This window comes from Ahaetulla prasina, chromosome 2 (genome assembly GCF_028640845.1).
Source record: "Ahaetulla prasina isolate Xishuangbanna chromosome 2, ASM2864084v1, whole genome shotgun sequence".
NCBI lineage: Eukaryota > Metazoa > Chordata > Lepidosauria > Squamata > Colubridae > Ahaetulla > Ahaetulla prasina.
This window is the reverse complement of record NC_080540.1, coordinates 160515109-160803466: the sequence shown is the minus strand read 5'-3', so window position 1 is coordinate 160803466 and position 288358 is coordinate 160515109. Positions and strand designations below refer to the sequence as shown.

Below are 288358 nucleotides of genomic sequence, written 5' to 3'. Positions count from 1 at the left end.
ATATTAAAGAAAGTCTAAGGAATTTTTTACAGGAGCTTATGGAGGCTCATCTTTCAGAAATAGATCAAAAATTTAATGAAATGGAGAAAGAAATACTGGATTTTAAAGATTTGGTGGAAGAGCAGAGTAAGGAGATGAAAAAATTAAAGGAATCAATTACTCCATTATTGTTATCTAGTACACAGACAGAAGAAAGACTGAATGAATTTAACCAAATTAATTTAGATTTGCAAAGGAAAATAGATGAAGTTCAAATTAATTTGAATTTAGAAAATAAAATAGATGATATTCAGGTTAAGGCTGATAAGGCAGAGGAAGAAAGGGTTATATTACAATATAAATTAATGGAATATGCTATAAGGGTAAGGGGTTTAAGAGAATTTAAAGAGGAAAATTTGAAAGAGATTTTTATTCAGGCCTTTGCCCAGATAGAGGAATGGAACCAGAAGATTTTGAAGTTAATATTGAAAAATGTATCGTGTTAATTCCTGGTGGGCAAGGCAGAAGTGTTTACCGAGAGATGTGGTTATTTATTTTACAAATAAGAGGATTAGGTATGGAATTTTGCAAGCATTTTATAAAAATAAATTTCAAATATTAGGACAAGATATAATAATGATGAAGGAAATTCCTCCTAAAATGTTAAGAAAGAGAAAAGAATTTGCCTTTCTGGTGGATGAGCTTAAGAAACATCAGATATATTTTAGATGGGAGGTTCCAGCAGGTTTAACACTGAATTATAAAGGAAGAAAGTATTTTCTCAATACAATTTGTAAAGCACGAGATTTTTATACTAATGTATTAAAGATTGGGAATTCTTTGTTAACAGATGTTAAGTTGAATGGTGAATAGATGGTTGAAAATGTGTAAGATAGAAGGAGGAGGAGAATGTTTAATTTTATTAAATATGATTATGGTTAATTTTGTAAATGATTTATTGTGGATATAAATGTGTAATTTTAGGGGTACTATATGATATATTAAAGGTATAAAGGAATAGGAAGATGGAATATTGTTTAATTTTGGAGGATAGATAGTAAAATTTAGGAACTTGGATTAAATATTATATTTAAGAGATGGATGTAATGTTAATTAGAATGTAATTGTTATAATAGATATATTGTGGATGATATAGGTGTAATTTTAACAATGTTATTTGACATAAGTAAGGTAAAGTGAAGATTTTAATTATTACAATTGACACTTTGGATATTTGTAATATTATTTGTTGTATATATAAATGTTAAAGATGTGAAAAGATGGACTATTGCTTACCCCTGAAGGTTGGACAGAAAAATTAAAGAAACTAAGTTGGAAATATGAACTATTTTTGAGGGATTGCTAAGGAAGAAAGACATTTTAGAAGAAACCTTGGTGAATATTGGAAGATGGAACGTTGTTTTGATATTGATTGATGAAGGTTGGATATTAAAACTACGTACTTTATTCAAGAATAAACACTAACTCAATTGGAAACTTTGAGAATTCTAGGAGTGGAATGGTCTGATATATAATGGAGTGGAAGAAAAGTATCTTCTTTGTCTTTGGAAGGAGTGGAGGTTTTAAGGAATGACTATGGATTATGATTTGTGCTAGATTTTAATTTTGTTGTTAGTTTTATACCCTGTACTCGGTTCTCGGAAGTCCTGGGGGTGGGGGAGGAAGGAAGGAGGGGAGGGTAGAAAATGGATTGATAGTTAATGTACAAAGATGATTGAAGATGTATAATTAATGTAAGATCGGACCTGCCTGGTTACTACTTTAGAATGAAGGGAAAGAAGGAGTAGAAGAGAGAAGGAGGAAAGAGAAGAGGAGGAGGAGGAAAGGAAGGAAGGAAGAGGGGAAGAGGGAGAAGAAAGGAGTAGGGAGGAAAGAGGAGAGGATGTAGATAAGAGAGGGGGAGGATGGTTATGGAAAGTAGAAGAAGGTAAAGAAGGAGAGTAAAAGGAAAAGGAAGGGGGTGGTGACCGGGCAAACCCGATTAATTGTATATGAGGGTACATTAAATATGTTATTGGATATGTTATTGGATAAGAATGTCAAAATAAAACTTTTTAAGACAAAAAAAGAAAATCCAGCTTTTCCCATTGACTTTGCTTGTCAGAAGCCCCCTGAGGTCATAAACAGTGATCAAGTAACCCCAGAACGCCACGTGTCATAAATATATGCTGGCTGCTAAATGCCCTGAATTTTGATCACATGTCCGCAGCAATCCTGTGACAGTCATAAGTTTGAGGACTGGTTGGAAGTCACTATTTTCAGAGCCATCGTAAGTCAAATAGTCATGAAACAAATGACCATATATTGAGGACTATCTATATAGGGCTTGTGAAAAGGGGAAATTATAGCATCTTTCTGTGTGTGTCAAATGGGGACTTGTAACGAAGGTATGTTGAATTTATTGACAGAACAGTCCTGCCTTTAGCACAGGTACACAATTAGCAGCTGTGGGCTTGTACTGCGCCACGGCAAGGAACTAAATGAAACCTTGTTAATAAAATACATTTCAATCCAGAGGTCTGCATATCGTAATCAGGTTTTACCACACCACATGAGTGTGGCAGGGAAAGAGAGACTATATTGAAGATAGGATTTTCAGAAGTTGTAGAAAGCCTATTTCTAACATAAGCTGCGTGGGCAGAGAGAGCCCTGAGGAACACAAAACCAACCGAGAGGGACGCTGACTAAATTCAGAATGGAATTCTTGCGGTGGTTTTTCTAGGTATAAGATCATCCTGCCCAGTAAATATGAAGTCCGGTTTGGGAATGGGCCAAGCGACAGGAAAGCACACCGTCTGCCAGAAAAAAGACACCACAACTTTTGTGGACAGGGACAGATGAGAATACCAGAAGCCTGCACTTTGCAAAGGAAGGTGTCTTATTCTACAGACCTCTAAGTAACGCTTTGCTTTCCTCAGAAATAGAACAGGTTTGGTTTTCTAGGAAATGGCATTGCTGGAAAATTCCATGACCTCACAGTGACTGAGACATTTAAATACACACACACACACACACACATACAGGGAGAGGGAATGATAAAGAGCAAGCTAGCAGGGACCCAACCCTTCCCCAGTATCACCTTTCATGTGTTGTCTTTTCTCTCTGTGGAAACCTGATTATCCCAGGATCTACATTTTCTTCTCTATCACAACTAAAAAAGCTGTTTGCACAACCCTTTTACATGCAAACGGTGAAAGGCAGCAGGGATACTGAGGGTGGGGAAGGGGGTTGCCCTCAGGTGCCGATTTCATCCCAGAGGGGTAGGAAAAGGGGGCAGCTCACCAACTTCCAACTTCACCATGCATTTTTTTTTCCAGAAAAGAAAGGACTGACTGGGCCCTCCCCACCCCCACATTCGATAGCCATACAGGTAGTCCTCGAATTACAACCACAATTGAGCCCCGAAATTCTGCTGCTAAGGGAGACATTTCTTAAGTGAGTTTTGCACAAGTTTTATGACTTCCCTTGCAGCAAATGAATCACTGCGGGTGTTAAATTAGCAACACGGTTGTTAAGTGAATCTGGCTTCCCCATTGACTTGGCTTGTCAGAAGGCTGCAAAAGGGGATCACAGGATCCCGGGACACTGCAACCGTCACAAATGTGAGTCAGTTGCCAAGCTTCCAAATTTTGATCCTGTGAACAAGGGGGATGCTGCGACAGTCGTAAATGTGAAAAATGGTCGTAAGTCACGTCTTTTCAGTGCCATTGTAACTTTGAACGGTCATTAAATGAACTGTTGTTGAGGACTATCTGTATTATGAACAGATAGCCTCCCTCTCCCTGGCAACCTGCTCTCAAAATTCCCAAAGTATCCCATTTGCCTAAAATGTTTCCTGTTCTTGGGGGGATACAACTGTCCCTGTTCCAAGAGCCATTTCATGTTTCCTCTGCTTGCTTCAATGGGCAAGTCCTGCTTTCCTGTTTGTTTTTGTTTTTGCTATTCCTGCCATTCTTCGAGCAAGATTTTGGTTCTTCTTTTTATTAGCATTATTGTGGTTATTTATAAGAGCCGAGGTGGGGCAGTGGTTAGAGTGCAGCACTGCAGGCTACTTCAGCTGACTGCTAGCTGCAGTTCGGCAGTTCAAATCTCACCAGGCTCAAGGTTCACTCAGCCATCCATCCTTCCGAGGTGGGTAAAATGAGGACCCAGATTGTGGGCAGCTGTAGGTTGACTCTGTAAACCTCTCAAAGGGGGCTGTAAAAGCACTGTGATGCGGTATATAAGTCTAAGTGCTCTTGCTATGGCTATTTCTTCTGTTCTATTTAGTTCATGTTCATTCTGTATCCCTTTAGGGATCTATTAAAACTATTTCTGAAATCCTGAAATGTGTGCCTCTTGGTTATCACAGTTAACCAATTTACTAAATTTATTCCCAGCAAGAATAACACTACAGCAGGGGTCTCCAACCTTGGGAACTTTAAGACTTGTGGACTTCAACTCCCAGAGTTCCTCAGCCAGCAAAGCTGGGAGTTGAAGTCCACAAGTCTTTAAAGTTCCCAAGGTTGGAGACACCTGCACTACAGTATATAATGGCTAACGGATTCTACAGCAACTTGTCTAAAATTTAAAAACAATAGAAAAGCAACAGACATCAATTAAAAAAAAAAGAATCCATTCTAGCAAATTTGTTAGTTTTATTTTTCAAGCTTAAGGCATTTTCACGTGAATTTTTCATTCCGAAACTGGCTGTGCTTTCACACATTAATCTAAATGTATATGCAGCAGGTGAACACATTGATTTTTTTTGGTTATTTTTGTCTTTGCTATGGTGTAGATAAGACAAACAAATTTAGGGCATGGGGAGTGGAGGAGGGGTGCTCTTCAGTGGTGGGTTGCTACCGGTTCTCCCCGGTTCGGGAGAGCCGGTAGCGGAAATCTTCATGTGTGAGCAAACCAGTTCGCTCCGCCCGTCAATTGGGCTGTCCCGCCCTCCCCTGCGCTATACCTACCTTTATTCCTTTGTATTTAGCCCAATCTAGAGTGGATTGCCATGCCTCAGCTGTATTTGTATTAAATGCGCTTGCATGAAGCGAACTGGTGGTAAAACCGGTTAGAACCCACCACTGGTGCTCTTGTATTTGGAATGAACTTTCCCAGAGTTTTTGGGTGGTCTGGTTTGCCATGGGCAGGTACCCTTTGCCCTGCCGCTGACCTTCAAATCTGTGGTGGGTTTCTACCGGTTCGAACCAGTAGCGGCGGGAAGCTCCGCCCACCTGCCCAGACATCATCAGAAGCCTCAACAAGTGACATTGAGCTGACCATGCCCCCCCTCCCCAAGGTCAAACATAACTCTGATGCGACCCTCAATGAAATCGAGTTTGACACCCCTGGTGTAGATTAACAACCATTTATTTAAAGATTAATGGAGCAGCAGTCTGTGTGGGAGGACCTTTAGAATTGGTTGTTGTTGTTTTTTTGGGGTGGGGGGAGTTGATAATCAGTGTTCTGCCAAATGTGGTCACAAATCAGGGTTAACAGGAATAATCCAATTTTTTATGTTCTCCTAATGCAGTTTTTTTTTTTAACGTTGGCAACTTTTAAGATGGGTGGCCTTCAACATGGCTGGCTGGGGAATTCTGGGAGTTGAAGTCCAACCACCTTCAAATTACCAAGGTTGAGAAACACTGTCCTGAGGGTTGCTGCTGTTGTGTTCCTGAACAAAGGGTCCTCCCGCTGCAGTGGAGCAGTTACCCGCTCTGTTGGTGGGCTGCTATTACTTATTTTAGTTGAAGGAGGGGTCTCCTCTCCATTCCTAGATGCTGCCAAAATCGCTCTTCCCTCTTCATTTTCAGATATATATTGTTTTTGTAGGAAATCTCAACAGCTAGGCCTAGCAGGTGACATGGTGCTGAAGGGATCAGCCCTCAATGTCCAAATTCAGTCCGAGTGCAGAAATATTATTTTAATTCTCCATAAAATATTGACATTCACCCACAGTGGCCATTAGGGAATGTTTCCTCACACAAAAATGAACATAGAGAACAAATTGTATATGCACAACTAACAATAAAATCTAATGTGATGGTGACTATCTAATCATAAGCCCCATTCTAGAGTAACTGCTCCAATCGTTCTTGGAAGGGAAAATCAAAACCACTCTCTTGTTGGATATAATTTTCTCTATTCCCATCTGTCCTGCAGCTGCCAGTGTCAACTGCCTTTTAACTTTTGTACAGGGACATAGTTTAAAATTAAAATTCTGTACTCAGTGACATGGAGGTCAAATTAAAAACATAGAAAGAGAACCTGTTTCAAAATGTAATCATGAAAACAGGACCTTCCTTTACAACTTCATGGACTTAATCCCATCGATCAGAAGGTGACTTTCTTCTGAATAAACATGCTTGGATTAAACTAAAAAAATATATGTGTCAATTAATGTATTAGATCAAATGCTTGCTTCCTATAGTACTGCAGAAGTAATTCATCTATCTTTGGGAAACTCCACTTTTGGGCGTTGCATTTTGGGGCTTCGGGCGCGCGCTTGCGCTTTGGGCACTTGGTCTGGAAAAGGTTAGCCATCACTGGGATAGATGCAGTGATGGGATTCAGCCAGTTCGCACCACTTCGGGAGAACCGGTTGTTAAATTTCTGAGCAGTTTGGTGAACTGGTTGTTGGAAGAAATCATTAGGGCAGAGAACCGGTTGTTAAATTACTTGAATCCCACCACTGGATAGATGGATGAATGGATGGAACAATGATCAGCAATGGAGAGTGGAGCGATCTTAACATAACATAACATCAGAGTTGGAGGGGACCTTGGAGGCCTTCTAGTCCAACCCCCTGCCCAGGCAGGAAACCCTACACCATCTCAGTCAGATGGTTATCCAACATTTTCTTAAAAATTTCCAGTGTTGGAGCATTCACAACTTCTGAAGGCAAGTCGTTCCACTTAATTAATTGCTCTAACTGTCAGGAAATTTCTCCTTAGTTCTAAGTTGCTTCTTTCTTTGATCAGTTTCCACCCATCTTGAGGGACCATGCCTGGATGAAGTTTTAGTGCCTCATCCTGGGAAGTAGGGGGGAAATCAGAATTAATGGTGCATTCATACTCCTATCAAAATTGTGCATTGGACTAGATCAGTGGTGAAATCCCAATTTTTTTAGTACTGGTTCTGTGGGTGTGGCTTGGTGGGTGTGGTGTGGTGTGGCTTGGTGGGCGTGGCAGGGGAAAGATACTGCAAAATCTCCATTCCCACCCCACTCTGGGGCCAGCCAGAGGTGGCATTTGCCAGTTCTCCAAACTACTCAAAATTTCTGCTACCGGTTCTCCAGAACCTGACAGAACCTGGTAGATTTCACCCCTGGACCAGATGCCTGCTGAAACCACCACACAACTGCCAAATTTATGTCAGTCCCTGCAAGTTTACCTCAAAAAGCAAATTTACTTTCAAAAAGCCAGTTTGGTATTTAGCTAAGGTGCTGGCCTAGGAACTAGGACAGTATGAGCTACTGCCTTAAGGATGAAACTCAGCTGGGTGACTTTGGGCAGACTTTCATGCCTAAGGTAGAACTAGAATTCCTAATCTCTAGGCCAGCAGAATGATGCACATGGCCATAAATGTGATCATGTGATTGTGGAGTGGTGGTAGCGGCTGTTGGAACTTCAGAACCTGGCCTGTTCTGAAGTATCTTTAGGGAAGTCTGTTGTAACGCCAAGCAGTTTCCAAGCAGTGACTGGTCATAAATTGAGGACCACTTGTGTATTATTCCCATGGAAAGATGGCAGTGAGCAAAAGAGAGTTTAGTAGGCTACAAGAGCCTCACCAGTTCCAGTGTGTTACTTCATAGAGACTGAGCCACTCCTGATGCCATCCTGCCCAGCCCTTTAGCCATAGATCCATCCAAGAGGATATCAAATGGGGCATTCTGAGCAGGGGTGAAATCCAACAGGTTCTGACAGGTTCTGAAGAACCCATAGCGGAAATTTTGAGTAGTTCGGAGAACCAGCAAATACCACCTCTGGTTGGTCCCAGAGTGGGTGGGAATGGAGATTTTGCAATATCCTTCCCCTGGAGAGGGGAGGGAATGGAGATTTTGCAATATCCTTCCCCTGGAGAGGGGAGGGAATGGAGATTTTGCAGTATCCTTCCCCGCTACGCCCACCAAGACACGCCCACCAAGACACACTACGTCCACCAAGACACGCCCACAGAACCAGTAGAAAAAAGTTGGATTTCACCATTGATTCTGTGACTACCTCCCAGGATTGATTAGCAGGGTAGGGTTTTTTTTGGGAAATGTAGGTAGGGAGGGAAATGTCCCCCTGCTTTTTTTTTTCTTTTAAAAAAACACCCTATTATTTATTATATTTAAAAAAAGGAGAGTAGAGGCCTACAAAAGCATGCAAATTTAATTTTATACATTCCCCCCCATGCATAGGTTAAAATCAGTTAATGGAAAACAACGGAAAGTTCAGCATCTAAAATAATACATGCAGTTCGAATGGCCTAAAATACTATTCAAATATGGACAAAGATGTGAACTCTTCAACCAATTATATAAGTGTTTGATTAGGAGTGTCATTCTAACTGTGGAACATTTTTTTTCTAACCATAAAAGTGCACAAAACCTATTTTCATTGTCTTCCTGTTACTTTTCAAACCATTTCGTATACAGTTCAAAATAACAGATAACGTTTATTATGGTGACTGACCAGTGAATTAAAGAATCAACATCATAAAAAGAGTAAAAAAACAAAGCATGGGAAGTCATGTCATCAGAAGGATATTATGGTGTTGATGGAGCAGCCCACACTAGGTAAGCTCCATTCAGTGCCTGTTTTATTTGGCTTCTGTTTTCTGGACTTTTATTCTATTTTCTTTAAATTATTTTATTTTATTCCCATGTGTTACTTATCCATACAACCCTTTGATTCACCCAGCTAGTTTTGTATCCAGGGCGGGACTAGAACTCACAATCTCCTGATTTCTAACCTGGTGTTTTAACCACCGCACCAAACCGTCTCTCCATAATAAATGATGTTTACAGGTAGTTCTCAACTTACAAACTTTCATTTAATGACTGCTCAAAGTTGCAATGTTGCTGAAAAAAGTGACTTATGACCGTTTTTCACTTATTGTAGCATCCCCATAATCATGTGATCAAAATTGGGATGCTTAGCAACTGGCTCGTACTGATGACAGTTGCAGTGTCCTGGGGTCATGTGATCACCATTTGCGACCTTCTGTCAAGCAAAGTCTGTGGGAAGCCCAATTCACTTTACAACCATGTTACTAACTCAACAACTGCAGTGATTCACTGAACAATTGCGGAAGGTCATAAAGCTCACTTAACTGTCTCGCTTAGCAAGATAATTTTTGGTCTCAGTTTCTGGTCATAAATTGAGGACTACCTGTAGTTATATTTCTGTTCCCTTCAGGATATTGGAAATCATGGACATTCCATCACTGGAAGTTTTTAAGAAGAGACTGGACAGTCACTTGTCTGGGATTGTATAGGTGGACTAGAAGACCTCCAAGGTCCCTTCCTATTGTATTGTATTGTATGGTATTGTATTGTATTGTATTGTACTCTACTCTACTCTACTCTACTTTATTCTACTCTAACCAAGGCCACCTGCATACCACTCCCTCAGGGGTGAAATTAACAAATTTCCCCTACCGGTTCTGTGGGCGTGGTTTGTTGGGGAGGTCATGTGACTGAGTGGGCGTGGTCAACTTGACATCACTCACATCGAGGGGCTCCTCACTGGCCCCTCCCCTTCCAGCCACTCCTTGTCATGAATGGCACGAAAACAGGGAGGGGAATATTGCTGCCTACCATCCTTCCCTCAGTCTGTGCTGAGATTGAGGAATGGATGACAGGCAGGAAAATCCCCTTTCCCATTTTCCTGACTTTCACAAAAACGCCTCCAACCCAGCTGCTCCCCCCCCCATCCCTCTCCCTCCTGGGGACTACCTTAAAAGGGACAGACTGCAGCAGCTCCATTGTGAATGGAGGGAGAAAAGTTAGCATTCTCTCTGCTGCATTTAACATTGAATTCTGTGGAATATCAAGCGGCCAGAAGAGGTGAGCGGTGACCGGCCAGGTGTGGGTGGGGCCAAGGAGGAGTAATTACTACCGGTTCGGTGAATTAATGCTCACAATCCCTAGCGGTTTGTTCGAATCGGTCTGAACCGGTAGGATTTCACCAGTGGTGAAATGTAAAATTTGTTACTAGCGGTTGTGTGGCTGTGGCTTGGTGGTGGGGGTAATGTGACTGGGTGAGCATGGCCAACTTTTTTTTTTTTTTACTTTTAAAACCATTTTTTCTACAACCTTTTTGGCCGAAGAGATTCTTAAAAAATGCTTTTAAAAAGCTCTGGCAATCCCAACTGAATTGCCTGATCATCAGAGGCTTTTGTTTTCTTTTAAAAGCATTTTAAAAAGCCTCTGATGATCAGGCAATTTAGCTGGGATCATCAGAGCCTTTTTTTTTTACTTTTAAAAGTCGAAGAAAAAATGCTTTTAAAAGTAAAAAAAAACAACTCTGATGATTGCGCGGCTCAGCTGGGCATGGGGGGCGGCAGGGATTTTGCTTCTCCGAACCACCCACCACCATCGCTATCAGATCGGGTGATCCGGTCCGAACTGGTAGCATTTCACCCCTGGATTTCACCCCTGCAGTCTCTCCTCCCATCCTTCATTCGTGGGGTGCAAGTGTGTGACTGATTCAAAGCTACTTTTTGTGGCTGAAAGTAAACTTAAATCAGAATCTCCTGCTCCTGGTCCAACCTCTTCACCACTAAATCACACTGACCTATGGATTCTTAAGATGCCATCTGTTACCTCTCAGCTCTGGTATTGTTTTTACTGGCTGTGTCTGCTCACCATTTGTTTTCCTATCTACCTTCTTATAGAATTACTGTGATCTTGCTCTCCTCAGCCTCCCTAACTACATCATACACTTTAAGAAAAATTGTCCTTCACAGAGAATGTGGAGATTATGGGCTGGAGACCAAAACTACAATTTCCATGATATTTGGATGGAGGCGCCTGCAAAGGCTAACGTTTACGTTTGATATGATCAGCCTCTCAATATTTCTCTACCATCATCGCCTCAAGCTTTCATGTTATGTTTTTCCAGATTCCACCTCAAACAAACCCTGCAGGCACCACCTTCCTTGACGCAGATGCCGATTCTAAATAAATCCCAGAGTCATTAAGTATAAATGGGGAAGGAACAGGCTGTTAGCGGGAGATAAGAGAAACATCTTATTTGACATTTTGTGAAGGCAATAGCTAATGAGGCTGAAACTTTCCATCAATGATTTGCCATTGCGCTGGGGACAAGAGAAGGGAGGCCTTTCTTGTGCTACATGTGAGAAGATTATTGCAAGCGTTTTCTTGCAATAAACTGTACATTTTATAGTTGTGGCAAAGTCGGTGGAAGAGGCGGAGCTGGCGTTGCTGCCGTTTCTGCCAGGATGTCCCATTTCATTTAGGCTTTTCCTTCAGATTGGATGAAATTCTGAAATATCTTTCAAAGGATTCCAGGAAAAGTGTAATGCTTTGGGACATGGTATATTATAAAGACTTTCCCCTTCCCTTTAAAGGCTAGTGTGAATGATGAAGAAGTTAGTCTTTGCACTTTTTCCACTGTGGCTAACAAAGTCAACAAATATATATCAAGAAAATCCCAAATTAATCTAGCTGGCGTCAGTACTGGATACAGCAGGCGTCAATAGTGGTTAACCCTCTTTCTCCAGAATTACCTTGGTAGTAATTCTGCAGAGAAGCAGGGAGTAGCCGATGACTCCAAAGCAACCTGACTTTGTAAGAGATTCCAAATTTTGTAGAGAAACAGTTAATCAGGACCAGGTAAGAGCTGGGCTCTCCTCGATGGAGTTTTCATTTCATATTCAGGAATGGAACCAAGCCTGAAAGCAAGGAGATTGTAAGAACGTAAGAAGGGAATTGCTATATCCCACCAAATATTTTTTTGGGTCTGACATTTTGATCAGCTAGGAGCAACAGAAAAACCCTCAAAATAGATACAAAAGAGAGTATTTCCTTCCCTACTATGTTACTGGGAACAGCACAGCATCTCTATATTTCAAGGTATTCTATGGTAGCCTTCCAATAATGATTATGTCATTCAGGGCAGTGGTGAGTTTCAAAAACTTTTACTACTGGTTCTGTGGGTGTGGCTTGGTGGACATGGAATGGCTTGGTGGGCGTGGCATTGCTTGGTGGGCGTGGCTTGGTGGGCGTGATGGGAAGGATAGTGTAAAATCTCCATTCCCACCCCATTCTAAGAGAAGGATACTGTAAAACCTCTATTCCCTTGCCAATCCAGGGGAAGGTTACTGCAAAATCCCCATTTTCTCCCAATCAGCTGGGACTTGGGAGGCAGAGAATAGATGGGGGAAGGGCCAGTCAGAATTTTTATTAACAGTTCTCCGAACTACTCAAAATTTCGGCTACCGGTTCTCCAGAACTGGTCAGAACCTGCTGAAACCTACCTCTGATTCAGGGCGAATGTTCCCTTCACTCAAGGTACTCTCTCAAGCTCTTGCAAGTTTTCAGATTCTGAGCAAAGCTTGGTCGAAATAAACTTCTCAATGTGTGCAGAAAAGCTTTCCCCTTTTCTGGGCCTCTGGTGGCTCAAACTGCTAAGACAGTCTGTTATTAACACAGCTGCTTGCAATTACTGCAGGTTCAAGTCCCACCAGGCCCAAGGTTGACTCAGCCTTCCATCCTTTATAAGGTAGGTAAAATGAGGACCCAGACTGTTGGGGGCAATAAGTTGACTTTGTATATAATATACAAATGGATGAATACTATTGCTAACATAGTGTAAGCCGCCCTGAGTCTTCGGAGAAGGGCGGGATATAAATGCAAATTAAAAAAAAGGGCTTTATTAGGCTCTTAATAATAATAATAATAATAATAATAATAATAATAATAATAATAATAATAATAATAATAATAATAATAATAATAATATTTTAATTTGTATACCGCCCTTCTCCCGAAGGACTCAGGGTGGTGAACAGCCAAAATAAAATACAAAAAGAACAACGAATACAATATTAAGAACAACTCTTAAAAAACTGATTCAATTGGCCAAATTTAAAATATTATAACCCCCTATAAAAGTTACAAAAATTTAAAACCCGTTAAATCAAATTAAAATTTTTAAAAAAGTCAAGCCAGTCCAGCAAGATGGAATAAATAGGTTTTAAGTTCGCGGCAAAAGGTCCTAAGGTCAGGTAGTTGTCGGAGTCCAGGGGGAAGTTCGTTCTACAAGGTAGGAGCCCCCACAGAGAAGGCCCTTCCCCTGGGGGCCGCCAGTCGACATTGTTTGACAGCACCCTAAGGAGTCCCTCTCTGTGCGAACGCACCGGTCGCTAAGAGATAGAAGACGGCAGTAGACGGTCCCGTAAGTATCCCGGTCCTAAGCCATGGAGCACTTTAAAGGTAGTGACCAATACCTTGAAGCGCACCCGGAAGACAACAGGTAGCCAGTGCAGTCTGCGCAAGATAGGTGTTATATGGGAGCTCTGAACTGCTCCCTCAATAACCCGCGCAGCCGCATTCTGGACTAACTGGAGTCTCCGAGTGCTCTTCAAGGGGAGCCCCATGTAGAGAGCATTGCAATAGTCCAAGCGAGAGGTAACGAGAGCGTGAGTGACATAAGGCATCCCGGTCCAGGAAGGGGCGCAACTGGCGGATCAGGCGAACCTGATAAAAAGCTCTCCTGGAGACGTTCGTCAAATGATCTTCAAAGGACAACCGCCCATCCAGGAGCACGCCCAAGTTGCGCACCCTCTCCATCGGGGCCAATGACTCGCCCCCAACAGACAGCCGCATCTGCAGCTGACTTTACCGGGGTGCCGACATCCACAGCCACTCCGTCTTGGAGGGATTAAGCTTGAGCCTGTTCCTCCCCATCCAGACCCGTACGGCTTCCAAACACCGGGACAGTACTTCGATAGCTTCATTGGGGTGACCTGGGGTGGAAAAGTACAGCTGCGTGTCATCAGCGTACAGTTGGTATCTCACCCCAAAACCACTGATGATCTTGCCCAGGGCTTCATATAGATGTTGAACAGGAGGGGCGAGAGAATCGATTCCTGCGGCACCCCACACATGAGGCACCTCGGAGTCGATCTCTGCCCCCCTGTCAACACCGTCTGCGTCCGGTCAGAGAGGTAGGAGGAGAACCACCAATAAACGGTGCCTCCCACTCCCAAACCCTCCAACCGGCGCAGCAGGATACCATGGTCGATGGTATCAAAAGCCACTGAGAGGTCTAATAGGACCAGGGCAGAGGAGTAACCCTTATCCCTGGCCCTCCAGACATCATCCACCAACGCGACTAAAGCCGTCTCCGTACTGTATCCGGGCCGAAAGCCGGACTGGAATGGGTCTAGATAGACAGCTTCATCCAGGTACTGGGGTAGCTGACATGCCACCGCACTCTCTACAACCTTCGCCGTGAAGCGAAGATTGGAGACTGGATGGTAATTTCTTAAAACAGCTGGATCCAGGGAAGGCTTCTTGAGGAGAGGTCTCACCACCGCCTCTTTCAAGGCAGCGGAAAGACCCCCTCCCGCAGAGAAGCATTTGTAATCCCTCGGAGCCAGCCTCATGTCACCTCCTGCGTGGCCAGACCAACCAGGAGGGGCACGGGTCCAGTAACATGTGGTGGCATTCAACCTCCCCAGCAACCTGTCCATGTCCTCAGGAGTCACAGGGTCAAAAGTATCCCAAACAACCTCAACAAGATGGGTCTCGGAACTCTCGCCTGGATCTACCCAATTTTGATCCAATCCGTCCCGAAGCCGAACGATTTTATCGTATAGATAACTGTTAAACTCCTCGGCACACCCTTGTAATGGGTCCTAACCCGCCCCTCCTGTTGAAGGAGAGAGCGGGTCACCCGAAACAGGGCGGCCGGGCAGTTATCTGCCGACGCAATGAGGGAGAAAACATAGGAACGCTTCGCATCCCTCGATGCCACTAGGTAGGTCCTGCTATAGGACCTAACTAGTGTCCGGTCAGCTTCAGATTAAAAGAAGAGAAAGAATGTTAGATTTAAAAAAAATAGCTTCCAGACATACATTGGCAAGATGTACCGATGTGTTAACCATGTTTGTGCCAATAACCCCATTTTTTTATTAAGACCTGCCTTTGTCTGCATCTGTGGGCTGAGCTGGCCCTGGCAATATTTAAATTTAGGGTAAACTAATTAATTTCTGCTCTGCCTAAAATGGAGAAAGGCATATGGAAACAGAAACTCCTTTTCCTGACTTATCTCTACAGTACTCCCAGGGGTGCTTGGATGGCCCTTATACTTTATTAAACAAAAACAGATTTGCATATGCAAATTTATGTAGGTGGCATTTGGAGATAACCGGTATATATTATATCAAATTGTCTGCTATAGAAGAGTTTAGATCAGGGCTGTCAAACTCGCGGCCCAGGGGTCGGCTGCATCACGAGCTGGCCACACCCAGTTTAGCGAAGGGTAAAAAAAGTTGCAATACGTCACATGACGATGTGAGTTTGACACCCCTGGTTTAGATAATTTGGAGCTTTCAGGGATGGAGATAAGGAACAGGAAGGGAAAAAAAACTAACCCAGATTTCCAAATTATACACAGATAGTCCTCAATTTATGACCACAATTGGGACCAGACCTTTCATCACTACGTGAGGCAGTCATTAAGTGAGTCACACCTGAATTACCTTTTTGCTGCAGTTGTTAAGTGAATCACCATGATGGTTAAGTGAATCTTACTGTTATCGAGTAAATCCAACATCCCCCATTGACTGCTTGTGGGAAGTCTGCTGGGGAGGTCACAAGGAAGATCGTGGCTAGCAGAAAATCCGAGATGCCTTTTAAAGTCTTAGCACATTTACACAATTGCACCCAGCCAGCACAAAGTTTATATAAAACTCATGATGGTTTTTAGCAGAGATATCCAACCACATCCCAGTTCTAACTGGTAAAGGTTTTATAGATTTTTTTTAAAAAAATGTAGCAAGATAAGAACATCATAAGAGCCTTATAGTTTATAAGCAGTCACACCCAAACAAAGTGTCACTACTCACCCTTATATTGGTTACTGTTTTATCGTAATTGTTATGTGGGCTCTTCAGAGAAAGAAACTGCTTAAACAGCAGTATTATATCCACACCACACCTGCCCCTATGTTCTCTGATCTGACGCTTCAGGATTTCTAGATTAAATTCACACGAAGACTGTTAAAGCCACCAAGAAAACATGATTGCTTTATATGCAACCATTAAAATGGTGGCTTAAAGCTTGTTCAGCTGGGCTGAGGATTGGGTCAGGATCAAAGTATCACACCTGTTGAGTTTACTTAGAGGGCAGAGGAAAGAGAAGCCTTGCATACCATTCTGAAGACTATGTGCTACCTATTAAGGACAAATGAGGATTCTTTAATTTTGTACATAGCGGCTGACTGACTACGCAGCTGAGTGCAGCTTATAGCAACAGGATAACGGTCTTCATCCACCCGAAGAGAGCAAGCTAAGTTACAAAAGACAGGAAGACCATGAGTCACATGACCTTGCCCCATCCAGCCCAAGATGGCTGCTTCAGTATAGAGCTTTGCTGATTAGGGAATTCTGGGAATTCTTGAAATCCACACATCTTAAAAGTCAAATTGCCATAGTTGAGAAACCTTGGTAGAAAGAGTAAAAAGGATCACATTGACGGAGATATGTAAGACCTGGAAACTAGGCAGAAAGAGTTAGTATTTTGTTTAAAGACCAGAACAACCAGATAACATTTGCAAGTGGTTCAGGCCAGTGGTGGGTTTCAAATTTTTTTACTACCGGTTCTGTGGGTGTAGCTTGGTGGGCATGGCATAGCTTGGTGGGCGTGGCTTGGTGGGCATGGCAGGGGAAGGATACTGCAAAATCTCCATTCCCTCCCCACTCCAGGGCAAGTTTACTGCAAAATCCCCATTTCCTCCGGATCAGCTGGGACTTGGGAAGCAGAGAATAGATGGGGGCAGGGCCAGTCAGAATTTTTACTACTGGTTCTCTGAACTACTCAAAATTTCTGCTACCGGTTCTCCAGAACTGGTCAGAACCTGCTGAAACCCACCCCTGGTTCAGGCAGATGCCTCCCTGATTAGCGGCAATAGAAGGAGGAGGAGATACATCATAATCCGATATGTTGTTAAACTAATCTCAATAAAAGTATCTTTAGCTTTCCGGAGGAGTTAACTTCCTGATCTGGTTTATCTAATGAGACTGACAACCTGCTTCGCTGTACAGCAAGACTGTCCCTGCAGTTATTCCTTTCTGCACTGGTTTCCATCTAGCTGATTATCCTTTGCTTTCTAGTCCTCTACAGATCCCACCAGAGGCAAGTGCAGGAGACTCTTTTAGGCTCATGTTGCTTTAATCAGTTTTCACTTATCTACTTTCACTGTGTGAGTAACCCGATCTGTAATGGGCTGTGTGAATAACTTTGGGAGACAGGGCAACAGTCTGATAAGAGAAACCGGAAACCAAAGCCCAGGTGCAGGAAACATCTCAGAATGGATCCTTGCTAGATCCCTAGAACACAAAGGCAGGGAGGGAGAAAGGGACATTCAAATTGGCTGAGATTCTACTATTGTAACTTTATAATACAAGTAGCATTAGCATGCATAATTTGGGCTTCTTGGTCTGCATTACCTTGAAGGGATGGCATCATCTTGATCTCTCTAAGTTAACTGTTCTTATCTGGTTCATTCTTCATAGTCATACGGATAACAATAGCCATACAGTAGACTTCCAGTAGCGCCGTAGGCATTGGAGACGGTCCTTTTGGACCGTCAGCCCTGCAATCTTGTTAAAGTCGTCTAGATAGCACACACCAGCTGTCTGACGGCTTGGAAACTTTTCCTTTGGGAGAAGAGGGAAAGGTGAGCTGCCAGGTGGAGGTAGAGTCCCCCGAGAGCCCCAGAAAAAATTCTAGGGGCTCGAAGCATGAGAGCTTCCTATTTAAGCCTGGCAAAAGCTCCGGATCCATGATGCCTCTGCATTAATCTATTAATGCAGAACAAAACGCCACGACCATCTCTGCTATCAAGATGAAGATTAAATCTTAATTTACTTTAAGCAGACGGAGCAATGGCAGGCAGACAGGCTGATGTAAGTACCAGACCCCAACTCGATTTCTGAACGGTATTTGAGAAGAAAGGAAATGGCATCTCTGCTTAATAGGGCGTGAAAGCAAAAGTTAAGGAAGTCCTCGTTAGTATCGTTAGCGCCCTTAACTTTGCTTAAACTTGCTGGATTTTATATTTATGTGAAGAAATGTTAAAGAGAAAAGTTGAAGGACTACAGAATTGATTTACCCAGTCCAAATAAGGTGTTTATGAACAGATTTGACTTTGTTGCAAAATATAAAGTTTAAGTAAGATGGCTTCTATGCAATTAAAGCCTGCTGTTTCTAAGGAAACTGGTGCCTCGTTCGCTCAAATATATAAATTACAAGAAGAGTTGAAGGAATCACTCCATCTCTACCAAACCCCCAATTCCCTCCCCTTACCCCCACCCCCCATCCCGACTTCCCAGAACAAAATGCAGGGTATCAAAACTAACAATCATAATCCAAAATAATTCCTAAATTATAATCTCTAGTCACACCACACTTAGTCACACTCTCAATTCCCTCTCCTTCAAAAATATATCTAATACAAAATATTTCCTAAATTTACTCATATGCTATTCAATATTTTTTTATCTGATACTTATTTTAAATATAATCAATCCACATTTTCCATTCTAGAATATATTTTTCTAGTGTATAGTCTTTCAAGTAAGCGGAGATTTTGTCATCTCTGCCAGATTTGATACTTTGAGTGTCCATTCTTCGATTGTAGGTAATTCTTCTTTCTTCCAATACTGAGCAATCAAAAGTCTTGCGACTGTTATTAAGTTCAAAATCAATTTAGTCTCTATAGCTGTGTAGTCCATAATTATTCCTAGTAGAAAGAACTGCGGAGTAAACTTAATCTTTTTCAAAATATTCTGCATGATCCACCATACTTTAATCCAAAATGCTTTAACTTTTTTACAAGTCCACCATATATGGTAATAAGTAGCATCTTCACAATCGCATCTCCAACATTTAGCAAGATCTAATATGTGTTTCTTGTAAACAGGTAATGTCATTTTTAAATTGTTTCAAATAATGAAATACTTTCCTTCTCTTCTACGGTGAGTTCAGGCCATTAACATTCCAAGATAGGAAACTTTTGGAACACCAGCCGCAGATCACATTTTACTTTAGGCCTTGCTCCTCCCACTGTTTCCGTTGTAGTAGTTGCCAGTTGTTGTTGTGCCTTCATCTCTTGTTCCTTGCGTTTAGCAGCAGCTCTTGTCAACCTTTGTTCTTTTGAATCTAAACCCGTCGTAGGTATTTCCAACACTTGTAATAAATCTTCTTCCATCACAATCTGTTCTTGTACCTGCTTCACTTCTCTTTCCTTCACTTCAGCCTCCCTTCCTCTAGCTTCCAATGGGGAAGACTTCCAACTTAATACCTCAACATAAAATTCTCTTGCTTTTCCAACCGTATTGAAACGATATACTTTCCTGCATAATATACTATTATACCAGTTGGAATATCCCATCTATATTCAATCTGATGTTTTTAAGTTCATTCACCAGGAAGGCAAATTCCTTCCTAGCCCTTAACATTTTTGGTGGAATTTCCTTTAATATCAAAATATCTTGACCAGCAATCTGAATCTTCTCCCCCTTATATGAAGCTTGCAAAATCTGATTTCTCACTGTTCTGTTTGTAAAATAAATAACAGCATCCCTTGGCAACTTTTTGCCTTGCTATCCAAGAATTCACACGATATATTTTATCAATTTGATAAGCCACATCTGCTGGACGAGCTGCTAATATCTCAGCAAATACTTCAGAAAAATTTCCTTAAATTCTCTTCCTTATTTTCTTTCAAACCTCGAATTCTAAGAGCAAATTCCATATTTCTATATTGTATCAAAACTATTTCATCCTCTGTTTTTCCATTTTACTTTGAAATTCATCCATTTTATTTTCTAATTTTAAATTATGTTGCTTAATTTCTTCAACCTCCTCCTCCAATAAAATCACATTCGTTGCCAAACTTTGTACTGCCATTACAAATCCTTCTTTAACTTCTTTATTTCCCACTTGAATTTCTGATATCTGCTCTTTCATTTCAGACATCTCATCAGTTATTACTTTAAATTTTTCTTCTATAAAGCCTTTTAAGTTCTCTTGTAACGCCTCTAAATTCAATGTTCTAGTCTCTGCTGTATGAGCTGGAGAGGCACCAGCTGATAAAGTTCCAGAGCTCTTTGTTACAGTAGACTTTAATTGTTTGGCTGCCATCTTCTATAAAATTATATATTTATTTATTTCCAACTTAATATTCACTTTAAATCTTCTTAACCTCTAAAAAACACAGTCTTTTAAAGCAGTATTTAAAAATCTCCCCTAGATTCTATCAGCAGGCAGCAAAGAGTTAAAGAGTAAAAGCAGCAAGTAACATGCAAATTACCAACTGCAGACGAACGTTGAAAGTATCGCTTTCGCTTTCCACTCGTTAACTTGTTAACAATTCGCCTCCATTTTTTTACTGTTTTCAAGCTTGTTACAAAGTATCGGGGAATCGGCTTGGCTACTTGCATAAAGTTCTCCCACTTTCGTTCTGTCCGGTATAATCCTTTATTGTCCAAAATAAATCTCGGCGTTTGGTCGTGGTGATTGGTTCCGCCAAAGCAGAAGAATCCTCGGATCTGGAGCACTTCGGGTTACTGGAGGGAACTTAACCCTTCAAACCCCTTTTTTCTCAGGGGCTTTAGGGAAATTCAACCTCTGCCCTCAGCTCACCACCTTCTCCTTCTCCCGAAGAGGGTTTTCGAACCGCTGGACAGCAGATTTAAGCTGTCCTAGCGATTCCACATAATCCAGAGGTTGGTGATCGTAAAGATCACTTAAGGAAGTCCTCGTTAGTATCGTTAGCGCCCTTAACTTTGCTTAAACTTGCTGGATTTTATATTTATGTGAAGAAATGTTAAAGAGAAAAGTTGAAGGACTACAGAATTGATTTACCCAGTCCAAATAAGGTGTTTATGAACAGATTTGACTTTGTTGCAAAATATAAAGTTTAAGTAAGATGGCTTCTATGCAATTAAAGCCTGCTGTTTCTAAGGAAACAGGTGCCTCATTAGTTCAAATATATAAATTACAAGACGAGTTGAAGGAATTTCTAAAGACTCAAATTTTTGCTATAGACCAAAAGTTTAAGGAAATTGAAGAGAAAATAATGAAAATTAAAAATACTCTTGCAGCTCAGGACGAAGATATAAAAGAAGATACGGTGGCAGCATTTAAAAGTTTTTTTGAATATACAAAACAGTTGGATGAAAGAGTTGAAGAAATTAATCAAGTTAATCTGGACTTAAAAAATAAAATAGAGGAGCTTCAGACCAAGGAAGAGACTGCAGATGAAGAACGGGTTTTGTTGCAATACAGAGTAATGGAATCTGCATTGAGAATGAGAGGTCTGAAAGAAAATAAGCGAGAGAATTTAAAAGATGTTTTTGCAGAGGCTTTTGCACAGATGATTGGACAGAAACCTGTAGATTTTAAAATGCAAATTGAAAAAATCTATTGTGTCAATTCATGGGTTGCAAGAGAAAGACAGTTACCAAGAGATGTAGTGATTTATTTTACAACTAGGAAGATTAGAACTGAGATTTTACAAGCTGCTAATATCTCAGCAAATACTTCAGAAAAATTTCCTTAAATTCTCTTCCTTATTTTCTTTCAAACCTCGAATTCTAAGAGCAAATTCCATATTTCTATATTGTATCAAAACTATTTCATCCTCTGTTTTTCCATTTTACTTTGAAATTCATCCATTTTATTTTCTAATTTTAAATTATGTTGCTTAATTTCTTCAACCTCCTCCTCCAATAAAATCACATTCGTTGCCAAACTTTGTACTGCCATTACAAATCCTTCTTTAACTTCTTTATTTCCCACTTGAATTTCTGATATCTGCTCTTTCATTTCAGACATCTCATCAGTTATTACTTTAAATTTTTCTTCTATAAAGCCTTTTAAGTTCTCTTGTAACGCCTCTAAATTCAATGTTCTAGTCTCTGCTGTATGAGCTGGAGAGGCACCAGCTGATAAAGTTCCAGAGCTCTTTGTTACAGTAGACTTTAATTGTTTGGCTGCCATCTTCTATAAAATTATATATTTATTTATTTCCAACTTAATATTCACTTTAAATCTTCTTAACCTCTAAAAAACACAGTCTTTTAAAGCAGTATTTAAAAATCTCCCCTAGATTCTATCAGCAGGCAGCAAAGAGTTAAAGAGTAAAGGCAGCAAGTAACATGCAAATTACCCAACGCTGAAAGTATCGCTTTCGCTTTCCACTCGTTAACTTGTTAACAATTCGCCTCCATTTTTTTACTGTTTTCAAGCTTGTTACAAAGTATCGGGGAATCGGCTTGGCTACTTGCATAAAGTTCTCCCACTTTCGTTCTGTCCGGTATAATCCTTTATTGTCCAAAATAAATCTCGGCGTTTGGTCGTGGTGATTGGTTCCGCCAAAGCAGAAGAATCCTCGGATCTGGAGCACTTCGGGTTACTGGAGGGAACTTAACCCTTCTAACCCCTTTTTTCTCAGGGGCTTTAGGGAAATTCAACCTCTGCCCTCAGCTCACCACCTTCTCCTTCTCCCGAAGAAGGGGTTTTCCGAACCGCTGGACAGCAGATTTAAGCTGTCCTAGCGATTCCACATAATCCAGAGGTTGGTGATCGTAAAGATCACCGCCATCACCTACGGTGCCAAACCGGAAGTCCACCCCAACTCGATTTCTGAACGGTATTTGAGAAGAAAGGAAATGGCATCTCTGCTTAATAGGGCGTGAAAGCGAAAGTTAAGGAAGTCCTCGTTAGTATCGTTAGCGCCCTTAACTTTGCTTAAACTTGCTGGATTTTATATTTATGTGAAGAAATGTTAAAGAGAAAAGTTGAAGGACTACAGAATTGATTTACCCAGTCCAAATAAGGTGTTTATGAACAGATTTGACTTTGTTGCAAAATATAAAGTTTAAGTAAGATGGCTTCTATGCAATTAAAGCCTGCTGTTTCTAAGGAAACGGGTGCCTCATTAGTTCAGATATATAAACTACAAGAAGAGTTGAAGGAATTTCTAAAGGCTCAAATTTTTGCTATAGATCAAAAGTTTAAGGAAATCGAAAAGAAAATAATGAAAATTAAAGACACTCTTGCAGCTCAGGATGAAGATATAAAAGAAGATACGGTGGCAGCATTTAAAAGTTTTCTTGAATATACAAAACAGTTGGATGAAAGAGTTGAAGAAGTTAATCAAGTTAATTTGGACTTAAAAAATAAAATACAGGAGCTTCAGATCAAGGCAGAGACTGCAGATGAAGAACGGGTTTTGTTGCAATATAGAGTAATGGAATCTGCATTGAGAGTGAGAGGTTTGAAAGAAAATAACCGAGAGAAATTAAAATATGTTTTTGCAGAGGCTTTTGCACAGATGATTGGACAGAAACCTGTAGATTTTAAAATGCAAATTGAAAAGATTTATCGTGTTAATTCATGGGTTGCAAGAGAAAGACGGTTACCAAGAGATGTAGTGATTTATTTTATAACTAGGAAGATTAGGACTGAGATTTTACAAGCTTCTTATAAAAATAAAACTCAAATATTAGGACAAGAAGTATTAGTGTTAAAAGAAATTCCTTTAAAAATTTTAAGAAATAGAAAAGAGTTTGCTTTTTTGGTGGATGAATTTAGAAATCGTCAGATACGGTTTAGATAGGATGTTCCAGCTGGACTAACAGTAAACTATGCAGGAGTGAAACATTGACTTAATACGGTGTTTAAAGCAAGAGATTTTTATACTAAAGTATTGAAGGCTGTAACTCCACCACTGCTAGAAGTTAAAATGGGAAGAGAAGCGGAAGTGGTTAAAAAGTGTGAGAAGGTAGCAAAGCAAACACAATCTAAAGTAGAGGCTGTGACTAAGGAGGAAGAAAGGTTGAAAGCAGCAGGGGAAGAGCAAAGAATGATTGTAATTACTAAACGTAAAGAACAAGGAGTAAAGAAGCAACAATTTCAAACGAAAAGAGTTTCTTTTTATGGGAAAGGGTAAATCACAAGTAAAATTTTTGGATATAAAAAGTAGAAAGGATATTTTATATTTGGCTTTAGTAAGTAGTTAATTAGATAAGTATAAAACTCAAGGGGAAAATTTTTTTATATATAAAATGTTTTATAGATGGCATTTGGAAATTAAATTGGGGTGCAATTGTCTTAATCTGTAAGTTAAATTGGGAGACATATTATATTGATGTTATTTTATTATATATGGTGGATTTAGCTATGTTGGATAAAAATTGATGTTGGGTCATATAAAGTGTTGGGAAAAAAAATTTTAAAAAAAGAAATGGAATTGATTAAGGCTTGTGTGATAAAATGGTTATAAAATATTTGGTAATTTATTGTGATGAAAAAAACTGATTTTAAATTTAATAGATTAATGTTAGTGTAACATTGGAAGATGGAATAATTGCTTATTATCAAAGACTGGACGTTAAATACTGAATTTGTTGGAAGAGGCGGAAACTTCAGTGTATTTGAATGAATACTCAGAAGAAAATATACTGGAATGAAGAAGATGGACTATATTTAGAACAATTACTGGATGAAGAAACATCAAATATCTTATGAATGAACATTTCCTTTCTTTTCTTTATTATGGAGAAGGAGAGTTGAGGTTATAGAGGAGGGATGGGAATTTATTGATGATTAGTGTATTCTAGCTTATAATTGTTAGATCTTATACCCTGTATTTTGCTCTGGGAAGTCTGGAGGAGGTGAAGGTGGGTGGGGGGAGGGGAGTGGGACGTAAGGAAAAAAATTCTTTGTAAAACTCTTTAATTAAAAAAAAAATAGCCATACAGTAGCATTTCCCAGGGCAGCCTCTGTCCAACTGGTATATAAATACAGGTAGTCCTCGATTTTTGAACACAAACGAGCCCAACATTTCTGTTGCTATGTGAAGCATTTGTTAAGTGAGTTTTGCCCCATTTTACGACCTTTCTTGCCACAGTTGTTAAGTGAATCATTGCAGGTGTTTAGCAATTATGGTTGTTAAGTGAATCTGGCTTCCTGAGTGGTTTTGCTTGTCTGAAGGTTGCAAAAGATGATCACGTGACCCTGGGACAGTGAAACTATCATAAAAATGAGTCAGTTGCCAAGCACCTGAATTTTGATCATGTGACCATGGGCAGGTGAAAAATGGTCATAAGTCCCTTTTTTCTAGTGCCATTGTAACTTTGAAAGGTCATTAAATGAACTCCTGTAAGTCAAGGACTTCCCATATATTATTATCATGCAACAGGTGGCATTGGACTAAATAGCTGGAGCTAGAGATTCCTGTTGCTTTTCTGGTGTTCCCCCAAAAAAACAGTCCTTAGTCTAACGCAGGGGTGTCAAACTTGATCACATAGCAAGACATATCATGACATATCGGGATGTTTTTTGCCTTTGTGAGTCGGGGCGGGTGGGGCCTGCAGGGCTGTATTCGGCCCATGGGCCACCAGTTTGACAGGCCTAGTCTAAAGCAACCAAATAAGAGGTGGGTTTCAGCAAGTTCTGACCAGTTCTGGAGAACCGGTAGTGGAAATTTTGAGTAGTTCAGAGAACCACTAGTAAAACTTCTGACTGGCCCTGCCCCCATCTATTCTCTTCCTCCCATGTCCCAGCTGACCGGGAGGAAATGGGGATTTTACAAGTAACCTTCCCCTGGAGTGGGGAGGGAATGGAGTTTTACAGTATCCTTCCTCTGCCACGCCTACCAAGCCACACCCACCAAGCCACACCCACCAAGCCACACCACACCCACCAAACCCCACCCACAGAACCGGTAGTAAAAAAATTTGAAACCCACCACTGAACCAAATGTGCTGGAACATCTGGAAACCACTCAATACCTCAGCTTGATGCTTTTCATCTCCTGAGTTTAGAACTGGGAATTCCAGGAACTGCAAGATTATATCATCTTGAGAGAACCAGGTTCAGAAAGGTTGGTTTATAGTAGTGGTGAAATTCAATTTTTTTTACTAACAGTTCTGTGGGCGTGGCTTGGTGAGCGTGGTGTGCCTTGCTGGACGTGGCTTGGTGGGCGTGGCAGGGGAAGGATATTGCAAAATCTCCATTCCCACCCCACTCTGGAGCCAGCCAGAGGTGGTATTTGCCAGTTCTCCGAACTACTCAAAATTTCGACTACCAGTTCTCCAGAACCTGCTGGATTTCACCCCTGGTCTATACTATTTTCAACCTAGCCATTATAAACTGGTATTCTGGCATATTGGTGCCAACTCTAGATGCTAATCTTAGGCCTTCTGCCATAAAAGACCTTTCCAATTGTAAAAGGGGGAAAAAAAAGGAGGTTCAAACAATAAAGGGAGTAGAGGAAAAAAGGTCAGGTGAATCTTAAACAGAGCTACTGAGTAACTGAAATGCTTGATGATAGTGATCAATGGTGATAGAGCAAACATTATTGTTCCCCCCCCCCCACTTTCACATCACAGGACTAATATTAAAAAGAACAGACATTGCAATTTCCTAGGGAAGAAGGGGAAGTACAGTGTGTAGGGAAGTGGTCTAATCTAAACCATAAAAAGAGTCCCTAGTGTATTAGAATGACCTATTCATTCCAGCATCTTGCTTCCCAAATTATAGCTTTCTATCCAACATTATGTAGAAAGTACTGTAGAATAAAATATCCTCAGTTTTGATCTTTTCACCAAGTGTTTAAGGAACAAGTGTTTCAGGACTTGAGTGGGCTATATAAGCAATGTAAATAAAGCCACCAGTGTCTCGATGATAGGTTTGCCATCCTAATAGTTTTAATAAACACAGTGATTCCACTTAGTATGGGCCTCTGTGGCTCAGACTGCTAAGACAGTCTGTTATTAACAGCAGCTGCCTGCAATTACTGCAGGTTCAAGCCCCACCAGGTCCAAGGTTGACTCAGTCTTCCATCCTTTATAAGGTAGGTAAAATGAGGACCCAGATTGTTGGGGGCAATAAGTTGACTTTGTATATAATATACAAATGGATGAAGACTATTGCTTAACACATTGTAAGCCGCCCTGAGTCTTCGGAGAAAGGCGGGATATAAATTCAAATAATTATTATTATTATTATTATTAATAATAATAATAATAATAATAATAATAATAATAATAATAATAATAATAAGGAGTCTGATAGTTTTGCCAGAACTATCATTCAGAGCAGGGGTCTCCAACCTTGGTTGCTTTAAGACTTGTGGACTTCAACTCCCTGAATTGAACTCTGGGTGTTGAAGTCCACAAGTCTTAAAGTGGCCAAGGTTGGAGACCTCTGATTCAGAGAACTGTGGAGCTTTTTTCCTAAACACATCTAAAAGTCTTTTCTTCATTTACATTTAACTGCAACGAGCTCTGGCAAAACTCTTTTTCTGCTGTGTTCTGAAGACATTACTCTCATCTGATCTCCAATTCACACCAGAGACAATTTTAAGTCATTCTCAGGTGTAATGGTATTAAAATAGAATTGTTCCAATATAGGTTTTCCTGTAGATATGTTCTGATGTGCTTTGCAGGCCATTCTGTCAGGAAACTTCTGAGAGTGGATCAGCCCAGTATCTCTTGACCATGTCAAATTGATACAGGACACCCTTTTCCCCCTTAGTGGCAGAATCCATTTCTTTCAAACCAGAATGTCTCTGCACCTGCCAGAATTCCAACTCAACCTGCAGCTCAGAAACCTGAATCAGCCCAACCGGAATCTAACCAGGGGTGGCAAAAGTGGGGTTTTATACAGAGGTGGGTTTCTGGAGAACCAGTAGCGGAAATATTGAATAGTTTGGAGAACCGGTAGTAAAAATTCTGACTGGCCCCACCCCCATCTATTCTCTGCCTCCCAAATCCCAGCTGATCGAGAGGAAATGGGGATTTTGCAGTAACCTTCCCCTGGAGTGGGGAGGGAATGGAGATTTTACAGTATCCTTCCCCTGCCACGCCCACCAAACCACGCCCACAGAACCGATAATAAAAAATTTTTGAAACCCACCACTGGTTTTATAGTGTGAAGTAGGAGAGTAGTCCTTTTATTTCTCTTTGCTGCTTCATGGCAAAGCTCTCCTTTTAGCCTACCAGCTGTCATTCATGCTATTTTTGAATGTACATTTAGTACTCTTCTGGAACAGTCCACTTCGATCCATCTCTCTACTGGTATCAGCTGATAGTCAGGCTCCCCTGAAATGCAGCCATGCAAAACACTTGCACACACACACACACGCACCAAAAGTAAACCAAAGAATGTCTGACAGTCTATTCATCTATCAAAATAACGCCCAAGTCCCATCTTAGCCCTATTCAAGTTAGAGAGTGATTGGCAGATGTTCTCCTGCCAGCTACTGATGTTTAGTGGAAGGGGAAAAACCAGAACTAGGTGCAATACCAATTTCTTAATATGTCCTGCACACCCTAAATAAGAGAAAACCATTTGGGGACACCTTCCTATGGTAGGATAAGGATTGATGGTGGGGATTTCAAATTTTATGCCAGAACACTGTATATGCTTTCAGATGTGCCAAGAATTGTAGGTGCCCAAAATCAGGTTCCACTTATCTGTGAGTGGGTTTATCCCTGAGTATATATACAGTAATAGTTTTTTCAAGTATTTCCTGTATATACTGTACTTGTGGATAAGCCTAAACCGATCCTTGAATTTTTAACCAAAATATCATTTAAAAAGCTGGTTGGTTTACCTATGGATGGCACATTGTTCATGGTATTTTGGTTAAAAATTCATGGGTTGGCTTATCTGCAAATATATACAGTAGTTTTTTTTGCCACACAAAGGACTGGTGGATAATACTTAAACTTAGCTGTGATAAAGAAGATTCAATTAATACTCACGATCCTGTGTTCCCTTATATTATTTTAATGTAATGTAAAATATACATTACACATAATATATTAAAAGATAGTGGTTGTTTGAACATGCTTGAACATATTTAAATGTTTCTTAAAACATTAAAGTATACTTTTCTGTTGAAGTTTTTTTTTCTGTTGAGTTTTGTTTTTTTAGTATACTTCCCTTTGGTGATATTTTTGTAAACAGTCTTAAGAAAATACTGCTAACAATATTTTTACTTTATAAAATGCTGAAGAATTTTGGGAGTTGAAGTTCATACAGTTGCCAGTGTTTTGAAAAAACACTGAGCAGCGCCCATGTAGAATGCTGTTTTTATATTTATTTATTATATAAATAAATTTAAAATTTTTATTATTTATTGAATATTTATTGAAATATTAGCTATTTATCCCTTCTTTACTACTTTGTAAGTAATTCAAGGTGGCAAACGTAACTAATACTCCTTCCACCTCCTCTTTTTCCCACAATAAGAACCCTGTGAGGGGAGTTGAGCTGAGAAGAGTGACTGGCCCAAAGCTTTCATGCCTAAAGCAGGATTAGAACTCAGCCTCCTGGTTTCTAGTCCAGCACCTTTCTGAAAAATGTACTATAGATATGGACAATTAATTACTCTTTGTAGGGAACCCCAAGAGAACCTCAGTCTTCTGAGTGAGAGACAGTGGTGGGTTGCCCCCAGTTCTGACCGGTTCTATAGAACCGGTAGTAAAACCGGCGGGTGGCTCCACCCACCGACCTGGATGTCATCATAGACGATTTGCGCAGAAGCTTGGCACGCGATCCCGTTGTGAACTGGTAGTAAAGGCAAGTAGAACCTACTCCTGGTGAGAGATATTATAAAAAGTAAATAAAATGCATAAAAACATAGGCCCTTGGCTATGCACAGAAATCTTTTTTCAGTAGTACATATTAGTTTTAAGAAGAGAACAAGGCCAGTTACAAACAACATACTTTCTTCATAATATAAAATTAATTTAGAAAGGAAGAACTGAAGTGCAACTAATGAAACTGCAATTCACAATTTGACAGGAGCAGGTAATTTTTCTTCTGTTGAAGGCTACATTCATGCAAGAGGGAATTGTTACAGTTCTAGGAGAGGATAATTTTCTTTAAAGAGTTCTTTAATAAATTACTAGCTGCCCAATTCCAATGGACCCTAGCTGGCCTACAAAACTAGAAAGGGCACACAAACAATACACAACAATAAAGGGAAAAGACAGATTCTTCCACTGAAGCACAAATTGCTTTATTATGGTACCAGAGGCAGTAAAGTCTAATCTAAAGAGAAGCAGGACTGTAACCCCATTATATAGATTTATGCTAATTATAATATATACCTTATCAGTCACTATTGATTAAGAGATTGGTTTAGCAGCGCCTGCTGGGATGAGGGAAGGATATTGCGGGATCAGAAAACAATACTTTAAATCAGGGGTCTCCAACCTTGGTCCCTTTAAGACTTGTGGACTTCAACTCCCAGAGTCCCTCAGCCAGCTTTGCTTTGCTGGCTGAGGGACTCTGGGAGTTGAAGTCCAAAAGTCTTAAAGGGACCAAGGTTGAAGACCCCTGATTTAAATGACTTGAACATTCTTCCTTTGCACAAAGGTAGTCCTCAACTTTGAAACAGTTCATTTAGTGACTGTTTCAAGTTACAACAATGCCGAAAAGAGTGACTTACGACAGTTTTTCATACTTACCATTCTTGCAGCATCCCCATCAGTAGTGGTATTCACTTACCTTCATTACGGGTTCGCAAATGTGAGTGCTCGTGGGCGCCACCTCTGCACATGCACAGAGCCTTCTGCGCATGCATAGATCATGGGCGGAGCCTCCTGCCGCCGCTAGCAGTTTGCCCAAACCGGGTAGAACCCGTAGAATTCCACCACTGATTCCCATGGTCATGTGATTAAAATTCAGACTCTTCACAACTGACTCCTATTTACGATGGTTGCAATTTCCAAGGTCCCGTGTTCCCCTTTTGCGACCTTCTGATAAACAAAGTCAATGGGGAAGCCAGATTCGCTTAACAACCATGTTACTAATTTAACAACTGCAGCGATGCACTTAACAACTGTGGCAAGAAAGGTCATAAAATGGGGTAAAACTCGCTTAGTCTTGCTTAGCAATGGAAATTTTGGGCTCAGTTGTGGTTGTACGTTGAGGGCTACCTATACTGCGGGCATGTTGGGTTTTGTTAGGCATTCTCCTCTAGCCACTTGGCTTCCCAGAGTCCCAATCAACATTCCTGGGTCTAAATATTTTATGGCTGAGCTGATAGTTTATTTCTCCTGAGGAAAAAGTATTTGAGGAAGGGATGATTTATTTGTCATACATAATACTATTTTCCACAACACTAGACAAAAGGGCAAGTCCAAAGCATATGATGCCAGGGACAAGAATGGGAACCCATTGCTTTTCCTGACTCCTCCCCTTCTATTTTCTTTCTTTTTGCACACCACCCCTCAGCAGTGGTGGGATTCAAATAATTTAACAACCGGTTCTCTGTGACCATGTGGGCGTGGCCAACTCAACATCACACACGTCGATGGGCACTTCGCCTGAGCTGTTACAATGTACTAAGGGTTAACCAGAGAGGCAGTTTCTGTAAGCAGGGCAATAAAGATGATGTCGTGTCCCACTCCTCCGCTGACGGCCGGGTCAGGGAAATCCGAATCAGGCATGCCTCTGCAGCTCTGCCAAAGTCCTAGCAAAGTCCTCAGGGCAGGCAGGAGACCAGAAAGTGACTTCAGCAAGATATGTTTAGACTTTGCCTGACTCAGAGAATGCCAGAAAGCAGATCCTTTATATAGGCCATGGGGTGTGGCTCCATGACTCAGCACTTATCCAGGCCTGCCCCTCCCTTCTTTCTGTTGCCTCCGCCTATCAAGTCTTCTGACGCGAGGGTCACTCCAGTCGGCAGCTGTTAGTAATTGACCTCCCTCAGGCTCACATGCTGTGGAGGAGGGGGAGGGGTCTAGTTGCTCCATTTGCCTGGGCATGGAGCCAGAGCTGGGGGCTGGAGGTATTTCTTCCTCTTCAGCCTGTCTGGGCATGGAGCCAGGGCTGGGGCTGGGAGGCATACTAGAACATTCCTCCATGTTCGGAAGCAGATAAGAAGACCCCGGCTGAGGTGAGATTGGACGAGACACAACAGATTAGGGCAGAAACATCTGAATGTTTCCTTCCTGACTTCCTTACAGGGTTAGCCCTGTAAAGTGGAAAAAAACCAAAATAAGATTTCTTCCAACAACCGGTTCTCTGAACTGCTTAGAAAGTTAACAACCGGTTCTCCCGAATAGGTGCGAACTGGCTGAATCCCACCACTGCCCTTCAGTCATGCTAAGCATTCACTGGAGGGATAGAAGTGTTTGAGGACTGAAAAATGTTTTTCCCTGTTTTCCTTGCTAATCCAGGCAATTGTTCTTGCTGCTGACACTTGTTCAGCCAGACCTGCTGCTGACCTGCCCTTCTATCCTCTTTGGGGTAGGTTGGTAAGAAGAAATGGAAGGAATCTTGGTCATTCTTCACCAACAGCACCTTCTGCTGCTCAAACCAACTTTTCCATTTAGAAAAGTGAAGGTTAACTCCTAGAATTCATAGAAGTCTCCCTGCCACTGTAGAACTCTAAAAGCTGAATCTCCAAATTTAAGGAAGGCTGGTCTAAGTAATCTTATCTACTACGAGTGTGCTGTGACTCGTCCTCCCTCCTCTCCTCAGCCGGGCCCTCCCGTTTCCAACCGGGCCTGTTATCAGACTCCAAGTCTGATAATGAAGATGAACAGCCTGTCATGCCTCCAGCCCCCGGCCCTGGCCCCATGCCCGGAGACAATTCCAGGAGAGAAAGGAGTAGCCCAATAAATATCACTCATACAGCGTGTGTTCCTTTGGCTCAGCCGTCAGAGCAGGAAGTCAGCCAGGTATTGGAATTGCTCGGGTCTACTCCTTCTGACCCCTTCCTTTCCCAGACAGCAGATCCAGCTGAAGACAATTCAAAGTGGGAGGATCCTCGCTTCCAGAGATCTGAGAGGCGACGCCAGTAGAAGGAAGGGAGGGGCAGGCCTGGATAAATGCTGAGTCATGGAGCCACACCCCACAGCCTATATAAAGGACCTGCTTTTGGCATTCCAACCTTGAGTCAAGCAAAGTCTTATCGAGTTTGCTGATACCGGACCCTATCGCTGAAGTCACAACTTGGACTCCTGCCTGCCCTGATAAACCTCGAAGGAACTTGGCAAACTGCAGAGGCTTCGTTGCCAAGTTTGTTATGGACTTCCTTGACTCGTTCGTCGGAGTGGGGGGTGGGACACAATAGAGTGGAAGAGAGCTGCCACCTGAATGTCTTATCTCTTTATCACACTCACTTTCACTAGGGGACAAAATGGCGCAGTGGTTTAATAATGCTGCAACTGTTGGCCAGAAATGGTCTGCAACTCCAGCGGTTTGGGCCCGGCTCTGAGAGACAGAGTGAGTTCCTGTTGCTCGATTTCTAACTCCTGTGCAGAAGCAGGATAATATTGTGACTGGCTAAATGGGTACCACTTCTGTGGGGAAAACCTACTTGTGTTCGTGTGTGCAGAGAGTGGAAGTTGGTCCTGAACCTGGCCGAACACGAGGCATCGCAACACAAGGCGAGGTGAGACCGGTGGAGAAGCCTGGAAGAGCCCACAACCCGAGCGCCACTAGCTAATTGGTATAAAGCTACTTTGCCCCCCGCAGTGCACCACATATAGGCTTACAAGCGCCAAACAAAATAAACTAGGCTGTCAGGACTGCATTATGTCTACTATGTGTAGATTTCCCTGACATTGTATGCCATATGCTAAATAAATAAATATACTCACTTTCACCACCATCATCAGTTTCTTTCTAAATAACAACTTGAAATTTGGCAACTTGCTTTCTCTGCTCTAGATCCAATGTTTTCCTCTGGCAGCTGTCTCTGTAATTTTCTATCTTTAGCTTTGGATTGCAAGCAGTGGTTGGGCTGTTTACCCAACAACGTATTCAGAAGGCTGAAAATAGGAAATACAAGTGAGCTGGCCAAGCCATGGAGCCTGCCATGGATCATAAACACAACACTGCCAACGACTTCTCCGAAGAGAATTTTTCCAAATTCTCCATTTTCAGACACAGAATAAATAGCAAGTTTTCATTCAAAACCTAATTCCTTCCAATTCTTCCAATTCCAATTATCTTCCAGTGTTAAAGAGAAAAGTTGAGCAGCCTCAGGAATGAATTATCCAGCTGAAACATGAATTAGCATTTGCTTCTGTCACTCTTAATCTATATTGTGTACAACATTGTTATGCACAGAGTGAAGGGACTATTCTATGAAACTGACCATACTCCCCTCAAAGGTCAGAATGATGACTCCTATATTGCAGGATTGCAATAAGCACAAGAGCAACATTTCACTTTATTACAATTCACACTTATACAAAGTATTATTAACAATCACTAAGAGAACAGAGGAGGCTGTCTTTAGGATATGATGGATTTCTTTCAGGTGAAAAATTCGGTCATGCAACTATGTCCTCAAAGGTTTTTTTTTAATATTGCTCTCATAATTTTTGAATTTTTTACCTTTCAGAAGAACAAGCCATTCTCGTAAAGACCTCACTGTGCCTGATAGCTTTGAGTTTTCCCATGTACTCTTATTTTCAACTCTCCAGCTGAGCTCATTACTCCATATCGATGTTTTTCAACCTTGGCAAATTTAAGACATGTGGACTTCAAGAATCCCCCAGCCAGCATGGGAGATTTTTGGTATTGTAGGAATTTAGCACCCACCCCCCTCCTAGAAGAATGAAATATTTTAGAAAATATTTAAAAAGGCAGAATATATTTCCCTGGATGAGAAATGGAGAAACATGTTTTAAAGACAAAGCAGCTTCCTGACTCCCCCCCACCTTTGTCAATGGGCCATTAAAGCCTCAGCTAAGCCCACTTATTTCCCCCCATCTTTGTCAATGGGTCAAAGGTAGAAACTCATTCTCCCCACCTTTGTCAATGGGCCATCATCATCTGCAACACAATAGATCCATCTAGCAACAGAAACTCACCACATGACACCTGGGAAGATTACATCAGCCAGCAAGGCTAGCTAAGACCCCCACCCCCTGGGAGTCTGACAACCAATCAGGATACTCTTCCTGTGCCCCAGAAAGTTCAAAGCTCAGAAAAAGCATAAAGCTAGGGAGTGCACAGGATCTCAGCCTTTTTCTGTTCAGGAACTCAAGCCATGTGATCCTGACCACCATTAAACCATCTTTCCAAGCAGCCTCCATGTTTCCAGTGTCTTTGTCCCCACTTGGAACTGAACCCAGATGGATATTTCTTCCAACAGTATTTCCATCAAAATCACTCTCTATTTTCTTTGCCTCTTTTAACCTTAACCATTTTTGCTCTTTTATTAAATGCATTGCAGCTAATGTTTTCTTTCTACACAATATATTTTCCTCATATTTGTAGCCATCATTTGCTAATGTCTGTTTTTTCCTCATTATCCTAAGCCTCTTCCATTTCATCGGTTTATGAAACACCTCTTTTCACACTTCTGACACATTTCTGTCACATTCTGTAATTTTTTTCATTATGGTCCAAGCAGCTTCCAGGTCTTTTTTCCCCTTGGAATTATGTTCTTTTCCTTAGGAGACACATATATCCACTTTCTCTTCTTGTGAATTATTATACTTTTATACTGGTTTCTTTCATTTCTTTCCTTTTCTTCCATGATCAAATCATTCTTGAAAAAAAAGTAAAACTAAGTATCTTCAGTTAACTGAAGCACTTGGACTGTCTTATGTCTTCCCCTTTATAAATGGTTTTACTTGACCAAACATGGGGATGGAAGTGTCTTTTTCTATTCAGTGCAGTAAATTTGTACAAAAAAGGTGCATGAACCTGATACAGAATTTGAGTCCAATTAAAATTTGCATTTAATGATGTTGGTTCAAGTCCACAAAAGCAGACAGCATAATAAAAGTATCTAAGTTACTACAGAGGTTATAATAGTAAAGGTATATTAATGCTATAATGATTATAGGATAGTAGCTTAAATGGCCCTTTCTGCCACTATAACTCTAGTTTTTATTGTCCATTTCATTAAACTATGTTTCTTTGCACATGCAAAGGAACAGGCTTAACAATCCCGCAGTCTTTCTTAAAGCTGGCTACTTCTGAGCCTAAGATCTATTGCTTGGGAAATGAGACCAACAATAACCTGCTTCATAGAATTGCTGCAGACACAAATACAAAAAGATCTTCAAAACCATTCAGAAACTAGGGCTGGTGCAGAAGGCAGTGGTGTAACTAATGATAGTAAATATTGCTTCCATGTAAAACCTCTGCTGGTAACTAGTTGGTTTCTTGCTGCAAACCAAGGTCCGGTTATTAAATTACTTGTGGCTTAATGTCAGATATTTATGGAACCGCCCTCCTTCAGCTATTTCTCCCCACCTGGTAAATCCTTGCAGGATTAGGACACTTTTAAATCCAATCCTGAAGTGGTTTGAGACTTGTGAGACTTCAGAGATAACCTTCCTCTGTGATCAATGCAACTACAATATTCTCCGGAAAAGTATTCCCACTTCATCTATGTGGCTCCAATCCTGTTGTGTTTTTAGAAAGCCACAAAGGCCTGTTTCAGCAGGCCTTAGGTCAGAGTGGTTTATGACCCTGTCTATTGATCTACATTTTATGGTGTGTAGCTTGCTTTGTTGTTTTCTTGTTGTGTTTTAGCAATCTCTTGCTTTATTGTTTCATTCATAATTATACAGCATATCTAGAATAGTTGCTGAGATTGATCAATCAAATAAACAAGCAATCGCTTTTCAGTTTAAAAATGGTAGCAAGGAATAGAAAGATCCTTTGATATATGTCAGTGTTTATTTTGATACTATTTGTTTACATTTTTTTACAGAGGAAGACCGAAAGAAATAGAACTTTCCTTTGATACAGAGATAGCTGATACAACTGTATTTTATATACATTTCTTTCAACATCTGGGTGCAACATGGGAACCCTCCAGATGTTACATTTCTCAACATTGGCCATTTTGGCAATTTTTGAACTTGGAATTCAGCAACATCTGATGGAACTAAAAACATGAGAAAGGAAGGCTTGATTTTACTCAAAGGCTTTCCCCTGGCTTATGGAGCCATCTAGGGAAATGTAAGGAAATGGCAACTGATATAAATCATTTCTGGTTGCCTTCCAGAAATTCTTAAAGAGATGGGCAGGCAAGTTGGTAATTATTTTTCACTCTTTCTAAGGCAAATGGTGATGTCTAGAAGTTGGAATTATGATGCTTGAAATTTCCACTCAACATGACAATGTGATTATTATAAAAATAGTTCCATACATCTGAAGGGCACCAAATTTGAGACCGCTATTACGTATACACAAAATAGAAGAAACCAGTGGCACAAAATATTTTGCATTTACAAAATAGATAAATGAGTATAGTTAGTTCATTGGGATTACTGAATGACTTTTAAGGATTTGCCTAAAATATTGAACAATATCTGAGAGACTGCAGTAAATAAATACAGCCAGGACAACAATTGGATAAGAAATATTTCAACCTATAGCAGGAATGGAATTGGAGAAAACATCTCACAAAAAACCTCCCTAGTTTTCCTGCAAGTAAAGGGAATGGAAGTGTTTCGGATTTGCAAGATTTTGTTATTGTAACTTTGCAATGAAGGTAGTATTAGCACTCATGATATTGGTTTCCTATCTGGATTACCTTCAAGGGCTGATAGATATAAAGGAGTCAATCAAGAATTCAATTGGAGGTGTCTTATGTTAAAACTCTTATTTAAGCAAACCACTGCAGTTGCTAAATGAATCATGTGGTCATTAAGCGAATCCAGCTTCCTCCATTGACCATGGAAATCTGGTTGGGAAATTCACAAATAGGGATCACACAACTCTGGTATGCTGCAACAGTTGTAAATGCAAGTTGCAAAGCACCCAAATTCTGATCACGTGAAGAAGCTGCAACAGTCGTTAAGTGTGAGATCAGTTTAAGTCCTTTATTCATATAACTCTAGTCAATGCAATTAAATGTATGATTCATTCTTCATGCAAACCCAAATTATTCTCTACTGCAAACAAAGATTAAGTTAATGCTGGATCTTATACAAGCAGCAAATAGAATGCTTGGGACAGCTGGGGGAGGGCATGGAACAGGTGCAACATATTAGTGCCATTACATACTTGTTAAAAGCTGTGATCACACATGCTGAAACAGTGGTCCCCATTCTTTTTAGACCTCTAGGCATATTTCAAATTCTGAGATATTATGGTTAAATTTTGTGGCTTGCCTATTCTCAAAACAATTCCCACCAGGGCCACATTCAATTTCTATGAGAATAGTAGAACAATAAGACCATGTATTTACAAAACAAAAGCAGTCAAAATGCAAATCATATTAGTGTCACCCCACATTGATTCCAGTTTACCAGAATACAACATGACAGCCGTCAATTTTCTCCTATATACTTTCTAAAATGTATTTATGGCAAGGGGACACCACCAGAGTTTATTAATTTCCTTTCTCCTAAAAAGTCATAGAGATTCAGAATGGAGTCCTTCAGCATGGTATTTATTTATAGCCTATCTTTATTTATTTTTTTATAAATAACTCAACTTGGCAAATATTCCTTCCTCTTTCTGTTTTCACCACCACAACAACTCAGCAAGGTGGGCTGGGTTGAGACAGAGTGTATGACTGGCTAAAGTCACCCAGCCGGTTTTCATGCCCAAGGAAACCAAGTCTCTTGCTGGTTTCTAATCAGGCGCCTTAACCACTAGACCAAACTGGCAACTTCCCACTTGTAAAAATAAAACCATTTCTATTTTCTATTTAAGATGTGGGATGGAATGGAAGCCTGGCTATAAAAAGCAAACAATGCCCTGAGATCCGTTCTCGGCATTGTCCCAAAGGTGCTTTTTTCAACAGGCAACTGGACTTTTTATTGTTTCCTAGTATGATTTGATTATTAGTATCCTATAGAATAGAATAGAATAGAATAGAATAGAATAGAATAGAATAGAATAGAATAGAATTTTATTGGCCAAGTGTGATTGGACATACAAGGAATTTGTCTTGGTCCATATGCTCTCAGTGTACATAAAAGAAAAGATACGTTCATCAAGGAACAACACTTACAACACTTAATGATAGTCATAGGATACAAATTTAACACTTAATGATACAACACTTAATGATAGTCATAGGCTACAAATAGGCAATCAGGAAACAATATCAGTATAAATTGTAAGGATACAAGCAACAAAGTTACAGTCATAAGTGGAAGGAGATGGGTGATGGGAACGATGAGAAGATTAACAGTAGTGCAGTAGTGCAGACTTAGGAAATAGTATTTAGAGTATTATATATATATTTGTTTTCTGAGGTTTTCACGGGTGTTTGTATGTAGGTCTTTGGTTGTTCGGGTTTTCTCCCGTGTAAAATTGGAAGTGTCTTGGCGACGTTTCGACGAAGTCTCATTCGTCATCTTCAGGCTTCAGCTTCGTGCTTCTGGGAGCAATGTGTGATTGCAGCTGTTTCTTCCTTTTAACTGCTAGTGGGGGTTTGAACTGATTGGGTGGGAGCTTGGCTGTGCTCTGATTGGATGGGGTTTTTTCTGTGCTCTGATTGGATGGGGGTGTGTCCTGTGTTGGTGGGGGCTTGGTTGTGCTCAGTCTGCTCTGTGCTGGAGGGGGATTTGAGCTGGTGAGCTGCACTGCTGCTGTTTGGCTTCGTGGTCGTGCTACATCTTCATAGTGGGTCTGCTGCATGAATGGATTGGAGGGGTTTGAAATGGCTAATGTTGCAGCTGCGGTCTGGCTTCTGGTCCTTGGTCGTGCTTCATGATCAGTGTGGGTTTGGGTCTGCTTTCTGGGTGGATGTGGTGGTGACATCCTGTGTGGACCTCGTGAGTGTGGGTCTGGTGTCATTCCTCGTGTTAGGGACTCGTTTGTCAATAAGAGCGGGTTTCAAATGGCTGGTAGGCGGAGGTGTCATCTCGTTTGTTCATGCTGTGTGGGCGTTTTCTATCTCAATGGCTTCTCTGATTATTCTGTTGTTAAAGTGTTCAGTTTTGGCGATAGTTCTGGTCTTTTAAAGTCAATATCATGTCCTGTGACTTTAAAGTGTTGGACCAGGGAAGAAGTTGGTTCCTCTTTTGAATGAGTGCTTGTGTTCTTCAATGCGTGCACTTATTCTTCTGTTGGTTTGTCCAATGTATGTGGTGGGGCAGGCGGTGCATGGGATTTCATATACCCTTGATTTTCTAACTCAATTTTGTCTTTGGGGTTTCTTAGGATGGTGGATATTTTTGTTTGTGCAGAATGCTGTCTTGACGTTGTGTTTGTGGAGGATCTTGCTGATTCTGTCTGTGGTGCCTTTTATATATGGGAGGAGGGCTGTGCCGCTTTTCTTGTTCTCTGTCTTGGATTTTAGTGGGGGTTCTTTTGGATTAGTTTGGTAATCTTATTTCTCTGGAATCCATTGGATGTTAGTACGTTAGTGAGAGTGTCTAGTTCGGGTTTTAGGTGTTGTTCATCAGCTAAGCATTTTGTTCTGGAGATGAGTGTCTTGGCTATGGAGTTGATCTGTGCTGGGTGGTGGTGTGAGAGTGCGTGCAGATAGCGGTTTGTGTGTGTTTTCTTCTGGTAGATGGTGTGTCCTAGGGAGCCATTGGGTTTTCTGTAGACTAAGACATCCAGGAAGGAAGTTGGTTATTAACTTCTGTTTCCATGGTGAACTGTATTTTGGGGTGTAGGCTATTGAGGTGTGTGAGGAAGTTGTCAAGTTTTTCTTTCCCGTGTGGCCAGATTATGAAGGTGTCGTCTACATATCTGAGCCAGAGTTTGGGTTTGTGATCAGATTTTTCTAGTGCTTGGGTTTCAAAGTGTTCCATGTAGAGGTTGGCAATGACAGGTGAGAGGGGTGATCCCATGGGTGCTCCTTCTATTTGTTTGTATTTTTGTCCATTATAGATGAAGTATGTGTTGGATAGGCAGTGGTTGGTCAGATCTAGGATGTGCTTGGGGGGGTTATATTTGTTTTGGATAGCTGTCAAGGCTTCTTTGATTGGCACTTGGGTGAAGAGGGATATGACATCAAAGCTCACGAGTAGGTCGCTGGGCTGTAAGTTTTGTTTCTTTATGATCTCTATGAACTGGAATGAGTTTTTACGTGTGAGGTGATGGATTCTGCATAGGGCTGTAGTTGTTTGGCAAGAAATTTGGCTAGGTTTTGTAGAGGTGAGCCTATGGAGCTGACTATGGGTCTGAGTGGGGGTTCCTTCTTTGTGTATCTTGGGAGGCCATAGAGCTTAGGGCATCTGGATGATTTCTCTGGGAATGATTCTTTGTTGGATTTCTTCGCTGATGGGGAGGCTTTTATTTTGGATCTAGTGGTTTTTCTAGGTAGGTGGTGGGGTCTGTTTTAGGGGCTTGTATGCAGGGTCTTGGAGTAGGTTGGTTAATTTGGTTTGGTAGTCAGATGTGTTCATAACCACCGTGGCGTTGCCCTTGTCTGCTGGTAGGATTATTATGCTGGTATCTTTTTCAGGTTAAGTAGTGCTGTCTGTTCCTCTTGGGTAAGTTGCTTTTGGGTGGCTTGCTGCTGCAGAGGATGTTGGAGATCTCGAGTCTGATTTTGTTAGCGCCATCGGGGTTGATTTTGGTCAGGCTGGTTTCAACTCCGCATATAATGGTTTCGTGGGATGTATTTGGGAGTGACTGCAAAGTTGAACTTTGGAAAGGACATCGGTTTCAGCTTTGGTGAGGATCCTATCTGAGATGTTATGCACTGTTTGTTTCATGTGTTGCTGTGAGGGTGGAGGGGTTTGTTTCTGGCGTTCTTGTAGTCTTCGGAGTTTGTTGGTGTGCGTGTCTGTCTTGAGGGTGGTCTGTGTTTCGCCTCCAGACGGCAAGTTGTTTGGATTTGTCCCAAAGTGCAGGGTGCATCTTGTTGCTGAGTTTGAGGTGAAGTGTGAGGAGATCTTTGTTGATTTGATCTAGGAGGAATCTTTTTGTGTGAAGTTCATTTCTGATTAAGGCCAATTCTGTTCTTTTTAGGATGCGTTTGGTGGCTGCAGAGTTGGAGTGGAATTTCAATTGGAAGCATTTGGGGATTAAATTTTGATCGCGGTAGTTTCGTAGGAATGCGAGGTCACATAAAATGGAAGCTCTTTGGACTTCTAGTTTTTCATAGGTCCTGGTCAGATGGTGGATTTCCTCCCCGTAGAGGTGCAATATTTGTTTTCTGAGGTTTTCACGGGTGTTTGTATGTAGGTCTTTGGTTGTTCGGGTTTTCTCCCGTGTAAAATTGGAAGTGTCTTGGCGACGTTTCGACGAAGTCTCATTCGTCATCTTCAGGCTTCAGCTTCGTGCTTCTGGGAGCAATCAGATTTAAATTGATATATTGACCATCAATTGTGTTGTAAATGTTGTACCTTGATGAACGTATCTTTTCTTTTATGTACACTGAGAGCATATGCACCAAGACAAATTCCTTGTGTGTCCAATCACACTTGGCCAATAAAAATTCTATTCTATTCTATTCTATTCTGTTGAGGGAATTATTTGTTTAGTAGAGTGATGGCATTCGGGGAAATAGCAGGGGTCTCCAACCTCGGTCCCTTTAAGACTTGTGGACTTCAACTCCCAGAGTCCCTCAGCCAGCAAAGCTGGCTGACAAACTCTGGGAGTTGAAGTCCACAAGTCTTAAAGGGACCGAGGTTGGAGGTCCCTGCCCTATAGTGTCGTTTTGAGGGTAAGAGTTTGAAACAGTTTATGTCCAGGATGTGAGGGGTCTGTAAATACTTTCACAGCTCTCTTTTTGATTCATGCAGTGTACAGGTCCTCAACGGAACCTGTATGACTATCACTAAGTGTTGTATCTTATGATTCTTGATGAATATATTTTATTTTTTCTTTATGTACACTGAGAGCATATGCACCAAAGACAAATTCCTTGTGCATCCAATCACACTTGGCCAATAAAGAATTCCATTCCATTCCATTCCATTCCCATTCCATTCTATATTCTATTCTATTCTTGTTTTTCTTTGAAGACGTTTTGCTTCTTTATCTCTGACTGGATGGGGGGAAATGGAAGGATTTATACTCCTTGCAGATGGACCGCCATCCTAGGTGACAGGGCTTTTCTGCAAGGAGTGTAAATCCTTCCATTCCCCACCATGCAGTCAAGAGCTGAAGAAGCTTCTCGCATGAAAAGTGAAACGTCTTCCAACAAAAAGTTCAAGTTGTCTCTTGAAAAAGCACCTTGGGGACAACCATGACCTGGATGGCAGATAATCTCCATAGACATTCTGGGCATTGCAGCAACTAAACTCTAATTCAGGGGTCTCCAACCTTGGCAACTTAGAATAGAATAGAATTTTTTATTGGCCAAGTGTGATTGGACACACAAGGAATTTGTCTTGGTGCATATGCTCTCAGTGTACATAAAAGAAAAGATACGTTCATCAAGGTACAACATTTACAACACAATTGATGGTCAATATATCAATATAAATCATACGGATTGCCAGCAACAAGTTATAGTCATACAGTCATAAGTGGAAAGAGATTGGTGATGGGAACTATGAGACGATTAATAGTAGTGCAGATTCAGTAAATAGTCTGACAGTGTTGATGGAATTATTTGTTTAGCAGAGTGATGGCCTTCGGGAAAAAACTGTTCTTGTGTCTAGTTGTTCTGGTGTGCAGTGCTCTATAGCGTCGTTTTGAGGATAGGAGTTGAAACAGTTTATGTCCAGGATGCGAGGGATCTGCAAATATTTTCACGGCCCTCTTCTTGATTCATGCAGTATACAGGTCCTCAATGGAAGGCAGGTTGGTAGCAATTATTTTTTCTGCAGTTCTAATTATCCTCTGAAGTCTGTGTTTTTCTTGTTGGGTTGCAGAACCGAACCAGACAGTTATAGAGGTGCAAATGACAGACTCAATAATTCCTCTGTAGAACTGAATCAGCAGCTCCTTGGGCAGTTTGAGCTTACTGAGTTGGCGCAGAAAGAACATTCTTTGTTGTCCTTTTTTAATGATGTTTTTGATGTTAGCTGTCCATTTTAGATCTTGCGATATGATAGAACCTAGAAATTTGAAGGTTTCTACTGTTGATACTGTGTTGTTAAGTATTGTGAGAGGTGGAAGTATGGAAGGGTTTCTCCTAAAGTCTACCACCATTTCTACGGTTTTGAGTGTGTTCAGTTCCAGATTGTTTTGGTTGCACCACAAGGCTAGTCGTTCGACCTCTCGTCTATATGCGGATTCGTCATTGTCTCGAATGAGACCAATCACTGTTGTGTCATCTGCAAACTTCAGTAGCTTAACAGATGGATCATTGGAGATGCAGTCATTGGTATACAGAGAGAAGAGAAGTGGGGAGAGCACACAGCCTTGGGGGGCCCCTGTGCTAATTGTACAGGTATTTGATGTGATCTTGCTTAGCTTCACCTGCTGCTTCCTGTTTGTTAGGAAGCTTTGATCCACTTACAAGTCTGTTCCGGTACCTGTAGCTGGTTTAGCTTAATTAGAAGAATATCTGGAATGATGGTATTGAATGCTGAACTAAAGTCTACAAAAAGGACTCTTGCATAGGTCTTTGGAGACTCAAGATGTTGTAGGATGTAGTGCAGAGCCATATTAACAGCATCATCTGTTGATCTATTTGCTCGGTATGCAAATTGCAAGGGGTCTAACAGTGGATCCGTGATGGTTTTCAGGTAGGAAAGCACTAGCCTTTCAAAGGTTTTCATGACTACAGATGTTAAAGCAACTGGTCTGTAGTCATTCAGTTCCTTGATGGTGGGCTTCTTCGGCACTGGGATGATGGTAGAGCGTTTGAAGCAAGAAGGAACATAACACATCTCTAGTGATTTATTGAAAATATGGGTGAAGATGGGGGCCAATTGGTCAGCACAGACTTTTAAGCAAGAAGGAGTTATCTTGTCTGGGCCTGGAGCTTTTCCTGGCTTTTGTCTGTGAAATAGGTCCTGCACTTCCTTTTCTGTGATCACTAGGGGTTGTGAACCCAATGAAATGGGGTCAGTTGTAGGAGGCTTGGCTGTTGTTGGTCTGTCTGAGATGGGGGTTGTGGAGATAGGTGGCTGTAGTTTCCTTTCAAACCTGCAGTAAAACTCATTCAGGTCATCTGCCAGTTGTTGATTACCTTCAGCCTGGGAAGGAGGTTTGCCATAGCCGGTGATATTTTTAAGAGTTTTCCACATGTTTGCTGGTTCATTAGCTGAAAGCTGATTCTTTAGCTTTTCAGAGTAGCTTCTTTTTGATGCTCTGATCTCCCTTGTTAGTGCATTTCTAGCCTGATTGTACAGCATTTTACCACCTTTTCTGTAGGCTTCCTCTTTGGAATGTCGTAGCTGCTTAAGTTTAGGTGTAAACCAAGGTTTGTTGTTACTGTGTATTCGCAAGTTCCTTGTAGGTGTAGGAATTTAGCACCCACCCCCCTCCTAGAAGAATGAAATATTTTAGAAAATATTTAAAAGGCAGAATATATTTCCCTGGATGAGAAATGGAGAAACATGTTTTAAAGACAAAGCAGCTCCCTGCAACTTCCTGCCACCCCCCACCTTTGTCAATGGGCCATCATCTGTATCATAATAGAACCCATCTAGCAACTGAAACTCACCACATGGCACCTGGGAAGCTTACATCAGCCAGCAAGGCTAGCTAAGACCCCCACCCCCTGGGAATCTGACAACCAATCAGGATACTCTTCCTGTGCCCCAGAAAGTTCAAAGCTCAGAAAAAGCATAAAGCCAGGGAGCGCACAGGATCTCAGCCCTTTTCTGTTCAGGAACTCAAGCCATGTGATCCTGACCACCATTAAACCATCTTTCCAAGCAGCCTCCATGTTTCCAGTGTCTTTGTCCCCACTTGGAACTGAACCCAGATGGATATTTCTTCCAACAATTGGCACCCGCAGATGGGTCTCCAAGCTAACCTAACCAATGGACCTGGCCCAGGTAAGCCTCCCTTGCTAGCAGCAGACTCATTGAGTCTGTGGGTAAGTTTTCCTGGACCTTGGCCATTTGGAATTAGGTTTTAAAGGGGTTTTGAGTGTTGAGCTCAAAGGCTGCTTGGAAAGAAGGTGAGTACCTCTAAATTTTAATTTTAAAGCATGGAAAAGCATGGGAAATATGTGTATGCCTGCATGTGTGTGAATGAGAGAGCCCTTCTCCCAATCACAGCTGGATCTTGCTTCCTCTGTGCATTTCCTAACCGCAGAAAGACCAAAAGTCTGGAGAGCATGGGGGTTTTGCCAGAGCACAGGACCTTCTGTTAGGGAAGGAGGAAGTGTGTGTGTGGGATTCCACCTAAGGAAACAGTCTGATTCCACCTCTTTGAGCAACCTCTAGCCGCACCTCTACCTACTGCTAGCTCCACCAAGCCGTGACCGGTAGGCTAGAGAAAGCAAGGGGGGAAGCCAAATGTGGAACTTTGTGTTTTCAAGGAATGGAAGCTGAGTGAAAGGAAAAGAAGTGTGAAGGGGAAAAAAAAGAAATATATAGGAACTATCGGTGTATCTAAAAAGGAAAGCAAAGCCTAAAGTGGTGCATGTAGAGTGAGAGGAGGTGCTCGTACCTGCTGTAGGGGCAGCAAGGTCCTCCGGGATCACTATTTTTTTTATTGGTGATCTTCAAATAAGAGTTCCCTTAAGGAAGGGGCCCATACTTCGACAGAAGGGAGTCGGAGTCCTTCGCAGATACCTTTTTTTCCCGAAACTGCGGGAGTACCCGGCTATGACAAAGTGAGCCTCACATTCCGAGGATCATGGGAAGCGTAAGCTCGAGGGTAGAGGGAAATCCCCTGAGAGACATGCTTGGGGCCTGGGACGCCAGGCAGGTGCCAGTGTTGACTGGCATGCGAGAAAAGAAATTGAAGAAATTGTGTAAAAAAATGGGCTTTGCTAAGAGATAACACCAGGAAGACAAATTTGGCTAAATAAAGGTACTTAAAAGAAAAGGGAAATATGTAAATAGGAATGTTTTTTTTTTGGTTTGTTTGTTTGTTTGTCTCTTTCTTTGTCTTCTATGGAACCACGTGGTATGTCTGTTAAGATTTGTGCCTTCCCTAATTTAACTGAGATTTATGGCGGGAATGATCGGTGTGTGTATAAATCTCAGTTTTGTTTTCCTCTTTGTCCTCCTTGTTTTTTTTAATGTGTGTATGTCTGTCTTTGTGGGCCCTTGAGGTAATTGTAACTGTAAAATGTATCTGATCTATAGAGACAAGAATTTTAAATTGTTAGGGAAAAACAAAAACAAAAGGTTGAAACAATGAAAATGGGGAAAAGAGAGAGAGAGAAAAAAGAAAGAAAGAACCTTTACCCTGTTTTTGTGTGGCCGACAGAAACTGGGTACAGAGAACTTTTCATTTCTGCTTTTGTTTCCTTCCCTCTCTTTATCTTAAAGTAACAACTCAAGTTTATAAGGAAACATTTTAAGTTCACTTACAAGATAAGTTTATGAGGAAACGTTTAAAGTTCACTTACAAGGAAAAAAAAATCAGTCTTGCATTTACTGTGTGTTTAAATGATTTTACCTGTTCATCCTCTTCCTGAAGCATGTGAATCCAGTTTTTCTTTCTCATCAGTTGTTGAAACTGCATTTTGTTGAAACTGCATTATCTTTTAGTAACTGCAATATTGATGTGTTGTTTCTTTTCAAACTCTGCCTGCAAGATATCTACACCCCCCCTTTTAATCCTGTTACAATGCCTTTCCTGAGAAGATTACCCACAAAAGTGGGGAGGAGATCCTGTTCTAATGTCTTTCAGCCCTGAAAAGATGACTCTGCAACTGTGGAAGCAGAGCACATGGTTCCAGATGCTGCCCCCAGAGGAGACCTTCCATTTGTTGGAGCCAGGAATTGAGTTTGAATCCAGCCCCCACTGAAAGTCATTACAGCAACCAGAGTGGAGCAGACCTTCCAAGCCTAACCAGCCTTATCACCAAGCATGCTACCCAGCAGACATGAAAGAAAGGACCCTGAGATGTACAAGTAAAGACTAAAAGACTCTTTTCAATTCCCAGAAGACAGCTGGAAAGACTATGGGGGAGGGTGGAAATTCATTTTAAGGTTTTCTGTCTGGTCTCCTTTATATTGTAATCAGTCTAAAGTATTCATGTAAGGATTGTATTTGAAAGTGGCTGCCACAGTTAGTTCTGAACACCTGAGATTTCTGTCTAATGGTAGGGAAATTTGTCCAGCATGTTTGTATTGTTTGTATTGCCTGAATTGTAAAGGTAGCTGCATACACAGGCACACACACAGAGAGACACCATTCAGAATTAGACTGAAACTATTCCCTTCACTTACCTCCACACAAGGCTTCCCCTAGGTTGATTTTGCTCTGTGGCACTAAAAGCCCAAGGAGTCAGATCTCCCTGCTAATTCCATGGGGGAGGGGCATTCCCCTCAGGCAATTCCTCTCTTGAAGAGATAGCAGAAAAAGTGATATCCAAAACCCAAGCCCTGACTATGACTCACAAATGATGCTGCCCAGTTTCCCAGCAAAGCAAGATATGTTGCACTGGTGGTCTCATGAGTAGAAGTCCCAGGGCTCATTTAAAAAAAAAAAGAAAGGAAAAAGCCTGGATTGCACACTGATTAACCTCAATTTGGACTAAAAAATATATATATCTTGGATGCACTAAAGTAAGAGCTAGGGCAGGTTCAGTAACCAACCCTTGGAAATGGGCAGCCTGTAATTTAAAGGAAAACCATGGCTGTGAAAATTTTGGGATGTGTGCTTGCTTGAAACCTGACTGGAAGCTCACAGAAAGTGATATCTAACAGCTGAAATGAATTGGCATAGAAAATTGGATACTGTAAAATTCTTACCAGAACTTTTCCCCTGGCTGCTAGACCTTCATGGTTGAAAGCTTTTGGGAGCCACTGAAGGAATCTTTTTTCTGTTGTCTCTATCAATGGCTTCCTTTGCATCAGAAAAATTAAAAGCACCCTGATTTGATCAATTTTAATTTTTTGCCAAGAGCATGTTTCAAAACTCACGTTTTGAAGAAAAAAAAAAAGTAGGGATTGTAGGAATTTAGCACCCACCCCCCTCCTAGAAGAATGAAATATTTTAGAAAATATTTAAAAGGCAGAATATATTTCCCTGGATGAGAAATGGAGAAACATGTTTTAAAGACAAAGCAGCTCCCTGCAACTTCCTGCCACCCCCTGCCACCCCCCACCTTTGTCAATGGGCCATCATCTGCATCATAATAGAACCCATCTAGCAACTGAAACTCACATCAGCCAGCAAGGCTAGCTAAGACCCCCACCCCCTGGGAGTCTGACAACCAATCAGGATACTCTTCCTGTGCCCCAGAAAGTTCAAAGCTCAGAAAAAGCATAAAGCCAGGGAGCGCATAGGATCTCAGCCCTTTTCTGTTCAGGAACTCAAGCCATGTGATCCTGACCACCATTAAACCATCTTTCCAAGCAGCCTCCATGTTTCCAGTGTCTTTGTCCCCACTTGGAACTGAACTCAGATGGATATTTCTTCCAACATAGGTACACGTAGGTCTTCACAGAAGCTGACATATGACATATGAAAAGCTGGCTGAGGAATTCTGGGAGTTGAAGTCCACAAGTCTTAAAGTTGCCAAGGTTGGAGACCCCTGCTCCAATTATTACATTATTTATTTTATTTTTTTATTCATTTTTGTCACAACAGTATACACAAACAATTGTCATAGATAAAACAACATATTTTGAAGAAAATATATATATGTAAAAAAATATGCATTATATCAATTTGATATAATGAAGGGAACAATAGGACAGGAACGGTAGGCACTTTTGTGCTCTTATGCACGCCCCTTATAGCCCTCTTAGGAACGGGGTGAGGTCAATAGTAGACAGTTTTTTGGTTGAAGATTTTGGGATTTCAGCGTTGCCGAGCTTCGTGCAGAAGAGTAGGCAGACCGCGAATAAGCCGATCTCCCGCGGCTTGAGATGATGGTGAGCTGCTTTACACAAGGCGCTTAAAAGACCTTCGCTTTTGCCTCCGCGGTTCAACCTACTGCGCGGACAACAGCAGAGGGGAGGCCCGAGAGTCACGTCTGCAGGTAGCAGCGATCACGTGACGGAAAACTCCGACGCCCGGCGCACGCTTAAGAGCACAGTTCTGCTCCCCCCTCCTCACTCCCGCGCCTCGCATGCGCAGTCGGTAGCTGAGATTCTCTGGCCGCCTTCGCGTCGGTCCTGCTGCTTTGAGAAAGGTGCGGGGAGGGAGGCAGGGGAAGGGAGGGGGAGTTCCGCCCGGTGACGCAATAAGGTGCCGTAGCGATAACGTTCTAAAAGAGAGAAAAGCGGCTTCCGCAGTGAGAGTTTGGTGCGGCGGCGGCTGCAGGTTGGTTTGCGGGGCGGGAGAAGACTAAGGTTTAATGATGGTTTAATGAAAGACTGGGGAGGCACGGCCGTCGGTGTGTTTTCTTACCCGCAAGGAGGGGCTCCCAGAAGTTAAGTTGGGCAAATAGGAATGTGGGTGTAGCAGTAGCAGCAGCAGCAACTTAATATCCTTAAAAGCAGTTTGTATCCGGTTGCATAAACTGCAGAGCAACGCGTGCATTTTTTAAAATTTATTTATATGCCCCTGAGCCTGCCTTTCTTCCAAGCTGGTCAAGATTTTCTGGTACTTTTTCACAGCAACCTTGTAAGGTAGGACGGTGGCTTCTTTTTGGCTGCAGGAACGGGCTGGGGGTTCTCCAGTCAATATTACGGCTGAATATTGTAGGCTCATACTGCCGAGGTTGACTCAGCCTTCCATCCTTCCGAGGTCGGTATAATAAGGACCCAGATTGTTGGTGACAATAGGCTGACTGTAAACTGCTTAGACCAGGGGTCTCCAACCTTGGCAACTTTAAGCCTGGAGGACTTCAACTCCCAGAATTACACAGTCAGCTCTGCTGGCTGGGGAATTCTGGGAGTTGAAGTCCTCCAGGCTTAAAGTTGCCAAGGTTGGAGACCCCTGGCTTAGACAGGGCTGTAAAGCACTGTGAAGCGACATATAAGCCTAATTATATGCTATTACAGGTAGTTCTCGACTTGCAACAGTTTATTAAGTGACCGACATTATAATGGCACTGAAAAAAGTGCCTTGGGACCATTTTTCACACTTCTGACCGTTGCAACATCTCTCTATGAACATGTAATCAATATTCAGATGGTTGGCAACTGACTCATATTTATGGTGGTTGCAGTGTCCTTGGGTTACCTTTTGTAACCTTTTGACAAGCAAAGTCAATGGGAAAGACAGACTGGCTTAACCGTGTTGCTAATTTGACCGCTGCAGTGATTCCCTTAAGAACTCTGGCAAAAAAGATCTTTAAACAGGAAAAACTCACTTAACAATTGTCTGGCGTAGCAACAGAAATGTTGGGTTCGATTGTGGTCGTAAATGAAAGGCTTCCTGTATTAGTAATCATAGTAGTTGTTCCATTCTGAAGATGAAAATTGTAGTCTTAACGTATCGGGAGGAGCTGAGGTAATTGAATTCCCAAGCGCGTTTTACGGAATAGTCCCTAGCATTCAGGAAGAAATTAATTCTTATTGAAATTCTGCCCTGTCTCTGGTTGCTTCCGTCAGTGGAACATTTAATTGTTTGTGAAGTATTGATAGCTGTAGCCTCTTGCCAGTTGTGGTCCTAAATTTTCCTGCAGTGATGCAGTGGGAGGGCTTAACTGGGGGTGGGGGGAAATGTTTACAGTCGAAGTATTGTTTTTCAGGCAGAAGAATGGACTGGGTCTGCTCTTTGTCGTACTTTGGAGGCAAAGCGTGAGGGTGTTGGGTTGAAGGGCCCATGTGGTTTTTCTTCTCCATTCATTTTGTAATAGAAGCTGTGTTGTATCCACAGCAGCTGCGGTTTCTTCAGTTGCAGAATTCCACACGCAGATGGTTTGTTCACCCAACTCTTATCCTTTGCATTGTGATGGCATTATTTTGGTGTGACCTTTACCTCATATTGCTTGTACCGCTAATAGGATGCAGCACAGCGCTGTAATTTATATTTTGGGCTCAGCCTCAGTGCTACAGTTTGCTTTAAATAAAAAACAACTAATGAACACTGCTTTAGCACTGTTATAGAGCTGTAGTTAAAGGAGAGTTGCAATAGAGAACATTCCCTAAAAATGTTGGTATTGTTATTTTTCTATTAAAAGTGTTAAAAGCTGAGCTTAATCCAAAAGTAGGCATTGCAGCCACCTTCTTTAGTATTTATCAGAACGTTTCATCCAATTTTAACTTTGTTTAAAAAAGATTAACTTTCAAAACAATTCTTTTCCCAATTTAAATATTTTATCAGTTTATTGAAATATTAAAGTACAAACAAAAATGAAAATAATGGGAAAATAGGGAAGAAAAGGAGAAGAGAAAAAAAGGAAAGGAGAAAAGACAAAGAAAAGCATTAATTTCTGACTCCTTTTGAATGCAGTAGAATAAGGTAGTAACATAAATCCCTCAGCTTTTTACTTTTATATAATCATATATATACTAACCATTTCTGTAACAACAAAGCTATCTAATCAGCAAAACCTAATGAAAGTCTAATGAGTTCAGAAAGGGACTCACTTTAGTTGCTGTATCATTTCATGTAGATCAAAGTCCACTGATTTTATAACTTGTATAAATATATTAAATTATGTACATGTGAAAAAAAAAGGGAACTTCCATAATGTGATAACATCTTTATTCCTAATTACTTGAAACTGGTTGACAGTTCTCGTATTTTCTTTTTTTGGCTCCAGAAATAAATCTTTAGTTAGATATAGGCCTCTCCAGATACTTTAATTCTGATAATGCTCTCTTGAGCTTATAGGTAACCATAATCCAAAATATTTGGAAAGCATTGGGTGTTCTTCCCCACTCTAATGCTTATCTTGTTCCTAAATAGGATTATAGAATAGGCTAATCTTGGATAAATGGAATACCCCCCCTCTCTTCTAATATAATTATACAGTGATAATCACTTCTCTTGTTTAGCTAACATAATCCACTGTGAATCCCCATCCCCCCAAAAATTTAAAAATAAAATAAAATTAGGCACATCCTGTGTATAGGTTGCAGATCTTTTTGGATGTTTTCCTTCAGAATTTGGATTATTGGAAGGCATACATTTTTAAGACCGTGTTGTCCATGTGAAATTTGTGCTAATGGTGGAAGACTCTTACTCCTGTGTAAATTTTTCCCCTCTGTTTCACTTATAGTTTCATGTGGGGTTATCCTGGATACTGAGTTATAATGGGGTCTTTCCATTCGGTGGAGTCAAATAACTATTGCTCCAGGAGGCAGAAAGAGAATGATGAGGATTTATTGACCAATAAAGATCGAGAAGAAGATATTGCCAAGTTTCCATATGTGGAATTCACTGGACGAGATAGTATAACCTGCCCTTCTTGCCAAGGCACTGGCTGCATTCCCACAGGTAATTTTATGTGTCCTGCTTTTGTTGAATGGTGAGTCCTTTTGGACATTGAACATTTCATGGTCCTAGTATACCACTCTCTCCTCACTTCCCACCTTCGGCATTTCTGTTGTGACCCAGATTCAAGTAGGTAGTAGGAAACTCAGTCCGTGAAAAACCAAACAAACTTTATTCAAACAGCTGAGAATTCTTTCTTTCCCAGCGTAGTTCAAGTAAATTAAAACAAATTCCTCCCAACACAAATTCCTCAGTCCTATCACAAACCTTGGTCGAATTAGGCAAACTGCCAAAGGCCTTTCTTGGCAAACGTTCAGAAGTCACAAAAGTAAATGCAAGACGTAGACGAAGCAAAAGACGAAGCTACCAACATTGTTTTCCGGCAAAGCCCAAACGCCGTTGCTGGTCTGTTTTAAGCCTTATGGGAGGGGCCAATCATCTCTAGGATTACTCTAGCCTTATGGGAGGGGCCAATCATCTCAAGGACTACTCCCGAGTTGTCCTTTTTGCTTGAGCTGCTCTTGCCTTCTGGCAGCTCGTCTCATGCATGCATTAGGAACAGGCTCCTCCTGTTCCTCTGCCTCACTACTATCAGGCTCTGGAGTCTCTGGAGTCCGCCCTGGCCTCACCTCAGCCTCATCGCTGTCCGACTCCATTGCCAGCTCTGCAGGCTGCTGGCGGACCACAACAATTTCCTGCTGCTGTTTCATGTTTTACCTAGAGGTATATAATGATAACAGTTGAAGAACAACTTTCTTCTCAAATAAATGGGTGTTATTTAAGACTTCCTTTCCGTTCTGTGATTGGTCTTATTTCTTTAATCCAGCTTGGTTTTGCCTGTATTGCTTATTCTTCAAGAAATCCTTAGTGTGGTGTTTATCATTTATTTCCTTGATTGACACAAGGAATGATGATGTAGTGGGATTACGGCAGTGGTGAAATCCAATTTTTTTTACTACCAGTTCTGTGGCCGTGGCTTGGTGGGAGTGGCAGGGGAAGGATACTGCAAAATCTCCATTCCCACCCCACTCCAGGGGAAGGATACTGCAAAATCCATTTCCATCTCACTCCAGGGGAAGGATACTGCAAAATCTCCATTCCCACCCCACTCTGGGACCAGCCAGAGGTGGTATTTGCCGGTTCTCCAAACTATTCAAAATTTCCACTACTGGTTCTCCAGAACCTGTCAGAACCTGCTGGATTTCACACCTGGGTTAGGGTTGTTTGAAGAATTTTGTTTCAGGGCAGAACTTTCACCATTTTTTCTCTCCACTATATGGAGTGCTATAATCTTATCACTAGTATAGTTCATCAGGGTCCGGTTTTGAGAATTTGTTCCATCTCACTTTGTCTTACCTACATGACATGGGGCTATGTTATATGAGGGACTTCCTCTCCCTAATTACATCTACCCATCCTGCGGATCATGTTTAATTGATGGGTCCTAAGTGACAGGGCTTTTCTGTTGTTTCCCCCCTCCACTTTCCCGCAATGTAAGGCTGGCCTCATCCCTTTTAAGTTTCTGGAGAATCTCAAGACCTGGTTGAGGCCTAGGCATCCAGGGGACTGGCAGAATATTGAAATGACTCCTGGTTAATTAACATGTCCTCTTCACCTGACCTTTTTAAAATTATTGTCATACCTTTTACAGTTTTAAAGTTTCTAATACCAACAATATTAATTTTGTTTAGAAGCTTGTTGTACGCCACTCAAGAGTCATGTGACTGTGAGATGAGCAACTATCTAAATATGAATAAATGAATAAAATCTTCTTGATTCTCTTCCTCCCGTCTCTGCCCCCCATTTGTTGTCACAATCAAACAATTACACATACAATTAGTAATGCCCTTGGGATTAATCTGCCTGAAATCAAGTCCCTCCTCAGGTAAAAGGGCGTCTATCTCCCAACGACCGGTGCACTCTCACAGAGAGGCGCTCCTCAGGGTGCCGTCAGCCAAGCAATGCCAGGGGGAGGGCCTTCTCTGTGGGGTCTCCTACCCTATGGAACGAGCTTCCCCCTGGACTTCGACAAATACCTGACCTTAGGACCTTCCGCCGCGAACTTAAAACCTATCTATTTCGTCTTGCTGGACTCGCTTAAATTTTAAATTATCAAATTGATTTTATGGGTTTTAAATGTTTTGTAAATTTTAGGGGGTAATATTTTATCTATAAGTAGCCATATCGAATAGGTTTTTTAAGGGTTGTTTTTAGTTTTGTATTGTTTTCTTTTTGTATTTTATTCCTGGCTGTACACCGCCCTGAGTCCTTCGGGAGAAGGGCAGTCTATAAATAAAAATATTCTATTCTATTCTATTCTATTCTATTCTATTCTATTCTAAAAGCATTGACAGATCTGGTTTACATATTACACTTTTTAATTTTTTAAAAAGTGTAATTTTTTTTAATTTAAAAGTTTAAAAAATTTTAATTTTTTTTTTGTCAATCATATATAAGATAACAGGTAAAAGTATAAACATAATTTGGATACATGAAAAGAGTAAAAATGAATATTAGGACAGGGACGGTAGGCACCCGGGTGCACTTATGCACGCCCCTTACAGACCTCTTAGGAATGGGGTGAGGTCAACAGTAGACAGTCTTAGATTAAAGTTTTGGGGGTTTGGGGAAGAAACTACAGAGTCAGGTAGTGCATTCCAGGCATTGACCACTCTGTTGCTGAAGTCTTATTTTCTACAATCAAGTTTGGAGCAGTTTACCTTGAGTTTGTATCTATTATTTGCTCGTGTATTGTTGTGGTTGAAGCTGAAGTAGTCATTGACAGGTAGGACATTGTGGTAGATAATTTTATGTATACTTAGGCATGTGGTTTCCTTGTGGTATGAAATCCTGCTGTTTTGGACTTGTAAATTGTGGTGTACAGCTTAGCACAACGAGTGAAACCCGCCTAATGTCAGGGTTTCTAGTAACACCCCCGACGAAAGAAGATTCCGGAAGAATGCAAAAGATGGCTTCCAGGCCTGACACCTAGATTTACTCGTTAACCTTATGTTGCTGCTGACATTAGATGCAATATCTTTTGTCTGGTGCCCGAGACTTACAAGTTTACTAGTATATTGCATACAATAAAAAACAGTGGCTTAGAGACCTTTTTCATTTTTGCCACATAAAGGAAAATCTTGCTTAAGCTATTACCATCTGTTTATTTAGATTAAAAATCCCTTGGAAGGCAATAGCTCCAGAGAGGTTCCTGCGTTTTATTAAGCTTGTTGCATGTTGTCTTTTCTTGGTATGAAGACAAAAATGTGACTTTTAAAATGATGCGTTCTTCACTTCCACTCACACTGCATTTAAAGTAAGACTCTAAAAATGGTCCTTTGTCACTATGACACAGAGAGGCTAGTACTCATGGTTATTATTGCTTTTGTCTCCAGAGCAAGTGAATGAACTGGTTGCTTTGATTCCATATCATGATCAAAGATTAAAACCTCAAAGAACGTGAGTATATAGGAATAATGAATTCCTTTTCTTGTGGTAACATATATAATTTGAGCGGGCATGAAACAAATGAATATCCAGCTGAAAAGCGACTTGTATTTCCAACCCCAGCCATGTCAGTTGGGAATGCTTGGAAATCATTTTAATCTCTAAAATATCTGGGTGCTTCTGGATTATAACTTAATGTGATCAGACTACCAATATAATTTGCTATCTTCAGTCTGTCCCTATAATTACCAAGTGAATTCTGGCATCTTAATGGGAGGCAATATTTCATTTTTTTCAGTGCAGTTTAGAACATCTCTCCCCCCCCTCCCTCCCTCTCTGTCTGTTCATGATTATTTTCAGTAGGTATCATTTCAAATAACTTAAGTCTTAGATGTGGAAATGCCCTTGAACAACAAAGAATATTGATTGACATGTCTGTGGGGAGAGACATTTTCATGGTCTGAAGTGGGAAGTATTACTTTTGGGAATGAAATTTCATGAAGGGAATATTTTAAATAGAGTTTCTCAACCTTGGCAAATTTAAGATATCTGAACTTCAACTCCAAGAATTCCCCAGCCGACATGCTGACTGGGATGGGAAATCTGGAAATTGAAGTTGAGACGACTTCCTACAGTTGAGAAACACTGCTTTAATTGAAGCAGGAGTGAGAACTTGATGATTCTTTGCATGCTACTGGCTTAACAGTTTTCAGTACGCCTTATTATATGATACATAGACTGGGGCTGTTGAGAACTGGAATTGAGAATTTGGTTAGGATTTTCATTTCCCTCACTGAAATCATATTTGAAAATGATCCATATGAAGAGCTAAAGCAGTTTTAAGAGCAGTAGTTTGTAACAGAAAGATTAAAATAGAGAAGGCTTACCTTTAATTTTAAAAATTAAAGTCAGAAATCGATTGAAGTCATGGCATGGGAAATCTAGTTCTTGCTTAAGATTGTATAGGGCCCTGTTCCAAATTGTCTTGGGGAACAAAAAGTATTTGACATATTTCCCTATTTTCAGGCTAGGATGCAATATTTTGTTGGAACTTGATTTGCGTCTCCAGAAAAACGTAAGATGCATCTTAGAGGGGCTGAGTAGATTCCCCTGTATAATCAACTCATTCTCCAGATCTTATGATGTCTGATATGCAGACTCAAAATTTTGCAAATGGTAAACAATGATACAATGCTGAGATGCATTAATGAATTAAATATTAAAGTAGAAGGTCTTCCAGTTCTATCGCTAAGTAGAACACGGAATCTTCTGCAATATTTAGCAAGATCTGCCTGTAGGACCGGAGCACAGCAAATTGCCTGAACTATTGTCCTTATCTTCTGCAGGAAGCTCTACGTCTCTGTGTCAGTGTTGCTCTGTCTTCTAGCATCAGGGCTGGTGGTTTTCTTTCTTTTTCCACATTCGGTGCTTGTGGATGACAATGGCATTAAGGTGGTTACAGTCTGGTTTGATGAAAAGAACTCCCTAGTCATTCTTTCCATCACGGTAAGCTCCAGTACATTAACCTTAATAAAGTTAGATGTCTAGGGTAACTGGAAATCTGTTTTCAGCAGTTTTCTTTCCTCTCTCCTATCCATAGGCCACCCTTCGAATCCGGAATTCCAATTTCTATTCTGTAGCCGTGACCAACTTGTCCAGTCAGGTGCAATATATGAACACGGTCGTTGGGACCCAACAAATGAACAATGTTACTCATATCCAGCCACTGAGTGATCAGCTGGTATGGCAATTATTTTACATGAAACTTAAAATGTATGTAGAGAGGGACCAGGTGTGATAAGAACAGATAATCTTGTAGCTCAGCAGTTTCCAACTTGGCAACTTTAAGACACATGGACTTCAACTCCCAGAATTTCCCAGCCAGCCATGATGGCTGGGGAATCCTGGGAGTTGAAATTCACACATCGTAGAGTTGCCGAGATTGGGAACAACCTGTTTTAGCTAACTCAAGAGTGAAAGACAATTTGGCTCCTAAAAGAACCAGTATTCGTATGGATTTCTCTGTTGGCTCCTTGCAATATGAAATGTATTTTTAAATTATTTTACTAAAAAGTCAATAAATGGGAAACTTGGAAAGTCCAAAGTGCTCATGATCTATTGCCACCCAAAATTGTGCTCTAAGATGACTAGCTCTACAATTTTTATAAATAAATAAATGAATAAAGAATATCGCTTGACTTAAAATAGACCCCATATTTATTCTGAAAAAAAAATGCAATGCCTGACTTTATTTATTGTCATTCCCCCCATTAAAAAAGAAAAAGATAATCAGAATGTTGAGAGTGTATGGGGGACATGAGTGCCTCGTTGTTTGTTTGGAGGGTTTTTTGTGACTGGCACCATCCACTATGGCAACCTCTTTGTGAAAAAGCAAACACTTGCTTCAAAGTCCTTTACTGTTGCTGGCTTATAGTTAATTCACAACTTGTGTTTTTCCAGGTGAATTTCACCATGAAAGCTGAAATGGGTGGACCTTATGTATAGTAAGTAATTTGTGTTTTTGGCATTTGACGTTTAATGAAGAAATACAATATTTGCTGTGAGATAGTTGCCATTGCTAGGTTCCCTAATAAAGTTTCAGCTACCTTATCTTATATATGCAGTAGAACGATGGCAGTTCCTTCTAGGCTAGAAGGCTAATGGGTGGGTATAATTTATGTGTTAAGCCTTCACTTATGTTCTAGGTTTCCAAGTATCATCCCTTCTTATTCCATTTGGATAAATTTAAAAGCTTTTTCCTTGCATGCTTCTATGTAAAAATAAATAATTGGGAATACCTTCTAGAAACTTCCGAAGCCATGATCTTTCTTATTGCTTCAAACCACTGGAAGAATCCAACCTTTTAAAAAATATTTTAATTGTTTGAAAGGTTTGAAAGGTATCTGTAGAATATTTTCCTAGTTGTTCCAAAATAAAATTTATTCCTAAAAAGATGTTGCTGTGTCAATATGCTACTGTTAAATGGTATCTCTCCTAAACGTTGTACAGTCATATCCTGGATGTATTTTTTAAAAATTGTTTCAGTGCTAGTGAGCTTCATAATTGGAAGTGACAGCTGAATACCGCAGGACATTCTGACTGATTTAGCAAAAACCTTAGGTATAAAAAATAGTCCATAATGTAAATAAAGCTAAACACAGATTTGCCAATAAAATCTGCTCAAGGTTAAATTTAGCTATACCATGTTCTGGATATAGAATAATAGTTTTAAAGATTGCTTGCATCATTTAGTTTCTAAATTATTTTTTAAGATTTTGTGATTTTCTCTCTTAGTTTCTTCTGCACGCTACCGAAGATCCGAGTGCACAATATTGTGATTTTCATGAGGTGTGTAACTTTTACATTTTTAAAAAAAATCTGTGTATCTCTTGGGTTAGAAACACATTTGAAAACATTCCTTCTTTCTGTTTTATATTTCCAAATATAAATTCCTAACTAGTTTGGTGATTGTCCCCCAATACTAGAAAATCGTTGTCTTAATCCCAGAATCCCCTTTAATAATTCTGGTGATTTTTGATATATATTTTTGATAGTTGCCAAAAGCTGGCATTATGGCTTGCTCTTTAAAAAACAATAACTGGAAAAGACAGTCAAACTGTTATGTATACCTTGGATTAGTCTTAACACATAATAAAAGTCCCTCCAAAAATTTAACAATCCTCTCCTCCCACATTTAATGCCTTTATCTGATTGCTTTCATATCAAAACACCCAGTGAACAACCCAGGTTTGTTAGGAACAGAGAGAGGGTTTGTTGGTTCTTTTAAATGACAGCAGGTCCCAGGTTGGGAGGTGGTGGCTCAGTGGCTAAGACACTGAGCTTGTCGATCAGAAGGTTGGCAGTTCAGTGGTTTGAATCCCTAGTGCCGCATAACGGGGTGAGCTCCCATTACTTGTCCCAGGTTTTGCCAACCTAGCATTTCAAAAGCATGTAAAAAATGCAAGTAGAAAAATAGGGACCACTTTGGTGGGAAGTTCTATGCACCTTTGGTGTTTAGTCATGCTGGCCACAGAAGCATGGAGATATCTTTGAACAGCGCTGGCTCTTTGGTTTAGAAACAGAGATGAGCACTGCCCCTAGAGCCGGAAATGACTAGCATGCATGTGCGGGGGAACCTTTACCTTTTAGGTCCCAGATTACTCTCTGAACTTGACCACTGCCTTGTCTAGCTAATTTGCATTTTGATGAACTATTTTCTGGGCTTCTGAAGGAAAAGAGTAGAGTTACAGGAAATTTAAACAAGGTGAGGAATCTGTGCCCCCAAATCTTGTTGGTTTCTAATTCCTACTGTCTTTGGTCTCCATGGCAAATGGTAAAAGATGCTAACTATGGTAGAAATGGACTCTCCTTTATGTTCAATGGAGATAGTTTTATTGATATGTACAATGCGTTGTGACCTGCCGGCACAGAGCTGGCAGCAGAGTTGGACAGTTAGGAGGTTGGGGAGGAACATGGGCCAGTCCTGGGGGCTGGGGAAAGCTCAGACGAAGGCTCTGTTTCAGAGGCAGAGAGGGAGCTACACAGCAATGAGGCAGAGGAACAGCTGGAGCCTGTTTCCAGTGTGCGCATGCGCAGAGCTGCCAGAAGACAAGAACAACTAAGAAAGCAGGGTTGACTTGGGAGTAAAGCCACATCTTGGAGGTGATTGGCCCCTTCCATAGGAAACAAAAGAGGAGCGAACGGGAAGTGGGCTTTTACAGGAAACAATTCGTTCATTCGGTCATTTCAAGAGTGGAACGTTCTGTTTGTGACTCTAAGAGACTCTGTGCTAAGTTTTGCCTTACACTGCGTTTGGAAACTAGTTATCTGACAGCTTTCCAAGCGAGCTAAGGTTTGTGTTGATAAATATTCCTCTGAAACTGTTTGCCAAGCCTTGCTGATTGTGAATGAAAGGAATTCACAGTTGTGTAAATAAAAGAGGTTTTGCTGGGAGGAAGACTCTGCTTTATGCTTTTTAAGGAAGCTTAGGTCAGAACACAATGTTGCCCTAGAACTTTGCAGATGGTTTTTGAATGAAGCTTAGCTTGAGCATTGTCCAGGGTGGAACTGCTGTATTTGTATGTTGAATAATAGAAACATTATGGCCCATAATTAACATTTCAGTATAGGTATATGTTGTGCGGACTCCACTTACTTTTTGGTTTATAAAATTTTTTTTTCATCTTTTTCTCTTTTGTTTCTGCCTTTCAGAACTTCAGTGAAAATCTCCTACATTGGCCACATATCTCAAAGTTCCTTGGAGACCTACAATTATGTTGACTGTGGCGCCAACTTCACAGCTGCCGATTCTGGACCTTAGCCCCCAATTCTAGGAGATGAAGCTCAAGAGAAGGGCAGCTTAAGTCAGCTACATACACTGGTGATCCTAACCAACTGGCTTTCATTACTCTGTAATTTATGATGGAATTTTTGTATCTTTGTTATGAGGAGAAAGAAGAGGCTGTTTTAGCCCTTGGCAAAATGAAAGGGCTGGGTATGAAGCCTTCGTTCCACAATTTTGCATGGACAGTTGGGCTGAGCCTTGGTGCTGATTTGAAGAGGAATTGTTTAATCCCAGTCCCCACCTTCTCTTCAGATGCTAGTTTGTGCTTTTCTCTCATTGACTCTTTTTTCCCTCATTGACTGACTTTGTTTCTGAATAAGATTTGTCATGTTTACAGGTTTTTCCATTAATATTTAAGAAGGGATGAGTTTCTAAAAATGTTTGGCTGGCTTACTAACCATGAAACTTATTTCAAGACAATGACCTTCCGACGTGGTTACTGCCTATAAGGGAGCTATTGTCCAGTTATACAAAGGGAAACAATCTTGAATGGTTTCTGTGTACTCTTTAAAACTTCTGTCTTATTGTCAGAGAAACCAAGAATATGTATTGCATAAGTCCCACTGAAACATCTGAATGTAACGAGTTGCACTCTTTATATGTGAGATCCCTATAAATATGTATCTTTTCACTGATATAACTTTTAAAATGACTTTCAAAGTTCTGTGCACACCATTCTAAAGAGCACACGATTAAATTAAGAATTCTCACATTTGCTGAATCTACAGTATTTGGGGGGGGGGTTGCCTACAAGAATGAGCATCATGGAAGGGCTCTTCAGATTTTCACAGAAGCGGTGAGCACTTTTTAAACTGTGGATCTCCAAAGTGTCTGAATTGGGATGACAGTGGCTTAGCTGGCCTTTATTATTAGCACAGAAGAGTTTGATTGGGCAGATTTTGGTAGGGGTGGGAATACTTGATTTTCCACCGAAAGAGATTAATCTTAGTGTTGCTGTGTAGTACCGCTTCTTAAAAAGTTTAGTGTGGACTATACATTTAAAAAGTAACATTGGAATTGGGCAAAGATATGTCTATAGGAAGGTCTTAATTTTTTTCAAATACCAATTATAGCACTTAAAAAGTTTCAGCGTTCTAACTCATCTGCTACAGTCTCTTGAAGAAGAAAAAGAAACCTATTTAAACTTGAAGTAAATTCTAAATTTTATTTTTTACTCTTTCAATGATGGGGGAATTTATGTTCATTTAGGATCTGTACTTTTTCAGTTTGGCAGACTGGATTCCTAAAATGAAGAATAAACCCTTAAATCTCCCCCTTTGAGGAGTCTTCTGTTTTTTCTTTATCAAAATGGATTTTTTATTTTTATTTTAAGGGGCTAATGGAGACACAGAAGGCGCCATTTCAGGACTGACACTAAGCAGCAGCTGCAAATAAAACCCACTGAATGTGTGAAGCCTGTTAGGGTGAGGAAGCCAACAACTACTTGTAACTGTAATGGATTATTGCTCGGTGGCATTTTCCCCCCAAATAAGTCTTAATCTACTTGTTTTAACCACATTTCCTATCTACCAACTCAATTTACAGATCACCAATTATCATACTTTAAATGAAGATACAGTAAAACCTCAATTCAGTAGGCTCCTGAGGTGATGGGTAACATTTCTTTTTGCTTCCCCCACAAAAGCCCATTTCTGAAGCAGTCTGGACACAAGTGTCACACAAACAGTGTAAATGGATGGAAATTGATATCATTTTGGAGTTAACAGACCACCCTTCCCCTCTCGTCTATTAAATTGAGGTTTTCCTACAATGGACCATTCATGCAGCAGTTCACAAATGAAGGCATTGCGATAGCAAGAACAGGTGAGAATGGCTAGAAGGAGAAGTATTTATCATGCAACACACGCATTTGAGTATGTGGTGGATGAAGTTCTCAATGGACGTAGATGTGCTTAGTTGTCTCTGTATAATACTACAGCAAGACACCAACGGGAGCTAAGTAATAAGGGCTAAAGCAATACAAGTTAAGCAAATGCTCTTAGGAATCTTCCTGTCCATCTATTTGCTGAAGTTTTTCCCCCCTACTTCTGTCATTTTAAACATTAGATTTTGATGCAGTGGGATAAAAGGCAAGGAGAGGATCAAGTGGAGAGAATTAAGAGTACTGTCACTTTCTCGCGGTCTCCTGGGAACATAGCAAGGCTTCTGAGATTGCCTGAATATCATGTCCCTAGCTTGCATTTGACCAATTGTTACAAACTCCGTTGCTATCACTTTCCTTCTCTTCTCCTTCCCAGCATTAGAAATTTCCAAGGGGGCCAACATTTACTTTCTCCTAAATGCTCTTCCTTATTTGCTGCTGCTGTAAAGAGAGGGGGGGAAAACAAAAAACAAGGAAATATTCCCACCCACTTGGCAATCCAACTCTGGAGAGCTATCACAAGAAGGAATAATCAGTCACTGTTATTACATCTTCTTACATTGTCACATACTTACAAGGTACAATCCAAGAGATTACAACAGCTGCACAGGGCCAATAATATCAGCTCTGGCACTTCCACATCCCCTCCCCCCCCACTTCCGCCCACCTTACTTTTTGAGCCCCAAATCTGGGGCTTGCACAAGAGGCTCTCCCAGGAACTTGTGCTGAACTGCCAGCCCCCCCCACCCCCAAAGCATAAATTACATTCAGTGTTGACGGATCAATGCCCTCTCCCTTCTTCTGACCCTCAAGGCTGGATTCAAAAGTGCTCAGAAGCCAGGATGCACAGCCGGTTCCCTTCCCAACAGCCTGCCATGCTCATCCACTGTGCCGTGGGGAAGCCGGCAACAATGTGGGTGTGTAACCACCCTCTTGGGGCCAGGGCTGTTGGGTTCCATCTCACAATTAAGGGGCATGGATCTCGTGCAACACAATCGCCAGTACATTCAAGAACTTGTTCAGATTCAGAAGGGCAAGAAGACCCGAGGTGTCTTAAGAGGTGATGTGGCCTGGCTGGGCTTGTGCCCTTTGCCTGCACGTCCAGTTCTCGTGGTACAAACCAGCGGGCAGAGGAATGAGATCAGGCTGGGTTTGACCAGAGGTCAGTGGGATGGAGCCAGCAATTGTAACGGCTGCTCCAGCCCAGGTCTGTCCACACCGGGGAGGGAGGATTAATTGCATTACCCTGATCACAGATTTGAAATAAAGCCTGAGACCACATCACTCATCACAACCACACAGATGCCCCTGCCACAACAGTGGAGTCGAGGCCTGTAAACACTTGCACCAGGAGAGCTGCCAAACTAGAAGGAGAAGAAAGAGTGGGAAGGATTTTATCCTTCTCGAAATGAAGCAATAAACTGGGACAAAAGTCAGAAAAGGGAGATAATACTAGGAGGAGTGAAGAAAGGAGCTTTTTACAAATGTTCCTTCATTTCTCTCTCTCTCTCTCTCTCTCTCTCTCTTTTTAAAAAAAATGACTCTTCTTTTAACAGCCAGGCTCTGTGTTGCTTTGGAAGAACTCCCCCTCTGGCTGCTCAGTACGTCTATAGCTTCAGGAGGAGGTTCAGCATCCATAAAAGATGGCCTTGTTGAATTCCTCAGATGCCCAGCGTTTGCCTCACCATGGTTGAGCCCCCTTCTTGGCCTGTAACCAGCTGCCTCAACCATTTTTTACCTCCTCTGAACGATCTGAAAGAGCGAAAAGGTTTCTAGGAGAAGGAGGCAGCCTGGGGCCTTCAAAAGAGTGTAAGACATAACAGCTATTTCAGTGCAACGATCAGGCACCAGACCTGAGGAAAGTTAGCAGAAGGAATGTGTTTCAGTGCGGCTTGAAGAAGGAGTGTGCTTGGTGTTTCCGAGTGATAGCAGGGTGATCCTGAGTCTAAGACTAAAGGGGTCTGGCAAGGCAATAGGTGGAGACTGGCTGCTAATTGGTGTCTTGGCCTAATTCATTCAGCCTTACCCATTTTGACCTGGACAAGGCCAGGTGCAAGTGGGCTTCACAACAGCCTCACGACATTTCAAATTAAAACGCTTCACAAAACAGGCATTAGGAGCTGTATCTGCTAAATAAAAATATGTTCTCTCTCTTGGATAAAGAAAAAATGCTCCAAAGAGTCCATAGGTGGTTTTACTGCCTGGTTAAGTTAGGACACTGTTTATATATATATGTGTGTGTGTGTGTGTATTAGGACATCCCTAACTTTTCTCTCCCACTTGCTCAGTTCTTTGAGAGATGGGAAGGGTCGGCGTTCTAGAAGGGAAAACCCAATTTGTTGGAAGGGCAAGGGAAACTGAATAACGGAAACATGGAGGTTTCTCCATGAAATACATGTTTTCTACATGCTCATCCACCCTGGATTTGAGCAAGCATCTTCACTCCTGTTTTTGTATGCGCTCCTGCCTAGAAATGAGAGAGGCTGGCCTACAGCCCCTTTAGTGTGCCACAGCTCAAGTGCATCCACTAAGCCCTATACCCTGACACGAGGAGGAGGAGGAGAGGGGTTCACTTAAGCCAAGTTAAGTGACACAAAGGTTCCCCCATGAACCTTCTTCCCTCAGTGCTATTGTTGTGACAAACGCTCTTGGGCCCTTCAACACTCCCCAGCTTCTTCGCCCCCACATATTGTTATATTTTGGGGCTCCATAGAAGTGGCTAGTGCAGTTCAGTCACCAACCGCTCCAATAATGCTGATTTACATTCCGTCTTCAACACTTCTTACAAACCCAGAAAGAAAAGGGGAGCTGACCCCACGTAAACACTTGTCCCTCTCATTTCCCAGTCTTAATTGGGAAGACAACGATGTCAGCCCAGGTCCTAATTCTTATTCACTCCAAATACTGGGACGCATTGCTCTCGGTTCTCTGTAGGCTTTCTCTGATGACCTGTCTGGAGAGACGGCTGTTTGCCCAGGATATCAGCAGAGCAGCTCAAGGCCTGGCAGTAGAGAGAGCTGTGAGTCTTGGTGATGGCAGCCTATGCCAAGCAGAACCACTGAAGCTGGGCTCTGGATGGGAGCTGCCACCTCCTCTGCATGACACAAGTCATGATCTATGCTCCTTGGCATTACAGTCCAGGTGCCAGAGGGGAGTGGGACCTCCTTAAGGAGAGGAGGCGTCAGTCACTGCACCCTTGTTGGCACCGTTGGGATGGGGAAGAGGCTCCCCCTGGCATGCTACACCAGGGCAGTTCGGGCCTCGGTCCTTCCCATGCTGGCACTGCTGCTTTTCCGGCGCAGGCCTGGGGTGGCAATAGTGCTGTAGCCTTCATTTGGGCAACCATGTTGCATTAAGATGTCAATGCATTCTTGGCTTCCTGCTCGGCGAGCGTAGAAGAGTGCGGTGTGCCCCACAGCATCATGGGCCTTAACGTCAGCACCGTACTGTGGGAGGGAAAAAAAGATTAGTGTTAGGGACTCCAAAACACAATATGTGTGTTCTGTTGTGCAGGCATGATTGGATTTCATATGGAAGCTGGAAAACTAGAGCTTCAGTAAGGAGTGGAATATGCTGTAGCCACTGCCACTCTCAAAGGGTTATTCTCTTCCTCAGCCCTTGTTATTTTTGATACTTTTTTCTATATTTCCCCCAAGTTACACATTGTTGAGTAGCATAGGCCCAGGAAGAAAGCAGTGGTAAGCCATTTCTGAAAATGTTGCCAAGAAAATTTCATGGATTTCTCCGTGTAAGTCACCAGGAATTAAGACTAGCTCAAAGGCAGAAAAAATTAAACAAAACCAAGCTACACAGACCAATCACTTGACTCCTCCCACCTTGTTCCAGTTCTCTCTAGCTCCATCAATACCAGTCTTTCAAAGACAGGGTAAAATATCTCTCCAAAATTTCCACCCAATGCTATGGCTGTTCCTAACTTCTGACAAGCAATGTTTTTTTCCCCCTATACCTCCAGAAGGAGCTTAATGACTTTCCATTGGAGGATCAGTGTGAGTTGGTTGGTATGATGCAGCTAGGCTGTAGACTAGGAAAGATCTCTGCAGGTGGTTTTTTTGGGGGTGGGGGATGGAAACCACATCATTTTTCAGTTTTAAATAGTCCAAGAAACATAAAACAAATCTTCTATTCAGTACAAGTAATTTTGACCTGAGATAGTTATCATTACTGTCTCACAGGGCACTAAGAATAGGAGACTGCTACTTTGACTAGAGATTCTGTTGGGTTTCCTGGGCACTAGTGTTTTTCTATATGATGCTTTTTAATAAAGAGATGAGAACTTCTGCATGCAAAGCATGGGCTTCACCATTAAGTTCTGCTTCAAACCAGTTGCATAGCTTATGGATGAAGCTCATACAGGCTATGGACATAATATAAGGGGTTTGGAGGAGGACAGCATACATGCTGTAAATGGATCCAATTCAAAGTCCAAAGAGCTATTTTAAAAGCTACTACCAACCTCCCATACCTGTATGGAGCAAGAACATTTGAAATCACGGAAGGAAATCTGAAATATGCCATTGTATGCATACATACTGAAATGTATATATGTATATATTCTGGGAATGCATTACATTCTCAGAAATTAATGTTCTGACAGTCAGTTCTAGGCGATCTGTCTACTGTGTATGTCAACTTTTTGTCTTGGAGAGCATGTCTTCTTTCATTAAGAGATTGTTATTTCTCTCCTTGGACCTCTACTGCCAAGAACTTACCCAGACCAAAAGCTGGGTGATAACCACGTGTGAAAGGTCACATGCCACATGGAGAGCTGTGCGCCGGTCCTTGTCCCCGGTAGGAGCATTGATCTGTTCCTTGGCACTGTGGGCTAGCAAGAGCAGCACAGCCCCCAAATCTTGGTCCAAGACAGCCTGGAACAGTTGGCACCCAAGGGAGAGTTCAGAGTTTGGTAGTGGTGCCAGAAATAGTCGTTGCTCATATTTGGCTCGGATCCAAGATTCTCGCTCTTCCCTGAAAAAGGGAAATTAAGAAAGTTTGCTATAAGAGTCTCTAAGCTCAGAGACACCCCCTGTTATGAAAAGCAGAAGAGGTCAAAAAGAAAAAAAAACATGGCAGATTCATACGCAGAGAGATGGTCAAAGGGATGGAAGACCAAGATAAGCATGACTAAAAGGAGCAAAATTCAGTCATTCATATACTGATTGCTAATTATCTCCATGGGGAAAAATTCAAGGCAGTTATATGGACATCTTCCGATCTAAGAGCTAGGATGATTCTCAACTCCCAAATGGGTCTATGACAATTTGCCACAGCCAACTCGCCACAGCCAACTTGCTGCAAAACAACTCGCCATGGCCATCTCATCACAGGACAACTTAATACGGAACAAGAGTTACACTAATATCAAAGAAATGGTGGAACAGAATCATTAAAGAAAGGATGCAAAAAGAGGGACAGAATAAAACGTGAATGGCAAAAATTAAAATATTTTAAAATTTATTTTAAGTAATTAAATAGAATGGTTACATTGTCCCATAGCGAGTTGGCCGTGATGAGTTGGTCACAGCAAGTTGTCCCATTCCCTTCTTGGAAGGGGTATGGATGTCAACTGCTTCCCCCATTTCCGCATAGTTTCTTCCTCTAGGCCAGTGTTTCTCCACCTGGGCAACTTTAAGATGTGTGGACTTCAACTCCCAGAATTCTCTCAGCCAGGTTGAGAAACACTGCTTTAGGCAGAGAGAAGGACAGAACGATTACTCTCCACGTGGAGAGTTTATAAAATTAAAGGTATATTTAGAATTAACCTCTTTTGAGGCTGGTTATCCCCAATAGATTCCCTCCTCCCACACACCAAGTCAGCAACGCAGCAATGGGCCCAACCTTAGCTACGTCATGTGTTAATAATTTAACTTCTCTCTGGGTTGATCCAAGTATGTGTGCCACAATGCTTACTCCCCAGGTACGTAGATACATTAAGCCTGCCTAAGTCTCTGAGGCTATACTTCCACTATATTATGTGATCATCTGCACTTACCGTGATGACTCACAGGTGGGTTTCCGGCGTCCCTGTGTGCATTTCTCCCAGACGCTGTTGGCTGTTTCGTTCCCGATAGAGGTGAGCACCAGAGTGAGCTCCAGGGGCCAGTCATCCAAGTCAAGAGAGCGCACACGAGACAGGTGGGTGCCCAGATTCCGGTGGATGCCAGAACATTCAATGCAGATCAGCGCCCCCAAGTTCAGACTGGCCCAGGTTGGATCTGGAGTGAAGAAAATTAGAAAAGTAGGATGAAGGACAGGGAACTGCCCTTCCTCTTCAAAGCAAAGACCAGACTAAAGGAATTGTTCTGATGTGCTAAGTCACACGCAACCCAAGTTAGGATGAGAGATCATAACTAGCCAAGTGAGGAATATCCCAATATGGTAAAGGGAAAAGCTCAGCCTTCTTGGGAGTAAGCCCAGTGGTGGGTTTCTACAGGTTCACCCCGGTTCGGGTGAACCGGTAGTGGCGGCGTTGGGAGGCTCCACCCACTCGCCCAGACATCATCTCGGATGCTCTGCGCATGCGCAGAAGCACCGCACACGAGCAAAGCAAGCACACGTGCACGCTCACAGTTCCAAACCAGTAGCGAAGGTCAGTGGAACCCACTACTGAGTAAGCCTTATTATCAGGGGGCATTTTCAGATTTGGGCTTGGAGGCTTTTTTCCTTTTATAGAGGAAGAGAAAGGAAAGACAAAGGAGTGAAAGAGAGAGAGAGAGAGACATCAGAAGCTGACCAGCAAAAGAGAAGGGTGGAAAGGACGCTGCAGTGGGACTTTTCTTCTGAGGTCCTTTAAGTCTCCCTCCCCAATATTTTAAAGAGACCCAGCCTTGAAACAGCTCCCTTTTCCTATGAAGAATCAATCTGTTCCCTTAAAAAGGAGTGCCAGCTGGGACGCAAAGGAGCCAGATGTTGCATAGGAGAAGGGTCGCTGATATTCTCCTCTGGTGGGAAACGACAGGCCAAAGGACAGAAACATCGGTCCTGGAGATGGCTTATCTCTTTAGTTAGACATTATCATTCGAGGTAGTAATTGTCAGATTGAAGCTTCAAAGGAGACTTTTTTTTAAAAAAGCCCCGCCCCTAAAAGCTTAAAGGTGCAGGTGGAACTATCCAACTATGTTCCTATTTCTTTGGTGTGTCCTGCCTCTCCCTTTTTCTTTTATTAAGATTTAAATATTTTATTGGTAAAATATAAAAGCTAGAAGATAGGATGAAGTGCAACCAAAAATATAACTTTGCATATATATATATGTGTGTGTGTGTGTGTGTGTGTGTGTGTGTTTTCTGAGGTTTTCGCGAGTGTTTGTATGTAGGTCTTTGGTTATTCGGGTTTTCTCCCGTGTAAAATTGGAAGTGTCTTGGCGACGTTTCGACGAAGTCTCATTCATCATCTTCAGGTTTCAGCTTCGTGCTTCTGGGAGCAAAACTGCTCCCAGAAGCATATATATATATATATATATATATATATATATATATATATATATAAAGTACAGGTAGTTCTCAATTTACAACAGTTCATCATAAGTCAAAAGTGACTTATGATCATTTTTCACACTTATGACCATTGCAGCATCCCCATAGTCATGTGATTTACATTTGGATACTGGACAACTGGTTCATACTTTTGATGGTTGCAGTATCCCAAGGTCATGTGATCATCTTTTTGTGACCTTCTGACAAGCAAAGTCAATGGGGAAGCCAGATTCACTTAACAAACGTGTTACTAATTTAACAACTGCAGCGATTCACTTAACAAATGTGGCAAGAAAAGTTGTAAAACGTGACAAAACTCACTTAACAACATATTCTGGGCTTAACTGTGCTCGTAAGTCAAGGACTACCTGTAACAATTAACTGAGTGACATATGAAGAAACGAGATAATGCATAAAAATGTAGCTTAATCCTTTAATGTACAGTATTACTAAATCTATCCATATAGACCACCTATTACTCATATTCTCAGTTTTAATACAGGATATTGAGAGAGAATGAATATAGGACAGTCTCCTATATATATAAATATGTATTTTGGGGAGGATGCTATGTTTTTGAGATTCATTATTGTGACTTTTGGGATTAAAAAGGTCCATCATCCCCAGATTTAGTGAATGTTGGCTTTAAAGCACAAAGAACATTTCAAATCCTATTGTTTCATAAAGCTATTCTGATACCCCCAATTTTGCTCAGTCCATCACCTTAATAAGAGAAAGAGATGCATGCCATCCAAATCCTTTGAAACGAGGGATTAAAAATGCTTTTAACCAAGTCCATAATATATTTTTTCTGTAGATTGGAAGCAATAATATTAAATGCTGAATTAGAGTTAGCATTACAAACCATACTGAGGTTTGTAGAGGAAATGCACCATCCCTATGGGTTTATTTTTGGAAACAAGCCATCATTTCCGATACAAGTTCAGCCAACATGCTCTCTAAAGTAAGCCTGTTCACCTTCCTCTCTTCAGTGCCCTCCAGCTTTGTTGGACTACAGCTTCCATCATCTCTTGCCATTCATGCCGCTGGCTGTGTGGGATGGAAATTCAAGAGCACACCTGGTTGTAAAAGTCTGAACCGCTACATACTTACTTAATGCCCCACAATCCACACACAAAGAATTTCCTTTGGCATTTCGGATAGCCTGGATTGCCACTGCTTCACTCTGGCTGTCCATCCGGGCCTGTTGGGGAGACAGAAGATAGTTAGGTGCTAAACTGTCCATTGTTTCAGGGGTTAGTTCACAAATTGCCCTAATTTTGACTGAGGCCTTGCAAGACAGGGTAAGTTATTGTCTCCTATGTCTTGAAACCAGTCTTCCAAACCTGTATGAAATTTTTGGATTATGCTCCATTTCCATCCTCAGATTACACCAGGATCCCTGAGGATACTCTCCCTTCTCTACATTTTTTATGTTTGATATGAAAAGAATTAATGTTATAAGCCGCCCAGAGTCATTTTGAAATGAGATGGGCACTGGGCAGCAAATACAAATGAAACAAACAAACAAATTAAAATGAATCACAAAAGTTGGCTTTATTTTCAGCAGGACCTACTCTGTGGGAATATTCACAAAAGGAAACCCTGTTTTCCCACTGCAATAGATCAATCAGTTTTCTTCCAAATTTTTGTGCGTGATTGGCTTCTATTTTTCTTGCTTTTAAAAAGTTTGTGTGAATTGTAGCAATTGTTTCAAATGTGGTTGAACTGCGACACAACCATTATTTAGCCATTAATCATTTGGAAATAATGCTCAAACTCTTCTTATCAAGATAACAGAATTATGACTTGGCTAAATCACTTTGAGCGATAGAATGCAGGAAGAAGGGAGGGAGAGAGGGAACGCCATGGGCAGGTAGCTCAACTGCTTCTGCCTAAGATATTGAAATTATGTGCAGAAATGTTTTCATGGAAAAGAATTCATTTGTCTGAACCCCACAGCTGAAAAATGAATAGTCCAGAAATAGATTTAATCAAATAAAAAGTGTAATACCGTAATATTTAATACTAATATTTAATACTTTGCAAATGTCCTTGTGTAATATTTTGCAAATGTTCTTTTGTAGTTATTGGTAAATTACATTTATTCTTTAATCCTTTAAAATGTTGTATGCCTAATTCAAGTTAGGCGTGGGGATAGTTATCTTCCCAGCCTGTTTTCCAACTCTTATTCTAATAACATGCTCTCTCTGTGTGCTAAATATCTCACATTAAAGACTGTAATCTCTGTTTAAAACTTCTTCTTTGCCTGCTTATTCTTTCCTTCTGGACTTTCTGGGCCTTCAGAGTTCAACCATCTGACTGAAGTTTTGTTATATTTTCAAATGTCCATTCATTCTGCCTTGCTTCCTGACATCCATTGTATGTGATGATTACTGGAATGATAGCACTGAAAGATAAATGACCTACAGCCATTTGTAAATGACCATACAACGTTACAACAGCATCATCCATGCTCTCCTTTGCCTCCTTAGATATCTGGAAACCCTAATATGGATAGTGCATTTACAAATCAATCGATCAATCGATCAATCAGCATAGAGCTGGAAAGGACCTTGGGGGTCTTCTAGCCCAAACCCCTTGCTGAAACCAGGAGACCCTATACAATTTGAAACAAGTGGCTGTCCAGTCTCTTCTTAAAAACCTCCCGTGGTGAAGCACCTATAACTGCTGAAGAAAAGCTGTCTCATTTGTTAATTGTCCCCACTGGTAAGAAGTTTTTTCTTAGTTTTAGGTTGCTTCTCTCCTTAATAAGTTTCCATCCATTGCTTCTTGCCCTGCCTTCTTGTGCTTTGGAAAAAAAGTTGACCCCCCTCCTCTTTGTGGCAGTCCCTCAAATATTGGGATGCTGCGGTTATGTCACCCCTAGTCCTTCTTTTTTCTAGACTGGCCATGCCCAGTTCCTGCAACTGTTCCTCATATGTTTTTTTCTCTCCAGGCCTTTAATCATTTTAGCTGCTCTTCTTGGCACTTTTTGCCAAAGCCTCAACATCTTTTTTTTTTTTTGAAAGGGCCAAAATCACAACAGCCTTAGAGGCAATCAATACTTCAAGGCAGGCTTCAATAGGGGAAAGGACAGCAGGAAGCCCGGCGGCTCAATACCTTGTTCTTGCTACTTTCACAGCACTGCAAGCTGGCCAAGATCTGGCTCTCGATCGCTTGGACCCAGGAATCTCTCTCCTCGAAGCTGTTGGCCTCAAAGTGCCACGTCTGCCCTGTGCTGGAGACGATGATGAACTCGAAGTTCTCTTCCTCTGCAGATGTAAAAGAGCGGCACTCAGGCGTAACGAAATGACACCTTTCGGAACCGTCTTACACTCAACAAACTGGTGTTGGGGCAAAATCTGGGGGCCGGGGAATGACATTCAGAAGTTAAATGAACACAAAAGAGGCTTGGTTGTTTGTTTGGTTTTTTAGCACAGACGTTTGGGAAAAGTTGTAGGGAGATGATCTATTAGTATTAGGGACACAATTATCTATTGGTGACGCAGGTCAACATTTTAAATTCACAAACAGCAAGAACTTGAAAGAGTTCTATCTTTCTGAGGGAGTGGAATCTCATTGATTATATATCAGCATCAGCTCACAAGTTATTTACTACTTTAAAGTTATTTATGGATCACTTTTAATTTGCAGAGCACTCCTGTGTGTTTGCTTGCTACAGTACTGTAGGTTTAACTTGCTCATTCCTGAACTAGAGAGCGGAGTTAGTGTGTGGAAACAGAATTCCACTCAACTGTGGTTCTGTAGGATAAGAGAGGTTTCGACTCCTCTTTTCCCAGTCTCACACTTGGTTTTGAACATGGATGGAATATGGGGCCACTTGAGATGCAGCCAGAACAGCAAGCTCAGGAGGCAGGAAATGGCCAGCAGGTGATAATCAATGATGGTCAGGTTTACAATTCCTCACCAGCTGAGGGCTCTGACAGGAACCAGGGCTGTGGTGGGGAGCAGAATTTTCTGCAAGCAAGCCCAAGCCATGGGTGAGGTAGGGCTGGGGAGTGTGCTGATTACATAAAAAGAAATTCTTGCAGTGTCAGCTTCCCTTCTTTTCCTTTTGCAGGAGAAACAGGGCAGAGAAGTGGTAATTAGTTGGTTGGAATGGTAAAGGATCACAATCCATCTGAGATAAAAGTGCTAAGTCATCCCTTGAGATTGGGAAAGCTTAAGCACTTTTATCTCTGATGGATCCCTTTTATCTCTGTTGGATCAGAGTCTATTTTGCTCCCACCATCGCCTTTGCTGTGGAAAGCTTCAAAATCAAAGACCACAGTGGGGGCAAAAATTCAGAGTTATTTCTAATGCCAGAGGTGGAATACTGAAGTATTGATTATCACTGGACTTGGAGCAGGAGATTCAAATCTTCACTCAGTGATCCATGATCACTTCTTCTGGGAAGAATAATTAAGAAAATGGAAATGGAGAGTCAGTGGGAGTCTGGGGAAAGGACCATACCTGCATCAGCTGAAAGGACCAAGAGGTTTCTGCCAGTGGTGGGCTGCTGCCGTTTCGAACTGGTTCAAGCGAACTGGTAATTCTGACGATCAGCTGGCCCCGCCCACCTGCTCCCGGCCCTATCCTGTCCTATGTTTCCTTCTATCTGGCTCAGCTGATTCACATGACACAGCTGATTTCCGCGTCTCCGCTGTTCTACTTACCGGGGCTGCCTTAGAAGGTAAGCAGCTGAGCTTCAAATTGCTGTATTTTGAATGTTGCACGCAGGCGCGTTAGGCGCATGCGCGAAGCCTGTGCTCGCGCATGAAGCACGCGCTCACAGAACCAGTTGTTAAACCGGTTGCAGCCCACCACTGGTTTCTGCCTGTTCCCACTCCTCAACAGGTCAAACGACTCTACCAGCAACAGAATAATCTGCAAAATGTGTCGGTTTTTACATACCTTGGAACTGTACAAATTTACTATCTACTTGAGGGAGAAAACACACTCCTGCAGAACAGCCAGGGACGATCCTAAGCCTATCTCACTCATGGGTTGGAAACAAGATGAAGACAGAATCATGGGGATATGGCAGTCTATAAAGAATTCATGATCCTACTGTTAATAAATACAAATGAGGAAAAGCTCTCTAGGTTTCTGGGCTCTTCTTTCTATACCCATTTGTCTTTCAAGGAGCCTGCTTGTGCACCGCCAAAAATTGTGGAGCTCTATACTCTCCAGCAAATAGTGTGAAATGCAAATGGGTCTGATTGTTATATGCACATGTAGGGAAAGAACACAGCTAGAAGAACACAACTTTCTATTGTTTTGGCTGCGTACAGCACAGGGGTGAAAGGCTCCTGGTTCGGACCGAATCGCGCGATCCGGCAGTGATCTTGGCTGGTAGTTCGGAGAACTGGTAGCAATCACAGTGCAAGGCTCCACCCACCCGCCTGCCCGTCGTTACTTCCTGGTTTTAATGAATGTGTTTTGTAAACAGAAAGGTTTTGCGCCTGCACAGAGGATGTGTGTGCGCATGTGACACACGCACGCCTGGCGCATGCACTTCTGAACCAGTAAGGAAGGTAAGTAGATTTCACCCCTGGTACAGCAGGAGACCCTAGAAGTACTGGAGAATCTACTGATTTTGATGGCCCTCTTTATTGGCACTTTTGGGTCTCATCTGATGAACTGACATATTCCTCCCAAAGGAATTCTGATTGCGTTTCAGAATAAGTTCAAAAACTCTCATTCTGAAAGAATTTTGGGAACTTAATCATTTTGGGAGGAAATGGAGGTTCGAGGGAAAGGGGAACATTTGTACACACTCTTGTTGGCCTGGGGATGGTTAACTGGGAAGCAAGAAGGAATATCCCTTGAGCATCAGGGGCAGACATCAAAGCAGGGCACACGTCACAAAGTAAGCACAACTGCATGCAATGGGTGCCATGGCGCACACACACACACACAAAAAGAGCCCACACCTGCCACCGCCGCTCATTACCTGTTTTATAAATATTTCTTAAACTACCAAAGGTTTTTAATTTCCACATTTTACGCTTGGCTGCAGTGAGTCCGGAGGGGAAGCAGGAAGCAAGAGGCAGAGAAAGAGAGGGGAGGAAAAGAAGAAAGGGGAGAGAGTTCAGAGGAGGAAAAGGAAAATAATTAAAAAAAAAAAAGCAGAGGCTATCAGAACTCCCAGACCCCTGGATTCGGGCACCAGTGTGGGGTGGGGGTGGGGGGTGGATGCGTGAAGCACTGCGAGGGACAGTGAGGGAGACAGCTGTGAAGGGCACGGCCCTGTGTGGTGCAGACTCAGAGCGGAAGTGAAAGGTTTGGCAACAGTTGCTTAGTGCAGGCAGAGCTAAGAGAAAAGGGTGGGAGTGGGCCGCCCCTCTGGCCATGGCCCAACCCCTTCTCAAAAGGAGAGGACCGTTCCTTTCCTTTCCAGGGGTTGAAATAGGCAGCATGGCCTCCCCACAGCCTTGGCTAGGATGCTCCACCCCAAATTCCCCTCATTGACTCCCATGCTACTTTCCCCGCACCCAGTCAGGCTTGTTGAAAACAATCATCTGGCCTTTGCATGAACATTGGGAGGCATTCTTTTGAGTTTTGCGCCTCTGACACCCCAACCATCCTGGTTACGTTTCAGTTCAGGAAATAATGATCACCGTTCAAGCGTTCCTCCCTTCCTGCAACCGAGAGACAGGATCCAGTGCAACCCCCAGAACTGTGGAAATAGCAATAGCGATAGCACTTAAGCTTATATACCGCTTCACAGTGCTTTTACAGCCCTCTCTAAACGGTTTACAGAGTCAGCATATTTTGCCCGACAATCTGGGTCCTCATTTTACCCACCTCGGAAGGATGGACGGCTGAGTCAACCTTGAGCCTGGTGAGATTTGAACTGCCCAACTGCAGCTAGCAGTCAGCTGAAGTAGCCTGCAGTACTGCACTCTAACCACTGCCCCACCTCGGCTCATGCTTAATCCTGAAGCAAACATGACGCTCCCACTCCTTTTTTTTTAAAAGTGCTAACTACATACCGATAATCCTCGACTTATGACCACTATTGGGACTGGGACTTCAGTTGCTAAGCAATGCAGTCATTAAATGAGTCACACCTGATTTTACAATCTTTTTTGTTGTTGTTGTTGCTATGATTGTTAAGTGAATTCATTGACTTCGCTTGTCAGAAGCCGGCTGGGAAGATTGCAAATGGCAATCATATGACCGGGCGACACGGCAACCGTTGTGAACACTTGCTGGTTGCTGGCCGCTGAAATTGTGATCATGTGTGCATCATGTAAGTGCGCTGCAACAGTCTTAAGTTGAAGGACTGGTTGTAAGTCACGTCTTTCAGTGCCACTGTAACTTTGAATGGTCGCTAAATGAATGTTCTTAAGTTGAGGAACACCTGGCTAATATTTTGCCTAATTCAAGACTCTGCCCAGTAGAAGAGAGTCTTTGTTTTCCTGACACCCCAGCAGAATATGATCCGGAATCTAGCTCCCCCCACCCCAAATGACTCTGTTTACTGTCAATGGTAGCAGGGCAATGTCTTGGTTGGTTGGCTTTGTAAAGAGACATCTTAAAAATACACATTACGAAGGGCAGCCCAGCCTTAATTGCCATCTGAGAGACAAGCCTTTTCTGCATTAAAAACAATTTCACTCTAACGCATAGGCATTTTATTTTATTTTAAAGCGAATGGATCTCTCGGGATCCCCAGCTGATGGGGCCATTGGTCGTATTGGCTGAACATTCTGACAGCTGCAGGCCCTCAACCTGGAGAGAACACCAAGCTGAGGAAAATCCCTCTAGAGATGCCACTCTAGTTTCTCTGTCTATTTCCTTGGAAACCAAGAAACCAAGATGTTCTAACATGCCCAGTAGACAGCCCAAACTGTGGTTAAAAATGGACTCTTCTCAACTTTCCGAATCATGACTGAGAGCAGAGGCCTCTTACCCTCTGCCTGACCTGCTGATCCCTCAGTTTTGGATGGTGTGGTGAGCTTCTTCCGCCTGTGCTTCTTTCTGTCAATCATAGGAGATGGAGGAGGATCTTTGCCACTGCTGCCAGGACTGGATAGTCCTTCTGCAGCCATGGATACTTCTGCAGGAACAGGTAGGAGAAACAGATGATGTGTCTGCTGGCTAATTTTTCTCACTGGATCAGAGAAGCTAGCCTTTCTTGGCATCTTCTCTGCTCCTGGGGGGGGGGGCTTCTTGTTTGTTCTGAACTTACCAGCTTTGGAAGAAGATACCGAGCGCTGCAAACGCTCCGGTTTGCCTAAGAGCTTGACTGCTGGGTCAACTGGAGGATTCAGCAGGCCCGGACTAGGGCTAGCTACGGAGAAGAAGGAATAAGCACATGAACCTGTTAGAATCAATATGTAGCTGGTTTGGTCTTGTTACAATATTTGGCATCTCAGATAGGTTTGATCTTAAACGCCCATTTACTAGAGGTCTTTTAAGATGGAGAAGTTGAGAATGCGACCAGGTGTCTCCTGCATGCAAGTCGTACACACAGAAGTAAGTTAAAGCTTGTAATGGGATTCTAATTTCTTTGACCAGAGCTGAAGGATGAGGAGGACACTAGGAACCTGGAGGCGGTTAATCAAAGAGTGTTTTTATGCTGGACTTCAGAGGAATCTCATCAATACCTAGGACTGAGCCTGAAGCCATCTTCCAATTTCCCAGTGACTATAGTAACACATCTCCCATTAGCTAACGGTGGAAGCTTTCCATGGGACACAACTAAAGGGTTAATTATTCCAGTGGTGGGATTCAGCCAGTTCGCAGCACTTCGGGAGAACCGGTTGTTAACTATCTGAGCAGTTTGGTAAACTGGTTGTTGGAAGAAATCATTAGGGCTGAGAACCAGTTGTTAAATTACTTGAACTCCACCACTGATTAGTTCCTTTAAGGATATTCTGAAGAAACATTTGTAGCTGCCATCCTGATATTGTTGAGATAAACCAGCATTATCTCCTGTCACAGCCCCCTCCATCCAATTTTTAAGAAGTATTTTTATTTTTTCAGGCTTATAAGCCTTTCTCGTTGATTCTAAGCATCATCTTTGGAAATTTAGATGACAAACAAATGATTAATCATAGTTACCGTACTTTTCAGAGTATGATGCCCTTCCCCCCCCAAAAGAAGGTGGAAATGTTGGTGCATCTTATAGACCGAATACAGCCATTTTTGGCCTCCTGAAACCCCACCCTGCGCATCCTGTTTTTGCCAAAAACAGGCCCCTTTCCAGCAAAAACAGGATGTGCAGAGGGTTTGGGAGGCCTGCAGAGTGCTCCTGGGGGTTGGGGAGGGCAAAAACAGGATACATGGGGAGGTTTGGGAGGCCAAAAATGACCCATTTTTCACAAAAATGGGACGTGCAGAGGTTTTGGGAGGCCTGCACAGTGCAGGCCTGCCTGTGGAGGGCAAAAATGGGACACATGGAGCCAAAAAACTACTTTTTTCTTGTTTTCCTTTTTGAAAACTTGGTGCGTCTTAATATTCCAGTGCGTCTTATGGTCTGAAAAATACGGTATATCAAAAATAATAATAGAGCAAATCAATAGGAAAAGAAAAAAACATTTAAATGCCCAGGAACACTACAATCAATAAACCATAAATTAAAATATTCTTCCTCACCAGAGGTAACAGGAACAGCCAGGTTTTAATGGACTTTCTAAAAGCCAGGGACCATTCCAGGGGTGATATCCAGCAGGTTCTGACAGGTTCTGGAGAACCGGTAGCGGAAATTTTGAGTAGTTCAGAGAATTGGCAAATACCACCTCTGGCTGGCCCCAGTGTGTGGTGGGAATGGAGATTTTGCAATATCCTTCCCCCAGGAGTGGGGAGGGAATGGAGATTTTGCAATATCCTTCCCCCAGGAGCGGGGAGAGAATGGGGATTTTGCAATATCCTTCCTCCAGGAGTGGGGTCAGAATGGAGATTTTGCAATATCCTTCCCTCAGGAGTGGGGAGGGAATGGGGATTTTGCAGTATCCTTCCCCTGCCACGCCCACCAAGCCACACCACGCCCACCAAGCCACGCCCACAGAACCGGTAGTAAAAAAAATTAGATTTCACCACTGGACCATTCTAATATCTGGGCATGAGCTACTCCAGAGGAGAGAAGCAATAATTGAAAAGGAAGTTTTCAAGATCCCTGCAGATGGCTATCTCTGAGCAAAGCGGCCTGGACTGAGCTCACTGCTTAGTCTTATCCATGGCCAAACCATCCCCAGTTTTACCACCCATGAACAAGACAGCAAAAACTGGTGGTCATTTGGGATGACTTTTCATTTTTCCAAATAATGTTCCAGCTGCCATTGAATGGGAAGGTCTCCTGTAGATGTCACTATTGGATTATTATACAGTGCACAGTTTCTGCACTGGAGCTGCAGGGTGGGGGAGGGGGGGCGGGGGTGTGTGTAACACATGGCTTTCCAGCTTTATGAATTCAATTTGAACAATCACTTGCTTCAATCAATGTTGCAGCTCAAACAGGAAGCATTAGGAATTTTATGTCAAATCTGATTTGGTTTGATGTTCAGCTAATTGTCCCAGATTGAACATTAATCAGAAAAACTGCTATTTGATTATATATGATATATTTCCCATACAGTAGGAGAAATCTGCAATAATGGCCAAAAGCCAGGAAAGCCAATGGCTTTGGATCATTCATTTGCCAAATTTGCGTGAAAGAGAAAGCAGTCAAAGTAGCTGTCCTTAGAGGGTGTCATTCCGTATCACATTTTCAGCAGAAATTATGTAAAGAAAAGCGTGATGCTAACACATGACAATCTTCCCAAGTATGTAGCCTCACAGATAACACACATTAATATGCAGCTATACAAAAAGTATGTAGATGTGATATATATATATATACAAACTGGTTGGACATAACTTCTTATCCTGAGCATACTAGAGGAAAAAAAAAATCCGTGCTTAATCATATCTGCTTTCTCTCTCGTCCTGCTTCCTCCCAGGTAGAATTCTGTAATGCTTGATGATAAGGTAAAGGTAAAGGCTCCCCTTGCACATACGTGCTAGTCGTTCCCAACTCTAGGGGGCAGTGCTCATCTCCGTTTCAAAGCCGAAGAGCCAGCGCTGTCCGAAGATGTCTCCATGGTCATGTGGCTGGTATGACTAAACGCTAAAGGTGCACGGAAAGCTGTTACTTTCCCACCAAAAGTGGTCCCTATTTTTCTACTTGCATTTTTTTCGTGCTTTCGAACTGCTAGGTTGGCAGAAGCTGGGACAAATAATGAGAGCTCACCCTGTTACGCGGCACTAGGGATTCGAACCGCTGAACTGCCAACTTTTCGATCGACAAGCTCAGCATCTTAGCCGCTGAGCCACCGCATCCCTCTTGAGGATACCCTTGAGGATACCCTCATTTAAAAACACCACCTGTTGTTCTTCATAAATTCTTCCTATCATATTCTTGTGGGCTGTCGCCAAGTAAGGTTAAAGAAAAGTGTGACTACTGGCACATTGTAGTGCAAAAGGAGGAGGAGGAACAGTGTACAGAACTCTCCCTCCTTACTCTTACACAGAAAACTGTAAATGAAGGCATCGCAATGAATCACAGTGTGAATTCGCAAACAGTAATTATATACACACCTTGGCTGGCAAAAAGCTTGTAATATTCCGCCCTGGGCTATTTTATCAGAGTCTTAGTTCTCACTGTCACAATAAGAGTGCCCTGCCACTCAGCTTGGCAGGCCTTTCTCACAGTACTGATGCCAACCAGCACCTGGGTCCTTTCTCCCTATGTCTATTTTGTCTGAAATAGCACAGCTCACTTACTACTGCTGTCCCCAACTCCAACGCTGCTCATGTCTTTCACCAGGCCGTTGATACTTGAGGAGGCACCACAGGCAGAGATGGCTCTGGGCGGGCGTTTGCCAGGTACTTTTACAGTGGTGCGAAGGAGATCCATTTCTTTCCCATGGGTCCCATGGATATAATCCTGGGGAGGCAGGAAGAACAGGTGGAAAAACTTAGGAAGCTGGACATCAGCCAAACATGGGCTTTGAAATGGTCTTATTCTAGAATTCTTTAACCAGCCTGAGAAGGTGTCTTGAACCTGTATTTCTATCCAGGTCATGTCAGATGCTATTCACAATCCTTAGGGCAATTATCGTACACACACACACAAAAATATGACACGGTCTAGAACAGTGATGGCTAACCTTTTTGGTGCCAAGTGCCCAAAGCGCGCACATGCACCCTCAAAATGCAATGCGAGCACTTCCCATGCATGCGGCCCGCCCCCCATGCATGTGCGCACATCCCCCCCTCACCATTTTTTTAGCTTCCAGATTGGTGCAGGAGGCCTTCCAGGCCCAAAATGAAGCACGAGGGGGTTGCGTGCGGCACCCTTGAGCCCCGTTTTGGCTTCCAGGTTGGTGCAGGAGGCCTTCCAGGCCCAAAACAGGGTGCAGGGCGGGGGCGCATGTGCATGTGCCCCACCCCCTGTGCAGATGGACGTGCACGTCCCCTGCATGTGTCACACCCCCTGCGCATGAGCGACACAGACCCGAAGACCAGCTGGCCAACGGAAGGCTCACGCGCATGCATGATGGAGCTGGGCTGGGGTGACAGCTGGCATGCCATAGGTTCGCCATCACGGGTCTTCTTTATCTCTGTGCACTTGGATGTATTTGATTACAACTTCCACAATTCCCTGCTATCGTGGGGTCTGACATCAAATGAAGTAGGAGGAAGAAAGTGGATCCGGGGAGAGGAGTGAAATCCAAATGACATCTTGCCCATTTCACAAATCAAAGGTTTTTTTCACTATATTCCTCAATCAGTTTTGACTTAAGGGATCCATGAAATGGCGCAGCCAGTCATATATTCTGAGGTTACTTTCCTCTAAAAGAGTGCTTGCCTTGGATAAACCTGTCCCCAAATTCCCATGGAATACAGCGAGAATCAATACTGTGGAACACAACACCGATCCTTCATCGTGATGAATATAGTTCAATTATAATAAGGAAAAATAGGCTGGCCAGAGATTATGGGAACTGAAGCCCAACACTTCTAAAAGGTGCTACGCTGAGGAAAGGCTGTATTTCAAGGTTTTAGTAGCTCCCTTCCTGGCAGAAAAATAATGGGGATGGATACATGCTTCCTGTAGCTCAGTGGTTCTCAACCTTTATAGTGCTGCGACCCCTTTAATACAATTTCCCACAATATGGTGACCCCAACCGCAGACGGGGGGAGAAAAGCGGCAAACTGTTTTTTTGAATTTATCACACCTGAAGCCCTATTGGCTAGCGATCTGAACTGCTTGCGATTGCCTTGAGGACGGAGGCATTAAAGCGGAGACTCCTCCCCTATTAAGTTTATGGTGCCTGAAGCCAGATTAGGCTAGCGATTGGGAGTGATTGCAGCTGGCTTGAGAGGGAGACATCAGAGCAAAGATTTCTCTCTTTTTTAATTCATCGCCTGAAGCCAAATTCGGCTAGCGATTTGAAGAGCCTGCAGCTGGCTTGTGGAGTCAACCATTGGAGCGCGATTCTTCGACTCGCAAGTATACTTCCCATATTTCCAATGGTCTTAGGTGACCCCTGGCAAATCATCATTCGACTCCCAACGGGGTCGTGAGCCACAGGTTGAGAACCGCTGCTGTAGCTAAAGTCTTCCAGTTCACTTCACAGGCTGTGTTTTTCTCCCAAGGGTTCCTATCAAAATCCTACCAATTTGCTTATTCTGTGAATCAGATCAGATCATCTAGGGACACATGTCACACTCTGTTCTACTGACAAGGAACTTACATTAATGCTGGGGTGATAGAAGAGAAGACCATTACTGGACAGAGTGACATACTTTTTCTTCCACTCCTTGTTCAGAGAATTCCCACTTCGTTTCAGCAAGAAGCTCTACCAGGAGACACAACGGTCATTAGCCAAGCCAGCCAAGTCATTCGTTTCGTTTACCTTAAGATCAAAGCGGCTGGGGACAGTGTACATAGTACGAGAAAAAAAGTAAGATGAAAACCAAGCCAAAAAACCAACGTAAATTAAGAACAGCTCAAGAAGGAACGAAAGCTGCGACAATATTTGAAAAGCTGAAGCCAAGTTAGAAACAGAGATGTTTTAGAACAGGGGTCTCCAACTTTGTCAACTTTAAGACTTGTGGACTTCAACTCCCAGAATTCCTCAGCCAGCAGAGTTGAAGTCCACAAGTCTTAAAAGTTGACAAGGTTGGAGATTCCTGTTTTAGAAAACGGCTTTGACTGGAGGGACAGGAAGGAAGACACAACGGAAGGCAAGAAAAATAAAATAAAATCCCCCATAAAAGCCTGGAAAAATGAAGCAATCTTTGGGTAGCATTTCAACTTAATGAAGATTGCCCTGTGCCTTCCCTGACTATGGAAAGCATTAACAAACAGTGCTCAAGCCAAACGAAAGAAAGAAAGGTTTACCTGTTTGATGGGTATAGCTCTCCCACTGCCCGCGTTTTCACCTCGGCTATCCAGGCTCCTCTTCTCTGTATCACTCCCTCTGCGATTCTACAAGGAGACAATTCAAATATCTCGGCTGACTTTATGAAAGAGAACAAAAAGACTCCAGCACCTCTCCACCAGTAATCAGCAACCAGATCAGCATAGATTAACTCCAAGGTCAACTTCAGACCAACAATTACCGGTAAATAAGCAATACCCCAATCAAGAAACTGCCAAGGAGCCATCAGTAAACAGCCCAACCAAAGAATCCCTAAGATCACCCCACCCCACCCACACAGACAGGCAAGTCACCAGTATATAAACTGACAGGAAACGTCACTCCTTACTAACACTGATGATGTTACCTAGTTAGGGTAGTGAAACATCTGCAAAAAAACAAGCAAGCTCAGAGAGCACCAAGGACCCCTCATTTATGAACTGCACTGAACTATGGCTTTCTTTAACCCTGATTTACCGGAAAAGCCATCAATATAGTGCCCAAAATGCCTTGTTGGTACCCTTTATCAGGAGACATTCCTATAAAAATAATTCAAACTGAAGCACTTTAAAAAGGGGGTACACCAGAGGTGGGTTCTACTTACCTTTACTACCGGTTCGCAATAGGACCGTGTGGGATCCGGACCCCCGGGCCTTGAGTTTGACACCCCTGCTCTAGACCCCACACAAACCTTACCAAAATGATAAGTGATCACGCTGAGCATGTTTGTAATTGACTTTGCCATGGGAACTCCACTGCTGAGCTTGTCTATCATTAGATCATCTTTGAAAAGAGGGTCGGGAGACCAGAGAATCCAGAAAAGGGCTATCAAGATTGGAAGCTGGCATCTACGAGAACGCAGGCAGAGACAGATCCATCCCAAAGCCCTGCTCTAAATGACTAGGAGAGGAAAGCAGCTTCTCTTCACCCTGGATAAATCAATGAACAGCTGGAATCTGGCCAAATTTCCTTATAATGACTGTGTCTTGTTTGACCTGACCAAGGTCATCCAGCCCTTGGCTTTCTCTCCTTATTCTTCCATTCTGATGGACTTCTGCGAGAAACTCACAGTGAACAGGCTGGTCCGGCGTTTGGTCCCACGTTGCAGGGAGCTGGGTGTGCCAATAATTGCTGAAGCCTCACTGCGCAGCTCCCGATGACTGATATTGGGCGTGGAAGGAAGGGATGAAGAGTAGTCGCTTGTATGACCACCATTACTCGCCTAGAAAAGAATCCAGAAAGACTTATGCCTAAGAGAAAGAGGAGAGCACCAGTATAAGAGCTATCACCCAGGGGTGAAATCCAGCAAGTTCTGACAGGTTCTGGAGAACCGGTAGCGGAAATTTTGAGTAGTTCGGAGAACCGGCAAATACCACCTCTGGCTGGTCCCAGAGTGGGGTGGGAATGGAGATTTTGCAGTATCCTTCCCCAGGAGTAGGGAGGGAATGGGGATTTTGAAATATCCTTCTCCCAGGAGTGGGGTGGGAATGGAGATTTTGCAATATCCTTCCCCTGGAGTGGGGTGGGAATGGAGATTTTGCAGTATCCTTCCCCTGCCACACCCACCAAGCCACACCATGCCTACCAAGCCACACCCTCAGAACCGATAGTAAAAAAAATTGGATTTCACCACTGCGATCACCTTGATTGCTAGGTGTTCATGCATAGTTTTACTTTGTTTCAAATATTCATGAGTGTTTGCTCAGGTAATCAGTAATTTAATTTAATAGTAACAGAATTGGAAGGGACCTTGAAGGCCATCTAGTCCAACCCACTGCTCACGCAGGAGACCTATACTAGGGATTCGAGCAGCCAAACTGCCAACCTTTCTGATTGACAAGCTCAGCGACTTAGCCACTGAGCCACCTAGGTTACATCAAGTTACATCAACCTAGGTTACATCAAGTGGCCACTGAACCACTTGGTTACATCAAATGTAAATGTTACATCAAATGTAACCTAGTGCAAGGCAGGTAGTCCTCTACTTACGACCCCAATTGAACCCAAAATTTCTGTGGTTAAGTGAGACATCTGTTAAGTGAGTTTTGCCCCATATTTTGTCCTAGTTGTTAAGTGAATCACTGCCATTGATAAGTTAGTAACACCGGTTGTTAAGTGAATCGGGCTTCCCCATTGACTTTGCTCGTCAAAAGGTCGCAAAAGGTGATCACATGACCCTGGGACACAGCCATGGTCATAAATATGAATCAGCTGCCAAGCATCTGAATTTTGATCACATGACCTTGGGGATGCTACGAAGGTTGTAACTGTGAAAAATGGTTGTAAGTCACTTTTTGCAGTGCCGTTGTAACCTTTGAACAGTCCACTAAACGAACTGTCGCAAGGCGAGGACTACCTGTATAGTACTATTCCCATTTCACCTGTCATTTGCCAAAACTCAGTTGGTATGACCGCTGGGCTATCAAGATGTCTCAGAAAGATAGAGCTGCTTCCCAAAATATTTTCAGCCATTCTGTCTGCTGTCTGAGCTAAAGACAATTTGCATGAAACGCATGTAGTCAAGCATTTCCTGCCATCATCATCATTTGTGTTATTCCTTCATGCCCTCAAACGAAAGTTTTGAAAGTGTTCCTGCCTCTTGCTGTGGGGCCCATGGAGCCCAGCAATAGGCTATCCTTGCCCCATGGGAAAAAAGGCAGAACCGAGGCATCTGCTTTCATAGAATTGCCACTGAACCAAAGGCAAAGATCTAAGAGCCAGGACTATCTCATTAACTTTGCATAGAAACTGCTAGTTTGGGCTCTTCTTTACTGTTATATTGTGTTTTTAATATGTCCCGCCTTCTTAAGTATTTGACAGGCAGCCTTATAATAATATTAACAACAATATATGAATGGAAAACTATGGCTGTTTTAATAGTGTCCTGATAATAAATACGATTGTCTTTGACCTTGCACAGGATCAGGGCAAATTAGGCCCATTCCAGCTTTTTGGGAAAAGGGAAGCTATTTAAGGCAGTATTTTTTCTTCTTTGGTCTTCCATCTCTGGGTATCTTTGGCTGTACAAGTCTCTTTGGGAGTTTCTCTCTCTTTTAGTTGGGTTTTTTCCAATGATGACATAAAGCTAGAGATGCAATCCACCCCTTAAAAAACAACAACACCTAACTAGCCAAAAATGAAACTGGAAAGGTTAAGGGGAAAATACTGCTTCACTTTTTGATCTTCCTTTCATTCACGCCTCTTGAAGGAAGAAAAAAAAAAGCCAGCGTTTTTTCTCCCATTTCTATTTTCCTCCAAACCTTCACATCTCTACATATTGCACAGATTTACCCTAGAACAATCCCTGATCAACACTACAACCTTTGTTAACCCTGTTAGTCTTCCCATCTGCCTGGCAGACAATCTAAGGAAGGATTTTCATAGGATGGCACATGAACTGCAGGATATCAATTTTGATTTTTGTTTACGCTTGTTTTATATATTTTTTACATTAATCCCAAAATTGATTTTAGATTTTTTTGAGATCTTTAATTGTTGTTTTTTTTTTAAATCATTCAGCATCTCTGATTCAAACTTTACCTAATTGATATTATGGCAGCTAAGTTTAAGGATATTTAAATTTACCTGAATAGCTATATTACATGAGGCGCGCAGAGGCTCTGGGAGGGTGAAAAATGGGCCTACCAGAAGTCTGGAAATGAGCCTGTTTCTGGTCTTCCGAGGGCCTCCGGTGCCTGGGGGAGGCCATTTTCGCCCTCCCAGAGGCTTGAGAAAAGCCTCCAGAGTTTGGGGAGGGCGAAAAACTGGCTCATTTCCAGCCTCCGGAAGGCGCGTGAAGCGAACTGGTTGTTACAACCAGTGAATTGCACCATTGACTACAGGCAGACTTTTCTCCAATCTGAGGGTCCTTTGGACCCCTTTTTCACCTTTTGCACATACCCCAAATGGGAGTGATTTAAATCTCTGAGAAGAGAACCCAGTGTCTTTACACCAAGCCAGCTTCTTCCTTCCAAGATACTAAGGACCTGGGGACATTTACACCCTTTCTGAAGAAACATGATTCCTGAAAGGAAGAAAAAGACACGGTCTATATTTGTACAAGGCAGATGCCACCCACCGGTGTAGAAACTGCGGAATGGCTGGGCGTGCTGGGCAAAGATTTGCAGGATGCAAGCAGCTGCTGTTGTTTCTTCATGTTCACAATCTTCTGGGCAACTGGAATAGGAAGGGAGAGACGGGTAGGAAAGTCAAATGGTGGCTAATGCTTTCCAATTTGGCCCATCCAAGAGCAATGCAGAGATCTGGCATAAGAGAATTGCGATCCTGTCCAACCCTTAATTTGCTCCCCCCTTAAGGACCAGGTCACAAACTGAACACATTTTTGATACTCCACCCACTCGCTCTGTGAACCCATCTAGCAATTATCACTTCAATGTGTTGTGATCTTGTACTAGAGGGAAGTATGCGAGAACATAGTCATATGCGTGGGACGGATCATATGTGTCTTTCTGTGAAAAGTCCCTGATGGGAAGATAATGATCAGGTTAAAATAAAACACAGTGTGATTAGCCTCACTCACATAGACACATTCTGAAGATGTTCTTCCCTCCAATCCTGGGTTATACTATAAATATGCAACTCTTATATCCTTTACAACAGGAGTCCTCAATCCCCAGTCCATGGACCGGCACAGGGCCGCGGCATGCCAGAAACTGGGCCGTGTCAATCAAGCGAAGCCCCATCTGCGGGATGTAGGCAGCACACAAAACCACGCCCCCCTGTGATCCATGGAAAAACCTCTTTCCATGGAACCGGACACTGGTGCCCAAAAGGTTGGGGGCCACTGCTTTATAATACCAAGCTGATTGTTCTTGCACTTTATAGACATTTTGAAACCAAGAACACTCAGGAAACAGCAGAAGAGCCATTACAGGAATGAAACCATACGCAGGCCGGTAACTTATCCCCACAGCATCTTATCTCTGTAACTCTCAGTCTGAAGCCCCCACGTGTCCAGTATTAGCAGTTTGCCTCAATATTTTATGACACGAGCATTTCCTCTGAAAATGTTGAACTCCTCCACAAGCCCTTCCCTTTGCCTTTGGTTGTTGAAAGTGATAGGTCTCAGGGGGCTGACAGAGTGCGAACTCAACACAAGAAGAGAAGGAGCGGCTCTAGGTCAGCTTCACTCTCACAGTCTACCTGTATCATGTGTATTGAACTTTTCTCTTGCTCAGAATGGTAAGAAGCGACTCCTTGGAAACAACAAAATAAGCATACTTTTTTGGGGGGGCGAGGGAAAGTGACCTCAGAAACCCATCATACAAATGTAAACTAATAGATGACACAAATTTAAACACTGGTGGAAAAGTGTGCAAGTACTATTGAGTGTGCGTGTTTTGCTAATATGATTTATCACTTCTGTAGCAGACAATAGGAACCTGTCATATCTAGAGTAAAATATCAAAAATACAGTCCCCTTGCCATACTACTTGCAGAGTTTATATGTTGGGAAGAATGTTTGTTTTCACACACACCTGTTTTTGTTGGCATGACATACAACTTGGCCTCCCTCTCTTCTACCTACTCAGAATACATTCTAGGTAGATATTCACCTTCACTGAAGACCCGATCAACATTCAGCCCGTAAGTGGCGCAGGTCTCATAGTAGAGGCAACGGCGCATTTCTGTACATAAAGCCCGGGCTCGGGAATCTTCAATCACACGTGGATTGCTGGCACTGATTTTGTCTGAATGGAACAAAATAAAATAAAAATAATTCCCCCTCCGTGTTTCAGGTGGAAAGATACGTGGTGTAATCAACAGAAGGTTTCTTCAAATGATCTTGCAGAGTGTGCACTAAAAATTATTTCTCTGCTTTATGAACAGTCAGGCTGTGTTGACTTCGTTCAAACAAAACACATTCTTGCATTAATTCTCATTCTGTAAGCTTTTAAAATACATGTAGCTAAGGCTACCCTAAAACCAGAAAAAAAAAATAAGGGCAGTATACATTTCCTTTGCATGAATGAGATGCATATTTTATCTGCTGGCCCATCCCTGCTATGAGTTTTCAAAGTAGTCCGCTGTGCTATTGTTCCTGAATGTCTCCGCTTCCCTCTTGATTCCTGAACTCAGTGTGCCTCCTTAGTCCAGTTCAGCTCTTGTCAGCAGCACTTTGGCACAGGTGGACGTGTGACCTAGAAATAATAAACCTGTTTGGACTTAATTTTCCTTCTACGCAGCCTGCCTTGAAGGATCATACTGGCTTCTTTGGAAGGGATCCAAGTCAAAGCCTTTACAAGGCATTACCAAACCCACTTCGGTGTCTGGAAAATACTAGGGCACTGGGTCATTGTTAAGTAGCTGCAGATGTCCTGAATGCTAAATGGAATTCCTAGATCAAAATGAGGTCTCTAATCCCACTACAGAACAGTCAGGGATCTACATACAGTATGCTATTATTGCACTAATATTCAGAAAATGGAGGTAGATCGCTTCTTTTTATAAGTGGATTGCAGAGCAATCACCTAATAGAACCTCGTAAACTGCACAAGGATTTCCAGTGAACAAATACGCTTTGCAGTACAGAGCTATCCATAATTAGCACAAGTGGAAACTAGCGTATAATTTAAGAATATAGATGAAAATATCTGAGAGCGCAGAATTTCAATTAGTTGAGTCTTTTTAAATACAACTGTAAATCGATTAATTAAGAAAAGAATAGTTAAATAACGCTGGAGAGCAGCTTCATCATTCTGGGGGACCCTGGCAGAAGACGATCTGTGCCTCTCCAGGAAAGAGTGAATGATGCCAATCGTGAACAAGCTATGCAAACAGAGCACTGCGAAGAGTGCTTTACTCTAATGACTCATTCAGTGAAGCTCAGCTACACATCCAGTTCATTATGTGGGTGAAGGATGCCTTCATTTTCCATGCTAATATTGTCCAATCACTTGCCCTATCTTTTTACTTTATTTTTTACATTTTAATTACAATAAATATATTGCATATAAATGTATATATGTATACATTTATAATGATACAATTTATAACATTTTATAAAATTATATATAGAGATATATTTTATAAAATGTTATAAATTGTTATCAATATAAATGTATACTTTACATATATATATAGCGGACGTGGTAGCTCAGTGGATAAGACGGTTAGCTTGTCAATCGAAAGGTTGGCAGTTCAGCAGTTTGAATCCCGAGTGCCGGGTAACGGGGTGAGCTCCTGTTACTTGTCCCATTTTCTTCCAACCTAGCAGTTAGAAAGCACGTAAAAAATGCAAGTAGGAAAATAGGGACCACCTTTGCTGGGAAGGTAACAGTGTTCCGTGCGCCTTTGGCATTGAGTTATGCCGACCACATGACCATGGAGACATCTTTGGACAGCGCTGGCTCTTCGGCTTTGAAATGGAGATGAGCACCGCCCCCTAGAGTCGGGAACGACTAGCACATATATGCGAGGGGAACCTTTACCTTTACCTTACATATATATATATTTTTATGCAATATATTTTATATTATATATGTGTGTGCATGTGTGTGTGTGTACATAGACATACACATACATACATAGATACACATATTTAATTATAACAAATATACTATTATTTATATTTATTTATATAAATAGTTTGCATTAATTCCAGGTAGCATCTTGGATCCATTTTCACTGCTCTTCACGCAGATCAGAACTCCATAGCTCTTCCATAAAGGTACCATAAGTGCTGAATGGATGGAAAAATCATCCACTCTTTTTGGAACTCAGTCAGTCAGTGAAGAGCCAAGGGGTGAACAATTGACTTAGTAATGAATAAAGGGCAAGACCAAGGCCGCAGAATCTCTCTACCTGGAGATTTGACTCTGTTTTATTTAAACAACTCCCAGTAGGCCTTAGAGCCCTGCTCGGCTCCCTTCACTTCAACATCTTCTGGAGCCCTTAGAGTGCACTTCCTTTTTTTTATTATAATTTTTTAAATTATAAATTTTAAATTTTTTAACACAAACAAACATAAAAATCTCATCAATCCAATTACAATGTTTTGGTGGGGTATTAACATATCTTCTTGTGCAATTTCAAAATAAACGTTTCTTTCATTCATCTGTCTTACATTGTCCAGGTCTGTTACTCAATTAATTTTTAATTAAACAATGATATTTTATCTTGTAACATTATTCATTCCATTCTCCTAAATTAGTTTAATTCAGATTATTTCTCTTGACCTTAACCTTTCCCAATTCTTTTCTACATATCTTTCCTTCTAACCAGTGATAGAATAAATCCCATATTTTGTAATATTGTTTATCTTCTTGTTCTCTAATTTCAAATGTCAATTTACTCATCTCTGCACATTCCATCATCTTCCTAATAATTTCGTCTTGCAGAGGTAATTTCTCATTTTTCCAATTTTTAGCAAACACAATCCTAGCTGCTGTAATAATATTCACAATCAAATATTTTAAATCTCTACTATATGTTCCAGGTATAATTCCCAACCGAAAAACTTCTGGCTTAAAGTCTATATGTTTTTTAATCATTTTCTCCAACCATGTGTGCATTTTAGTCCAAAATCGTTTTGCTTCAACACACGTCCACCACATATGGTAATAAGAGTGCACTTATTACTGAAGAGTGGCGCCCTCTCCCCACTCACCCTGAGTGCCCACCAGGGCAAGAGCCATGTCGGAAACGGCACGGTAGTTGGTGAGGAGCCCGTAGAACTGAGTCAGCTCTTGGAAACTGGCCTCGTTCTCCAGACTGAAGACAAAGATGACGGCATCTGCCCAATTGGCGAACTGTAAGGGGGGAAGAAAAGCAAGTGTGAAAGATCGGTACCAGGCAGTTCCCTTTAGACTGCCTTTATTCCACACTCAGAATAGGTCTGGGAATGGGAGAATGATACTGGCTCCAAACTCTCCCCAAACAGAGAGATTATTAAAGATTGGAGAACTTTACATCGAGCCAAGCATTTATTTATTTTAATTCTGCCTTTGTTATTTTTTATAAATAACTCAAGGCAGTAAACATACCTACTACTCCTTCCTCTTCCTGTTTTCCCCATAAAAACAATCCTGTGAGGTGAATTGGACTGAGAGAGAATGACTGGCTCAACGTCTCCCAGCCACCTCTAAGGCGAGACTAGAACTCACATCTCCTATTTTTTAGCCTAGTGCCTTAACCACTAGGAGCAAACTGGCTATTTCTTTTGTTTCTGAAACTTTTACTTCTTGATTCCCACAATTAGTGCTGTAGTGAGTTAAATGACACTGATTTTATATACTGACAAGCTTGTTTATCCATAAGCTGGAGGGGAGATATCCAATTTTAAATTAAAAGGGAGTGCGTGGTAAGAGGGTTTTTTTTTTGAAAAAAGTTTTTTATTTTTTATTTTCTTATACACATATTATAGATGTACATTTTCTTATTCATAGATAATCATATATATTCTCTCTAAAGAAAGCACAAAAATAAAACATTTTAATTACATTTGGAGTTGCTCTTCTATCCTTTCTTTCCCTCCGTTTTACAGCAAACCTCCTCCTTCTCTTTTCCTTCCCTCCTTCTTTTCCTTTCCTACCTTCTTCTTCCTCCTCCTCTCTTTCCTCATACCTACTTCCCTTTCCTCTCCCTCACTCCTCTTCTCTTTCCTTCTTTTCTCTTGGTAAGAGGTCTGAGACCTTTCTTTTCCTTACGTGCAGTTGCCCAAGACACTTTGCTCCTAGCCTGGCTGATTAATAAGAGTTGGGGTGATAAATGAGCTCCCCTCACCCACACCCTCCTTTGGAAAGAAAACCAGACACACTTCTACCATCTTTTCTTTTTACATGAATGAGCCAGACAACTGAATGGCAGGCATGGCTGCTCCCATCAGGTCTTGTTGGGTCCGCAGAATTTCTCTTGCAGTGGGAAGAGCTTGTTTTCCATGCAAGCTAAACATGGGGTAGCCTTTTCATTAGAACTGCCAGGATTTCAAGTGGGCTGTAATTTCCAGATTCTTCCATCTATGAATAATTTGAGCCTTTCCCAGACCATCATAAGCAAGCTGAGAAAAAGAACAGCTGCCTAAAACACACAGGCAGACAGTTACTGGGCTGAAAGTCTGATCTGTAGGATGGAGGAGTGAATGTGCACGTCCTCCTGTACCAGACACTTCAGCCCATGGCCCCCAACACTTCCAGATTATCTCACCAAAATGCTTTGTTTGGCAAAGAGAAGATAAACTATGATGTAGACCAGAGTTTTCCAAAGTGTGTGTTTTACAGAACCTAGGATTCTGCAGGCAATTAATGGGCTTCCATGAGAGACTAGGGGCAAAAAAAAAAGAGGTTCACTTGGACACAGCCAATTTTCAGTCACTAGATTTATGCCTCATGATTAATAGCTCTAGGTTTTATTTAGTGGTGGGGGGGGAGGAGGGAATAATTTCTGTGACCTGAAAAAGTTTGAAAAACACAAACAGGTCACATGTGGAGATCTGTAAATCATTCCACAATTTTTCCTCTTTTTGAAGGGGGGAGGGATTCAAATTAGTCTGCATATGTCTAGAGGTCTCTATGCCTGCAGAGTGGAGATATCTCAAAAGAAATTAATTTAGGGCACCAGTAAACAAACTCCAGATGTTTCAGATTCCAATGTCTATCAACCTCAGCCACTATAGTTAATGGCAAAGTATTGTGAGACTTGTAGTCCAAAAACATCTGGAAGGTACCAGGAAATTTGCTTCTGGTTAAGGCAAACCGTGTGGTATACAGAATGCTATCTTCTTAAAACCTCGCTATATCCCAGCACCGATTGCCTAAGATTGCTTCTTCATTCCCTGAGAATAGTGCTGGTCCTGAATAGAAAATGTGAGTGGTCACTTCAGTGACAGGAGACAATAACCTTTTCAGATTCGGGTTCCATCACCTATCCTAGAAGATATGATTTTGTGAGATTTTTAGCCCTTGTAATTAACATAACATAACATAACATAACATCAGAGTTGGAAGGGACCTTGGAGGCCTTCTAGTCCAACCCCCTGCCCAGGCAGGAAACCCTACACCATCTCAGTCAGATGGTTATCCAACATTTTCTTAAAAATTTCCAGTGTTGGAGCATTCACAACTTCTGCAGGCAAGTCGTTCCACTGATTAATTGTTCTAACTGTCAGGAAATTTCTCCTTAGTTCTAAGTTGCTTCTTTCCTTGATCAGTTTCCACCCATTGCTTCTTGTTCTACCCTCAGGTGCTCTGGAGAACAGCCCAACTCCCACTTCTCTGTGGCAGCCCCTGAGATATTGGAACACTGCTATCATGTCTCCCCTAGTCCTTCTTTTGTTAAACTAGACATACCCAGTTCCTGCAACCGTTCTTCATATGTTTTATCCTCCAGTCCCTAATCATCTTTGTTGCTCTTCTCTGCACTCTTTCTAGAGTCTCAACATCTTTTTACATCGTGGCGACCAAAACTGGATGCAATATTCCAAGTGTGGCCTTACCAAGGCATTATAAAGTGGTACTAACACTTCACGTGATCTTGATTCTATCCTCTGTTTATGCAGCCCAGAACTGTGTTGGCTTTTTAACAGCTGCTGCACACTGCTGGCTCATATCTAAATGGTTATCCACTAGGACTCCAAGATCCCTCTCACAGGTACTACTATTGAGCAAGGTACCACATATACGGTACTGGTGCATTTTGTTTTTGGCCTAAATGTAGAACCTTACTTTTTCACTGTTGAATTTCATTTTGTTAGATAGCGCCCAATGTTCAAGTCTGTCAAGATCTTTCTGTAACTTGAGCCTATCTTCTGGAGTGTTGGCTATTCCTGCCAGCTTGGTGTCATCTGCAAATTTGATGAGTTCCCCATCTATCCCTCGTCCAAGTCATTGATGAAGATGTTGAAGAGTACTGGGCCTAAAACAGAGCCTTGGGGTACTCCACTGCATACTTCCCTCCATGTGGATGTAGTTCCGTTGAGGACTACACGTTGAGTGCGGTTGGTCAGCCAGTTACGAATCCATCTGGTGGTGGTGCTGTCTAACCCACATTTTTCTACTTTATCTAGTAGTAGGTTATGGTCTACTTTATCAAATGCTTTACTGAAGTCCAAGTAAATTATATCAACAGCATTCCTCTGGTCTACTAATTTTGTCATTTTGTCAAAGAATGCGATAAGATTAGTCTGGCATGATCTGTTTTTGACAAACCCATGTTGGCTTTTGGTTATTACTTTGTTTGCTTCTAGGTGTTCGGTGATTCGTTGCTTGATTATCTTTTCCAGAATCTTCCCCGGTATTGAGGTCAGACTGATAGGTCTGTAGTTTCCTGGATCTGGTTTTTCTTTTTTGAAGATGGGAACTACATCAGCTCTTTTCCAGTCCTCTGGCAGCTCCCCTGTGCTCCAGGATCTTTGAAAGATATAGTTCAGTGGTTCTGAGATCACGTCTGCCAGTTCCTTCAGAACCTTGGGGTGTAATCCATCCGGTCCTGGTGATTTGAACTCGTCTAGGGTAGACAGGTGTTCACTTACCATTTTCTTCCCTATTTTAACTTGTGTTTCTAATCTGTTTTTTGTAGTGCTGTTTTTGATAGGTTGGATTGTTTTTTCCTTTTGTGTAAAGACAGATGCAAAATATGAGTTAAGTAGATCTGCTTTCTCCCTGTTGCTTGTCATCTTCTTGCCACTTTCTCCCAGCAATGGGCCAATTGTTTCCTTGACTTTTTTCTTGTTTTTAACATGTTGGAAGAAGCTTTTTTTATTATTTTTTACTTTTGTCGCTAGCCTTTGTTCATTGTGAGCCTTAGCTTTCCTCACTTCATCTTTACAGGCTCGGGCTATTTGCTGATATTCTGCCTTAGTTATTTGCCCCTCTTTCCACTTTTTATATTTGTCCTTTTTGTCTTTCAATTTGTCAGATAGTTCTTTATGCATGTTGCTTGTTTGGAATTAATTCTAATCTAATTGTTTGGAATTAATTCTAATCTAAGAATTCAGGGAGGTTGTGGCTTCATTCTAAGACTTGACAGATTCTGTGGTGCCCATAGCACTGCACTGTGACTTCCAGATTAGTAAATACAGGTAGTCCTCGACTTACAAACAAAATTAAGTCCAAAATTTATCTTGCTAAGCAAGACTGTTGTTAACTGAATTGCACCTATTTTACAACCTTTTTTTTTTGCCACAAGTCATTAAGCGAAACACTGCAGTTGTTAAGAGATCACTGAGGGGCACATGACATGGGTTTTGTACTTTGTTAACTAACCCAATTATTTTGTGTATTAATTTGACTTATTTCCTATGTTCAGGCTCATTACAGATTGGAATGTAGGAAAACTTTTATCCTATGGTGGTATGGATTGATTAGATCGCTTTTAAGTTTCCTAAACTGAAAACGTAATTTACAGAAGGCTGTCTGGATACTATCTTCTGGTAAGAAGACGTTTCTAAGTGTCAACATCTGGTTATCTAAATTCAAACAAGCTTTGTGGTTGATTTACTGCGTAAGGAGGGGTTACTCTTATCTTGTCCAACCAGCTTTCCTCTTTCATTTTTCTTTGTTGTCTTAATTATAAAAAGGAATGTAAAGTGGGGATCAAGGTTTTCTCTCCCATTTTTCATAGCAAGATCTCATTTTATCAATCATCTCCCCAATAAACTGATTTTAAATGATCTTCCGACTTGGTGGCTTATTGGGAAGTTAAACCAAGGCAGAACTTAAGGCCAGATTTGGCTATCATCATGCAGTCTATTAAACCAATCTGAGTTCCCCCATTGCCTTTGCTTCTCAGAAACTGGCTGGGAAGGTTACAAATGGTGATCACATGACCCTGGGTCAGTACAACTGTCATAAATAGATGCCAGTTGCCAAATTTTGATCACGTGACCACAGGGATGCTGCCAACGGTCGTAAATGTGAAAACCCGTCAGTCATTTTTTTTTCTGCCATTGTAACTTTGAATGGTCTCTAAATGGATGGTTGTAAGTCAAGGACTACCTGTATTTCATTCAAATTTGCAAGTGAAATGTGTATCATAAGTAGTACTGAAAATTCCTTTTATAAAAATATATATATATAAAAACTTCTCACGGTATTCAAGTTTTTGATTTTTAAGAAAATGTTGGATAGCCATTTGTCTGAAATGGTGTAGAGTTTGCTGCCTGGGCAGGGGGTTGGACTAGAAGACCTCCAAGGTCCCTTCCAACTCTGTTATTATGTTATGTTAGGTTGTTTTTTTTTTAAACTATAACTGCTGGAATGGGGAAGAACTTTTTAAAGGTGAGGTGAAGCAGCCCACAGAAGACAGATATCAATCTATTTCTGTAGCTGTGACCTTTCTGCATGCAACAGTTGTCCCTCCATGACAACTTGGATTGAAAAGAGCCCTTCCCCTTACACAGGGGATGATACCTTAGGCACTGAGTTGCAGTAGGTGGGGGAGGTTATGTTAACTACCAGCCAGCTAAAGGAGCACATTTGATTCAGAAATAGCTTGTGGGGCGATCATGCAAATTCTAACCTGGCCAGCATAGCTGTAAACTTCAAAATTAAATCTATTTCCTCTCTTCAGAATTACAGTTTCTTGGTCCCCCACCCCTTCCCCCGATGAGGGAAAACATTGCTGCAGCAAAATAAGCTTGTTCCATATATCAAGTCCTGCCATTTAAAGCAGGATCAACTGCAACTGTTCACAAATAGCTAAAGTGCTCTAGGTCTCAGCCTACTGCAAGCTTTGGGCCAACGAGAGAATCATACCTTAGCATCCGGTGGCCCAGCTTCCTCTCGAATCAGCAAAAGATGGCTCTGGCCATCCACTACAACCTCTTTCTTGAACTGGCCCCCTGAAAAATAGAAGGCAAAATATTTATGCATCAATTGATTTATTAGATTTATATCAACTCTTTCCTTTGAGAGCTCAAGGCAAGATGCATATAGCTCCCTCCTCAATCCCACTCTCTCCACGCACACACCCCCTCACCAACCAGGAAAGGGTGGGCTGATATAAATTATCCCAAGTCACCCTCTGAGCGATTATGGCTGAGGATGAAAAGGAAGCTGGCTGTCCCCCTTTTTCATTCTTTCCAACCTAATGAACTATTTGGAGAAAACCATGTAAAGAGATTCAGAACTCTATGTGCCTGCTTGGCTGCCAGCAGAAATATTCTCCCAAAAAGAACAGAATGGAACCAAACCTGAACAAAGGGGGAAAAGTCAGCAAAAGAAAGATTAAGTTAAAAATTGGACCAGAATCAGGCAAAAGATGTGGAAGGGAGGAAAAAAAAATCCCTGAGAGCATCTATCTCTATGGAACTATTCCAAGCCCTCCTCCCTCCTAGTCATGTGACCCAGAGTTCTACCGCTATTAAGTAAGTGGGAAAGATTCCAGAAGTCCTGCAGGCTTTCTCTAACTTTTTATATTACATATCTAAATACAATAAATTATTTTTCTCCATTCACACAGCCCTTCCGTCCCCTTTGGGCTTTCCAGTGTTTCAGCTTTGTGAGGAAAAGAAAAACCCCAAAGGGCCGAATGAAGGCTTAGCCACAGAGAAGATGCTTCAGTATGGGGAGAGAGAGGGAAGGAGCTCACCTTCCGCAGGTTCAAGGCCCAAGTAGGATCCGGTCAAGTAGCGGTGAACCAGGGCTGATTTGCCACTCTTGATGGTCCCAAGGACACCCTGTGGAGGTTGAACAGCACAAGTCATTTCAGGATGAAACTCATCGTCCTTGGCTTTCTGGAGCTGTTAAGGCAGCCTTTTTCTCAACTATGATGCTCCCCATTGAGTTACTGGAGGACAACTTCCATCCAATGGCTAGCCAGCATGGGTAGGGCTTCTAGCTATATGCTGGCTGGGAGCGACAGGAGCTGCGGTCTAATTCCAATGGGTGGTGGAAGGTGAAAGCAGGGTGCTTTAGGATCTGTTGTCCTCACCACCCAGGTACTTTACTCTTCACTCCCCCCCGCCCCCGCAAATAATGGTCCATCACCAAGTCTGCAGTTCTCAAGAGTAATAATTCCCCTTATGATAGGATCCCCTGAAGAGGAGACACAATTTTTTGAAAAAATTCTGGTCAGTGTTGTTGTTAGATTAGATATTTTTAATTCTGCCTTTATTACTTTTATAAATAAGTCAAGGTGGTGAACATATCTCATACTCCTTCCTCTTCCTATTTTCCCCACAACAACAACCTTTTGAGGTGAGATAGGTGCAGAGAGAGAGAGAGTGGCACAAACTCACCCAGCCAGCATTCACGTTAAGGCAAGATTAAAACTCAAAAGTTTTCTGGTTTCTATCCTGGTGCCTAAACCACTAGACAAAACTGGCTTTTATTTGTTATTGATATTCACAATACTTCCATTCCCATACGCATTGTAAAGCATATTTTAATAAGCTGTGGGAGCCAAGGATACTTGTAGAAAACTGTTGGAAGCCTAAATTTCAATCTTAGTGATAAGCAGCAGACCGGGGAACAGAAAGATCTAAAGATGAAGTAATGCTTGCTACTCACTCACCTGCCCACCCATTCCATCACTCTTTTCTGAGGTCAAACCAGCTCCATAAGTACTATTATGTATCAATTATTTCAGACTTAATTACAGGTAGTCCTCAGCTTACGACCCACAATTGAGCTCAAATTTTCCATTGCTAAGCAAGACAGTTATTAAGTGAGTTATTTTATGACCTCCCTTGTCACAGTTGTTAAGTGAATCACTGTTGTTAAGTTAGTAACATGATTGTTAAGTGAAAGGCTTCCCCATTAACTTTGCTTGTCAGAAGTTCACAAAAAAGGTAATCACATGACCCTGGGATACTGCAACCATCATCAATACATTCCAGTTGCCAAGCGTTCAAATTTTCATCATGTGACCATGGGGATGCTACAAGTCATATGAAAAATAGTCAAAGGTCACTTTTTTCAGTGCTGCTATATATAACTTTGAACAGTCACTAAACGAATGGTGTCAGCTGAGGACCTGTACTAACATCAGTGTTAGGACAGCATTTATGTAACATTAGAGAATCTGCAGGATAGGCAGATAGATGATAGTTAGAGACAGAGTTGGATAGATGATCGAGAGATACAGATAATGTTTTGTATCACTTCCTTAGCTAAGTTTGGAGAATCTGTAGCTCACTAGATGCTTGTTGAAATACAACTCCCCGCAGTCCTCACTATTGCCCTTGTTGGCTAGCCCAGGGGTCTGCAAACTTGGCTCTTTTAAGACTTGTGGACTTCAACTTTGCTGGCTGAGGAATTCTGGGAGTTGAAGTACACAAGTCTTAAAAGAGCCAAGTTTGCAAACTCCTGGGCTAGGCCTTCTGGAAGTTGTAGGTCAACTTCCAAAAGGGTTCTATCTGTGAATTAGCTCCATCAAGTTGACTGGTCATTTACAAAAACTTCAGAGGACAGATTCTTGTCCTGAAGAGCTGCAGTTTAAGGAATAAACATGTGGCGCCATGAGTCAGATAGAAACTAGAAACGAAGGGGAACAAACTTACCAAGCGTAGCTCAGGGATAGAACGGCTAAGAGTCCATTCTTGGCTATTTGCCACAGCCTCTAAAAGGAAAAAAAGGAGAAAAAAGAGATATACATTAATAATAAATAGTTATGTATAATTCCACAGTTCCTACAACAGCTGTGTGAGGCAGCTGTGGCTGTTCCCACAGTGCAGGTAGAAGAAGCTTCAGCAAATAGTGTTTGTCAGCACTCACCCAGCAAGATCCCAATCACCGTAAAACACAATTTTAATTTGAACTATGCTGGCTCGCAGTTCAGACTTGGGACGCTACATTCCCATCAACACCCACCCAACGAGACAGGACATTCCCTCTTGATCTCCACACAGAGTCAAATAACATCTTTACGAGACCCCCATTTTCAGCCCCCTTAGCAGAAAGGAAATTCAGGACCAAATACATGATTGTGGGCTCAGTGTGATGGCAGGAATGTTAAAGAGACACACAGCAATGGGCTCCTTCTCCTCATGTCCCATCAGCTGCTCTGCAAGGACAACTCACTCAACCCTTCAGCTCTCCCACGCACAACAGTCGGTTCTTTGTGCTACTTTCAGTCGGCCAGGAAGAACAGGAAGGGCAGCTGCGACTGGGTGTGCAACCCCCTTCCAGTGTTTTTGGGACAAGTGTCAGAGAAAAAGGATGCACTCAACAGGGCATAAAGTGTCCTCTCAAGAAGAGGTTTCAGTGGCAGGAAATGCACAAAGTGAAACTACAGGCAGGTGTTTGTGTTGATACCTTGGAAAAGCTGCTGAGAAACAACTCTGGGCGATTACTTCACTGTTGGTGGCCAAGGTTTAACTTTATCAAATTTCCAAAGCATTCAGTTACTTGGGGGTGAAAGGAAAAATCTTCGTCAATTCTGACATTTATGTGGAGCAAGAGATGGTATGAGGAGAGACAAAGAGGCAACATATATATATATATATATATATATATATATATATATATATATATATATATATATATATATATATATATATATATATATATATATATAAGCAAATCAAAGAGAAACGTTGCCATGCATAGAAGGGGAAACAAACCAGATAAATGTCTAAAATTAACTAGATCTTAGTACTACATTTGTTTCCCTTAAATTGTTTAAGCCTGAAGAGGAAGTCTCTGAGCATACATAAGCTATTTTTCCTCACTAAAACAAATCTGCAGAAGGATAAGAAGTCAGACAACGTAGGCTCCCAAACGGAATTTTCTCCTTCCAGTATCACTCTTTTTAGAATTTAGAAACAAAATGAAGAAAAAAAGCATGCAGACATCGGTCTCCCTATCAGCACCGAACATGTAGATTTATGTTTTCTCATCTGTCAAGGTAAGCAATTTGATTCAGATAATTCAGATGTCAAATCCTATTAGCCATAGCCAACGTGGCTAATTGTAAAAGATGTAGAAATGATAGCATTTAGAACATCTGGAGGGCAGCAGACATTATAGATTTAAAATACACGAACCAATGAGCAAAATTCCATCATGTAACCATGGATGCTTGTGTGCATCCATGCTCTTTTCCAGACTCATTGAAACATCTGTGCAACATGGCTCTGCTATTTGCATATTCCTGTAAGATGCCCAGCAATGGAAGTAGACCATCCTCACCCGGCCACCTGCAGAGTTCTCGGTATGCAAAATACAATTTGAAGAGTCTACTGCAGCCACTGAGGTCATTGAAGTTCACTTCCCAGCCATTTTTAAAACCAATTATCATTCTTGCCATCATTCTGTCAGTTGTAGTTACGTGCACTCTGGGCTAAGTGGTCATTTGTATTTATTTTCAGACCGCGCTGTCCTTATTTTATAAACATTAAGAAGCATGCTTGGAATCAAGAAGACTACTAGCCTGAAAAATAAGCACACTGGACAGTATATTAGTGATTGAACTGTAGTGGTGCAGTGGTTAGAATGCAGTACTGCAGGCTAATTCTGCCAACTGCCAGCTGCTGGAAGTTCAGCAGTTTGATCTTGACCACTCAAAGTTGACTCACCTTTCCCTCCTTTTGAGGTTGGTAAAATGAGGACCCAGGTTGTTGTTGGGGACAATAGTCTGACCCTGTAAACCGCTTAGAAGCGGTATATAAGTCTAAGTTCTATTGCTATTGCGTTGGAGAAATGGGAACAGCAGACCTGGACTATGATCCATGTTTGTCCAAGTGCTATGTGAATTCTCATGAGAATCTACTGAATGCCTAAATTACAAAAGGAAAAGGTGAGATTGGCACCAAGTTGACTTGCAATCACATCCATCCTAGCTGGCAAGAATTAACTTCAATATGAGACCTGAAACAGGAGAAGTTCAAAGCAAGCCTGACCAGAACGAAGTTGAGCTGTCAAGCAAAGGAAATCTCTTACTTGAACATAGCACTATAAACCCAAATACATGGAACATATATCCAAAACTTTCCAAATTCCTGAGGTAATCTAGTGGGTTTGGATTAAAGCTAAGACAAGTATGAGTTCACTGAATGGCTTGAATCAAATCTGAAACCTTATTCCAGCCCCGTCTGCCTTGTACAAAATATTGCTTCTAATGAGTTATTTCTGGCATTAAAATGGTTGGCTATTGTCTGTGGTCTTCTGTGAACATGGGCTTGGTTACTGTTATATTGGACATGTGAATGTTTATGAGGGACGTACATTGACAAACCAACAACCTTAAAACCAGGATTCTGAGGGATACTTTCTGGGTGCGGGGGCTGGAAAGTTGCTATGGTAATAGAAATGACTACAAGCCAGAACACATTCAAAACATTACCGCTTGTAGGGTATATTAGAAACAATTTGTAATATATGAACTGATTATTCCCCTTCAAAACCAGTATGCCCTTACATACTGGGGTGGAAAAAATAGTGAAAGCTTTCTTCTCCTTCAGTTTCTCTATATTTGAATCCTGGTTTTTAAGGTTCTCTGACTGAACTGCTCTTACCTTGTGCATCTGAGCATCAAGGTAAATGCAGACGGCCATACACAAAAACACAGCTAAAGCCTTTTCTTGCTCTCCCTGTGTGTTAACTTGAAACTGTTGCTTAGCAACAGCTCCCTGCATATCACCAAGGTAACCAAGGAGAAAAGGGGACAAGGAGTGCAGACCCTGCTGGTCTTTTGCTACAGAACCCTAAAGGGCATCACTTACTACTTATTCAGAAGCAATGTAACCCCCTCCAAATTTGACCTGTCTACTTGACACCCACTGGCAGGTCAAGTATCCCTTTTTAACACCAATACCAAACAACAACAAACAACAAAAGTCCAATTAGGCTGCGAACCTTGTTAATTTTGGCTGATCAACAGAAAGCTAAGGAGGGTTGATGCTGGTTAGTACCTGGATGTGGCCATCCAGGGCTGTGAGCTAAAGTTAGAAGTCCAAACAACACCCTGAAATAAGGCAGCCGCAAACTTCTTCCATGTTTACCAAGGAAACTGCATGTATGTAGTTCAACAAGAGTCAAGCTTGACTCCAAGCAAGTTGACTTGACTTTGAAAAAGGATATGACGGAATGTAATTCTGCACCCAAGTTGAAGCCTCTTGCTCCTTCCAAATATGATGATAACACACATCCACACCCTTCCTTAATGCAACTTTCCTACACTTGATGACCTGTAGATTATGGATTTGTACTTTTATTATTCCAAGCCATCAGTACCATTGATCTTATTGGCTACAGTTTATGAGAGCCTAATTACCTCGGGGAGCCCACAAGTTTGGAGAAAACTGAATGTATACAGGCACTGGCTGATGATTTAAGCTTATTCTTCATCATAATTGTTTATCTGCTGGCAGCCATGCACCGCCCATCTTTTGACTAGCAGAGATTTCGGCTCTACCAGCCATGTTGCTTTTCCTCCGAAAGCAAACAGTGCAATTTGGTAATCCCAATTTTAAGGCCTTGATAGCCTTCCATTTTTAATGTTGCTTCATTTTGTTAAAATGTTTTTTTTTAGGTGAAATTTTTACCAAGAACTAACACAAGCTAATAAAGAGTAAAAACAGCAAAGAAAGGAAGAACTGCAGAAAGAAAGAATAAAAAGAAACAGAGAAAAGCTTCTGATTTCCTTTGCAGCAAATACAAGTGCAATTACAAAATTATCTCTTGCACTTTGATTACAAAACAATTCACTCTATTATCCAGATTTTTTCTAACCATAAACCCAACCCCCACCCACCCCCGTTTTATCTTAAAAGTCTATAAGGGCTTTCCAGTCAGCCATAAACGTAGTCATTGTTTTTCCACCCCCTCTAATCAAAGAGGTTGATTTAGGCATCTCCACATGTTCCATCATCTTTTTAGCGTTGCTTCAAACCAGTAAATTTCATTTGCATAATTCTTATTTGGTTTAAATACTTTGAAGTACCCTGTTCCTCCATTAAATACATTTCATCTTACCATACAAAAAACTACCACTCAGGCTGAATATAGTTATTCTGTTGATGGGGCTGAGAGATAGATGAGAAATTGTGATTGAAGCTCCTGGTAGCAATATAGCAACATTAAGTGTGTCTATAAAGAAAGCATCATCCACTGTCACACCTGCCCTAAAGTCCATACATAATTCTCTTACAAAGGAAAGTTCCTACTCAATCCTGGGTCTCTCTTTAGAGTGACTGCCAGGGGCTGACATTGTTCTCTCAGATTATGAGGTAAGTGAAGAGCAGGCAGGGTAGACAGGGAGGCTGGCAGTTTTCTCCATCCAACGCTCCTCTCAGAGTTGCAATATTCTCTCTTCTGGGGATGCCATGTCAAAACCTGAACTCAAACCGGCACAAAGATAGGCTGTGATGGGGACAGCTCACATTGCCACCCTCCTCCTCTCTCTCACCCTTTGTTTCTTCCTTTTTTGGCAATGAAAGGAATATTGCTCAGTAGGCTTGTGCAAAGCTGGAAGGCTGTTTATAATTTTAGATCACCATGACAATAAATTTCTATGCAAAGCCATGCTTAGCTCCCTGTATTTTCCAATCCAGGGCACCTCAAATGGCATTTCCACTGGTATGAACAGGGATAATTAAACAGAAGAGAAGTTAGTGGATGTTCTACATAACTATGCCCTGGCCGTGCAACAGGGTAAGCTCCCGTACCTGCTCAAGCTCCTGTCCTCCTAACAGTTCGAAAGTATGAAAATGTGAGTAGCTCGCTCGGTGGGAAAGGAACAACGTTCCATGCACCTTTGGCATATAGCAGGGGTGTCAAACTGGATTTCTTCAAGGGCTGGATCAGCAATGTAGTTCTCCGTGGGCCGGTGGGGGGGGAGATGGGATGGACACTTCCTGCAGCAACCTGCCAGACAAAACGGGCCATGTGGACGGGGTGCACACCAATAGTGGGTTTCAATTTCAGCTGCTACCAGTTCGCTTGTGGGCTTGTGGGCGTGCGTGCGCATGCGCAGAGACGTCTGGGTAGGTGGGCGGAGCCTCCCGCCACTGCCACTACTGGTTCACCTGATCCAGGGTGAACTGGTAGCAACCCATCACTGGCGCACAAGGCAGATAGCCATGCTGGCCACATAACCACAGAAAATGTCTTTAGACAACGCTGGCTCCCTTGACTAAGATACGGAGATGAGCAACCACACCTTAGAGTCAGACACAATTGGACAGGGAAACCTTTACCTTTAACCTTTGTAGGGTTCAGTTCTTCTCTGAGCAAGGATATGGCTCTACTCTTTCACTTATATGGAGAACCAAGGTCTACGACTCATATCAGGACACAATCCAGAGTTCGTTTCTATCTAGTTTTTTGGAGAGCCTTGTTCTCATTTTCCTTCCAGGTTCTGAGGCACCCACCGGGGTTTCAAAAACCTTTTACAGCAATGGTGTCCAACCTTAGCAACTTTAAGACTTGTGGACTTCAACTCCCAGAATTCCCCAGCCAGCCATGCTTCTTTACCTCTCTTAGTGCTGATTAGATGTCCCACATGATTTCTTTAGAAGTTTCTTTTCAAATGAACAAGTATTATATTGACACTGCAAAGCAAAGCACTATCTTTTTATTTATTTATTTATTTATTAAACTTATATACCGCACCATCTCCCATAGGACTCAGGGCGGTTCACAGGCATATTAAAACAATATAAAACAATATAATAAATAGACTTTTAAAACCCAAATTAAAACTAAATATTATCAAGGCCTGATCACTAAAACAATAAGAACCAATAAAACCCCCATTAAAATTTGTTTAAAACATTTTTGTTCTTAGGCTAGTCCCGCGCGCTGAAATAATAGAGTCTTCAGTTCACGTCTGAAGGTCCGGAGGTCAGGGAGTTGTCGTAATCCAGGAGGAAGCTCATTCCACAGGGCTGGTGCCGCCACAGAGAAGGCCCTCCCCCTGGGGGTCGCCAACCTGCATTGTTTGGTCGACGGCACCCTGAGGAGGGCCACTCTGTGGGAGCGCACAGGTCGTTGGGAGGCAATCTGCGGCAGAAGGCGGTCTCGAAGGTATCCCGGTCCTAAGCCATGGAGCGCTTTAAAGATGGTAACCAAAACCTTGAATTGCACCCGGAAGACTACCGGTAGCCAGTGCAGGCCGCGCAGGATAGGTGTTATATGGGAGCAACGCGGTGCTCCCTCTATCACCCGCGCGGCCGCGTTCTGGACTAACTGGAGCCTCCGGGTGCTCTTCAAGGGGAGCCCCATGTAGAGAGCATTGCAATAGTCCAGGCGGGAAGTGACGAGGGCGTGAGTGACCGTGCGTAAGGCGTCCCGGTCAAGGAAAGGGCGCAACTGGCGAATCAGATGGACCTGATAAAAAGCTCCCCTGGCGACGGCTGTCAAATGATCCTCTAAGGACAGCCGGTCGTCCAGGAGAACGCCTAAGTTGCGCACTCCCTCCCTGGGGGTCAGTACTTCCTCCCCCACAGTCAGCGATGGTGTAAGCTGACTGTACCGGGAAGCCGGCACCCACAGCCACTCTGTCTTGGATGGGTTGAGTCGAAGCCTGTTCCTCCCCATCCAGACCCGTACGGCCTCAAGACACCGGCCCATCACCTCAACGGCTTCATTGGGGTGGTTCGGGGTGGAAATGTACAGCTGGGTGTCATCAGCGTACAGGTGGTAATCCACCCCGAAACCACGGATAACCTCACCCAGCGGCTTCATATAGATGTTGAACAGGAGAGGCGAGAGGACAGATCCCTGAGGCACCCCACAAGTGAGGCGCCTTGGGGTCGACCTCTGCCCCCCCGCCAACACCATCTGCGAACGGTCAGAGAGATAGGAGGAGAACCACCGGTACACGGTGCCTCCCACTCCCAATCCCCCCAACCGTCGCAGCAGGATACCATGGTCGATGGTATCAAAAGCCGCCGAGAGATCTAATAGAACCAGGACAGAGGAACAACCCCTGTCCCGGGCTCTCCAGAGGTCATCCACCAACGCGACCAAAGCCGTCTCAGTGCTGTAACCGGGTCTGAAGCCGGACTGGAACGGGTCCAGATAGACAGTTTCCTCCAGGTGCTGAGGAAGCTGATTTGCCACCACACTCTCAACAACCTTCGCTAAAAAGCGAAGGTTGGAGACTGGACGATAGTTAGCTAAAACAGCCGGGTCCAGGGAGGGCTTCTTAAGGAGGGGCCTCACCACCGCCTCTTTCAAAGCAGCGGGGAAGACACCCTCCAACAAAGAAGCGTTGGTAACTTCCTGGAGCCAGCCTCGTGTAACCTCCCGGGTGGCCAGCACCATCCAGGAGGGACACGGGTCCAATAAACATGTGGTGGAGTTCAACCTGCCCAGCAACCTGTCCATGTCCTCAGGAGTCACAGGATCGAACTCCGCCCAGATAACATTCTCAAGACCTGTCCCCGTCATCCCGCCTGAATCTATCCAATCAATGTCTTCTTGCCTCTTACTTAACTACAGTAATGATTTGGGATCCCACAAAGGATCCACTGGGTTGGGAAAGAGTATGTGGGGGTGGTTGTTCATCTTCTGGTAAACATACAGGTAATCCTTGACTTACAATCATTCATGTAGTAGCCATTCGAAGTTACAATGGCACTGAAAAAAGTGACATATGACTCTTTTTCACATTTATGACTGTTGCAGCATTCCCATGGTCACGTGATCAATATTCTGATGCTTGGCAACTGGGTCATACTGATGACAGATGCAGTGCCCTGGGGTCATATAATCACCTTTTGGGACCTTCTGACAAGCAAAGTCAATGGGGAATCAGATTCAATTAAGAGCTGTGTTACTAACTTAACAGCTGGGGCGATTCAAAACTAACTTAACAACTGTCTTGTTTAGCAACATAAATTTTGGGCTCAATTATGGTAATAAGTCAGGGACTACCTGTATTGTTGTAACCATGGCGGTTATGTTGAGAAGAGACAATTTTCTCATAATAGCAACTTGGGGAGTATGCTCAATACATGCTCTCTAAAATTCCAATGAATTTGTCTACATCATCTCACTCACGTAATGTTCACAAAAAACAAGTCTGTAATGAGCCTACTCCCTGCCATTAGTTTCTTGTTGGTTCTATGTGGGCAAAGTCAAGGATTTGAGGGTTAGACCTGGAGGCAAACCAGTGGTGAGATTCAAGTAATTTAACAACCGGTTCTTTGCCCTAATGACCAGTTGGGTGAGCATGGCCGTGGTGTGACAGGCAGCACTCGGCCTCCTGCATCCCCTGGGAGCAAAAAAGGGGCTGTGGGGGGACTCGCTCCCCCGTGCCCTGTTTTGGGCCTAGTAGGCCCCCCAGCCTCCTGGGAGCAAAAACAGACCGTGGGGGCGGGCTGCACTACCCCTGCACCTGATTTTGGGCCGAGTAGGCCTCCCTGCAGCCTCCTGGGAGCAAAAACAGGGCATGTGGGGACTCCTGGAAGAGGCGGGGCCAGCCAGCAATTTAACTACTGGTTCGCCCGAACCATTCCGAACCGGCTGAATCCCATCACTGAGGCAAACCCAGTGAAAAGTACCAGGGTCTCCTGGTACTTTTCACTGGGTTTGCCTCAGTGGTGCGATTCAGCCAGGAGACCCACCAATACAGATATCACAAAGCTGTGCAGGAGATAGCAGGAAGAAGGAAGATCAAAAACGTCCCTGCCAGATGGTCATCAGGTAGATCCAGATCACCTGCGTATTCCTCTGAATGAGAGAGGTGGAAAATTGCCAGTAAGCACATTTTAGATAGGAGAAGGCCTAGTACAGTGGTTCCCAACCAGTGTGCCGCGGCACTAAGGGGTGCCGTGAGATCTTTTGAGGGTGCCGGGAACTTTTGAGCTACGGAGATTTTAAATATCTATTTCCTTATAAGGGTGCCGGGAACTTTTGAAAGGCTTTCCAAGGGTGCCTCAAACAAGAAAAGGTTGTGCCTCAAACAAGAAAAGGTTGGGAACCACTGGCCTAGTACTTAGCAACTGAGAAGAATATTTGTGTGTGTAATAGGTTCATATCGTAACTGCCGAAGATATGCCTACTTCAAGTTGTTCTGAGGTTAGACTTTGTGAACAGAAATGCTTATTTTGTATTTTGGCATCAGGATATCAGCTGAGACAGGGAACTACCCCCACATGAATGCAAAATCATCAGTAAAACCACAAAAGCGAAGCTGCTTAACTGCTCTGACAAGGTTTGTCTGAAATAGCTTCTTACTGTACTGCCTTTTCAGTGAATTTTAAAAAGGGCAGAAAACAGGGCGGCGTTGCCTCTTTCAATCAGTCTTATATCTACCCCAACTATACTCAGAACTGTTTTCATTTACAGATACCCACTCTCTTTGCATATACATCCTTTGGCCTCAGAATTCCTCTTGGGCCTGATTTTCATTGACAAATATCCTCTGGTGAGAAAGCGGTAGAAATACCCCAAGAATTTATGCTCTCTGAGGTGTAATCTCCAAATGACACTCCCAGACGTGGGGAAAGTGCCAACTGTTCGGAGATAATTGGCAATTGCAACTCATTAATGCATCCCCACAGGACTGGAGACGGGGATTAATACTGTCAGACTGATTTTGAGACCCATATTTAGAGAGCATTCTTTCCCCTTGCTCCCATTCTCTAATCACCCACCCTCCAAGCCAGGGAAGAGCAAGGGGCAGCACCAGCTGTCTCCCTCCAAACTATGGATTAGACCCAGAGGAACAGGACAAGTAAGTGAGCAATTCAGATCCAACACTATTGGTATGATTGAGAGAAGGTATAAGGTTGTTATCCAGGAAACTTTCCTTTTGCACAGCGGAAACACAAAAACTGGGCCTGCTGCCTCAAAATCCTGCCAGTCAAGGCAAACAGCATAACTTTGCCTTGGATCTGTGCTGCAGAAATCTAGACACTCACTAAATGGCAGCAACACACTGCTATAAAACTCAAATTCTGGGCATCTGGCAGTCATCCATAGTTTTGCAGCTCAGTTTGGCAGCTCGGCTTCAGGGCTGGGTTGGTACCAGTTTGATGGGGATGTAGCACTTCTATCTCTGCTTACACTTTGGGGAAATCTCATGCTAGGGCTTTTTAAAAAAAAAAATGAGAAAAACAAATCAACTACCACTGAGCCGTTTGAGACATTATGGTCTTGATTTCAGCTGCCAGTTTAGTCCACCACCCTCTCATTTGTTAATCACACACTTTAAATCAACAGGCAGGCATCTAAACAAAGGAATGAAAGAGGACCCTTTTGTGGTGGGGGAAATCTCGAGAACAAGCCTGAAACAATTTCAAATCAGTGGTCATATGAATCTCACTAATAAAAGAGCTGCAGGTGAACAACCCCCTATGCAGGTCTTCAATCTATTGCCATTAGGGGACTAATTATCCTCTTATTTACTCTTGAGTTCCTACTAGCCAATAGGAATGAAGTAGATAGTTTCTAGTCCATCTTTCCCGGATTAGTGGCAGTTCCCGTACATTAAACAGCTTAAACAGAGCTATAAAACATACTGAATCATCAAAGTCTTGGCAACATGTGTATGAATTGAAGAAGATGGCTGCCTAGTCAACCACTTGGTAGCTTTGCCTGCGGCGCATAGCATGTCACAGCCTCTCAGTGCAGACAGCCCCATGTTATCAAGAAAGCAATAGGTTATCATTGCTACATTTTATGTCAGCAGATTCAACAGGTCAATCATTAAAACATCAAGAAATATTTTATCTGTTGTGAAAATCAAGTTCCAAGATCAGCCGACACTCAAATTGTAGCATGATAGGAGAAGGGTGTATGATATAAGGCAGTTCCATTCCCAAAACTTCCTTTAATAATCCTTAGCCAGAATTTGCTGTGAAACAGCATTGCAGACAAAGTAATGTATTATTTATTCATCGCTCAGTTTATATATAATGCTTTGCTTTTATTTTTTTGCTTCAAAAAAAAAAGTGAATGACCATTTAAAAAAAGAAGATTAGACCCAAAGGAGATCAATGTTTTTAAGATCTTTTCTTCTGAGTTCTTTACTTACTAAAAGGTCCACCTATCCTCTTGCTTTTAATTCAATATTCAACTGAAGTATTCAACTCATGATGCACCTGCTTAGTCTTGGATTGCAACTTCCAGCACCCTCAAGAAGCTTTGTCAATGACAAAAGATGCTGGGAGTTATAATTCGATAACATCCGGAGTGCTATAACTTACTTAGGTCTCTTCTGTTTTGGCTCAATGTGAAGTATGAATCCAACCCCCACTTTAACAGCCCCAAATCCCCAGAGCCCATGCTAAAAATATCAACTCAGTTTGTTTATTTGTTTAACAATTTGGGCAACCTGCCGAAATTGACAGATTCTGGGGCCAAAGTATAGAAAAAAACCAATTCTGTTTGTAAACCCAAGATGGCTATCAATTCTGGTTAAAAGCAAGATGGAGTTGGATTGTTTCAATGGCTTTGAGAAATGCCGATAGAGAAGAAGCTGCATAGGCCAGTATATAAAGGTAAAGGTTCCCCCACACATGTGTGCTAGTTGTTTCTGGCTCTAGGGGTGGTGCTCATCTCTGTTTCTAAACCGAGGAGCCAGCGCTGTCTGAAGACGTCTCTGTGGTCATGTGGCCGGTGTAACTAAACATCAAAGGCGCATGGAGCGCTGTAACCTTCTCATCAAAGTGGTCCCTATTTTTCTATTTGCATTTTTTACATGCTTTCGAACTGCTAGTTTGGCAGAAGGTGGGACAAGTCACGGGAGTTCACTCTGTTACGCGGCGCTAGGGATTCGAACTGCTGAACTGCCGACTTTCTGAATAAGCCAGTATAGGAGTATACAATTCATGTCCCCTTACTTGCAGTCAGAGTGGGGACCCAGCAGGCCTCCTTGCAATGTTTTTACAGGACAGGTAGATTCAACCTCAGCCTGATAGTGCAGGTAAGCCAGTTTTATGCTGTATAAGTAATACCTGGCACTCTGAATTGGCATACAATTTCATATCGGAAGACTGAGAGGTGGTCAAAACAGGAGTAACCATCACCAGAGGCATCTTGATCCATCTAGGATTGTAACTTGTCAACCCTTTAAAGCATGGGTGTAAAACTCAATCAGGTCACGTGACGAATTGTGACGTATCACGACATTTTTGCCTTTGCAGAAGCTGGGGTGGGCGTGGCTTGTACGTGAAACATCTGGCCCACAGTTTGACAGGCCTGCTTTAAAGTAAGCCAGGAAATAACTACCACAAAGATTATAGGAATGCTATTTTACTGTTTTACTGGAAACACAAATATTTTTGGTTACTGAATTAGAATTTAATAGTGCAGAACTAGTTTCTAAATAAACCTGTTCCAAAGTCTCAACTTTGTACTGGAAAGACTTTCTGCCTAAATCTTAGTGGGTAAATTAGGATTGAATACCAAAGGCCAATACATATTTCTTTATATAGGAATTTTAGGGAGTGTATAGGGTAACAGCAACATAACCAAGGCACAAGTATATCCAGTAGTGCAGGGATCCCCAACCCCTGGTCCACAGATGGTACTGGTCAGTGGCTTGCTGGGAACTGGGACATGCAAAGTGGTGGGTGAGCACACAAAGCTTCATTTGCACATTTGGAGGATCTAGATTGCATGCATGAAACTATCGCTACCCGCCTCCCACTGCGGCCACACCAAAAAGGTTGGGGAATGCTGCATCAGAGGTAGTCTACTTGACTTACAACTATTTGTTTAGTGACTATCTGAAATGCCACTTTTAACTGTTACAGCCACATCCCCACGGTCACACGAAAATTCAGGCACTTGGCAACCAGTGCGTATTTACGACAATTGTGGTGTGTCAGGGTCATACAACCTTCCCAGTCAGCTTCTGATAAGCAAAGTCAAAGGGAAAAATCAGTTTTAATGTTTAATGACTGCATTCTTCACCTAACCACTGAAGTATTTGCATAACAACTCTAACAAAAAAACGTCATAAAATCTGCCTGACTCACTTAACAACCGCCTTGTTTAGAAATAGAAATTCTGGTCCTAACCGATTCCTAAATTGAGGATTACCTGTAAAACCAGACCTTGGTACAGGTGGTCCTTGACTTACGATCACAATTGAGCCCAGAATTTATGTTGCTAAGTGAGAAATTTGTTAAATGAGTTTTGCCCCATTTTAGGACTTTTCTCACCACATTTGTTAAGTGAATCACTGCAGCTGTTCATCACCTGGTTGCTAAATGAATCTGGCTTCCCCATTGACTTTGCTTGTCAGAAGGTTGCAAAAAGGGATCACATGACCCCGGGACACTGCAACCATCATAAATATGAACCAGTTGTCAAGCATCCAATTATTAGTCACGTGATCATGGGGATGCTGCAACGGTCATAAGTGTGAAAACCACACAAGTCACTTTTTTCAGTGCCGTTGTAACTTCAGATTGTCACTAAGCGAACTGTACTTAAGTCAAGGACTACCCGAATTTACTTCAGTTACTTCCATGCTTTGGGGGTTGAGTAAAGAGTTGCTGAACTCATGCCAGGCCATGCCTCCAATGAAATCCCAATAGATCTTCTCAGTGAGATCTGCTGAGGATCCATACACTTGTTATCTGTAGCCCCTGGCTCACAAAACACTCTGGGGAGCCAAGCACATTCCACAGCCCTTCCCATCGGCTTGATGTGCAGGTTTCAGTTGATTATGCAGGATGATTAGAGCTGACAGCTGCTAGTTGCCAGTTTGTAAAGGCTTAGAAGTATGATTGGGTGCCAGAGAACTCAAAACAAAGCGTATTTCTAATAGATTCTTCCCCTCCCCCTGCTTTTTCTTCCTAAGCTTGCTGCATACTGATTCTCTGGGGCCGATTCCTTTTTTTTTTTTTTAAGTTGTCAATCAGAGAGGATCAAAAAGAAAACTGAAGAAGTCATTTTACACCCTTATAATTCATCCTGATGAACACATCTGCTCAGACAGAGGCTTATTGCTAGGGAGAAAATGGGGGTGGGTGGGGGAGGGAAGAGAGCCATCAAAAGCAGTCTGGCACATGTGTCCAGGGAATATTATTTCTACCACTGATCTCAGTCTCTTGTTTCTTTGCTAGGTCTATGTCCCTTTGTCTTGCAAAAAGCCATATGGTTGCCATAAAGCTAAGCATTAGCTGGAAAAGACGAGCAGTGGATGATAGAACCATGTCATGTTTAATATCTGCCATCAGAATTCAGATACTGCACCCAGGCTTCTGTTTGAAGGAGGGAAGCCTATTGTCCTTATGTGGTTCCTAAGAGATAACAGCAATGGAGGATAAGGAGATGAAACAGAAACAGAGGAGATTCTATGGGGGTGGGTGATTGCCAGGTAATGCAAGCCAATATGAAAAATAAATAGCTATAATTCTAAATGTGCAGCCTGGAATTTGACCTAAGCTGAACAGATTGATTGTGAAGAGTCAGAGAGATTGCTAAGTGGAAAAATGTCATCAAGAAGAATTTCAATACCACAAAAGAAAAAGAAAGAAAAAATTCCACCAATCATTTTAAGCATGCATCTTTTAAAAAGAAAAAGAAAAGAAAACAACTACACATGCCACAAACATACGCATAAAATTGATGCACTCTTAATTGGGGGCAGTGACTGGTTGCACTTGGCGATTTGTTAATATAAATTTTATTAAATTTTAACAATTAAACGATTTTCATTTAACTCTTATGCAAGACTGTGAATTTACATTTACATATCCCATTACTGTTCTCCTATACTCTATATAATTTTACTAAATTATATTACTAATTCTAATTTGAATTTCTAATTCTTACGAATTCTACTATCTGTTATTTCCCTTTTTTTCCTATTTTTGACCCAATTATACCATTTCTCCCATATTACATAAAAATCTGAATCCATCTGTCTTTTCAGTTCAAGTGTCATTTTGTGCCTCTCGGCGCAGTCCAATATTTTTCTAATTATTAACTTTGAGCTTCTCCAACATTGCGCAAATGCCAATCTTGCTGCCGTTGTCATATGTAAAATAATATATGTTGTTTTTTTTTCATATTTTGTTTTCATCATTCCTAGAAGAAACAGCTCTGGTGTGTATTCTGTCTGGAAGCCTGTTACTTCCTGTATCCAACTGTGTATTTTCATCCAGTATTTTTTTGTTTCGGAGCGTGACTGCCATGTATGAAAGAAGGTACCTTGCTTTTGTCCACATTTCCAACAATTGGGGTTTAAATTTGGATATATTTTTGCCAATCTAGAAGGTGCCAAATACCAACAGTAAAACATTTTATATTGATTTTCTTTGTATTTTGTCAATCTAGTAAGTGTATAATTTTTGTTCCAAATCATTTCCCAATCCTCTAATTCGATATTATGCCCAATATTTCTAGCCCAGGCTACCATAGCTCCTTTTACTGCTCTGTCAAATTCTAATAAATAATTATAAATTTTGGTTATTTATTTTTCATCCGGACCAGTCAATATTTTGTCTAATTGTTTTGGTAAAATTTCAATACTGTATTCATCTTTATCTTTTACATATCTTGATTTTAACTGTAAATAAGGCCACCAATCTATATGTATTCCCTGTTCTTTCAATTCTTGCCTATTTTTTAGATTAGTGGGGAATGCACTTGGCAATTTAATTCACCCCCAATAAAATATCACAAGTTTATTTCAGCTTAGTGTGAAATGAAGTGGATTTTTAAATTATTGACTACAATAGTATTAACTGGGCGTATTCCATTTAATTTACAAAATTACTCTTTTTAATAATCTGCTTTGCTACTCCAAAAAATTGTTGGGTTGCTTTCCAACCCATAAGAAAAGCAGAGAGATAAGAGTTTCCTAAAATCACATAATCCAGATGTCCAATCTCAAACCTTCTGTGATAAATTCTAATGAGTATCCTCTGGATTTTTGACAAATTTCAGATTAAGAGGTTCATGACTTCACAGTGATATAGGTTTATGATGTAACAAATGAATCTGCTTACATCAGATAAAGTAGCTGAACCAGACAGAAGATTCTCAAAACTGATTCTCAAAGCTTCCCTGCTCCACTCCACTTTTTATTTGGATCCAATTAACTACAATTTTATGGAGCCTTATTTGGAACTAGGTTCCCGCTGAACTCTGTCTATGTACTACCAAAATCTTTGTCTGTAACCTTTAACTGGGCAAAATGGTGCATTATAGAGCATAATATTTTCAACCAATGTAGCTCAAATGGGGGAAACTTACAGAATGCATCTAGAATCCATTACTCCCGTGGAATTGAAATCTGGCAAATTTTATAGAAAGTTGATGACATAAAAATCATCATAAAGTATTTTATGACATAATACCAAATGTCATAAAACATTTCCTATGGTCAACTCCTGATGTTTGACTGTATTATACAGTTCAACATGGGCTACTTTCAAGGAGGAGGCATCTCTTAATATCTCCTTAAATTTTTAAGAATTTTTCCAGTACCTTAGGAGCTTTACCATTGAGGCATTGAGGAACCTGGTAAGGAAGTATCTCTGAAACAATGACCCAACAGTATATTACTAAAAACTCTCGTCTCTTTTTATGATTTTCAATTGTGTGAAATTATTGAACTAAGGTAACTCAAATGGGCTACCTTATAGAATGCTGGAACCCATGATTCCAGTGGGAATGAAATTTGGGGAAGTTGCAGCTGCTTCAGTGCTACCAGACTTTCCATTTACACTTCCCAGAAACCCGTTGATTATGTGGCACAAGGAAGATGGGTGGGTCATATCTCTGTCCTTTTTCTCTCTAGTTCCTATAACCAACTGGTGGGCAGCAAGACCTGACAGATGAACAGCAATTGGCTGTTTTGGAACTGAGATTGAAATCAGAAATCTTTTAACAGTGGTGGGCAGCAAAGAAAGGATGAGGAGTGACTTGGATGCCTACTGATGAGGTAGGACTTACTGGGGGTGTCTGTAGTCAATGGATGAGCCCTCTTCCCCCTTGGAGGGAGGGGACCCTTTGGGATACGCTGGGATGGGGAGTGGGTATGCAGTTTTCCTTGTAGTCTTTGACTTCTTTTATTCCCTCTACCACCAGCAGACACTCCCATGAGTCAGCTGAGGAAAGGGAGGAGTGGTTTCTGATGTTCCCTGCCAACTTGCCACAAGCAAAGTCAATGGGGAAGCTGGCAGGAAGTCAGAAATCACTTCTGCTCCCACTGCTGTGCCCAATCAGCTGGCAGCAAGGCCCAACAGGTAAATGACGATTGGCTGCTTTGTGAGGCTGGGCTGTCTGGGAAGCACCAGCGCTTAGCAGGTGAGCCCTTTTTCCTTCCCTGGAGGGAAATCGTCCTTAAGGACATACCAGAATGGGGATTGTAGTTTTTCTTGGTTGATGGCTCCCTTGTTCCCTTTCCCCTCAGCAAATTGGCAGGCATTCCATGGATCAGCTGAGGAGGAGAAGTGATTTCTGAGTTTTCCACAAGCAATGTCAAATGGGGAAGCTGGCAAAAGGTTAGAAGTTGCTCCCATCCATGATGGTTCTATTTCTCTGATTAGGTATGGAAATATATTTGAAATGATGGCCTAATGGATCTTATTTCAGTAGGAATAGACATAGGAATTGACTATCAGTGGCTGTAATTTGATATACTAAAAACAGAACAGTCTAAATAAATATTCCTTCTGTAAATTTTTCTGGTATGATTCGTGACTCAGATAACAATAGCACTTAGACTTATATACTGTTTCACAGTGCTTTACAGCCCTAAGTGGTTTACAAGTCAGCATATTGCTCCCAACAATCTTGGTCTTCATTTGACCCACCTCAGAAGGATGGAAGGCTGAGTCAACCCTGAGCCAGTGAGAATCAAACTATGGAGAGTCAGCAGAATTAGCCTGCAGTATTGTACTACGTAGGTAGCTTGGCACTTTCTTCTTCCAAAAAGGATTTTTTCCCCCCAAATTCCCAGTTGAGGCCAGATTTTAGTATTCCAAGTCCATTTTCCAGAGGTGAGGGAGCCAGGCAAGGCTATACAAATATTTGAAATACCAATAATATAAATTCAAATCTTAACCTGCTTGTTGACATAGTTCTGCAAAACGGAAACAAGGCACCCCAAACTGCAAGACCCTTATCAGTCTGATGAAAATGAAATTTAGATGTTTAACTAGAGCCATAGATGGGCTCATACATCACTCTAAACTGAAGTTTATTAACTTTCATTGCAGTTAAGCTAGGAATTCCTTCATCACCATCTTAACCCATAAGAATAACCCACAAGAATACATTTCTAGATTATTTAGTAAAACCGCCATTTTTTTTGGCTTTTTCAGACTCTCCTCTTATTTTTTCTGAACTTTAAGCAGCAAGTGAACTGTTAACAGGGTATGCATCTTTGTTTGATACAAATGGCTTCTTACTACCGGTAGTTTGGCAATACATCCAGAGGGAACACGATCAATTTCAACTATGTTGCACTGTCCAAGGTACTGAAATTTTTTTTGTCAGTTTTCCAATACTATGTGGGCCAGTCCTAGCAAGTTGTGAGGCACACTCCATACTTAAGGCTTTGTCTCTTATTCTTGCTAAAATGACTGGACAGTACATAATCATACAGATTAAATCTTTTTTGTTTTTGCAGATATTGTTTACATTGGAGGCTCCTGTTTGTACCTTATTTGCTTCTTCTGTCTAATTTTTAGTATTTGTTCACTACTACTATTTAGTATTTGTTCAATCACTACTATCCTGTTACATTTGGACAGACTAAATGATGCTTGGATAACTCTGCTACACCCAGATAATCTTTATATAGTATTTTCCAGTGACAGAGACAAGGCATCTGTTAAAAACACAGTATGGAAGATACCACAATACAGTCCGTGGGACTTTATTCATATATGGAAACTTGGTTTATGGATTGAGCACCCAATCAAAAATATCTTTTGTGGGGGACATTTATAGGGACATAAAGAAAAGCATCCAATCTTATGCAGTTGAACACCTCATTAGGCCAGGTCTTGTAAATGGCTTCCTATCTGGTTGTCTGTAACATATGGGTCCTTAAAGTCAGTTGTTATTCTCTGCTTTAAATGGTCCATTGTACACATTTACTAGGGAACTTATTTCTGAACAAAGATCTTTAGAATTAGGCTGCGTTTTCATAATAGACTTTTTAATGATAGAGAATGTAAGTATGATTAACAAAACCATACCTCCATCAAAAACAGCAGAGTACAAGAGAGCTAGTAAGAGCACAACACCACTTTCCAAAATCTGTGTATTTGAAAATGTTTACACTACTTGTTCTCTCAAATATTTTTGAGATTGGGCATCAGGGGTTTGCTCTGCTGCTCTTTTTGCATGGGGTTCCTGTATGTTCATGAGGTCTGATTCACTTGAACTTCATTTTGCTCATATTATGTTTCTGGGGCAAAAACACGTATTTGTTCTCTCCTGAATAATGTTGCTGCCTCATATACTCAAAAGAGATCTGTGCTGTCCTGAGTTGAACTGGAACCAGGAAGATCCAGGTCTGAGTCCACTCTCAGCCCTGGGAGGTCACTGAGACCACTTGCCGTACCTCTGCCCATCCCGGTTTACACAATTATATTTTAGTGAAATATTGGAAGAAAGAATGTGGTATGTGCTCCTTGAGTTCTTTGGGATTATAAATCTAACAAATCAATTAATCAGTAAAATGCTCCCTGAGTTTAAAGCAAATTGAAAATTGCTATCAAATCGTTGTCAGTTTGGAAGCCATATTAGAAGCTTCCACGCTGCCACCTTCCTGCGCTTGGGAAAGTAGAAGGGGGGGATTTGATAGAGCGATTTTTGTTAAACATAATAGCATTCTCCTTTTCGCTCAAGGTCATGGTGTGCCTGCATCTGGAAGAGGAGTGGTTGCAGAGGTATCTCAAGTTGGGACAGATGGTTTTTGGGCCATGTGAGGGACTGATGGATGCAGGGGTTGGATATAGAGTTTTGATTTATTGAGGAAAAACCCGGAATACTCAGATTTGGGTTTTACCAGATGTGCCAGTATACCTATTCCAATAAATGAAAATTTTGAGATGAAGATTGTCTTGGAGTTTTTAATTGGAGTTGGGTCATTCTGAAACGCTGGCAATTGTAATTTTAAAGTGATGAAAGAGAAAAGTCATGAGACTAACAGTATTTACTTTTAAATTAAATGAATATTTATGCTTTAAATATTCAAAATTGAACCGATTTGGAACCAATTTTAAAATTGAACCAATTAATTTCATTTCAGAATGCAGAGGGCGTGTTTTCAATCAAGAAAAAAAGTGTACATTTCTGAGCTAAAATATGGTTTTATGTGTAGCACAAAGATATTTGAGCTTTTATATGTAATGCAGCGAGATGTGCACATGTGATTAGATCATATATTAAGCCATGGCATGTTTAACATTTTAGTTTGCTGAATGCAACTCGCTGAATTCACATTATTCTAAACCAGTTGGACAATTGCTTAGTAAGCGCTTAGAAGGTGCACTTCTGAGGGTGGATCTAAGTTACACTATGGTTGGGCTAGTGATGTAAAATAAATGAGGTTAGAATTGACACATAGGTATGGTTGGCATTTTCTGTTCTTTTCTAGGGTTTTCATTGCTCTATTCCCATGTTTTAATTTTTTAAATGAACCATAATTTGGGGTTTATAGTCTAATTTCCATATGTCTCCCAACTTAAAATTTAACCAAGTATATTTGGAGGCATCCCTGAGGTCTGCATGCAGTGCTGTCACCTCAAATTGCCCGTTTCTCTGCTATCAACTATGCTTTCCAAGTGTTGGGTTCTCACATCATGCTAATAATAAGCATAAATAAGCCACAAATAAACAAACCAGCACGGCAATCTTCTCAACAGGGTGTGCAACCTTCCCAAACCCAACTCTTGGTCACATCTGGGAGAAAAGAGAACGGGAACAGCCAGCAGGAATCAGTTGTTATTTAACGATTCTCTACCAGCAAAATAGTCCCTGAATTTTAAAAGTCCTTCCCATTAAAAGGAGCTATTCTGCTCATAGAAGGATCATCTAAACCAGGGGTGTCAAACTCGATCCCGTTGAGGGTTGCGTCGGGATTTTGTTTGCCCTTGGGGGGGCAGGGGAGGCATGGCCTGGTCATCATGGCCGACTGGGTGGGCATGGCCAGGCTTGGGGCGGCAGGGGCCGGACCCTCTCTGTCTCCAGGACAGCCCATGGGCCAATTCTGTGGTCTATCGCAGGTTGGATCTGGCCTGCGGGATGAGTGTTTGACACCCCTGATCTAAACCATTGTCTTCGACTTAAAAACAAGCCTTTTCCATTTCAATAAACACACTACATAACTCTGAAAAATATATACCAGGTAGTCCTTGAGTGACTACCACAACTGAGCTCAAAATTTATGCTGCTAAGTGAAACATTTGCTAAGTGAGCTTGCCCCATTTTATGACTTTTCTTGCCACAGGTGTTAAGTGAATCATTGCATTTGTTAAGTTAGCAACACGGTTGTTAAGTGAGTCTGGTTTCCCCATTGACTTTGCTTGTCAGAAGGTCGCAAAAGCTGATCACACGACCCCTGGACACTGCAAACTGTCATAAATCTGAACCCGTTCTCAAGCGTCTTAATTTTGATCACGTGACCATGGGGATGCGGTAACGGATGTCAGTGTGAAAATCAGTCGCTTTTTTCAGTGCTGTTGTAACTTTGAACGGTCACTAAATGACCGTTTTATAAGTTGAGGACCACCTGTTTCACACTTTGGAAAGGATCCTTTTCTCTCAAATCTTCCAATACATGTACAAATGCAAAATGAAATCTATACTTTCTCCAGTACTCCTCAAAGCAGGGGTCTCCAACCTTGGCAACTTTAAGCCTGGAGGACTTCAACTCCCAGAATGCCCCAGCCAGCTTTGCTGGCTGGGGAATTCTGGGAGTTGAAGTCCTCCAGGCTTAAAGTTGCCAAGGTTGGAGACCCCTGTCCCAAAGGATAGGATGGCCCCCATAAGAACTCTGTCTCCTTCCCTACTGCCCTCATCATTTCACTGCAGGTTCCACCTAAAATGTGATCTTCACCTATGTATTTCACTGCGATCTTCTCCCAACACCTGACTGCCTCCAGCGCTTCAGGCTAATTTCCAAACAGATTCAGAGAAGTCGTAAATCTATCAGCTTCCATAGTGCTTTTAGCAAACACTGGTGGCATAGAGGTGACTTAGAAAAACTAACTTTCATTCATTTCATAAATGTTTCCCTGCTTGTAAAATTATCCTTATTCATCAGGAGTAATTATATTAGCTGTTTTCAAACAACTGTGAAAATTGGTAATTGAGGGAAATTTCCAGCAGGGTTTACAATGACCTTAGGAATAGCTTCTTGCAGGATATTCTGTTGGGGTACTAACTGCACTAAAAATCTATGTATGACAAATTCCACAGTAACATCTGATGCTACAATCTTCCCTGCCTTTATATCCCAATATAAAAGGCTGGCAGTTGTTTTGAATCAATGGTCCGGCTCTTCACTTTATATAAAAGACATATTGTTAGGCTTTGAGAGCCATGACAATTTTGCAACATCCCTGGAATTGGCACAACTGCTGTTGTTAAAGTGAAAAAAAAAAGTTTATTAACCTCTTTCAAAGGCCAAGTGAGTTTATTTTAGGGCTCAATTTGTGGGGGGGGAAAAGACCCCCACAATTTTGCTGCCAAAATCATTTTATTGTGGGATTTTGACACGGCAGGTGGGAGGAGGATCCCTATGAGCCACCAAAGTAAAGCTGAGGATCACAATATCCTCTAATTACCACACAAAGAAAGCAGTCTGGTATCATCCCAATTTGAATATAGGTAGTCCTCGACTTACGGCCGCAATTGAGCTGAAAATTTCTGCTGTTAAGTGAGACATCCATTAAGTGAATTTGCCCCATTTTACAATCTTTCTTGCCACTGTGCTTAAGTGCAGCTGGTAAGTTAATAACCCGGTTGCTACGTGAATCTGGCTTCCCCATTGACTGCTTATCAGAAGATCGCAAAAGATGATCGCATGACCTTGGGACACAGCAACGGTCCTAAATATGAAACAGTTGCCAGGCAACTGAATTTTGGTCACATGATCATGAGGATGCTGCAAAGGTCGTACTGTGAAAAACGGTGGTACAGTAAGTCACATTTTTCGGTGCCATTGTAACTTTGTACGGTCACTTTGTACGACGAGGACTACTTGTAATTCCCACAATTTCTTGTGGTTGCCCAAGTGCCTGGAACTGACAGGAGTTGCTGTCTGAATTGCCTGCCAATGCCTGTTTTAATTTTATACTTCAGTTTTTATTAGTTTATAATGTAGCATCCAAAGAAAATACAAATGCAAATAATAGGAAAAATAGGGAAGGGAAAATGCCTTCTATTGGCATTTTGCTATTGCTTTGGTGTTAATAGCAATAGCAATAGCACATATATACCACTTTACAGTGCTTTTACAGCCCTCTCTAAGTGGTTTACAGAATCAACCTACTGCTGCCAACAATCCGGGTCCTCATTTTACTGACCTCGGAAGGATAGAAGGCTGATTCAACCTTGAGCCGGTGGGACTTGAACTGCCAAACTGCTGTCAATCAGCAGTCAGCAGAAGTAGCCTGCAGTACTGCACTCTAACCACTGCGCCACCATGGCTCTTAAGGTTGCTCAACCATTCCAACTTTCTGAGAAGGTCCCCCTGGAAAGTGGCAGGTAGAGCTGAGAGAAGACAAATAGATTGGTCGGCTATGGGCTAATGATGGCGGAGAACATCTCCTCCTAGATCATGAGGACTTTGTGTACACAGAAGAGCAGCTGTTTACCTCCTCTAAAAAGAGCGGAGGGAAGAGATCTTCAAAGGCACAATTGTGGGTGATGACGCTGGGCTCAGAACTGAAAAGTAACTGTCAGCTCCAAAGCTCTGAGTCACCCTCAAAGCAGCTCATTACAGTGTCAGGCCCTGCCAAACTCCGTGGAAGCGAAGGCACCAGGAGGAACGGGTGGAGGGTGGAACTGCAATGGGGGTGATCCAACAGCATTGTTCATCCCCTGTCCGTCATTAGCTCCTTTTTTTTTTTTTAAGGCTGCTAAGAGAATGGGGTGGGAACGCCCCTGAGTGGGAGGTTAAGCAGAGAAACGCCAAGCAGCCCGAAACAGCACCCGGGTAGATGGGAGCAATTATGGAATCATCCAAAGAAGTTATTGCGACTGATTCTGTTGCAGATTGACTTGGAGCAAGGAGCTCACTCCTCTTCCTGGCAGGAAAATCGCCAGATACAATTTTGGGGCACTTCCATTCATCAGTTTTTTTGAAAAAGGACTTGAAAATTAATCTGCGGTCACTTCAAAAGTGTTGAAATGATCAGAAGAAAGAACAAAAATACTGTCCTACTCTGAGTTGCCATGGTGCCTGCAGGGGAAAAAAAAAAATTCCCCTCACACAAAAGGAATAATAAAACGCTGTATCCCAAAGCTGTCTTTAGTTCATTCTGTCAGCATTCCGAGTAACGCACCCATTGAAAGCAAGCAGAACTCTGAGGCAGGTAAATTCCTCAAAGAACATGTTTATCGGTTACATCATATCGGCACAACTGGTGAAAACAAACTCTAATAGTTCTTGCGGTTTTCACCTAATTAAAAGAGTAAAATCCCCCGTCCCAAATGTCACCGGTCACATTGTCCAATGAAGATGGATGGCAGGCTCCTCTCCTCTTTCCACAGTCGCCTGTTACAATGACCTTGGTTCCCTCAGGAAAACTTTTCGTTTTGACTGTTAGCCGGGCTATCTACTTCCCCCTTCCCTTCTCAAGCTTCATGGCAACTATGAGGCAGCACAAGATGGCTTCAGCCAGGTTCGCTTCGGAGTTGACACAATCTATGTATAGTCACAATCTATGCAACCCAACAAGAAAAACACAGACTTCAGAGGATAATTAGAACTGCAGAAAAAACAATTGCTACCAACCTGCCTTCAATTGAGGACCTGTATACTGCACGAATCAAGAAGAGGGCCGTGAAAATATTTACAGATCCCTCACATCCTGGACATAAACTGTTTCAACCCCTACCCTCAAAACGACGCTATAGAGCACTGCACACCAGAACAACTAGACACAAGAACAGTTTTTTTCCCGAAGGCCATCACTCTGCTAAACAAATAATTCCATCAACACTGTCAGACTATTTACTGAATCTGCACTACTATTAATCATTTCATAGTTCCCATAACCAATCTCTTTCCACTTATGACTGTATGACTATAACTTGTTGCTGGCAATCCTTATGATTTATATTGATATATTGACCATCAATTGTGTTGTAAATGTTGTACCTTGATGAACGTATCTTTTCTTTTATGTACACTGAGAGCATATGCACCAAGACAAATTCCTTGTGTGTCCAATCACACTTGGCCAATAAAATTCTATTCTATTCTATTCTATATGTGTATATTGTACACAAAAAATGCACTGGATTTCTACAAATCAGATCCGGAACAGAATCAAGCTGAGAATGGAAAGCAGGTCTAGGTAGGAATTTCTGCCAAAGGGCAAATGGCCCACCACATGATCTTTATAGAACCGTACCACCAGTGGTGGGATTCAGCCAGTTTGCACCACTTCGGGAGAACCGATTGTTAATTTTCTGAGCAGTTTGGCAAACTGGTTGTTGGAAGAAATCATTAGGGCAGAGAACCGGTTGTTAAATTACTTGAATCCCACCACTGCACACCACTATAAACAAACAAACCAGCTTTACTTTTACAGGTAGTCCTTGACTTACAATAATTCATTTAGTGTCTGTTCGAAGTTACAGCGGTACTGAAAAAAGTGACTGACAATTGTTTTTCATAGTTACAACCGTTGCAGCCTCCCCATGGTCATATGACAAAAAATCAGATGCTTGTCAACTGACTCATGTTTATGACAGTTGCAATGTCCCGGGGGGGGGTGTCATGTGATCACTGTTTGCGACCATCTAACCAGCAAAGTCAATGTGGAAGCCAGATTCACTTAACAGCCAGGTTACTAACTGAACAACTGCAGTGATTCACTTAACAACTATGGCAAGAAAGGTCATAAAATGGGGCAAAACTCATTTAACAAATGTCTGACTTAACAATAGTAATTTTGGGCTCCATTGTAGTCGTAATTCGAGGACTACTTGTATACTACAACTGAGTCAACAATAAATTTCAAACAGAACAGATCTTATAGAATCACAGATGTCCAGAGCTGGTCTTAAACTAGCATAGAATATGCAAGTGCTGTTAAAATCAGTTCTACTGCCCCCCGCTTCTCTCCCTCCCTCCCTCCCTCCCTCTTTTTCTGTCTCTTGCAGTCTCTCATACACACACACACATGCACAAATATAACCTAAAATAACCTCCTTTTTAAAGACACTGAGATGCTCAGGAATATACTGTTCATTCAAATCTCCCCATTCTCTTTCTTCTTACCACATCCCAAGGCAAATTTCCTCCCCATTTTTCTTTTTAATTCTCTGAGGTCAATGGCCTACTACACGGTGTTGGTTCCTAAAATACTGTAAAATCTCAATTGAGATTATATATTTTAACTAATTAGTTGTACTGCCTTGAAGTAAATCTATTTAAGTCTTCCAGATGCTGAAATATATATTAGAGAGGACTGATTAAAATGGTTCTGGTCAGCGTTCAAACTTTGGCCTTTTTAATGATGCTTCTCAAATTGTCCACAATGAGAAAGTTGCCAGCTGCTACTTATTTTTTTTCTTCATGTCGTGCTCTACAACATGCACTCTTATCATTCTTACCAATTTAAGCAAATTTAAAATTAAGCAAATGTAAAAGCAAAACACATCTATTTATTTATAGATCATAGCCCATCTTATTTCTATGATTCTGAAAAGAAAAAGAAAACCCATTCCGATCCAACTAAAAGCCATAATAAATAGTATTATATAAGCCACTGCACAACTGTGGGAAACTTCATTGTTACTGACAAATTCAAGAGTCACATGCTTGAACAAAATGTTCCACATAACCTTTTTAAGGTTTTAGACACATGGATCTTCATCAACAGGCCACACTTTGCTTATAGCAGGGACATGTAACTTTTTTAGGCCAAGAATTGCAAATGTTCTTTGAATACCATGCCTGTGATTGCGCTCAAAAAAGTAGGTGGGAGTCAAGACAAAAACTAAATTTGATTTCATTTGCATTTAAATTAAATTAAAATTACATCTAGTTACTGTGCTTACATTCCCTGGTTAATTATTGTGTGTAACTGGTTTGCACTCTAAAAATGTATTCCAGAAAATACAAGGTTTGCCCAGAGGGATGTGGAAAAAAAAATGCTTGTTCCTCCCTTTATATGGATTTTCCATCTCAAACTGCAGTTTTGCTGCACTACATAAAAGAAAGTTGACCATACACAAGACAGATGCTTTACGCATCTATAATCTGTGAAGTGCCCAGTTAAAAAAACAGTCAGGTTTGGACAATTTCTTGTGGAAAGTAAGCATGTCCAAAAGGAAAATAAAGCTAACCCAAAATGTTCTTTTTTCTAACTTTCAGAGTAAGAGTTTCTTCATTATCAACCTCTGCTTCTCTTTTTAATAAACACGGGGTGTTTATTCTTTCCCCAGGAGACTATGAGTTCTATAGTGCCTAAGGCATGTGGGGGCTGATTTAGTGCCTAAGGCCTGTCTTGCATCTGTCACTCTCTTTCGCCCCTAGGAAGAAAGCAGTGGCAAACAACTTCTGAAAAACCTTGCCAAAAAAATTGCAGGGACTTGTCACGAGGCTCTCTCTGAGAGTCAGACAGAATTGAACAGAAGTAAAAAAAAAAAATGCTCAGTCACCTGCATTCATTGTTTTTTACCTTTACTTTTAGATGAAAGACATAAAAGCATGTGTATTAGTTAACTTTTATGCTCGTTTAAATCTCTAAGCAACACCTTGTTTTACTACTTGCCATGCTAAACAAAGAGTGGTGAAAATCTATTCACACACAAACACACACAGAGTCAGTACACGTTTAGAGTTGAAACAGGAAATTCTAATGGGGGTCAAGTCAAAATAGATTATTTAAATAAACTTTTTTGCTTTCTAGAAAAGCTGATTTTTTTAACGTAATGTGGGAAAGGAGGCTGAAGGGAAATGGGAATATTTAGAGTGAGGGAAGTAACAGTCTTGCATAGAACTGGCTTTCTTTGCTTTCAGTAATGTCACGTATAGCCAAATTAGATAAAATATAATATTTTTTCCCCAGAAAAGAGAATTTCAGACTAAGGTAATATTGGAGTGCAAAATGGTTCTGAAGCAGTCGATAAGGCTATAACATGCAAACAAACAGGAATTCAAGGAGCACTTTTGACTTAACTATGTTCATAAGCCCATTTTCATTAGAGTGTCTAGTTCGGGGGTCAGCAACCTGTGGCTCTGGAGCCGCATGTAATCATCATCATCATCATCATCATCATCATCATAACAACAGAGTTGGAAGGGACCTTGGAGCTCTTCTAGTCCAACCCCCTGCCCAGGCAGGAAACCCTACATCATTTCAGACAAATGGTTATCCAACATTTTCTTAAAAATTTCCAGTGTTGGAGCATTTAGGCCAAAAAAACAAAATGCACAGGTACCGGATATGTGCTCAGTAGTAGTAACTGTGAGAGGGATCTTGGAGTCCTAGTGGACAACCATTTAGATATGAGGCTCTTTCACCCCTCTGCTGCGGCTCCCTGTCACTCAAAATATGCCTCACAACTGCCAATGTGAGACACCCGCCGGCACACAATTTATTGAGCTTTTCAACCCCTGGTAGGCCAACCATGGATAAATCCAAGAAAAGAAAAGTTTCAGAAGAAAACAGAATGTTTAATTCAACTACATATGCTAGTCTTGCGGCCGCTCAAGAAATAGTCGTGCACGGGAAGGGTTTTGTGGCTCCCGGTGTTTTTTTTTTTCTGTGGGAAATGGGTCCAAATGGCTCTTTGAGTGTTTAAGGTTGCAGACCCCTGCTCTAGTTGAACACAGTTTGATAGAAGCTACTGTGGATGTGTTAACCACATCTTGTTTACAAAGTCAATCTTGGACTTTCTAAAACCATTATTTATGACAGCGTTTGTTATCTTTTAAATTTTGTGCATGACAAGAGGCACAAAGATAATCATGCTTAGAAAGTTCCACGGGGAGAAATCTCTACGGTCTTTAAGATGGTTATGCCCACTTTACAAGAGAATGAGGAAAAATTACACTCTGTAGCGTTTCCCTATATTTGGCCAATGTAAGCAAAGTAGCACATCGTTCTCTTCAAATTTAAGCTGTTTGACAAGACCCAGGGCATGGCCTGAGGGCATATGATGCAACCAACTTGCTGAAGCTTAAACTCTCCATGTCTAGTGAATGTTTGATGGGAAAACCGCTTGAGGACTGCATAGAAGCAAAAGCAAAACTTAAATTTACTAACACATAGCAAAATAAAACACCACAAAATAACAAATGTTTACAAATAGCTTGGAATATATTCATGGGCTATTAAAAAAACCCCTGCAAACTCAGAATTTTTTCCAAAGCTTCCAAGGAAAAAGGTTGCCCTAACTCTTAATGTAACTTATATTGTCTTGTTATGGTGTAAAACTGGTACAATTTTCCACTCAAGACTTATAAACATGATCAGTGCTAAGAAAAGAGGATGTTTGGGCTTACCAGATTTGAAATTATATTTCGATGCTTGTTGTTTGGTCTGGCTAAAAGAGTTGGTTAACATTAAGTATAAGAGGTTACTACTTGATTTAGAGGGCCATGAATTAAGATTTTGATGGCACAGTTATTTATGGTATGACAAGGTTAAAGTAAATGTTGATTATAATACCCATTTTGTTAGATGTGTCATCCTAACAGTTTGGCATAAACGTAAAACAAAGTTTTATGTGCAAATGCCTCTCTGGCGGGGGTGAAATCTAAAAATTTTCCCTACCACTTCTGTGGGTGTGGCTTAATTGGTGGGCATGGCTTTGTGGTCAGGTGACTGAATGGGCATGGCCAATAATAATAAATAATAAAAATGTTAAAAAAGTATACAAAACTTGGGAGCGCACTGATCTAACGTCTTTAAAAATAGAGGCACCAGTCTACTAATTGCCTTTTTTTGGAAATGCACTGGTCTACCTTCTTTAAAAATAGAGGCACCGGTCTACTAGCTGCCTACAGCACTGATCAGCTGTAGTGTGCCCTTTGAAGCGCCACGGCAGTCATTTAAGGCCGTTTGCAGCTATATCACCACCGAGAGCTTCAGGAACAGAAAGGAGGAACAGCGAGGCATGGGCGGTGGGGGTGGGTCAGGGATTTTTGCTACCCGGTTCTCTGAACTATCCGCCCCCATCGCTACAGGATCACGCGATCAGGACTGAACCAGGAGCATTTCACCCCCGCTTTCTGGGGTTGCCCCAAGAAGTTTTTTTTAGAAAGGAAATGGTGACGAAGCCAGACTGTTGGACTTACGGTCAAATAATATATTTTAATTTTGGTGATCCTATCCCAATAGTGAAATTCAGCCGGTTCTATCTGGCTCGGGAAAACCGGTAGCCGCGGGAGGCTCCACCCACCCACCCAGACATCATCATATCCCGTTTTTTGACCCTCTGCGCATGCGCAGAAAGCTCTGCGCATGCGTGGAGGAGGCGTGCGCGCTCACATTTGCGGTATGTAAAGGTAAGTAAATTTCACCCCTGTCCTATCCTCAAATCTAAAGAGAAATTAGAATTAGAAAGATGTATCTGCCATTGGTTTACATATTTACAATTGAAAAAAAAGATTTAAGTCAGAGTAATGGGTTTGACTTTGTGAAAAATGAACTGGAAATCCTCCTGTGAGGTAGTGATGAACACATTATTGCTAAGGTCTATAAATTGTTATTGAATTTGAATTTGAGGAATGAATATGTAAAGCATTGCATGACTCAGTAGGCAAGAAACTTTGGATATAATGTAATGCTGAACAATGGGAAAATATGTGGACAAAAGGTCTAACATTTTCACTAAATGTCAAAAAGAGGATTGTGAAAATATTTACAGACCCCTCACATCCTGGACATAAATTGTTTCAACTCCTACCCTCAAAACGACGCTATAGAGCACTGCACACCAGAACAAGAACAGTTTTTCCCCAAACTCCATCACTCTGCTAAACAAATAATTCCCTCAACACTGTCAAACTATTTACTAAATCTGCACTACTATTAATGTTCTCACCGTTCCCATCACCCATCTCCTTCCACTTATGACTGTATGACTGTAACTCTGTTGTTTGTATCCTTACGATTTATACTGATATTGTTTCCTGATTGCTTATTTATACCCTATGGCTATCATTAAGTGTTAAATTTGTACCCTGTGACTATCATCAAGTGTTGTAAGTGTTGTATCTTAATGAAGATACACTGAGAACATATGCACCAAAACAAATTCCTTATGTATCCAATCACGCTTGGCCAATAAAAAATTCTATTCTAAATGATAATTTAACAATAATTTAATTATAATTAAATTGGTATTTAACAACAGATAAGTTGTCAAGAATGTATAAATGTATTTCAAATGAATGTTGGAAATGCAAATGTAAAGAAGGGACCTTTAACCATTTATGGTGGACATGTGATAAAGCAAAGAAATATTGGAGTAGGATTCACATCTTAATACAGAAAATTCTCAAAGTGAATATAAGAATAAAATCAGAAACTTTTCTTTTGGGTTTAATGGAAAAAGACAGGGAAAAATTGGAACTTTGATGTTCTATATGTTGACAGTATCAAGATTACTTTAAACACAAAAATGGAAGGACGCTTTGATTCCTATAATGGATGAATGGTTGCAAAAGTTAGCACACGGAGTTAGCAGAAATGGCCTGATTGATTGGCCAGATCAAAGGAAAAATGCAATTAATTTTGTTTCTACTTGGAAACCACTTCTGGACTTTGTGCTTGAGGTCGAAAAAAACAATTTGTTGATTTTGGATTTTACCAATCAGATAGGTTTGTTGTTATAGAAATGGCTAGCTTATATTATTATGTAAAAGTAAAAAGTTGAGGTTTGATGCTATTATTTTATTCTACTGCACCAACAGGTGTTGGAAGTCAGCGCCTTTACTTTCTTTTTTCCTTTTGCCCTACACTTTCCCCTTCCCCTTTCCTTCCCTTATTTTCCTACTATTTTCTTTTGTATTTTTGTATATTATAAACTAATAAAATAATAAAAAGAGAAAGTGAAGAGCTGCTGCATCTTCTCTGAAAAAGTAAAATAAAAAAAGACTTGTAAATATGATCAGTACTGAGACTTACTTTTTTTATTGTTCAATTTGTAGGGACAAAGGCTATTTGGGTCATTCCGGGGCCGAAACTATCCATAGCAAAGTGATTACCTGGTCACATGACCACATCTTTATGTCTTAGCATGTGACTGCAACTTTTGTTGAAACATGCGTGCTAATACCTTTCTCCCCAAAACGTTTAGAATGCTTCAGGTTATTCCCAGCAAACTACAACTCAGTTAGGAGAAACAAAAATAGTTATGCTATTATTTTACATGGAAGCCAGTGTGGGTTGCCCCAGTTTGGACAGGTTCTATAGAACCGATAGTAAAACCAGCGGTGTCAGTTTTGGAAGTCAATTTTCTTTTTTGCTTCTTAACTGCCACATATTTTAGCTGGGGAAGTTGTGGGGGGGTTGTTGTTGGAGCAGTAGAAAGTTAGTCATAACAACATTCCGTATTCAAGGACTTTTGCCTGCATCTGATGGAAACTGCCTGAAGATTGTATCCAGTTGAGTGTGAAGAGTTGGTTAGACAATGTGATGAACTTGTGGGTGTCGGGCAGGGCTATGAACTGTCAATTGGGTGTGAAAAACCTGGAAGCTTTCAGTTTCAGGTTTTCCCAGCTGTGCCAACATGACATCTCTAATAAATTGGAACTTGGAGGAACCTCAAGCCTCAGAGCTTTATTTCATTGAGGGTTTTCCTTGGAACCCTGACAGGCGGGAGGCTCCACTCACTGACCCAAACGTCATCAAAACTCTTCTGCGTATGTGCAGAAACGAGTAGAGTGAGCACTTGCGCACGGGCACAATGCAAACTGGTAGTAAAGATAAGTAGAACCCACCCGTGATGGGAGCATGGCAGAGTTTTAAAAGATAGCTCTGAAATCCTGGTGGGTCCTATGCAAATCTGACATTTTAGGGGGTTTGTGGAAACCATCTCTGTAATAAGCTCTCTTCCATTCTAGACTGCTTTGGCCAAGCTTTGGAATAGGGCAAAAGTTCCCTTCAATCAAGCAAGCATCAGGGAGCAGAACACTTAAGAAGTGATTATATTTGCTGGCAAAATGAAAGTGTGTCTCATCAAATCAGATTCAAGGAGCGGAAATTGCCTGAGGAAGTCAAACCACTCAGAAGGAGTTCAGGAAATGGTATCTGGCTTTTCTCAGTTGCGCATTGCTTGAACAAGGGCAGTGAGCAGGGAAGATGGGAGAACAGCGGCCATGCAACTGGAAAATTAAGCACTGAAGTGAATTCTGAATCCACTTCTCCCATTTAACCAGGCTAATGGCTAAGGTTCAGCTTCTTACTATCTTCTTCCCAGGCGTCGTTCATATTTTCATTTACTCAGTTCCATATTATGATTTCCTGAATTTATGAAGTCTAGATCATCAGGTTGCTTTCAAACTTTTAGCCAAAAGTGCTCTGAAAATGCTATTCAGATGGACAGCAGGGAATTTGAAGAGAAGATAACTATATGTCTTATGTCTATATATACAGTGCAAGATGCATCTACACAAGCCTCTTATACTGCTACATAGGAAAATCAACTTTCTAATCTTTATAATTATTCATGGCATGTTATCAGCTGACTTTGTCAAGAATTGGGTCCATTAATGGACAGCTTCAGTTATAACATATGAGCAGTCGCTAAAACAGACCATCCAGCTAAGCTTCCTGTTCCCAGGCATGTTCTAATTGAAATTTTAAAGAAATAAATCAATCAAAGTAACATGCAGAGGAAATGACTATATCCTGTTTGCCCATGAACAAAAAACGTTCCTTTTTCTGGACCCCTGCATTTTATTGTCCTCCTTGTATACCAAGAATTCTCTATCAATTCATTGAAATTTATTTTTAAAAGCCATCTAATCTAATGACCATTATTACACCTAGAAGGGGTAATTTTTTTTTCAAACCGCTGCATTTTGTCTTTTTTGAATCTGAATTATGAAAAGGAAGAAAAGTGTCCATAAAATTCATGGAAAAAAGAATTTTCATATTATGTTAATAATACACAATAGACATTTCAGGAAATTACTTATGAGAATGGCAGTAACCCTGCAGAGTACATTATATTATCAGTTGGACTAATTCTTAGTTTTCTCCAGGCACCTGAATTGAGCAGAAATCAATTCAAGTTGTTTTTAAGTAACATCCTGAATTCAACATAGACTGGCCTTTAGGTGGTTCTAGAAATACTTCAGGTAACCTGAAAATGGTCAGGGTCATTTAATTAGTTGAGTTGTGCAAGACACATTAAGCCAGTGCTTAGATCCATGTAATTCATCAGTATTTGCATGTAGAACAATCTAAGGTTTTATTTTGATCCATACAGTCCTAAATTATTTGAGCCTTCTGTATATGCAAAACTTCCTTCTCCTGTATATTTGCACCTATAGGTTTTAAAATAGGAAACAGGTATATACAGAAGAAAGGTAAATTTGCACCATGAGATGCTATCAGGGATTGCTTGGAATTATGGGAATATTTTTTTAAGATGGTATATCTCTCCAAAGATGAGGCACAGGAAAATTCTTACACCTCAGATAGACTGATATTACTTATTTGCCATAATATACTTGTTATTATAAATCATTTGTTATATTAATGTAAACCAAAGTAAAGTTATTAAATTGTGCCATCTCCTTGGAATATATAGAGTTGACACTCTCCATCCCGCCCTCCACACACCCAATTCACACACAATTAGAGATGTGCCCCAGGCCAGCCTTGACACCTTCTTTCCACATTGTCAGAAATCTTCTCAAATACTAATTTGAGTCAAATTGGAACACCTATCAATTGACAAATCATATACAGTATGTACAAAACTAGATTAATCTAACAAAAATCTTCAGCTTCTAGCTGGGCTGACTTTCCCTGGTAGAATATAAATTTAGGGCCAGGCTGTAACTAGTTTAAAGAAGAAATGCCTTACATTGCTAAACATTGCTCAACATCTTTGAGCAGAAAAAGCAAGTGGGCACACATTATGCTATATCTAAACTCAGTACAGGTATGTATGCAGTGATGGGATTCAAATAATTTAACAACCGGTTCTCTGTCTTAATGATTTCTTCCAACAACCAGTTCACCAAAGTGCTCAGAAAGTTAACAACCGGTTCTCCCGAAGTGGTGCGAACTGGCTGAATCCCACCACTGTATGTATGTATGTGTGTATTTAGTACAGCTGCCCATCTTAAAATACAGTCCTCGGTTTACAACAGTTTGTTTAGTGACTGTTCAACGTTACAACAGCACTGAAAAAAATGACTTAGGATCATTTTTCACAGTTACAACCTTTCCAGCATCCCCATGATCTTGTGATCAAAATTCAGAAGCTTGGCAACTGGCTCATACTTATGACCATTGCTGTGTCCCAGGGTCATGGGATCATCTTTTGAGACCTTCTGACAAGCAAAGTCAATGGGGAAGCCAGATTTGCTTAACAACCGGGTTACTAACTTATCACTTGCAGTGATTCACTTAACAACTGTGACAAGAAAGGTTGTCAAATACGGCAAAATTCACTTAACAAATGTCTTACTTAACAAAAACGTTGGGCTCAATTGTGGTTGTAAGTCAAGGACTACCTGTAGCTCCGAACAATAAAACTATAAAAATCATATAATGAAAACTAAAAATCTGGCAGCTCAACCAACTTCCCAGAACGCACCAACAATTCTCTCTGGGCTCCACCACTTAGCATGCCCTAGTAATTTTATTTTTCTGTTGTATTTCTCTGATTAGATTCACACACACACCCCTTTACTTTGCTCCAAACAATAGGAGAGTCAAGGCTTTATACACCCAACTACCTTGGGGGCAGTCAGAGCATTGGACTGTCTAGAACAGTATTTCTCAACCGTAGCAGCTTGAAATAGGATGGACTTCAACTCCCAGAATTCCCCAGCCAGCAAGATGACTGAGGAATCCTGGGAGCTGAAGTCTCCAAGTTGCTAAGGTTTAGAAGCTGAGGTACCATCTGTGTGGTGAGAACTTTTCACAATTACATAATCTTCTAACCAGAGTCTGTTCTTTGAGGGGGTCACAGTGAACGGGGAAGTGATACTGTATTGGTGGGGGACAAAGCTTCAAAGAACCTCCCCACTATTTTTCAGCAGGTGGCTTTATTTAAATAACCTAGAAAGCTTCCATCAAGAAATAGCATCTCCGCTAATACTCAGCTGTCCAGTTTCTAAGCTCTATAAAGAAAACTGAAGGATCTTCTCTGCATTGTTACTTGTGGCGGATTTAAGGACTTCATTATAAAATGCCTGGCTGCAAATGCACTTTCAAGCCATCTCAGTGTGGTCTACCAACCCACCCATCGATTCATACTTTTCCCCCGTTCACAGAGTGTTTTCCCCAATCTTAAATTTCTCCGATACCTTAAGCCACTTTGGCAGGCGTTTTACTTTCCATTGATTTCCTATTGCCGGATGTGTGATTGATGTCCTTCAGGAAGCATAAGCCTTCTACACTGTGTCCAGCACACAATGCCAACCAAGCCAATTTGAACTCTGCCAAGAAGCTGCTTGTATTTCTTTCCTATCTTGTAAACCAAGAGGTCGGTTGGGACCTAAGACAGCAAATTGCAAGATGGCTTGCCTGGCACTGTGCCTGCCTGCCACTCAGGCTAATTGCAAGCAGGCAAAGGAATCGACTTGGGGTGGGGCCTGATGAAATAAGAGTGGAGGGAGGTAAGAAGATAACTTTCAGTCAGGAGCCATCTCTTACATACCCCACGGATTTAAGCATTTCCTCGTTGTTGTTTTTTGAATATATATTTTTTTATTTTATACACAAATAAACATTTAATACATCAGTCATTTTTCCATGTGACATCTCAGTGTTTTCTCCTTGATTTCATCTTTTTGTTGTTTCTTCTATCTTCATTTTCATTTAATCTGTTACAATTTTTTCCACAAGTACAATATTCTAATTATACCATTTTCTTACATAACTATTAGATGCTTATCTATATCTTTTTTTCTAACCAATGGTAAAATAGATCCCATATTTTAAAATATTCTGAATCCTCTCTTTCTTTAATCATCAAAGTTAATCTATTCATTTCTGCACAGTCTAAACATTTTTTTTTAATAACTTCCCCTTCCAAAGGTGTTTTCTCTGCTTTCCAATTTTGTGCGAAAACAATCCTGGCCGCTGTTATTACGTGTATAATCAAATAAATATTTTCTTTACTAATTTTCTCTGGGAGGATACCCAATAGGAAGATTTAACGAATTCCAAGGAGCCTTCCCACATTTCTATATAAGGACACTAGGGCCCAACTGGCTCCTACACAGAAAAGGCAATTCCAACTTGGGAACACAAAACCCAACCTTTAGCACGTGCACACAATGATTGTGGAAAAGTTATTCGGAAATCAGACCATTTCGACTCTCCACCATCATCGTCCCAAAAAATCCAGAACAGCCTTTCTCTGGAGAGCATGGTTAGCACAGAGTCAATTAGGTGACAGGCGGGGGCAAGGTTTTTAAACTCTGAAACTACAATTGGTCCATATGTGTGATTTTCTTATACATTGTGCTGGCTGAGCATATTGACACTCCTTCACCTCAGTTGAAATTTGGGCTGCTTTAAATGCATCGACTATAACGAAAAAAATAAAATGTATTTCTAGGCATACAGCATACAAGAAAGTCCATTCTTTACCATTCTTGTTCTTCCCATTGTTCTTTGAGATTCTTAACATCTGTTTCCCCCCCAGCACTTATTTACGTTTTGTTTTGTTTTTAGGAACAGGTTTTGGTGGAACACCATTTTCCAAGGTGTAATTATCCCTGACTGACCACAGAGATTACCACCCAACTTCATAGACAGGGCATCCTTTCTGTATCTGTTTCGCTCTATCAGAATGCCACAGTTCCCTCATTTGGCATCCCATAACAGCTATAAAATCATCTACAAGCAGAATACAGAATGCATCTCCTTTGAAAGTACAGCTGGCATGCTGCTGATAAATGGAGCCATTCTCCCTGCATGTGTGGCTAACCACAGAGACCCTCACAGACATTTCCCTCTGTTCTGTGATGCTCTGAATACCGAATGGATTCTGTTCAGAGAACACCCCAGGACTTTAATGGGGATGTGGAAATGATTTGATATTCACATTGCAATTACAGGATGTGAACGTTACGTCTTATAGAATTCAGCCTTCTCCTGACAAAGCATTTGCCAGCGCCTAGGCCTTTCATTAACTGCTTCCGCTTATAGGTACAGTCTATGTGCTTGTACTGTATATGCAATTAACAGATCTACCCATCTAAGCCTAAAAGGAATCCTGGATTCTGCAAGAGGTATACTTACATCTCTGTGTATTTCATTTTGCTGCTGCTGCTTAGTAGGAAGCAACAGAGATGTCTACCACGCGTAAAGGCAAATATGTTCCTGCCACTGGAACTGCAATGAATGCAAAGCTTTGGAATTCACAAATAAGACCAATAAAGGAGAATATCTGTAGCCTGGGGTTGAAATGGGGTCTCTGAGCTTGGTAGCTTTCTTGCACACATTTCATTACCCAAACTAGGTAACATCACTGTGGCTAGTGATATCACCAGCACCAGGGGTGAAATCTACTTACCTTCCTTACTGGTTCAGAAGTGCACACGCCCCGCATGCACATCACATGTGTGCGCAGACCTTCTGTGCGTGCGCAAAACCTTCTGTGCATGCGCAGAAGGTAAAAAACACATTACTTCCTGGTTAAAACCAGGAAGTAATGACACCCGGGTAGGTGGGCGGAGCTTTGCTCTGCCATTGCTACCGGATTGCCGAACTACCGGCCACGATCGCTACCGGATTGTGCGATCCGGTCCAATCTGGGAGCATTTCACCCGTGACCTAGCACTAGTGATGTTACCTAGTTTGGGTAATGAAACGTCTGTAAGAATACCACCAAGCTCAGAGAACACCAAGGACCCCATAAATAAGATCCCTCTTGTCTTATGGCTCAAGCGGTTATTTCACTATCTACAATTGGTGAAATTGCATCTGCTACTGTCTAAAGCCGGGAATGTGGCTGAACTACGTGCAGTGGTGGGCTGCAATTGGTTCTGTGAGCACGTGCTTGCGCGCAGCGTTCAAAATACAGCAATTTGAAGCTCAGCTGCTTACCTTCTAAGGCAGCCCCGGTAAGTAGAACAGCAGAGGCGCGGAAATCAGCTGTGCCATGTGAATCAGCTGAGCCAGATAGAAGGAAACATAGGACAGGATAGGGCAGGGGCAGGTAAGCGGAGCTAGCTTACTGTCGGGACTACCAGTTCACCTGAACCGATCCAAACTGGCAGCAGCCCATCACTGACTACATCAGGGGTGAAATGCTCCTGGTTCGGACCGGATCACGCGATCCGATAGTAATCGTGGCCGGTGGTTCAGCGATCTGGTAGCGATGCCCACCTGGGAGTCATTATTTCCTGGTTTTAACCAGGAAGTAATGTGTTTGTTACCTTCTGCACATGTGCAGAAGGTCTGTGCGCCCGGCACGTGCACTTCTGAACTGGTAAGGAAGGTAAGTAGATTTCACCCCAGACTACATGCTACTTTCATGACTTCCCTAGCCTACTTTTTTTTGCCATTGTGAAGACCAGAGCCAAACTTCTGTAACCAAAGCCACATTGAGCTTGTTTTAAGTTCTACGGTATGATTTACTGCTTTCATCTCTCAGAAACGGAATCAATGCTGTGTTTGATGTAATATGCCAATAAAACTGTCAGATAAATGTATCTGAATTGGGCCATTAACAAACTCCACTGGAAGCAATAGCAATAATTTGCTGGAGATTTAATTGTTGAAATGGGGCATAGAGGGGGCATATGAACTACCTGCAAACAAGAAGGTTGTACTTTCAAGCCCTGGTGGGTGTTTTTGGTAAAGGAGAAACCATTCTAGAGTTACCTGCAAATGTCAGCTCTGTAGAAACTAAACCTCATACAAATCATCACCAGTTTAAAAACATCTTCACTGTCAAATTTACAAGACAGATGTATTCCCATGAGTTTCCTTGGACCTCCAAAAATATAGCTTATTCCTTAACAGATCTCAAGAGTCAATATCTTCTTCCAAACCAAGTCAAGGTGATAAACTTGGAGGAAAGAGGCAGAGGCAACACTTGCCTGAAGAACCACTAAGCCCAGGGAACAGAAAAAATGTGAGAAATATAAGACAAACTCCTCCCTAAGAAGGAAAGCTCAAGTCACTCTTTCAATATTCTGTTGCTACAACCTACAGCAGTACAAGTGATCCTCGCTTACCAACCACCTGTTCAGTGAAGTTACGACAGTGCTGAATGACTAATATTTACGACCAGTCCTTAAAATTCCAGCCATCACAGTGTCCCCGTAGACATGGGATGATGTTCTTGAGGTTTGGCAACCAAGTCACAGTTACAATGCCCAGCGTCTCCCAGGCACATGATCGCCATTTGTGGCCTTCACTGCTGGCTTCTGACCATGAACAGTCAATGGGGAAACCAGCAGGAGGTCCCAAATGGTGATGACATGCCTAACAATGTTGCGGTAGTTGCTATCAACACCAAACGGAAGTGCTGGAACTGCTGTAGCTAAGCAATGCGGTCATATGTCATACTTTATGATTGCATTGCTTAGTGACAAAAATCCCAATCCCATTTGCCATTTTTAACCAAGGATTACCTATAAAATCTGTCCCAATCAGATTTTCAGAGTCTATTCCTACTTGGTTTATCCTGAAGGGCTGATACCACCTGAAGCAGGGGTCATTTCACTACTTGAGATATACTGTATTCTCAATTCATGGATGTTGTTGCTTTTACTATTATTATTATTATTATTATAAAATAATACTACAGCCTACTGCAAACTTTTCATAAAGGAAAAAAAATTCACTCACAGTTTCCAGGTTCAAAGCAACACACATACAACTATTATCTGCGTACAACTATTCCCTCTCCCTTCACATTCCCCAAATTGAACAGCTCCAGGATTTCTGAGTGAGAAAGGCCTGCTCTCCAGACTAAATATGACTTTGCCTTGCACCGATTGTTGTTGGCTCCTTTGATTTATATATATATTAAAAAGTGGGATTAAAAGCATTGTAAATGAAAAACAAACGAAAGTAGATTTTTGATGCACATTTTCATATTATATTATATTATTAATTTGTATTGTACTATTCCTGGGGGAAAAAAATAGTCAATTATCAACTCAACAATGACATGATTATAGTAAAATAGTCTACTGCAGTGATGGCTAACCTTTTTGCCGGTGCATGCCAAAAGCAGGGGGAGCGTGGGGGGGGTGTCGTGCACAGGAGTGCCCACACCCATAATTCAATGCCACTCCATGCCCCACCTCCCATGCACATGTGCGTGTGACCCCCGTGCACTCCCCCCGCTTTTGGCACATGACAGCAAAAAGGTTACTGGTGGGCCTGTTAGGCCCGTTTTTTGCCCTCCCCAGGCTCCAGGGCGAAAACGGCCTCCCTCACCCCCAAGGCCCTCCGGAGGCTGGAAACGGCCCATTTCCTGACTTCCAATGGGCCCGGAAGACCCAAAAATCAGCTGGCCGGCATGTGCATGCGCACTGGAGCTGAGCTAGGACTACTCTTGCGTGCCCACAGATACGGCTCCACATGCCACCTGTGGTACGCATGCCATAGGTTCGCCATCAGGGGTCTGCTGTATAACAATTGAAGAAAATTAATAAAGGGTAGCATTTTTGCTGTACAGTTAAATAAAAATCAGTCTGAAATGTGCTTTTCAGGCATACAAATGATGCAAAGTCCAGCTCCCTGGTCAACAATTATGTTCCAGAGAAGGCTAATTTAGGAACAGAACAGCAAAACCCCAGCAACAACAAAAGCTTCCTCCATTAGACTTGCCAAGAACTGCTTCCAGCATTTTTGATGGCTCTAGAAAGCATTTTCTCTGTATCTCCAATTTGGCAAATGCAAGAAGAGACAAAGCAGGACATAATACTGTACGGGGCCAGATTTGCTCCAAGATTTCCTAGTTGCTGAGCTTTGCTCTTATCTCCTGTTGACTCACCTTCAGCTACCTACCATATTCTACATCACTCACCGGAATGAAATCATTGTATGTCGCGGCTATATACCTGGCTATATTCTAACATGATAAATAATTGTTACGAGTCAGTCAGTTACTTCAGGTTTTCATCCTTTTACAGAAAATAAGACAAATGTATTTTTTTTTAAAAACTCTCATTTTGGAAAGCTGGACAAAAACTCACATATTACCTTAACTTTTAAGGAGGCAGATTCCAAAATAGACTATGGGAAATAATGTGTTTTGGTACAGGAGTTGCAGCTGGTAAACTCACAATTGGTAGAACATACATTGTGTTAAAACAATTTCCCCATTGTTTTCATGGATAAAGCAGATTTTGTTTTGATGAGTCCCACAGTACAACTAACCAAACAGCAAAATTATTTTATTACACGGAAACTTGATTTAAATTATGTATAGATTTCTGGAAGAGCATATAACTGAAAAACTGGGAGGGAAAATAAGGCTTACTATACATCCAAGAAAACCTGCACAAGAGTTGACTGCTTAATAGCTATTCCCTTGCCATGCATATTTAATCCTGGGAATGTGAAATCTGCCACTTATTGGAAGGCAGAAGGATTAGGGATTTCAACTGCAAAGTGCTTTAGCCTTTGAATCAAATTCCTGAAAAGAACTGACTCTTGGATTTCTTGAGAAATCTTATAATAATTAACCTTCAAACTTGCTATAGATGTTAGGCATTCATGGTAGATAAAAACCTCAAATGGTAGATAAAAACCTCAATGGTTTAAAAGCTGGAATTATTAAGAAACACAAGTGGAGAACAGCTTTTTAGAAAGTTGGCTATCTCTTGGCTATCAAATACTGGCCTCCTTCTTCCACACCAGAGAAAAGGGATCAATAAAACTAGCATATTACTTCACCATACAAGCTTGTTTTCTTGAAGTCATCTCTGACTTCATTGCTAGGAAACAGTAGTTTGAAGATGGAAATATTTAAAAAGTCTTCCATGTTCATTCAGAAAAGTCTACTCATTTGATAAAACTCACACTCAACTTTCTCTCTATATAGGGCCACTTAGCAACATCACCACCAAAGAATAAGAAGTTGCTCCCGTGTGCTTTAATGACATCACACTCTCACAACAACCACTGTAGACTATTGCAATAAGTATCTAATGAACTGTTATGAAAGCTACCATTTCCTAAACCTGGTACAAAACAAGATAATCCGATTGCGTTTTCTTTTCTTTAGAGCAAGGGTGTCAAACTCAAGGCCTACGGGCCGCATGCGGCCCGCAATATGGTCGGATTCAGCCTGGGTGGCCGGCCTGGAAAATGTAAGGGGTCGGCCTGTGTCGCTTTGGCCCAGTCTACCCACATCGTTTCAGCCCTGTCTACCCGCGTGGCTTCAGCCCGGTCTACCCAATGCGAAGAGGAAACATCGGGCTGGTGTAGCTTTGGCCTGGTCTTCCCAATGCAAAGAGGAAACATGCTGGCAGTTTGGGAAGTGGTGTCAAGCTGGCCATGCCCATCCAATCGGCCATGCCCCATGAGTAGCATCAATCTGGCCAAGCCAACCCAGTTGGCCATGTCCCCCCCCCAAAGGTCAACCACATCCTTGATGTGGCCTCAATGAAATTGAGTTTGACACCCCTGCTTTAGAGTCACAAGCACATCAATCATAGAAAGGAAGCCTGATAGTCTAGTAAAGACAAACCCATTTCACATATGAGCCTGATGAATTACATTCTACTTCAGCTCAGACCTCATGGTTTACAGTTTTCAGAATCCTCTGTCTGATGTCTATAAATTCTAGTTTATATTATTGTTGTTGTATTGTTCAGTCGCTAAGTCATGTCCAACTCTGTGCAACCTTATGGACCACGTAGTGGGCCGGGCCCTTCTGTCCTCTACTGTCTCCTGGAGTTTACCCAAATTCATATTCATTACATCGTCAATGACATTATCTAACCATCTCATCCTCTGCTGTCCCCTTCTTCTTTTGCCTTCACTCTTTCCCAACTTTGAGGTCTTCAGGGTCTTTATTTCAGAACTTATTATTGTTTTTACAAAAGAACTACTAGGATTAAAAAGAAACAGATACGCGTCACCTCAGCTCTCCAAGAAAGAAATGGGTAGAGGCAAAATTGCTTGGTTCTACGCTTCACTTTCTAGATGACCTCCAGATGACCTTCAGGAAATAATGGCAAAGGCTCTGTCTTGAGTCCATGCCTCAGTTTTTTTCTCTAAATGAAACGAGGCAGCAAACATACGAGACAAATTTTTAATAACCATGGTCAATCTTGGTAAATGGCTCAGTGATTCTTATACAAGAAATGATGCACCCAGATCATCGTCTGTGGCTCTAACAGCCTCCATTAATCCTAAGAAGCTTCTTTGGGATGAAAGCTTCAGAAAGAATTGGCTGCTCTGACAAGAGAAACTGTCCCTAGGCTGACATATTTAAAGCAAAAACAAGAAACAGCAGCTGAAAAATTGTGGCTCCTTTCCTAAAACAGCAAGTATTTGGACACTGACTTTTCATCACAAAGGCAGGCTCGATACTTAAGCTCACAATTTCCATGAAATTCCCAGCAGCTGCACAGCTCCTGGGATGAATCTGGCTGCAATAGTCTCTAGCATCGTGATTAATCCCAGCTTGGCTAGTAATGGCCCAATAGGCTCTTTCGCACTTCAGTTGACTTTTCCGCTTAAATCCTCGTGATGTCTATACAAAACGAGGAATGCAAAAGTATACAGTTCCCAGAAATGAAATTTCTTTTCATTTATAATATTCATATGTGGAAAAGCACGGGAAGGGGACAATATTAAAAAAAAACAACTTAAATAACAATAGAACTTAAGTCTTATATACCGTTCCATGGTGCTTTATAGCAGGGGTCTCCAACCTTGGTCCCTTTAAGACTTGTGGACTTCAACTCCCAGAGTTCCTCAGCCAGCTTTGCTGGCTGAGGGACTCTGGGAGTTGAAGTCCACAAGTCTTAAAGGGACCAAGGTTGGAGACCCCTGCTATAAAGCATGCTCTGGACAGTTCACAATCTCAGCATATTGCCCCCAACAACCTGAGTCTTCATTTTACCAACCTTGAAGAGATGGAAGGCTGAGTCAACCTTGAGCTCATCAGGGTTGAACTTCAGGCTGTGGGCAGAGTTTGCCTGCAATACTGCACTTTAATCTCTGCTCCACTAGGGCTCCTGGGAAATGGTACTCTTCATCATGAAAAGCACCTCAAAGACCCATACAATCATTAGTTCACCAAGCTGAAAGTAGGTCCCTGGAAGCTAAGTGGACTTCCTGCTTGTGCCTCCTGCAGGTTACAAAAAAAATGAGAAGGAGGCCCCTTAACAAACACTTAATAGACCTGAATGCTTGGGTGGGAGACTGCATTGTATTGGATGAGTTACATGCCAATTCCTTGGACTATTGTTAGCCTCTTTTTCTCCCTCAACCGATTATCAATTATACTACGAGCTGTCTAATGGAAACATTAAAAGACAAGGTAATTTTCTCCAAGATTTGCACAGGATGAGCAGCTCTTGCTAAAATTGGGTTTATACATTTTGGTAGAATGGGCTGTCAAATACAGAGACTGTACCCAAAACATTAGAAGTTGGTTTTTTTAGAAGATATATAAAACAAATTTCTGGACAGTTTCAAAACCTACAAGAAAAATATGGGAAGTAGTATGACTTAGTGCTCCATCTATTGTTAATTATTAGATATCTAGGCTTCCCAACTCCACAAGACACTTATCAGTTTGACATATATAAAACCTGTAAAAACAATAATAAAACCTAACAGATAGCTTCACTTGGAAGGAACAACCACCAACTTCTCTCTCCCAGTAGTAGAGATAAAAAACAGACTGAAAGTATGGTCAGACCATATGACCATACTAAGCCAGGACTCAGGAGATGAGCCAAGTTTTCAATATGTTTTAAGGTCAGTAAGGTGGGGGCCATGAGTTGGATTCATTACAATAGAAAAATGAGAATTTCCAATGTAATTCTACTCCCTTACTTTCACAAGCAATTTTTAATCACAGCTTATCTCTTCTGCCAATCTTGTTTTCTCTAAAGAACCTTGGGAAGTATAATTCACTAAGGATGCTGAAAATGTGTAAGTAGGCAATCTCACCTGCCATTATAGGCCTACAAGTTACAGTCTAGGGCTTCAATGAAAGAAACAACTTTTTGAACCGTGTTTAAATATTACTTAAGTATCACAAATATCATTATAGAAGAGCATCCCAAATTCTGTCAAGAAATTGCTCAGCACAGGTAGTCCTTGACTTATGACCACAATGGAGTCCAAAGCGTATGATGCTAAATGAGAAATTCGTTAAATGAGTTTTGCCCCATTTTACGACTTTTCTGGCCACATTTGTTAAGTGAATCGCTGCAGTTGTTAAGTTAGTAACACGATTGTTAAGTGAATCTGGCTTCCCCACTGACTTTGCTTGTCAGAAGGTCATAAAAGGTGATCAAATGACACCCCGCTCCCACGAAAACTGCAACCATCATTAATGTGAGTCAATTGTCAAGCATCCAAATGTAAACCCCGTAACCATGGGGATGCTGCAGTTGGTCGTGTGAAAAACGGTCTTGTCACTTTTTTTCAGTGCCATTGTGACTTTGAACAGTCACTAAATGAACTGTTGTAAGTCAAGGATTACCTGTATTCTGACAGCACCCTGCCATTTCTCCATTTTCTCTCAGTTCAGAGGTGTCCAAACTTGGCCACTTTAAGACTTGTGGACTTCAACTCCCAGAATTCCTCAGCCAGCTGGCTGAGGAATTCTGGGAGTTGAAGTCCACAAGTCTTAAAGTGGCCAAGTTTGGACACCCCTGAACTAGTTGATAGAGGTTCTGTGTTGTCAGAAAAAACCAAATCAGAGAAAAATGATCCCATCCAAGTGGGAGAGGCAGCCAGGTGTCCTTTGGATATTTTCCTGTGAGGCTTGGCTAATGGCAAGAACCTTTGGAAATTATAGAGCCAAACTGGACAACAAAGGTTTGATTTAAGAAAAGGGTCAGCAGTTTCAATCAGCATTTCCATCTTGGAGAGGAAGCTGTATTATGAACATTCACAAAATCTCATTTCTTTTCGGCAAGATGTCCGGGTGGAATAGTATCTTTATCATGCAAATTTCATCACTCTCAGCTTTTCTCCCACCTCTCACCTGATGAGGAGAGATGAAGATCCTGAAAGTTTTGTGTGTGTGTGCGTGCGTGCAACTTCTGAATTGTTAATAAAGTTCAACTTATAATTTGTGATAGATTTTGCATTTTTTGACAAAACGTTATTACTGTACTTTCTTTGTTGGCAGGAGTAGATGGGCAGGGATGTTTCATGCTGCCAGTGCAGTTGCCTTAGTTCATCAGAAGTAATTCTGTTCCTTACAATATACACTTTAATCCAACTTTCCAATTCAATTAACATCTCACTTCAGAGAGCAATTGGAATAGCAGCTCCTCTGTCTCCATCCCTCCTACAACGAGAACAAACCCAGAAGCAAATCTAAATATATACAGGTCCAGGAGCTGCTCATCCCATAATTTAGGGGTTTTTTTGAAGGCAGAAGGTATAGCAATAGCACTTAGACTTATATACCGCTTCACAGTGCTTTTACAACCCTCTCTAAGCGGTTTACAGAGTCAGCCTATTGCCCCCAACAATCTGGGTCCCCATTTTACCCACCTTGGAAGGATGGAAGGATGAGTCAAATGTGTAAGAAAGAAAGCACTTTAGTGAGTGGAGTCTTGTCATTGCCAGTGATGGCAAATTATGAAGATTGCTCTGTCCCTAGTTACTTGTCTGTTTTGATCCTTGCCTCTCCTGGCTCTTCTGGGGGTCCAGAGCAGAGGTGGGTTTCAGCAGGTTCTGACCAGTTCTGGAGAACCGGTAGCAGAAATTTTGAGTAGTTCGAAATTTTGAGTAGTTCGGAGAACCAGTAGTAAAAATTCTGACTGGCCCCGCCCCCATCTGTTCTCTGCCTCCCAAGTCCCAGCTGATCAGAAGAAAATGGGGATTTTACAATATCCTTCCCCTGCCATCCCCACCAAGCCATACCACACCCACCAAGCCACACCCACAGAACCGGTAGTAAAATTTTTTGAAACCCACCACTGGTCCAGAGGGTGTGTGAGTGGTTGGGTCAAAAAAGTGGTCCTCAGCAAAGAGAAGAGAAAGTGCTGGAAAGAGACCGTAATTCGCTCTCTTAAGACGTTTGAGTTTATTTGAATTGATTGCACAATCTCTAGTCTCTCTAGGGAAGATTATTGAGATTACAGGTGGTCTACAATTACCCAGTAAAGCATCCAAGAGGAAGCAGGTTATCTGGATTCTTTTCAGAACAGTGGTGGGATTCAAATTTTTTTTACTACTGGTTCTGTGGGCGTGGCTTGGTGGGCGTGATTTGGCTTGGTGGGCAAGACAGGGGAAGGATACTGCAAAATCCCCATTTCCTCCCGATCAGCTGGGATTTGGGAGGCAGAGAATAGATGGGGGTGGGGCCAGTCAGAATTTTTACTACCGGTTCTCCGAACTACTCAAAATTTCCGCTACCAATTCTCCAGAACTGGTCAGAACCTGCTGAATAGTACCTCTGCTGGGCATGGAATGGAGGCAGCATTGGAATCAGTGGATGGTTGTTTGTCGTGGTATGGATGAAAATAGTGCTTCTGCCCTGGCCATTTTAGAACTGTCAGCAAACTTTTGAACTCATGTTAGTTCTGGCCACTTTTAGGACTTGTGGACTGGAGTCGATGTTTACTATTTGTTAATGGCCCCAGTTTTGTTTTACTGTTTCAGGCAGTCCTCCACTTACAAAAGTTTCTTTAGTGACCGTTCAAAATTACAACAGCACTGAAAAAAATGACTTGTGACCATTTTTCACAGTTACATCCTTTGAAGCATTCCCGTGATCATGTGATCAAAATTCAGGTCCTTGGCAACTGGTTCGTACTTACGACCGTTATTGTGTCCCAAGATCACGTGATCACCTTTTGCAATCTTCTGGCCAGCAAAGTCAAGGGGAAAGCCAGATTCACTTAACAACTGGGTTACTAATTTACTAGCTGCAGTGATTCACTTAACAACTGTGGCAAGAAAGGTTGTAAAATGGGGCAAAACTCACTTAGCAGATGTCTCACTTAACAAAAGAAACTTTGGACTTAATTGTGGCCGTAAGTTGAGGACTACCTCGACTTACCATAACTTGGTTCTACTCTTTCTTCAATGGGCAGCTCTACTCAGTGGTGAAGAATTGGGGGTGCGGAGGAAGTCAAGTGGTTACTCACTTATGGACATCATAAGGTTTGCTCTCTTCTCCCTTGCTTTTTAACATTCACAATACATGACATTGCCGAGGAAGATCAATATGCTGATGACACCCAGCATATCTTGCTTTGCTAGGCCAGCCTGAAGGTGTCTAGTAGCAGGGAAGATCTAAATAGTGAAATGAGCAGATTGGATTCCTCCCTCCAAATATTTGGTAGCAATGTTGTAATCTGAGGTGGTATTCAGCTGGTTCAGACTGGTTCAGGCAAACTGGTAGCAGTGATTGTGGGTGGACTGACTCACCCGCCCCAGCGTAATGCCGTCCTATTTAGCCACGTTTTTGAGGCCGGGCGCGTGTGCAGAAGGCATGAGAGAGCGCAAAGCACATGTGCGGAAGGCCAGGTACATGCACGGAAGGCGTGTGTACACACCTCACCACAGCTGCAGGATGCTTGTGGCCTTGACTCTCTGAGAAAAGAATGTTATTTTGACTACATATCACCCATACTCTATACAATCCCCCTCCTATTTTCCCACAGTAGAAAATGTGGCAGGCCTGAAGGCCCAACTGTAAAAGATGACTTTCAGGTTTGACACATGCTGGATCTGGAATTCTAGGAGTTGAAATCCACGGGTCATAAAAGGATCATAATTCTCCACCCCTGCTAGACCATCTCAGCCTTTGAAGACCATTTGGAAGCTTCAGAATGCAGCAGCCCAGTTGTTGGTAGATACATACTATCATGAGCATGAAGCAAGTGTAAGAATATTGGAAACCCGCTGATGGTTATAATGGAATATGAGAATGATCTTGGTTTGGAGGGGAGAGAAGCTGCCTAGAGAATGATTAGATAAAAGGAGGAGGTGCCCACAACTGAGTAATGGAACTTAGAAAGGCTCTGCCCCAACTAATCAGGTGGTAAAAAGAGACAGTGGGAGATTTGTACTTTCAGCTTGAAAGATTCTGCTAATGTAGCCTTATATTAAAGTAGAATTAGCTTATCTTGTCATGTTTCCTGTCTGGTCTACTTGGGAGGCTGACAGTTGTAAAGCTCAGTTTTGGAAAGTGATTTACATTAGAATGAAACACATTTTAAAAACCAAATTCCCATTTTGAACTGTCATATTGTTATTAATTTTTTATAAAACCACATATTCTTTCAAAGGATACTGAACTAGCTTTGTATATGTTAATTGCCAAATAATGTTAAATGCTTCTTGCTGGAAAAGCTGTTTGATTCCCTCCTTGGAAAAATAGTTAACAAAGTTACAGGAAAATGCTTTGATATCCAAAATATCTTAAAAGTAAATCTGTGGTAAAAATTTAATTCTAATTGGAAACCGTTCCTAGATGATAACTTAATAGATGGGTTTGTACCTCAACCAAAATTTGAGCTTTTCTATGCATAGTCTGCTGAGCCTCTGGTGGCTCAGCAGACTAAGTCTGTCTGTTATTAACACAGCTGCTTGCAATTACTTGCAAGTTCAAGTCCCACCAGGCCCAAGGTTGACTCAGTCTTCCATCCTTTATAAGGTAGGTAAAATGAGGACCCAGATAGTTGGGGGCAATAAAGTTGACTTTGTATATAATAATCAAATGGATGAGACTATTGCTTAACACAGTGTAAGCCGCCCTGAGTCTTCGGAGAAGGGCAGGATATAAATTCAAAAAAATAAAAAAAATAAAAAAAATAAAAACTAAGTTCATGAGATATTCCAGTCTGAATAATTAATTACAGCTTATAATTTCACTCAGTGATTTAAACTTTGTTCACTATGGTTCCTTATGCGCAGTCTTTCCTTAAAGCTTAAAGGTGCTTCCTAGCTTTTTAAAGTAACATAACATTTTACAGTTCATAAATAATTAAAGTGATATTGGAGAATTCCATTACTTTCCAATTCCCTTTCCTTGCTCACTTATTTGTGGTTTATTAATTGCATCCTCTTTTATTATTGTTTTATTATTATTTATAACATTTTTACGGATGCCCTTTCCAAAAGATTCTGGGTGCTTACAAGTTCCAAATATATAATTAATACATTTAAAAAACAATTCTTTTTATATGTTTTTATCTCTTTTTTTAATTCCTCCTCTAAAATATTTAACTGAAAAAGAAGATATGGTTGGGATGAAACAGACTGAAGCTGCTGTTTGTTCATTGAGGTTCCTTGAGGCTTCCGATATTGTCTCTGTGTGAGGAGGAATAGGTTCCTGACCTGATAGGGTTCTTGAACTTCTGGCCACTGCTAAATGTGCAATAGGAGCCATGGCCAGGGGATTTTTATCAAGCTATGCCCCATCTAGAGTTAGAGACCTTTGTAGCAGTAATATATGCCCCAATGAATATTTGTCTAGACCAGAAGTGGGGAACTAAGCTCCCTTTATGACTTGTGGACTTCAACTCCCAGAATTCCTGAGCCAGTCATGCTGTCAGGGTTCCAAGTAACATCCCCAACGAAAGAAGACTCTGGGCTTGAATTTCCTCAAAGTTCCATTTTACTGAAGATGTCATATTGGCACATCTGGGAAAACCTGAATCTGAAAGCTTCCAGGTTTTCCGCACCCAAAAGAAAGTTCAAGTCCCTGCCGAGCACCCACATGTCCATCACCTGATCTAATTAGGCACCATCCAAAACTGGAGATACCTCCCAGTCACCTCATTGCAGCTGCAGGGCACTATGGCCTTGACTCTCTGAGAAAAGAATGTTATTTTGACCATATATCACCCATACTCTATATAATCCCCCCTCCCATTTTCCCACAGTAGAAAATGTGGCAGGCCTGAAGGCCCAACTGTAAAAGATGGCTTTCAGGTCTGACACATGCTGGATCAGGAATTCTAGGAGTTGAAGTCCACGGGTCATAAAAGGACCATAATTCCCCACCCCTGCTAGACCATCTCAGCCTTTGAAGACCATTTGGAAGCTTCAATTGATCAGAATGCAGCAGCCCAGTTGTTGGTAGATACATACCATCATGAGCCTATTATATCCCTCCTGCAGTCCCTGAACTATTTCAGTATTAGTTTCTAAGTGCAATTCAATGTGCCAATTTTGACCTTTAGAGTCCTATGAAGGTGGTCCCGGAGCACCTGCAGGGACATCATCTCCACCCAATTTCAGCCCACCGCAACCAGGCATCTTGGGAGAAATTGCTTAGGACCCTCCAACTTTCATGAAGGAAAATGAGGTGGAGGTTTGTAGGGAGCTCTTTTCTCCTTGCCTCTCCCCCCACAAAGAAATTTGGCCTACTTGCACTCTATTGGCTTTCTGCAAGTTATTAAAAACCGAGTTAGGAAGGATACTAAGGAAGGATACTTAGGAAGGATACTAAAGGAAGGATACTAAAGGAAGGATACTAAAGGAAGGATACTAAAGGAAGGATACTTAGGAAGGATACTTAGGAAGGATACTAAAACCAACTCCCGAGGACGCAAATGGCTATCCCACCAGATAACTAAACTTCAGTGCCCCCAATTCCAAGCTAATTGGCCATTCTGGTTGGGGATTATCGGGAAGCACCTCTGGGGGAACTAGGCAGCCTAACAGAATATGCCACATATAAAAACTTGGATTAATTTAGCACAGTCCTCCTAGACATCAGTTGATAGAAGTGTTAGATGTTAATGTGGTGATTTTCAGAATTATACTTCCAAATCGAAAGCTAACCTGTTTCTTCCAGATGTTTTGCATTACCATTTCTAAATTCCACTGTCACTGCCCATGCTTGCCAGAGCTAATATAAACTGAAGTCCAAAATGCAGTCCAAGGGAATTGAAATCCTACTCTTGCTCTTTAATAAGGGAAAATGACACATTAACAGATGCAAATATCTTCCTATATTACCTGCAAACACAGTAGTCCTCGACTTACAACAGTTCTCTTGTGACTCGTCCTCCCTCCTCTCCTCAGCCGGGCCCCTCCCGTCTCCAACCGGGCCTTTTATCAGACTCCGAGTCTGATAATGAAGATGAATGGCCTGTCATGACTCCAGCCCCCGGCCCTGGCCCCATACCCAGAGAAGATTCAAGGAGTGAAAGGAGAAGCCCAATAAATCTCACTCATACAGCATGTGTTCCTTTGGCTCAGCCTTCAGAGCAGGAAGCCAGCCAGGTGGTGGAATTACCCGGGGCTACTCCCTCTGACCCCTCCTTTCCCAGATGCTGACAGCAGATCCAGCTGAAGACAATTCAGACTGGGTGGACCCTCGCTTCGGGAGATCTGAGAGGCGACGCCAGCAGAAGGAAGGGTGGAGCAGGTCTGGATAAATGCTGAGTCATGGAGCCACACCCCACAGCTTATATAAAGGACCTGCTTTTGGCATTCCAACCTTGAGTCAAACAAAGTCTTATCTAGTTTGCTGATATTGGACCTTATCGCTGAAGTCACAACTTGGACTCCTGCCTGCCCTGATAAACCTCGAAGGAACTTGGCAAGCTGCAGAGGCTTCGTTGCCAAGTTTGTTACGGACTTCCTTGACTCATTCGTCAGAGTGGGGGTGGGACACGACAAGTTCATTTAGTGACCGTTCAAAGTTACAACGGCACTGAAAAAAAGTGACTGATGACTGATTTTCACACTTACAGCCATTGTAGCATCCCCATGGTCACATGATCCAAATTCAGAAGCTTGGCAACTGGTTCATATTTATGACGGGTGGAATACCCCAGGGTCACGTGATCCCCTTTGGTGATCTTCCGACAAGCAAAGTCAATGGGGAAGCTAGATTCACTTAACAACCATGTTACTAATTTAACAAATGCAATCATTCACTTAACAACTATGGCAAGAAAGGTCGTAAAATGGGGCAAAACTCACTTAACCAATGTTTCGCTTAGCAGTGTACATTTTTGGGCTCAGTTGTGGTCGTAACCCAAGGACTAACTATATTAATTTCTTTCATAGCAGATTTTCTACTGTGTTTCAGCTTTAAACCAGTGGTGGGATTCAGCCAGTTCGCACCTATTCGGGAGAACCGGTTGTTAACTTTCTAAGCAGCTCAGAGAAGCCAGTTGTCGGAAGAAATCTTATTTTGTTTTTTTCCACTTTACAGAGCTAATCCTGTAAGGAAGGCAGGAAGGAAATATTCTGGTGTGTGTTTCTAGCCTCATCTTTATTCCCCTGCCTCTCTGGTTAACCCTTAGTACATTGTAACAGCTAAGGTGAAGCACCCTTCAACGTGAGTGACGTTGAGTTGGCCACGCCCACACGATCACATGACCACCGAGCCACGCCTACCCAGCTGGTCATTAGGGCAGAGAACTGGTTGTTAAATTATTTGAATCCCACCACTGCTTTAAATCAACTGAAAACATGCATACAGGAAGTTGCTGTCCACCATGAATATTTCCATCTAGTACAATCTTCTCTGAAGTGGAGAGGGGGGAACTCTCTGGGAACATAGAGGTCTTCTTCATATATCCAGGTATTCAATTTTATCTACCCGGAAATGCTGGAAATAGAATCTGGGACCTTCAGTATAGAAAGCATGCTGTCTCTTGCTTAGCCATGCTCCCTTTCCGAATGAATGAATGAAGGAGCAGCAGCAGGAAAAGGATGCAGTTGGAGGCTATGTCGTAAAGAGCCTTGCAAAGGAATAGCCTTTTGCATAAGGGAGATGGGACAATGTACATTGAGCTATGAAAACTGTATGTTTCCTGCCTAACAAGAAAGCAAAGCACACCTCTGAGAGGCTGTCAAATTTCAAATCAAGTTCCATATAGATTTTAATGCCCACATAATCATACAGAAGACTCATAATATGTTTCCACTGGAAATCTCTATTACTGAACAACAGAGAATCATCACTGATATTTATATATTTAATTCTTTTATTTGCCTGTTAATTAAGTCAAATGCCAATAATTTCTCCCTGGTGTAGAACAGTAAAACATGGTACTTGATTTTTTAATTGACAGTCAAACACACTTTTTGGCATCACAACGTCATCATCACCTCTCTAGATTTATGTTATACATACACACCTCACCCCCCATCTCATTTTCTCACACAATTCTCCTGAAGCAACTAGTAATCATCATCCTCATCTGGTTCAACTCAACAAGCAAGAGAACAATTTGCTGCAGAAATAGACTCCATATTGTGCTTGCCACTTCTGCCTTGGCAAAATTTGAATCTGTTTGGCATGGTAAAGAATTCAGAAATAGCTTGCTATGAAATCCATCCTGGGTAGAATCTAAGGAACAGAGCTGGATCCTAGACGGGTCCAGATTATCTGATAAGGGAAAGATTTAAAAACAACAACAGAAGATCGTATCCTTTAGAAAACTATCACCTCTGGCTTGAGGAAATAAAAGCTGGTTTACCTAAACTAGAACCCTGGGATTTGCTCCTGAAATGACCCAGGGCTTTCACTCCATCGTTTGTACCCCACACACCTGTTCCAAGCTGGGGCTGAGGAGGAGCCTGAGGTGACCCCTGCTCCATGTGCTTGTTTTACACAAATTGATTCCATGCAATCTTAAGAAAGAATCCTTCACAGCATCTACATATTCCCATCAAAGGTGCTAACAATATTCTCTCCCCAGTTTCTCGTAGGGGAGATGACATGGAAGTCATCAGAAAACCTCAGGCATATCCCCAACTGATTCAGTTGCAGTAGCATTCAGCTGGGAGCAAGAGATCCCTTCTAACCTCAACACTTTCCCAATGTGAGTATACACATTTATTGGTGGCCATGATCTACTATCACCTTGGCAACAAGGCTAGGCTGCCCAGAATTTCCTTCTCAGAGAAACAGTAGGATCTTCTATGGGAAATCGAATACAGGATCAGGTAAGACAAGAGGTTCTCTACAAAGGAATCATGATTAACAATAGAAGGGGAGGAGACCCTGTTTCTACTACTGTAACTCTTTGCAAAAAAATAATAATAGCATGCCAACCTGTTGCCTATATTGAATTATGACACTCAGAATCTCCCAGTAGTTGGAATTCTGGGAATGGTAATCCTAACATCTTAGAAGGTATCACAGGCTGAGGAAATCTGTCTACTCTTTCTTCTCCTATATTCCAAACCAAGATTTGGAGGTCTAACATCTCCCAATCACAATATTAAACATTCAGGTCTTCAAGCCCTCTTCATTATTTAGCCTACAGCATCCATACTCAAGATCAGTGGATAGGAGGTCCCACCTATCCCTACGTTCTCATCCAGAAAGCAGGGTCCAATACTTACTGGGTAATTCTCCCTTGGCCAGCTCAGCACTAAGCAGCTCTTTATGGCTCAGACTCCAGCCAGGCCCAGGGTGAGTGGGAGTGGAAGCCGGACTCTTTGTGAAGATGCCACTGATAAACTTGAGCATTTTTCGGTCACGAGTGGAGGCCCTTCCACCCTCCCGGCCTCTCTTCAGCCCTACGGCAGCCTCTGAGGAGCAAGAACCAGATGAGGCTAAGCTGACTGGGCCATGGTTGAGGTCACTGTTGTCCAGAGTCTTGCTTTTGTTTTTGTGAGGCGACAGTTTCGCCCTGGACCCTCCTCGGGGGACAGTCTCCCCGCTCCCTTTGATTGCCACTTTCATGCGGCCCTTGACTTCACTCTCTGGCCACGACAGGCGATTTGGGGTACCCCCTTTGTGGCTCCCCTTGCTGGCCTTTGGCTCTGTACCCACCTTAGCCCCTGTGGTGGTCACTGTTTTGAAAGGCTTATTTGTGGCCAAGCGGAGGCGGCGATTTCCAGCAGCGGGGTGAGGAGAGGAGGCTCCCGAGTGAGAGAAGGAAGAAACACCCACACGGCTCACCGTCATTTCCATAGTCCCAGGCTCAGGGCCACCCCAGCTAGCGTGACTGACCAACATCCGGCGTCCAGGTGCAGCAGCGCTGGAGGAGCAGCTGGCAGTGGTTGGAGGGGGGATTGGCAACTCATCTCCAGGGATCTCCAAGGTTTCCTTCAACTCAGCCTTGGAGGGGATCAGAGCCACTTCTGGTTTTGGCGGCACACTGGGCATGACTGGAACCAAAATGGCTTTGGGCTTTGGAGCTACAGCAGGAGCTGACGGGACAAAAGTACCTTCAGGCTTAGAGAGGAGAGTGGAAGAGACCGAAGGGCCGACCATCACAGGTTTGGGAGGAGCAGAGGAAAAGATAATGCCCACAGGTGGTTCAGGTTTGGGGGGGATGATGGGGGCTATAGAGGGAATTGCTGGTTCGGGTTTGGGTGGCAGAACTGGGGCTATGCATGGCATAGTTGCCTCACGCTGGAAGGGCACCATAGGCTCAGGTTTAGGAGCCAGAGGCGGAGCGATAAAGGGGACAGCTGGCTGAGATTTGGAGGTCAACGCCATCTCGGGTTTGGGGGGCACAGCTGGTGCAACAGGGAGCACCAGTGGGTCAGGCTTGGGGGGCACAACTGGAGCCACTGAAGTTCCCAGCACCTCAGATCTCGGCATCATGGCTGGTGCATCCAAGCTGATGGTGGCTTTGGCCTTGGGAGCAGCTGCTGTTAATCCAAGATTTGGATCCCAAGGACTGCCTTGGCTGCTGCTGGGTGGGGTCCAGAGAGATCCAGCTCGCCCAGCGCCATCAGGGGATGGGGATGGGCCAGGTGTCTCAGGGCAGCCTGGCGACAACTGCAGTAAGTAGTCAGGAGTGCTGGCGCTGCTGGTGCTAATCCAGAGCGCATCCTGCCGGTGGAAGATGCGCTCTTGCCTCTTGATCTTGGCCGCCTCCTCAGCTTCCTTGTGGCTCCTTAACCCGGCGGGTTCGGCAACTGATGGAAAAGCCATAGGGCTGGAGGGGAGGCTGCCTGCTCTGCCCTCCGGCTGAGAAGCCCCATCCTCAACCCTTGCCTTCTCATCTTCTGGCGGTTGCTGCTGCTGCTGCTGCTGCTGCTGTTCGCCTTGCTGGAGCTGCTGAACGGACTCGAGCTTCACAAGGGTCAGGGAGATCAGGTAGGTCGTCCTTCGCTGCAGGGTTGCTCCTCTGCTCATGAGTGCCTGGGGGAACGGACGGCGGCAGTGCCCACACCGTTAGCCAGCATCTGCCAGACGTTTCTCCTCTTGCTGCCGCCGCCGCTGCCGCCGCCAGCTGGGTGGTTGCCACCCCCTCTGGATGGCAGCGGATGCCAGCCGCCAGCTGGAACCCTAACGCCCCCCCTGCTCTGTCCATGCACAAAGGGCAGCTCCAGAGGAATGCTGCAGGAGCCGGAGCATCTCTTCCAAACCTTACCATCCACTTCCCAGCAGCTCAGCTGCCGAAGGCCTGAAGGTGAGCATCTTCCAAGCAACCCCCTTGCCAGCGGAAGAGTCCAAGCGACAGAAGCTGGGCAAAGGGGGTGGGGTGCTCAGCCTCTTTCCAGGAAGAAATCTCGGGCAGGGAAGGAGCCCGGCGTGGGGATGCGGTGGCTTCCGAAGGAGGCAAACGGCAGAAGGCAAAAAAAAAAAAAAAAAAAAGGAGGATGGCTGTTCCCGAGCAGAGAAGCCGGCGCAGGGAAGAAGAAGAAGAAGAAGGGGACAAGGCAAAAATAAATTAAAAAATAAAAAATCACAGCTTCGTTGCAAGCCTGTCCCCTTTTGTGGTGCTGCGGCAACCTCGATAGCCCCTCAGCGCAGACCTCATAGCGCTGGCCAGTTGCCAGGATCTTTCACACTTTCCCCTCCGGTCTTGTCATTTGCGGCGCATCCTACGGTGCATCCTTTGCCTGACGCCCAGCCCTCTTCGTCGGCCTCCCAGCTGGCTGTAATCCGCCCAAGCTGAGAGCGGAGAGGCCAGTCGGACAACCTTCTTTCAGCTCTCCCCCACCCCCAACCCCCCTCAAACCACCCGCCTCTGCTGCCGCAATTCCCTCCTCCTCCTCCTTTCCTCCTCCTCCTCCTCCTTCCCGTTGGTTTTGGAAGGAGATTTGGGGGGGGGGTTGTCTCTGTCCCCCTCCCCTCGGGTGGTTTCTACTTTTTTTAGCGCATCTTTTGCTTGGCACGCGCTCCGTGCAAGCTGCTTCTTTCTAGAAGCACCGGCGGAAAGCAGCGGCTAGCGGCAGGCAGAAATGCGGAGATCGCGGCGGTGGGTGGGGGAAAAAAAAACGCGTGGAAATCATAAAAAAAAAAAAAAAAGCCGAGCTATGTCAGCACTAGCAGCCAACCCCTTCGCTGAGGCTGATTCCCGGAGAGAGAGAAAAAAAACAAAAAAAACGGAAGCTCTTCCCTGTGTCACGATCGCTTGCTGTATCCGACGGTCCTGAGGGAAGAGGAAAAGAATGGGAAGAGAAAGGAAAAGGATTTAATTTTTTTTCTTTAATAAAAAAAGAGGGGGGGGGAAAAAGAGGGGGAGGCGGGAGAGAATCGAGATCTGGAGAGTTATCACATTGAATAGACACACGCCAAGAAGTGAGGGCTTTTTTGCTTTTTTTTTTTTTGCCGAGACACGAGGAAATCCCGGACTGGATCTGCTACACACAAGATCTCTTCCCTTTCCTCAGCCCGCTCTTCAGACATTATACGGGGCGGGGTCCTATTAGGGCATGTCTGAACCTAACACGCCCTTCCGGTGCCGGCCAAAAGGGAAGAGAGGGATGAGGGAGGGGGGCGGGCGGGCGGTGAGCGCAGATGTTACATCTTTCGACGCAGAGCTAAATTAGCCACGCTAATTGACTTCTTCAGCTCGCCCCGTTGCCAAGGTCATCAGTCAAATCTACTGCAAAGTGCTGGGAAGGCCCACATCTGGAGGGTAGCCTCCGCTGCCTAATGCCTTGCCTGCCATGGGATCGGTGGGGTAACTAGAGAAGGAAGGGGGGGGGTTCCCTGTGTAGTTACAGGTGGCTAGGGAGCCCGCCCTGCTTAGCGCCCCCCCCCCACTCCCACCATCTGCCCTTTGCCTTCCTTTCTCACAGAAGCCGGACAAGCGGGATGCCTCCATCAGGCAAGAGAGACATAGTTAAGGTGTCTGGAGTTGGTCATCTGCCTTTTTTAATGCACTATTGATTTAGCCACAATAAGTGTTTGGTGCTGCGGAGAACATCAGGCTTTGTGGATATTTGCCCTGGGGAAACAGTGCGGTCTCATCCATTGGGATAGCAAGGGTGTAGCAGCACCACCGCCACCAAATCTGGGCTGCACACACACACACACAAAATCTCAGGGGCTACCACGTGATCATTGGTCATTTCGCCACGTAGAATAGAATAGAATAGAATAGAATAGAATAGAATTTTTTTATTGGCCAAGAGTGATTGGACGCACAAGGAATTTGTCTTGGTGCATATGCTCTCAGTGTACATAAAAGAAAAGATACCTTCGTCAAGGTACAAGACTTACAACACTTAATGATAGTCATAGGGTACAAATAGTTTGTCAGGTGCAAAGAATCAGGATCCCATGTTCCAATTAAGGTGACTTCTTGCTCTGCCAATGCACAAGAATCGGCACTAAATTGGTGCTAGCTCATGGAATTCAAGGAGAGCTGGACTTGGCTCACTTGTAGGATTGTAAGGACTCTAGGCTGATTCCGCTCTTGACTCTGCCCCCAGACTCTGTCTCTTTTTCCCCTACATCAGAGGTCTTCAAACTTGGCAGCTTTAAGACTTATGGACTTCAACTCCCAGAATTCTCCAGCCAGCCTAGCTGCCAAGTTTGAAGACCTCTGCCCTACTTAGTCCTAAATCTAACCATTAGAAAATGGCTGGCAGTTTTTTGAATGCTCCAGACATTTGATTCACCATGTTCTAGATCCTAGATAGAATGTGTTGCCACATTACCTCATTCAGGATATAAGGGGAAGTTAGGGTGTGATTCAGAGGTGGATTTCAGCAGGTTCTGACCGGTTCTGGAGAACCGGTAGTGGAAATTTTGAGTAGTTTGGAGAACTGGTAAATACCACCTCTGGCTGGCCCCGCCCCCATCTATTCTCTGCCTCCCAAGTCCCAGCTGATCGGGCGGAAATGGGGATTTTGCAGTATCCTTCCCCTGCCACACCCACTAAGCCATGCCACGCCCACCAAGCTACACCCACACAACCCATAGTAAAACATTCTGAAACCCACTACTGGTGTGATTGCATAGGCTGCTACACAATTTTCCTTAACTACTCTGTAAACTATTGTTAGGTCAGTTTTCCCCATATACTGATCCATGTATCATGTTTTATCAACTACACTAGTAGTTCATGCAATACTAAGTCACAAATGAACAAAACACAGTGAAAGTGTTAGTTCGGTTAACTATGGTTTAAAATGGTATGCAAACAAAACCCTGAATTTTATAAATCACACTACGATATACTTTGCTTCATTATTAAATTAAAATTTGCATTTTTTTACAAAAAAAATAATTTGACTTCTGTTTATGGTTTATTAAGCACTTGTAGTATGCAGAGTTATAACCCAGAGCTATATGGGCAACCATATAAATTTTACAAATAAATAAATAAACTTAATTGGATTTATTGGATGCATGTTACAGCAATGAATGATTGTTGAACATTACAGAGGCTATGTAGACAACATGTCAAGTGGAATCCAGACCAATCACCACTAACCCTAACCTAAGCATAACCTATGACTATTTCTACATACATACAAAATAGCAAGAAGTCCGTGTAGTTATATTTTCATAGTACATTGGCTGGTTTCGTACAAAAAAGTAACATCCCCAAAAAGTGAACATTATTTTAGCCTAGTATGTTTGTGTTTTGTGAACCCGATCATACAGAAATATAGTCTTGCATTATAGGGAACTTATTTCAGAGTCATACAGCCAAGTACCCCCGATGTTTGTAATACAGTCACTACAATCTAATTATTGGTCAGCTAGTTTGATGGATGTTCGTCCAAAAATATGTGAAGGGCAACATTTTGCCTATTCCTAATCTAATCCAGTACTGACCTAGTTCATTAAATGTTTACAATAATAATGGTTTATAGTAAGCCATAATTGGCTATGTTCAATTACCTGTAATTTAAAAGCCGTTTTTAATAAGCCTCAGTGACTGAATCAGCATAATCGGCTACTGTCTGCAAAAAAACAAAAAAACAAAATACCTAACATGGCTTAATGTTGTATGGGAACGCAGCCAATCATTAAAGCCTCTTTAAATATCAACAAAACCGTATCTTCCTTCATTATTTTATCATGTTCGTAAGTATATAAGTGGGTTACATATCTTGCCTCCTTCTCAACAAGTAGTTCAAAATTGCAAGAAGGCCGGGATAATGAGAAAAGTGGAAGTTTGGCAACCATAGATTTTGGCCAATTGAACCAGAAGAAAGTCAGCTTGCCATGACGCCAGCTTGAGAACAAAGGGGTGTGGCACCATGTCAGGAGCCATGCCAAAGCCTTAGGTCAGTGATGGCTAATCTTTTTGCCATCGCGTGCCAAAAGCAGGGAGAGCGCGGGGGGTGTCGTGCGGGCGTGGGCCCACACCCATAATTCTATTCACCCTGCCCCCCCCAAGCATGGATTGTTTCTGGCCTCCGGAGGGTTTCCGGGGTGTGTGGGGTATGGCCGGTTTCACCCTCCTCAGGCTCCTAGAGAGGCTCTGGAGCCTGGGGGGAACAAAAAACAGGCCTTCCCCACCCACCCCCAGGCCCTCTGGAGGCAGGAAAAAGCCTGTTTCCCTACTTCTGGTGGGCCCAAAAGGCCTGAAAATCAACTGGCCAGCAGGTGCAAGGGCGCCGGAGCTGAGTTTGTGTGCCCTCCGATATGGCTCTGCATGCCAACTGTGGCACTCGTGCCATAGGTTCGCCATCACGGCCTTAGGTAAAAGGACCATGTTTTTCAAAATAAGTACTAAGCAAGTACACATAAGCCCATCCTTATCTCTTAAGTCCTGCTGATATGTGTCCGTCTCCAGAGTTTCTGTATGCGTTCGTCCCACCAACAATAGGATGTTGCCAGAAAAAAAGGGGCCAATTAATGCTACTTGCCTCTAAATATCCCAATTGACAGCACTATTGAAAATTATTCATACTGAAAAAGCAAGCCTGGTCTACTCTGCACTGGCTGTTTCCTCTCCAAAGTGCTGAGGGAGCAATTCTAGCCAATTGTACTTACATCATAATCACTACAATTCTCTACATGGGTTGCAAGTTATTTCACTATGCTGGAGAGGAAGCTTTCACATGGATATGTTCATATTCACATATTTGCTGCCACTGCAGAAAACACTTTCTTCCAGAAGGTTGCTTCCAGAAACAGCTTTGCATCTACTGATATGGGCACACTTAACTCTAGTTTAAACCAACATGGTGCTCCATTTGAAAAACTGATTATCCACAGAGAAACGCTTGGCTGAAATCTGCTAGGAGCTACCTCTACAAGGACAGAAATCCACTCCTCAATTTAGAAGCAGGTATGCATCAATGCAGGGACGCGGTGGCTCAGTGGCTAAGACTGAGCTTGTCGATCAGAAGGTCAGCAGTTCAGCGGTTCGAATCCCGAGCGCCGCGTAACGGGGTGAGCTCCCGTTACTTGTCCCAGCTTCTGCCAACCTAGCAGTTTCGAAAGCACATAAAAAATGCAAGTAGAAAAATAGGGATTACTTTGGTGGGAAGGTAACAGAGCTCCATGTGCCTTCGGCATTTAGTCATGCCGGCCACATGACCACGGAGACGTCTTTGGACAGCACTGGCTCTTCAGCTTAGAAACGGAGATGAGCACTGCCCCCTAGAGCCGGAAAAATCTAGCACGCATGTGCAGGGGAACCTTTACCTTTATGCACCAATGTGGAATGGATTCAGAATCAGAAGTTACTACAGTATGCAAAACCATTTTCCATGCTATAAACAGCTAGTAGGAAATGACCTATATATATCTAGACCTAGATTTATCTATCCTTAAATAAAGATGGGCTCTGGAAAGAAATTTGATCGGTCTTAGTATCACTGTTTTTAAATATCCATTGAGGCTATGACAAATAGAATTGGTCAGAGCAAACACCATCATATGGCTATATCATGCTTTGCAGTTCTTTATTGACTAAATTGAGATTTACATTGTCTACCATCTTTTTGAAGTGCTAATGGAAAAAGTCTGTTATACAAAAAAAAATCACTATAAAGACTTGTGTTAAGTCACTGCATGTATCTTAGGCTTGGTCAGAGTATGGGTCATTGTATGTGGTTTGCAAAATAAATTAGAAATCCTATCTTACATTGGGGTAACACTGGGCTTGCTTTGTATCCTGGCCCATGTAGGCCAAAATTAACTATTCTTCCAGTTAATGGGGAATATTACATATGGCATAAGGCTAAGGGCTATTAATTCAGTCTCTCCTTTTCTAAATAGCAGGTAAGATGTAATAACTGTGATTATGCAAAGGCATAATGGAAGAGCAGACATCAATATCTATGGGCCCATCTGATGCTGACCATAGCATATGGCCGTGATGTGCCGAAGTGGCACATGGAACCATATCGGCTGGCATGTGCAGTGGTGCCCATTCCTCTTCCAGGTTTCTGATGTGCATACGTACACGATGGTCAGCTGTTTTTTGCATGTGCAGCAGTGCTGAAAACTGGAAGAGCTGGTCTTCAGCTTTCCATTGTGCGCATGCACGCCAGCCAGCTGATCATTGTGTGCGCTTGTGTGCCAGTAACCGGAAGACAAGCTTGCCAGTGTGCATGTGCACGCTGAAAACCGGAAGTTGATTTCCCAGCACGTGCATGCCCACTTGGCAGCTTCTCTTCCAGGGTGCATCTCCAACGAACACGCACACATGCACACAAAGCCCACACGCACACTCTCCCTTTTCAGCACTCAGTGCTGAAAAAGTTCACCATCACGGGCATATGGTTTGGAATTTAAGAAGAGTAAATGGTAAAAAGCATTAATTAATTATTGAAATTAAAGATATATTGGATATGAACCAAAGAGACTCGGGAAAGATGTGTTAGATCTGAATGAAGCTGTCTGATCTTATGGAGCAATGAATATTCAGGAAGGAGAAGGTTTAAATTACAAATTAAGAAGCAAAAGTGTATGGTATATGAGAAAGCATAAACCGATATAATTTAGGTTGTTATGAGTTCAGAGTAATCTAAGGATCCAGATTTGTGATAGTTGCAGTTTACAGCACATCTGAACTCATAACAACCTAAATTATATTGGTTTATGGTTTCTCATACACATTTTTGCTTTTTAATTTGTAATTTGCATCTTCTTTCCTGTATATTCATTAACTCTGCTCCATACCGTATATGTGGTACCTTGCTCAATAGTAGTACCTGTGAGAGGGATCTTGGGGTCCTAGTGGATAACCATTTAGATATGAGCCAGCAGTGTGCAGCAGCTGCCAAAAAAGCCAACACAGTTCTGGGCTGCATAAACAGAGGGATAGAATCAAGATCACGTGAAGTGTTAGTGCCACTTTATAATGCCTTGGTAAGGCCACACTTGGAATACTGCATTCAGTTTTGGTCGCCACGATGTAAAAAAGATGCTGAGACTCTAGAAAGAGTGCAGAGAAGAGCAACAAAGATGATTAGGGGACTGGAGGATAAAACATATGAAGAACGGTTGCAGGAACTGGGTATGTCTAGTTTAATAAAAAGAAGGACTAGGGGAGACATGATAGCTGTGTTCCAATATCTCAGGGGTTGCCACAAAGAAGAGGGAGTCGGGCTGTTCTCCAGAGCACCTGAGGGTAGAACAAGAAGCAATGGGTGGAAACTGATCAAGGAAAGAAGCAACTTAGAACTAAGGAGAAATTTCCTGACAGTTAGAACAATTAATAAGTGGAAGGACGTGCCTGCAGAAGATGTGAATGCTCCAACACTGGAAATTTTTAAGAAAATGTTGGATAACCATCTGACTGAGATGGTATAGGGTTTCCTGCCTGGGCAGGGGATTGGACTAGAAGCCCTCCAAGGTCCCTTCCAACTCTGTTATATTATATTATATAAGCTCAGACAGCTTCATTCAGCTCTAACACCTCTTTTCCCAATTTTCTTTGGATCATACACAATATATCTTTAATTTCAATAATTAATTAATACTTTTTACCATTTAATCTTCTTAAATTCCAAGCCATATGTTACGGTCAGCATCAGACAGGCCCATAGATATTGATATAAGGACCAGAGATTGGAAATTGCAGACCATTATTACTGTATGTACCGTATTTTTCAGAGTATAAGATGCACCCAGATTTTCACACTCTTTTTGGGGAGAAAAAGGTGCGTCTTATACTCCGAAAAATACGGTAATCCAAGAGGGGAACGAAACTGTTATGTGATATGAATGGAGGGTGGAACAAGGCTAGAGAGTATAGAAAGAATGATTGGGATATTCAAAAGCTCCAGAATGAATAAGAATAGCGATTGATGAATATTTGCTTAGAAGAAACCCTGTTAATTTCAAATATATAGCGTAAGCACTGGTCTATTCAGGCAGACACATGGCAAAAGAATAAATACAAACCTAAAAACACGATTGATTTGATTATATGATAGACTGAGAAGAACTAAATGTTACAAGGATGTTGAACAGTTCTGAAGATGAGACAGACATTTTCTATTAGTATGGAGAATAGGTCTTCAGAAAAAAAGATATGGAAAAAAACAAAAAGAAGTGAAGAAGTGAAAGCCAGAGCAAAAGTAGAATAAATACAGGAAAAAAACCCGTATGAAAAATAATTAGATTCTTAAACATATTTATGGATGAATGTATAACCTGAATGATTTGCAGGGAATATTAGATAGATTGTCTGATGCAACAAGAAATACGTGAACACCACAATAATTGTGTCAGGGAAAAGGGAGCGAACAACAGTAAATTCTACATATTATTTTTCTTATCTCCTGCCTATAATTTATGTTGCCCACTACTTCTCACTCCTTTTCTGCACTGCATTTCTATGAAATACAAGTAGTCTTCCTTTTGTGACTGTCCACACTTACAATGGAGATGAAAAAAGTTTTTTCAGTGCAGTTGTAACTTCGAACGGTCACTAAATGAACTGTTGTAAGTCAGGGACTACCTGTACAAATGGATCCTGTTTGCCCAACAAGCTGAGAAAGAAATCTTACACAAGAGGGGGCGTGGCCATGACCGTGGTGGGGTGAAGACCTTTCCTTCACTTCACAGGGCTTATTAATGAAGATTTATGAGGATTTACGTGTTTGGAATGCACCGTTATGGATGAAAGTTAATAAATTGTGAAGTGAAAGTGTTAACAGCCCAGCAGACTGAATTTAAAACCGGTAGGTCATCTGAAACTGTTTGAATTATAGAGTTTTTACAGCGTGGGGGTGATCAGCTGGCCGGCAGGCACGATTGAGTTTGGAATAAATTGCTGTCTTTCGCTTTTGCTATTACAAACATCGTGTTCTGTGTTTTACTGCTGAGGCCAAGGTGTGAATATTAAAGACTGAATTTGTTAATGAGAAGAGTTTAATTGAAGATTAAATTGATCTTTTGTGTGGGAAAACTTGACCGGAGCAGCAGGATTTTACTGGGCGTTGTCTTCTAACGGACTATTTTTTTTTAAAGAGGAAATTAACAGCTTGTTTATGCGCTTTTATGATCACAGATAACAAAAGGAAAGAATTTTTCTCTGAAGTTTAAGTTGGAATGAAGCAGTAATTTTTTTTTCTTTTTCTTTGCTGACGTGGAGAAAAAATGGCGCTGATTATTGTTTGAAAGCTGTGAAGTTATCTGTGCTCTCTGTGGAGTGACTATGAATCACAAGCTGTTGAGAGATAAACTTTCGAGTGCAAAATAAGCCGCTTCGGCTTCAATTAAAAAATTGCTGTCCCTTGATCTTCATTAAGACCCTCTGCAAAAGTGGTTTGAAATACTAGTTTGAAAACTTTTTAAAATGACTCAACAACCTTCAGAAATGCAGCAAGTTGCTGCGGCTTTAAACAAAATTGGGGAAAAAATAGCAGGATTATAGGAGCGTATGGATAATTTGACATTGGAAATGAAAAAAATGAAACAAGAAATGAATGAAAATTTTGCAAAGCAAACAGTGGAAATGACAATTATTAAAGATGAACTTGAGCAGATTCATGTACATGAGGCAAAAGTGGATCGGCAAATTGGTGAAATATTTTACAAAAATGAGCAGCAAGACAAGAGAATTTGTCTCCTGGAAGAAGAGATGAGGAAATATAATTTGGTTATTCGAGGGATTCAAGAAGAAAAGGTAGATAATTTGAAACAGCGGGTTTTAAAATGGATTAATGATCTCGACACGCAAATTACGTTTACAATAGCAGATCTGGCAAGTGTTTTTAGAATTGGATATAGAAGGCAAAATGGTTCCAAAAGGAATGTGCTTGTCAGGTTTGCAAATCTTGGTGATAAGCTGGAAGTTATGGCCAAGGTGAGAGAGATGGGAGATGCTTTGAAGTTTGAAGGGAAGACTATTCAAGTCTTCCCGGATATATCAAGAGAAGAAAGGGCATGGAGATTTTTTTTAAAACCAATTACAAAGGTTTTGAGAGATAACGGAATTAAATATAATTGGAGGCCACCACAACAATTGAAATTTTTTTATAAAGGAAGGATGCGTACAATTACCCCGGACATAGATGCAATACTATATTTACAGGAGCTTGGACTGATCAAGGAGGAAGATTTAACGGAGATAAAAGATCAAATGCTTAAGATGGGTGGAATACATGTGGAAACATCAACACCAGAAGAAGAAAAAGGGGCTATTGGGGGGCAAGACCTTAAAGGGTTAAAGAGGAAGGAAATCTCACCTGTGTTGGTCGAACAGAAGAAAAGTCGTGAGGATACAGTAGGAGAAGAAGTAGATAAGAGTCTTGGAAAATATGAAGCTGAATGCGGGAGAGAGCTACCACTTTCTTTTTTCTTGAGTGATGAATTTAAATAGACAGCCCGAAAGAAGTGACCTGGACATTGGCACGTCCCCTCTCCCCCATTCTCTTTATAGAGGCGAAACTGATGAGGATGTGGGGGAAGAAGATTGTTTGTTTTTTATTGTTTGTTTTGTCTTTTGTCTTTTTTTGTTTTTTTATTGCTTTTTTATGTTAAATGTCTGTTATATGGGAGTTCAATGTTGGGTTTTGGGCACAGAAAGGAAGAGGAGGGGCTAGGATTGAAAAATTTACAGTTTAAATGGGAGTTATAAAAATAATGTCATGGAATGTGAAGGGTACAGGGAATCAGATTAAAAGAAGAAGATTGGAATTTAAGATTAAAAGAGATTTACCAGATATTTTATTTTTACAAGAAACCCATCAGAAATCTGAAGATTCAAATAGAATGTATATAAAAGGTATGCAAATATATGAAAAAGCATTTGGAACTTCAAAAGCCAGAGGAGTTGCAACACTGATATCAGATAGGGTGTATTTTGAAAACATCAGGTAATTTTGGATGAAGATGGAAGATATGTAATAATTGTTGGAAATCTTAATGAGGAAAAAGTGACACTTGTTAATTTATATTTACCGAATGAAAACAAAGAGAATTTCTTGAAAAATAACAAAATTTTGGAGAATGAAAGTGTAGGAAAGTAATTGTGGCTGGGGATTTTAATTTAATCAGAGATAAAATAGATAGTACTAACCCCACTCGCTGTGGAGGAGCAAATAAAATGGGGATTTTAAATAAGTGGATGCTTCAAACGGTGTAGTGGATGTGGAGAGAGGTTAAAGGAATTGAAAGAGTATACACTTTTTCTCTAAGATATATAATACATATTCTAGAATTGATTATATTTTTCTTTCTAAAGATTTGTTGAATAATGTGGATAAGGTAGATGTGGGAATTTTAAAGATTCTGATCATGCAGAAGTTATGGTGGATTTAGATTTTAATTTTGAGAAAAAGAAGTTATTGGAGATATGAGGAGAAACTGTATAAAATGAAAAGGATAAAAAATGGATACTTAAAAATTGGAGGAAAGTTGGAGATTAAATGATAATGGGGAGGTTAAATTTGAAATTGTTTGGGATGCGATGAAAGCGGTGTTTAGAGGGGAGAGTATTAAATTATCAAGTAGGAAATATAAAAATTATAAAACTAAAATGGAAAGAGATAAAATCAGATTAAAGAATTGGAAAATCAATTTTTGCTTACTAAAGAAAAAAAAATTCTTCAGGAGCTTAATATGTTAAGAAATAAAATGATAGAAGAGGATACAGAGTTAGTAAAAAGAAATTTGAGATATTTAAATAGGAATTTTTTTGAATTTAGTAATAGAAATTCTAAGTTATTGGCAAAGATGGTGAAAAATAAAAGAGAGAAGAGAGAAATTGGAGCTTTGATAGATGACAGAGGTATAAGATGTTACAAAAATTAGAGAAATGTGAAGTGGTTAGAAATTTTTCAGAATCTATATTCAAAGAAACCAATTAATCGGGAAAATTGCAAAGCTATTTAGAAAAGTATGTGGTGAAAATTGATCAAACATATAAGGAATTGATGGAAGAAGATATAACACAAGATGAGATTAATGGAATAATACAAAAATTAAAATTAGGGAAAGCTCCAGGTGAGGATGGATTACCTGTTGAGTTTTATAAAGAATTTAAAGAATTAATAATACCAAGATTGCAAAATTATTCAATGGAATATTACATGGTGGAGAAGTTCCTTCGTCATGGAATAGAACGGTGATATCCCTAATTCCTAAACCAGATAAAGATTTAGAAAGGATTGAGTCCTATCGCCCATTTCTTTAATTAATCAGGATGCAAAGATATTTACTGCTATTATAAGTAATAGATTAAATAGATTTATAGATAGATATATAAGTTATAATCAAGTAGGTTATGTGAAGGGCAGATATATGAGTGATATTGTTAGAAGAGTATTAAATATTATAGATGTAGCTGAATATAATGGTGATAAAATTGGTATAGTATCATTGGATATTTTAAAGCTTTTGATTCTGTACAATGGGAAACTATTAAAGTAATTGTGGAGGCTTTAGGCTTTGGTAATAAGTTTATACATGTTATTTCAAAATTGTATCAAAAAGTAGTGCAAGAGTGAAGGTGAATGGAATATTAACTGAAGAGATAAAATTAGAAGGGTACGAGACAAGGATGTCCCTTGTCCCCAACATTATTTTTATTGGCTATGGAAATATTGACAAAATGATAGAAAAGATGAAGAATTAGAAGGATATAAGGGTATAAGATAAATTTGTATGCGGATGATACTTTAATTATTTTGAAAATGTAGAGAAAGATCTGAAAAGATATATAAGCATTTGATAGAATTTGAGGAAATGACAGGATTGAAAGTAAATTGGTCAAAGTCAGAATTATTGATGGATAGTAATGGTAATGAGTCTGAGAATATGCAAGAGCAATTTGGGATAAGGATTAAAATACATTGAAATATTTGGGTATAGTGCTTTCACCAAGGTTAAAGAATTGAAAAACTTAATTATGATGTGGTGATTAACGAAATTGAGAAGAAGATAGATAAATATAAAATTTTAAAGTTGTCTTGGTTTGGTAGAATTGCAATGTGTAAGATGATGTTGCTACCCAAGTTCAACTTTTTATTCGAGATGCTACCACTAAATTTGACAGAGAAAGATATTGAAGGATATCAGAAAAATTGGACAAATTTTGCAATGGTGGAAAAAGATCTAGATTAGTGAAGAAAATGTGGTATCAAAATCAAAAGGAAGGTGGATTAGGAATCCCCAAATTATTTAATTATTACTGTGCATATGGTATCCGGATAGTGGTAAAAATACTTAAAGGTGAAGATAACTATTGGAGAGACTTAGAGTTAAGGGATATAGAGAAATTTGGATCAAGGTGGTTTTTAGATAAAGCAAAATGTGTAATTAGAAGTTATTGGTTAAAGGGATTAAGTAAAATGTGGAATAAATTTGTTAAAATTTTAATTCCGGATATAATCTTTTTGGGGAAGACAATTGGAAATTGGCCGATTAAAAATAATATAAGACGTAATGAAGTGATTAAAGAGGAAAATATAGAAATTATTAGAGATTGGTTAAAAGTTATGGAAAATGAAAGGAGGAATAAAGAAATTATTGAAAAATTAGGGTTAAGTTGGTTTGAAAAAATACAGATAGACAGATACAAATGGACAAAAAAATTAAGGGAAAATTATTCGATAAATAGATGTGAAACTGAATTTGAATATTTAGTATCTCGGATTATGAAAGATGAAATTGGGCTAAAGGGACTCGTTAGTAGGGTTTATAAGATTATAAACTCTGATGAAAAATTACAAAGAGTGATGAGGACAAATTGGGAAAAAGATCTTAATATTGAAATACCAGAGTCAGATTGGAATGTGAATTGGAATAGTAGAATTATGAGAACTTTATCTATAAGGATTAAAGAGCATAATTATAAAGTTGTTTGGAAATGGTATTTGACTCCAGTAAGATTGTCACAAATGGATAAAAAAATTAGTAAAAAATGTTGGAGATGTGAGATGGAATTGGGGACTTATGAACATATGTGGTATAATTGTGATAAGGTTAAAAGTTTTGGCAACAATTGGAGAAAATGATATTTGAAATGATGGGGAAAGTAATAACATTGAGAGTGGAAACTATATTATTGTTGGTAATTAAGGAAATAGAATTAACAAAATATGAAAAAGAATTGATTAGAATTATGATTATAATAGGTAGAATTATAATAGCTAGATATTGGAAACTAGATGTGATTTTTAGAATAGAAGAGTGGAATTCTGAAATGTGGAAATTGGCTTTAAATGATAAAATGACATGTGATATTAAAATTAGAAGTGGTGTGTATAAAGAAGATATTTTCTGGAAGATTTGGAAACCATTCGTGGACTATACGCTTGGAAAATTGGACACCTCGGTACCTGTACCTCGAGAACGTGGATTTTGGCAATCATGAGGACATATCCAAAGACCCAAATCTTCCTTTTTTATGTATAGCACAAGGGTGGAATAATGTATTTTTTTTTCTTTTCTTTGTTTGTAATGTTAGAAAAAAGTAATAATAATAATAAAAAAAGAAATCTTACACAAGAGAACATGTGCAGTACCACTTTTAAATCCTGCCCCCATAGCAGGCTTTATGCAAGATTCCAACGTCATTTGAACTCAGGGCTGCAATCCGAAGACTTTTTTTGAGCCTTTTGCTACTGCTGAGCTGAAGTGCTTGTCTCTCTATTCTTGTGCTGGAAAAATTGAAATTCCCATGACAAATCCTTCTCCTACCTGTGTTCACTCTGCTCCCAGTCACCTCACCTCTTCAAGACAGTGAGTGACGAACATACCTTGAGGCTGCCCTTCGACAGTATTGGAAGAAGGGAGAAAACGTAAGACATTCTTGCAGCTAAGGGTGATTTAAGCATATTTTACTCGTGGGTTATGGTTAAGCTGAAGGCAATGTCACAGAGCCACTGCAGAAAAATGGTGTCAGAACATGTTTCTGCCATGGTTAGATGCAAGGGGACAAAGGCCCTACGGAGTATACAGGCAGAGAAGTATAACAATATTTAACTGATGGAATATCAAGATGCCAACAATTCTGAAAACTGCTCAGAGTCCAGCTCAAATCACAAGAATGGTAGATTTACATACAAAGCTGCCTACCCCATGAATTCCACTGAACGGATAAAAGGAATATTACTGTCTGTCTTGGTGTAGCAAGAAGCAAGCGCTTTGTTAGATGATTACCATGGTTACACAATGCACAAAATGCTTGAGATACACAATGCAAAATGCTTGAGACCCACTGTCAGAAGCTTCAGCCGATCCACATCTCAATAGATGAAAAACAATCCAGGAGAGAAGCAATCTAGAACGAAGGAGGCATTTCCTGACAGTGAGAACAATTAATCAGTGGAACGACTTGCCTCCAGATTAAGTTGTGGGTGCTCCAACACTGGAAGTTTTAAAGAAAAAATTAGGCAACGGTTTGTCTGAAAGGGTACAGGGTTTCCTGCCTGAGCAGGGGGTTGGACTAGAAGACCTTCAAAGTCCCTTCCAACTCTGTTATTCTGTTATCCAACTCGGTTATCTAATTCTGTTATTTATTGTTGTTAGTTGTGAAGTCGTGTCCAACCTATTGCGACCCCATGGACAATGTTCCTCCAGGCCTTCCTGACCTCTACCATCTTCTGGAGTCCATTTAAGCTCACACTGACTGCTTCAGTGACTCCATCCAGTTGTCCCTTTCTTCTTTTCCCCTCAATCTTTTCCAGCATTAGGTTCTTCTCCAGTGAATCCTTCCTTCTCATTAAGTAGCCAAAGTATTTCAGTTTCATCTTCAGGATCTGACCTTCTAAGGAGCAGTCAGGGTTGATCTCCTCTAGGATTGACTTGTTTGTTCGCCTTGCAGTCCAAGGGACTCTCAATTCTGTTATATATCCATATAACAACTCTGTTATATGTACTTATCCAACTATACGAAGGAGCAGATAACCATTAGACCTAGGAAGATAAATGCTTGTTAAAGGGGCCAAGAAGTGCAGTTGTTCAAAGCCTTCTTAATATCTTTTGGGCTTCAGCTTCTTCGGAATTTCAATGAACAGCTGTAGAAGGGCACTTTGCTCTCACTGAATAATCTACCCAGATCTCATTGTCAAACATATTGCTGTTTATTCACCCCTCATGTCGTCCCAAGTAGTACAGCACTATTGGCTATGGTAGAAACACCCAATATTAGATAATTCCCCCCCCCACAGCTACTCAATCTCCTCCTAGATTATATTATAGTTTTCCAAATGGACAAAACCACATGTACAATTATTAGACTGCTTAGGAAAGTCACCCATAAACCACACCCTCTATATCAGGGGTCTCCAATCTTGGCAACTTTAAGCCTGGAAGACTTCAACTCCCAGAATTGAATGCCCCAGCCAGCTTTGCTGACTGTAGAATTCTGGGAGTTGAAGTCCTCTAGGCTTAAAATTGCCAAGGTTGGAGACCCCTGCTCTATGTCACACCTTAGACGTCACTGCCTTGGGAAAAGCTTCCATTTCCCCCACTCCCTTTACAGAACAGAAAGAATGGAGGAAAAAGTTAAAGTGAAACTTCAGACCCCATCTTGTCAATCTGTCATAAACAGCACTAGCATTGGCACTTAGATTTATATACTGCTTCACATTGCTTTACAGCACTCTCTGGGCAATTTACAAATGTCAGTATATTTCCCTCAACAATTTGGGTCCTCATTTTACCCACCTCAGAAGGATGGAAGCCTGAGTCAATCGTGAGTTGGTCAGGATCAAACTCCTGGTTGCAAGCAGAGTCTGCCTGCAATACTGCATTCTAACCACTGCACCACCACCACAACAGTTAAGTGCATTTAGGAGGTTTTATTTATTTATTTATTTTTTGCTCTGCCACAGATTTGTAATTTGTTCAAATCAATTGATGCAAAATCGGTATTCTGCTACTCATTGCCTCTTGGTCTTGATTTAGGGCTTCCAAGTCTTGGTCTGACTCTTTATATACCTAAATTAAACAGGTCAGAACACTGAACCATGCTCTCTCTCTCAAGCAACCAATTGCTCCATACGAACCACACTAGAATTAACTTTAAGCAGCTCTTACTGTTTTACCACAGGTCAGATTTTATAAGCACTTCTTGTGCTGCTAACTAGACCCTTTCAAAAGCCCATGCAGTAGTGATTACAGATGGAACTATTAAACCCAAGAGCAGAAACCTGTTTCCTATTTATTCCTAGAAATGAATAAATAAATAAATATCCACCCTGCAAAGAATGTCCTGCCAATCCTGCATTGTCCCGGACATTTCCACCACTTATATCCTTGTTAAATCCAGCCGTCTCTCTAAATTGGAGAAAGCTAACAAATACATGCATTAGATTTTTAATAAAAATCCTAGATTTTGTTGTTATAGCAACCAAAGCTGTGAAAATGTAGGGAAACAGCAGGAATAATTAAACCAAGCGGTGAAATCAACATTAATGGGAACAGTAAAAGGTACTCACATCATCAAAGACAGAGACTGAATATACGGGGAGGTGATATGTGGGAAGCCTGGAATGACAGTGAATGTCCCCAAACAAAAGACAAAAATAGGCCTATCAAATAGATCTATTTAAATAATTAAATAGATTGTAGCACAGCTATCAAGCCAGCTACGAAAGCAGAAAATCTTTTGCCTTTACATGACAAAAGAAATCTAGCAATAGAAATACATAGCTTAGGAAGTCTGAAGAAGCAAACACATCTTACAGTGAATCTATGCTGGGTTGACTTAGACTGCTAAATCATAGTTTACTATGATGATGTACTGAATAAGCCACAATGCCTGGGCTGGCACAGCATGCAAGCCAATTGTCACATTATCGCTAGCATAATAAATCCAATCTATGATTCTAAGTCATTCATCCTGCTAAGGAATAGTTTATTGAATTGAATAAATCATAGTTGGTTGGATTCACACAAGACTCCGAGAATAAACAAACCTTAAAACCAAGTTGTCTGAGTTCATGTATTGCACTGTGCCAAAATGCAACTTGATTTTGATGACCATTTAATGCAAAGTTAGCTGTTGCCATCAGAGTTTGGGCCTTATGAATTCTGAAAGGGAAAACAGAATGAATGAGTCTACATACAGCAGCACGTAGCTGAACTCCGCTGACTAGTAAAACTATGATGATTTATGGATACTCATTGGAGATCCATTCTTACAAAGCTAACTGATGCTAACCGGCATGGGCAGCCTTTTAAATTCTGTAAATAACATGCAGTGCAGGAATCAGACATGCATATAAAAAACCACGATGTAAAAAAGATGCTAGAAAGAGCAGAGAAGAGCAACAAAGATGATTAGGGGACCGGAGGCTAAAACATATAAAGAACGGTTGCTGGAATTGGGTATGTCTAGTTTAATGAAAAGGACTAGGGGAGACATGATAGCAGTGTTCCGATATCTCAGGGGTTGCCATTGTTGGAAGAAATATCCATCTGGGTTCAGTTCCAAGTGGGGACAAAGACACTGGAAACATGGAGGCTGCTTGGAAAGATGGTTTAATGGTGGTCAGGATCACATGGCTTGAGTTCCTGAACAGAAAAGGGTTGAGATCCTGTGCACTCCCTGGCTTTATGATTTCTCTGAGCTTTGAATTTCCTGGGGCACAGGAAGAGTGTCCTGATTGGTTGTCAGACTCCCATGGGGTGGGGGTCTTAGCTAGCCTTGCTGGCTGATGTAATCTTCCCAGGTATCATGTGGTGAGTTTCAGTTGCTAGATGGGTTCTATTATGTTGCAGATGATGATGGCCCATTGACAAGGTGTAGAAGTTGCAGGAGCTGCTTTGTCTTTAAAACATGTTTCTCCATTTCTCATCCAGGGAAATATATTCTGCCTTTTTAAATATTTTCTAAAATATTTCATTCTTCTAGGAGGGGGGTGGGTGCTAAATTCCTACACCACAAAGAAGAGGGAGTTGGGCTGTTCTCCAAAGCACCTGAGGGTAGAACAAGAAGCAATGGGTGGAAACTAATCAAGGAGAGAAGCAACTTAGAACTAAGGAGAAATTTCCTGACAGTTAGAACAATCAATAAGTGGAACAACTTGCCTGCAGAAGTTGTGAATGCTCCAACACTGGAAGTTTTAAAGAAGCTATTGGACAACCATTTGTCTGAAATGGTATAGGGTTTCCTGCCTGAGCAGGGGGTTAGACTAGAAGACCTCCAAGGCCCCTTCCAATTCTATTATTCTATTCTATGTAAATGCAGCCATACACGAACATGTAACTGTCATGCTGCCAATATTCCTGTTTCCCAGATGATCGGTGATCTTCTGAGAATGTGAGAGTGCCTTTTAGTACAATAACAATTATACTACTTTAGTGCTATAATGCTAAATATAGCTATGACTAACCTTTTCTATCCAAAGATTAGGCTGTCTACAGGAGAGGGCTGTTTTGCTAGGGTAAGAAGGGCTTTCCCCCCCATTCCTGTTGCCTTTGCAACAGGCCTTCAAAGAGCTTGGCCAACAGATTTCCAGGCTGGGGAGGAGGTAAAGGGCAGGCTGAACAGAAGGGGGCTAAGTCAGAGGGAGATCGCAGGATATCCCACTGTACAGTAATGGAACAAATCCAATTTCGATTGCCTTACCATCTAACACTTTTCACACCCAGGTAACAAAATAAGCATTTCCCTTGCTTCTTTGGAGCAAGAGTAGCAACAGGGAGGGCACTGTTGATATTTATGGACTCCTATTTTCCACCATACAAAGGAATTCATTACTCTCACCTGGTCACCCGTGTTCTTTTGGCCAAAAATCACAGGTATGTAGTAGAATAGATGTAGTTGCTAAGTAACCACACTGTCTGCTCACTATTGGGTGGCGAGAATAATTTGGTAGTGGTGGGGGGATCACACTAAAATTAAGAAGCCTTGGGTTTCTCGTACCTAGAGAGCCAAAGAACAAAAGCCATGGCTTGGACCATTGTTTCCAGTAGTATCTCACTGTTGTTTCTCCCCTTGAGTTAATCTTATTCCTCTACTGTACTTAACACAGGGGTGAAATCCAGCAGGTTCTGACAGGTTTTGGAAAACCAGTAGCGGAAATTTAGAGTAGTTTGGAGAACCGGCAAATGCCACCTCTGGCTGGCCCCAGAGTGGGGTGGGAATGGAGATTTTGCAGTATGCTTCCCCCAGGAGTGGGGAGGGAATGGGGATTGTGTAGTATCCTTCCGCCAGGAGTGGGGTGGGAATGGAGATTTTGCAGTATCCTTCCCCCAGGAGTGGGGTGGGAATGGGGATTTTGCAGTATCCTTTCCCCAGGAGTGGGAAGGGAATGGGCATTTTGCAGTCTCCTTCCCCCAGGAGTGGGGTGGGAATGGAGATTTTGCAGTATCCTTTCCCCAGGAGTGGGGTGGGAATAGGGATTTTGCAGTATCCTTCCCCTGCCACGTCCACCAAGCCACACCACATCCACCAAGCCACGTCCACAGAACTGGTAGTAAAAAAAAATTGGATTTCACCACTGGCTTAACATCAATAGAAAGTACTTCGTACAGAATGAAGAAAAGTTGTTGCTACAAAGGCTCCCATCCTATAAAGGCATGACAAGTCAGGCAAGAACACCAGAGAAAAGCCAAAGAAAACAACCAAAGAAACATAACCCCAAATTGTTATTTACCGGACTTGATAAATGTGATAAACTACAATAAACAAAAACCTTAACAATGGTGTCCCTAGCTGCAGAAGTCTTTAAGACATCTGTTTAAAAACTTAGGAATCTTCCTCGCAGCCACATTACCGTGCGTTCCTCCACGCTTTGACTCAACAGGAAAACATGCCGATAAAATTTGTGCTGCCCTGACAACCATGTTGTAATCAGCCTCAATTACAACGCTCAGTAACAAGGTGAGGGAGTCTATACTTATGTAGTAGTACTTTATCGTCATTGCATCTTGTGCAACGAAATTAATTATGGTTTTATTGTGGGAGATTTTAAGGACAGTGATCAGTAGAGTCCCCTGGCTTTGCTTGTTTTCGCAGCCAGTTGTCAGCAGCCAGCAGGAAATCACTTCCTGAAGTGCAGCAGGATAGCTTGGAAGAGTGTGACCAAGTTTCACATTGTCCAATTGACAGGATGCCCACCGATCCTCTGTCATTCAGGCTGTTTCTGAACATGCATCTAGTCTTCTCGAAGATCAGTAGGTCTGTCTCTAAAAATAGCCTTGCTGACAGATCAGTAGAGTCGATGAGGGGAGTGGGATGAAGTTGGAGGAGTTCCCACAGGACATTGAGAAAGCTCCACCCCCTACAACCCTACCCATCCCCCATTCTATCAACTTGTCATTTGGGTTGTTTTTCCGTTTCCCACGTTCCCAAAGATTGGTAAACAAGTTTAGCATTCTTCTTGTTCTTTGGACTAGAATAGTATATCATATTTTTTAGAACAGAATAGAATAGAATAATATGTATATGTATATTATGTATAATATGTATTTTATTCTATTGTATGTATATCATTCAATCCTATTCTGTTCCATTCCATCCCATTCTAGAATAATAAAATAGAATAATAATAATAATAGAAATAGAAATAGACTAATAGCAATGGTGAAATCCATTTTTTTTTACTACTCTGTGGGCGTGGCTTGGTGGGCGTGGCGGCTTGGTGGGCGTGGCGGCTTGGTGGTGTGGCTTAGTGGGCGTGGTGGGGGAAGGATACTGCAAAATCTTCATTCCCACCCCCACTTCAGGGGAAGGATACTGCAAAATCTCCATTCCCACCCCACTCCAGGGGAAGGTACTGCAAAATCCCCATTCTCTCCCCACTCCAGGAGAAGGATATTGCAAAATCTCCATCCCACCCCACTCTGGGGCCAGCCAGAGGGGGTATTTGCTGGTTCTCCCAGCTGCTCAAAATTTCCGCTACCAGTTCTCCAGAAACTGTTAGAACCTGCTGGATTTCACCCCTGACTAATAGGGAAAAAACTGGCAGATCTATACTCCAAGTTAATAAGTGCTGTAGAAAAAGTTTAATAATACTTGGGACAGAACCAGCAATTCATTTCTTTTCCCAGTTAAAATTATTCAGCCAGTCTTTTTTTCATTTATAGACAAATTCCCTGATCTTTTGAAATGTTATTTAATGTATTTAATAACAGCTTTAGAAGTCTTCTCAAAGACCTGTGTATACCATTGTACAGTATATATTGCATAATGATTCAACAATGTTTTGTAAAGCATAGGTCATGCATTCCATGGGTGAAGGTGTCTCTATAGGAAACCAGTTCAGTTTCTCCTGCAATTCAAACCAATCTAGCCTTAGGCAGTGCCTAAGAATGAGGGTGCGGGGGAGGTGGCATGCCTAAAGTGTTCAATCAGCCTATAGGAGCTTCACATATGCCAACCCTTGACTGTGTCATCACTAACTTCATGTATAAGGTCCCACAAATCATTTGCATAAAAATACATGAAATAAAAAAACATAAAAAAATCCTAACCCTAACCCTAACTCCTCCGCCTTCGACATGACCTGAGTTTAACTCATAGAATCATCTGTTACAATGTCCTTCCTGTTGAAGACTACTTCAGCTTCAATCGCAACAATGCACGAGCACACAATAGGTTTAAGCTTAATGTGAACCGTTCCAATCTTGATTGCAGAAAATATGACTTCAGTAACAGAGTTGTTAATGCCTGGAATGCACTATCAGACTCTGTGGTCTCTTCCCCAAATCCCCAAAGCTTTAACCAAAGACTATCTACTATTGACTTCACCCCATTCCTAAGAGGTCTGTAAGGGGCGTGCATAAGAGCACCAGCGTGCCTACCGTTCCTGTCCAAATATTCCCTTTGATTGTAATCAAGAAGAGGGCCGTGAAAATATTTACAGACCCCTCGCATCCTGGACATAAACTGTTTCAACTACTACCCTCAAAATGACGCTATAGAGCACTGCACACCAGAACAACTAGACACAAGAACAGTTTTTTCCCGAAGGCCATCACTCTGCTAAACAAATAATTCCCTCAACACTGTCAGACTATTTACTGAATCTGCACTACTATTAATCTTCTCATAGTTCCCATCACCAATCTCTTTCCATTTATGACTGTATGACTATAACTTGTTGCTGGCAATCCTTATGATTTATATTGATATATTGACCATCAATTGTGTTGTAAATGTTGTATCTTGATGAACATATATTTTCTTTTATGTACACTGAGAGCATATGCACCAAGACAAATTCCTTGTGTGTCCAATCACACTTGGCCAATAAAATTCTATTCTATTCTATTCTATTCTATTCTATTCTATTCTATTCTATTCTATTCTATTCTATTCTATTCTATTCTATCCAATTTGAATAGTTATTTCATGCTTATGCTTATATATATGCTTATATATCATATAATTATTTCATGCTTATACTTATATATACTGTGACAAATAAATAAATAAAAATAAATAAGTGGAAAGCATTGTTGGAACAACTAAGGACTGACTCCACAGTAGACTGAGAATGAAATAAAGGCTACATCAGAAAAATGTGCTCTCTAGAAACAGCTACTACAGTGTCTCCAAATCCTGGCTAGCAAGTAGTACAAAGGCGAAAAGATTTATACGATCAGAAGAGTTCAGCAGGTAGTGAAAACCAGCCTCAGAAGCCTTGTTCTTGCAGTCTTCAATTTTTTTTAGTACAGTAACAGGAAGGGATCACACCAAGAAAGTGTAAATAAAAAGGTAGTTTCTCTTTATAGCCTTAAAATGTATATGTGCTCAGCACTATCATCACCTAGCAACAAGATGTAACTAAGGAAGTGTGTGAGAGCTTCAAGTTATACACCGAAAAGACCTAGCATATTCGTACTGTGCGTATTGATTTCAATCTGCCGGCCTTCCCAAAGAACATTTTAAAGCCGTTTTTATTTTACATTGAATGTATTGATTTTATTTCCCAAGATCATAAACTATAAGATTCAGATTAGATTCATAAATCTAACTGACCCATCATTTGTTTCAATCATAGTTTACGGTAGTGGCTGGATGCACACATTGGGGCAGGCCACAAACAAGTAATATTCTGCTTGGTCCTATATAAGGATTGAGCTTCGGGTTATTCTGATTGTCTGGTGACATTTCTCGAGTATATATATTCATGCATTTAAAGATATACAGTATATGCCACAATAGGCATGTTAACATGCTAGATAATGGTTTGCTTAACCACATTTTAATAATTTAATCTAGTTGTTGGATTCATACAACATAAGCAACTACATTAGCTAGGTTCAACACTGGGAAGCTACATTTGATCTAAAGGAACAATAAAACTCAGACAATGGGTTAGACTCATACATGAATCCAGTCCCTGAATAAACATAAATGCGTTGTAGATTATGTAGTAATAGAAATAAGCTTATATATATATATATATATATATATATATATATATATATATATATATATATATATATATATATATATATTTATATATATATATATATATATATATATATATATATATATATATATATATGTAGGTCTTTGGTTATTCGGGTTTTCTCCCATGTAAAATTGGAAGTGTCTTGGCGACATTTCAACGAAGTCTCATTCGTCATCTTCAGGCTTCAGCTTCGTGCTTCTGGGAGCAACGTGTGATTGTAGCTGTTTCTTCCTTTTTAACTGCTAGTGGGGGTTTGAACTGATTGGGTGGGAATTTGGCTGTGCTCTGATTGGATGGGGGTGTGTCCTGTTTGGGTGGGGGATTAGTTGTGCTCAGATTAGTCTGAGTTGCAGGGGGATTTGAGCTGTATATATATATATATATATACAGCTAGTTCTTAAAATATTACCTGCATTTCTTGGGGGGAGGGTAGGGAGACTGATTTTCACTGTGCCAAAATGTGGTTTGCTAACTTGTTGCTTAGCATGTGACTGCAACCATTATGGTTTGTAAAACCACAGTTTGTTTTAATGCATTGTGTGGAAGCAGCCAATTACAGTTTGTTTAGTAAATCATGACTGAATATGTCACGAACACAGCATTTATTTATTTATTTATTTTGTCAAGGATGCATTAGATACATATGTAAGTATAGACATAATTCATGAGATGGATACAAATAAAACAGAACATTAATACAGGGATGATAGGCACACTAGTGTGCTTATGCATGCCCCTTAAAGACCTCTTAGGAATGGGGTGAGGTCGACAGTAGACAGTCTAAGGTTAAAGTTTTAGGGGTTTGGGGAAGAAACCACAGAGTCAGGTAGTGCATTCCAGGCACTGACTGTTGCTGAAGTCGTATTTTCTGCAATCGAGTTTGGAGCGGTTTACCTTAAGTTTGTATTTATTGTGTTATGTGTATTGTTGCAGTTGAAGCTGAAGTAGTCATTGACAGGTTGTAGAATATAATTTTATGTACTACGCTTAGATCAGACCGAAAGCGGCGTAGTTCTAAGTTATCTAAACCCGAAATTTCAAGTCTGGTGGCATAAGGTATTCTATGTAACACCTTTCCTGCGCAAGCTGCACTGGCTTCCTGTGGTCTTCCGGGTGCAATTCAAGGTGTTGGTTATCACCTTTATCCATGGCATAGGACCGGGTTATTTATGGGACCGCCTGCTGCCACCAATGGCCTCCCATCGACCTGTGTGTTCCCATAGGGAGGGTCTTCTCGGGGTGCTGTCAGTCAAACAATGTTGACTGACGACCCCCAGGGGGAGGGCCTTCTCTGCGGGGGCGCCTGCCGTCTGGAATGAGCTACCTCCGGGGATACGTCAACTCCCTGACCTCCAGACCTTCCGCCGCGAACTAAAGACCTTTTTGTTTTATCACACAGGGCTGGCTTAATGTAATTTTAACATGGGTTTTATTATGGTTTTATTATAGTTTTAAATTTTTGTTTCAGCTTAATTGAATTAGATTTTAAAATGCTTTTAATTTTTGTGTAACTTGTTTTTATTTGGCTGTAAACCGCCCTGAGTCCTTCGGGAAAAGGGTGGTATATAAATTAAATTAATTAATTAATAAATATTGCAGGTAGAGGAATGGAGGACTCTTCTCGTGAAATATCTCTGGACTCTCAATTGTATTAATGTCCGATACGCAGTGCGGGTTCCAGACAGATGAGCTGTATTTGAGAATTGGTCTAGCAAATGTTTTGTAAGCTCTAGTTAGTAGTACAATATTACCAGAAAAGGAGCTACGCAAGATTAGGGTAACAACTTGTAATGCCTTTTTGGCAATGCTGTTACAATGAGCTCTGGCACTTAGGTTGTTTGAGATGAGTACTCCAAGGTCCTTGACAGAGGGAGGGTCATCTACGAGGTCGTATCCACCCAGCTTGGTATTTTGTGTTTTGATTTTTTTTGCCAGTGTGTAAGACGGAGCATTTGTTGGTTGAGATTTGGACTTGCCAATTGTTTGACCAGTCTGACAGATAATCAAGGTCTTTTTGTAGGGTAGCAATATTGTCGGTGGTGTTGAATAGTTTTACATCATCAACAAAGAGAACGCTGTTGCTTATAATACGATTGCAAAGGTCATTTATGTAAAGTATAAAGAGTGCGGGTCCTAAAATGCTTCCTTGGGGGACACCGCTATTAACAGATGCAAGGTTTGATAGGGCGTTCCCTATTTTGACTACTTGTTGCTTGTTTGATAGGAACGCATCTATCCACTTATGCAGGGATCCGGAAATGCCATAAGATTTTAGTTTTAGAAGTAGTTTGTCGTGTATTACTGAATCAAAGGCTTTACAGAAGTCTATATAAATTGCGTCTATTGTTTTACCCTGGTCGAGTTGTGATGGCCATATGTTTTTGCAGTGTAAGAGTTGCAGGTTGCAGGACAATTTTTTTCTGAAGCCAAACTGCTTGTTAGAGAGTAAGTTGTTTGTCTCTAAGTAGAGGGTAATAGATTGGTTTATAATTGATTCCATGTCTTTGCATGTGACGCAACATAATGAGATTGGCCTGTAATTTTCAACTAGGCTGGGGTCACCCTTTTTGAAGATAGGGATGACTGTGGCTAGTGACCATAAATTAGGCAAGGAGCTGGTTCTGAAAGATATTTCATAGATTATGCTAAGAGGTTCTGCTATGGTGGTTGAGAGCTTTTTTAAAAAGTAGGCACATAATCCATCAGGGCCAATAAATAGAGATGTTTTTAAGTTGCATAATGCCTTTTCAACAGTATCTTCTGTGAAATCGACATGTAGTAGATCGTTGTGATTAGTTGTGGTACGACTGGGAAATGTGGGGCATGATCTGTTGCTGTTTACAAAGACTGAGCCAAAGAATGTGTTGAAGAGGTTGGCCCTAACAGTTTCATCATTGCAGTCTTTCCTGTTCGGCCCTTTTAGTGTTGGGATGGATCTTAAGTTTGTTGTTTACAAAATTATAGAAGGCCCGGGTGGATTTTGTGCATTACCTTTGAAACCTTTCAGCCAGCTGCAATACTCAGCCTCCTTTAGAGCCTGCAAATCCCCCAAAAGTTGGTTAGCTGAATAAACCTTAACAATTGTTCTGCAATCAGAGACCTCCCGTGCTTCAAGGAATCAAGAAAATATATTCTGTCTGCTAACACATCAGGCTCAGGAATAGAGAAATAAATATTTCAGTGCACCATTGGCCACCTACTAGCTCTTCTGGGCTTTCATTGTTGTAAACAGAAATATTACTTTTTTCCAGTTTAGATGACATCACAGCCCAGCTAAAAAAAAATCAGCTCAGCTACTGAACATAGATGATAGTATGAGAATGCAGAGTGGTAGAGCTGGTTCTGCAATGGTGTAAATACGTGTATCAATGTGTATTCTCCATATGCTACAGCTGCAGCACGAGCTGCTGAATTTTCTAAGACGCCTCCTCCAGGTGCATTTTTCTAACCAAACTGGAAGAATTCCACAGAGAGCATTACAGCATTATGTATGTTAAGTAAAGCATATTTAACAAAATGAGAAAGCACAGGTCGCCCAACAGTTAAACCTTGCAATTTGAATAGTTGGTGCCAAAATGGATATTTCCACTTGCTTATCAGACATGTATATCTATAAAATATACATATTTTTTTTTGGTAAGGCGGTGTTTCTAGCAAAAGTATCAATGAATCATTCAAATCAACTCTCCTTATAGGTTCAGGGACAGGTACCACTTTTAGAATGGGATATTTTTTTTTTGCTTCATATATACTGAAACATCCTTAGAATTTGATGTTTACAACCGATCCATCAATATCCAGCTTTCTGACTAGCTGCAATTGAGCAAACTTTGGCTCTGCTTTCTAAAAGTTTTCTTCAATAATATTGACAGATAACACACCAATTTTCTTCTCAAAATGATTGATAGTGTAATGCAACGTGCCAACAGGTGCACACAATCATGGCAGGGGATAAAAGTCAGCCACCCAAAATTGTTTTGCACATCACCCCAAATCCCTTTTTAAATGTTCTACTTCCTCTACAAACTTTTTTTTGGCTATTGCTGTCCCTAAATTTTCTTCTGTCCTTGGTTTTCCCCAGAAAGGTGATATCCTGGCCAAGGCTTTTGCTTCTGGAAAGGACAGAAAGATTGGAAAAGACAAGTGTAGATAGTTAGCACCCACCCTTCTCCTAGAAGAATGAAATATTCTAGGAAATATTAAAAAGGCAGAATATTATACCTCCCTGGATGAGAAAAGGAGAAACATGCTCTTGGCAAGCAACCCCCACCTTTGCTAATAGCCCCAGAAAGACTGGTGCCAATCTATCTATAAGACAAAAGGCTAAGCAAATGACCCTCAGGACACAATAGGATTAGCCCTCTACCCATCTCACCACATGGCACCTGGGAAGATTGCATCATTCAGCAAGATTCAACCAAGCCTGGGACTCAAGACAACCTACTAAGTTATCCCTGCATGGCCCCATGGGAGTCTGACAACCAATCAGAATACATTTCTTAGGCAGGAACGGGAAGCTCCAAGGTGAGGCCCAAGAGAGGGTATAAATCTCTCTCACCCATGTGCTCATTTTGCTCAGGATCTCATATCATGTGGCCTTGTCCACCATTAAACCATCTTTCCAAATAGCCTCCATGTTTCCAGTGCCTTTCTCCCCATTTGGAACTGAACCCAGATGGTAATTTCTTCCAACCCAAGGGAAAGTGAGATGCATAGGATCAGACCAGAAGCTTTATCCTCTGATGGAGATACACGCTGTAGGAACCAACAGGTCAATGGATTCAGGGATTCTGTTCTGTGGATTGGAGATTCCTCCCATTGAAGTGACCTATTAAAAGTTCTTAAACCATAGTATGAAAGCATGCAGAACACAGTTTGAATTCACCTGTATTTGCTAGCCTAATTTTCTAGGTTCTATGTGGATTACCAGTGCCTCTTATTTTGTGAAGCCTGAATGAAACAATTTCTTGTCATCATCATGGTGAGTTATGAAGTAACATTTAAGGGCTTCCCGAAAGAATCCTTTCAAGTGTGCAATTCTTACTTAACCACTGAACTGCAGCATCTTTGAAAACTTTAAATTGATTCACTACAGGAAGGAAATGTTTTCACTAAGATTTTTTTTTCTATAGGTACTTTTCCTAAATAGAAATCCATCATTGGAAATATCATTGTTGAAAGAGATAGAAATGTCCCCTCCCTTTTTTTTTAACTATGAATGTCTTCAGTGGTATACATGACCCTGTTTCCACAACTTCCATATCTGAAGACTTTTCTCCACATCACCAGTGAGAGCACACCTCTTTAAAAACTGCTGCCCTCACACAAGGGTGAGAATGGTTGTTACTGCTGCCAGAGGGTGCAATGGAGACAAGAACAGATACAGTGGAGTGTGTGTGCGTGAAGTATCTATACTTGGAGAAGAGAAAAACCTATCCACCAATGGTGGGATACTGCCGGTTTAACAACTGATTCGGCAAGCGTGTGCATGTGGCTTAAGATGCTTGCGCGCAGCACTGAAAATGCAGCATTTAGAAGCTCAGCTGCTTACCATCCAAGTCAGCAACAGTAAGTAGAACAGAGGGGAGGGGGGAGGGGGGAATCAGCTGTGCTGCGCAATTGAAATGAGCTACAAAGCAGGAAATAAAGGACAGGATAGAGTGGGGGCGGGTGGGTGGGGCCAACTGATTGTCGGTGCTACCGGTTCGCCCAAACCGATCCGAACCTGCTGAATACCACCTCTGCTACCCACCATTTCCCCCCCTATAACAAATCTCTCTGCCTGTTGAATAGGAGCAAAATCTAGGGAGATAGGAACCACTTGGTAGGGAATGGCACGGAAGTTACTATTGTAATTAGGAACAGAAACTTCATGGAATCTCTATTTCTTCCAAAGAAAACTAAAGAGTCTTGTTGTTAGGCAGGTTCTGTTCTCCCTGGCAACCCAAACAGGAAGGATCACAGAGGCACTGGGCTCAGAACTGGATGAGAGAGGGAAGTCCTACATCAAACAAGTTGGAGCCTTGCAAGTTATCAACCTGTCTTAGGCACCTACTCTTTTTTTAGTTAAAACTTTTTTATTAGTTTATCAAAGTATAAAACTCAAAGGAAAAAAAAACATGGAAAAGTAAGAAGAGAGGAAGAGAAAAAGAGGGGGGTATAGTGTAATGGGAGAAGAAAAGGAAAAAGCCACCAACTTCAGATTCTCTTTGGCACAGTCGAAGGTAACAACATTACAACTACAACTTTTTGCATTTACATAGCAAAATTACAAGCCATTTCTATAACGATAAGCCTGTCTAATTTACAAAAACAGAATCAAAGTTTCTTTTTTTTCCTTCTCATTGCAAACACAAAATCTGGAAGCAATTTCAAACTAGAGACAAAATTAAATATAATCTCTTATTTGAAATAAAAGAAACATTTGAACCATCTCAGCCTCTCTTGCTGTGGGGAATAATATATCATTCATTCTCATATTTTCAAATCTAGTCCATAATATTTTAGAATAGAATAGAATAGAATAGAATAGAATAGAATAGAATAGAATAGAATAGAATAGAATTTTTTTATTGGCCTAGTGTGATTGGACACACAAGGAATTTGTCTTGGTGCATATGTTCTCAGTGTACATAAAAGAAAAGATACCTTCATCAAGGTACAAAACTTACAACACTTAATGATAGTCATAGGGTACAAATAAGCAATCAGTTTTACCAACTTTAAAATATTGTTCAGCATTACTTAAAAAAACCTGCATACCTGCGTATACATATATACTCATTTTATACATACAAAATTAACTTAAAGCTTTCTAACAATACATATAACTTTTTTTTAAAAAAAAATCCATCCTAATTAATTAAACCATATTTAAGTAACCTGTCTTAGGCACTTACTCTGTCAAAATAGTTGCATAACAGGTTGTTTTATGTTTTTCAATGGAAACAACCCATTTCCAGCTAGATGTCCTTGATCCAGCTTCAACTGGCTGGCACTGAGATGGAGGATCTGTTGTGAGGACACTTCAGTTTCCTATGGAGAGGTAGTTGGATAACCAACGTTCCATTCTTAAGTCCTTCCCAATCACATGACTCAGCATACAGCTGTCATGAATAGAATAGAATAGAACAGAACAGAACAGAACAGAACAGAATAGAATAGAATTTTTTATTGGCCAAGTGTGATTGGACGCACAAGGAATTTGTCTCGGTGCATATGCTCTCAGTGTACATAAAAGAAAAGATCATCAAGAATTCTAAGGTACAACACTTAATGATAGCCATAGGGTACAAATAAGCAATCAGGAACCAATCAATATCAATATAAATCATAAGAATACAAGCAACAAAGTTACAGTCACAGTAATAAGTGGAAGGAGATGGGTGATGGGGACAATGAGAAGATTAATAGTAGTGCAGATTTAGTAAATAGATTGGCAATGTTGAGGGAATTATTTGTTTAGCAGAGTGATGGCCTTTGGGGAAAAACTGTTCTTGTGTCTAGTTGTTCTGGTGTGCAGTGCTCTGTAGCGTCATTTTGAGGGTAGGAGTTGAAACAGTTTATGTCCAGGATGTGAGGATTGGATTGGAAAGAATTCTGGAAGTCCAAAACAATCAATTGACAAGGTTGAGGTGCCCTCACAACACAGCTGAGCCGGGATACTGTTAATTCATTCTGTGCTTGATTGGATTTGTTTTGAGTTAAATTTAGTATCATGGGGGTTATCTGATTGGGTCAAGGGATTCCATTTTAATATATGTTAACGTAACCCCTGTCGTATCCAGCTAACTGCATTGTGAGAGTAAGATCCACAAAATTTCCCATCAATTTCTTTTGTTGAAGCTTCAGTACAATGTGGTGCTTGTCTCTGAGATACTGAGACAAAAGCCACATAAACAAATTCTTGGGGCTATAAATTATTTTCATGCCTTTTAGAGTACTTTTAGTATTTCCATGGTTTACTGTAGGCATATCCAGAATGTGAGACCTAACAGAACCTTGAAAATCTTTGGTGGTGACAAGTACTGGGAGAGCTTGCCATCCTTGTTAGAACTGCCATCTGTACTCAGTGAAGGCTTATTTGTCTTTTTAAAATCGAATCACCAGAACTTTCTGATAATTGCTCTGGGATTATATTTTTATTGCGTTTTCCAACATAGTGGATACAATTGCTTTTTTTTTTTTGGGTTGCATCTTCTTTCATGACCTTCTAGCTATTTCTCTCTAGCAACATTCTGCCTATCAGTTTACCAAAACTGTCATTCACACAAAACAGCTAACTCCGCAGTGCAGGTAGTCCTCAATTTACAACAGTTCTTTTAGTGACCATTCACAGTTACACTAGCACTGAAAAAAGTGACTTATGACCATCTTTTCATACTGGCGACCATTGAGCATCCTCATGGTCCTGTGATCAGAACTTGGATGCTTGGCAACTGGTTCGTATTTATGACAGTTGCCGTGTCCCAGGGTCACGTGATCACCTTTTGAGACCTTCTGACAAGTAAAGTCAATGGGGAAGCTAGACTCACTTAACAACTGTGGTAAGAAAGGTCGTAAAATAGGGGCAAAATTCACTTAACAAATGTCTCACTTAGCAATGGAAATTTTTGGGCTCAGTTGTGGTCATAAGTTGAGGACTACCTGTACATCCAGATGAAAAATAACCCAGTCATTCTGCATTCCCTTTTCCAGACTACACCAAAAATTCACCTGCCTTTGGGTGGGTTTTAGTCTTTTCAAGTTTCTACCTTTATTCTATACTAGTGGTAGTCAACCTGGTCCCTACCGCCCACTACTGGGCGTTCCAGCTTTCATGGTGGGCGGTAGGGGTTTTGTCCAAAACTGAAGCATTTTCCTTTTTTTTTAATTAATTGACTTTTTAAAAAAATTTCATAGCATTATTTAAAAGCATTTTCATTAGGTTTTCATAAAATTCCCCGTGACAATTTAAAATTCTGAAAATATACTATTTGTATTGCCCGCGCATAAGTTTAGTTCACGTTACGTAAGTAAAACTAAATGGCGCTATACTGCGACTGCAAACAAGAGAGCTTCGTCCCAGAATAGCTCGCGCATCTCCCCCCACACCACCCAGCTGTAACAGACAGGCAGAGCTGGTAGCCGGCGCCCCCCCCCCAAACCCAATCCACGATGCACGAGAGGCATGCGCAGACAAGGATACATGGCGCATTACTGTGGAGCCGGTTGGCGGTGAGAAAATTTTACTACTAACAGAGATACAGAAGTGGGCGGTAGGTATAAAAAGGTTGACTACCCCTGTTCTATATGATGATAACTTGTCAACATTTGGGGCTTCTTGGAGCATGGGTTTCCTCCAGGATGATAGCACCTCCCTCCCCACTGTGAAAGTCCCAGCCAATCTAAAAGAGTAGGCAGGAACTCAGTGGTTAAACAGATAATTTTTAAAAAAATCCAAGGCAGTGTTCAGGCAAATATATGGAATCACCAACTAGCCAGCCAGATCTCAACCAGCATGCTGGGGGAACCTGGCCATCATTTATTCCAAAGATTTGTTAATTTGCAACTGCAGCCCAGCAGCCTTTTCTGAAAGCCAGAAATGATAAATGTCGATGGCTTTTTTAAAAAATCCAAGGCAGTGTTCAGGCAAATATATGGAATCACCAACTAGCCAGCCAGATCTCAACCAGCATGCTGGGGGAACCTGGCCATCATTTATTCCAAAGATTTGTTAATTTGCAACTGCAGCCCAGCAGCCTTTTCTGAAAGCCAGAAATGATAAATGTCGATGGCTTTTTTAAAAAATTTCATAGCATTATTTAAAAGCATTTTCATTAGGTTTTCATAAAATTCCCCGTGACAATTTAAAATTCTGAAAATATACTATTTGTATTGCCCGCGCATAAGTTTAGTTCACGTTACGTAAGTAAAACTAAATGGCGCTATACTGCGACTGCAAACAAGAGAGCTTCGTCCCAGAATAGCTCGCGCATCTCCCCCCACACCACCCACCTGTAACAGACAGCCAGAGCTGGTAGGCCGCACCCCCCCCCCCAACCCAATCCACGATGCACGAGGCATGCAGACAAGGATACATGGCGCATTACTGTGGAGCCGGTTGGCGGTGAGAAAATTTTACTACTAACAGAGATACAGAAGTGGGCGGTAGGTATAAAAAGGTTGACTACCCCTGTTCTATATGATGATAACTTGTCAACATTTGGGGCTTCTTGGAGCATGGGTTTCCTCCAGGATGATAGCACCTCCCTCCCCACTGTGAAAGTCCCAGCCAATCTAAAAGAGTAGGCAGGAACTCAGTGGTTAAACAGATAATTTTTAAAAAAATCCAAGGCAGTGTTCAGGCAAATATATGGAATCACCAACTAGCCAGCCAGATCTCAACCAGCATGCTGGGGGAACCCGGCCATCATTTATTCCAAAGATTTGTTAATTTGCAACTGCAGCCCAGCAGCCTTTTCTGAAAGCCAGAAATGATAAATGTCGATGGCTTTTTTTTTTAAAAATCCAAGGCAGTGTTCAGGCAAATATATGGAATCACCAACTAGCCAGCCAGATCTCAACCAGCATGCTGGGGAACCTGGCCATCATTTATTCCAAAGATTTGTTAATTTGCAACTGCAGCCCAGCAGCCTTTTCTGAAAGCCAGAAATGATAAATGTCGATGGCTTTTTTAAAAAATTTCATAGCATTATTTAAAAACATTTTCATTAGGTTTTCATAAAATTCCCCGTGACAATTTAAATTTCTCAAAATATACTATTTGTATTGCCCGCGCATAAGTTTAGTTCACGTTACGTAAGTGAAACTAAATGACGCTATACTGCGACTGCAAACAAGAGAGCTTCATCCCAGAATAGCTCGCGCATCTCCCCCCACACCACCCAGCTGTAACAGACAGGCAGAGCTGGTAGCCGGCGCCCCCCCCCCCAAACCCAATCCATGATGCACGAGAGGCATGCGCAGACAAGGATACACGGCGCATTACTGTGGAGCCGGTTGGCGGTGAGAAAATTTTACTACTAACAGAGATACAGAAGTGGGCGGTAGGTATAAAAAGGTTGACTACCCCTGTTCTATATGATGATAACTTGTCAACATTTGGGGCTTCTTGGAGCATGGGTTTCCTCCAGGATGATAGCACCTCCCTCCCCACTGTGAAAGTCCCAGCCAATCTAAAAGAGTAGGCAGGAACTCAGTGGTTAAACAGATAATTTAAAAAAAAATCCAAGGCAGTGTTCAGGCAAATATATGGAATCACCAACTAGCCAGCCAGATCTCAACCAGCATGCTGGGGGAACCTGGCCATCATTTATTCCAAAGATTTGTTAATTTGCAACTGCAGCCCAGCAGCCTTTTCTGAAAGCCAGAAATGATAAATGTCGATGGCTTTTTTAAAAAAAAAAATTATTATTGCAAGCCCGCATCAGGGAATACCTTTGGCTAATCAGGTGTGTTCGATACACCAAATGGCTGATGAAAAGCCTTGCAAACAAAATCTCAGCAGCAGGTGCACAGATCCAGCTCCTCCTCTTTGTTTCTTTGATGCCAAGGCCAGCTGGGAGGGGTTGCCTGAAAGAGGATGGACTGGCACCAGCATACAACTCTAAGGGCTGCTAGGCTTTTGAACACTGGTCTTTGTGCCAGGCACTGGGATGAGGAGGTTGTGGAGGGTGGGGTGGTGCAGGCAGGAGGAGTGGGAAGATGTGGCTGCTTAGTGTCCACCAATCCAGACACATCCAAGTGTATGATTTTAAACTACTTACTACCTTTTAGATCAGCAAGTTAATAATTCACGTTTCAGCAAAACTGGAATATGGATTTACCTACTAAATACATGCATATTCTTACATCTTCTGTGAACTGATGTCTGGATTTACAATGAGCTAAATGTATCTCAGTGACCTGCTTTCAATGCCAGGCATTAGATTCAAAACCAGAAAGAGGAAGAAAGAGCGCCTCTTAACTTTGTGGTAAGTGCTGTTTCCTTACCAATTAATATTCATGTGCTCCAGCTGAAATTAGAAGCCAGGGATTATAAAGACTATACTTTATGGCTCTTAAAAAAAAGAAACCGCTACAGTATTCGGAGCCACGCGATAGATAGACTAAGCAATATTATGGTTTTGTTTGGTTTTGGCTTAGCAGGCTATGCTAAATTGATTGGGATTGATCTGATAAACCCTAGTGAAACATACCATGATGTTGTACAGTGCGCGAACCCCATCGGTAATTATAGGTAAATGAACAAATGTTATATTTTAATTTGGTGCTCAAACTTCACTAACAAGTATGCTTTGTGAGCGACTTTAGCCCTGGTAAGCTTCAAGATTCAGTTTAAGGTCTTGGTGGTCACCTACAAGGCTTACATATCCACGGCCAGTTTATTTGCAGGATCCTCCATCCTCGTTTGGAACTGTCCATCCCACCAGATTTGACAGACTGAACATGCTCTGGGTCTGTCCCATGAAACATATCATCTAGTGCAGGGTGTCAAACTCAAGGCCCACTGGCCGGATCTGGCCCACGGGGTGCTTAAATCTGGCCCACAGGGCTGCCCTGGAAACAGGGAAGGACTGGCCTGCAGTGCTTCTACCAGCAAAAACGGAGCTCCAGGGATGCATGTGGCCCCCCATGCCCCTGGTGGGTTGCTCCTGGTTCTGTCCAGTTCTTTAGTATCAGTAGTTAAAGTGGCAGGAAGCTCTGCCCACCCACCCAGACTTCATAATTGATGATCTGCGCATGAGTAGAAGCACGACCGCGTGTATGAATGAAGTGAGCGCACACATGTGCTCCCGTTGCGAACCGGTAGTAGGAGTAAGTAGAACCCACCCCTGGGACCGGGGGGTGGGGGCGCATGCAGCCTCCTGGGCTTTGTTTTTGCTGGCAGAGGGCTAGCAAAACAAACTATAAACAAAACGAAAGGAGAGATGTTTCCCCTTTTGCATGTGAGCATCCAAGAAGGGATAGGAAAGGAGAAAGGGAAAGAGGAAGGACAAAGAAAAAGAAAGAAAAATGTGAAGAGAGCAATGGAGGAAAAAGAAGGAAAGAGGGGAAGGAAGGAAGGAAGGAAGGAAGGAAGGAAGGAAGGAAGGAAGGAAGGAAGGAAGGAAGGAAGGAAGGAAGGAAGGAAGGAAGGAAGGAAAGGAGATTATAATGAGAGGGAGGGAGGGTTTTAGGGAAGTCCTTGCCTTAGTACTTGGCCACCACAGGTGCCCCTGAAATGAGTGACATGGAGCTGGCTGCACACACCGGCCATGCTCCCCACAGATCAAACACAAGCCTGATGCGGCCCTCAATGAAATCTAGTTTGACATCCAAGTCTCCAACCCAATCTCCCACAAATCCTTGGAGACACAAATTTTATAAACCAAAAGCCGCTGCAAAATCACCAGTGCTAATAGGCACAGCAGATTCCTATCCACTCCAATTCCAGGTTCATGAAATAGAGCAAGGACGAAGATGGCAAAAGCCCCAAGTGACCACTGCTCCAATTGGCTGGTCACACAGCAGCAGCCACAAAACACAAGTTACTTCTCTCCCAGGGCCATTGTCTTGGAACATAGAACATCATCACAGTTGGAAGGGACCTTGGAGGTCTTCTCATCCAACTCCCTGTTCAAACTTGTTCCAACTCCAATTGTGGCTTCAAACCTCGAAGCCCAAGAATTTCCATTACAATGAGAATGGACTTTCCCACGTCCCTACCACCACCATTGAAGCTTACTGAATGTTTCATTTTATAGGCTGTTATAGCTGTATTGCCCTGGTTCCTATGTTGCCCACCACCATCTCTCTACTGGCACCCAATGGAGCTGTGTTGGCGCAGGGATTAGAATGCAGTATTGCAGACTGACAGCAGTTCGATTCTCACCGGCTCAAGGTCGATTCAGCCTTCCATCCTTCCGAAGTGGGTAAAATGAGGACTCAGATTGTTGAGGGCAATATGCTGACTCTGTAAACTGCTTAGAGAAGGCTGTAAAGCACTATGAAGCAGTATATAAGTCTAAGTACTACCTATAATTTAGCAGGAAACATAAACTAGTTTTTAAATCGCGATGAATTAGCTTGTGGACTCAGGGTTCACCTTAAAGCAGTTATCAAAGTTAAAAAGACCCAGTCTAGCTATCAGATTCCAGGGAAGAACCTCAGCAAATTGAATTGCAAAAGCATTCTGTAAGGTTCAAGATCTGGTGATGATTTGAAAAAATTAAAGGGAACTCTGGACAAGACAGCTATCATTCTCCAAGGATATAAAATCATGGGGGTGGGAAGCCCCCTTTGCTTTATATTTTAGTGTTATGTGATGATCTTATATGATAGCAGCTCTGACTCTGGAAAATAAAACAAAGGTTTAGCTCTATGTCATCCTATTTATTAAAAAAAAAGCAGGGGAGAAGCATTGCATAGAGAATTAAACCTTCCCCTCCTGCTACTTTCTTCTTATAAACTGAAGCTTCCCTGCTGCTTTTCAGCTGCTCTGCCACAATCCAGCTTCCTCAATCATGGTCTGCTGCAGAACATCTTATCCTATTCTGGAGAACATGAAGCAGCCATTCAGTTCTGTGAATATGGCTTGTTGGCTTGGCTTGCTCTATTCTCATTTGAGCTAATCAGTCCCATTCTGATAAGGATCCAGGAAATAAGCCTCACCTGTATCCCACAGTACCATAAGTTTTGGGAAACCTCTGAAAACAAAGCCTGAATCTGAAATGTTATGTCGTGATCTGTTTTGAAATTATTCTCCAGGTTTCAGAATCAAACAGGATACATGACAAGCTGATATTTATCATACAGCTATGCTTCTGCTATGATAGAGGAAGCACTACCTGCACAATTTAACTGAATATATCAATGAATCAAATGTAGAAAATCTTCAAGAAAAAAATACCATTGATTTGAGTCAAATGAAATGAATTCTGAGAGGAAGAAGTATAAGAATCAATCCTTCCTTCCTTCCTTCCTTCCTTCCTTCCTTCCTTCCTTCCTTCCTTCCTTCCTTCCTTCCTTCTTTGTTTCTTTCTTTGTTTCTTTCATATAGCCTTGTTAAATAATCATTTTCTAAGTCTTGATATAAGATTGTATTAGTGAGTTTACTTGTGTGAATGCCATGCCACGCTAAACTCTCTAATCTTTTCATATCACACGTGTTTATTTTAACCTGTAATAAAATTGTGTTCTGTTAAACACAATGTTCTATAAGTATGTTCTATAAAAAGATGGAAAATATTAGAAAATGATTTAAGACTCCAAAAGAGTCTGGTCTGATGATATGCTTTAAATATTTTTCAACATAATGACAGTTAAACTAAGGAAGTAACTAAAACAGAAACTCACAAGGGATTTTCTAAAAATAGAGCACTCGTATTATACATTGTTGTGGTTTAGTTACTTCTGATTCTTCATGACCTGATAGACATCATTTTGTCAGCTATTGGCCAGTAACTGCTTATAATATCATTGGTGGTAATATCTCTTGCCATCTTTTCTTCTGTTGGTTTGCTTTTGATATTCTTCCATTTTTCTAAGCATCGGAGTCTTCGCGGTGACTCTTGCTTTTTTTCATTCTGTGTTCAGAAAAGCTAAGCTTTAGCTTCCTTCTTGGTGCCTCATCTGACACGGAATGTTTGGTTGTTTACGTATTAAGGTTGTTGTGAAGCGAGCTCAGTCTTCTTGGGTTCCCTCCAGACTCCTGGCCTCTCATCAAAGATTGTCAGCTGCCTGTCAGGAAGTCATCCTTTATCTCAGGCAGGAGAGTTCATACTTACTTGTACATAGACCCCCACGGACAGCCCTTAAGCCCTTTCTCTTTCTCAAAAGAAAAACGGTTGTTCCATTAAACATAGTAAATGCTTTGGAAAACTGAGGCAAGGAAATGGAGGCCCTACAAAAGGATTGCAATCTACCAAACCTTCATAAGATTGAGGGAAGCAAAGTGGATCCTTTGCTTCAGGAACTCTTGCCTTCAAGCAATAAGAGGAGTTTTAGCAAGAAACCTACCAGATGTGGAGACTTAATTTGGCTGGGTATACTTAAATCTGCTGCTTTGGTTTTGATGATTGTGGTCAGAAGGTTTCTTTCTTTTTTTTTTTAAATCTATACAAACCCGGTGTTTAGGTTTGTTTACATCCCTTTGAATTTCTAACTAACAGAGCTCTCTGTGATTATTAACAAATTAATGCCATCTCATGTTTTGCTGAGATTCTTCTAATTTTATTTTATTTATTTATTTATTTTTTCATATTTCTATACCGCCCTTCTCCGAAGACTCAGGGCGGTTTACAGCCAAGGTAAAATAAACACATCACATACATTAAAAGCAATTTTAAAAATCTAATTCAAATAGGCCAATAAATTTTAAAACTCCAAAATGAGATTATTAAATAAACCCTTATAAAAACCACCCATATTAAAATTGCAATTAGGCCAACCCTGCCTGATGAAATAAGAAAGTCTTGAGCTCGCGCTTAAAGGTCCGGAGGTCAGGGAGTTGGTGTAGCCCCAAAGGTAGCTCATTCCACAGGGCAGGCGCCCCCACCGAGAAGGCCCTCCCCCTGGGGGCCGCCAGCCGACATTGTTTGGCTGACGGCACCCTGAGGAGGCCCTCCCTGTGAGAGCGCACAGGTCGATGGGAGGCTGTTTGTGGCAGTAGGCGGTCCCGTAAATATCCCGGTCCCAAGCCATGGAGTGCTTTAAAGTGATAACCAACACCTTGAATTGCACCAGGAAGACCACCGGTAACCAGTGCAGCTTGAGCATTTTAAGTTTGTCTTTGTTGTGTCTTGCCCGCCCTCAGAGCAGCCGGGGCCTTCTTACCTGCTCCCGAACACTGAGGAATGTATGCCTCCCGGCCCCAGTCCTGGCTCCATGCCCACACAAACTGCAGAAGAAGGAGCATCTCCTGCCCCAGCCCTGACTCCATGCCCAGGCAAACGGATAGCTAGACCCTCCCTCCTCCACAGCAGGTGAGCCTGAGGAGGGTTTACTCCCAACAACAGCTGATTGGGTGACCTCGATCAGAAGATTGGAGGCGGAGGCAACAGAAGGAAGGGAGGGGCAGGCCTTAATGAGTGCTGAGTCATGGAGCCACACCCCATGGCCTATATAAAGGATCTACTTTCTGGCAGTCTCTGAGTCAGACAAAAGTCGAACTTATCTTGCTGAAGTCACTTACTGGTCTCCTGCCTGCTCTGAGGACTTTGTTAGGACTTTGGGCAGAGCTGCAGAGGCAAGCCTGATTCGGATTTCCCTGACCCAGCCGTCAGCGGAGGAGTGGGACACGACAGTCTTATTAATTTTTTGTGATGGGGAGATTCTCTGGAGTCACTTGCTATATTTTAGCAACTCTATATTTCTATATTCTATATACCACTGAACATTTTCCATGTGTCTCCTTTCCAAAGAAGTTTTATATTCTGTTTCCTTTTTTTAGAAAAAGAAAGTTTAAATTTAATTTTTTAGAATTAATTTTCCTTAGTGGGAAGCCTCTATCCCACCCTCCTAGAGAATGAAATATTGGAGGGGGGGATATAAAAAGAGGCAGATTATTCTATTTCCCCAAAGGAGAAATGGAGAAACATGTTCTTAAAGGCAGAAAGCAGCCCAAGTCTTCCTGCCATAGGAAAACAGCCGCAAGCAAAAGCTTGAAGAGGCTGATCTTTAGGAATGGAGATTTTGTATCCAATCAGAAAGACTGGGCGCCCCGGAGTGGGGTCCTCGATCGCCCTGGCAGTGGGCATCTGCTTAACGCGTCCGCATGCCCCAACTCTTTCCTGGCCGATGCCGCAGTTTATAGGAGTAGGCGGCTAAAAAGATAGTCCATCGGGTCAATCGGGGCGAAAGCGCCACAGGCGTTGGGCAGTCGCCAGCCAGTAACCCTAACAGTGGTCTGTGGTCTGTAACAATTTCAAAGTCTCTACCAAAAACGATTCGTGAAACTTTTTACCCCTGATACTATAGCTAGAGCTTCCTTATCCAACTGACTATAGTTCCTCTCTGTCGAGGACATCGTTCTGGAGTAGAAGGCTATTGGGGCTTCTGTGCCATTTGGAAGCCTGTGGCTGAGCACAGCACCCACCCCGTAAGGGGAAGCATCGCAAACTAATACCAATGGCATTGTGCTATGATACTGGATCAGTAAGCTATCGCTCGAGAGTAGGTTTTTACTGCTCGAAAGCCCTAGCTTCCGCCTTTCCCCAAGACCAAACAGTATTCTTTCCCAGTAACTTATGTAGCGGCTCGCAACGGTTGCCTTATTTTTCAAAAGACCGCGTAAAAGTTCACTAGACCCAGGAATGCCTGTAGCTCTGTTTTGTTTTTGGGCGCTGGAGCCTTTCTTATTGCCTTGACCTTGCTCTCAGTGGGTGGATTCCTTCCTTGTCTATTCTGTAGCCCAAGAACTCTACGGATTCTACCCCTATTTGGCATTTGTTCACTTTAACCTTTAGACCGCTGACCGAAAATGCCCAAAACTTTTCTCAAACGCCTCCCCAATTCTTCTAAATTTTCGGCTGATACCAATACATCATCAAAATAGGACTACCCCGGAGCCCTTGCAGAAGTCGCCCATTAAATTTTGAAATAGACCAGGTGCCACACTCACCCCAAACTGTAACCGGGTACACTTGAAAGCACCTCTGTGAGTCACAATTGTCTGGGCTTCGCTGTGTTGGCGCCTACAGGCAGTTGTTGATAGGCTTGGGCCAATCTAATTTGGCAAAACGTGCCCTTGCCCCAGCGAGTGCAGCAAGTGTTGCACCACGGGACCGGTAAGCGCTTTTTGCAAGGCTTTGTTTAACGTTGCCTTGTAGTCAGCGCAGATTCTAACTGACCCATCTGGTTTCACTGGGGTGACGATTACGCCTCCCACTTTGCGTGATCGACTGGCACCAGTATCCCTGACTGATGAGTTTGTCTATCTCCTGTCAATCTTGGGTTTAAGGGCAAAGGACCTCCTTGCTTTTAACCGTATGGGGCTACCTGGGGTCTAAATTGAAGGAAATAGGGGTCCCTTGTACTTGCCCAGGCAGTCCTTGAAAACATCTTCGAATTCGTCCATGAGTGCGTCCTTTAGGTTAAAGTCATTTCTGTAGATGCCAGTCACTCCCATGCCCAATGCTCGGAACCAGTCTAGTCCCAACAAACTTGGCAGGGTCCCTTCGACATCGTGATGGGCAGGGTCTTCTTGTGTGGTCCGTATCGACGCGGACGGAGGTTGTCCTCAACAGGGATGCGATTCCCTTGGTAGTCTTGGACTTTAGCCGCTGTGTTTGCAGTTCGCTTGGCGATTTCGCAAAGCTGCAAAAGTGTCCCAGGACATGATTGTGATCGCTGACCCTGTGTCCACTTCCAGTCGGCACGGCACTCCTTCGATTTTGGTTTTGAAGATTTTCTTCTCACGCGGTTGCTGCACGACCTATTATCACGGTCATTCGATTTGACTTCGCCTTTTTGTTTTGACCAATCACGGGTCGCCTTGCCGATCCCGCGCCTGATTGGTTGGTTTGAATTTTGGCGGAAGGTTGGGGTGCTCGACAGACTTGAGCCAGGTGCCCTTCTTTTCGCACCGCGACATGTAGCGCCCTTGAACTTGCATTGTTGACGCTGGTGTTGCCCTCCCCGTGATTCATCCCAGTCTTCTTTGCCCTTCTCCCGTGTGGAAAACTCTTCCTCATCCTCGCCGCCTGATTCGGTCTGGATTTCTTCGTTGTGGACCGGGGTTGATTTCGCTCGCACGGTGTGAGCGGCTTTTGTAGGGTTTCCGCTGCTTGGGTGGACATCTCATGAGCTCTGGCTTCGCCCAGAGCGTTTGCCAGCGTTAGGTTGCTTTTGATAGCAGCCGCCCGCAAACGAATGTCTCTGACCCCACGGATGAGTTGCTCAACAGTTCCTCATCCAAATCTCGTACCCACAATATTTGAGGCTTTTCTTAGGGCGGCCATGTAATCGCTGATGGACTCGCCTCTTGCTGTCTGCGCCTCCAAATTCAAACGCTGCGTATTTGGATGGTGTTGGCGCGAAATGGTTCTTCAATAGGTTCTGCAGAGTTTGCCACGATACCGATTGTACCGGGCGTTGGCTCTGCCAGGGCTTCTGATGTCGATGACCTCGGACCGCAGTGGCTCAGGAAATATGCCCTTTTCTGTTGTCTGAACTCCGAGGAAGCAAACGGGTCATGTATGCCCCCATTTCTCCTGATGGGTCAAAGCGGCGGTGTGTAGCTGGCCATCTCGCTTTCTGCCCTGTTTTGCTGGGTTCTGGTTCTTCGTGCTTCAGCCTGCTCCTGGTGCTTTTAGCCTCGATATCCCACCTTCGTCGCCAGTGTTAGATTCGGGCAATAACGAGGCAGGAGACCAGGGTAGTGACAACAGCTCTTTACTATATGGTGAACCCAGCGACCGGGCTGGGGAAAAACCTCTCCTTAAATACAGTTTAGCCGGCGGCTTCAACCAATCAGCAACGTGCTTGTTTCCCGCCGAAACATTTAAAGATACATTACACAATCAATTTTTATTTAGTCGTTGACCAGCAAAGAAACAAAAAAAAATCATAATTATTTAGAATAATAAAGAATAAATATTGTTCTAAAATTTAAAAAAGGATTAAAAGAAGTAGCATAGCATACTGTGCAAACTACAGAACAGTGCTTAACTGTGGTCAAAGAAATAAAATCGAATTGATCTGATAATAACAAGATAAAACAAGTTGGCTGAGGAATTCTGGGAGTTGAAGTCCACAAGTCTTAAAGTTGCCAAGGTTGCCAAGGTGGGAGACCCCTGATGTAGAGGAGACAATGCAAAATAATGTGTTCCATTATTTTAATGATTCTCCCATCACATGGACAACAGTCATTGTTCAAAGGAGATCTTTCAATATCTCTTTTTAGTAATAGAGTTTGGGAGGGCATTAAATTTGACCAAGGATAAAGTCCTTCTAAATTTGGAATTGGTATGCAACTAAGATATCTGATTGGTTGGAGAAAGTGTGCAAGTTTAGGAAGATGTTTCCAGAAAGAATTGATAAATCTGCTTGCAAATCTAAATCAACGGCCCATTGTCTGAGATCAGTTAGTGTGCATTCGTAGTCCATCAGAGTGATGACTGGCCATGAAAAGCCATAAAGTTGCAATTTGGCACATGTTGCCCAGCACAAGGAAGCTTGAAAGCTATTGGTCATAATTAGAGGGTCCAAGCCAACTAAAATAAAGGAGAGCTTAAGTCAACAGAAGAAAATAAAAATCCAGGCAGAAGTTTCTATTTTAAGTAAGCCAGCTTCATGGCAAAGCACCAAGTTTAGAATGCAGCGAGGTACTTGAAAAATTGATCTCAAGAACTTGGACTGAACTCTTTCAAGAGGAGGAAAAAAAACCCCTGACCTGTAGGATCCCAACTGAACTCCAGAAAGGAGCTGGGGACTAAGATTCCCATCTTAGTCAAAAAGACTTTAATTGCTTTTGTGTATTTGCTGAGTTCCTTTGGAGAAGTAGAATTCTTATTAAGATTATTTCTCTGGTATTTGCCAGTGGGATTCCTATTTTCTCAAACATTGGGTTCCGAGGAAGGGTGCACATACAGGCAACTACTACCAACCTCAATTGATAGGTGGCAGCAGGAACACTATATCAGCTGCATTATGAAAGGTATGGTCAAGGAAGGAGCAGGTCCAGAAGACTTTTGAGAGAAGAAGTAGAGATTTCCATCCTTCAACCTATGTACCCCGCCTCATGGTGCTACATAGGAATATGTATATGTATATGCATATACATATGTATATGTACTGTATATGTATATGAGAGGGAAGCTGTGGCTCAGTGGCTAAGACGCTGAGCTTGTTGATCGAAAGGTCGGCAGTTCAGTGGTTCGAATCCCTAGTGCTGCCTAATGGGGTGAGCTCCCATTACTTGTCCCAACTTCTGCCAACCTAGCAGTTTGAAAGCACATAAAAAATGCAAGTAGAAAAATAGGGACCACCTTTGGTAGGAAGGTAACATTGTTCCGTGCGCCTTTGGTGTTTAGTCATACCGGTTACATGACACGGAGATCTGTCTTCGGACAGCGCTGGCTCTTCAGCTTTGAAATGGAGATGAGCACCACCCCTACAGCCGGAAAAGAGTAGCATGCATCTGCGAGGGGAACCTTTACCTTTTATGTATATGTATTCTAGGACCTACCTAGTGGCAATGAGGGAAGCGAGGCGCTCCTACGCCTCCACCCTCATTGCGTCGGCAGATAACCGCCCGGCCGCCCTGTTTCGGGTGACCCGCTCTCTCCTACATCAGGAGGTGCGGGATGACCCTTTGCAGGGACGAGCCGAGGAGTTTAGTGGTTATCTATACGATAAAATCGCTCAGCTGAGGGACGGTCTGGACCGAATTTGGGATGATCCAAGCGAGGGAGAGGAGGCACGTCTTGTTGAGCACATTTGGGATGAGTTTGACCCTGTGGCTCCGAGACGTGGACAGGTTGTTGGGGAGGCTTCACGGCACGACATGTTTACTGGACCCGTGTCCTTCCTGGCTGGTACTGGCCTCTCAGGCGGTGACACGAGGCTGGCTCCAGAGGATCATCAACGCTTCTTTGTTGGATGGGGTTTTCCCTGCCGCCTTGAAAGAGGCGGTGGTGAGACCCCTCCTTAAGAAGCCCTCTTTGGACCCAGCTATTTTGGGTAATTATCGTCCAGTCTCCAACCTTCGCTTTGTTAAGGTTGTAGAGAGTGCCGTGTGACAGCCGCCCCAACACCTGGATGAAGATGTCTATCTAGACCTGCTTCCAGTCCGCCCAACCCGGATACAGCACGGAGACAGCTTTGGTCGCATTGGTGGATGATCTCTGGAGGCCAGGGACAGGGATATTCCTCTGCCCTGGTCCTATTAGACCTCTCAGCGCTCGATACCATCGATCATGGTATCCTGCTGCGCCGGTTGGGGGATTGGGAGGAGGCACCGATATCGGTGGTTCTCTCCTATCTCTCTGACCGTCGAGACGGTGTTGACAGGGGGCAGAGGTCGACCGCGAGGGGCCTCACTTGTGGGGTCCCACAGGGTCGATTCTCGCCCCTACTGTTCAACATCTACATGAAGCCGTTGGTGAGATCATCAGTGGTTTCGTGAGATACCAGCACGCTGACGACACCCAGTTGTACTTTTTTCCACCCGGACCACCCCAATGAAGTTGTCGAAGTGCTGTCCCGTGTTGGAAGCTGTACGGTCTGGATGGGGAGAAACAGGCTCAAGCTTAATCCTCCAAGACGGAGTGGCTGTGGATGCCGCACTTATTCAGTCAGCTGCATCCGCAGCTGACTGTTGGGGCGAGTTAGTGGCCCCAAAGGAGGCGGTTCGCAACTTGGGTGTCCTCCTGACGGACGGCTGTCTTTGATGAACACCTGGCGGCCGCCGCCAGGAGGGCCTTTACCAGGTTCGCCTGGTTCGCCAGTTGCGCCCCTTCCTTGATCGGGATGCCTTATGCACGGTCACCACGCCTGGTTACGCCTAGGCTGGATTATTGCAATGCTCTCTACATGGGCTGCCTTGAGGTGCACCCGGAGGCTGCAGTTAGTCCAGAATGCGCTGCGCTGAGTAGTAACGGGAGCCGCCAGGCTCCCACGTGACATCGCTGTCTGTAGCTTGCACTGGCTTCCTGTGGTCTTCGGTGCGCTTCAAGATTTTGGTAACTATCTTTAAAGCGCCCATGGCTTAGGACCCGGTACTTACGAGACCGCCTGCTGTTACCACATGCCTCCCACCCGACGCCTCCCATAGAGAGGGACTTCTCAGGGTGCCGTCCGCCAAACAATGTCGGCTGGCGGCCCCAGGAGTAGGGCCTTCTGTGGGGCTCCCACACTCTGGAATGAGCTTCCCGGTTTACGCCAAATACCCGACCTTCGGACATTTCGTCATGGAACTCAAGACTCATCTTTTATCCGGCAAGGCTGGCTTAAAATGGGATTTTATTGTTTAAATTTATTAATTTAAACGGGTTTTTAGTATGGTAAATTTTAATAATCGGCCTTTAAAATTTGCTCTTTTTAATTGTTGTTTTAAACTGTATATATCTTTGTTTTTACTTTGGCTGTACACCGCCCTGAGTCCTTCGGGAGAAGGGCGGTATAAAAATTTAATAAAATAAAATAAATAAAAATAAATATATCCTGTTTTTGGATAGTGTGATTCTCTCTGCACTTTAACATTTTGTTAGTTTTAGACCAGTGATGGCTAACCTTTCTGCCATGTGGGGGAGCGTGATATGTGCCCGCACCGATAGTTCAGTCCCCCCCCGCGCCCCCCCCCCCCACACGCCCCTCCTGCGTGCCCCCCGCTTTTGGCATGCAACGGCAGAAAGGTTACCGGTGGGCGTGGTAGGCTTGTTTTTAGCCCTCCCAAGGCTCCAGAGGCTTTCTTGGAGCCTGGTGAGGGCGAAAACAGCCTTCCCCATCCCCCTAAGGCCCTCTGGAGGCCAGAAATGGCCTGTTTCCTGACTTCCAGTGGGCCCGGAAGGCCCGAAAATCAGCTGGCCAGTGCATGCATGCGCGATTGAACTGAGCTAGGGCAACGGTCATGTGTCCACAGATATGGCTTTGCATGCCACCTGTAGCACGCGTGCCATAGGTTCGCCATCACAGGTTTTTTTTATTTTATTTTGTCACAACAATATACACAAGCATCAACATAAAATATCTTCATATCATATAAGCATATATATGAGCAAAAGTATGCAATAACTATATTAATTTGATATAATCAAAGGAAACAATAGGACAGGAACGGTAGGCACTTTTGTGCTCTTATGCACGCCCCTTATAGTCCTCTTAGGAATGGGGTAAGGTCAATAGTAGACAGTTTTTGGTTAAAGCTTTTGGGATTTTGAGAAGAGACCAAAGAGTCAGGTAGTGTGTTCCAAGTATTAATAACTCTGTTGCAGAAGTCATATTTTCTGCAATCAAGACTGGAGCAGTTAACATTAAGTTTGAATCTATTGTTTGCGCTTGTATTATTGCGATTGAAGCTGAAGTAGTCTTGAACAGGAAGGACATTGCAATAGATGATTCTATGAGTTAAGCACAGGTCTTGTCGGAGTCAGCGGAGTTCTAAGTTTTCTAAACCCAGGATTTCAAGTCTGGTGGTAGAAGGTATTTTGTTGTTTTCAGAGGAGCGGAGAACTCTTCTTGTAAAATATTTCTGGACACGTTCAATTGTGTTGATGTCAGAAATGTGGTATGGGTTCCAGACAGGTGAGCTGTATTCAAGAATAGGTCTAGCAAATGTTTTATATGGTTAGTAGTGTAGAGTTTTTGGAAAAGAAGCTACTCAAAATTAGATTTACAACTTTTAGAGCCTTTTTTGCTATGTAGTTACAGTGGGCTTTGGCACTTAGATCATTTGATATGAAAACTCCAAGGTCTTTAACAGGGTGGGGGTCATCTGTAAGGTAATGTCCATCAAGCTTGTACTTAGTATTTTGGTTCTTTTTTCCAATATGTAAGACTGAGCATTTGCTGGTTGAGATTTGGAGTTGCCAAGTTTTAGACCAATCGGATACAAAGTCAAGTTCTTTTTGAAGGGAAGTAGTATTGTTGGTGGTGTTAAATAGTTTGACATCATCAGCAAAGAGAACACAATAACTTGAGATATGGTCACAGAGATCATTTATGTATAGTATGAAGAGCGTTGGTCCAAGAACACTGCCTTGAGGAACCACCCTTGACAGGAACAGGATTTGATAGAGCATTGCCAATTTTGACCACTTGTTGTCTGTTTGACAGAAAAGCAGTTATCCAATTGTGAAGAGGTCCTGAAATGCCGTAGGATTTTAGTTTTAGGAGAAGTTTATCATGTACTACTGAGTTTTAGACCCTTTTCTAAATAACAGATATTTCTTCATTTCACATCTTGTGTCACCATCCCTGTATATTTTTGAGCTAAAATAAAGACTGTGCTTCTACTGCAGCTTCTTGCCCACTTATTTGTTTGTTTGTTTGTTTGTTTACATTTATACCCCGCCCTTCTCCGAAGACTCAGGGCGGCTTACAGTGTATAAGGCAATAGTCTCATTCTATTTGTATATTGTATTGTTGGTTTTATTATGCCTGTACACCGCCCTGAGTCCTTCGGGAGAAGGGCGGTATAAAAATCAAATTAAATAAATAAATAAATAAATAAATATGTATAAATGTATATATATTGTAAGACATTCAAAATAAAAACTAAAACTAGTAGAAAGTAAGGAAGAAAAAAAAGAAAAAGTAAGAATTCAAAAAGAAAATATAAAATATAATATAAAAAGTGCAAGGGGAAAAAAAGAAAAAAGAAATAAAGAATTTTCCAATTTTCTTCACAGCAGTTATTAATACAAGTATATTTTATCCCCTCTAAGTTACCTAATATTGCTCTTCCTTCTTTAACCTATCCAGTCTAATCATCAAAGCCATAGATCACAAATACCTTTTTCCATGTTTATGCAAGACGTCCAGTTATCAATACATGTAGTTAATCAAAGAAGTTCATTTATCCATTTCAGCAAGTTTCAACTTCACCAACCATCCATCCATAATGGGGAGGGCTGAATTTTTCCAGCTCTGTGTATATAGTAATCTCATTGCGGTAATTCATGTTACAAAGGAAACCTCAATAATATTTTCAAGCACAATCCCAAGGCCTCAATGTCTTCTTTATTCAGCCGTCCTGATGATAGCCATCTGTTACAACATGAAAAACTTTATCTCTGAGAATATCTTTAACAGACTCAAGCTCAATCCCTCCAAGACGGAGTGGCTGTGGATGCCGGCATCCCGGTACAGTCAGCTGCATCTGCAGCTGACTGTTGGGGGCGAGTTAGTGGCCCCAAAGGAGGCGGTTCGCAACTTGGGTGTCCTCCTGGACGGACGGCTGTCTTTTGATGAACACCTGGCGGCCGTCGCCAGGAGGGCCTTTTACCAGGTTCGCCTGGTTCGCCAGTTGCGTCCCTTCCTTGATCGGGATGCCTTATGCACGGTCACCACGCCTGGTTACGCCTAGGCTGGATTATTGCAATGCTCTCTACATGGGCTGCCTTGAGGTGCACCCGGAGGCTGCAGTTAGTCCAGAATGCGCTGCGCTGAGTAGTAACGGGAGCCGCCAGGCTCCCACGTGACATCGCTGTCTGTAGCTTGCACTGGCTTCCTGTGGTCTTCGGTGCGCTTCAAGATTTTGGTAACTATCTTTAAAGCGCCCATGGCTTAGGACCCGGTACTTACGAGACCGCCTGCTGTTACCTTTTGCCTCCCACTGACCAGACACAGAGAGGGTCTCTCAGGGTGCCGTCCGCCAAACAGTGTCGGCTGGCGGCCCCAGGAGTAGGGCCTTCTGTGGGGCAGTGACGCCTGGAACGAACTTCCCCGGTCGCGCCAAGTGCCCGATCTTCGGACCTTCCGTCGTGAGCTCAAAACATATTTATTCATTAAAGCGGACTGGCATAATTAGTGATGTATTTTAATTGGGTTTTAATATTTTTAACTTTTAATTTAAATTTTAATAATCGGCCTTTAAAATTTGCTCTTTTAATTGTTGTTTTAAACTGTATATATCTTTGTTTTACTTTGGCTGTACACCGCCCTGAGTCCTTCGGGAGAAGGGCGGTATAAAAATTTAAGCCTCCTAAGGCTCCAGAGGCTTTCTTGGAGCCTGGTGAGGGCGAAAACAGCCTTCCCCATCCCCCTAAGGCCCTCTGGAGGCCAGAAATGGCCTGTTTCCTGACTTCCAGTGGGCCCGGAAGGCCCGAAAATCAGCTGGCCAGTGCATGCATGCGCGATTGAACTGAGCTAGGGCAACGGTCATGTGTCCACAGATATGGCTTCACATGCCACCTGTAGCACGCGTGCCATAGGTTCGCCATCACAGGTTTTTTTTTATTTTATTTTGTCACAACAATATACACAAGCATCAACATAAAATATCTTCATATCATATAAGCATATATATGAGCAAAAGTATGCAATAACTATATTAATTTGATATAATCAAAGGAAACAATAGGACAGGAACGGTAGACACTTTTGTGCTCTTTTGTGCCCTTATAGACCTCTTAGGAATGGGGTAAGGTCAATTATTATTGGGGCGAGGGAGTGTACAGAGGGAATTGGCAGGACTAGAAGGATAGAAAGAATGTCCCTTATTGAGTCAAAATGCAAATAATCATACTGGTGAAATCAGTGGTTAGACTAGACCAGGGGTCTGCAAACTTGGCTCCTTTAAGACTTGTGGATTTCAAGTCCCAGAGTTCCTCAGCCAGCTTTGCTCTGGGAGTTGAAGTCCACAAGTCTTAAAGGAGCCAAGTTTGCAGACCCCTGGACTAGACTATTTGAATCAGAATGTTGGGGTGCTCTTAGGACTGCAAAACTATATAGCCCATGCTCCATGGGTTACTGATTTCTATCTCACTTCAAGTCAAATAACACTATGCAAGTAAATATTCCCTTATTCATGTGGAGATATCCCATTTGTGTATACACAGTGTCACGGAAAGTGATAAAGTACAGATCCTATTAAATCCAGAAGGAAAAAGGAGCCAAGTTCTACTGCTGGCAAGTCATCTCTTTAATAGAATGAAGAATATCCATGCTTAACTGTGCAAGATCCTTGCAAAGCTACTTAGCTAGGGAGTAGACCCACAAAACACATCGGCCTTACCTCCATTGTCCCAGCTGCATTGGAAAGGGGGACATGTTCGTCACAGGTGGGTGAAATTAAGGCAGTAACAGGAGCCATGGGATCTCCAGGTGAGTGCAAAGCTGGTGGGGGTTTCTGCTAATTTTTGCAGGCCTTTTGCCTGCACATTTCATAATCTTTCTTTCAAAACAGAGAGTTCCTTTCTCTTTAATCTGACAGAGCCCTTTTCCTACTGGGAGATCAATGCAAATTATTCCTTTATTCCTTCACCTTCTTCTTTCCAACCAAACCAAGCACCCACCTCCTTTTTACTTTTCTCTGGATGTCCTATTTATAGGCACGTCCCTCCCTCCCTCCCTCATCTCTTGAACATTGACACTCAGAGGGAGCTGGTACAATGGAATTAGCGGGCAAGGCAACTTAGTACAAAATAGAAACACCACTCCTGTTTCCCCAAAGGCCTAGCCTGTATGCCAATCAATATGACATTAATAATATGGCATGTTTGCTTGTTCCCCAAGCCGATTTCTCAGTTTGGGTGGGGAAGGGCATTTTGCTCTGAAAAATAATAAAACATTTTGCAAATGGGAGTTCCAAAGTCTACGTTACCAGAAAATCATACAAACAACTCAGATATTCATGAGGAGTGAAATAACAGCCTGTTGTGGAGGGGGGTGGCGGAATGGAATAAGATGACAATATTGTAATGTTAAAAAGATAGGTGATGCCAGGAAACCTGTTCACGCGCATTTAAAATGAAAGGGGAGAAATCAGAGCTTGGTTACAAAGTATGCAAAACACAGACATCCTATTCTACCTGTGGGGGATGTCCTGCATTACCTTTTTGATATCCACATCAGTAAGGGTTAAAACATTCTTTTGCTAGACAATTCACTTCTATGTTGACAGCACAATGATTTCACCCTGTCTGTAGGATAGAGGTTGCTGCGTCCTCCAGAACTAACACGTCATTCGCATCAGGCAGCAAACAAAGCTTTACCTGATCTCAGCCAAATCTTCTTTCACAAACACCAAAAGAGATCATCCTGATTTGGATCCAATTTTAATGCAAAAGTGGAATTAAAATGAAGGCTCTTTTTAGCATTTGTTACCCAACACTTCTCATCCCGATAGTCAATTTCCTTTCTTTGTATGTGAAAGAGACACTATTTTAGATAGTAACAACTTTTCACACTACCGATTGTGGGATTGTGCAACTGGTAAATGGGATTACTAGCCCACTCTAAAATTCCATATATAAACACATTTTTATAGGATCACGTAGGAGGAATTTACATGTTGTGGTAAGCCATGGGATTGTCTTAACCATGTTTAATAAGCCACAATTGGCTGAAACTTTACAAAAGCTAAAGCGAAAACCCATGATTTACAACTGCAATGGCTAGGTTCACAATTATACTACTGTAAGCAAAAACTAAGCAATCCATGTTATAGTGTTATATGATGAGTAAACCCAGCTACCACACGGGGATATATAGTATTAATGTTCTGTTTCTGTCAGGCAGACATAGGTAAGTGGCACCCACAAGAAATTTTGGATTAGATTACCATAAATCCCGGTCTGGATGGACACAGTTTAGAAGTTATGGGATGTTGCCATGCAAAGCAATTTGGATTTATCAGGTTGACTAGCTGGATACCTGTGCTTCGCTACAAAACTATGTGATGGGCTTGATAAATTGACACAGCTTGACAATTAATGAATAGTTACTAATATTATTATTAATATTATTCATTATAGTTATTATTAATGAATAGCCTCTCCTCTTCCCTTCTCTCCCTCAGCCTTGCCCTTCAGAACCCTATCCTATCCTATTCTATCCTATCCTCCTCCTCTCCCTCAGCCTTGCCCCTTAGAAACGTCTCCTATCCTATCCCCTTCTCTCCCTCAACCTTGCCCCACAGAAGCCTCCCCTATCCTATCTCCTGTTTGCTACTGTGAAAGTAACACTGAAACTGAAACTCCTCTCCTCTGCTTGTGTTTTGCATTTGGAACAGATTTCTTTTCAATGGGGAGGGGGAATAGAACTCCTTAGCATCAGAGCATGGAACAGATTTCTTTTCAGGTGGGGAGGGGGAGTAAAATTCCTTAGCATCAGAGCATGTTAATAATAATATAGGAAATATTAATGCTCTGATGGTCATTTTGAAAAATCCTTTCTTAGTGAGCACCTAGAAGCCAAGAGGAACATACGTGGCAAATTTCAGTCTGTAGGCTTTACAGTTCTGAAAATTTCGTGATAACAGCTTGAGTGGTTTTCACTTTTATATGTAAAGATTATACATGCTTTGAGAACATAACGAAGATATATTCCTTTATACCCATTTGAGGCAGGCTAGCATTACACACAAAACAACGCAGATTTTAGCCCTGGAAATAAGCTTAATTCACATCATAATGGGTGAATGATATATTAAATCAAAAACAAATCATTCCCCTGGTTTAATATTATATATCAACTAGGCCTAATACTAAATCTGCTTTGCCTTGCTGATTACAGGCTAAAATCCCAAATGATGAAGCAGAAGAAGAAACAGCCAGCCACACATGAATTTGTTTGCAATAAGCAAAACTACTTTTAGTTTCATTCTCAGGAAACTGAGAAGCTAAGAGTAATTTTGCTTCTTCCAGACATTTGCATCTATGTTTGGCTGGTTGTATGGAATCTAGATACAACATCAAGAAAATCTGAGTACTGAAAAATAGATACAGATAATCAATTTGTGACCACAATTGAGCCCAGAAGTTTTGTTGACAAGCAAGACAGTTATTAAGTGAGTTTTGCCCCATTTTACGACTTTTCTTGCCACAGTTGTTAAGCGAATCACTACAGTTAGTAACATAATTGTAAAGTGAATCTGGCTTCCCCATTGACTTTGCTTGTCAGAAGGCCGCAAAAAGTGATCACATGACCCAGGAGCCTGCAAACGTCATAAATATGAGTCAGTTGCCACATGTTTGAATTTTGATCATGTGACTATGGGAATACAGCACCAGCCGTAAGAGTGAAAAATTGTCACAAATTACTTTTTTTAGTATTGTTATAACTCCGAATGGTCACTAAATGAACGTTTGTAAGTTCAGGAGTACCTGTATAATATCAGTTTTAACAAGCTGGCACATATTTACCTAATTACAAAAGTTATTCCACTTCTACTACCACAGTTTTCTACAGATTGTGAAAATCCAAGTCTTGTGAAAGGTAGAAAACTAAGGAAAGCTGACTAAAAAAGTGTTCCTTATCCCATTTCTGTCTCATATTCCAGAAAGGGGAGAGTAGTTAAGAGGTGTTTTTTTTTTCCTTTTCTTTTTTCCAGGGCATGGATCTCCTGCAGTAACCAGTATTGTGGCATATCAGGAGGAGGAGGAGGGCTGAAGAATGGCAACCTTTACTGCAATGATAGTGCTGCTGAAGTTTCCATAGCGACCCACCCACATTGTCCCTGGTTCCTGCTGGCTTTATCATCTATTTCCACTCCCACTAGAGTCCTGAAGAAGGGTCTCCCTATAAAGAAATATCCTGGGCAAAATTAGGCATCAACGATAGCAACAGGTTTGAGGGCCAGAAGGTGTTTGGAAGATTTGTGGGGGGGGAAAAATCTGTTTATTTCAGCATTGTGCTTGATGAAACACACAGGCATGTGCAAATAGACAGAACTGAAACTTTGTTCTTACTGGATATTTACGTGCGCGCAATAAATTCTGTAAATTCTACAGCTCTCTCTGTATCCTGTCCCTAGTTTTTTTTTTTTCTGTGCTCATCCATGTGTCCCCTCAACCAATGTCCTCCTTTGACTCATCACCAGCCCACAGCTGAGGCAGTTTAAGATTATCTTTGGCTGTTCCAATTTTAAAATAGTCTTTACCCTCATCTCTTAAGGTTTAGGCATGAGGCTAGAACCAGGAGAAGTGCGGGTTTTAGTCCCGCCTTACCCATGAAAGCTAACTGGGTGACCTTGGGCTAGTCATTCTCTCTCAACCCAGCCCACTTCACAGGATTGTTATCAGGGGTGGGATTCAAGTAATTTAACAACCGGTTCTCTGCCCTAATGATTTCTTCCAACAACCAGTTTGCCAAACTGCTCAGAAAGTTAACAACCGGTTCTCCCGAAGTGGTGCGAACTGGCTGAATCCCACCACTGATTGTTATTGTGAGGAAAATAAGAGGAGGAAGGAGTACAGGTAGTCCTTGATTTACAACAGTTTATTTAGTGGCTGTTCAAAGTTACAAAGATGCTGAAAAATGTGACTCATGGCCGTGTTTCACAGTTACGACCTTTGCAGCATCCCCATGACCATGTGATCAAAATTCAGATGCTTGGCAACTGGTTCTTATTTACGACTTGGTCCCCAAGTCATGTGATCCCCTTTTGCAACCTTCTCATAAGCAAAATCAGTGAGGAAGCCCAATTCAGTTAACCACCAGGTTACTAACTTACCAACTGCTGCCATTCACTTAACAATTGTGGCAAGAATGGTCGCAAAATGGGGCAACTTAACAAGCATCTCACTTAACAACAGAAATTTTGGGCTCAATTGTGGTCGTACGTTGAGGACTGCCTTGTCGCTGCTTTGAGCTATTTATACAAGTAATAAAGGCGGGTTATAAATAGAACAAAACAATGTCACCTTTCCAGGTATCATCACCGTGTGGCTCTAGTGATCTTGGCGAGTTACCAGCAGGAAAAGGGAGTAACCAGCTGCACTTCATTCTCATGGCCACACTTAGATTCCTCTGGGAATTTGGGAAGGGTTCTAAGGCTGACAGGGGAGGTGATGTAATGGACTGTGAGAATAACCTTGGGAAACAGGAGGAAGAGCTGCAGCCAAGGCAACAAGCAGACTAGAGATATCTCTGCCCAGAGGCAGAATGGGGGTGGAGAAAGCATTTCAGAAGGGACGCTCCCTAGCTTTCAGGAAAATAAAGACAGGGAAAAAGGCAAGCTTCCATTAGTGTAATCTTACAGTACAAGTGATATCTTTCATTCTTCCTTTAACTGACACAAGTTACAGTCACAATAAAAGTTTTCGTCTTGATTTTTTCCTCCAAGGTAAGGAACCATTCATTGCATACAACATCCACTAGATTTTTCCTGGCAGCAATTACAATTTGTAGACAAATAATTAAGGGTGCTAAAAAAGAATTCCACTTTATTTTATTTTTTATTTTTTTTTCCTATGGCTTCAGAAGCTCTCCTTAAATCCATAGTTTTAGTATTAACAATTTTTAATAGAGGTCTCGTAGCATTTTGATTTTATAGTATTGTGGTAGCAATCCTAGCTTTTAGTTATCTTCTATCTTTTCAGTGTTATTATTGAAATGGAGGTAATTCTTCCTGGTTATATTTTATGCTGGTTTATGGTCAAAGGGCTCCAAGATCACCGGAGATGGGGACTGCAGCCAAGAAATTAAAAGACGCTTGCTCCTGGGGAGGAAAGCTATGGCAAATCTAGACAGCATACTAAAAAGCAGAGACATCACCCTGCCAACAAAAGTGTGTATAGTCAAAGCTATGGTTTTCCCAGTTGCAATGTATGGCTGTGAAAGTTGAACCATAGGAAGGCTGAGCCCCAAAGAATTGAGGCCTTTGAACTATGGTGCTGGAGAAGACTCCTGTGAGTCCCTTGGACTGCAAGGTGATCAAACCGGTCAGTCCTAGAGGAGATCAACCCTGACTGCTCTTTAGAAGGTCAGATCCTGAAAATGAAACTCAAATACTTTGGCCACCTAATGAGAAGGAAGGACTCATTGGAGAAGAGCCTAATGCTGGGAACGATTGAGGGCAAAAGAAGAAGGGGACGACAGAGAATGAGATGGCTGGATGGAGTCACTAAAGCAGTCGGCATGAGCTTAAATGGACTTCGGGGGATGATAGTGGACAGGAAGGCCTGGAGGAATATTGTCCATGGGATTGCGATGGGTCAGATATGACTTCGCGACTAACAACAACAACAACAACAACAACAACAAGATGGTCAAAGTTGAAGATTTGTCTGAATATATTGGACAGATATGGATATATCTATACATGAAATAACACCTGTAACTTATTACCATAATGTGTATATGTGTAAAGATCCTGAAATCCAAGTGGAGTTAAGTTTCTAAAAAGATTTCCTCTTTTTGTTCTCCCTGACAACCCCTATTTTTTAAATTAATTGTATTGCTCTTCAATTAATAACAAAAACCAAAAGAAATATGATGAGGGGAAAAAAACCCCATAGTATGATAAATCATTATATAATAAACAGTTACAATTCAATATTTATCTAATGCAAACATTATTCAACTATGTATATATTTCTAATGCACTTATGATTATTATATGTGCATTACAAACATATACATACCTGAACAATGTTTTAACCTACTGTATTTTGTATAAATGAGTCCCATAGTTCATTACACTTGTCCACACAAAGTCTTCATCTATAGGCAATCCATTCTTAGATGGCAAGTACAATCAGGGCTTCTATCCATTGAGTTAAAGAGGCCATACATTTATCTTTTTGATGCTGCAACATTTGTCTTTTATACAGTAGGAAGAGCATGGAGAATCCATTTACCTTATCTGGTTGTCAAATTCCATGTACTAGGTATGTAATTCAAGAGAATATTATCCTTTGAAAACACTGGACAGCAATGATTTTGCTTTCTGAACACTTTTGGGTGTATCATATAGATCTGTGGCTGCTAATCATAAAAATTACCTTTAATTTAAACTACCATGTGCCTTTTTATAGAAATCTTCTGTTTTTACACAATGGCAATGTACACCTTTCAGTACCTGTTGGCTATGCTGATCAAAGAAACATAAAAAAACATGAATTATTGAAGGGCACCAGGTACAACTGAAAATACCTGTAGAGATCTAAAAGTAGTGGCTCTATTGCTTGAATGCAGCTCAGATATACCAAGTACTGTTGTTACATATGCAAATGGGACAGCCATGCAAGAGAGTCACATCACATAAAAAAAAAAAAAGAAAGAAATGGCTATTCCAAAACAATTTGATTCCAGGACAGAAAACGTGGCAAATGAGCCACTTGTTGACTCAACTGCTCTGCTTGTCCCAAAGGTGCTTTTTCAGAAGGCAACCAGGCTTTCTTTGTTTTCCTTGAACATATTTTGCTTCTCATCCAAGAAGCTTCTTCAGTTCTGAGTCAGAACTGAAGAAGCTTCTTGGATGAGAAGTAAGACATCTTCAACCAAAGCAAAGTCCAGTTGCTTTTTGAAAAACCACTTTGGGGACAGTCATGACCTGGATGACTGAGAATCTCCATAGACATTTTGCTCTGCTTTAAATAAAAGTCAAGCTGATGGAAAAAAAATTGTGAAAGCGATGAACACGGAAGGTGAAGTTTTTTGCTATTTGAGACAGATGTTTCCAAGAATAGTTGATGCCAAGATTAAGAAAGGCATTTTTGTTGTCCATCGATCAGATATGTCATCATTGGCAAGTGGTTTGAAGAACTATTAGTGGGGACAGACAAAAACACCTGGAAAGCATTCAAGGATGTTGTAATTTTTTTTGGCAACTACAGAACACTAAACATTTAGCTTTTTTCAAAAAAAAAACTTTTAAGTTAAATTTTAGCTTTTGGCATACAATTACATATGTATAATCCACTACTTTCTCCCAAGACTTAGTAAATATAGAACATTGTCAAAACATATCTTTTAAAGAAGCATCATCCTTATCACATCTCCAAGAAATTGCTGTTTTTGACAGTCCTTTTGTATATAAATCTAATGGACTCCAATATGTTCTGTATATTATTTTTTGCTATATAAGTCGTAATTTGAAGTTCATCGACACTGTTGCTCTCCCTGACAACCACTATAAGACAATTCTTTGGACAGTCAGAGAACTTTTGAATCAGTGGAAATTAACTAATGTTAGTCTCACACTGATAAATATAATTTGCTTCTACCATATTGCAGAATAATCCATTCTGTATCCTTCAGAGCATCTTTTCCTGGCTCTAAAGAATAGATTTTCAGGATGCCTAGTAATATACTTGGGATGGGTGGTGGTGGTGGTAAGAAAAACGAGACTTGAGAATTTCTTTTTATTTACTTATTTAAGATCTGAGCCAATCACTAGATTGACACATTATGCTATGACACACTGTGGTGTATTTTGTTTCACCTTAAGTGATGGGCAAACACATAGCTTTAAAAGGCTCCTCTGACAATCCCAGCTGAGTTGCCTGATCATCAGAGGCTTTTAAAAGCATTTTTTTACAACCTCTTCGTCTGAAGAGGTTGAAGAAAAAAATGCTTTTAAAAGTTTAAAAAAAAAAGATGGCCACGCCCACCCAGTCACATTACACCCCCCAAGCCACGCCCAGAGAACCGGTAGTAACACATTTTATATTTCACCCCTGCTACCTACTCAACTGAGGCATCCCCCCATTATGGAACTCTGCTTCTTGCAGCCTGCCTACCCGCTACCCTTTCATTAAGACTTTAAAAACGATATTGTTCTGCTGAACTTTTGATGTAAATGGTAGACCTAGATTAGTATCATCATCCTGTTTGTTATTTTGCTTGTTATATAAACTCTTAGAAGTAGGTGGTATACAAATGGTTGTGTAGTAAACAATACAAACATGTATTTTCCTCGTTGGAAAGGTTCAAAAGAGCGACTGTAAAAGTTGTTAAGGATTCATAAACAATCAAGCTAAGGCTGAATCCACGGTGGCAATTACAATTCCTTCTTACAATGAGGTCATATGAAATGATGGGGGTGTGAGGAAGACTGGTGCTAGGACTGCTAACCAAAGGGACACTCCACTTGATTGACTAAATTGAGCAAATTATTCCAACTTGACTTTGCGATCTCACATTTCAAGTTCTCAGCTCAAGGCAACAAACAAGGCAATAGCAATACCAAGGCTGCAAAAACCCATTAAATAGAATAATGCTGAGAGTCAGCTTGGTGCAGTGCCAGGTGAGAAACAGGAAGAGTTGTGAATTCTAATCCCGGCCAGTCACTCTCTCTCAACTCCAGAAAGGAGGCAATACCGAACTACTTCTGAAAAACCTTGCCAAGAAAACCACAAAGACTTGTCCAGAAAGACACTAAGAACTGAACCTGTTGAAATGGAAAGAGGGGGGGGGAGGGGAGTCATGCTAGAAAGTGGCTAGGTGGCTCAGTGGCTAAGACACTGAGCTTGTCAATCAGAAAGGTCGGCAGTTCAGTGGTTCGAATCCCTAGTATAGGTCTCTTACGTAAGCAGGGGGTTGGACTAGATGACCTCCAAGGTCCCTTCCAACTCTGTTACTCTTATTGTTGTTGTTGTTATTGTTGTTATTGTGATGAGGAGGAGGAGGAGGTAAAGGAGAGCACACATCCCACACATACAAAATATCCTGCATTTTTATTCCACATTAATGAATGCATTCAGAAAGCAACCATTCTAGTTTTCCTACTTCTTACTGACACACACATGGATTCTCATCTCTTCAGCATTCATTTTTCAATGATATGCAGTCAAAACTGAGATAGTGAAGAGCCCCTATTCAAAAGCATTATAGCTGAAGTGATTGTTTAAATGTGATGATCTTTCCCACCATTAAATTATCAAGGCATCGTCTCGTCTTCACCATTGCCTATTAGAATTTCCACTTGGAGAACACAAATGCATTAAAAGAATGTGTAAAGCCAAGTATGGATATTAAAATGAAACTCAGAAGTTACTTCATGGTAATGAACTTCCCATAGAATGTTAAGCGCTTAAAGAGATTTATGTATCTTCTCATCTGTTTTTTTTTTTAAAAAGCAGAATTATGGCTGAGAAAATGATTTGTCTAATATTGCCCAGTGAATTCATGGCTCTACCGTATTTTGAAGTGGATATGACAAGCTACGATCAGGATTTTACTGTACTTGCTGAATTTCATCTTGCATATCAGTTTACTATGTAGCTTGGGTTACTGTTACCCTCCTAAATCCTTCAACTCTGTTATGCAATTTAATGATGGAATAAGTAGAATACATCTACATTCTATATTTTAAAACATAATAATCATGAATCAATATTCCCTATGACAGGCACCAATAAAAGCTAGCTAAGATTGCAAGTGTGTGTGTGTATGTGTGTCAGTGAAATGAAGCTACCTTTTAAAGACCTTCCAAAAAGCCACAAGGGAGGGAGTTTTATGGACATTTGCACATGGAAATGGTAAAAGTGGCCCATCTAACAAAAGTATTTCAAAGAAGTAGAGATAATGTAAATAATAAGATAATGTAAGTAAAAATACAGGTAGCCCTCGACTTACAACAGCTCATTTAGTGATCATTCTAAGTTACAGCAGCACCCAAAAAATGACTTATGACTGTTTTTCACACTTATGACTGCTGCAGGCATCGCTGTGGTCGCGCTTAGCAACTGACTCATATTTATGACGGTTGCAGGGTTGCAAGGACATGGGATCATCTTTTGTGACTTTCTGGCAAGCAAAATCAATAGGGAAACCAGATTCACTTAACGACCGTGTTACTAACTTAACAACTGCTGGCATTCACTTAACAACTGTGGCAAGAAAGGTCATAAAATGGGGCCGACTTCCCTTAACAGCTGTCTCACTTAGCAACATAAACTTTGGGCTCCATTGAAGTCGTAAGGTGAGGACTGCCTTAGTCCCATATTACAGAACTTCCTCTATAGTAGTGTTTCCCAACGTAATTGGACTTCCAGAATTTTCAGCCATCGATCTACATCTGAAAAGCTTGGGAGAACATCTCCAGAGATGATCTAAGAGTTTTTGAGACCTGAGATGGAAAATTCAACCATCATCCCTAACAAAAGAACATTCTTGTAATGGGCAAATTATTTGTTGCCCTTAATGGAACCCCCCAGATTAGCCTCCAGCAACAGATTGCTTCATCCCTGCCTTCTGCCCTGTTTAAAGCAAACACATATTACCTGCTCCTCCTAAGCAAAAGATGCATACTTTTACACTGAAAAGCCGCTGAGAATTCACTGTCTTCCCTGCTCTCCTCCATCCCCACCCCTCCTTTCTTGGAGCTCTACTCGGGGGCTGGTTTCCCCATCTGCCTGTCAGCTTTTGACAGGTAGGGAAGCAAGTTGTGTAGGATGGGACTCTCAGTCACGCTCTGCCACACGCCTCCCTTCCCTCCCCACCATGCATGGCAACAAAGCACAGCCCTTGCCCCCGCACACACGAGACAAGGACGTCCTTAAAGGGGCTGCGATGTTGTGAAGAAAGATTGTGTGCCTGATGCATCCCTGCAAAAAGACGCCCCAAGCAGCAAATGAGCATTTGACATCTTTGCTTAGCAAAGTTCTCCAAGCGTACTTCAGACCTCCCATCTTCCATGAAGTCACAAAGACTTGCTTATGACATCACCAACCATTGTGATGGCCAAGAAGAAAGGCATTCCGCATGACTACCTAGTGATAGAAAGCAAGACGGGATTTACAAGCCTAATGTGCTTTATAATCCTCTTGAATGTTTTTGTGTTATACACAGAAAGCTGGGACAATGACACCAACTTGTCTCTCCCAAATTGGCAAGTGTAATGCCAGCCGCTACATCCCATTAAAAAATGTCAGTTATGCTTCTGCTGTGTGGTATGACCTTTTCAGAAATGGTATTTTTTTTGGGGGGGGGTGTGCTCTTCTGGCACTTTCTGCAACGTTTTCTGCAAGCAGGACGTTGTGTCAATGAGATTTCATTCATATTCGTTGTCCAAAAGTCACAAGGAAAATAATTTGACATTGTACCAAGGAATATGCAGTGTGATGACTCTGGATAACTCCTTTTAGGCTCCCTGCCCATTTTTCTTGTCTTAAGTTTATTCAAATTAAGCAGAAAATAAGTAGAAAACAGGTGCACTGCAAACAAAATTCCAAGCTCTAGCATGATATATATTTACAAGAATACATTTGGACACCACATTACAGTAAGCGGTACTGAGAAGAAAAATTACGGACATACATACAGTAGATGGCTTTTGATCAAAGTACTTTGAAAATGTGCCTTCTGCTAAAAGAAAAAACAGGAAGGGAGAGAGAGAGAGATATTTTCTTTTAAAAAATTCTGGGGAAATGGGAAAAATTGTAGGAGATGGTCAGTTCTTTTCCTTATGGCAAATCTCTATTTTATGACTGCTATGCTGATCAGCAGCCATTTTGTTAATAGGCAAAGTTTCCTGTGTCAGCCATTTTATGAGAAAGCCAACAACTTATTCCAAATATGAGAACCAGCCAAAAAAAAAAAAAAAAGCCTACACTAGCTTTAATCATTTAACTGGTACACTCATAATTTTTTTGTTATTGTTGTCATTTGTGGTGCTAGAATAATTTAAGCATTTGGGACAATCATCTTTCTTCAGCTAGAATTAATGGAGCCCTATCTAATTCCAATCAGGATCACAATATAGGTGAAATTGCAGCTTGCTTAAAACTTATTTCCTCTTCCAATGGTTTTTCCAGTCATTTTTCCATGTTTGCGGTATATTTCCAATGGTATATTTGGTATATTCCATCCTTATAGCTCAGTGATGGGTAACCTTTTTGGTGCCAAGCGCGCGCATGCACCCTCAAAATGCAATGCAAGCGCTTCCCGTCCATGCGGCCCGCCCCCCGTGCATGCGCGCACATCCCCCCTCACCCATTTTTTGGCTTCCAGGTTGGTGCAGGAGGCTTTCCAGGCCCAAAATGAGGCACGAGGGGGCTGCGTGCGGCACCCCCATGCCCCGTTTTGGCTTCCAGGTTGGTGCAGGAAACCTTCCAGGCCCCAAACAGGGGGCAGAGGGCACACATGCATGCGCCCCACCCCCCACGCGGATGCACATGCACGTCTCCCACATGCATCCTGCCGTCTGCGCATGAGCGGCAGAGACCTGAAGACCAGCTGGCCAGCGGAAGGCGCACACACATGCATGGTGGAGCTGGGCTTGGGTGACAGCTGGCGTGCCCAGAGAGAAGGATCTGCGAACCACCTGTGGCACATGTGCTATAGGTTCGCCATCACAGTTATAGCTAATAGCTTATAGAGAGATGGAATAAGAATTGGCTGGTTCTCTTTCTGAGTGATGGCCTTAACTATAAAACCTCAATGACCTGCTGATATTTAAGGACCTGTACTGGAGGTGTGGAAACAGCACTGAAGTTTCAGCTTTCTCAAGAGAGATTATACCAGAACATGCAAGATTTTGGTGGCTGGAATCCCAATTCTTCTGGGAAAAGTGACTGCTTCAGTGGCTAGACTGATGGTGCAAATAGGCAAGCCAGGAATTTTTAAAATTTCATTCTCCAGGTTTTGGGGGAAATTGTCGTTTAAAAAAAACAACCTGATAAGCTTTTCAGCAATTCTAGTCAGAAAAAGCGGGGGCGCAAAAAAGAGGCACGGGTTGCTTGATTTTGATTTTAGGAGTCGTCGTTGAATTCAGAGCCCTCTTCAGACACAAAGTAGAATAGAATAAAAACCCAGGCAATGACTGGGTTGAAATACTGCATTAAATCAGTGCTTGTTTAACTGCAACTTAATAAATAAGTCACAATGAATAGGTTCACACACCATGCTAAGCCCCGCCCCACCGCCCCCTAATTATAATGCAGTATAGTCTGGGGTCAGTATGCTTGTTCTAGTACAAATACCAGAAAGCTGCCCTTTTGCCTTTCCATTCTGCTTGCTGTGCTGCAAACTCCAGTTTCAGGCTCTTGTTATTAATTTTTGCAAGGGATGCGGTGGCTCAGTGGCTAAGACACTGAGCTTGTCGATCAAAAGGTCGGCAGTTCAGCAGTTTGAATCCCTAGTGCCGCATAACAAGGTGAGCTCCCGTTACTTGTTCCAGCTTCTGCCAACCTAGCAGTTTGAAAGCATGTAAAAAATGCAAGTAAAAAAATGGGCACCACCTTTGGTGGGAAGGTAACTGCGTTCCATGCACTTTTGGCGTTTAGTCATGCCGGCCACATGACCACGGAGATGTCTTCGGATAGCGCTGGCTCTTTGGCTTTGAATCGGAGATGAGCACCGCCCCCTAGTGTCGGGAACGACTAGCACGTATGTGCGAGGGGAACCTTTACCTTCACCTTTACTTATTAATTTTCAAATTTGGGAATAATTGTACATCCTCAGGTATGGCTAGCCAGAGCCAGGATGCTGCAGGTTAAAGATTTCCCCAGATGTGCAATCCAGAATTTAGGTGAAGAAGGCTTGGCATTCTCTCTGTTTGACCTCATTGATTTTGGCTGTTGGTTTTTAGAGATATTAATCTAAACTATATTATTCTGTCTCCAGATCTTTTTTCTTTCTTTCTTTTTCAGCAGACTGACATTTCTCTACCCACCCCCACTCCCCATCTTACTGGCACATTTGAGGGTAGCAGAAGAGATGAATCACAGGAGGGCACAAAGCCCGCACAGCAGGCCCCAGGATTCAACCAAGCAAGCCAGATTTGCAGCTCCATCTGGCCAACCAGGACGGCAAATGAATTTTAAAAAATGAAAGCACATCAGATTTCAAATTTGGGAATGGAAGAACGGATTGTCTTAAGTTCTCTTCCCATGTCACCTCTAAGCAGGAGACAGGAGAGAATATACCCAGATGTCCTGCTCCTCTATTTCCCCCAAAATCTCAGTGATAAATGGGCTGAGTTATCCAGATTTACACCCTTGATCTCAGCAGGTACAGCACAATAACCATCACTGAGCCTACCAGATCCAAGAGATTTAGGACAATTTTGCAATGCTATCTATAATCGGGAAAGACCAGGTTGACCTCAGAAGAATGATGAATAAGCACAAATACATATTCATATTGTATGGAACAAGAGAGGATGATGGAAACTGCACTGAGAGTAAACCATGCAAATTAAATGCATTAGTCTGTTGTTGTTATTGTTTTTACTTTGGATTGTTTATATTATGTATATGAAAACAGGAATTTCCACCTACTCCACACCTGGAAGATTCAACTGCTGTTTTAAGATGTGCCTGTGGAAAACGTAACAATATCCAAATGACAATGTGTGTACATGAGAGAGACATGTCTACTTATCTTCAAGGTCAACATTATGCCAGCTGACAGAAGACCAACAGACTGAGTTTACGCCTCACACTACTCTTGATTTGTTAATCATTATTTACTGATTAAACCAGTACTTGCTGGATTCACACAGCATGCCAAACTATAAAATATGGTTCATAAACCACAGTGGCCGCAAACCACAAATTACACTATGGATTAGCGGAATGGATGAGCTCAGACATAGCTTCCTCATGAAAATTCACTTACAACTATTCACCTGGATGGCAGACTGGGTCAGACTAAAAACTATGGTGAGATTAAGAGAAAAAGAAAGGCAAAGCCAAGACAAAAATATTGCTTTAATTTAAAATTAATGTAAACAAAGTGTTATGACTTGGCTTGCTGTATCAGTCTAGCAATTCTGGTTTATTTAGTATTCTTGATTGTGAAGGCAAGTAGGAGGCCTCTATAATTAAGATTACATGGTGAACAGTGTGTCTTCCCATATATTTAACCATGTTTCCTTTTACCAAATGAAAAAGAAAAATTAATAGCATTTTGAGGAGTCTTTGGGAACACACCCAAGTTTTGGGGGACACTATATGACCCGGTTCTGTATATCTTCCTAGTACATCGGAAACTGCTTTATATACGACTATTCATCTGATCTGGCATGATTTTAACCAACAATAGTTTTCAAAGGTTCTACCTGGTCAGAAATACTTCCTATTCCAGCAGACAGAATTTTCTGAAAAAGGATGCCAAAAGCTACATTTAGAATCATCTTTATATAAATCAGTTTTAGGGCATCAAATGGCAAGATGTGGGGGGGGGTGGAAAACAAAGCAAAATATACACCTCATATGATGGTCTGCCAATCGCACTCAGAGAGAACAACCTGAATCTGTTTCCAAAGATTAGAGATTACCGTGCCATAAGACCCTGTTTTAAAAGGTAAGGTTGTGTTGTAGACAGTTCTGGAGTTTTTTGCTTGGTCGAAGTCAAAACTTGTGCTTTGTGGGGGTGGGGTGGGGAGTAGACTTCTAATAAAGATATTTAATATTTTATATAAACCTCTTCCTAATCAAGATTCCTTCCTCTGTCATGCTGAGGTTACTACTGTACTCAGGCTATGGCTGAATCACCTCTGAGAAAGGTGCCACATATCATTCTTAGCAACCCTCCATCCTTCCCACGCTGTCCGGTTGTCATGGCAGCAGAACATTAGGTTGCTATGTGGGATATGGCAGCAATTGTCTAGAACAGCAGATGCAGCATGACTGGGGTGGTAGAAAGGGAGGGAAATAGAGGGAGGGTGGCTTATATGTATCCTTTGTGGTGAAGCCAAGGCCAAGTGGATGATCTGCTGGACATAAGAAGCTGATGTAAGAAAAGTGTAAGGCTGGGTAGCAAGCCAGATCTCCCAGTAAGTAGCCTTGCTTTCCATGGGAGATGAGAGAAATGGTGTAACACAAAACTGGCAAAACGAGTGCGCCAGCCAGGAGTTGGAAGAACAGCTGGAGGCTGAGGGGTGGAGGGAAATGACAGCTGCATATGGGAGACAGTAGTCTTGACTCACACTGTGAGTCATGGGGTTGGGAAATGAGCAAGATGAGGAGGAATTTGAGATGCTGAAGAATTAGAAACAAATTAATGTCAGCTATAACTACAGTACAGGTAGTCCTCGATTACACAATAAGGACTGGAAAATTCACTGGTTAAGTGATGCAATTGTTAAGCAAAGCAACATGTGATCACACCCAATTTGACAACTTTTTTTTTTTTGCCGCGGTTGTTCAGCAAATCATGTTGTCATTAAGCGAATCACACGGTTACCATTGATTTTGCTTGTAGGAAGCCAGCCGGGAAGGTCGCAACTGGCTATGACCTGGCCTTAGGACTCTGCAACCGTCATAAATAAATGCTGATTGCCAAGTGCCTGAGGGACACTGTGATGAGTGTAAGTGGAAGTGTGGTTGTTAAGACCCTTTGTTCAGTACTGTCATAAGTTTGAACAGTCACCAAACAAATAGTCATAAGTTGAGGACTACCAGGATGTTAAAAAGACAGCTGACTGGTGAGGTGCAGGAGATTTAGAACTGGTTTTTTAGAGGTGAGTATCAGGTGCATGCATTGGATAAATGACACATCTCCTCTCATTCAAATAAATTTCAAAAGCTTATTACACAGCAGTGATCTCCAACATAGAGTCCTTCAGATATGATGTACTACAGTTTCCACAAATTTTAATGAATACTGCTCTGCTGGCTAGAAAATATGGGAATTGGGGTTCAAAAAATCTTGAGAGAGCTGGTTAGAGAACCCTGTTGCACACCGAAACCTGATAAAGCATGACTAAGCTGATTAATAAGGAGCCAGTCCTCAGGAAAGAATTCAGACTCACCATATGAATCTGTGTTGTCTGCTTTTTCAAATCATGGAAATTGAAACAATAGCCCTCTGTAATGATGTGATATAGTGCAGATTAATTTAAAGTTGATGGTCCTTTTCTTTATGCTCTCTGTCTTCCTGACCTTGATAGCATGGTCTCTTTTTAACACTTTTTCTACATCTTTCTTCCTCTGCTTTACATAACTGTCTGCTATTTGTCTCTTCTTGCTACCTGTCTCCCCAAGTTCCTTTCAACAATAGCTAAAAATTATAGGCTGCCCCCCTTTCAGTCTCTCCTCCTGACCATGTCTTTAGAGCAGCTTTTGCTGAACCAAAACCAAGAAATGCATACATTTGTTATCGCCTGTACTGCAAAGCTACAAAACCACAGGTCAGTGGCAGGGCACCTGCTTTGTGTATTGTGCTTAATGCCTCCTTCCCTGAAATCCTATACGACCCCTGCCAGTGAGAAAAAAACCTTTACAATCTGACATCTTCCAAATGCATTGACAGTTCAACATCAAGAACTTGAAGATAGTAACTCTGGCCCAAGACTTTGCACGTGATACATCTTTCTTGTTGCAAATGGGTTGCCAGCCAAATGAAGCTAAGACCCAAACTAAAGGCAACCTTGAGCAGAACTAACTGCTTAGTTGAAACAATAAGGTCCAGAAAACAGATCTCTTACATAGCTTAAAATTCCTGAAAACCCATGACTTCAGTAGAGTACATTCGTGGGCAAGTCACCACGGTACAACTTTCCCCTTCTGAAAATACCCCAAAACATCTTGTATTTTAAATATCATATTTAAATAATTAATACCAAACCTTTGGGAGGATAAATGCTGACACTTCCTCTAGGGAACTCACTAGGTAAGAATGGGTGTTTGTTGAAGGCTAATCAATGGAGATTAATTATCTGTAACATACAGATAATCCAAATGCCAGATGAGAAAAGTGTGTATGTGTGTTTTAGCATTCAGGATTGCCATGCACAAGGAGAGGAACCTATTAAATCAGTGGGGAAAGGTGTAGTAATCTTGACAGAGCTACAAGCCATTCCCTCCAGTTTCGACTTTCCGTTATTTTCACCAGGACCACATTTGGAAACTGGTTACAGAAATAAGGTATCTTAAACTGATTCAGATCATTGGTTTATCCAATCCAGTTCCATGAATTGCAGTTCACAATGACAACCCAAAATGAAGCTGAGGGAGGTCTACCTTACTTCTGCTTTCCGATGTTTTTAGCAGAAGAAACCAAAGCCCCAAACTGGGACCATATACAATGTGAAGCAAGTGCACTCCTAATTAACTACAGCTTTGATGAGTAAGGACGACTTTGTAATATAGCATCTTGTGGGTGCTTCTTGTTCCACTTGTCTGGCCTTATGTCAGGCTTGTCAGATGTCTCTGATACTATTGTGAATATTCTTAATTCTGGAATGTGGCATTTCCGTTGAACATATGGATGTGCTTGATTTCAGAACACTCTGGCTCCCTAAAATTCACTCCAGCAAATATTCAACTTCAGGATGGCCCCTTTCATTGAAAAACCAAAGCAAAATCATCATAGTTCAGTGGCCACAAAAGCTGCAGATTTCTTCTGTTTCTCTAGATTCTAGAACAATAAACTGAAATGTGCTTAATGAAAATCAAAGAAAGAGTTCTTGCTTAGTCCTTTGTTTTCTTCTGCTATAGTTAAGCTAGCTCTGACTGTCTTTCCCTTTTGAATTAATCTGAGGACAAAATTCAGGAACACAGCTGAACTCTAGCTCACATAATAACTATTGCAATAGCACTTAGACTTATATACCACCCTGTAGTGCTTTACAGCACTCTCTGGGCGGTTTACAATGTCAGCATATTGCCCCCAACAATCTGGGTCCTCATTTTATTGACCTAGGAAGGATGAAAGGTTGAATCAACCTTGAATCTGTCAGGCATTCTAACCACTGTGCCACCAGGGCTCCCATAAGCTGTCCAGTCGTCACAGCTAAGTGTTAATGGAATTGTCCCTGCCCCTCCCATTTTCTATTTAAAAATATGCAGCATGGATTATTTCCTAGAGCTAGGATGTGACTCTCATATAGAATTTTTGCACTCACCCTTCAAGAAATCCCAGACATAGAAAGTATATGAATTACTATGGCTGGCAATGAAAAATATGCATGGCAATTAATACCCAGAATAGTGGCTGCCAGTAAGAATACAAGTAATTCAAATTCTAGGACCTCCTTCCAGAAAAGTAGAATAACAATTGAAGTCCCGTAAAGTAAACACAGGAATTATTGATGGTAATTTTTTTATCCCAGTGTGAAACATGTGCCTTCTTGGAAGATTTAATATACATGTTGTTGGTTTCTCCCATTTGGAAACAGTAGAAACAAGGAAGTGGCAATTATTGTCTTTAGAAAGTAAGCATTCTAAAACATCCCTGAGAATCTGGATAGAGAAACAAGATAAGTAGGTGGGGAGCTGAAGAGGAGGATCCGTGTTCTAATATGATGCATAACTTTAAACCCTTGTTTTGGTGTTGGAACTGGGCGTTGACTTCTAGCGACTGCTTAGTCCATGCAATTTTCTTGGCAAGATTTTTGGAGTGGTGTGCCTTGTCTTTTTCCTAGGGCTAAGAGAGAAAGAGACTGGCCCAAGCTCACACCAGCTGGTTTTATGCCTAAACTGGGACTAGAATTCACAGAACTCTCCTAGTTTCTAGCCTGGTGCCATAACTATGACACCAAACTGTTTCTCTTTAAGCCCTACACCTACACCCAGTGTTTTCTAAGTAGAAACATCAATAGATAATCTACATTTCTCATTTATATACATTTATATAGATCACCCAGTTGTGTTTTTGGTAGAGATTAGCAAGAAGGAAATTGACATAAAAAAACAACAACAACTGAAAGATGTTAACGGTAAAGTAAAGCTGGATTACAAACATAATATCCAGCTGTTCACAATAATCAGGTGCTTATCTGGTTGTTCAGTAACTCAGCAGGTATCCTCCTTCTTCACTAGTGGATCCCAAATAGTTGATGCTCATTATATAAAGATAAAAATGCAGAGAGAACACCAGCAATCATAATTGTGCATGACCACAATTGAGAAAAAAACAAAACAGTAGCCTAAACCCATTATTTCCCCTTTCCCAGTTGTTCTGGAAAAGAACATGTTTTCCTATTATGAAAGGTAAAGGAGAAGGAAGGTAGCCAATAAACTGCTCAATTTAGAAGAGAGAGAGAGAGAAAGAAAGAAAACTTGTCAGATCAGTAGTACAAGATGCAGAAGGCCGTGTGTCTGGCAGGAAAACCACAGTGCTCGGCAACTCAAAAACGGAGGCCTTGTGGTACTCTACCTCTAACTGCACAATACTCAGCAAGCCACTTCCTGCTTTTTTTTTTTTTTTTTTGCACATAGAATGAAATCATGTGCTTAATGATCAGTCAGAGAAAAACAGGTTTTCTTGCTTTATGTTAAGCAGGAAGGAAGAATTCCTGGAATAGTTTTGAAAGTTAAATAAGCAAGCCACTACCATGGACGTTTGCCCATTTTTCCTCTGGCATCATACCCGTGCCTTTAGAAGAAATCTGCTCGAAATAAGAAGGAAAGTCTTGTCAGTTTTGATCCCCATGGAAGGGAATCAGGAACTCTCCCTGTTTAATCTGTGTCCCTTGAAGTGATGTTAAGGGTGAAGGAGCTCTATAGTTGGCATGTAAGATGTTGGCAATCTTCAGGCTTTAGATCAGTGATGGCTAACTTTTTCGGCACTGAGTTCCCAAAGCGCGTGCGCATACCCATAATGCAATGCGTGCCCCCCCCCTTGTGGCCCGCCCCCAGCACATGTGCAAATTGCCCTGAGCATATGCAGGCATCCCAAGAGCATGCATGTGCTACCATGTGCATGTGTGCGTGACCCCCGTGCATGCCCCACTCCCCCCATGTATGCGTGCGCATCTCCTGCATGCTTCCCTCCCCTGCGCATGCACAGCAGAGACCCGAAAACCAGCTGGCCAGTGGGAGGTGTGCACACACGCGTGGCAGAGCTGAGCTAGAGCAACGGCTCGTGTGCCCGCAGAGAGGGCTCTGAGTGCCACCTGTGGCATGCGTGCCACAGGTTTGCCATCCCGGCTTTAGATTTTAATACAGGTAGTCCTCAATTTACGACCACAACTGAGCCCAAAATTTCTGTTGCTAAGACAGACATTTGTTAAGAGATTTTTGGCCCATTTTTTCTTTCTTTCTTGCCGCAGTTGTTAAGTGAATCACTGCTGCTTTTAAGTTAGTAACCTGGCTGTTAAGTGAATCTGGCTTCCCTATTGACTTTGCATGTAAAAAGATCGCAAAAGATAACCATGTGACCTTAGGACTCTGCAACCATTAAAAATATGCGCCAGTTCCCAAGCATCCGAATTTTGGTGATATGATCATGGGAATGCTGCAGTGGTTGTAAGTATGAAAAGTGATCATAGGTGACTTTTTTCAGTGGTTATAATTTTGAACAGTCGTTAAACAAACTGTTGTACATTGAGGACTACCTGTAATTTGGAGGCATGAATTACAAGGGCTTGGGTATTGCTTTGATTGTTTTTACAGCATCTTGATGTCTTATCAAATGATAATGCTTCATCATGGGAGATACTGATTTCAGATTGCTTTTAAAAGCTCAAGAGAAAAGCAAGCCTGGTTTGGTTTTTCTCTATTTAGTTGGCAATATGCATTGAGTCCTCTAACAGCTGGCAATATCATAATATAACACAACCACTGCAGGAACAGGAAATAGTCACTGGATCTGAAGCTCTGTTTAATGTGTGCTGAGCTTCTGTGAAGACTATTTCTCCATTTGCATCAATAAGCTGAAGCAGAATCAGGATCTGTTCTCCAGTCCACATTTTCCAGCTTTCCACTTTCCACTTCTTTAAAGGAATAAGACAAGGAATAAAGATAGCTGAGTAGTATTTACTTTGATTCCAGATCCTTATCTTTCCTGGTAACATGGTATATTTCTCTCCACATCATCAAAGCATGTAACAGCTCACAATAGATACCCTTTGCTTAGGGACCCTAGGACTTTACAGCAGCATATATTAGAAATCAACTAGAAACTCTAGAAACCAAATAGTTAAAACTGCCCATTTGTGTATTATGGTTGCTATCTTCCTATTAAGGAAGCTAATCTGTGATCCCAAACCTCTGTCCAAGAAATTCTGTAGGCAAACTGTAATCATTAAATGTATGTACGGGGCTGTGATATTCCTTGGATGTCATCAAGGGGAGTGACATATGTTTCTATTTAGGAATAAGATTTTCTGCAAGTGTTAAAGACTCATTCATTGATTAACCATAGGAGACTGCACCTTCCAGATATGTCGAAAACAATCTCTATTGATCCACAGGCCAAACCCAATCTTGAATCAAATAAATATATTTAAATCAACATTCTTATACTTTTACTTCACTTGTTAAGGCATCAATTTTAACTTTTAAAAAAGAGGGTGTATTTCAGCAGAGTGAAATATCAGATCCCATTATTATTCATTTAGTTGCTTTAAGAGAAATATAATTTATTGCAACAAATATTTACATTACAAAATAGTTCAACCACTCAAAAAACAGGCTTTGCATCTTCTGATCATCTCCCACGATCATATATTACAGAACTGCTCAGTTTCATATTAAATGCATTTCAGTTGTCCCCTGCTAAACATCAAGATAATGACATTCAGCAACCGCTTTAAAACATACTAAAATACATTTTAAAAGTTGTTCATACATCATATGTTTTTTAAAGACACAGTTAATAAATCTGCTCAAAACCACATTGCTAATAATGGTCAAACTCATCAACTTGCAATATGAACACAGCAAGAAAAGCTGTCTCATTTCTTAGGCTGAATCTTATCAGCTGCTAATTTCATATATTTCATATATCCCTTTGATGTACAAAAGCAGGCCATTTGAATTTTCACTCTGCTCAACTGATAATCACCACTGGCAAAATAACCAAGGAAGTTTACATGCTCACAGAATGCTTTCACCTGGCAAGAAATTCATGCTGATTTCCAGGTACATTACTATACTCTGAGCAAATCATTTCTGGGCTCACATTACATGGTACCTCAAATGTTGGAAATGCAGCGCTATGAATTGCCAAAGATAAAAATATATATAAAAAAATAAAGTTGCCAAAAAATATAAAGACCAAAAGCCCTTGCTTCTCCAAGCTCTATCCACTGGATCAGGGGTGTCAAACTCAAGGCCCAGGGGCCGGATTCGGCCCGCAGGGTACTTAGATCTGGCCCGCAGGGCCACCCTGAAAACAGTGAACGGACAACTGGCGGTGCTTCTGCCAGAGAAAAAGGGTTTCCAACCTCTGTTTTTGGCTGCCATGGCCTCCTGCAACCTCTGCCAGTGAAAACAGAGCTCGGGAGGGCTGCACGCAGTGCTCCTGAACTCCATTTTCACTGGCAGAGGGTTGCAGGAGGTCATGGCAGCCAAAAATGGAGCTCAGGAGCCTGTTTTCGCTGGCAAAGTGCTCGGGCCACCACAAGCCCCCAACAGGAGTGACGTTGAGCTGGCCATGTCCACACTGGCCATGCCCCCCACTCCTGAAGTCAAACACAACCCTGATGCGGCCCTCAATGAAATCGAATTTGACACCCCTGCACTGGATGAATGATACCAGTTAAAAATCCCACAATGCCCTTGTTTTCTTGTGTGCGTGCTGGATGACAGAACCTGTGGCCATCTAGATATTGCTGAATCACCATTGCTCATATTGGCCAGGATTGCTTGGTGTTCAGTTTCAGCTATATTTGAAAGTTTGCAGGTTTTGATTCCAGCAGTAGAGCAATACTTTGAGACTGGATGCAACCTAAATTTAATTTACTCTAGTTTCTAGATGCTGGGGGTGTGCAAGGCCTTTCTCGTGTTAAATGGTTTTCATGTAAAACAGATTACTTGGAGCCTTTTGTATAGCCCCAACAAGCCTCATTTTAAACCCCAAATAGAGCGGTTCAAGGCTTGAAATACTTCTACACTGGCCGACACGATCCGTTTCAAGCTCAGAGATTTCTTCCAGAAGCCTATGCAGAGCCATTCCAATATTTTATTTCACAATCAACTACTTCACTCTCATATTAAACATTCCCCAAGCTGTTGTTATTTTTTCTTCAATATACAGGTCCTCGACTTATGACCACAACTGAATCCAAAATTTCTGTTGCTAAATGAGACATTTCTTAAGTGAGGTTTGGCCCATTTTACGATCTTTCTTGCCACCGTTGTTAAGTGGATCACTGCAGTTGTCAAGTTAGTGACAGAATTGTTAAATGAATCTGGCTTCCCCATTGACTTTCTTTGTCAGAAAGTTGTGGAAAAGTGGTCACATGACCCCAGGACACTGCAACCGTCATAAATACAAACCAGTCACTAAGTGTCAAAATTTTGATCACACGTCTATGGGGAGGCTGCAATGGTCATGTGAAAAAATGGTCATGAATCACTTTTTCAGTGCTGTTGTAATGAAATAAACAATGGTAAGTCGAGGACTACCTGTTCTCTCGGTACAGAATTTTGGCAGGAATGGCATCCATCTCTTTGAAAGACAGAGTCAGAGACTGCTTGCATTCAGGGAAGCAGTCATTGGGCATTGGGGTGAGGAAGTTGCTAGAAGGAATAGAGCGGGGAAATACAAATAAAGCAAAGAAACACTGCATAAAGCTGGGATTGTAGAAGACTTAGGGGGCCAAACTGGTGACTATGATTTTTGCTGGGTTTTTTAGACACTGCTCAAATTGAAGAATCAAAGAAAAACATGGTTAACCATTGGAATCCTCAATTGCAGCATTTGAGGGCTGAAAAAAATATGTGGCATCTGGAGGTGGGGGGGGGAGTCTATCGATGTGTGAAAAGGGCCTGAGTGAAATGATGACATATTCTCATTTCCCTTTTTCTTAGACTCTGTTTCCATATTCTGTAGTTTGACGTGGAGAATTTGCAGTAACGGGTCAAGAGTACAGCACGCTTCTGCAAAATTATTTGCCTTCCTTTTAGAGGGTGTCTGAGCAAACTGCATCTGTCTACCGACTGCTTGGTTTTGGTATGAACAATAACATCTTGGCACGGAAGCTAGTCTCTGGAGAGGAGATCCTAGCTTGCATAAAATAGCCTAAGCATGTTTGACATAAAACTGGATTATGGTTGGGCTTGTAGCATGCTGCCCAAAATGTGCTGAAGCTGACTGGTACTTTAATTACTTTTGCTAAGATATGCTATATGTTAGGACAGCGGCCCCCAACCCTTTGGACAATAGGGACCGGTTCTGTGGAGAGAGGTTTTCCATGGACCAGAGGGGGCGCAGCTTTGCATGCTGCCTGTATCCCGTGGATGGAGCTTCACTTGTTTGCGCAGCCCAATTTCTGGCATGTCGTGGCCCAGTGCCAGTCCACAGACTGGGGATTGGGGACTCTTGCGTTAGGACATTGAATTTAGTAGCTGGAACAGTAAAGTGTACAGTAGGCCAAAGCACACACAGTTTTAGTTGATTAGTTAGAGCACGGGTGTCAGACTCGCCACATCATGTTGCCATCGCATGCACGATGTTTTTCCCATTCATGGAGCTGGGATGGGCGTGGCCTGCATGTAATGTATCTAGCACCCAGGCCGCCAGTTTGACACCCTTGAGCTAGAGCAGCGGTTCTCAACCTGTGGGTCGGGACCCCGTTGGGGGTCGAATGACGATTTGCCAGGGGTCGTCTAAGACCATCGGAAATATGGGAAGCATACTTGCGAGTCGAAGAATCGCACTCCAATGTTTGACTCTACAAGCCAGCTGCAGGCTCTTCAAATCGCTAGCCGAATTTGGCTTCAGACGCGATGAATTAAAAAAGAGAGAAATCTTTGCTCTGATGTCTCCCTCTCAAGCCAGCTGCAATCACTCCCAATCGCTAGCCTAATCTGGCTTCAGGCACGATAAACTTAATAGGGGAGGAGTCTCCGCTTTAATGCCTCCGTCCTCAAGGCAATCGCAAGCAGTTCAGATCGCTAGCCAATACGGCTTCAGGCGCGATAAATTCAAAACGAAAATAATTTTATGGTTGGGGGTCGCCACATCGTGGGGAATTGCATTAAAGGGGTCAGAGCACTATAAAGGTTGAGAACCACTGAGCTAGAGAGTGCTGACTCATGCATGATGCAATCTACGCTATGATGGGTTGCCATAAGTATAATGGGAGAGTTTCCCTTTCACCTCCTTTTTCTTAGACTCTGTTTCCATATTCTGTAGTTTGACGTGGAGAATTTGCAGTAACGGGTCAAGAGTACAGCACGCTTCTGCAAAATTATTTGCCTTCCTTTTAGAGGGTGTCTGAGCAAACTGCATCTGTCTACCGACTGCTTGGTTTTGGTATGAACAATAACATCTTGGCACGGAAGCTAGTCTCTGGAGAGGAGATCCTAGCTTGCATAAAATAGCCTAGCATGTTTGACATAAAACTGGATTATGGTTGGGCTTGTAGCATGCTGCCCAAAATGTGCTGAAGCTGACTGGTACTTTAATTACTTTTGCTAAGATATGCTATATGTTAGGACAGCGGCCCCCAACCCTTTGGACAATAGGGACCGGTTCTGTGGAGAGAGGTTTTCCATGGACCAGAGGGGGCGCAGCTTTGCATGCTGCCTGTATCCCGTGGATGGAGCTTCACTTGTTTGCGCAGCCCAATTTCTGGCATGTCGTGGCCCAGTGCCAGTCCACAGACTGGGGATTGGGGACTCTTGCGTTAGGACATTGAATTTAGTAGCTGGAACAGTAAAGTGTACAGTAGGCCAAAGCACACACAGTTTTAGTTGATTAGTTAGAGCACGGGTGTCAGACTCGCCACATCATGTTGCCATCGCATGCACGATGTTTTTCCCATTCATGGAGCTGGGATGGGCGTGGCCTGCATGTAATGTATCTAGCACCCAGGCCGCCAGTTTGACACCCTTGAGCTAGAGCAGCGGTTCTCAACCTGTGGGTCGGGACCCCGTTGGGGGTCGAATGACGATTTGCCAGGGGTCGTCTAAGACCATCGGAAATATGGGAAGCATACTTGCGAGTCGAAGAATCGCACTCCAATGTTTGACTCTACAAGCCAGCTGCAGGCTCTTCAAATCGCTAGCCGAATTTGGCTTCAGACGCGATGAATTAAAAAAGAGAGAAATCTTTGCTCTGATGTCTCCCTCTCAAGCCAGCTGCAATCACTCCCAATCGCTAGCCTAATCTGGCTTCAGGCACTATAAACTTAATAGGGGAGGAGTCTCCGCTTTAATGCCTCCGTCCTCAAGGCAATCGCAAGCAGTTCAGATCGCTAGCCAATACGGCTTCAGGCGCGATAAATTCAAAACGAAAATAATTTTATGGTTGGGGGTCGCCACATCGTGGGGAATTGCATTAAAGGGGTCAGAGCACTATAAAGGTTGAGAACCACTGAGCTAGAGAGTGCTGACTCATGCATGATGCAATCTACGCTATGATGGGTTGCCATAAGTATAATGGGAGAGTTTCCCTTTTTCACCTCCTTTTTTCTTCTGTCTGTCCTGTATACTGTTTAGATTTACCTCATCTATTCCTATGTTCTTATATTCTTCCTTTTCTGGATGATGACAAAGCCTGCTGCAAATTTGAATATTATATATATTTATATTTAGATAAAAGACAAGAAGTTTGTGTCAGTGTCTCTAACTTAACCTGGACAGCTGCTACGCAATTAGAGACAGGAAGGCCTGGAAAAAAGTTGGAAAAAATTGGGGAAAAAACAGGTTTTGTTCCGTTTTTTTCCAAATGGCTTTGGAAATTTTTCCATATTTTTTTTTCCAGGCATTCCCATCTCTATCACAATTTCTTGGCACTATATGTGATACAGGTATTACATCACCTCTAACTACATCTTCGAATGTGTTATGGAAAATTTTTCACTGACCAAAGTTATGATGGCTAGTAAACACCAACATCTAGGGGCCCATCAGATGACAACCACAAGATATAGAAGAATACTAAAGAAGCCAATGGCAAAGAGCATTAGTTAATAGATGAAATTAAGGAAAAAACAGATATGTTTGTGAAACAGAGAGGAAAGAGTACAATCTAATAGTTTTGTATGACAGTAGACTGATCTTGTAGTGTGGAATTGACAAATATGCAGGGAAATGAAGATGTTGACTTAATTGTGGATGAAAATGCTAAACTATATATGTCAGAAAATATGAATTGGTGTCATCTAAGTTGTTATGGGTGCATATGAAAGTAGGAACCCTGGGTTGGTGCTAGCTGCAAATTAAACTCTACTAAATGGTGCTAATGTAAGAATGATGGATGAATTTTGGACAAACAATGCAACATCTTAAAGTATGTAATTCAGTGGGGGGAGAAGGTATCAATGGGTGGGTGAGAATGAAAAGAGAAGGTGCAGAAAAAATTATTGGCCATTCAGAGGCCAGAACGAATGAGAATGGTGACTGTGGTGAGTATCTGCTTCGAAAAGTTATGTGTGTTCTAAAAACAGGATTGAACCATAAGACTATTCATATATACCCACGTCAAAGGAATGAATATTAATCTAAAATGATGACTGCTTTATTGTTCAGGATGAAAGCCTATGAAGTAGTGAATAGTAATGAGAGATTCTGAATGTGGGACAAACCAGGCTTTGGTAGTGTCAAAAGAAGATCTTGGGGAGCGAATGATGAGGGGGAGCAGGAGGGGAAGCAGGAGAAAAAAAATCCTAAAAAATAAAATAACTGCAAGAAGAGAAAAATACAACATCTATGTTTCAAAAAACATTAAAAGATAAAACAATCTCCTAATAGAATAAAAGGAAATAGGATATGTAAACTAGCTGAAAATAACCCTGTTACAGAGTTCCACAAATATATTAAAGTACAATATTTTGGTAATGGGAATTATTAAATTAATGGCAAGTACAGTTATTAATATAACTTTAAAGTTATATTAGGGAAGTATGAAAAAGGATGTTTAGAGGAATGACATAAAAGAGGTAAATGGGAAAAATGAAAATCAGAGAATGACTGTCACAAAAATACTCTAAGGATGAGCGAAAGATACTGTATAATGTATTACAGGAAGAAAAGATACCTACATAAAATGTAGACAAAGAGGCAAAGTTAAGGTTGAAAAAGGCAGAAAAAATATGGTTCGTTTTTATAGTAATAAAATACCGGTTTGAAAATAGGTAAAAAAAAGCCTGGCAGGGTAAGAACCAGTAATTTTCCATCCTCTAGAGAATTATTATGTCATGCTAGGTCAGATGCCTTCCAACCCATCAACAGAAAAGCAAAATATCCATTGACCTGGAAAACTAGGAGCAAAAAGTCTAGAATTTAAATCCTGAAATGTTGTCAGCCTTTTGAGGTACAGCATGCCAAGTTTAGAAAGACACATCACAGTGATTTCACAAATGCTACTTTATTGTTGTATGGTGTTATAAGAGAATCTTGAAAACTTATCCAACTTATACTAAACAAAATCAAGGAAAAATAATTTTGAGTTTCTTTCTTGTGCTTCTTTCCAGTGGTGGGTTTCAAATTTTTTTACTATCGGTTCTGTGGGCATGGCTTGGTGGGCATGGCACGGGAAGGTTACTGTAAAATCTCCATTCCCTCCCCAATCCAGGGGAAGGTTACTGCAAAATCCCCATTTCCTCCCGATCAGCTGGGACTCAGGAGGCAGAGAATAGATGGGGGCGGGGCCAGTCAGAATTTTTACTACCGGTTCTCCAGAACTGGTCAGAACCTGTTGAAACCCACCTCTGCTTCTTTCTACCTCTGGACGGAATAATCTCTTTTCTAAGTCCCTCCTGAATGGCTTGCTCTTCCTTCCTTCCTTCCTTCCTTAACAGCTCTCTCATAGCTTCTTCAAGGTCAGCTTTCAACTCCTTTGCTAATACAGGTAGTCCTTGTTTAATTATTTGTTCAATAATATAGCACAATAATTTCTGAAAACCTTCTGCCAAATCAGATGATTACAAGAGGATTAAAATTTATTGCCGAGCTTGGCATGAAGCTTTATAGAGTCTAAACAAGGAGTCTCCATCAGGAACGGAATAGAAAATAATGAAAAAATTTGAAATGAAACTAAAGTGAGGAAATGCTGGAAGGAATATATTAAAGATCTGTATAAGACATGTCATAGTCAGACATATTGCAGAGTCTTGTCTGGAACCCATACCTCATTTTGGACATTAACACAATTGAGTGTGTCCAGAAATATTTTACAAGAAGAGTTCTCCACTCCTCCAATTACAACAAAATACCTTATGCCATCAGACTTGAAATCCTGGGTTTAGAAAATTTAGAACTCTGCCGCCTTCGACATGACTTGAGTTTAACTCATAGAATCATCTGTTACAACGTCCTTCCTGTTGAAGACTACATCAGCTTCAATCACAACAATACACGAGCACACAATAGATTTAAGCTTAATGTGAACCGCTCCAATCTTGATTGCAGAAAATATGATTTCAGAAACAGAGTTGTTAATGCCTGGAATGCACTATCGGACTCTGTGGTCTCTTCCCAAAATCCCCAAAGCTTTAACCAAAAACTATCTACTACTGACCTCACCCCATTCCATAAGAGCACCAACGTGCCTACCGTTCCTGTCCTAATGTTCCCTTTGATTGTTTCCAATTTCGTATAGTTATTACATACTTATGCTTATATATATGCTTATACATTGTATAGTTATTACATACTTATGCTTATATATATGCTTATACATTGTATAGTTATTTCATGCTTATGCTTATAATACTGTTGTGACAAATACAATAAATAAAAAATAAATAAAATAAAAATAAAGAAGTGAATGCTATAAAGGAGTCCTTGGTGCTCTCTAAGCTGGCTTTGCTAGCACTGATGATGTTGTTACCTAGTTAGGGTAATGAAATGTTTGCAAGAAAACAAGCAACCTCAGCAAGCACCAAGGACCCCTCATTTCAACCCTGATCTACAAATATTCTCCCTTATTGATGAATGCTATAAATGTACCCAAGAAGAAATTTGATGAAAAGCTCTAAGGATTTTGAAAAATAGTAAGGCTGCAGGTGCAGACAGTGTAACAGCCTATAATGTTGCTGTTTCTAAAGTGGTTGTGCAATTTGTTTGAAGACTGCATCTGTGCCTAAGGTTGAGAGGAATGCCATTATTGTTCCCCTAGACCAGGGGTGGGGAACTATGGCACTTTTATGACTTGTGGACTTCAACTCCCAGAATTCCTGAGCCAGCCACAGTTGAAGTCCATAGTCATAAAGGGGCCATAGTTCCCCACCACTGCCCCAGATGAAGGGGAAGGAGGCAAGAATGAGTGCAAAAACATTAACATTAATATTCAGACCAGATTTTTGCTTTTCAGCAATTAATGAACAGGAAAAGAAAATTTATGCTAAATTAAAAGAAGTGTTACAAAAAATTGAATAGATTAAACTATTAAATGGGTAAAATAAAGATATGCAGAGGCATGGTGAATAAGATTAAATAAATTCACTTTAGTTATTCATTCACTTGGCTTACTATTTCTTACTCTATTTCTGTGTTGAAACATGATACTGCTTACCCCATAGGGAAAGACGACAATGGGTAAGTATTTTTGTCTATTACATCTTATTCTCAGCAAGTCCAGATAAAACAGATTTTTTTTTAAAAAAAACCTTTTTGAGATTCTGGGCGGCTTCCAACATTTACTGTTAAAAATACTGAATCAGATAGGCCATTTATCTGATTCAGATTTCATCAGCTTCCTCCGATAAATATTTGTGGGATCAGCATAGACTTGCTTAGACAGCAATGATTTTAAATGTGTTGAGAAATTTATTGACTCTGATGTTGCAGGTAACATACAGCCAAAAATTATGGATAGACATTTCCCTTATCCTGTTCTGGATTCCCCTATTCATTTTGTAAAACTGTACCTTGTGTTGGCTGTTATTACACCTTCCAAAAGGAATCCTATTGTTTAACCATACCCTGAATGGGGAAATTCTTCTTTTTATCTATTACATTCTCCCATCCGTGACCTCACATTCCAGAACTGAAACAAATTTGGTGTTTATGGCCTGTTTGCCTGGGATCAGAGGTGGGTTTCAGCAGGTTCTGACCAGTTCTGGAGAACTGGTAGCCGAAATTTTGAATAATTTGGAGAACCGGTAGTAAAAATTCTGACCAACTCCACCCCCATCTATTCTCTGCCTCCCAAGTCCCAGCTGATCGGGATGAAATGGGGATTTTGCGGTAACCTTCCCCTGGATTGGGGAGGGAATGGAGATTTTACAGTATCCTTCCCATGCCATGCCCACCAAGCCACACCCACAGAACCAGTAGTAAAAAAAATTGAAACCCACCACTGCCTGGGATGCAAATAAGCGTCTTGCCACTGATATTAGGACGTAGTAAGCTATCTGCTTTCTGGGCTATTTATCGCCACAGTGAACCCTTATGGAGGGAAGCTCCCCAATACTGCCTTTAGGATTGGGGGTGCCTCTTTCAGATAACATTTTAAACATCCGGAGAGCAGCAGATTTCTAAAAGTCTCCCACACGGGAAGTGAAAATGGCACCAAGCGAGGGGTTGTTGTGAATAGATGAAGTCCGCACTTTGTTCTTGAGCTTCACAGGCTTTGGAGGGTGGGTGGGAAAGAAATAGGATGAAACCTTAATCTCCCATCTCTGACACTTCTTAGAACTCACTGTTGAAGCCAGGGGAATAGTACACACTCTCTGCAGCACTGCTGAAGAGAGAAGAAGTTTTGTTGCAAAGGCAGCCTAACCTCACATGGCTGCGGAAGACGGCTTCCTACATTCTTTTTATGTACAACCGAAGAATAATAACCACATGCAAAACAGAACAGGGCTCCCATGCCTATAAGGCAGAGGTGGGGTTTCAGCAGATTCTGACCAATTCTGGAGAACCGGTAGCAGAAATTTTGAATAGTTCAGAGAACCGGTAGTAAAAATTCTGACTGGCCGTGCCTCCATCTATTGTCTGCCTCCCAAGTCCCAGCTGATTGGGAGGAAATGGAGATTTTGCAGTTTTCTTCCCCCCAGAGTGGGGTGGGAAAGGAGATTTTACAGTATCCTTCCCCTGCCATGCCCACCAAGACACGCCCACCAAGCCACACCCACATAACTGGTAGTAAAAAAAATTGAAACCCACCACTGCCCCACTCCCATCTATTCTCTGCCTCCCAAGTCCCAGCTGATTGGGAGGAAATGGGGATTTTGCAGTAACTTTCCCCTGCATTGGGGAGGGAATGGAGATTTTGCAGTATCCTTCCCCTGCTACGCCCACCAAGCCATGTCCACCAAGCCTTGCCCACAGAACTGCTAGTAAAAATTTTTGAAACCCACCACTGCTATAAGGTAGAGCTCAGCATATCAACAAGTGCAAATTCTTCATCCTGGCAACACCATGAGACAACCACCAGCGTAAGGGGACCCTTGGGTTCACCCTCAGTTGTGGAAGTTCAGCAGATGATTTGAAGGCAGACACAATCGCTCAGTCCAGCCTAAGGATTTCTTGGGGGTGGGGTGGGGTGGAGAATCCTCAGTGGAGATTCAGTAGTGCAACGTATGTTTGGAAGAAGGATGAGACATAAATCTAATAAATGAATATCGATTTAATTTGCATGAAAACGTAAATTAAATCCCCTCTTTTTTTTTCAGCCTCTAGTGACCTGCATTTCTGATTGCAGCGTCAATTGTAAATAGAGGATAGGCATCACTCTCACTTCTGGAGTGGACAACTGTGTAGCTACCAGATAACAATCCGCAAAGATGCGGGTGACTGCTAAGTGGCAGGGTAAAGAAAGAGAAAACTCCTTGCTGCTTTGCTTCTCTCTAGTGGTTGCCCTGATATGATAAGCCAATTGTGCACTTAATGCACATGCCAGAGACTCTACAGATAGTCCTCGACTTTCAACCATTTGTTTAGTGACCATTCAAAGTTACAACGGCATGAAAAAAGTGACCTGTGACTGTTTTCCACAATTGCGACCATTTGCAGCATCCTTATGGTCATGGGATTAAAATTCAGATGCTTGGCTCATTTTAATGATGGTTATGGGCTCCTGAGGTCATGTGATCACCTTTTGCAACCCTCTGGCAAGCAAATTCAATGGGCAAACCAGATTCACTTAGCAACCATATTATAATTTAACAACTCGAGTGATTCATTTAACAACTGTGGCAAGAAAAGTTGTAAAATGAGGCAAAACTCCTTTAACAACTGTCTTGCTAAACAATGGAAATTCTGGGTTCAGTTGTGGTCATAAGTCGAGAACTACCGTATATACTCGAGTATAAGCCGAGTTTTTCAGCACATTTTTTGTGCTGAAAAACGTCCCCTCGGCTTATACTCGGGTCTATACGGCTTATACTGAGTTTTTTTTTTTTTAAGCCCTCGGCTTATACTCGAGTATATACGGCTTATACTGAGTTTTTTTTTTCTTTTTTCACATTTTACGGACTGAAGCCCTGCGGTGCAGTGAGAGGCGGGCGGGGAGCCGCCAGCCTTCTCAGCTGAGGGAGGGAGGGTTTCCCCAACCGGTAGGTGCCTCATTTCCCACCCTCGGCTTATACTCGAGTCCCCAGTTTACCCCAGTTTTTGGGGTAAAATTGGGGACCTCGGCTTATACTCGGATCGGCTTATATTCGAGTATATACGGTACTTGTATTCTGTTCATTAAAAACTTATGTAATGTATTACTGTAAGTTTTGGCGGGAGTTTTAGGCGGGAAATATCTCGTTCCTGATTGGTTGCAGCCTCAGGCTGAAGTGTATATAAGGAGAGGTTTTCCTCCAGAGTTTTGCTGGGTCACACTATATTAAAGAGCTGTTGTCACTAACCTGGTCTCCTGCCTCGTCAATACCCGAACTTAACATTGGCGACGAGGATGGGATCTTGAGGCAGAGCACCAGAACAGAGCTGAACTCACTATGAGAATCAAACCCAGCAAGGTGATAGCGAATGCAGCGATGACCGGCTACACGCCACCCACTCCGTTTGACCCTGCCCAGGAAACATGGGGAATATATATGACCCGTTTCGAAAGTTTCCTGGAGGCAAACGAGTTACAGGGAGTCTCCGACAACCGCAAACGGGCTTACTTCATAAGCCACTGTGGGTCCGCAGTCATCGCCGCAGAAGCCCTAGCGGAGCCAACACCGCTACACTCCGTATCGTGGCAGACCCTTCAGACCCTCCTGAAGAATCACTACGCACCAGCCCCGTCCAAATACGTTCGACGGTACGAGTTTGGGGAGCGCAGGCAACAAGAAGGCGAGTCTATCAGCGACTACATGGCAGCCCTGAGACAAGCCTCCAAGCATTGCGAGTACCGCGATCTGGACGAAGAGCTGCTGGAACAACTTATACGGGGGGTCAGAGACATCCGTTTGAGGAGACGGTTGCTAGCCAAGAGCAACCTGACATTGGCAAACGCCCTGGACGAAGCCAGAGCCCATGAGATGTCCAACCATGCAGCAGACACCTTACAAAAGCGACTCACGCCGATGGCGGGCGCAAAGCCGAGCACAGTCCACCACGAAGAAACCTATCGTGAGTCAACCAGCGAAGAGGAGGAAGAAGTCCACTACACCGGAAAATCGACAAGGGAAGACCCGGAGGAATGCGGAAGTTGCGGGGGGCGACATCAGCGCCAAAGATGTAAGTTCAGGGACGCCATTTGCCGGCGGTGTGAAAGGAAGGGGCACCTGGCTCAAGTCTGCCGAGCACCCCAACCTTCCCGCCGAAAATTCAAATCGCCAATCAGAGCGGCTCTGAGTCAGAGATGCAAACCCCACATTCGCCGAATTTCAAACCAGCCAATCAGAGCGAGATCGGCAAGGCGACCCGCGATTGGCCAGGAAAGAAAGAGCGCAAGTCAAACCGAATGACTGTTACCATAGACCACGCAGCTACCCGCATCAAGAAAAGATCTTCACAAACCCGACAATTGAAGGCGTACCGTGCCGACTGGAAGTAGACACAGGATCAGCTATCACAATCATGTCCTGGGACACTTTTGTGAAAGCCTTGCCGACATCGCAAAGCGCAAGCTACAGAAACAACGGCCCGGGTGCAGGATTACCAGGGCAACCGCATCCCTGTTCGAGGGACAACGACCGTCGAGGTCAAGTACGGGACATACGAAAAGACCCTGCCCATCACGTTAGTCGAGGGAACCTTGCCAAGCTTGCTGGGGCTAGACTGGTTCCGGGCGTTGGGAATGGGGGTGACTGGCGTCCACCGGAGCGGATGCAACCTGCAAAACGCCCTAATGGAGGAATTCGCAGACGTATTCGAGGACCGTTTAGGCAAGTACAAGGGGACCCCTATCTCCTTCAATTTAGACCCCCAAATAGCTCCCATTAGGTTAAAGGCAAGGAGGGTTCCTTTTGCACTCAAACCTAAAATCGACAAAGAGTTAGATAAATTAGTCAGCCAGGGGATACTAGTGCCAGTTGACCATGCCAAATGGGAGACGCCAATCGTCACCCCTATAAAACCAGACGGGTCCATAAGAATTTGCGCTGATTACAAGGCTACCTTGAACAAAGCATTGCAAAAGAGCGCCTACCCAGTTCCAGTAGTGCAACACTTATTGCACTCACTAGGGCACGGACAAGTTTTCGCCAAATTAGACTTGGCACAAGCTACCAACAGCTACCCGTAGATGCTAGCACAGCTGAAGCCCAGACCATTGTAACGCACCGGGTGCCTTTAAGTGCACCCGGTTACAGTTTGGGGTGAGTGTGGCCCGGGCTATTCCAAAATTTGATGGAGCGACTCCTACAAGGGTTACCGGAGTCGTGCCTATTTCGATGATGTGTTGGTATCAGGGGAAGATTTAAGAGAACTGGGGAAGCGATTAAGGAAAGTTTTGGCCATTTTTAGGTCGGCAGGATTAAAAGTCAAAGCAAGCAAGTGTCAGATAGGGGTCGAATCTGTTGAATTTTTGGGCTATAGAATAGACAAAAAAGGGATTCACCCCACTGAGAGCAAAGTCAAGGCGATAAAGAGAGCCCCAGCACCCAAAAACAAGACACGCCCACCAAGCCACACCCACAGAACTGGTAGTAAAAAAAATTGAAACCCACCACTGCCCCACTCCCATCTATTCTCTGTCTCCCAAGTCCCAGCTGATTGGGAGGAAATGGGGATTTTGCAGTAACTTTCCCCTGCATTGGGGAGGGAATGGAGATTTTGCAGTATCCTTCCCCTGCTACGCCCACCAAGCCATGTCCACCAAGCCTTGCCCACAGAACTGCTAGTAAAAATTTTTGAAACCCACCACTGCTATAAGGTAGAGCTCAGCATATCAACAAGTGCAAATTCTTCATCCTGGCAACACCATGAGACAACCACCAGCGTAAGGGGACCCTTGGTTTCACCCTCAGTTGTGGAAGTTCAACAGATGATTTGAAGGCAGACACAATCGCTCAGTCCAGCCTGAGGATTTCTTGGGGGTGGGGTGGGGTGGAGAATCCTCAGTGGAGATTCAGTAGTGCAACGTATGTTTGGAAGAAGGATGAGACATAAATCTAATAAATGAATATCGATTTAATTTGCATGAAAACGTAAATTAAATCCCCTCTTTTTTTTTCAGCCTCTAGTGACCTGCATTTCTGATTGCAGTGTCAATTGCAAATAGAGGATAGGCATCACTCTCACTTCTGGAGTGGACAACTGTGTAGCTACCAGATAACAATCCGCAAAGATGCGGGTGACCGCTAGGTGGCAGGGTAAAGAAAGAGAAAACTCCTTGCTGCTTTGCTGCTCTCTAGTGGTTGCCCTGATATGATAAGCCAATTGTGCATTTAATGCACATGCCAAAGACTCTACAGATAGTCCTCGACTTTCAACCATTTGTTTAGTGACCATTCAAAGTTACAACGGCATGAAAAAAGTGACCTGTGACTGTTTTCCACAATTACGACCATTTGCAGCATCCTTATGGTCATGGGATTAAAATTCAGATGCTTGGCTCATTTTAATGATGGTTATGGGCTCCTGAGGTCATGTGATCACCTTTTGCAACCCTCTGGCAAGCAAATTCAATGGGCAAACCAGATTCACTTAGCAACCATATTATAATTTAACAACTCGAGTGATTCATTTAACAACTGTGGCAAGAAAAGTTGTAAAATGAGGCAAAACTCCTTTAACAACGGTCTTGCTAAACAATGGAAATTCTGGGTTCAGTTGTGGTCATAAGTCGAGGACTACTTGTATTCTGTTCATTAAAAACTTACATTTTTAGCAGGATTGTTAAGAGTATTAATCCTTCCATTCCCCACCATCCAGTCAGAGCTGAAGAAGCTTCTTGGATGAGAAGCGAAACGTCTTCAAAGAAAAACCAGAAAGTCCCGTTGCCTCTTGAAAAAAGCACTTTTGAGACCACCATGACCTGGATGACTGAGAATCTCCATAGTAGGATTGTTGTTACAATTTATATGAGGCAGTCTGGAGATTGTGCGCTACTCTCTTAAGGCCATTAAAATCTTGGATTAAAAGTACTGGGGCTGCCTGGATGACAAAACCAACTGGGGACATTTTCACATTGCTATCTCTTCTTTTCACCAAATCCTCTAGAGCAGTTTATCTCAATGTTGGCAACTTTAAGATATGTGGACTTCAACTTGCAGAACCCCACAGCTAGCTAAGTCGGCTGGAAAATTCTGTGAGTTGAAATCCAGCCATTTTAAAGTTGTTGAGGTTGAGAAACATTGCTTCAGAGCAACCAGGAGGTCACTTGTAGACATCTTTGGCTGATCTCAAAACTTCAAGAATACATGTATCCATGCTCTCTCTAGGTGACCAATGTGTGTGTGCTAAGAATATCATTCAGTCGGGGTTCCAATTTACTACAATCCAGGTGTAATCAAAATAACACCCCGTTACTGTCACACTGCACTTAAAATGGAGAGATAATACATTGCTAGCACTTTCTACCTCCAAATCCACATTTTAGAATAGAATAGTATAGAATTTTTTATTGGCCAAGTGTGATTGGACACACAAGGAATTGGTCTTGTGGTGGATGCATTCTCCAAATGGCTGGAGATCATCCTAATGAAATCCACAACCGCGGGAGCTGTCATTTCAGCACTAAAACACCTTTTCGCCACGCACGGCTACCGGACACCCTCGTGTCCGATAACGCCTGATTCACTGCAGCATTATTTGAAGGGTACCTGGCTGAAGAGGGCATCCGACATGCCCTCTCAGCGCCGTTCCACCCGCGCCGAACGGCCTTGCTGAACGCTTTGTTCGAGTGCGAAAGAAGCGCTATCACGAAGCGGCCCGGAGACTGGCAGGCACAAATCGACGATTCCTAACCGTCAACACAGGACCCCTGTGGCCACCGCCGCAGCCCAGCCGAGCTATTAATGGGCGGAAGCTAAGGTGCCCGCTAGACCGGCTACACCGAACTACGTGCAGGACGGGTTCAAAACAAAACCAGATAGACTCCGGAATTAAACATAGGAGACTCAGTGTGGGCACATAATTACAGCGACGGCCCAAACTGGAAGAGGGGATAGTCATAGACAAACGGGCCCCAAATCTTATCTAGTGGAAATAGACGATGGCAGAGTTTGGAGGCGCCACATAGATCAATTAAGAAACAGATTGAGCGATAAGGCAGAATTAGGCGAGACAGCCCTGACTATGATTTAATTAACCCCACAGCTGACTGGAGCCGAGAACAAACAGAAAGCATAGAACCAAACAGAGACTTATCTGAGTCAGGCGAGGTCCAGCGACACCCTCAGGCCTCTAGAGGACAGCAGGTCCGAGCCGGCGAATAATCCAGGGCCGGATGGCCGGGAGGAGGAGCTCAGAGGAACGAAAAGTCCCTCCGGCAAGCTCGACTCAACTCCAGAAAGTGAACTGCGCAGGTCCGGGAGAGTCAGGAGACGCCCCACGTACCTGCAGGACTACGTAGAGAAGTAATATGCAAATATTGGCAAAGTGCCTTCTGGGAGGGAAGGAGTGTAATGTATTACTGTAAGTTTTGGCGGGAGTTTTAGGCGGGAAATATCTCGTTCCTGATTGGTTGCAGCCTCAGGCTGAAGTGTATATAAGGAGAGGTTTTCCTCCAGAGTTTTGCTGGGTCACACTATATTAAAGAGCTGTTGTCACTAACCTGGTCTCCTGCCTCGTCAATACCCGAACTTAACAACTTACATTTTTAGCAGGATTGTTAAGAGTATTAATCCTTCCATTCCCCACCATCCAGTCAGAGCTGAAGAAGCTTCTTGGATGAGAAGCGAAACGTCTTCAAAGAAAAACCAGAAAGTCCCGTTGCCTCTTGAAAAAAGCACTTTTGAGACAACCATGACCTGGATGACTGAGAATCTCCATAGTAGGATTGTTGTTACAATTTATATGAGGCAGTCTGGAGATTGTGCGCTACTCTCTTAAGGCCATTAAAATCTTGGATTAAAAGTACTGGGGCTGCCTGGATGACAAAACCAACTGGGGACATTTTCACATTGCCATCTCTTCTTTTCACCAAATCCTCTAGAGCAGTTTATCTCAATGTTGGCAACTTTAAGATATGTGGACTTCAACTTGCAGAACCCCACAGCTAGCTAAGTCGGCTGGAAAATTCTGTGAGTTGAAATCCAGCCATTTTAAAGTTGTTGAGGTTGAGAAACATTGCTTCAGAGCAACCAGGAGGTCACTTGTAGACATCTTTGGCTGATCTCAAAACTTCAAGAATACATGTATCCATGCTCTCTCTAGGTGACCAATGTGTGTGTGCTAAGAATATCATTCAGTCGGGGTTCCAATTTACTACAATCCAGGTGTAATCAAAATAACACCCCGTTACTGTCACACTGCACTTAAAATGGAGAGATAATACATTGCTAGCACTTTCTACCTCCAAATCCACATTTTAGAATAGAATAGTATAGAATTTTTTATTGGCCAAGTGTGATTGGACACACAAGGAATTGGTCTTGTTGTATATGTTCTCAGATACGGTCATCAAGAATCATAAAGTATAACACTTAATGACAGTCATAGGGAACAAATAAGCAATCAGGAAACAATATCAATATAAATTGTAAGGATACAAGCAACAAAATTACAGTCATACAGTCATAAGTGGAAGAAGATGGATGATGGGAATGATAAGATTAATAGTAATGCAGACTTAGTAACTAGTTTGACAGAGTTGAGGGAATTATTTGTTTAGCAGAGTGATGGCGTTCAGGAAAAAACTGTTCTTGTGTCTAGTTGTTCTGGTGTGCAGTGCTCTATAGCATCGTTTTGAGGGTAGGAGTTGAAACAGTTTATGTCCAGGATACGAGGGGTCTGTAAATATTTTCACAGCCCTCTTTTTGACTTGTGCAGTATACAGGTCCCCAAAGGAAGGCAGGTTGGTAGCAACTGTTTTTAATCCATTCCTTGCATATTTATTTCAATCTGAACAGTGCCAAACGGAAGAGCTGTAAAATCAGCAAGCCACTTTTCCATGCATTTAACTGCCCTACCCCACAACAACAGTGAAATGCACTGTTGGCATTTTTTCAACCAGATACTGCTCCCAATAACCTTTGGTTCCACTCCATGGGAAAATATATTCTACATGAATAATGCACGAAATGAAAGAAGCAGGGGATTGCCTTGAATCCAGGAACCTTGAGTGGGACTCTGCCCACAAGTCTGCAGAGCCAGATGTCTACGGAGATTCTCAGTCATCCAGGTCATGGTTGTCCCAAAGGCGCTTTTTCAAGAGGCACCCGCACTTTCTGGTTTTTCTTTGAAGAAGCGAAATATCTTCAGAGAAAAAATCAGGAAGTCCAGTTGCCTCTTGAAAAAGCGCCTTTGGGATAATCTGCAGAGCCAGAGTCTCAAAAAGAAAATACCCATTTTGGAATCAGAAAGCCAGCCAATGTCATGAAGACACAGAGGTCCAGGAATGGTTTCAGAGTGACACAAAAATACTTGGGTAGAAGCGCTACAACAATGAGAATCTCCAGTACTAACTTTTTCTTTTGAGCACAGTGCTGCCACTATTTGTAGCTTTCTTTTGGCTGTGTGGTCTGATTGCAACACATACCGGATTGTCAAAGTAAATCATCACCCTAATGCAAAGCTAAAACCGCAGGGAGATGCTCTGAAATTTCAACTAGAATGTCTTTCTTGTTGCTTCTAAGAAAACTATGAACCGGAACAAAGTCACAAATACCTAGTTTTGAACAAGAGGAAGTGAAGCTAGTGAGATCACTGTGTAGTTACTTCAGAAGCGTTAAGGAAGGAGTGCCGAGAACTGGTAGAGGAAAATAAGTAAGATACAGATGGAGTCTAAATCTGGCTCATGCGTCATCTTCTCCTTTTGATAATACAGTGATTACTTCAAAAACTGGTAAATGTACATGACTGAATTTCTCATGTCATAAATTATTTTGTGAGTCTTGTCCTCGGCTATTAGAGAAACAGAAATAACAAGATATACTGTAACTTGACTTCAAATGCTGTATTCATTTATTCTGTTAACTGTTGTTTTTCATTTGTGCAAAAGCTTTTAATGTGGCTAATACACTTAAAAAGCTTTCTATATTATCTTATAATAGTATATTATAAACATAATAATTGATCAGGAGTTGAAAGTATAGTTTAGTCATAGAATGAATTGCAGACTTGCATTGCAAGGGACTTTGATAGTCATCTCCGTGGCTTCACTTAATCTTGTCAATTCTGAAGAAGTGGCTGTGGTTTTGGTCAGCAATATGCGCTCTACCACATATAGGCTAGCGCCATGCTCTCCTTGACTCTGTCAGGAAGTTAGTGAGAACTAGCTGGCTCAGAGAGATCAGTAGCAACATCTTATTGGGAGAGAGGCAGTGATGCCGGCCACCATAAAAGAAGTAGTGGCTTCTCCTGCCTCCAACCAGCCTTCCCTGAAGCCAACCACAATGGATAATTATTGCCCGGTCCCCAAAATATCCTTTCTGGAGAAGGGTTTGGAGAGCTTGATAGAACTGCAATGCAGGGTTCCTTAGAGGAAAAAGATTATTCTAGAGCCTTTTCAATTTCATTTCAGAGCTGGCCATGGGACATATATTTTGCACAGATTGTGCTGGTAGGTGATCTACATATCAGGACACAGATAGAGGGACAGCATCCCTCCTGATTTTTGTTAGACCTTCTAGTGGTATACAACACCGTCATTCATGCTACCTTTCTGGATTGCCTTTTGGACTGTCTGTAAGGATTAGGAGTTGCGGGCATTGTTTTCCACTCTAACAAGGCTAAGCTGCCAATGCAGTGCAAGATTTGGCCTAGTTATTGAAGGTTATAAGGATCCAGATGGGAAGAAACTGGGCTACTCCAAACCATTCTACATGGAGCTGCTCTTGAGGCCTGGTCCCTTAGGAAATCAGTTCAGTGTACAGCAGTCTAATTAGTTATGGATGCACCTAGATGTTCCAATGTGACTGCTACTGTGGGAGCTGTGTTGTGGTCCAGCTAGTTTCTGGATACAGTCAGGGGTGGGCTGCTGGGGGTTCGCAGGGGTTTGGGAAACCTCTAAGTAAGATTCTGTGCAGTTTGGAGAACCCTCAAATCCCATTCCTGGCTGGCTGTGCCCAACCTGCCCCTCCCAGGAGTCCCCATGCAGCCCCTTTTGGTTGCAGTTAAGTGCAGGGTGTGCGCAAAAAAAGGGCCTACCAGAAGTTCAGGAAGGCCAGAAACGAGCCTCTTTCTGGCCTCCAGAGGGCCTCTGGAGCCTGGGGAGCCTGTTTTCGCCCTCCTGGAGGCTCAAGGAAAGCCTCCAGAGCCCGGGGAGGGCAAAAACGCCCCCTCTGCTGTGATGCAGGAGGCCGACTAGGCCATGCTCATCATGGCCACGCCCACCCAGCAACCGGACAGAGAATCCCTTGCTAAAATTTTTGAAGCCCACCCGTGGATACAGTCCAAGGTACTGTCTGTCCATTTTAAAGCTCTTTATAGCTCAGGGCTTAGATCCAATGAAGCCACCTTGTCTGGACTGAATGTGCCCTTTCAATGACATTTTGAACAGAGGTCTTGTTATGTACAGGGGCTCTCCTTTTCCATGGAAAAGTTTGTTTCCAAGCATCTGGACTTCTCCTATGTTATTGGGCTTCCAAAAAGAGCTGTAAATACATTGGCTCTCGGGGAAAGCATTTGGGGACAATGCTTTCCCCTTTTAGAATAGTGAATAGACTTATATTAATAAATACGTTAACAAATTAATAGCGAGCAGAACAGAGTAGAATAATGTATCTATGTTATTGTGATTTTATAAGTTTTCTCTTCTCCAATCAGTTTTGGTGCTTAAGATTAAGTGGTGGACATATTCAGTAGTTTTGAGAACTGAATGGGATAAAAGCTGCAAGAAATAGAATTCTGTTGATACAAAATATAACAAACCCCTCCCTAGTGAGTGAGAACCGTAATGTTGTGCCTCGTCCTCCCTCCTCTCCTCAGCCGGGCCCCTCCCGTCTCGTCCCAGGTCTGCTATCAGACTCTGAGTCTGATAATGAAGATGAACGGCCTGTCATGCCTCCAGCCCCCGACCCTGGCCCCATGCCCGGACAGGATGTCAGGAATGAACAAACAAACCTCACTCATAGGGCGTGTGTTCCTTTGGCTCAGCCATCAGAGGAAGTCAGCCACGGATTGGAATTACTCGGGCCTACTCCTTCTGACCCCTCCCTTTCTCAAACAGCAGAAAACAATTCAAAGTGGGAGGATCCTCGCTTCCGGAGATCTGAGAGGCGACGCCAGCAGAAGGAAGGGAGGGGCAGGCCTGGATAAGTGCTGAGTCATGGAGCCACACCCCACAGCCTATATAAAGGACCTGCTTTTGGCATTCCTTGAGTCAAGCAAAGTCTCATCTAGTTTGCTGAAGTCACAACTTGGATTCTTGCCTGCCCTGAGAAATCTGAAAGGAATTTGGCAAAGCTGCTGAGGCTTTGTTGCCACACTTGATATGGACTTCCTAGACCCGGTCGTCGGAGGGGGAGGGGGACACGACACATAATATCTATACACATTGTTTATGTTAAAGAGAATCTACCCATTGGGCCTCCATATCTTGATGAGGATGTTGACGCTTCCCCAGCATGGGAGATTGGGGTGCAAAATCTAGTGCTTCTCAGTTATGGCCTCAAGCAGTGGTGGGTTTCAGCAGGTTCTGAACAGTTCTGGAGAACCAGTAGCGGAAATTTTGAGTAGTTCGGAGAAACGGTAGTAAAAATTCTGACCGCCCCCGCCCCCATCTATTCTCTGCCTCCCAAGTCCCAGCTGATAGAGAGGAAATGGGGATTTTGCAGTAACCTTCCCTTGGAATGGCGTGGGAATGGAGATTTTACAGTATCCTTCCCCTGCCACACCCACCAAGCCACACCCACCAAGCCACACCCACAGAACCGATAGTAAAAAAAATTGAAACCCACCACTGGCCCCAATATTTTGTGGGGGAGGCCTGTCCCCCACAATGATGCAATTTCTTCCAATGCAATTTGATGCAATTTCTTCCAATATTTAGGGAAGGTTTTAATGGTTAAAATTACTGTCAGTTGGAGATACCTAGTTATAAATTTTTATGATAGACTGCTTTATTAGGTGGTTTTATAATTTCATTTTGTCGTAAACCACAGCATAACAGTAAAGTCATTCAGTCAATCAATTTGCGAACATGTGTGCTATTCTGATGCTGAAGAAAAAAATGGATTTGGGGGGAAAAAAAGACTATTCCAGAATAACTTCATAGGAAAAAAAAAACTATTTTGAAAGAACCTCTGATTTAAAGAAGGCAACCAGGGACAGTTGGTTTTTGCCAACTATTTTGCCCCTTTGCTGGGAACATTTGCACAGCAGAACAAGCCAATACACAGATCACAATTTTCTCCACAAGAGGAAAATATACCCTATTTTTTTTAAAAAAAAAATTTCTAAGTGGGTCTTTATATTTTATTGTAATTTTATTAAAAAGATAAAAACTAAACTCAAAAGAAAAAAAATGAAAAAATGAAAGGGCAGGGGAAAATGGGGGAAAAAAAGTATACTAAAGAAAAAGAAAGAAATATACTGTATAAAAAAATGACTTCCCCCTTCATCACAACTTATAAAAATGTTAATAACATCACTTTCTCTTAAAATACAGCAAATGATCTATTTTTCCCTATCCCATCTGTTAACTATTAAAAAAAAATCTGCAAAGTCTTGTCCTTCAGTCATAATCAGGAAAAATTCAGAGTCTTACCAGAGAAAAGAACCCTATTTTAACCTTGATCAAATAAACCAAGTTTGTATTGCTTCCTTTTACTTTTAGCAATTTTGATCTTTAGTTCATTCAAATAGTGTCCTAGAGTTTAATTTAATTTAATTTTTCTTTGTCCCTTCTCAAAAATATCTTCAAAGCTTTAACAAGCCACTTTTGTAAAGCTAATATAGGAAAATTTTCCAAGTCACTCTTTTGGTTTGTTATTTATATATCCCTTTAAATTATTAGAACATTAGCCAGTTTGGTTGTAGCCTCTTTTTTCATACGTATTATTCTTGTAGCTTGTCATTTTTAGATCCATTTTCACATCAATCTCAGTCTTGTCTGGTAAAGATGTTCCTGTTCCATAACATCTTTCAACCAGAGTTGATCTATAGACCCTAATCCTCTTAATGTTAACTTCTGGGTCCATTGTTTAAAAATATCTTTCAACATGCTCAATGTTTAGTATTTTGTTCCATTGTTTGTATGGAACTGTAAGTCAAATTTAAGTGCTCTTCTCCTTTAATTGAAATCTTTAGTTCCTTCTGGTTCCCTCTAGTGTCCAACCTTCTAAGTCTTGTCCTATCATATTTTTGGGGAAAGATGCTTACAAATAATCCCACGGTTTTATTTCAAATCCATTTGGATGTTTAATCCATTTGTAACATTCCAGAATCAAAGTTCTAATCAACCTATTGCTGTTTATTCCAAAATAATTTTAAGCCCTTAAATTTATATGTACCGGTATTTTTTATATCCACTCTTACTATTTTTTTTTATAAATAACATAAGCTAGTAAAGATACCTAATATTCCTTTTCTTCCTATTTTCCCCTACAACCTCTTTGGCCGATCACCTCTGATGATCATGTGGCTCAGCTGAGCATGGGCGGGGGGGGGAGGGATTTTTGCTACCGGTTCTCCGAACCACCCGCCGCCATCGCTATCAGATCAGGTGATCCAGTCCGAACTGGGAGCATTTCACCCCTGGTCTAAACCCACCAGAGACAGCTGACATGCTGTCTCATCACAAGGGACAACTGTATGGAGCACTTGTGGGCAATCTCAATTCCACTCCTTGTCCAGAGAAGAATTACGAAAAGCTGGTCTATTTAACAGAATAACAGAATTGGAAGGAACCTTTGAGAGCTTTTAGTCCACCCCTCTTCTCAGGCAGGAAACCCTATACCATTTCAGACAAATACTTGCCAGCTCTCTATTCTATGGTAGTAGTTGGCTCCACTTTTAGCAGAGCTATCTGCTATTTCTTCCCCAGAAGTCCTTATAAGTGGGCATCTATAAATGTATATTTGCATATGCAGATTCAATGTAAATATCTTTTGGGTTTTTTTCTTTCTTTCTTTCTTTTCTTTCTTTCCTTTTCTTTCTTTCTTTCTTTCCTTCCTTCTTTTTTCTTTCTTTTTCTTTTTCTTTTCTTTCTTTCTTTTTCTTTCTTTCCTTCCTTCCTTCTTTTTTCTTTCTTTTTCTTTCTTTTTTTTCTCTCTTTTTTCTTTCTTTTTCTTTTTCTTTTTCTTTTCTTTCTTTCTTTCCTTCCTTCCTTTCTTCCCTCCTCCTTTTTTCTTTCTTTTTTCTTTCTTTCTTTTTCTTTTTTTTCTTCTTTTTCTTCTTCTTTTTCTTTCTTTCTTTCTTTCTTTCTTTCTTTCTTTCTTTCTTTCTTTCTTTCTTTCATCATACATGAGCAGTATCTTCTAACTCTTAGTATGCCCCACTAACAAAATGTGAGCAGAGGATAATCCAAAAGGAGCTGGGGAGCAATTTAGGGGATAGAAACCTGCCAAAGTTCAGGGGGCTCATTTGGCAGGACTGGCCTACCAGAAAGGAGCATGGGTTGTATATACCCTGCTTCTAACTGCACCTACATACAGTCAATCTGGAAATGGAAAAGTGAAAGTGAAAATGACTGGGGCTCTTGTTTCCCCCCTTCCAGATGCTCTGAATTTCAGATCATAGGCAGGAAGTGGGGAAAGCAACAGAAGTATCCAGGTGAGGCAGGTTTTGCGGGGGTGGGGGGGGAGGAAGGTGCTGACGGGAGATGGGGTGATATTCAAGGATCCCTGTTTATGTGCTATGCAGCTTGCCCTGCAGACCCTACGCAGTAAATCTCTACTCTCAGGAAGGGTACAAGACACATCAGCGTGAAAGTAAAATTTAATTACTCTCCCCCCTACTATAAAATGAATGATGCATGTGTTCTTTTGTCCTATATCTTAGGTGGCAAACTATCTTAAGCCAAGCCTGCTGTTAACCAGCATAGAGCCTTGATCTGGATATGACCCTTTTTTCCTGTAGAACTTTCCCATTGTAGGAAGTTAACACCCACCCCTCTCCTAGGAAAATGAGATATTTTAGGAAATATTTCCCCTTAAAGGGAGGCAGAAATTCAGCCCCCCCCATCTTTGTCAATGGGCCATTAAGGCCTGGGCCAGTCTATTCTACATAACAAAGATCTATCTCCTTCAGGCAGAGCCATAATAGGAATTGCCCAAAGCCCCTTCATTACATCATCACCCAGCAAGGCTCAACCAAGCTTGGGACTCCAAAACACATCCTACAAAGTTACCCCTGCATGGCCCCATGAGAGTCTGACAATCAATCAGAACACAAGCTCAAATTCAAAAGCCCAGACAGGGTATAAAACTCAGGCACTCTCAGCATCTCTTCCCTCTTTTTTTTTTCTTCACCCAAGATCTTCAAGGCGTGTGATCCTGTCCACCATTAAAACCATCTTTCCAAGCAGCCACCATGTTTCCAGTGTCTTTTTCCCCACTTGGAACTGAACCCAGAAGGACATTTCTTCCAACACCATTTTCCATAGAGCTGTGGTATCATAACTGTTGACACCATGCACTCTGATAGCCAGAGGTATTGAGAAGGTGAGATCAGGCTGCCTTTAATATAACCAGACTAAATCTTAACATGAACATTTTAAAATGGATTAAGCAATTACACCTGGCCGTGCTATTCAGAGAAATCCAGATACAGATTTACTGAATTAAATACATTCTATGTTCTCCCAGCCTGGATTTGGAACACAATCCCTGGGAACTTTAGCATGCCCGAGTTCTACTGATTGAATAGACAAACATCTCACACACAGTTAATACCTTTCCACTGGTTCTTTTGGGAATTCAACAAACTTGGGCTTGATCATACCTTTTTTTTTTAAATAGAAGATCAAAACAAACCAAGCTCTAGGAAAGGCAATACAATTGGTCACTTAAAACTTTAATGGTTAAAATTCATTGCCTAACCCAATGAATGTGCAGCTGACCAGAAGCAAGAGAATTCTGTGACCTTATAGTTGGACATGTTTCCACTTCAAATGTAAGGAGATGCTGTGCCTCTAACACAATCTAGATAAGCAGTCATTAGCAAGTAAAGCTTTTTTTTAAAACACACAGTTTAGCACTGTCATTCACTATTTATCTTCTACTATTAATGAAGATGAAGGGACCATACATACAGATTCATATATTCCCACGATGCCATAGATCTTCAACAATTCCAGAAGTTAATTGGCCAACAAGACGTCTCTGGAATGGCAGAACCAGGCAGATTCCCATTGACTGGAATTTCCTACCTCGTCCTGCCTTCCGCCCTTAAGATCTAACTTCCTCCATGGGGCTTTGGTGTCTGTCCCCCAATTCTTCCCCACTAAACAGGAAAACTCCAATAATGGCAAAATTGCTTTTCATCATTTCTTTAGCATGACCAGTTAATATGATAAAGTGCCGATGCCTCCTGAAGAAATGCCTTTTCTTCTCAGGTTGTAAAAGCAGGGGCTTATACTCGTAAAATGTTCCGTAACTATGACCTACAGGTGTCAAAATTTCATTTCCACTTTTTTAAAACCTCGTGTGATCTTTTATATTGCAGGTTCCTTCCCCCTAGATCTGCAGGAGGCCTTTTCTGGGATCCTGTAGCATTTTAGAAGAGTGAATCAGTTCAAATCTGCCCTCTTGGGTAGCTTCAAAAGAAAGTCCTAAGCACCATTAAAGGTTTTTTTAGTCAGCCTACCCTCCATCTTATGGCAAGCCCAAGTCACCTACCTCGTACAATGCTCAGGGACACCTTCAAGTTGTTCTTCAGCAGAGGGTCATCAACCAGTTCCACCAGCTGGAAAAGTTTGTTGAGCTGTGCTTTGATCCCCTCATACCTTCGGGCCTCAGCCCGGATAGCTGCAGAGATCAACTGCCTTTGCGAATTCATGGTGTATCTTGTTGTTGGCAGAAGTGACTCAGGATCTCAGCCCATGGTGCAACCTCCTGTCTTTTCTTCACCAGGGAAGTTAAGCAGGCCACAGGCAACCTTAAAGTGCCCACTTCACTCTCATGAACCTGATAGGTTTCTTCTGCCCCGCCCCCACCTCTCTCTCTCTCTCTCACACACACACACACACACTGTTGGTTACACTTCCTGCAAAGAACGTCACATTTCAAAGCCACTGCTCTTTAAATCACCCCATCCCTATCTGATTTTAACACTAGGCAAGGGCGTATCTATGTTAAAAAGAAGAGAGAGAAAAAGGTATAGAACAGCCAATGTCTTCTCAGCCAAGTCTGCTATCATCCTCTAGGATCCCAGGCTACATACTCCAAAGCAGGCAGGACAGGATTCACAGGTGCTGGAATTCTGGTTCCCAAAAGCTATAATTACCGCAAAGTATTTTTGGCACCTGCATCTAGGTAAACAAAGAACCATGTGGAGGCACACAGCTCCCCTCACCACCCAATGAGATAGGCACACCCATAGACCTATCTTGCCCATGAGGTGTAGTCTGCTCCCCGTGGGAAGCAGTAAGGAGAAACCTGGGCCAAATAAGAAGACTTAAAAGAGAAGAAGAGTAAACATGATGGAGCTATTAAAAAAAAATTAGGAATAGAGCAGGTAACACCGCTGGGGAAAAGTTTTCCTTGGCTCACTGACAAGGTCAGAACCTTAATTCATCCCCTGGAACTAAATGCAGGGAGGTTTAAGATCAAAAGGAGGAAATTGTTTTTTAAACGGTGCACAATTAAACCGTGAAATTTGCAATCAGTGGTTGTGATAATGGCAAACCAGTTTGGATGGTTTTAAAAACAGGCCAATACTAGACAGGTTTATGGAGTATCAGGATATTAATAGTCCCTTACATTGATTTCCTATAATATCCGACTTTCTGAAACCTGCCTTAAATACTGGTTCCCAGGAGATGATAATGGAAGGAAAGTTATCAGCCTCCAATGAATGGGTATAGTTCCCAAATATATCCATTTGGCCACAATGTCGCACAGATTGCTGGATTCAATGGGACTTTGGCCCAATCCAGCATGGTTTTGGGATACTGTAAAACCGTAATGGCGAATCTATAGCATGGGTGGCACGCAGCGCCCTCTCTGATGGCACCCTACTTCAACTCCGCCGTGCATGTGTGCCTGCCTCCTGCTGGCCAGCTGGCATTTGAGTCTCTGCTGCACATGCGCGGAGGATGAGGGGTGGGCAGGGGGGGCCGTGCGAGCATGCGCAGGGGTAGGGTAGTGCAAGGGGGTACACAAGCATGCGCAGGGGTGCGTGCGGGGATGCGCAAGCATTGCATTTTGGGGGTTTGGGCATTTTGGACACTCAGTCCGGAAAAGGTTAGTCATCACTGCTGTAGGAAGATCAAAGGACAATATAAGAAAATGGAGTTTCCCTATAGAAGACATTCTATGTGACTATGGAGAACATTTCATATATGCTGCAGTGTATACAGTGTCCTTCAGCAAGTATAGAGGAAGCTGCTGGTGAAAGAAAATGCTAGCAATGTGGCCTGATACTAGGAGAATGTCATTTAATGTTAATCCTATTTTTGTCCACATACCTTTTTCACATGCTATATTTCTATGGATCCAATCTGGGACCAGAGGTTTAGTCTTCCAAGCTTTTGGACTCATGCTGCAGCCCATCCTCAGAGAACTTCTTTCTAGCAGAGTGTGCACTTTGGGCTATGCTGTATGTGGTATTTATATGGTGTCTGTTGTGTGTGGCTTTTCAGGTGTTGATTGGGGTGTTGATGGCTGGCTATTAAGTTGTTGGTTGCTGTTTCCTTGTGCTACCAAGTCTTTGCTTCCTAAGTACTTACTAAGTTGGTAATAAATCAGCATTCCTGTTGACCAATGAGGGGCCCATTTCCCAGGCTTCAATTACTTCTCTGGATGTTTTTGTGCCTGCTCGGCCAACAATCTTGTTAGCTGCAAAACTGAATGTATGTCCTTGTTTATTGCAATGTGAGGCTACCCATGATTTCGGGTCTTCTCATTTTATTGCTCACTTGTGTTCTTGCAATCTGGTGCTTAGCTTCCTCCGCGTCTCTCCTACAGAGTCACAGGGGTGATCCATGCAGTATCTCCTACCTCCAAGTGATCTTTACAATGCATAATTTTTCCTCGTATGGCGTTGTATATTTAAATGACCTATTTGATACCTATTTTACTTTATTTATTTATTTATTTATTTATTTTATTTGAATTTATATCCCGCCCTTCTCCGAAGATTCAGGGCGGCTTACACTGTGTTAAGCAATAGTCTTCATCCATTTGTATATTATATACAAAGTCAACTTTTATTGCCCCCAACAATCTGGGTCCTCATTTTACCTACCTTATAAAGGATGGAAGGCTGAGTCAACCTTGGGCCTGGTGGGACTTGAACTTGAACTTGAACTTGCTCGGTGTTGAACGATATATGTCTATAATCTGATGATGCTTCAGACATGAATAAAGAAAGTACGGTATTCTAAGGAAAGCTCATCTGACCAATCCAAAGATAAAAGTTGAATTATCAAGTGCAGTCAGAATCATTTTTTTGTGGAAAATTTCATGCCCAAAGGATTGCAAGCCAACCACAAGTGGAGTTCAAATCAAAAGCGGGCCGGATTGTTTTATATTTTTACTATTCTTGGTGTAATGGAGATAGGGGCAAGAAGGCGGCACTGACTGTATTCCCTATGTTCTTCTACTAGTTGCATGCAGGAAATACGAGTCAACTCTGTATCCACAATGACTGTACTTCTTGTAGGAATGACTGTGCTTATATGGCAAGGATGGCTACATGAAAAATTTATTTATTTGTTAAATTTATCAAGCACTGAGCCACAGAGCAGTTTTGCCAGATGTGTGAGCTTTTCTTTTGGAGCAGGGGTCTCCAACCTTGGTCCCTTTAAGACTTGTGGACTTCCCACAAGTCAACTCTGGGAGTTGAAGTCCACAAGTCTTAAAGGGACCAAAGTTGGAGATCCCTGTTTTGGAGGACACGGCCTTTTCCTGCTTTCCTGCTTTCGCGTCCTTGAAAATATTAACAACCCTAGCTTGTTGCATTGTACCATCCCTGCCTGAACTATCTGTGTGTCAGGTAAAATTTATTTGTCCTAAACATTTATTTATTCTTAAGTTTATATGCTGGCCATTTCACTCTCCATAGTAAGCCTGGGTGGCTTATATATCCATATAATTTTACCGAACCAGGCCATGATAATGAACTGTCATCAAATAACGGCAGGGAACCTAGGTGTAAATATTCTCTTGCTTTCAGTCTTCCTTGCTCTTTGTCATTAAAATTAGCTAACTTAGGGGAGGTATCGTTTTTGACAGTTTGGCTTCAGTGTAAATGTCAAGGGACACCTTTTCCTGAAGCCAGCTTTCAGTTCAGAGTTTATCCCTGGAACTGGAGTGTGAGCCAGCAAGAAACAACTGGTATGGCTGGACAGCTGCCCAGGAAGGTGTGAAAAGCTCACAGCTTAGCTTTAAAAAATCCCGTACTATCCTATATTCTCTGCTGCCCTTCCAATGCCCGGGAGATCAGTGGCATTGATGAGAAAATTAGGCCTCTTAAGCAGATGGCAGGAGGTGAGCTATGGCTTGTCCAAGGCCCACAAAGCCTAAGAATTGTCCTTGTAAATGGTATGTGAAGAGAACTTTTTTTTTTTGTATCGGGTCAAGTGACTCTTTATCAAATACTTCCAGTGGGTTTCCCCGATTGCAGTTTGGACATGTTTGTCATCCCTTCAAAACTACCATTGCAGTAGGCGACAAGACCGACCCGTGCCATTAATTTTCTGGGTGGAAGGAGAAGATAAGAATGGCATGGATCGACTGGTTCTGCTACAGCAGATAAGAAAGGAGATGTCATGGATTTTTCTTCTTCAATCTCACAGAGAAATTTAATGGCATATAACAGATATCCAGGGATGCCAAGCCAGAAGACCTTTGAATTGACCATGGCACTTATTGATATGAAATAGTGCTACTAGAGAATAGTTCTGTCTAGAGTCTAGACCGATAAGACTAAGAATGAATGCCTGTTAAGCCAGTCTTGCCAGTGAACCACACACACACACCTTGTTCTGAGCAAAATTTTATACTCTGGATTTGACAAGGTTACATACAAACTTAGATTACAAATTACTTTGCAATTCAAATGTACTAAGCCAGCCTTACTGCTCATATTGCTGAGTAGGTCCCCCAACCTTCTGCCCTCAAAGCAAGGGTGAAACCCAGCAGGATCTGTCAGTTTCTGGAGAACCGGTAGCGGAAATTTTGAGTAGTTCGGAGAACCAGCAAATGCCACCTCTGGCTGGCCCCAGAGTGGGGTGGAAATAGAGATTTTGCAGTATCCTTCCCCTGCCATGCCCACCAAGCCACACCACGCTCACCAAGCCACGCCCACAGAATCAGAAGTAAAAAAAAATGGATTTCACCACTGCCTCAAACCCTGCAGTGATGAGGCTACCAATGTTGGGGTTGGTTGCCCAATTTCCTGCTGAAAGAACAACAACAATAATAACAGAGTTGGTGGCATTTAGATCCTAAAAAATTGGCATGTATGTATCCGAATATGCAAGCTAAATGTTGGCGATGTGATTGTGAGGATGCTACTTATTTTCATATATGGTGGACTTGTAAAAAAAATCAAAGCATTTTGGATTAAAATATGGTGGATTATGCAGAATATTCTGAAAAAGAAGATAGAATTTACTCCACAGTTGTCCTTATTGGGTATAACTACAGACTGTACAGTTATAGAACTAAGCTGATTTTAAATTTAATAACAGCAGCGAGACTTTTAGTTGCACAATACTGGAAGAGAGAAGATTTACCTACGATTGAAGAATGGACACTTAAAGTATCAAATGTAGCAGAAATGGCAAAAACTTCTGCGTATTTGAAAGAACATTCACAAGAAAAATATGTATTGGAGTGGAGAAGCTGGATTGATTATATTCAAAACAAGTATCGGACTAAATAGTTTATGAATAATGTTAGGAATGGCATATATTAATGTATATGTTTATATGGGAAAGGGGAGTTAAGGGGGTGTTGGAAGAGGGTGGATATGAGTTAAGATTTTTGTTGTATTTTAGCTTATGATTGATAGATGTTATACCCTGCATTTTGTTCTGGGAAGTCTCGTGGGGGGGAGGGTTGGGGGAGGTTGGAGGAGAGGAAGGAGGAAGGAGGGAGGGGGAAGTGGGGGGGGGGGAACAATTGTTTTAAAAAAAATTTCTTTGTAAAACTTTTTCAATTAAAAAAAAAATAACAGAGTTGGAAGAGACTTTAGAGGTCTTCTAGTCCAATGTCATGCTCAAGCAGGAGACTCTATACCAGGGGTGTTAAACTCAGTTTCATTGAGGGTTGCATCAGGGCTGTGGCTGACCTCGGGGGGCCGGGCGGCGTGACTGGCTAGGTGGGTCTGGGTGGGCATGCCCAGCTTGACATCACTCCCCAAACTGCTGGCATGTTTCCTCTTCACACTGGGTAGACTGGGCCGAAGCCACGCTGGCCCGATGTTTCCCCTTCGCATTGGGTAGACTGGGCCGAAGCCACGCTGGCCCGATGTTTCCCCTTCGCATTGGGTAGACTGGGCCGAAGCCACGCTGGCCCGATGTTTCCCCTTCGCATTGGGTAGACTGGGCCGAAGCCACGCTGGCCCGATCTTTCCCCTTCGCATTGGGTAGACTGGGCCGAAGCCACGCTGGCCCGATGTTTCCCCTTCGCATTGGGTAGACTGGGCCGAAGCCACGCTGGCCCGATGTTTCCCCTTCGCATTGGGTAGACTGGGCCGAAGCCACGCTGGCCCGATCTTTCCCCTTCGCATTGGGTAGACTGGGCCGAAGCCACGCTGGCCCGATCTTTCCCCTTCGCATTGGGTAGACTGGGCCGAAGCCACGCTGGCCCGATGTTTCCCCTTCGCATTGGGTAGACTGGGCCGAAGCCACGCTGACCCGATGTTTCCCCTTCGCATTGGGTAGACTGGGCCGAAGCGCTGCAAGTAGACCGGGCCAGCCCTTTACATTTTCCAGGACGGTCCTGTGGGCCAGATCTGACCACATTGCAGGCTGAATCTGGCCCTTGTGTTTGACACCCCTGCCCTATACCATTCCAGACCAATGGCTGTTCAGGCTCTTCTTTAAAACCTCCAATGATAGATCACCCACAACTTCTGAAAGAAAGCTATTCCGCCGATTAATTGTTCTCATTGTCATTGATTCTCACTTATTCTCTTTCTGGTGCCTGTTGCGTTGCATTACTGCCTGTTAAGGAGGATTCAGTCAATCATCTGTGCTTTATTCATTTCACTAGCAATATTTTTTTTTCTTATTCGGCTTAACTAATAGATGGCAGGGAGGAGGCTGGCTCTATACTGTATTGTATTGATAATTGCAGTATTTTACTTCAGGACTGTTAGATACTGCTGAGGTAATACAATCAGCTGGGAGAAAGACAGAGCCTGAAAAGAAAGTCTAGGACTTACGAGGACCCCAAATTACATGGAAAGATTTATCTTTTAATCCCAAAGGTGCTTTTTCAAAAGACAACTGGACTTTGTTTTTCCTTGAAGACGTTTCGCTTCTTATCCAAGAAGCTTCTTCAGTTCTGAACAAATGGTGGAGGATGGAAGGATTTCTATTTCTTGTAGTTATCTGATCTTTAGCACTCTTTCTGAGAGCTGTTGAAGTCACTTGGAGGTTTATCGGTGCCCTCAGGGTCCTGTGCCCTGAATCTTTTAATCTGGGACTTTGAGTGGAGAGAAGGGGTTTCCTACAAAGGTTGGTCAAGAAAATGCAATAAAATGGAATTTAGAGACTAGGAAGTGTGGCACCATCTCTGCCCCCCCTCCACTTCCTCTGCTGTCCTAATGGATCAAGAAGGCAAAATGCAGAAGCGTTATATAAAGCCAGTCCCCCAACTCATACAGGCATACAAGAAGTCTTTGATTTATGACTGTAATTTATTACAGAATCACGGTCATAAGTCATGGCAGTCATTAAACAGATCACCATATGACCACAAGGGATTTTACTATCTTTTTTTGCAATGATTGTTAAGCAAATGCTTAAGTATGTATTCTCCAATGGAAGGTTTTGTTTTGTTTTTTTGCTGGAAACCAGAAGTAAAAGCCAGAAACTGTCAAAAAAACCTCTGAAAATTGTAGGTCCATGATGGCAGGACCCTGCAAATGGCCATGAATGTAAGCCAGTTGCCAAGTGCCCAAATTGTGATCAAGTGACCAGTGTGTGTATGTGTGTGTAGCTGTCAGAACTTTGAAATTGGGTCATAAATAACTCTGGGCAGGTCCCTCGTAATTTGACTGGGTGCTAAATGACCACTTACTAAACAAAGACTACTTTTATTCTTTAGCTTTCCTAAAACAAAAATAGCAGTTGAATTTTAAAAATGCAGAATTCATGAAAGGAGGACATTGGAAATATAACATCTCCACCCTTATCTACGAACTGCTTACATATGCCCAGTTTATAGAATAGAATAGAATAGAATAGAATAGAATAGAATAGAATAGAATTTTTTATTGGCCATGTGTGATTGGACATACAAGGAATTTGTCTTGGTGCATATGCTCTCAGTGTACATAAAAGAAAAGATACCTTCGTCAAGGTACAACACTTACAACACTTAATGATAGTCATAGGGTACAAATTTAACACTTAATGATACAACACTTAATGATAGTCATAGGGTACAAATTTAACATTTAATGATACAACACTTAATGATAAGCATAGGCTACAATTAAGCAATCAGGAAACAATATCAGTATAAATCATAAGGATACAAGCAACAAAGTTACAGTCATAAGTGAAGATTAATAGTAGTGCAGATTTAGTAAATAGTTTGACAGTGTTGAGGGAATTATTTGTTTAGCAGAGTGGATAAAACTGTTCTTGTTTCTAGTTGTTCTGATATGCAGTGCTCTATAGCGTTGTTTTGAGGGTAGGAGTTGAAACAATTTATGTCCAGGATGTGAGGGATCTGTAAATATTTTCACTGCCCTCTTTTTGATTCGTGCAGTATACAGGTCCTCAATGGAAGGCAGGTTGGTAGCAATTATTTTTTCTGCAGTTCTAATTATCCTATGAAATCTGTGTCTATCTTGTTGGGTTGCAGAACCAAACCAGACATATAGAGGTACAGATGACAGACTCAATAATTCGTCTGTAGAACTGGATCAGCAGCTTCTTGGGCAGTTTGAGCTTTCTGAGTTGGCGCAGGAAGAACATTCTTTGTTGTCCTTTTTTGATGATGTTTTTGATGTTAGCTGTCCATTTTAGATCTTGCGATATGGTAGAACCTAGAAATTTGAAGGTTTCTGCTGTTGATACTGTGTTGTCTAGTATTGTGAGAGGTGGAAGTATGGAAGGGTTTCTCCTACCACCATTTCTACGGTTTTGAGTGTGTTCAGTTCCAGATTGTTCCGGTTACACCACGAGGCTAGTCGTTCAACCTCCCGTCTGTATGCGGATTCATGCATTATCTGCTTACTTGTGTACACGAGTCCGTGGAGATGACTTACAATGTGTTCTGTTTTAAGCATTACCAATACCACTGCATGGACATTAGGCCTTATGCATGATTTGAAAATGATTCAGAAGTGTTTCAGGTTTAATGCAAGCACAACATTGCTCTGCTGTCCTTTAAGCAGCCCCTCCCTCTTTTTTCTTGGAAGCCTGAAAAATAAACACACCACCTTATTTATTTTATTTATTTGTATCCTGCCTTTATTATTTTTACAAATATCTCAGGGCGTCAAACATATCCGACACACCTTCTTCCTCCTATTTTTCCCTCAACAACCTTGTGAGATGGGTTGGACTGAAAGTGACTGGTCCAAAGTCACTCAGCCGGCTTTCATGACTAAAGTAGGCCTCGAACTGACACTCTCCGGCTTTTTAGCCCAGTGTCTTAACCACTAGACCAAACTGGTTATCTTTTCCTAATCTTCTACAGAAGGCAGAAAAAGAGGGCAGGCTGTTTGTTTGTTTGTTTGTTTATTTATTTATTTATTTAGACTTTTATACCGCCCTTCTCCCAAAGGACTCAGGGCGGTTCACAGCCAGATAAAACAAAACAACAATAATAAATACAAGATAAAACAATAATTAAAAAACTTATTAAATTTGGCCCGAATTAAAATATATTTAAAACAATAAAACCCTAAATAAGATTAAATAAGATTTATAAGAAAAAGAGGGCAGGCTGTTTTGATGTATGGCATAGAACTAGGCTTGTAGGAGGCCCAAACATTGTCAACTGAATTGTTTTGAAATTGGCATCCCAAAGGTGCTTTTTCAAAAGGCAACTAGACTTTGTTGTTTTTCCTTGAAGATGTTTCACTTCTCATCCAAGAAGTGATTCTGACTGAATGGTGGGGAATGGAAGGATTTTTTAAAAATTTTTTGTCACAACATTATATACAAGAACATATATCGAAAGGAAACAATAGGACAGGAACGGTAGGCACTTTTGTGCACTTATACATGCCCCTTATAGTCTTCTTAGGAATGGGGTGAGGTAAATGGTAGACAGTTTTTGGTTAAAGTTTTTGGGAGTTGGAGAAAAGACCACAGAGTCAGGTAGTATATTCCAAGCATTAACAACTCTGTTACAAAAGTCATATTTTCTGCAATCCAGATTGAAGCGGTTAACATTAAGTTTGATCTATTGTTTGCTCTTGTATTATTGCTATTGAAGCTGAAGTAGTCTTTAACAGGAAGGACATTGCAATAGATGATTCTGTGTGTTAAACACAGGTCTTGTCGAAGTCGGCGGAGTTCTAAATTTTCTAATCCCAGGATTTCAAGTCTGGTGGACTTTTGTTGTTTACAGAGGAGCAGAGAACTCTTCTTGTAAAATATTTCTGGACTCATTCAATTGTATTAATGTCAGAGATGTGGTATGGGTTCCAAACAGATGAGCTGTATTCAAGAATGGGTCTGGCAAATGTTTTGAATGCTCTGGTTAGTAGTGTAGAGTTTTTGGAAAAGAAGCTACGCAGAATTAGGTTTACAACTCTTAGAGCCTTTTTTGCTATATAGTTGCATTGAGCTTTGGCACTTAGTTCATTTGATATGAAAACTCCAAGGTCCTTAACAGGATGGGGGTCATCTGTAAGGTAATGTCCATCAAGCTTGTACTTAGTGTTTGGGTTCTTTTTTCCAATATGTAAGACTGAGCATTTGCTGGTTGAGATTTGGAGTTGCCAAGTTTTAGATTTATATTCCTTGCAGTCATTTGATAGTTAGCACTCTTTCAACCATGACCTGGATGACTGAGAATCTCCACAGATATTCATTCAAAGCATCTTCCTCAAGCCCAGTGACACTTGCTTACCTCCTTTTGGGCAGTGACTTATCTTGTAAACACAATCTACAGCAATGGTCACCAACCAGTGGTCCATGGACCACTGGTGGTCCGCGAGAAAATTTTGGTGGTCCGCAGAAAAATTATTTGCATTTTTTATATTGCACTAAATACTATTTATCTTGTAAAAAAATCATATTAGTGGTCCTTGGGATTTAAAATTATGAATTTAGTGGTCCCTGAGGTCCTAAAGGTTGGTGACTCCTGATCTACAGGAACTATTTTGCAAAAAATGCCTCAGTTAAATTCGAAGGACCCACACAGCTATGTGCTTACTGCATGTTCATTATTATTATTATTTTCATCCAACCCACTCTCCCAAAAGTCAAGCAGATTATTTGGAACTGGTTTCCAGGAAAGATAAGTAGAAGCAGGGCTAATCCAGGGCATGCCTAACGTTGTGATGCCCTCCTTCTCACAAGTCTACAAAAGCTGACGCTTCTGATCATGAAATCTTATTCAACATGTACACCAAAATCTGTCTTCTGGTACCTTGTTTTTTTTTCTCAGCCAGCAAGGTTCCATATAAAGCAACTGTCTCAGACAACCTACTAATATCATTTCATTCTGAATATAGACAGTAAGAGCAAAGCCAGCCAGGTTGAGGAAAGGACACTTATGCATTGTGGAGTTATCCATCTGCAGCAAATATTATGCTAACCAACACCTCCTTTCATGGAGAATCAGTAGATGATCACTTTAAACAAAATAGCCATAACTTTAGTACTTAGACTTATTTACCATTTCACAGTGCTTTACAGTCCTCTCTAAGTGGTTTACAGAGTCAGCCTATTGCCCCCAACAATCTGGGTCCTCATTTTACTGACTTCGGAAGGATGGAAGGCTGAGTCAGCTTTGAGCACCATCAGGATTGAACTCCTGGCTGTGGGCAAAGTTTGCCTGCAATACTGCATTCTAACCAATGCATCACCCACCATGGCTCTAAAAGGAAGATAGATATCTTCCTGAAGTCAAAAAGGCTTTGTTTCAAAAAGCACAGGAACGATCATGAAAATTAAATAGATCATGCTTCTTAAATTTCTCACCTCCTTTCCATTTTCCCTTGGGCCGACAAGCTCTGGGTGTTGAACTACAAGAAAACTGTTTACAGTTATCATCTCATGAGGTTGGTGTCTCCACTTTAAATTTAGCCTTCCACTAGCTACTCCAGCTACTCAGGGAACTCACTGGCAGTTGTGAAGAAATGCAAGCTTTATTGATGGATGGTTAGCAAGGGACAGATCAGTATGCTATTCTGCAGCAGCTTAGACACAAGGTTGCCGCTCTTATAGTCCTGAGGGCTGAAAGGCCAAGACCTCGATCCAACCAATACACCCTGACTGATTTATTGTAACATACACACAAACACATACATATCTCTCTCCCTCTCTCCCTTGTGTTCTAGAAAAGCTGCTTTGATGTGAATGATGGACGTTTGGTTTCCACCTGCTAGAATCATTCATTTTCTTACCCCTTCCTGCCCCCTGGAGGCCTGGAAGAGCCACAACATCATCAATTGACTGGTTCCCTGAAGCACAGCACCAAAGCCTGTAATTACTTCATTATCCATTAAAGAAAATATTTCCTTGCTTTTCCAGTTTTTATCTAGTTAGAGTTTCCTTAAGCCCAAAGGAGGTTACAGATGTCATTTCAATAACACAAGATCTGGTAAGGCAAACCAATGCTTTTTTCTCCTTTATCTGTTAGAAATGTGGTTAATGCCCAACTTTTAAAAAAAATAGGGACATAGTTATCTGATTTTTTTATCCCACCTTTTGTTCAAAAACTTCAAAATATAATATATAAAACTTTTTGTCTAAAACAACAATGCTATGAGGTGGGTTAGGCTGAGAGAGAGAGAGGCCCAAAGACAGCTAGTGAGTTTCATGCCTGTGGATAAACTGAGAACCTGGATTTCTTTAATCCATTCTGCACTATACAAAGAGTAAAACAGACAATCCTAATCAGATGAGTTCCCATTCTCCCAGCATTTGGTTGCAATTATTTTGCCTCAACACTGTGTCATACATCATCCCCACCAGTGGTGAGTTTCAAAATTTTTTAATACCGGTTCTGTGGGCGTGGCTTGGTGGGTGTGGCATGGCTTGGTGGGAGTGGCTTGGTGGGCATGGCAGGGGAAGGATACTGTAAAATCTCCATTCCCACCCCACTCCAGGGGAAGGATACTGCAAAATTCCCATTTCCTCTCAATCAGCTGGGACTCAGGAGCCAGAGAATAGATGGGGGCGGGGCCAGTCAGGGGTGGTATTTACCGGTTCTACAAACTACTCAAAAATTCTGCTACCGGTTCTCCAGAACTGGTCAGAACCTGCTGAATACTAACTCTGATCCCCACCCACCAAATTATTTCCTTCCCATTGAAGAAGAGAGGAGCGAACACTTGGTGTCCTACCTTCCATCTGTATTCTGCTGATTTTATGTAAAATGGCTTAAATTTGGAACACTCAAAGGCCAATTCCTATGGGATTATCCATGCTAATCATCTATTCTTTGGCATGGGTGGGGAACTATGGCCTCTTTATGACCTGTGGACTTCAACTCCCAGAATTCCTGAGGCCATAGTTCCCCACCCCTTAATTACAGTATTATTTCCAAAGGTTCTGTAAACTTCTGCGCTTTTTGATATATAGACATACATGTGTGATAACTGATTATGTGTCATCAACTCAGTGTCAAATCTTAACCGTTACATTGCTTTTTCTTCAGGATATTCTGTCCCCAACTTGGTCCTTCATGTCTTCCATTTATTCACCTATTAATAAGTCAATCCGTCTTCCTTGCTGCTGGTCATCTTATTTTTCTCGCTTTTTCCACCTTTCCATACAGCTTTCCCCAGGGAGCTATTCTTTGCATAATGTGTCAAAAATATGATAATTTGAGCCTGGCCATTTGTGTCTTGGGTGAAAATTCTGGGTCAGTTTGTTCGATGATCCATTGTTTGTTCTCTTGGCTGTCCATGGTATACTTCAGTCTTCTCCAACACCAACGTTCAAATGTCAATACTCTTTCTGTCCTGCCTCTTCCATGTCCAGCCTTCACTTCCATAGAATGTTACAGGCAGGGGTGAAATCCAGCAGGTTCTGACAGGTTCTGGAGAACCGATAGCGGAAATTTTGAGTAGTTTGGAGAACCGGAAAATACCATCTCTGGCTGGCCCCGGAGTGGGGTGGGAACTGAGATTTTTGCAGAATCCTTCCCCTGCCACACCCACCAAGTCATGCCATGCCACACCCACCAAGCCACGCCTACAGAACCAGTAGTAAAATAAATTGAATTCCACCACTGGTTATAGGGAACACCATTGCCCACACAAATCTGATCTCTGTAGATGTAAAAACATCATGGTATTTGAATATCTTCTCCAAGGTCTTCATTACTATTCTAACCAAATACTGGCTTGTGACATATTTCTTTTTTTTTTTTCATAAAAAAGTTTTATTTTTACAATCATGTCAAACAATTCATCCAATGTACAGTTATATACAATTAGTCGGGCTTGCCCAGTCACCATCCCCCTTTTTAACACTCTTCCCTCTTCTACCTTCTTTTACTTTCCTAACCTTCCTCTCCTTCTCTTATCTACACCCTCTCCTCCCTGCACCCTCCACCTTCCTTCTCCCTCTTCCCCTCTTCCTTCCTCTTCTCCTCTTTCCTACCTCCTACTCTCTCTTTTCTCCCTCCCCACCGTTCTAAAATGGTAACTGGGTAGACCCGACCCTACATTAATTATATTTATACATCTTCAATAATCCCTGTACATTAACCATCACTCCATCTCTAGCCTCAACCCCCCAATTCCCCCTTACCCCCCACCCCCCACCCCGACTTCCCAGAACAAAATGCAGGGTATCAAAACTAACAATCATAATCTAAAATAATTCCTAAATTATAATCTCTAGTCACTCCACACTTAATCACACTCTCAATTCCCCTCTCCTTCAGAAATATATCTTGTGACATATTTCTTGACTGTTGGTTCCTTTACTGTTGATAATTAATCAACACTTAATCAACAGTCTCTTCCCTGTTAATCCAAGGCTGGATTTACTACACTTGTTGTGATGAGTTTATTCTTAATCTTAGTCCTATTTTTTCTCTGTGTCCTTGATTTTCATTACTACACCTTCCAGATCATTTGCATTTTCACTTATCAGAGTACTATTATCAGCATAACACAGGTTATTTGTGTTTCTTCCTCCAGTTTTAAAACCACATTCATCTTTTTCCAATCCAGCTTCCTTCAATATGTATTCATTATATAGGTTGAATGAATAAAGGAGAGACATGCAGTTTGTCTCACTCCTGCACTAACTTGGAGTTTTGCCATATTTAATCTGGACTGTGCTTTCCTGACCTATAGTGTGCATAGGCTTTATATGAGGACAATGAGATATGCTGGGATTCCTATTTCCCTAAGCACATACCATAGCTTGATATGGTTGACATAATCCATGAAGCATGTATTGACTTCTTTGGGGAATTATTTGGCTTTCTCAATTATCTAGCAATAATCAGAAATAATGTCTCTCGTCCCTCAGCTTTTTCTAAAGCCAGTTTGAACATGTGGCATCTCTCTTTTCAGGTAGGACTCTAATCGATATTAGATGATCCTGGGGTGAAATGCAGGGATGAAATGTAAAATTTGTTACTACCGGTTCTGTGGGCGTGGCTTGGTGGGGGTAGTGTGACTTTTTTTTTGTGGCCAACTTTTTTTCTTTTTTTTTACTTTTAAAAACATTTTTACTATAACCTCTTCGGCCGAATAGGTTGTAAAAAATGCTTTTAAAAGCCTGTGATGATCAGGCAACTCAGCTGGGATTGCCAGAGGAAAAAATGCTTTTAAAGGGTTCTGACGATGCCAGCTGAGCCACGCGATCATCAGAGGCTTTTTCAAAACTTTTAAAAGCATTTTTTCGGCCGAAGAAAAAACGCTTTTAAAAGTAAAAAAAAAAACCTCTGATGACTGAGTGGCTCAGCTGGGGCGGGGGGGAAGGGATTTTTGCTACCGGTTCTCCGAATCACCCGCTGCCATCGCTACCGGATTGGGCAATCCAGTCCAAACCGGGAGCATTTCACCCCTGGTGAAATGCTACCGGATTGCGCGATCCAGTAGTGATCATGGCCAGTAGTTCAGCGATCCCGTAGGGATGGCGGAGCAAAGCTCCGCCCACCTGCCCAGGTGTCATTACTTCCTGGTTTTAAGCAGGAAGTAATGTGTTTTTTACCTTCTGTGCATGCGCATGTTTTACGCATGCGCAAGTCTGCGCACGCATGTGATGCGCACACACGCACTTCTGAGCCGGTAAGTAAGGTAAGTAGATTTCACCCCTGGATGATCCTAAACATTATTTTGCTAGCACGGGAACTAAGGATATTGTGTAATAGTTTGTACCATCTTCAGACAGTCCTCATCTTAGAAGCATTCATTTAGGGACTGATCGAAGTTACAACAGCACTGAAAAAAACATGACTTCTGTTTTTCACACTTACGACTATTGCAGCATCCCCATGGTCACATGATCAAAATTTAGATGCTTGGCAATTGGCTCATATTTGTGATGGCGGCAGTGTCCCTGGGGTCATGTGATCACCTTTCGCGACTTTCTAACAAGCAAAGTCAATGGGGAAGCCAGATTCACTTAGCAACTATGTTACTAACTTAACAACTGTAGTGATTCACTTAATGACTGTGTCAAGAAAGTTTGTAAAATGGGGCAAAATTCACTTAACAACTGTCTTGCTTAGCAACAGAAATTTTGCACTCAACTGTTGTCGTAAATTGAGGATTACCTGTAGTGTGATACAGACTGACCTCTTCCAATCTGTGGGCCTTTCTGTTGTTTTGCAGATTTGCTAGCACAGTTTGATTAGTTTGATTCTTCTTCTATCGCTTGTCAAATTTCTCTGGCTATTCTCAAAGCCTTCCCACTTGGATAATGACCAAACCGCTGATCTAATATCTAGTATTATATGTATTAAAATGGTTATGCTAATTACTGACCACTAGGAGGCACTATACTTTCATTATATTGTCCTAGCGGTCAGTAGTGACTGCAAACAAAGTCATATAATTCAGCGGTGAAATCCACTTATCTCTGCTACCGGTTCAGGAATGGGAGAGCGCCTCCATGAACCTCTTCTGCACATGCGCAGAGGGTAAAAAACAGAACGTAATGATGTTACAGCGGGTGGGCAGAGTGTCCCGCCCCCCAGCGCTACCAGTTCGCGCAAGCCGGATAGATCCAGCCAGATTTCACCACTGATATAATTGCACCAGAGATGCAGGAGGAGGAGGATTGGGGAGGTCTTGGTATTTCTAATATGGGGCCCAAAACAAATTAATATGAATAGAAATCTGTAGTTTGAGAGTGGAAAAAAAAAGCAGGGGAGGAGAGAGGAAGTGGGGGGAGAGAGGAGGGGAGGGAAGGTCATTCACAAGTTGTACTAGAAGTTCTTGTAAGTACAGTCGGGAGTACCTTGTAAAGTATCTTGAACGTTGCCATGTCTGCTGGGTGAAATTTCATACAGGTGATTTCTTGACTTACAACTGAAATTGATTCCAGAATTACGTTGTTAAACTGATCATCACATGACTGGCCCAATTTTATGGCATCTTTTTTTTTTGCTGCAGCAGCAATCGCTAAGTGAATGTGGCTGCCGTAAAGCAAGCACAGCAATTAAGCAAACCTTTTTCCCACAATGGGCGTTTTTTTGCCAGCAGGTGGAAGTAAACACTGTTTTCTGGCAAAAAAAAAAAACCCATCATAAATTGTGATTGTGTGACTGAGGGATGCCATAATAGCCATAAATGCGGTCCGGTTGCTGAGCAGCCAAAATATTATCTGGGTCGTAAGATTTTTGTGGGTCTGTCGTAAGTTTGAATGGTCACTAAGCGAACAGTCGTAAGTCAGGGATTACCTGTATATTACTTCCATTTTTGGTTGATCTTCTTTGACTTAGTACTATCTGTTCATTAGGGTCCTTTAATCCTGAAGTGTGTGCTAGGAACGTGAGAATCAGGAGATTCCAATGCCTGCAACAGCACTGCAAGTACTAGCTTTGGATTTACAAAAACGTTTTTGAAATTTTTTTTATGAAGAGATTTGCAAATATGGAACCCACAAGCAACTAGCATTATCTGTATTTTATTTCATCCCTTGAATCAATGCTATAGTCAATAGCGTACATTTCAATAATCATATTAAAGCATTGCTTTGGAATTCTACTTGTTATATTATTCAACCTTGATTGAACTGTAGCCAAGCACTGTCCCTCCTATATCCTTCCTAACTTCCTAATGTTGCTTCTTCTTTTTTTTTTCCAGCTCTTATATAATAACAGTATGATCTTCTCATCAAGAGTGTCTAATTCCAGTCCTTTCAATTCCCTGATGCCCTAAGATAACAATGTGCAGCCAATTAATTTCATCTTTCACTATGTTGAGAGTTCTCGTGTTCATGCTTCTTCTGTTACATGGTCCCACCGTAATTCTATCTTGCAGCTCGGGATTTTATTTTCCTGCATGGCAACCTCAGCAACTAAATGTCCTATGATCTAGCTATATCACAAACACTATTAATGTTCTGAAAGATTATCAGTTGTTCCCAGGGGTGGGCTCAACTTACTTTTACTACTGGTTCGCATCGAGCGCTCTTCTGCACATGCGCAGATCGATTATGATGACATCCGGAACAGTGGCCAGAGCCTCCCGCCAGTTTTACTACCGGTTCTTGCAAACCAGTCCGAACCGGGGGCAACCCATCACTGGCTGTTCCTCAATAGCATATTGCCATCCAATCTGAAGTGCCCCAATATCTGGTACCAACTCATCAATAATTTTGTACTGTCTATCTGTTTTCTTGGTCAAATACAGGAGCAGTTTACCACTGCCTTCTCCTGCACAATAGGGAATGCTTTTGGTCTTGTCTCTAAAGTTATCATCTGTCTCCAACATATTCCTATATCACAGTTGCCCAACATAAATATGCCTGTTGGGCAGCTGGGATAACTTCCATGCCTTGAGTGACCCTGCTGAGATTATATACTTTGGCAAACTTTCCCAGAATTTCTCACTCACTTTTTCTCACGCTCCTCACACACTCCCATTATAATGAGATAGCATGGCAGGATTTGATAGGACTGAAATATATAAATGGTTAATTCTTGCCTTTTGTGCATCTCTGTCTCTCTTCCTGTTTTTACCTACTTTCCCCCCCATTTTTACCAGTTAGCTGTTTTGAAGTTTGCTTAATAAACAAACATCAAACTGTACCTTGGATAACTGAATTGAGTGGCTTGTGCTTTGGGCACATGTTTATTCTGATCTGGATACAAAACATAGAATATGGGACATAGGATAATAGAACCAGAAAGGACTTTGGGGGTCTTCCAGTCCAACCCCCTGCTCAAAGCAGGATACTTACCGTATTTTTCGGAGTATAAGACACACCGGACTATAAGACGCACCTACCTTGTTTGGTGAGGAAAACAAGAAAAAGAAATCTGCCTCTGCCTCCCAGCAAGTTTGCCTCGTTGCAGCAAACAGCCAACAGCCTGCTTTACTTTCATTTTTGTTTTCAGCATAGCTTGATTAGCACAAGAAAAACAAATCTGTTCCCAGCAATTTACCTCCTTGCAGCAAGCAGCAGAGGCCCCAGCAGCAATAGGCAATAAGAATCCCTGCAGCCTGAAACAGCTAAGATTCGGAAGGCCGATCCAATGGACAATCAACTTGTGCTAATGAGGCTGTGCTGAAGCTGAAATGGGCTGTTTCTTCTTGCTGCTTGTGGCAAGGAGGTAAATTGCGGGCAGGCAGAGGCCAAAGGGTGGGGGCCAGTGGGTGGGAGAGGCTACATTCGGTGTATAAGACGCACCTAAATTTTTACCCCCTTTTAGGTGAGGAAAAAGATGTGTCTTATACTCTGAAAAATACAGTATACCATCCCAGTCAAATGGCTGCCCAGTCTAGTTCTGAAAACCTCCAGCGATGGAGCTTCCACAACTCCAAGAGGGAAGCTATTTCATTGATTAATTGTCCTCACTATCAGAAAATTTCTGAGAGTGTGCTGGGCACAAACTAAACTGGATATTATCCGCAGTAATTTCCCAACAGACTGGGAAAAAGTCTAGGAGCAGTAGAAAACCAATGTTCCCTATATGTTGTCACTGCTCTTTTCTGGTGAATTCACTTCCGATTGCCATTTTCCATTGCTGCCTCCTACAACTTGTGATCTGGCACCCCCAGCTTCTCACAAGCCAAACATTCCCATTCTGTCTTTGAAAAAAAAAAAAAGTCAAAAGGAAACCCTTTCCCTTTAGCATGGCTAGAAAAATAAGAAAGACGCATGGGCAAAATGTGTGGGTTTCTCTCTTTACAATCTTCATAGCTCAGCAATAACCAGTTAAAAATAGTGTTGCTTCTTAGGGTGGGCCTTAAGGGCTGAAAATAGAATGGCTCAAGATATTTGCTTCTCAAGGGAAAAGATAGGATGGCATTTATCTGCCCCACATTTCAGGACAAGACCCACCAGCAGCAGCAGAATATGATTTCAGGAAGACAATTTACTGTTGTACCTGTGGGCAGCAAGTTAATCTTCAGACTTTCAACTTTCCTTATTGCACAGTAATATATAGAGGAGACTTTTTGTGGTTCCCCTCCGTTGTGACCCAGGCCCAAGTAGGTAGTAGGAAACTCAGTCAGTGTATAAACAAACAAACTTTATTCGAACAGCTGAGAATTACTTCATTCTCAGCGTAGTTCAACTAAATTAAAGCAAATTCCTCCCAACACAATTCCTGAGTCCTATCGCCAACCTTGATCCAATTAGGCAAACTGCCAAAGCCTTTCTTGGCAAAAGTTCAGAAGACACTGATATAAAATAAATGCAAGAAGATGAGGCTACCGACGTTGTTTTCCAGCAAAGAGCCCAAACACCGTTACTGGTCTTTTAAGCCTTATGGGAGGGGCCAATCATCTCTTGGCCCTACTCCTGAGTCGTCCTCTTTTCTTGAGTTGCTCTTGCCTTCTGGCAGCTCTTCTCATGTGTGCATTAGGAACAGGCTCCTCCTGTTCCTCTGCCTCACTACTGTCCGGTTCTGGAGGCTCTGGAGTCCGCACCTCACTCCCCGTTGGCCCTGGCCCCACCTCAGCCTCCGACGCAGAACCCTCATCTGGGCCTTCCCCAGCCTCCAGGACTGACCCACACTCTTCCTCAGCCTCATCACTGTCCAAGTCTATTGCCAGCTCTGCAGGCTGTTGGCAGACCACAACATCCTCTACAGGTTGCCTTGCTTCTGAAAACAGGAAGCTCCTTTATGGAGGGACAGACCACTGCATCTAGTTCAGTCCTGCTTTACTGGCAGTAGACCAAAAAGATCTCAAAATAGAATTGCTTCCGGCTCACACTTGGTGGTTGGGCTGGGATCATTTGCATGGCTTTCAAAAATATTTAACCCCAGTACTTCTTAATTAAGTGACATTAGAATATAAGAGCACTCTTGTTGGATCAAGCTAGCAGGCATTTCTAACCCAGCAGTTTGTGTCACTCAGTAGCCAACTAGATACAAGACAAACCCAGAATAGAAAGTGATAAATCTCTCTTCTGTTGTTCCACAGCTGCCGGTTACATGCTGTCTGTCACCCCTACCTCATTTGATGGCAGCAAACTCCACAATTAAACACAACCTATTTATTAAGGTTAGCAAGCTTAAGTATACACGCCATCAAGAGAGTAAATGAATTGAAGTGGAAATGAATTAAATAAACTGAAGTGGAAAGACTACTTCAGCTTCAGTCACAACAATACACGAGCACACAATAGATTTAAACTTAATGTGAACCGCTCCAATCTTGATTGTAGAAAATATGACTTCAGTTACAGAGTTGTTAATGCCTGGAATGCAATACCTGACTCCGTGGTCTCTTCCCAAAATTGC

General features: G+C 41.8%; 2 protein-coding genes across 6 annotated transcripts; one reads left to right on the top strand and one right to left on the bottom strand.

Moving 5' to 3' along the window:
* Positions 1-50192: 50192 nt before the first annotated feature.
* On the top strand, positions 50193-63585 carry TMEM106C (transmembrane protein 106C). Of its 4 annotated transcripts, XM_058168150.1 has the most exons (9): positions 50430-50449; positions 52400-52537; positions 53301-53518; positions 56911-56974; positions 58309-58468; positions 58563-58703; positions 59423-59466; positions 60257-60310; positions 62174-63585. In XM_058168150.1, the coding sequence occupies exons 3-9, from the start codon at positions 53335-53337 to the stop codon at positions 62280-62282; spliced, it is 756 nt and encodes a 251-aa protein (XP_058024133.1). In that variant the 5' UTR covers positions 50430-50449; positions 52400-52537; positions 53301-53334; the 3' UTR covers positions 62283-63585. The 4 variants fall into 4 exon arrangements, with proteins under 4 accessions (XP_058024131.1, XP_058024132.1, XP_058024133.1 ...); XM_058168148.1 differs by lacking the exons at positions 50430-50449; positions 52400-52537 and adding an exon at positions 50193-50318; XM_058168149.1 differs by lacking the exon at positions 52400-52537 and having other exon boundaries at positions 50322-50449.
* Positions 63586-65687: 2102 nt separating this feature from the next.
* Positions 65688-267099, bottom strand: AGAP2 (ArfGAP with GTPase domain, ankyrin repeat and PH domain 2). Of its 2 annotated transcripts, none has more exons than XM_058168147.1 (18): positions 266780-267099; positions 103561-103619; positions 101649-101736; positions 100814-100899; positions 94732-94873; positions 91679-91813; positions 90181-90278; positions 87172-87324; positions 86084-86170; positions 85434-85538; positions 83458-83620; positions 79883-79984; positions 79604-79750; positions 74803-74954; positions 72793-72883; positions 70199-70421; positions 68919-69174; positions 65688-67634 (listed from the first exon to the last, which is right to left on the bottom strand). In XM_058168147.1, the coding sequence occupies exons 1-18, from the start codon at positions 266937-266939 to the stop codon at positions 67428-67430; spliced, it is 2454 nt and encodes an 817-aa protein (XP_058024130.1). In that variant the 5' UTR covers positions 266940-267099; the 3' UTR covers positions 65688-67427. The 2 variants fall into 2 exon arrangements, with proteins under 2 accessions (XP_058024130.1, XP_058024129.1); XM_058168146.1 differs by lacking the exon at positions 266780-267099 and adding an exon at positions 160759-163235.
* Between the last annotated feature and the right edge of the window lie 21259 nt (positions 267100-288358).

What these genes read in the sequence shown, in the direction of transcription:
- TMEM106C (XM_058168148.1), top strand. Translation starts at nt 53,335, where the DNA reads ATGGGGTCTTTCCATTCGGTGGAGTCAAATAACTATTGCTCCAGGAGG. An exon ending in CACTGGCTGCATTCCCACAG is followed by an intron (nt 53,519 to 56,910) that starts GTAATTTTATGT and finishes TTTTGTCTCCAG; the next exon opens with AGCAAGTGAATGAACTGGTT. An exon ending in TAGTCATTCTTTCCATCACG is followed by an intron (nt 58,469 to 58,562) that starts GTAAGCTCCAGT and finishes TCCTATCCATAG; the next exon opens with GCCACCCTTCGAATCCGGAA.
- AGAP2 (XM_058168146.1), bottom strand. Translation starts at nt 162,508, where the DNA reads ATGAGCAGAGGAGCAACCCTGCAGCGAAGGACGACCTACCTGATCTCC. An exon ending in TCTATCACCCCAGCATTAAT is followed by an intron (nt 83,621 to 85,433) that starts GTAAGTTCCTTG and finishes CTGCCTCCCCAG; the next exon opens with GATTATATCCATGGGACCCA. An exon ending in TGTGGATTGTGGGGCATTAA is followed by an intron (nt 70,422 to 72,792) that starts GTAAGTATGTAG and finishes TCTTCACTCCAG; the next exon opens with ATCCAACCTGGGCCAGTCTG.